General features: G+C 39.1%; 18 protein-coding genes, 2 long non-coding RNA genes, 2 other non-coding genes and 2 pseudogenes across 34 annotated transcripts in view; 10 read left to right on the forward strand and 14 right to left on the reverse strand.

Moving 5' to 3' along the window:
- The first annotated feature begins 30,841 nt into the window (after positions 1 to 30,841).
- LOC144629072 (uncharacterized) lies at positions 30,842 to 37,342 on the forward strand. Its single transcript, XM_078487251.1, has 2 exons — positions 30,842 to 30,906; positions 36,016 to 37,342. The coding sequence occupies exon 2, from the start codon at positions 36,101 to 36,103 to the stop codon at positions 37,340 to 37,342; it is 1,242 nt and encodes a 413-aa protein (XP_078343377.1). The 5' UTR covers positions 30,842 to 30,906; positions 36,016 to 36,100.
- Positions 37,343 to 43,729: 6,387 nt separating this feature from the next.
- Positions 43,730 to 91,539, reverse strand: LOC144628979 (WASH complex subunit 4-like). Its single transcript, XM_078487116.1, has 36 exons — positions 91,485 to 91,539; positions 91,273 to 91,412; positions 90,358 to 90,411; positions 89,816 to 89,881; positions 82,501 to 82,546; positions 81,474 to 81,624; positions 79,951 to 79,993; positions 78,686 to 78,789; positions 77,627 to 77,747; positions 76,276 to 76,393; positions 75,300 to 75,427; positions 72,028 to 72,188; positions 71,164 to 71,281; positions 69,822 to 69,947; positions 68,130 to 68,237; positions 67,584 to 67,625; positions 67,420 to 67,468; positions 66,952 to 67,007; positions 66,010 to 66,132; positions 64,459 to 64,521; positions 63,539 to 63,655; positions 62,788 to 62,880; positions 61,961 to 62,036; positions 61,382 to 61,536; positions 60,075 to 60,149; positions 58,918 to 59,112; positions 57,970 to 58,123; positions 56,727 to 56,793; positions 55,887 to 55,973; positions 55,413 to 55,476; positions 50,784 to 50,867; positions 49,852 to 49,948; positions 46,713 to 46,807; positions 45,360 to 45,458; positions 44,764 to 44,875; positions 43,730 to 44,411 (listed from the first exon to the last, which is right to left on the reverse strand). Exons 1-36 carry the CDS (start codon positions 91,528 to 91,530, stop codon positions 44,350 to 44,352), a joined length of 3,495 nt encoding a protein of 1,164 aa, XP_078343242.1. The 5' UTR covers positions 91,531 to 91,539; the 3' UTR covers positions 43,730 to 44,349.
- LOC144629172 (uncharacterized) lies at positions 53,520 to 54,982 on the forward strand. Its single transcript, XM_078487382.1, has one exon. The coding sequence runs from the start codon at positions 53,636 to 53,638 to the stop codon at positions 54,407 to 54,409; it is 774 nt and encodes a 257-aa protein (XP_078343508.1). The 5' UTR covers positions 53,520 to 53,635; the 3' UTR covers positions 54,410 to 54,982.
- On the reverse strand, positions 59,925 to 59,997 carry Trnas-gcu (transfer RNA serine (anticodon GCU)). Its single transcript has one exon. It is a non-coding gene; the product is annotated as a tRNA-Ser (tRNA).
- Trnad-guc (transfer RNA aspartic acid (anticodon GUC)) lies at positions 81,719 to 81,791 on the forward strand. The gene has a single exon. It is a non-coding gene; the product is annotated as a tRNA-Asp (tRNA).
- Positions 83,790 to 88,327, reverse strand: LOC144629263 (uncharacterized). Its single transcript, XR_013566331.1, has 3 exons — positions 88,088 to 88,327; positions 85,340 to 85,390; positions 83,790 to 84,376 (listed from the first exon to the last, which is right to left on the reverse strand). It is a non-coding gene; the product is annotated as an uncharacterized LOC144629263 (long non-coding RNA).
- A 325-nt stretch (positions 91,540 to 91,864) lies between the features above and the next one.
- Positions 91,865 to 102,196, forward strand: LOC144629081 (archaemetzincin-2-like). Its single transcript, XM_078487267.1, has 7 exons — positions 91,865 to 92,360; positions 93,181 to 93,285; positions 94,800 to 94,957; positions 98,869 to 98,982; positions 99,829 to 99,937; positions 100,537 to 100,619; positions 101,548 to 102,196. Exons 1-7 carry the CDS (start codon positions 91,871 to 91,873, stop codon positions 101,638 to 101,640), a joined length of 1,152 nt encoding a protein of 383 aa, XP_078343393.1. The 5' UTR covers positions 91,865 to 91,870; the 3' UTR covers positions 101,641 to 102,196.
- On the forward strand, positions 98,408 to 225,134 carry LOC144629064 (splicing factor 45-like). 2 transcript variants are annotated; one of them, XM_078487234.1, is made up of 14 exons: positions 98,408 to 98,412; positions 214,590 to 214,696; positions 216,035 to 216,117; positions 216,763 to 216,822; positions 216,938 to 216,973; positions 217,541 to 217,764; positions 218,459 to 218,694; positions 219,619 to 219,709; positions 220,076 to 220,125; positions 220,579 to 220,668; positions 221,428 to 221,507; positions 222,023 to 222,121; positions 223,523 to 223,601; positions 224,560 to 225,134. In XM_078487234.1, exons 2-14 carry the CDS (start codon positions 214,615 to 214,617, stop codon positions 224,661 to 224,663), a joined length of 1,314 nt encoding a protein of 437 aa, XP_078343360.1. In that variant the 5' UTR covers positions 98,408 to 98,412; positions 214,590 to 214,614; the 3' UTR covers positions 224,664 to 225,134. The 2 variants fall into 2 exon arrangements, with proteins under 2 accessions (XP_078343360.1, XP_078343359.1); XM_078487233.1 differs by lacking the exon at positions 98,408 to 98,412 and adding an exon at positions 212,496 to 212,630.
- On the reverse strand, positions 103,723 to 110,630 carry LOC144628121 (uncharacterized). Of its 3 annotated transcripts, none has more exons than XM_078486180.1 (8): positions 110,602 to 110,630; positions 110,445 to 110,490; positions 108,134 to 108,207; positions 106,658 to 106,788; positions 105,574 to 105,673; positions 105,040 to 105,115; positions 104,717 to 104,834; positions 103,723 to 104,018 (listed from the first exon to the last, which is right to left on the reverse strand). In XM_078486180.1, exons 3-8 carry the CDS (start codon positions 108,195 to 108,197, stop codon positions 103,902 to 103,904), a joined length of 606 nt encoding a protein of 201 aa, XP_078342306.1. In that variant the 5' UTR covers positions 108,198 to 108,207; positions 110,445 to 110,490; positions 110,602 to 110,630; the 3' UTR covers positions 103,723 to 103,901. The 3 variants fall into 3 exon arrangements, with proteins under 3 accessions (XP_078342306.1, XP_078342307.1, XP_078342305.1); XM_078486181.1 differs by having other exon boundaries at positions 108,134 to 108,205; positions 110,441 to 110,490; positions 110,602 to 110,622; XM_078486179.1 differs by lacking the exon at positions 110,602 to 110,630 and having other exon boundaries at positions 110,445 to 110,542.
- On the reverse strand, positions 113,082 to 118,383 carry LOC144628089 (uncharacterized). Of its 2 annotated transcripts, none has more exons than XM_078486146.1 (7): positions 118,303 to 118,383; positions 117,208 to 117,295; positions 116,663 to 116,763; positions 115,542 to 115,644; positions 115,164 to 115,233; positions 114,604 to 114,721; positions 113,082 to 113,623 (listed from the first exon to the last, which is right to left on the reverse strand). In XM_078486146.1, the coding sequence occupies exons 1-7, from the start codon at positions 118,345 to 118,347 to the stop codon at positions 113,483 to 113,485; spliced, it is 666 nt and encodes a 221-aa protein (XP_078342272.1). In that variant the 5' UTR covers positions 118,348 to 118,383; the 3' UTR covers positions 113,082 to 113,482. The 2 variants fall into 2 exon arrangements, with proteins under 2 accessions (XP_078342272.1, XP_078342274.1); XM_078486148.1 differs by having other exon boundaries at positions 117,208 to 117,292; positions 118,303 to 118,364.
- Positions 119,998 to 129,487, reverse strand: LOC144628060 (uncharacterized). 2 transcript variants are annotated; one of them, XM_078486113.1, is made up of 7 exons: positions 129,391 to 129,487; positions 127,759 to 127,840; positions 126,705 to 126,805; positions 123,491 to 123,609; positions 122,233 to 122,301; positions 121,665 to 121,782; positions 119,998 to 120,398 (listed from the first exon to the last, which is right to left on the reverse strand). In XM_078486113.1, exons 2-7 carry the CDS (start codon positions 127,829 to 127,831, stop codon positions 120,276 to 120,278), a joined length of 603 nt encoding a protein of 200 aa, XP_078342239.1. In that variant the 5' UTR covers positions 127,832 to 127,840; positions 129,391 to 129,487; the 3' UTR covers positions 119,998 to 120,275. The 2 variants fall into 2 exon arrangements, with proteins under 2 accessions (XP_078342239.1, XP_078342240.1); XM_078486114.1 differs by having other exon boundaries at positions 127,759 to 127,847; positions 129,392 to 129,481.
- Positions 130,940 to 152,722, reverse strand: LOC144629170 (superoxide dismutase [Cu-Zn]-like). Of its 4 annotated transcripts, XM_078487379.1 has the most exons (8): positions 152,628 to 152,645; positions 140,302 to 140,396; positions 138,048 to 138,132; positions 137,001 to 137,101; positions 134,959 to 135,061; positions 134,358 to 134,427; positions 132,681 to 132,798; positions 130,940 to 131,237 (listed from the first exon to the last, which is right to left on the reverse strand). In XM_078487379.1, the coding sequence occupies exons 2-8, from the start codon at positions 140,356 to 140,358 to the stop codon at positions 131,115 to 131,117; spliced, it is 657 nt and encodes a 218-aa protein (XP_078343505.1). In that variant the 5' UTR covers positions 140,359 to 140,396; positions 152,628 to 152,645; the 3' UTR covers positions 130,940 to 131,114. The 4 variants fall into 4 exon arrangements, with proteins under 4 accessions (XP_078343505.1, XP_078343507.1, XP_078343504.1 ...); XM_078487381.1 differs by lacking the exon at positions 140,302 to 140,396 and having other exon boundaries at positions 152,628 to 152,722; XM_078487378.1 differs by lacking the exons at positions 140,302 to 140,396; positions 152,628 to 152,645 and adding an exon at positions 138,954 to 139,651.
- On the forward strand, positions 150,840 to 151,934 carry LOC144667323 (galactosylceramide sulfotransferase-like). Its single transcript, XM_078528713.1, has one exon. It carries the CDS (start codon positions 150,840 to 150,842, stop codon positions 151,932 to 151,934), a length of 1,095 nt encoding a protein of 364 aa, XP_078384839.1.
- LOC144667324 (galactosylceramide sulfotransferase-like) lies at positions 154,305 to 157,133 on the forward strand. Its single transcript, XM_078528714.1, has 2 exons — positions 154,305 to 154,447; positions 155,987 to 157,133. Exons 1-2 carry the CDS (start codon positions 154,305 to 154,307, stop codon positions 157,131 to 157,133), a joined length of 1,290 nt encoding a protein of 429 aa, XP_078384840.1.
- LOC144667325 (uncharacterized) lies at positions 158,455 to 160,153 on the reverse strand (annotated as a pseudogene).
- On the reverse strand, positions 162,103 to 178,805 carry LOC144667162 (protein DD3-3-like). Its single transcript, XM_078528555.1, has 14 exons — positions 178,674 to 178,805; positions 175,428 to 175,481; positions 175,208 to 175,294; positions 174,440 to 174,535; positions 174,294 to 174,350; positions 174,125 to 174,206; positions 172,646 to 172,921; positions 171,526 to 171,698; positions 168,103 to 168,339; positions 167,407 to 167,577; positions 165,870 to 166,054; positions 165,093 to 165,306; positions 163,495 to 163,820; positions 162,103 to 163,033 (listed from the first exon to the last, which is right to left on the reverse strand). Exons 1-14 carry the CDS (start codon positions 178,742 to 178,744, stop codon positions 162,849 to 162,851), a joined length of 2,214 nt encoding a protein of 737 aa, XP_078384681.1. The 5' UTR covers positions 178,745 to 178,805; the 3' UTR covers positions 162,103 to 162,848.
- LOC144629162 (mitochondrial S-adenosylmethionine carrier protein-like) lies at positions 180,593 to 189,767 on the forward strand. Its single transcript, XM_078487368.1, has 11 exons — positions 180,593 to 180,679; positions 181,646 to 181,763; positions 182,915 to 183,071; positions 184,452 to 184,561; positions 184,964 to 185,068; positions 185,767 to 185,814; positions 185,947 to 185,991; positions 186,287 to 186,356; positions 187,527 to 187,591; positions 188,219 to 188,292; positions 189,417 to 189,767. Exons 2-11 carry the CDS (start codon positions 181,722 to 181,724, stop codon positions 189,526 to 189,528), a joined length of 828 nt encoding a protein of 275 aa, XP_078343494.1. The 5' UTR covers positions 180,593 to 180,679; positions 181,646 to 181,721; the 3' UTR covers positions 189,529 to 189,767.
- Positions 190,250 to 214,573, reverse strand: LOC144629027 (fibrous sheath-interacting protein 1-like). The gene is made up of 15 exons (XM_078487185.1): positions 214,285 to 214,573; positions 211,508 to 211,574; positions 210,218 to 210,263; positions 202,530 to 202,576; positions 200,539 to 200,659; positions 198,113 to 198,261; positions 197,107 to 197,269; positions 196,392 to 196,484; positions 195,357 to 195,502; positions 194,389 to 194,487; positions 193,795 to 193,883; positions 193,012 to 193,105; positions 192,421 to 192,454; positions 191,785 to 191,900; positions 190,250 to 191,112 (listed from the first exon to the last, which is right to left on the reverse strand). The coding sequence occupies exons 1-15, from the start codon at positions 214,305 to 214,307 to the stop codon at positions 190,714 to 190,716; spliced, it is 1,686 nt and encodes a 561-aa protein (XP_078343311.1). The 5' UTR covers positions 214,308 to 214,573; the 3' UTR covers positions 190,250 to 190,713.
- On the forward strand, positions 204,844 to 207,960 carry LOC144629058 (uncharacterized; annotated as a pseudogene).
- Positions 225,135 to 229,281: 4,147 nt separating the features above from the next.
- Positions 229,282 to 234,947, reverse strand: LOC144629197 (ras-related protein rab7). 2 transcript variants are annotated; one of them, XM_078487415.1, is made up of 5 exons: positions 234,816 to 234,947; positions 233,363 to 233,434; positions 232,795 to 232,921; positions 230,505 to 230,723; positions 229,282 to 229,976 (listed from the first exon to the last, which is right to left on the reverse strand). In XM_078487415.1, exons 2-5 carry the CDS (start codon positions 233,413 to 233,415, stop codon positions 229,758 to 229,760), a joined length of 618 nt encoding a protein of 205 aa, XP_078343541.1. In that variant the 5' UTR covers positions 233,416 to 233,434; positions 234,816 to 234,947; the 3' UTR covers positions 229,282 to 229,757. The 2 variants fall into 2 exon arrangements, with proteins under 2 accessions (XP_078343541.1, XP_078343542.1); XM_078487416.1 differs by having other exon boundaries at positions 233,363 to 233,431; positions 234,814 to 234,888.
- On the forward strand, positions 234,923 to 239,490 carry LOC144629254 (uncharacterized). The gene is made up of 3 exons (XR_013566325.1): positions 234,923 to 235,055; positions 238,020 to 238,124; positions 239,306 to 239,490. It is a non-coding gene; the product is annotated as an uncharacterized LOC144629254 (long non-coding RNA).
- A 1,910-nt stretch (positions 239,491 to 241,400) lies between these two features.
- On the reverse strand, positions 241,401 to 252,779 carry LOC144629078 (CUB and zona pellucida-like domain-containing protein 1). Of its 2 annotated transcripts, none has more exons than XM_078487262.1 (6): positions 252,525 to 252,779; positions 247,059 to 247,184; positions 245,551 to 245,913; positions 244,976 to 245,183; positions 243,628 to 243,953; positions 241,401 to 242,070 (listed from the first exon to the last, which is right to left on the reverse strand). In XM_078487262.1, the coding sequence occupies exons 2-6, from the start codon at positions 247,126 to 247,128 to the stop codon at positions 241,847 to 241,849; spliced, it is 1,191 nt and encodes a 396-aa protein (XP_078343388.1). In that variant the 5' UTR covers positions 247,129 to 247,184; positions 252,525 to 252,779; the 3' UTR covers positions 241,401 to 241,846. The 2 variants fall into 2 exon arrangements, with proteins under 2 accessions (XP_078343388.1, XP_078343389.1); XM_078487263.1 differs by lacking the exon at positions 252,525 to 252,779 and adding an exon at positions 248,224 to 249,332.
- A 10,465-nt stretch (positions 252,780 to 263,244) lies between these two features.
- On the reverse strand, positions 263,245 to 269,596 carry LOC144629227 (zona pellucida sperm-binding protein 2-like). 2 transcript variants are annotated; one of them, XM_078487461.1, is made up of 3 exons: positions 269,233 to 269,596; positions 265,296 to 265,407; positions 263,245 to 264,180 (listed from the first exon to the last, which is right to left on the reverse strand). In XM_078487461.1, exons 2-3 carry the CDS (start codon positions 265,360 to 265,362, stop codon positions 263,795 to 263,797), a joined length of 453 nt encoding a protein of 150 aa, XP_078343587.1. In that variant the 5' UTR covers positions 265,363 to 265,407; positions 269,233 to 269,596; the 3' UTR covers positions 263,245 to 263,794. The 2 variants fall into 2 exon arrangements, with proteins under 2 accessions (XP_078343587.1, XP_078343586.1); XM_078487460.1 differs by lacking the exon at positions 269,233 to 269,596 and adding an exon at positions 266,895 to 267,405.
- A 1,867-nt stretch (positions 269,597 to 271,463) lies between these two features.
- Positions 271,464 to 275,000, reverse strand: part of LOC144629130 (uncharacterized) — a 9,038-nt gene continuing 5,501 nt past the window's right edge. Inside the window, exons 4-5 of one of the 2 annotated variants that reach the window (XM_078487330.1) lie at positions 271,954 to 272,267; positions 271,464 to 271,601 (exon numbers count right to left, since the gene is read on the reverse strand). In XM_078487330.1, the coding sequence (XP_078343456.1) occupies positions 271,482 to 271,601; positions 271,954 to 272,267 (434 nt within the window). In that variant the 3' untranslated portion in view covers positions 271,464 to 271,481. Of the gene's footprint in view, positions 271,602 to 271,778; positions 272,268 to 275,000 lie in introns of both variants that reach the window. The other variant, XM_078487329.1, reaches the window with a different exon arrangement.

Here is a 275,000-nt window from a genome sequence, read left to right on the forward strand (position 1 = left end):
GGGCCGTTTTAATTACGAACAACAGACCTTCCGAAATCGAGCTTGAATTTACGACACTCCTTTTTTTTCATTCCGCGCAGGAGAGGGATTTGTCTTGTTTTATTTTGAGTACATGTAGTGTTTCTTAAAGCGACTAATATTTCCTCAAATATAAGGAAATCTCCAAAAAAAGGTAGCGATGGTGGAAAACTCCAAATGTTAAAATTAACTGAATACCACAAGAATGGCCAAGAATGAGGAAGACTGAGATAATTTAAAAAATTAAGGCATAATGTTTTCCCCATTTCTTGATCTGATATCTTCGTCTTAGTATTTCACTTAAATTCATATACCGAAGCAAACCAGGGAAACTTGAGATAAACTGAAAGGTTTCTGTTTTCTTTGTTGAATCCTTGAATGTACGTTTCAATCAATTTGCCAAAATTATTTTTGCGTTGGTTTCGCTTTCGTGTATTAAATGTTACCAACCATATTTCGTGAAGTTCCTTTTTGCTATAAACGAAATAAAACAATGGAAACTTGTTTAAAAATGGAACTTTTGGCAAGTATGTTTTTCATTTATTTTATTTTCTGAGATTTTGAAAAGCTTGAAGGTACATACAATTTGTTTGGTCCGTCTGCAAAACAAACTGTTTTGCAAAAGTCTTTTAGATCTTCACAAATGAAGACTTAAAAGACATGATGGACTTTTTTTTAAGTCGGTTGTTGCGTTGTTAAAGCTTGATAATCAAACGAACTTTCAGATTAATAAAACGGAAGATAACGAATCCGCGGCTCACTCCGCCATTTCATTTTTTGCGTGATTAGTTTGCTTCGAAAAACCAAAAAAATCCGCAAACGCCCTTTATATCGCATTACCGTCTCGGCGGAGTTTCAGTTTGCCTGAGACTCATAACACAAACTGAAATGTTCCGTCTTCTACTTTTCCTGCGCAAACGAGTTCGCTTGTTTTCTTTGACAGTTTTAACGTAGACAGAGCACAAATAATTAGCAGCTACAGTGAACATTATAATCCAGTAATTTTTAAAAAAGGACTGTGAAAAGATAGAGGAAAGGCAGAGTAAAGATCAAGCAAAACCTCGATCAAAAATATGTATTTTATTTGTTGGAACGTACATAATATATTTGAGTTTTTTTTTTTTGTACCCAAATGACAGTTTTGAAATCACAGTCTAACTATTAGTTTCGCTCATTTAAAGCTACAGCTGGTCTATTTTGCGCTCAAACAAAGGAAACTTTTAAAAAAACGTATTAAATATTAAACCTTGTAGCAACACTAAAACTCGTATGACGTAACAAGACGCCATAAGTACCGCCATCTTGGATCCTTATTTTGGATTTCTTATTCTAAGAAAGTCAGAAAATAACGGAAATTGATGAAAAATTAAGCCAGACTGAATCGTACGATTTTTTTCAAAAAATATGATGATTTTTTGGCCAGACCGGCTTGTAATTATGACGTTGCCAGGGGAACGTCAAATATCATGGACACATGGTTGACATATCGAGATTTCCGCAAGCGATGATCATGAAAGAAAAGCTACTTACAGTTTCAGCATTGTACGTCCGAGAATTAATTTACCTATTCATAAGCTTTCAGGAATCCGAACGTCAAAACTATGAAAAAAAAATTCAAATAAAGTATGTATATGTTACTACCCAAACATAAACGTACCGGAAGTAAACGTTTCCTAACTGATATTGTTTTTCCCAATTCAGCCTGTCAGTTTAACTGGGATGGGTTTACTGTCACTGGTTTTCGTTGTCGTGCTCGTTGTATTCGGCCCCTTCTTTGGAGGAGAAAACTTGGTAGAAACATGGACACCGATTATAGGTAAGTAATCAATGAGTGTGCATGTTAAGTCGCGTGTGCGTGCGTGTATGTCCTTGTGCACACATTCGTGTGTGATTGCGTGAGGGAATTTGAATGAATAAAGGATAATTAAAGAGCTAGCTCTTGATTTATTTCAACGGTGTTTCCACTTGATGGACACAAGTTAAGGATCTAGTCACTAAAACTCACTTTTCAAAAAGACTTAGAAGAGACTGAGTTGGGATATTCCCTATTTTAAAAATCCGTGTACTACTTTAATAGATTGATGTAGGCTCTTACCGATATTTCTAGCACATTTTTTGGCATTATTTGGCTTTATTTATCCCAAAAAGCACTGATTATTTCGACTGATTATTTGTATAATCTTGTGTTAAAAAGCACAATCTGACTTTGTTTATGGCGTCCAAAGATGCATTTTGCCCTCATTTTAGTCAAAGGAGCCGAGGAGGCCTGAGGAATAGGTTTGATAGGTCAGCGGTTGCCTTCTAGAAACTCAGTCCATCACACTCGTTCCAAGATGTCGTCATCCACGTTGTCATCGAGGAACAATGGAAGTCAGCCAGCCAAGGCAGAGATAGCTCGAGAGCGTACGCTGACGTCAAACATTGATCGTTACATTTTATTGTTGAAAAATGTAACTGAAAATCTGAAAAATGTAATATTCTAAGATAAAAAAATCGGAAAAAAGTGAGCATTATTTTAGCACTTTTTTGGCAAAAAACAAGCACTTCTTTAAGTATTTAATGCTTTTTTTACGAGCACTATCGATAAGAGCCTAAATTGATGTCTTTTTTAATGTGTTCCTGTGTTGAGTTACATGCAAATAAATTCGTCTTTATGTTTCGCAGATTCTAATACCTTAACAGTGCACCAATGTCCTTGTCAGCCATTTCATTCGAACCAAACGGCACTTTGCTCCGAGTTTCAAACAGTGATACAGGAAAACGGTCCCGGAGCAGTTTGCAATTCGTCTGAGGCATCGTGTAATGTGAATGTTACTCGTGCTCCTCCGAACAGGAAGGAGGGAGGCTGGGGAAACTGCTACTGTGATCCACTGTGTAAAGAGATTGGCGATTGTTGTGTGGATTATGACACCTGGTGAGTTTTTTGCGATAATATATAGTAACATACCGTAAAATTCCGGTTATAAGCCCTGGGCTTATACAACTTCATAAGGGGTTTTGGATGGGCTTATAAGCGGAGGGGCTTATATCCGGGAGGGCTTATAAGCGGAATAAAAAAAAACGCTTCGGAACGGGACACGGGAGTGTTGATCGAAATACGTTTCTACATTAAAAACGCATAATAATTAACAATTATCCTGCGAAATCGCGCGGAATATCGCCTGATACTTCGCCGACGAGGCCGTAGGCCGAGTTGGCTAAAATGAGACGATATTCCGCAAGATTGAGCAGGATAATTGTTTTATTATTCAACAAAGTGTCAACGAAACACATTTTGCACTTAGAAAAATGTAATTATGCAGCGCTTTACAAGACTTCGGACGAATCTTCGCAACATACGTATATCGCAGGATATCTGTTATGTACGGATGACAGATAACGTTAACATTTTGATCATATATGGGCAGCGCGTGCATTTGTCGAGAGAGAGATATGTTCAGGAATGCACGCAAATGTGATTAAGTTTTCTCGTAATAGACATCACAAGGTGTCTTCAGTAATGATATTCCACTAAAAAAAATCACGCAAAATTATATCAGATATAAAGTATATGAAAATTTCTAAAGCCCAGTAGGAACTGAAAAACTCTGTAAACAAAACTTGTTTGCATTTCTGGACATAAGTGACACAGCGAACGAGTGAAATATTGAGGCTCTTTTAGGGGTTATCGGGATACGGGATATTCAGTAAAAAAATTATAGGGATACGGGATATTTGGGGGATAATTAACGGGATACGGGACATTTTAAAACAGATTCCTAGACATCAAACAGAAATTTCATATCTCCAAGCAACTGTGTTAAGCGGCCACCCTAAGGACTTTAAAAAGTGGCAGCTTAATAGAGGTACATTTGAATTGTATAAGAATTGAAGTAGAAACGATTTTGTTGACTCTATATCGCAAAATGCTTTTAAAAAGTGAACATACATGAAGATAAATCCAAAATTCATTGTGACTGAACATCAAGTGCATTTCCAGCCAATGCATAGTTCTATCCCTAAAACGGAAGGCACGTAGTTGAAATGTACAGTGTATTTCTTCGGTTGATAATGAACAGAAAAAGATGCAAAACATCGTTGACAAGTTTCTTAGGCCTTTTTGCACAAACAGTTATTTTGTGGAAAAAATTGTGCTTAAGATATTTTACCATTTCGCTTGGAAATATAATTTGCTGGTCGCTTAATAGAGGTGACATAAAATAGGTGGCCGCGGTCGCTTAATAGAGGTGGCCGTTGAATAGAGGTGTCAAATACAGCAGTTTAGTGACAAATAAATCGGGACGCTTAATGTAGGGTGACCGCTTAATAGGTGGCCGCTTAATAGAGGTCGGACTGTAATAACAAAGTTTTTAACGTTTGTTGGAAGATTTCCGAAGATGTTCCAAAAGTTGTCCGAAGGTCATACAAACGTTTTCAAACATTTTTCGAGAATTTCCGAGGACTACTCAAGGGGCGCTTTCCATTCGACCAAAAATTCTGGTTTGAGTTTCCGGAAAATTCCAGTGGCAAATGGAACAGTATTTTCCAACTTTTCCGGTTGACAGCACGGAAGGCAAAACAAAATTTGCATATGGTCAGGTAGTGCGTCGAATATGGAAATTTCTACGGTGCATTAAAATAATGCACTGTGGCCGGTTTCCTGCAAATATAACTCGATATTTTTGTAAATAAAAAGCATTCCGAGCACTGAATATAAACGCCATGAATACCATCGTGGCGACAAATGCAGGGGCCTTTCAAAAGGCACACTACAAGCAACGAAAACGTCCCCAACCCAAAAAGTTTAATGAGCAAAACAATGGCGTAGCCTGCACGCGCGTTATAAATATTTGTACATTTCAGTTTGCTGCCGCCTGCAAAACAACAACGAAAAACAACCGAGTTCACCTACATTTTGCTTCCTTAACACATGTAGCTGCTTTCAGATGCACAAATCGCTAAATTTTCTGCCGAAGGAACTTAGGCTGAGTGTAAAATGGTAGCTTTTCCCAAAATTTCCGGAAAAGAGGACAACCTCGCAAGGTAGACCCAAATTTTCGAAAACAATTTCCGGGAATTTTTAGTTCTATTTGATTTTGCTTCTGGAATTTCCGGGGTTTTCGGTTGAATGGTTCGCATTTCGGAAAGTCACCACTTTCCGGATATAATGGAAACTTTCCCAGGAAATTTCTGTACCATTTGTCCTTGTTCCGAATTCGAAATTTCCGGAAGTTTTGGTCGAATGGAAAGCGCCCAAGATCACCGAAAACTTCCAAAGTTTTCCGAAGATTTCCGAGGGAGATCCGAAGATGTTTCGATTATACCCCAACAAATTTAAGTAAAAGGATCAAACATGGCATCAAACATAATAGGCCTTATCGCGGTTTTCGACGCCATGTTGACGAGTAGGCAAAGCGGGTACAAACAACAGTGTTTGTATGGGAATCCGAAGACCGAAGGCAAATATCTTTTAAACTAGTGGTAACCACAGGTTAGAAAGTGCGGGCCTCGATGCAGTTAAGAGAAGGTACTGGGAGGGAAGTGTTTTTTGTTAGTTTGGAAAATTACTTCACCGTGAAGTCGAAGTTTTTGGGAAGTTTTCCAGAAGTTGGCATAACTGTGGTAATTGAGATTTCTTTTATAAACTGCCGTTGTTTATTGGGAGTCTGTCTACCGAGAATAACAGTGCATCGTTCTTTGCGGAAAAAAAGATTCCTCGACTTCCTGTTTGAACAACACATTTTCGGATCCTTTCGCTTTGTAACCGTTCATGATGGAAGAAGAAATAACTTAAGTCACCTCATTTCACGGCAACTTTTTCAACAGGTCACGAAAATTTATCAGACAGTGTCGATAAATCACTGGACAAAAGAAAATTATTCCGAGTAAGGTCGAGTAACGCGTCACGCTTAAGTCACGAATGTTTTTTATCGTTTCCTATTGCCGCGAACCAATCAGAGTTGTTTTTTTGATTGACAGTTTTGCGAAGTGTAGTCGAGCACGCGGTGTGAATTGAGATGTGATTTTCCTCCGTCGGCAAACTCGCTTTGTTGTCAGTGTTATAAGGAATTTCTCGATAATAACCGTTGTTGGAATCATTCACTTTGCCGTAGTTTATCTGTGATACAATCACAGCAAATCTTCTCAAAAGCAACACCTATAAAACAACGTCTGCAAAACGTAATGTCTGCAAGAGAGAAGCCTCGATCTAATGTGACAAAGTGTTGATTTTTCGCATTCTTATCGCTCTTGGAGACAAGAATTTTCTCTTCCGGTGTTACGACAAACTGTCATGATTGACACATTTTTGCATTCCGATCGTTCTTAGTGGAAGAACAAAATTTTCAACTTCCGGTTTGCAGATAGCCTTTATAATCGTGGCGCGCACGCGTAATACGCAATCCGCTGGTCACTGTCAAGATTAGGGTTGCGGGCCTCTCTTGGGCCCGCAAAAATCAAATTCTGGACAATTTATGAATTGTAAAGTTAAGATACAGGCAAGAGTTTTTATTTACCGAGTTTGAAGGATGTAGCTAAGCTATATGGCGTTCAGTTGCGTTTTTAATTTCCCATACATTTGTCTATATTTTTCCCGTAAATTGACGCGGATGGCGGGAAAAATTATAGACAAATGTACGGAAAACTATAAACGTAGCTGAACGCTTTCTAGCCCACCTACATCCTTCAAACTCGGCAAATAAAAACTTTTGCCTTGTATCTTAACTTTACAATTTATAATTCGAATTTTATAAAAGATATTTTCCGTCGGATTCCCAAACAAACACTACAATTTCCATGTTCACACGATGGTTGGAAACAGCTAACATTGACGCACAACATTGATTTTCTTGCTGTGTGTTTTTCAAAGGCATCCTCCTAATGTGCCAACAAAGCCGAAAATCAAAGCAGTGAAGCTATCCTGTAGACAAGTACCTACAAACCAAAAGAATCGAATGAGAGGCTACGTCATGATTGACAGCTGCCCATCATCTTGGAGGGATGCTGAAACTGCTCGTGCGTGTATGTCTACCAATTACTCCGCTGATCCTGTTGTGGCCTTACCACTACTTGACATGACAACAAACGTCACTTATGCCAACATATACTGTGCCATGTGTCATGGGAAGTCACGTGACCTTCACCATTGGAGTCTCCGAGTCGAAAGATTTTTAGGAGTGAAAGCTCCGAATGGTTCGCTTCACGATATCATATCCTCAGACCGTACGGAGCGGTGGGAAGCAATTCCAGTTGGCGAAATAATTCCAGACACATGCGTTCTGACACCAACAGAAGCCAACACGGGACCTGACACTGCTATCAAACGACTGTGTCGTTCATATGCAAATAGAATTGTTGTGAGAAACGACAATACACAGACACAAGGCGGTGAAATGTTCCGTCATTTCAAGAACCCCCATTGTGCCCTCTTGTCAAGTCCCTCTATGTTAGCCAACCAAACCGTTCGATGCTTCGAGATTATTAGATTTCCTCCCAGTTTGTCTACTATGCTTTTTGTGTTTTCAAATCTTACCAAGATTCCACCAGATGACCTACGTATACAATCAGTACGTGTGAAATTTAATTGTCAGATGAACGAAGTTTACGATCCATTCCAAGAGAGATGCTTACCACTACACCTCAGCCGCTCTGACAGTAACAACACGAACAGCACCAACGTAACGCGCAACTGTCACGGTCTTCGCTTTCCTTCCCACGAGTTTCGTGTCCTAAGTAACAACTCCGTTTTCATCATTCCTCACCAGAAGCTCTACAATAACGACAGCTATATCCTGGTAAATCAGACGTTGATTCTGTGCGCGAAGTTTTCTCGCAACTACACGAGAAAATCGACCCCCGCGCGCCCCGAGAACGAGAATTCTTCTAACCACTCGCTGGCCCTACGCATCGTCACTTATGTTGGGTTCTCCCTGTCAATCATCTCCCTCCTTATCCTACTGATGACGTATTTCCTGTTTGATGAGCTGCGGACCTACCCTGGCAAAAAGGTGATGCACTTGTCATGCGCAATGATAGCCATGCAGACAGTGTATTTTGTTTCCGACCCGGATGTTGTTTCCGCTGCAGTCTGTGCTGTGATGGGCGCCCTGTTGCATTACTTCATCCTGGTTATGTTCCTGTGGATGAGCGTGATTGCCCACAACACACAGAAAACGTTTTCAACCCTGAGTAAGTAAACCTTCTTTCCTCTCTCCCCAGGCAGTTGCTGAATTTCAAGTGATTTCATCAAAATTCTAAAACCTTAAGAGATATGAAGCTTAGTGCATGACCACCATAAACAAGCTAAGTGCATGACCACTATACACAACATTTACATTTTTTACATTAATTGTTAGTTCTATGAACGGAGCTATTATTTTCACATATACTAGAGATAAAAAACATAGACTTCCATGAGAATTGGTATCAATTTAGTGCTACGTTAAGGAGATGTAAAATACTTTTGAAAATTGTGATGTCCCGGATCAACGTGTCACCCTAGATGCATTGCGCGCCAAGGAACAGTTTCCATATATGAAAATTGTACCCCGCCATTTTATGTTGAGCGAGTTAAGTTGCTTCAATCTTCTTCCATCATTGATTTTAAGCTTAGCGGTTAACACGCTTTTCAGTTAAAGTGATGAGACTGTTTAATCATCGATTTCTATCAGAAGTTTTCCAGTTTGGAGTGTTTTGGGACAAGAGCAGGCTTTCAAAATAAAAACAAACGGTCGCAAAGCATATCGGTTGAAGGTGGACCTTTAACTGTCACAAAATTTTATCGCATTTTTATTTGTCGGTTGTGAATGATGCTACAAAACTACAATTTAAACAACTGCCTGTTTTATTTTTCTAATGTTTTTCACGCAAACAAACAGTTTTTTTAACACTTATGCAAACCACCAATACGGACCTTAGATCCCAGTTACGAGCCCCTTTATAACGAAGTCGCCGGTCGTAGTTAAGGGTTTTCACAAGTTGCTCGGCAACGTTTTGGCAACTTTTCATGTTTCGAGCAACTGTTTCCCCTTGGAGCAACTCCTTTTCCTCTCGAGCAACTTGCTGCATTTGAGAAATTTCCGGACTGAAGATCTCCGAAGGTTATCCGAGTGTTGTTCAAAGGCAATACGAACTTTTCCGGAGATTTATGAAGTTTGTCAATGATTTTCGAGAAACATCTGAAGACGTTTCAACTTTTGGCTCATTCTGCTTTAAAATATTACAAAACTCGTCAGCTAACATGACGTAATAGATATCTTCACGATTTTCGTGAAGATATCTATTACGTCATGTTAGCTGACGAGTGTTGTTCAAAGGCAATACGAACTTTTCCGAAGATTTATGAAGTTTGCCAAGGATTTTCGAGAAACATCTGAAGACGTTTCAACTTTTGGCTCATTTAGCTTTAAAATATTACAAAACTCGTCAGCTAACATGACGTAATAGATATCTTCACGATTTTTCTCAGTTAAAGAAATCCGTTTTATTTGACAACTGTTCCCCTTAACATAATATTTAGATACTTCTTTTGCTGTAAAATTGCATAAAACTGCTTAGAAATCTTACCCTCAACGGGAAATTAGCATATATTTAGAAAAATTCTCTTGATTAGAAGCAGCGTTTTGGATTTTTTGGAGCAACTTTCGAGCAACTTTTATTATCAGAACCAACTTTTTTTGGATTTTTTGGAGCAACTTTTGAGCAATATTTTGAGACATTACGGGCAACTTTTTGGAAAATCTCGAGCAACTTGTGGAAAGCCCTAGTCTTAGTTGATTTAAAGGAGTAGTATCACGAGAAGTCTCCTAAGTTTTTGTGTAAACAATGATATATTTACGAAGGCGCACCCAGCGACAACATAACCTTTGAACAACAAAAGAAAGGAATAACTTCATTCTCCAAGCTGGAATAAATGTAAGCTGGAGTAAGTAACACTCTTAAACTTGAAAACGTCAGCCCGACGTTATCTTTAGGCCAATACTGTTCTATCTGTCCGTAGCCAAACCACCTTTAAAACAACTTTCGTGACTCGTACAGTACGTTTAAGCAAGGCCAGGCCACTATAAGTGGATTTCCAATTAATACCAACACATTCACTGGATTTTCAAGTAGCACTAAATCATGGTGACACTGTCCGTTTAACAAATAAATTTCACCACACAGAAGGCTTTTGTACATTATGCTAGCATTTTCTCGAGCATCTTAGTGAGGCAAAAGCATTGAGCATTATTTGAGCATTTTAGTGACGTTTTCCCAGAAAATTATTTTTTTCTGAGAAAATAAAAACGAAATTATGTTTTTAAAGAAAATGAGGACTAAAACTAATAATTATTATATACACTCAAAATTCACAAAAATTTCAAATGCCACCCTAATACAGCTGAGTGGAGACTGTTTTACGTTTCAAGAGTCAATTAAGGAGGCCATGCTTGTTTTCTTCGTAAGCCGTGGCTGTGAGTCTTTAACATTATGTAAAAAAAACTTTGAAATTAAAAAAAAAATGTTTGTTTTATGAGCATTATCCGAGCATTTTAGTGACATTTTTGGGGAAGACCGAGCATTTTAGCGGGAAAATGGAGCATTGAGGTGGAGCTTTAATTTAATACGGAAACAAAAGCATAATGTACAAACGCCTAACACACGGTTGACATTGATTGAAAACCAGATCATCAAACAATTTCTAGCATTTCAGGTTACAAAAATAAGGTGGTACACGTGAAACTGTTTTAGCAACTAGCAATGCAACGCAACGTAAACATAAAATAATGTGGTGTAAAAGATAGTTTGATTGCCCTTTTCCTTTCGCACAGACGTGGATCTGAACAACCCTCTTGTGATCGCCAAACGAAAGAAATCTTACATTCGTTCCTGTGTGTTTGCCTGGGGACTGCCACTTGTTGCTGTTGGAATCTGCGTGACTTTGCAGTTGACAAATACAGGGAATATTGGTTACGGTGAGTCTCTGAGAACTTTTTGGGTTTAGGGTCATTGGCCCGAAACAGAGCTTAACATGGAATGAATTTCAACCAAACTTTGCCTACTGGTTGATAACTTTAAAAGGACGTAATTTTTAAAATAAAAAGGTGGGGTCACCATATTCGTTTACGACCTTGTATATGCCACATAATTCCTTAATAATTCTCTTGCGACTTCTGGCAGTGTACACGTTTCCAGTGATAATTTATTTTTCAAACAAATAAATTGATCTGTTTTCATTTACAGAAAGAATTTGATCGCTACATCCATAACACGAGAAAAATAATGATAGGTCACCATACTCCTTTACGAGAAAGCGACGATCAATTTCTCTCGTGGACCAAACCGCCTAGAAAAAAAAAGCCGCCATTTTGATAATGTGCGCATGCTATTTCGAGTAAAGTTCTGCGCAGTTATTCTGCGCAATGCAATACAGGGAAATGACCTTGAACCAAGACAACAGCTTCGCCTTCGTCTCACCTCGCCTGCATGCGTACTTCAATTTCTCCCCAACTCTTTGGCAGTTTATTTAATAAGTGACAATTCATCTCGTAGGTAATGAAGATGGCTGTCAGCTGTCGCTTCCCGCTCGCTCTTTCGCTGTCGCTGGTCCTGTTACGGCGTTGCTTATTTTCAACATCTTTGCTTTGATTCGCACAGCAATTGCTATCAATCAACAGGTAAGGTTTTGAAACTGCAGTAGGTTTTAGCTTCTATAAATTTACGTGTACTTTCTAAAATTGCCTCCAAGTAAATATCTTGTCTGATTTTCGACCACTCTACCCACAAGGGGGGAGGGCGAGGGGTCTCCCAAATGAAAGGGGTGGGGATGTTCATCTCGCTTATAGGGGTGTAATTACGGGTTTTGGCCGGCCTCGCTTAGCGTATTTAGAACAAAAAGCTAATATTCAAATTCTGTACTTGTGTCTTTGAAAAACGCTAAAAAAACATTTCACATAATATGCAGGTGCAAGGTTCGTGTTTAAGACTGGTTCATCCGTTAATACTATTCAGACCGGACATTTTTGGATCTTTTCCAATCAGGATCTTTTTCGTAACTTCCAGTCCAATCCAAACAACAATTCATTGGAGTGTACTGTTGCTACGGGTTTAACACCAGATTCATCTCAATATTACAATCAAATCAATTTCTGTTGCCTTCTTACCAGACACTTTATTTGGCTTTGCTATACAAAAGAAACTATCCCCCACATGGATGGTTTTCGGCGATATCTTAAACTTGCATATGACACAGAACAGATAACAAAAACCACTACTCCGAAGAAATGGGAACTTTTGAACAATTTCATTTGCCTTGGAAATGTCACCCACAGCCCTGCATTTTTCTGCCACCATATAGATTTCGTCCTTTTTTTCCTGCCCCTTTATTGTTTTTGTGCTTATTATTTTCTTATGGCTAAGTAGTGTAGAGATTTGTAATACATCGTTTCTTTTTGTTTCATTTATATATTTACCTTGTAATTTTTTTCCTTTTCTTGTGTGTATTGTATTGTTGTAAGCATTGCTGTAAGCATTAATAAAAAAAAAAAGAATATCTAAGCAATCACAATGAAACTTTGAGGATATATTGTATGTCCGAAAATCTATCTTTTGACATACGTCACGTGGAATGATGACGTCACACCACGTGACAAATACATCATGATGTCAAAACAGCCGCTCTCTTGGGTCCGCCATCTTGGATTTCAAAAGTTTTTCAAAACATCAGAAAACCGCCCAATATTACTGAAAAGTACTCAAAATCAATAAAACGGTGCAAAAAAACTAAAAAAGATGAAAATAATTGCATTAAAGTTTATTTTCGTTAATAGGAATAGAAAAATTACAAATTTGGGGAAACATGTCTGTCAAAATGCCGTTGCCATGGTAACGTCAAGTTCGCGACACAACAACCTATCCTACCAAATGTTCTCCAGATTAGATAAACTCGCAAAGTTTGGTAGCGTTTGGTTGAATCTTGAAAAAGTTCTAAGCGTTCAAAGTCAGCGCGGGCACTTTCCGCCTCCCCCCGGTCTGGATAGGGTTAAAGTAACAATTTTTCTCTTTTTGAAAGGGAAACATGGCGACAGCGAGTCAGAGAAATCTTCCTGTGATTGTACTGAAAATGACGGTTGTCATGGGGATCGCCTGGATCCTTGGATTTGTGTTGGCTTTCTATCCCACTCCTTATTTGGAATATCCGTTCGTCATCATCAACAGCTGTCAGGGTAAGTCAGTTTGTGGCCCAGTCCCCTCTCTTCAGTCATTTGTTTTAGCTTTATCCAGGCCTCGTCGTCCCCGTACCCCTTTTCGTTTCTCTTAGCTGGAAGGGCCTTGGCATGAGAGACAAAGAACTCTGGGGACATAGGATTTTTAAATTTCTCAATTTTTTTAGCTTTTTTGATTGGCTGTTTAAAACTCTTGGCTTGGCTGTCTCTCACAGTATTTAGAAACAAAACAACTGCATAAACGAAGACCTGAAGTCCTAGAATCTTGAACTGCACTTGAAATCCTTTGTCTCCAGAGCCCTTTCTATCTCGCGCAGAGGCGCCGCCCGCGCCGGCAAAGAGAAACGACAAGAGCTATTGGGGAAGAGAATGAGTCAGTTCATAGCCCAATTCCCTCTCCTCAGCAATTTCTAAGCATTATCTTTCTTTATTCGTCAGGTGTTCTGATCTGCGTCTCATTTGTGTTCAACAAGCATGTCTTCACTCTGTACAAACAGAGATTCATGACCGCAACAAATCCTGAGCCCGCGGCAGGCGCAGCTGACCAACAAGCAGGCTCTGCACAGCAGCCCTAAACTTTGTCAGAGAAGTGTTGGGAGAATCGGTCCCACAACGTCGACCCAAGGCTTTCACTCCTTTACTATTATACTTTACTATATATTCACTACTAGTAGATGTATGTTTAGAGATTTAGTCCTTGATGAAAAAGTGTAGAATTAGCTAAGCGATACATGTATTTCTGCAAGTCATTAAAACGCGTTGCTTGTCGCATTACAAAGTTTTTTTCTTAAATTATTTTTCAAGCATTTTTCCCTGGTATCAGACTCCAAGCCTGGTTTGCATAAGTGCAAACACAAAGACCGGCTACCGTATGTTATTGAGCTTGTGATTGCGTTTCACGGCGTTTGTGTGGACAGTTTCGCTTTTCTAGTGAAAAACACAAGGTTCTGATATCCTCAAAGGAACATAGTTATAACAGGGTTCGTACTCTTTTGAGCATTTTAAATTCCATGACTTTCCTGCAGGTTTTCCATGACCCCTATGAACCCTAGCGGATATGGACCAGGGGGTCCAAATCCGCCCCTCCCCCCCCCCCGATTATAGGCCAATCTACTGTAGACAAAAAAGATACATCCGATTGTAAGCCGCTCCCCTCCCCGATATATAGGCCCCCTCTCCCAAAATTGTTCCAAACAAATATCGAAAAACGATCACCACAGCTGTATTAGATTAAGATGAATTTTTTTAAGACCAGTGTTATATTGACATCGGAGTGTTATTAATTCATTACCAGTCAACGAAAAACTTATTTAGATCAACACTGCCGTATTTCATTTCAAAACGTTTCTTTTTTATTCCGCTTTGGTTTAATGGTAAGCACCCCATCCAAACATCCCACGTGCTTTTTTGTTGTTTTAGTTCATTCAAGCTGGAATAAAAAAACAACATAACCCCATAGCAGTATTTAAGAGACAAATATTAAATTGAACTTAAAAAGTTGTGCCGATATCAGAACTCGTGTCTCAAACCCAACCCCAGGCAAGGCGCACACCTTCGCTACAGAAAAACTGATATTCTTTGTGAACTGAAAGCATTCTGAAACAATGACAAAAAGAGAGCGAATAAGGGTTTCGCTGACAAATTTTGAGGCGGTGGAATCGTTAGAGAAATCTAATGAAAATAAGACAATCGTCCAGGAAATTTGAAACCTTTTACGTCCTGGCAAATGAAGGCAGTTTTCCTGGCGCGGAAAACAGCGAGACGGTATACATGTAGCTATTTATTTTTATTTTGGAAAAAGAAAAACACTTTTACATAGAATAAACTAAAACATACTGCTGATATTTGCCATTTAGTTGTTATCGTCGCCAACCTATGTACAGCAAACGAAGCAAAGCAGTTATCCGAGTTCGAGTTAACCGAGTAAAAATGACTTAAAAGTGGGGTCAAATCAGATAGTTCTTTATAACTGTACCAAGTATGATCGAGAAACTGTGACGGCAGGTTCAGTGTCGAAGTAACAAGAACACCTTCGATGCACCATGTTGGCGGGCCGTCACGGACGCTTCAAATCGGCCTTCTCGATATTTTCCAAAATAAAAAGATTTGAAACTTTTTAATATCCATTTGGTAGTTAGGACCCTAAAACAAGACTGCATGCCAAATTTCAGCGAAATCGGTGAGGTACGGTGGCCGCGAACTTTTATAATAGCTCGAAAGTTATGGAGTATTACACTTAAGGGTTTCACCTAACGTTCAGGTGGCTAAGGTAAATTGCTTGAATTTAGTATGTAACAATTAACCTAATTTCGGAGACACGAGATATTAACACAATATTTTCAGTTCAATTTTTTGGTTAAATTGACTATAGAAGTTGGCAGTTAATTGTGAAAAACACGGCTTGTCTGACTGATTTTTAAGATCTTTCTCGGTGCTACGTTTATGCTTCTTTGTTATTTCAGATGCTTTTCTTTTGTTTTCGATAAATTTACCCGTGAATACGGTTCATTTTAGCAAAGTTATTTTGTTTGGCAATAAGCTTATATAGCAAACAGAACATTCTTCACTCTTGCCATAGCTTACCGATAGACTCGACATTAAATGCGCGCGTATACAAGAAAGATTTTGCAACACAATCTTTCTATGTTTCTTGTCCAAAAAGTTAAAGTCCAAAAAGGTAAAGTTAAAAAAAACTAAAAACTAAAATAAAAACGTTATTTCCCGGCCTAGGTCCGTCCGTATAGGGAAAACTGTGCCCTCAAGAGCACACCTCCGGTCTGGCAAATAACATTTATTATCCCAACGCCTAAAATTATGGGCCGTTTCAGTTACGAACAAGAAGCTTGAGAAGCTTAAAATCGGGCGCTTAATAATTAGCTATCTGTTTTGACTTGAAAGGCAGGGTCACCGCAGTACATAGAAAATCACTGCAAAAACAGTCACTTAAACCTATTCAGGCCGGGGGGGGGGGCTTTTGAGGCCCTCGCTGACTTTTGACGCTTATAACTTTTTCAAGATTCAACCAAACGCTGCCAAACTTTGCGCGTTTATCGAAAATTTATCTCGCAATAATTTGGTAGGATTAGTTATTGTGCCAGTAACTTGAAATCACCATGGCAACGTCATTTTGACAGGCTTGTTTTCCCAAATTTGAATTTTTCGTGTTTCTATTTAATAATGAAAATCTGGAATGTTTTCAAGATTGCATTATTACTTAATGACATAAATGGTCTCAATTTATAAAAAAATATATTTCGCACAATACAAATAAACGATTGAACTAGACGTCTAGAAAATATAAATTTGTAACACTTAGCAAAGTGCAGCCTTTTAATAAAGGCGGGGTTTTACCTGAAGACCAAGTTTTCCAACGCTTTAGGTAGCTGACGCATTTCAGTATTTTCCAGTCCTTACACTTTAATGGAACAGTATACAACTCCTAATCAGATACTATTGTCAAGAAAATGATCACAACTTATTGACCAATGATTAGGTATTTGTTTCATACCATTACTGTAATAGAAACTGGTGAAGAATAGTAGTACTGACCCAAAGTATAAGGGCTGGAAAACACTGAAAACCATTTCAGCCGCGTTTCAAGGAATCCAAAAAAGCTTTACTTATCCCATATAAATTTGTTTTGCAGTATTTTGTTAATTTTTGAACGATTTTGGGGGATGTCTGGGAGGCGATAGTTTTTCTCAAAGGATTAGTAAAATGTAGACAAATAAGAAATATTGAAGATTTAATGTGATTTTAAAATTTGAATTTGAAATTAAAAATTGGTGGACGGACACCAAACAGTCTCCTGACAACCCGGAGTGCTCTTGCGAGGGGGTCAACTGTTTGAAGGTGTTTCCATTCTTTTCTTCAATCCCTTCTTTAAATCTCTTAAAGTTCCATTCAAATTCAGGTAGAACCCCATCTTAATTTTTGTTCTTGCAAGAAAACAACAGAAGTCAAAGGTTGCGTGATATAACCAAGCGTGGATTTTAATTCTCCCTCCCTTTCCATCTCCTTAGCCTTTCACCCCCACCTGTCCCTCCCTTTCTACCCTCATTCAATTTAATGTTTGTTTAAATTTCCTAACCAATTAAGTATCGTACTAATCTGTGCCAAGCAATCAGATAATATCAGAAATTTGCCTTAATTTTGATCTCCCATTCCAAGACCTTGGAGTATAAACCGCTAATAAAACAAAACACACTGATAATAATTCTCTGAGGTTATACACCTTGCAGTATTAACGTACTAACAAACTTGATAACAAGCCCCATGTCGTACTAAGGATTTTTACTGATCAACATAGAAAATGAGTTCACAATGGTTTGTTCCCAAAACGTTCTTTACTGTACAGAGGGTCTGTTAATTGACCTGTAACTTGTATACCGTATTGAAAAACTTCAGAACGAACCGACTTCTGCCCGCTACCATACAGCCGTTTACTGGCAGTCTTTGAAAATCCTGAATTTCGTCAAAATGAACCAAAATAAAGTTTTAAAATTTCCTTTATCAATATGGTTCTTATCTTTTTATTCAATTCTATAAACTGCTTTTATGCAGTACTGTCCACAAAGATTTCAATTTCCTCAAAGTTTCGGGACAAATGGATACAAAATATTTCGTGCAGAATGTAATTTGATTAAGCGAATGTTTTCACGTCTATAAATACTTCAAGCAGTGAATGAAAAACCGTTTTGTTTTCATCGATGAGAACCACTTTCAAATAGTTATGCATAAAAAATAACAATCAGATCAGAATACAATAATTATTAATGTAAGGTCTGACGCTATTATGTCTCGGCAGAGATACTTCTTTTTTGCAAGTTCAAATGTATGCAAATTTCGTGTGAAATGTAATTCGATTTCATTGTCTTGTTTACAAACTCATTCTCAAGAAAGTTGTATTTTCGTGATTAAAACCAATTGGCCTGTTTTGTTTTCCTGATCATGTTTGTCTGTGATTTTTACCAAACATGTGGTCTTTTTTTCGGAACTTTAAGTTGTACAAAAATTCCTATTTTAAACACAGATGTCACTTCCGGAATTTCTCATCTAAAATTCAATTGGTATTTAATTATAATTATTCGAGGTTTTCATTTTCAAGTCATCTTTTTATTCGATAGCTTTACTGATCTCGTAAAAAATTCATTCAAGTTCACACCAATACTGTACACTGCCAATGTTTTGCTGATGTCTTGAGAAGTGTCTTACTAACGTCACTAGTCAAATCTAAAATATATCCAAACCAAGTTGTGCAAACATTCTAATCTTTGTGACAGGCGACTTTGACGCCCAACTGTGCGGAAATGAAAATCGACATACTTCTTGCTAAATATATAAAAAATAGTTTTAAAGTGGAGTCCGCCTCAAAAAAATGTACCGCGAGATCACACTGCTATTTGTAGAAACCTGCAAAGCGTCTAGTTTCAAAAGTTTCCCACAAAAACATTGCGTGACATCAATGACGTTACCCCTTTTATTTACAAAAATAGCTTCAACTTGTCAAAGCAACTACAGTTTCACAATGGTGATTATTAGTACTTTACCCCTTAAGCTTTTTCCTCTGTCCTCCCGCCGAAGCAAAGAAGAGAACCAGATTGCAGATTAGCCCAAAAGTCGACCCAGTATTCCTACAACGATTTACTGTCAAAACTGAAATGAAACCGATTGGTCCAGGCTATCCCCGTAATTTTTAGCCGACAGGAGACTATCGTCTAGGACGACCAAAGGGTAAACTATAAATCGGCCACGCGCGATTAACAAAACATGCCGTTATGACGCCGGAAATCCAGCTCACGCATACTATACCCCGTGACTCACGCAAACCTCCGACTTACGTGCTGCTACAGTCATTCCTTTCTAAACATTTTTTTTGACCACCACCGTACCTTTCTACCCAAAAAACTCATGAAACCACCCGGTTTTAACCTGTTTTAACCTTTCAAAAATTAGAGCGTTCGAAACTAAATAAGATCCGTAATCACAAACAACATACAGCCGTTTACCAGCACTCTTTAAAACTCCTGAAACCCTTCAAAATCAGGCAAAATAAATCTTTGAAATAACCTTTATCAATGTTTCTTATGTTTTATTCAGTTCTATAAAATGCCTTTCATACACTACTGTCAAACAAAAATTTCAATTTCCTCAAAGTTTCAAGACAAAAGAATAACAAATATTTCGTGCACAATGTAATTTGATTAATTATCACGTCTAAAAATACTTCAAGCAATTCAGTGAAAACCCGTTTTTTTTTCCTATCAACGAAAACCACTTTCGAATAATCAATACATGAAAATAACAATAAGATCAAAAGGAAGAAAGGAACCTTTCTAATTATTTGAAGACTTTCAAAGCCGTGATATTATGCATCCAATCCGCGATAAAATTTAATTACAACAAAATCCAAGTTCTCATTTTGAAGTCCATTTTTTTCAGTTGATACCTTTATCCAACTTGTGAAAAATTCCATTCAAGTTCCTATTAATACTGTACATTCCCAATGCTTTGCTCAGGTCTTCAGAAGCGTCTTACTAACCAAATCTAAAATAATTCCAAAACATGCTGTACAAACATTCTACTCTTTGTGACAAACGACTTGACGACCAATTGTTCAGAAATGAAAATCGACACAGTTCTTGCTAAATAAAAAAAAAGTTTTACGGCGGAGTCAGGCTCAAAAAATATACCGCAAGATCACACCCCCATTCATAGTCAGAAACCAGCAAACCATCTAGTTTGCTAAAAAAAAACACTGCGTGACATCAATGACGTTACCTTTTTCATTTACAAAAATAACTTTAACTTGTCAAAGTAAGTGCAATTTCACAATGGTGAATATCAGTACAGTATGGGGCCCAGTTCTCGGCCGGGTCCAGTTCTCGGCCACTTTGTGTTTAACGCGTTTTTTCACACTCCAGTTGAATTAAAAGAAATAGGTATGGTATTTCCTTCAAACGATAGACTGATTCATGTGCTTTAAGTATCTTGAGTTTGATCGTTCAATTCGATATAGAAAGCTCACACGTCGAGTTTACGCGGAGGTAGGTGAATTTGCATTCCCGAAAAATTTGTTTGTTTACGGCTCCTTAAAATTCATGGATGTAGTTAAATTCGTATTTTATCCAAAAGCCCCCACCATACGAGCTAATTTTTGGCATGTGAAACGTAGAATAATTCAGCTTTCTGCTTTAGTTAACTTTTCGTTGAACCGTTGTATTTTTCGGTCTTAATTTACTTCGAAAGTTTTTCTTGCGACGTTTGCGTATTTGCCAGTTCTCGGCCACCCTGCTCGCTATCACAGCTTAGCGCTTGGTTTTTAATATAATTTCATCTGCTGCTGCCAGAATGAAAGAAATAAATGTTTTAAAAATAAAGTTCAATCTTATCTCTAAGTTTTGAGCTGACTCTTGTCTTGTCTATTATTTCTACAACACCTAAATCTTTCAAGACCTTTTCACTGCAAAATAAACCATCTAAATGCACGGGTCACACAATGCGTTGCTAGAACCTGCACATAGGCAACTAGGCGCGTTAAAATCCTTCTTTTCTAAAGTAAAACAAAGCCTCGTAAAAATAATTTGGGATCGATATAACATAAATAGGTTTACAGAGTGATTTTATGACTGTGAAAATTAATTGAGCATTTTTTTTACAGATAATTACGCACAAGCTTTTTAGTGGCCGAGAACTGGGCCAAGGTGGCCGAGAACTGGGCCCACAAATGGAGCTTTTATTTTTATTATTGCTCGGGCAAATTAATTTTTGACCGGTCGATAGCTTTACACCAAAAAGGGCTGAATAATGTAGCTAGCTCTGGGAGAAATTTCAAGTTCCTGCGGTTCTTCTGAGGTAAGAAATACAAGTTTACGTCAAAAGTGGCCGAGAACTGGGCCCCATACTGTACTTTGCTCCGTAAGCTTTTTCTCTGTCCTTCCGCCGAAGCAAAAAAACACAACCTGATTACACATTAACCCAAAAGTCGACCAAGTGTGCCTGCAACGATTTCCTGTCAAAACTAAAATGAAAACCATTGCGGTATGCGTCACCCGTAGCGGTTTTGTAGCAACCCCAAGCTATCCCCGTCTTTTTGGCCGCGCCAGGAGACTATGCTCTAGGACGACCAAAGGGTAAACTATAAATCGGCCACGCCCGATTAACAAGAGACCTTCCGAAATCGAGCTTGAAATTACGACAGTGCGTTCTTTTAATTCCACGCGGAGGAGAGATTTGTCTTGTTTTACTTCGAGTACCTGTAGTGTTTCTTAAAGCGGCTATGGGTGGGAGGTGGGGAAGGGACCTCTCCCCAAGGTTTTCGCTCTATAAAGGTACAGGGGAATTACTTTGCACTGTACAGAAAGCCGGTAGCTTACCCTACAAGGTGACGTGATGTTCATTTGGCTGTTGCTTCGTATGACGTCACACGACGCCATAAGAGCCGCCATCTTGGATCCCCATTTTGGATTTCACCATTCTTAGAAAGTCCGGAAATAACGGAAATTGATGCAGAATAAAGCCAGATTGTCTATAGAATGTAAATATAAACAAATCGTACGATTTTGTTTCAAAAAAATTGGAAAAATAAAGAAAGATGTTAAATATTATGATTTTTGGCCAGATCTGCTTGTAATTATGACGTTACCAGGCGAACGTCAAATATCATGGACACATGGTTGGCATATCGAAATTTCCGCAAGCGATGAAAGAACAGCTCCTTACAGTTTCAGCATTGTACGTTCGAGAATTAATTTACCTATTCATAAGCTTTCAGGAATCCGAAGGTCAAAACTATGAAAAAAAAAATCAAATAAAGTATGTATCTTTATGTCAACACAAACATAAACATGAACATACATAAACATGAACAAACATGAACTCCAGTAACTCGAACTCTAAACGGAAACGAAAAACAGTTCGAGTTAGCGGGTTTCGAGTTATCGGGGTTGATTAAATATTTAATTTGGCAAGTTAACTATTGATAGTTTACTGAATTTTTCAGCACTTCAGTAGACAGTACACTGCAAATTGAGCTTACCTTGTCAGAAACTCCAACACGATCATAAATTCTTATGATAAGAGTGGAAATGGCTGTCAAATACGTGATCTGTTCGTTGCTCTTATCAATGGGCAACCGTGGCGAGTTGCAAGAACCGGAATTCAATTTATTGGGGTAAAATTTGACCCTAATTTTGACCATGCAAGGGACCAAAGGGGTTTTCGAGTTTTTCGAGTTCGAGTTAACCGAGTAAAAATGACTGAAAAGTGTGTTCAAATTCAAGGGAAATGTAAGTTAGTTCGAGTTAGCGGGGTGTTCGAGTTATCCGTGTTTGAGTTAATACCGGGGTTGTGTATGAGCACAATAGCTGATATTGAGCATAATCTGGAGCATAAAAAAGGCAGAAAAAAAAGGCCAAAATTTAATAACATCGGTATGAACGTGCCCAAGGCTGAAATCTGGTTAAGAACGAATTTTTTTTTTTTTTTTTTTTTAATTTATTGCGAGTTTCGACATATCTATGTGCTGCAAGAATAAATCTTTATTCATATCCTGACCTGTAACCAACATTGTCATCACTCATTGCATTTGGTGACGCAAACATGTACATATCGGTAAGAATGAATCTACTGCAATACCACTTTGTTTTTTAAGATTTAGAAAAAGTAGGAACATTTTATGAAAGTTTTAGGCTCAAATCTTCGAGATAATTACAGAAAAGTTCATTGTTGGCCAAAAATTAGACGTTCTTATACAAAAGAGTGTGTCTTATTATCTTCAGGTTTCCTTTAATTATTCCCAAAACCTCAGCGCTTGTTAAAAGCTGTTAGCCATTGTCCTTCTTATTTCCTATACTATTATTTGCTTTCTACTTAATATCGGTTCAAAGTATTTTTAGTTCAGTTCAGCTCTGGGCTGGAGGAGAAGCTTCTAAGGGTTTCACCCAACGTTCAGGTGGCTAAGGTACAGTGCTTGCATTTAGTATGTAATAATTAACCTAGTTTCGGAGACACGAGATATTAACACAATACTTTCAGCTCGATTTTATGGTTAAATTGACTATAGAAGTTGGCAGTTACTTGTGAAAAGCACGGCTTGTCTGACTGGTTTTTAAGATCTTTCTCGGTGCTACATTTATGCTCTTTTGTTATTTCAGATGCTTTTCTTTTTTTTTGATGAACTTTTCGAATCCCGTGAGCACGGTTCATTTTAGTGAAGTTATTTTGTTTGGCAATAACAGGGCTCGAAATAACGGCCGGTCAAGGGACAAAGTCCGGACTGTTGGGGGACTTGACTGGTCAAACGTTCGCCTTGCCGGTCATGTTGTCCGGCCACAAGTCGATAATATAATAATATTGAAATAAACTGTCTACTTTCTGTTAGTGCATACACCTCGCTGTATTCCGGAACTCCCAACCAAAAAAATGAACTAGAACTGATCGAATTAAACGGTTGTTTACAATTTGCGTATTACGGTCTCAAATATAAGATATTTTTCCTAAGAAACAAACACTTATGTCCGTAACTGTCGTAAATTTCGTAGTTGCGTTCAATCCTGGACATATCTCGAAACAAACGATTAATTTAGTTCCAAAACCCAGATATAAAAAAGGACAATTTAAATGAACTATGATTAAAACAATCTTTGACCTCTTTGCATTATTTATTCAGGGCTCAAAATTGCGACTGATACGGTGGCATTTGAAACTAATTTTTTTTCCTTTGGCGACTAGAAAACTTCTTTTGCAAAAAATAGTCCGGACGGCATATCTTACTTCGACAGTCAACAGTATAGTTACTACCTAAGTCAGTTAACCAGTAAATTAGATAGTTTAGTCAGACACACATTCATTTATTTCACATATACTTGGGCCGAGTATCATGTCCACCATAAAGGGATTACCCATATACGACCGCTCTCATGTGGCTTTGATAGCTCAGTGGTAGAGCATTGCACTGGCAACGCAAAGGTCGTGGGTTCGACTCCCGCTCAGAGCCTGAAATTTTTTTCAGGTCTTCAGTAGTGTAAGGCCGCATTTGCATTATCATATATATATTTCATTGCTACTGCTGGACACACATTCATTTATTTCACATATACTTGGGCCGAGTATCATGTCCACCATAAAGGGATTACCCATATACGACCGCTCTCATGTGGCTTTGATAGCTCAGTGGTAGAGCATTGCACTGGCAACGCAAAGGTCGTGGGTTCGACTCCCGCTCAGAGCCTGAAAATTTTTTTCAGGTCTTCAGTAGTGTAAGGCCGCATTTGCATTATCATATATATATTTCATTGCTACTGCTGGACACACATTCATTTATTTCACATATACTTGGGCCGAGTATCATGTCCACCATAAAGGGATTACCCATATACGACCGCTCTCATGTGGCTTTGATAGCTCAGTGGTAGAGCATTGCACTGGCAACGCAAAGGTCGTGGGTTCGACTCCCGCTCAGAGCCTGAAAATTTTTTTCAGGTCTTCAGTAGTGTAAGGCCGCATTTGCATTATCATATATATATTTCATTGCTACTGCTGGACACACATTCATTTATTATTATTATTATTATTATTATTATTATTATTATTATTATTATTATTATTATTATTATTATTATTATTATTATTATATTATTATTATATAATTATTGGAAAATTACATGTTGCAATTTTTTTCCGAGCAGAAACAAGGTATGATCGAGCTAAAATGAATTTGGCCCGTCACCGTGTCTGGAGACTCTTCGGAAATTATTTCGATCCCTGAATAAACTTATATAACAAACAGATCATTCTTCACTCTTTCTGTAGCTTTCCGATCGACTCAATTTATAGATGCACGCTTATACAAATAAAGATTTTGTAACACAATCTTTCTAGGTTTCTTGTCCAAAAAAGTTAAAGATGTACAAAAAAGCAAAATAAATAAAAACGTTATTTGTCGGCCTAGGTCCGTCCGTAGAGGGGTAAACTGCCCTCGAGGGAACACCTTTCGGCCGGCAAGTAAAATATATTTACGGCGGCTAAGTTTTTGCCCAACGACTAAATTTATGGGCCGTTTTACGAACAACACACTCTCCGAAATCGAACTTGAAATTACGACAGTACGTTCTTTTTATTACGCGCAGGAGAGAAATTTGGAGTTCTTTATTCTCAGTGCCTGTAATGTTTTTTAAAGCGGCTATGTCACCATTAAAAAGCCATTTTAATCCATATAATTGTTTACAAATACAAGGTAATCTCAAGAAAATGTTAACGAAGGTGGCAAACTCAAAAATGTAAAATTAAACTAAATACAACAAGAATGGCTAAGAATGACGACGACTGAGGCTAAGTTTTCAAGATATCCCATTCCTTGATATCTTCGTCTTAGTATTTCACTAAACTTATCAGGGAAACTTAAAACAATCTTATAGGTTTCTGTTTTGCTTGTTAAATCCATTAATGTACGTTTTTAAGATATGTTACAATCAATGTGCCAAAATTATTTTTGCGGTTGTTTTCGCTTTCTTGTGTTAAAATGTTACCAACCATATTTCGTGAAGTTCCTTTTTGCCATAAACGAAATAAAACAATGGCAACTTGTTTTAAAAATGGAACTTTTGGCAAATATGTTTTTCATTTATTTTATTTTATGCGATTTTGAAAAGCTTGAAGGTACATACAATTTGTTCAATTTTGTCCTTTGCCAAAGAGCGAAATTTACTACCTTCACAAATGAAGACCTAAAAGACATGATGGACTTTTTTGGGTCGGTTGTTTTAAAGATGCATTGTCACGTTATTTTAAGTCAATTTTTCTCAAACTGAAGGAAACCTCAAAAATAATAGTTTTCTAATGTAGAAACACACCAACGGTGTAAAAAACCTAAAGATAAACAAGGATGGTTTCAACTCACAAACATTAAGACAGATTACAGATGACAAACTAGAAAAAAATATGCCAATTATTTTTTAAGATGCGTTCTCCGTCACGTAGCTCCTTTAAGCTTGATAATTAATCAAACTTTCAGGTTAACGAAACGGAAGATAACGCTCTTTATTTAACATTACCCTTGTTTCAACGGAGACTCAGAACACAAACTAAAATGCTCCGTCTTCAACTTTTCCTGCCCAAATGAGTTCGCTTGTTTTCTTTGACACATTTAACTTTAACAAAATACAAAGAGTCTACAGATAAGTGGGATCTTCAGTGAACATTATATAATCCAGTATTTTTTTTTTATAAAAATGACTGTGGTTAAGAAAAACATAAAAAAGCAAGATAGAGGAAAAACAGAGAAAAGGTCAAACAAAACTTCGATCAAAATATTGCCCCATGTATTTGTTGGAACGTACATAATATATTTGTACTTCGTCCAGTACAAATCACGTTCCAACCAGGGTATAAACAGCAAAAAAAACACCTACAGATTTGCGTACAGGTTATGACTAAAATCCTGCAAATATGCAATTTTAAGTTTTGGGGCTTACGGATTAAGTCATTGTTTTATTTAAACCAGGTTTCCTTTAATTAGTCCCAAAACCTCAGCGCTTGTTAAAAGCTGTTAGCCTCAGTTCTCCTTATTTCCTATACTATTATTTGCTTTCTACTTAATATCGCTTCAAAGTCGTTTTAGTTCAGTTCAGCTCTGGGCTGGATGAGAGGCTTTAAGGGTTTCACCCAACGTTCATGTGGCTAAGGTACAGTGCTTGGATTTGGTATGTAATGTAATAAATTGGATTATAACTGAGACACGAGATATTAACAAGATATTTACAGTTCGAGTTTATGGTTAAATTGACTATAGAAGTTGGCAGTTAATTGTGAAAAATACGATTCATGGCTAGCCCGACTGATTTTTGTGATCTTTCTCGGTGCTTCATTTATGCTTTTTTTGTTATTTCAGATGCTTTTCTTTTTTTGATGCACTTTTCGAATTCCGTGAGTACGGTTCATTTAAGCGAAGTTATTTTGTTAGGCAATAAGCTCTGATAGCAAACAGATCATTCTTTACTCTTTCCGTAGCTTACCGATAGACTCAACATTAGATGCGCGCTCATAGAAACAAAGAGCTCGAGTTTGCTGCAACACAAACTTTCTACTTTTCTTGTCCAAAAAAGTTAAGAAGTACAAAAAAAAAACAAAATAAATAAATAACTACGTTATTTGTCGGCCTAGGTCCGTCCGTCGAGGGGAAAACTATGGCCCGAGGAAACACCTTTGGTCCGGCAAGTAAAATATATGTACCGCGGGTAAGATTTTGCACAACGACTAAATTTATGGGCCGTTTTAATTACGAACAACAGACCTTCCGAAATCGAGCTTGAATTTACGACAGTGCGTTCTTTTCATTCCGCGCAGGAGAGGGATTTGTCTTGTTTTATTTTGAGTACATGTAGTGTTTTTGAAAGCGGCAATGTCACCATTAAAAAAGCCATTTTTTAATGCATATAATTCCCTTCAAATATAAGGAAATCTCCAAAAAAGGTAGCGATGGTGGAAAACTCCAAATGTTAAAATTAACTGAGGCCAAGAATGAGGAAGACTGAGGTAATTTAAAAAATTAAGGCATAATTTTTTCCCCATTTCTTGATCTGATATCTTCGTCTTAGTATTTCACTTAAATTCATATACCGAAGCAAACCAGGAAAACTTGAAATAATCTGAAAGGTTTCTGTTTTCTTTGTTAAATCCTTGAATGTACGCTTTTCAAAATACGTTTCAATCAATTTGCCAAAATTATCTTTGCGGTTGTTTTCGCTTTCGTGTATTAAATGTTACCAACCATATTTCGTGAAGTTCCTTTTTGCTATAAACGAAATAAAACAATGGAAACTTGTTTAAAAATGGAACTTTTGGCAATTATGTTTTTCATTTATTTTATTTTCTGAGATTTTGAAAAGCTTGAAGGTACATACAATTTGTTTGGCCGTCTGCAAAACAAACTGTTTTGCAAAAGTTTTTTAGATCTTCACAAATGAAGACTTAAGAGACATGATGGACTTTTTTTTGAGTCGGTTGTTGCTTTGTTAAAGCTTGATAATTAAACGAACTTTCAGATTAATAAAACGGAAGATAACGAATCCGCGGCTCACTCCGCCATTTCATTTCTTGCGTGATTGGTTTGCTTCGAAAAACCAAAAAAATCCGCAAACGCCTTTTATTTCGCATTACCGTCACGGCGGAGTTTCAGTTTGCCTGAGACTCATAACACAAACTAAAATGTTCCGTCTTCTACTTTTCCTGCGCAAACGAGTTCGCTTGTTTTCTTTGACACGTTTAACGTAGACAGAGCACAAATAATCAGCAGCTACAGTGAACATTATAATCCAGTAATTTAAAAAAAAAGGACTGTGAAAAGATAGAGGAAAAGCAGAGTAAAGATCAAGCAAAACCTCGATCAAAAATATGTATTTTATTTGTTGGAACGTACATAATATATTTGAGTTTTTTTTTTTGTACCCAAATGACAGTTTTGAAATCACAGTCTAACTATTAGTTTCGCTCATTTAAAGCTACAGCTGGTCTATTTTGCGCTCAAACAAAGGAAACTTTTAAAAAAACGTATTAAACATTAAACCTTGTAGCAACATTTTTCGTAAATTTTAATTATGACTTGCAATTTTTACTATTTTTCGATATATAAAAATTCGTGCTAAAAATCTATCTTAATCACTGCGATTGCAGCTATTTGCTATTCATGAAAGGAAACTTAGATTGCGCCTTTAATTTTGGTGGTAATTGTTTGAGTTGGAAAACACCCACACTAAAACATTTGGTATCCTTCGTTTCCTGCCCAAATTAACTTGCCTTGTTTTATTTTGCAAAAACTGAAATTGAAAACGTGAAAGATAAATCAAGCATTTCATCAGTTTTCCATAAAAGTACCACTCGTTAATGGTGCCATTGAAAAGCTGCATCGTTTTCTTCGCCATGAAGGAAGGAGGTGGAGGGGGGGGGAGGGTGATGAAAAAACCTCTCCCCAAGGTTTTCGCTCTATAAAGGTACAGGGGAATTACTTTGCACTGTACAGAAAGCCCGTAGTTACTCTACAAGGTGACGCGATGTTCAGTTGGCTGTTGCTTCGTATGACGTAACAAGACGCCATAAGTACCGCCATCTTGGATCCTTATTTTGGATTTCTTATTCTAAGAAAGTCAGAAAATAACGGAAATTGATGAAAATTAAGCCAGACTGACTATAGAAAAAAAAATCGTACGATTTTGTTTCAAAGAATATGATGATTTTTGGCCAGACCGGCTTGTAATTATGACGTTGCCAGGGGAACGTCAAATATCATGGACACATGGTTGACATATCGAAATTTCCGCAAGCGATGATCATGAAAGAAAAGCTACTTACAGTTTCAGCATTGTACGTCCGAGAATTAATTTACCTATTCATAAGCTTTCAGGAATCCGAACGTCAAAACTATGAAAAAAAAATTCAAATAAAGTATGTATATGTTACTACCCAAACATAAACGTACCGGTACTAAACGTTTCCTAACTGATATTGTTTTCCCCAATTCAGCCTGTCAGTTTAACTGGGATGGGTTTACTGTCACTGGTTTTCGTTGTCGTGCTCGTTGCATTTCGTCCCTTCTTTGGAGGAGAAAACTTGGTAGAAACATGGACACCGATTATAGGTAAGAAATGAGTGTGCATGTTAAGTCGCGTGTGCGTGCGTGTATGTCCTTGTGCACACATTCGTGTGTGATTGCGTGAGGGAATTTGAATGAATAAAGGATAATTAAAGAGCTAGCTCTTGATTTATTTCAATGGCGTTTCCACTTGATGGACACAAGTTAAGGATCTAGTCACTAAAACTCACTTTTCAAAAAGACTTAGAAGAGACTGAGTTGGGATATTCCCTATTTTAAAAATCCGTGTACTACTTTAATAGATTGATGTAGGCTCTTACCGATAGTGCTAGCACTTTTTTTGGCATTATTTGGCATTATTTATCCCAAAAAGCACTGATTATTTCGACTGATTATTTGTATAATCTTGTGTTAAAAAGCACAATCTGACTTTGTTTATGGCGTCCAAAGATGCATTTTGCCCTCATTTTAGTCAAAGGAGCCGAGGAGGCCTGGGGAATAGGTTTGATAGGTCAGCGGTTGCCTTCTAGAAACTCAGTCCATCACACTCGTTCCAAGATGTCGTTATCCATAATGGAAGTCAGCCAGCCAAGGCAGAGATAGCTCGAGAGCGTACTCTGACGTCAAACATTGATCGTTACATTTTATTGTTGAAAAATGTAACTGAAAATCTGAAAAATGTAATATTCTAAGATAAAAAAATCGGAAAAAAGTGAGCATTATTTTAGCACTTTTTTGGCAAAATACAAGCACTTCTTTAAGCATTTAATGCTTTTTTTACGAGCACTATCGATAAGAGCCTAAATTGATGTCTTTTTTATGTGTTCCTGTGTTGAGTTACATGCAAATAAATTCGTCTTTATGTTTCGCAGATTCTAATACCTTAACAGTGCACCAATGTCCTTGTCAGCCATTTCATTCGAACCAAACGGCACTTTGCTCCGAGTTTCAAACAGTGATACAGGAAAACGGTCCCGGAGCAGTTTGCAATTCGTCTGAGGCATCGTGTAATGTGAATGTTACTCGTGCTCCTCCGAACAGGAAGGAGAGATTCTGGGGAAACTGCTACTGTGATCCACTGTGTAAAGAGATTGGTGATTGTTGTGTGGATTATGACACCTGGTGAGTTTTTTTGCGATAATAGATAGTAACATACCGTAAAATTCCGGTTATAAGCCCTGGGCTTATACAACTTCATAAGGGGTTTTGGATGGGCTTATAAGCGGAGGGGCTTATATCCGGGAGGGCTTATAAGCGGAATAAAAAAAAACGCTTCGGAACGAGCCACGGGAGTGTTGATCGAAATACGTTTCTACATTAAAAACGCATAATAAAGAAACATTTAGCCCTGTTCAATACTGTCATCCGGCAGAGGGGGCTTATATCAGGTAGGGCTTATAACCGGATGTATTTTTTTGTTTCCAGATAGATGGGCCTATAACCGGGGGCCTTATAAGCGTTAGGGCCTATAACCGGAATTTTACGGTAATTACATGACAAATATTTAACAATGAATGATTTGCCACTAATCCGATCCTGTGTTTTGCGTGGAGGATTCTGGGATCGCTAGGGGCGCAAACATTGCAAGTCACTAGAAGAAAATGTGTGGCGAAAAGTTGTTTTGACGCTCAAAAATACGATTTTGGAGGGAGATCAAGTCTTTTTCACCAGTATTTTATCAGAAATGGATTTGGGCAATGTTGGTACGTTGAAAGTGTTTGGTTTTGTTTGAATAACCGTAAGATATAAGATACAATCTACCGCTTTTATGAAGGTTTACATGTATATGTGAAATAGACATCGCGTATTAAACTGGGGTCTCGAAATATTATAAAATTGGAAATAGGCCAATAAAGCCCTTTCAGTAGTTGAATAATATTTAACGTTTGCACAAGCTGTAAATTTATTAGTCGCTTTTGGATTTGGTCGTTTATTAAATCTATTTTGTTTATTACTAGTTTATAACGGGAACTATATCCTGTCAGCTGTATTATTAAGAAGTGTTTTAAGTTGAGTAGAGCCCTATCAATGCCGCCAGCAAATGTGTAGAGGTCGAAGTCTGCGTAGTTCCCCGGTAGTACATTTTTACACCTCTGCACTGTATTTATCAATCAATTGTCACTGTATTTATCAATCAATTGTTATATGAACTTTATGTATTGGCTATTGGAACTGTTGTGATTTATCTTGGCTCATTTATATTTGCAAGATGTGCTTTAAATTCGTTCTGAAAGGACAAGATCTTAAATTTTCCGTGAAGATGTTGATTAGTACAGTGTTGCGTGAATGTGTTGCTTCGTATCGCGGATGATATGTTTATTTTTGTTTAGCCAGAGGCTGCTTAGCTTTACTTCGAGAAAGATATAACCTTGTTTTAGAGCCGGCCATGCTCATGACAAATCATCTTTCTTTTTCTTGGGCGGGTAGAGTCTTAATATTCCATCGCGAGGAAGAATCTTTTGCCTCTCTGGGTACCTTCGATAGTTATCACATACCGCACAATGATCGATGACAGTGATCGCTACCGGGCATATTACTAAAATTATTTGTATAACTTAGCATAGAAATAATCCTGTACACACGTTAATACAACCCAAAAGACTTTATTAAGTAATTTCCTCCCGATATATACATAACTTGTAATATTTCGAGACCATTTTGAAATGTCAATTTCAAAATAAACCTTACGAAAGCAAGGAGGTTTATCGGTAAACTTGATCACATATTTAGCGGTTATTCGAACAAAAACTTACACTTTCGAGTATTAACAATGCCCAAATCCATTCCTGATAAAATACTCGCGAAAAGCGTTGATCTCTCTCCAAAATCGTATTTTTGAACGTCAAAACAACTTTTCGCCATACATTTTCTTCTAGCGACTTGCAATGTTTGCCCCCTAGCGATCCCAGAATCCTCCACGCAAAACACAGGATCCGATTAGTGGCAAATCATTCATTATCCTGCGAAATCGCGCGGAATATCGCCTGATACTAAAATGAGACGATATTCCGCAAGATTGAGCAGGATAATTGTTTTATTATTCAACAAAGTGTCAACGAAACACATTTTGCACTTAAAAAATGTAATTATGAAGCGCTTTACAAGACTTCGGACGAATCTTCGCAACATACGTATATCGCAGGATATCTGTTATGTACGGATAACAGATAACGTTAACATTTTGATCATATATGGGCAGCGCGTGCATTTGTTGAGAGAGAGATATGTTCAGGAATGCACGCAAATGAGATTAAGTTTTCTCGTAATAGACATCACAAGGTGTCTTCAGTAATGATATTCCACTAAAAAACACGCAAAATTATATCAGATATAAAGTATATGAAAATTTCTAAAGCCCAGTAAGAACTGAAAAACTCTGTAAAAAAAACTTGTTTGCATTTCTGGACATAAGTGACACAGCGAACGAGTGAAATATTGAGGCCCTTTTAGGGGTTATCGGGATACGGGATATTCAGGTAAAAAAATTATAGGGATACGGGATATTTGGGGGGATAATTAATGGGATACGGGACATTTTAAAACAGATTCCTAGACATCGAACAGAAATTTCATATCTCCAAGCAACTGTGTTAAGCGGCCACCCTAAGGACTTTAAAAAGTGGAAGCTTAATAGAGGTATATATGAATTGTATCAGAATTGAAGTAAAAACGATTTTGTTGACTCTATATCGCAAAATGCTTTTAAAAAGTGAACATATATGAAGATAAATCCAAAATTCATTGTAACTGAACATCAAGTGCATTTCCAGCCAATGCATAGTTCTATCCCTAAAACGGAAGGCACGTAGTTGAAATGTACAGTGTATTTCTTCGGTTGATAATGAACAGAAAAAGATGCAAAACATCGTTGACAAGTTTCTTAGGCCTTTTTGCATAAACAGTTATTTTGTGGAAAAAATTGTGCTTAAGATATTTTACCATTTCGCTTGGAAATATAATTTGCTGGTCGCTTAATAGAGGTAAAAAAACTTATAAATAATACACTTGTGACATAAAAAAGGTGGCCGCGGTCGCTTAATAGAGGTGGCCGTTGAATAGAGGTATCAAATACAGCAGTTTAGTGACAAATAAATCGGGACTTTGGAAAGTGGCCGCTTAATGGAGGGTGGCCGCTTAATAGGTGGCCGCTGAATAGAGGTCGGACTGTAATAACAAAGTTTTAAATGTTTGTTGGAAGATTTCCGAAGATGTTCCAAAAGTTGTCCGAAGGTCATACAAACGTTTTCGAACATTTTTCGAGAATTTCCGAGGACTACTCAAGATCACCGAAAACTTCCAAAGTTTTCCGAAGATGTCCGAGGGAGATCCGAAGATGTTTCGATTATACCCCAAAAAATTAAAGTAAAAGGATCAAACATGGTATCAAACATAATAGGCCTTATCGCGGTTTTCGACGCCATGTTGACGAGTAGGCAAAGCGGGTAGAAATTGCAGTGTTTGTATGGGAATCCGACGGCAAATATCTTTTAAAAAATAGGTCACCAAGGGTGACATGAGTCTAATGCCGTATGGCATAGTGATACAGATTGCACGGTTTTCGTAAGCCGGTTAAAATTGGTTAGAGGTTTGTGTTCGGGAGTTTAATTTAAAATGCTTATAGCAAGCTAGGGGCATCGTGGATGATTATGGATGAAAACGAAACAGTCATAAATGTTATATGCTTCACAAAATTTAAAGTATGAACAGGAGTTGATGTTACTTCTTCCGTATTGTCCGTAAAAGCAGAAACGATTAAACATTTGGACAAGATTGCGTGACGATTTACAAAAAGCATGTTCATTACAACAAGGGTTGAAGAACTTCACATCGTTTTCTTTCAGATTTTTCACCATTTTGATGATGACTCTTGAAACAGATTTTGCAATAAAAGCACTTGAAATAGTGACTGTTACTCCATTGTACTGTAAGCACTTAGTGACAGATTTTCCTAAAAACGGGTGTAAATGCTCACGTCAATATAATGATGACCTTTTGAACGCTGGAAACTAGGCAATTATTATCGAGCTACCATACACAGGAGCGAAGACTGTTTATCATGATGTACAAATTTCGCGAATCATCACTTCCATATCAATGTAACCATTTTATGATTTTTCTAGCTGTAAGAAGAACTTAAGATCTCTGAGAGTCGTAAAAGCATGAAATTCGATTTCAGTGTATGGCAAAGGCCGGGACAGTGTAATACTGCAAAGCGGCCAAACAAACGCATTTTGATTTAGTCGCGTAACTTGATTTACATTTATCCATGTACATCTTTTATTTTTGAAGGTTTTTGTTTGCACTGTAAAGAAAAAATTGGTCAAAATTCGAATGACTTAAATACAAAAACCGAGGTAAAGTTTTCTATTTTTTAAAACAAAATAAATATTTGGTCGCATTGTGTAAATAAACGCGAGTCGCCGTCGAAATATTTTTTCTCAAAGACGTCTTGCTTTTTAAGCAAGACGAAAACACAAGTGCTTAACTGAACTGAAAACGAAGATTTATTTTCACAAAAAGCTTACAAATGTCTTAACTGGAAAATTATTTCGTCCTGTTCAAGTGTTAAATAATCGTGACTTGAGAAAGAACTTTTAATTATGCGTGGGAACACGTGTCGCTGATTGGCTGTTTTTAATTGAAACTAATCGTGCGTGTCCGTACGGAGTCCGTTCTTGCAGCTGATCATTGTTTTCTACATTACAGCGAACGATTATCGATCCCGAACCATTCCCTTGGGATTGCTAACAGCTTTTTTCATATAACAAAGAGTCTAATGCGCATGCGCAAAGCGCACGCAAGCATTAGACTCAAAAATCGAATTCTGGACAATTTATGAATTGTATAGTTAAGATACAAGGCAAGAGTTTTTATTCACCGAGATTGAGGGATGTAGCTGGGCTAGATAGCGTTCAGTTGCGTTTTTAATTTCCCATCCATTTGTCTATTATTTTCCCGTAAATTGACGCGGATGGCGGGAAAAATTATAGACAAATGTACGGAAAACTATAAACGTAACTGAACGCTTTCTAGCCCACCTACATCCTTCAAACTCGGCAAATAAAAACTTTTGCCTTGTATCTTAACTTTACAATTTATAATTCGAATTTTATAAAAGATATTTTCCGTCGGATTCCCAAACAAACACTACAATTTCCATGTTCACACGATGGTTGGAAACAGCTAACATTGACGCACAACATTGATTTTCTTGCTGTGTGTTTTTCAAAGGCATCCTCCTAATGTGCCAACAAAGCCGAAAATCAAAGCAGTGAAGCTATCCTGTAGACAAGTACCTACAAACCAAAAGAATCGAATGACTGGCTACATCATGATTGACAGCTGCCCATCATCTTGGAGGGATGCTGAAACTGCTCGTGCGTGTATGTCTACCAATTACTCCGCTGATCCTGTTGTGGCCTTACCACTACTTGACATGACAACAAACGTCACTTATGCCAACATATACTGTGCCATGTGTCATGGGAAGTCACGTGACCTTCACCATTGGAGTCTCCGAGTCCAAAGATTTTTAGGAGTGAAAGCTCCGAATGGTTCTCTGCACGATATCATATCCTCAGACCGTACGGAGCGGTGGGAAGCAATTCCAGTTGGCAAAATAATTCCAGACAAATGCGTTCTGACACCAACAGAAGCCAACACGGGACCTGACACTGCTATCAAACGACTCTGTCGTTCATATGCAAATAGAATTGTTGTGAGGAGTGACAATACACCAACACGAGGCGTTAAAAAGTACCGTCATTTCAAGAACCCTCACTGTGCCCTCCTGTCAAGTCTCTCTATGTTAGCCAACCAAAAAGTTCTATGCCATGAGATTATTATTTTTCTTCCCAGGTTCTCTACTATGCTTTTTGTGTTTTCAAATCTTACCAAGATTCCACCAAATAACCCACGACGACAAACGGTACGTGTGAAATTTAAATGTCAGATTAACGAAGTTTACGATCCATTCCAAGAGAGATGCTTACCACTACACCTCAGCCGCTCTGACAGTAACAACACGAACAGCACCAACGTAACGCGCAACTGTCACGGTCTTCGCTTTCCATCCCAAGAGTTTCGTATCCTAAGTAACAACTCCGTTTTCATCATTCCTCACCAGAAGCTCTACAATAACGACAGCTATATCCTGGTAAATCAGACGTTGATTCTGTGCGCGAACGTTTCTCGCAACTACACGAGAAAATCGACCCCCGCGTGCCCCGAGAACGAGAATTCTTCTAACCACTCGCTGGCCCTACGCATCGTCACTTATGTTGGGTTCTCCCTGTCAATCATCTCCCTCCTTATCCTACTGATGACGTATTTCCTGTTTGATGAGCTGCGGACCTACCCTGGCAAAAAGGTGATGCACTTGTCATGCGCAATGATAGCCATGCAGACAGTGTATTTTGTTTCTGACCCGGATGTTGTTTCCGCTGCAGTCTGTGCTGTGATGGGCGCCCTGTTGCATTACTTCATCCTGGTTATGTTCCTGTGGATGAGCGTGATTGCCTACAACACACAGAAAACGTTTTCAACCCTGAGTAAGTAAACCTTCTTTCCTCTCTCCCCAGGCAGTTGCTGAATTTCAAGTGATTTCATCAAAATTCTAAAACCTTAAGAGATATGAAGCTTAGTGCATGACCACCATAAACAAGCGCATGACCACTATACACAACATTTACATTTTTTAACATTAATTGTTAGTTCTATGAACGGAGCTATTATTTTCACATATACTAGAGATAAAAAACATAGACTTCCATGAGAATTAGTATTGATTCAGTGCTACGTTTAGGAAATGTAAAAGAATTTTGAAAATTGTGATGTTTCGGATGAAAGTGTCACCCTAGATGCATTGCGCGCCAAGGAACAGTTTCCATATATGAAAATTGTACCCCGCCATTTTATGTTGAACGAGTTAAGTTGCCTCAATCTTCTTCCATCATTGACTTTTAGCTTAGCAGTTAACACGCTTTTCAGTTTAAGTGATAAGACTGTTTAATCGTCGATTTCTATCAGCAGTTTTCCAGTTTGGAGTGTTTTGAGACAAAAGCAGGCTTTCAAAAAACGGTCGCAGAGCATATCGGTTGAAGGTGGGCCTTTAACTGGCACAAAAACGGATATTTTATCGCATTTTTATTTGTCGGTTGTGAAGGATGCTACAAAGCTACATTTTTAACAAAACATCTATTTCTGCCTGTTTTATTTTTCTGATGTTTTTCACGCAAACAAACAGCTTTTTTTAACAATGGTGAAAACCACCAATACGTTAGATCCCAGTTTAGGTTCTTACCGAAAGTGCTCGTAAAAAAAGCATTTAATGCTTAAAGCAGTGCTCGTTTTTTGCCAAAAAAGTGCTAAAATAATGCTAGTTTTTTTAAAAAGTGCTCGTGGTTTACATAAAAATGCTCACTTTTTTCCGATTTTTTTAAACAGAATATTACATTTTTCAGATTTTCAGTAGCATTTTTCATTTTTTTGCCTTGGCTGGCTGTCTTCCATTGTTCCTCGATGACAACGTGGATGACGCCATCTTGGAACGAGTGTGATGGACTGGGTTTCTAGAAGGCAATCGCTGACCTATTAAACCAATTCCCCAGGCTTCCTCAGCTCCTTTGACTTAAATGAGGGCAAAAAGCATCTGGGAGGCTTTGGACGCCATAGAAAAAGTCAGATTGTGCTTTTTAACAAAAAATTATACAAATAATCAGTCGAAAATCCGAAATAATGCTAGCAGTGCTTTTTGGGATAAAATGTAGAAAAAATGCTCGCGAAGCAAAATAATGCCAAAAAAAGTGCTGGCACTTTCGGTAAGAGCCTATCCCAGTTACGAGCCCTATATAACGAAGTCGCCGGTCTACGTGGATTTTAAGGCGTAGTATCACGAGATTAAACATGAAAGTTGGAATAATAAATTTCTTACTTCCAATTTCCAACATAAATAGAACATGTTCTTTGCTCCTGAAACTCAGGATCAGATTTTGGATGCATTTTAACTCCATCCGAGGGTTCACCTAGAACTGTCCCATAAAAATGTGAGATTCTCTTTGCCTGTGAAACTTAAGCTCATTACATTTATTCACACCTTGGAGAATGAATTTATGCTTTTCTTTTGTTGTTCAAGGTTATGTTGTCACTGGGTGCACCTTCATAATTATATCATTGTTTACACAAAAACTTAGGCGACTTGAGTCGGTATTTTGGTTCATGATTAAAATCATGAACCAAAATACCGACTCAAGTCGCCTTAGTTTTTGTGTAAACAATGATATAATTATGAAGGTGCACCCAGTGACAACATAACCTTGAACAACAAAAGAAAAGCATAAATTCATTCTCCAAGGTGTGAATAAATGTAATGAGCTTTTTTTCCAAGCAACACTCTTAAACTTGAAAACATCAGCCCGACTTTTAACCACCTTTTAACAACTTTCATGACTAGTACAGTACGTTTAAGCAAGGCCAGGCCACTATTAGGGGATTTCCAATTAATACCAAAACCTTCATTGCATTTTCAAGTAGCACTAAATCATGGTGACACTGTCCCTTTAACAAATATATTTCATCAGACGGTTGAGGTTGATTGCAAATCGGATCATCAAATAATTTGTAGTATAGGCCATTTTCAAAAATACCATAATACTCTTTCCTGTCCCTCCAAAGTTTTCCATAAGCATGGTTTTCAATTTCTCTTGGGACAGCAAAACAATGCTTATGCAAAATTTTGGAGAGACAACAAAGAGTATTATGGTATTTTTGCAAATGACCTATTGCAGGTAACAAAAATGAGGTGGTACACGTGAAGTGGTTTTAGCAACTGGCAATGTAATGCAATGCAAACACAAAACAATGTGGTGTAAAGAATAGTTTGATTTCCCTCTTCTTTTCGCTTAGACGTGGATCTGCACAACCCTCTTGTGATCGCCGAACGAAAGAAATCTTACATTCGTTCCTGTGTGTTTGCCTGGGGACTGCCAGTTGTTGCTGTTGGAATCTGCGTGACTTTGCAGTTGACAAATACAGGGAATGTTGGTTACGGTGAGTTTTCGGGTCATTGCCACGAAACAGAACTAAACATAGAATGAATTTCAATCGAACTTTGCCTACTGGTTGATTACCTTAAGGGGAGGTAATTTTTAAAATAAAAAGATGGGGTCACCATATTCATTTAGGAGCAGGTATATGCCACATAATTTATTATTCTCTTGCGACTTCTGGCAAAGTACACGTTTCCAGCGATAATTTATTTTTCAAACAAATAAATTGATCTGTTTTCATTTTACAGAAAGAATTTGATCGCTACATCCATAACACGAGAAAAATAATTATAGGTCACCATACTCCTTTAAGAGAAAGCGACGATCAATTTCTCTCGTGGACCAAACCGCCTAGAAAAAAAAAGCCGCCATTTTGATAATGTGCGCATGTTATTTCGAGTAAAGTTCTGCGCAGTTATTCTGCGCAATGCAATACAGGGCAATGACCTTGAACCAAGACAACAGCTTCGCCTTCGTCTCTCCTCGCCTGCAAGCGTACTTCAATTTCTCCCCAACTCTCTGGCAGTTTATTTAATAAGTGATAATTCATCTCGTAGGTAATGAAGATGACTGTCAGCTGTCGCTTCCCGCTCGCCCTTTTGCTGTCGCTGGTCCGGTTACGGCGTTGCTTATTTTCAACATCTTTGCTTTGATTCGCACAGCAATTGCTATCAATCAACAGGTAAGGTTTTGAAACTGCAGTAGATTTTAGCTTCTAGAAATTTACGTTGTTGCGAAAATTGCAATACTATGGGATTTGTTGGACCAGTCATCAATGGTTTGCTTCTTATTTAGATAATCGAACACAGATTTGTCATATTAATTCTTGTAAGTCAACTCCGAAATGTCTTAAATGTGGTGTTCCCCAGGGAACAATTTTGGGAGCTCTTCTGTTTTTGATATATATTAATGACTTACCACACTGACTGACATATTCGGAACCCAGAATGTACGCAGATGATACTAGCCTAACACTTGCTAGCACTGACATTGAGCATATAAATTATCTTACGTGTACTTTCTGAAATTGCCTCCAAGTAAATATCTTGTCTGATTTTCGACCACTGTATCCGCGAGAGCGAGGGGGGGGGGGGGGGGGGGGGGGGGGGAGGCAGGAGGACGAAGGGTCTCCCAAATGAAAAGATAAGATAGGATAAGATAGTTACTGGACTATCTACCTATCTAACTAACTACAAAAATTTTATAACAACAAATTGAAAAAGGGGCGGGGTTGTTCATCTCGCTAATAGGGGTTTTGGTCTCACTTAGCGAATTTAGAACAAAACTCTAATATTCAAATTTTGCACTTGTGTCTAGGAAAAAACGCTAAAAAAACATTTCACAAAAAACTTTTATGCAGCTGCAAGGTTGGCGTTTGAGACTAGTTTATTCAGACCGGGCATTTTTGGATCTTTTCCGTAACTTCCAGAATATCTAAGCAATCACAATGAAACTTTAAGGATATATAGTATGTCCGAAAATCTATCTTTTGACATACGTCACGTGGAATGATGACGTAACACCACGTGACAAATACATTATGATGTCAAAACAGCCGCTATCTTGGATCCGCCATCTTGGATTTCAAAATTTTTTTTCAACAAAACGGCAGAAAACCGCCCCGAATTACTGAAAAGTACTCAAAATAAATAAAACGGTGCAAAAAACCTAAAAAGATGAAAATAATTGCATTAAATGTAATTTTCGTTTATAGGAACAGAAAAATTGCAAATTTGGGGAAACATGTCTGTCAAAATGCCGTTGCCATGATAACGTCGAGTTCGCGACAAAACAACCTATCCTACCAAATTATTTCCAGATTAAGTTTAGATAAACTCGCAAAGTTTGGCAGCGTTTGGTTCAATCTTAAAAAAGTTCTAAGCGTTCAAAGTCAGCGCGGGCACTTTCCGCTTCCCCCAGTAACCATTTTTCTCCTTTTGAAAGGGAAACATGGCGGCAACGAGTCAGAGAAAGCTTCCAGTGATTGTACTGAAAATGACGGTTGTCATGGGGATCGCCTGGATCCTTGGATTTGTGTTGGCTTTCTATCCAACTCCTTATTTGGAATATCCATTCGTCATCATCAACAGCTGTCAGGGTAAGTCAGTATGTGGCCCAGTCCCCTATCCCAATTTTTTTTTTAGCATTATCCACTCTCGTCCCCATACCCAGTTTTATTAGTCTTTTAGCCGGAAGGGCCTTGGCACGAGAAACGAAGAACGCTGGGAGGGGTCATGAATGCTCTATCAAAATTTTACAGTGCACGCAAAATTAGGCTTCTGCTCGGAATGCTCGCAAAATTTTAGTGGGTGCTCGTTTGCTCGTGGTTGCATATTTTTACAAGTGCTCGTATGCTCGGTTTTTAGTGGAAGTAGCTTTTTGAAAAGTGCTCGTTGCTCGCAAGGCTAACTTTTGTCAATGCTCGTGCTCACAAAGAAAAACCCTTTTCTCGCATGCTCGCAAATGCTTTCAAAGACCATTCTATACCCCCTCTGGGGACATGAGATTTTTGAATAACTCAAATTTTTTTTAGCTTTTTACAAAAAAAAACTTGAATGGAAGTAAAAAACCGCCATGACTCTCTCACACAGTAACTGTATTTAGAAACATCACAGCTGCATAAAACGAAGACCTAAAGTCCAAGAATCTTGGACTACACCATTCTCGTCCCCATAGCCCTTTCGTTTCTCTTAGCCGGCTGTGGCTTGACACGAGAAAACGAAAGGCTTTGGTGACACAGGATTTTTGAATTAATTCAATTTTTTTTTGATTGGCTGTTTGGAACAAAGAATTCCAAAACCGAAGTTAAAAACGTAACGACTCTCTCATACATTCTTTTGAAACGTCATGACTGCATACATGAAGACCGGAAGTCCTAGCATCTCGGACTGGAAATCCTGTGTCCGCAGAGCCCTTCGTTTTCTCGTGCCAAGGCCCAGCCGGCTAAGAGAAACGAAAGGGCTATGGGGACGAGAATGGGACTGGAATCCTTTGTCTCCAGACCCCTTCTTCCTCGTGCCGAGGCCCCGCCGGCGCCGGCAAATAGAAACGAAAAGAGCTATGGGGACGAGTATGAGTCTGTTCATGGCTCAATTCCCTTTCCTCAGTAATTTTTAAGCATCATCTTTCTTTATTCATCAGGTGTTCTGATCTGCGTCTCATTTGTGTTCAACAAGCATGTCTTCACTCTGTACAAACAGAGATTCATGACCGCAACAAATCCTGAGCCCGCAACAGGCACAGCTGACCAACAAGCAGGCTCTGCACAGCAGCCCTAAACTTTGTCGGAGATGTGTTGGGGGAATGGGAACCACAACGTCGACCCAAGGCTTTCACTCCTTTACTATTATACTTTACAATATATTAACTACTAGTAGATGTATGTTTAGAGAATTAGTCCTCGATCGAAAAGTGTAGAATTAGCTTAGCGATACATGTATTTCTGCAAGTCATTAAAACATGTTGTCTGTCGCATTACAAAGTTTTTTTTTTAAATTATTTTTCAAGCATTCTTCCCCGGTATCAGTTTCCAAGCCTGGTTTGTATGTGCAACCATAAGCAATGACTACCGTATATTATTGACTTGTGATTGCGTTTCACGGCGTTTGTGTGGACAGTTTCGTTTTTGCTTGGGTTTCTAGTGAAAAAAATACCGGGTTCTGATATTTATTAAAAGGAACATACAGTAGAACTCCCTGTCTGAACTCGAACTCCTCCGCCAACTCGAACTAAGTCCAATTTCCCTTGGATTTGACCCCACCTACTAAACACTTCAGACTTCAGCAATTTGATTTTAATTCGTGCAACGAACAGACCACGTATTTGACTGTTGTTTCCCAATGTTTGGGGAAACCAAATCGTTCCCGTACTTTTAGTTATGCAGAATGGATTTTCGCCGGTATCTGTTTTATTTTTATTTTTCAAAATTTATTTCAAACTACATTCGTTGATGGCTCAAACAGAATTCAAACAGATAATTATACAAATCAATAGGATTCTATTTGTTATATTTCTTTTGTCTTTCTTTGCATGTTATACAAAATATTTCTACTAGGACTAAAAGTCGTGATCGCGTAAACATGACATTAATTTGACATAACACTTTTTTCACTCTACGCGGGAAAGATTCTGTAGTTCTTATTAAAATCAGTTACAAGTCATTGTTAATACAGCACAGTTGATGTGTAGAGTTTAAATGAATAGGCAAAGATCTAACCTAAAAAAATGCAAAAGTGTACAAAGCTCGAGATAAGGATAGCCCGGACCTTAACTTCAAATTGTACAAAGGATTTCATTTGAATAATATCTAAATTTGCTCTCAAATTTGATTTGTTTGTTTGATTGTTTCTTATTTTTTACCTAAACTTTCAATCTGGTTATGGCTAAAACTATACATTTAAATTGCACACTAAACAGCTTCAATCTGTTTCCATTGTGCACAGATAGATAATTCTACATTCTTCTTCCATGCTTGTAAGAAGCACGTTCCGTGATTTATAAACTCGTTCCAGTCCCCAGTTCAGCTTGCAGTTGCCTCAACTGAAGGGGCAGACGTGCTAGCATCTTCATTAGAGGGGGCACCTGAAGACAGAATACATGACGTTTGAGCCAGATATGTACAATTATTGATGGGATGCCAGTCTATCGCAGGTTACTCCCCAGCGTTATGCCAGGCTGCCCAAACAATTCGCTGGCACTTTTCTTATATTTCTGGGTGGAGAGAGGCATTTTAAAAGTAACTTTTGTCGTCCAAGAGCAAAATTTTTTCCAAAAGTAACAAGGATGTTTATGATTGGGTAAGATTTAGTAAGACTCAATTTTTCAAGATGGCTTATCAAAACCCTCAGAACTGAGAAACAGCACTTCACTTTACTCTGTTAAAGGCGCCTTTCCCAGACAGTGTCACTGTTTATCATCGTGGTTATCATCTCACCTTCCGAGGCGGTTTCCTTGTTTTCTTTCTCCTCCTTTTCTTCATCAGCGGTTTTGTCCGCTCGGAAGAAGATTCTTGCGCTGTTTAGCGAGAAGTAGACCAGCTCAAACTCCTACAAAAGTGCAAGATTAAAATGAGATCGTTAAAATGTTACCGTTCCGTAAGAAGACCACATTAAAGGGAACCTCCACTCTTACGACAGTCTGACGTTGAACTGTTTGAAATAATGCCTAAATTCCAATTTTTACAAAGGGAGAAATAACATTTTATAGCAGGAAATAGTGGAAAAGATATTGCCTTTATGGCTATTTCTCGCACGCCGCCATTTTGGATGATCCAAAATAGCGGCGCGCGGGAAATTTCGAAGCCATAATCTTTTCCATTTTTTGTTACTATTTAATGCATGCTTCATCTCGCTTGCCCAGTAGAATTTGGAATTCAGGCATTATTTCAAACAATTCGACATCAACTTGTCACAAGATTGGAGGTTCCCTTTAAGGCAATTTGTCGTAAAACCAAAATCAAAATAATCACTCTGGCCGATCAGAAAGGACGCAGACAATCCAATCAGTGGTGTAGACATTGCTGTTACTGACCTGTTGATAAGTGTTCAGTCGTTTCAGAGTTAAATTCATCGTTTGCTGCAGTTTTTCGTCTCGTACAGTCCCACGATTCAGTGAAGCCTTCACTTCAGCCTGGAAATAATTATCAGTGGCATGCATAATTAAGAAAAAAACCATCGGCAGCAAAAATGACAGTTTTATAATTTACACTACTGAAAGTTGTAGAAGAAAATATTTAACAATTATTCCATGAGCGCCCATTGGATATGAGATGCTACATAGCCAACGAGGGGCGTAGCGCCGAGTTGTATATATCTATCTATCTATCTATCTATCTATCCAGCAAGCGCGAGTGGAATAATTGTTCTATTTAAAACACCCAAAGAAGTGCAATATTTGAGCTCCCCGGATGTTCTTGCTGACGCGAACACTTACCATATTTGTGATCCATGGATATGAGCTCATATACCATGGTCTGTAAACCAATCAAAACTCAGAAATTGTAATATTTAAAATATAATATGTAGCTACGATTACAAAAAGACACATGCAAACTGCCGACCTGTTAACTCAGTTAGTAGAGCGCCGGACTACCGTTCGGGAGGTCTCGGGTTCGAGTCCCATACCGGACCAACACTCAGCGTCTTAAAAAAAAACTGAGGAGAATATGCTGCCCTTGCAATGACATCTGCAAATGGTTCGATATTCTAGTCTTCTCGGATAAGGACATAAACCGTACGCCCCGTCGAACAGTTGAAATGCTCGCAAATATTAGCTATATAAGCTTCTCTTTAAATCCGAGGGTAAATAAAAGTGATGAACCTTATTACATGAAATTTTCGCGACACGTTAATTTCGCGAATTTCGCGATTCCAAAAAAATCGCGAAATTAAAGTGACGCGAAAAATAAGTGTCGCGAACATAACATGACGCGAAAATTAAGTGACTCAGTACGTCAATAATCAAGAAAGAATATGTCTAGTACCACTGAGGGAAGGAATCTTTAATGTAAATGGATGTTGTCGTCCAATGACTGAAGAAAGATAACTCGCGGACTTGCGTTTTGTAAGTTTTGACGTTATTGCTCCTTTAATGAAGTCGTTTTATTTATTCAAGGGCATGTTTAATAATATTGCCAATAAAATCAAAATCGTGCTTTACCCAGAAACGCGAAAATAAAGTGATTCAAAATACGAAATTTACGCAATATCGCGAAATTAAAGTGTCGCGAAATATGCGCATCTCAAAATCGCGAAATTAACGTGTCGCGAAAATTTCATGTAATAAGGTATGTATGATGTAAAGTGATGTATGCATTTGCTCCAGGCTAAACGACTATCGGAAGAATATTATTCCAGATCGCTGCGTCAAGCTGCATCTTCTCACCTTCTCTTTTGCATACTTGTCCTGCACTGATTGAAACCAGTGAAGAGAGTCGAATTCGTGGTACTGATCAAGCAACTTTAAAATATACGCCACACCTGAAAGAAATGTGAATTAAATAAATTATTCAGTCAAAATATATGCCCGTCTCTGATAAGTCCACGTTACCCGAATGATCCATCTCCACAGTTCTCACTGGTTAGAGCAAGCTAAACCAATTTTAGCGCTTGGCAAACGTGAATATTTAAAAACAAATCACTCAAAAATCATTAGAAATCACGGTTATACAATTATTTGGAAAAACTGTAAAACAATTAACGTACAATCGACTCCAGTGGTTTGTCAAGAACTCGACAGTAATTGTTAAAACTTTCACTCCAAGAGACATACAAACCTTGATCAGGACTTTCGTGTGTGACCATTCAAATGAAAGCTGTTAAGGAATACTTTCATGTGGTACTGTTTATTATGCTGTACAAGGTCAGTGTTCTCCCTAGGTATTTAAGGCCAGGCGGGCCGCCTAGCTTGATTCACAGGAAAATCGTTGCTGCCTGGCTTAAACATAGGCACGCTAAGCGTGCAGGAGTTATTTTTTCAATTTATGGGGTGGCTTGGGGTGAAACTGGGTGATTGTCCTGTTGGGATGGTTTATGCCATGGGTTGAGCTATTTGTGTATGGCGGCCCACGAAGTCACTTTTTGCACAAAATTTGCTTGCAAACAAAATAACTTTTACGTGCATTTTGATACATCAGAACTGTTTTATTCAATATGTAAATTTCATCATTTAATTGAAAAACAAAAACTAATTCAATTATCAAAATGTCACAAAATGGCACGTTCTTATTCTGTTTAAGCGGTTATTTTGTTGCTAGCTTTGTTGCAACCGTTACGTGTTACTTTTGTTTGTTACGGAATACTTTTGGCTTTTTGCCAAACACTGAAACATGATATTGTTGTTTTTCTCACTTTTGTAACATGAGACCTCTGTTTTTTAAAAACGACCGTAACACGATACCCTTGTTTTTCTCGAAAAAGCCACGATTCCATATAGACATTGAACGAAAAGTACTATAATAAACGAAGTAATAAACGCATCAAATCAAAAACCACTTTCTTCGGGAAAGTTCTTTAAAGCGCAGTACACCTGGAGTATTTGTTTTCTGTCAGAACTGTTCGACAAAGATTTTCGCTCATTCACAACCTAAATTCTATTCAACAAACAAGAACTAATTGAGTTATCGAATTGTCACGGAATGGCACGCTCGTATTCTGTTTTTGCTCTCGATCGTAGTTGCTTTTAACAGCAAAGTTAATACTTGTACCGGTTCATGTTCAGTTTACTTTGGCCGCTCACTTTGCGAAGTTTGTTGGGAAATTGGAAACTTTGTAATGAAGTTGCCAATTACGTTGCGAGTTTGCGAATCAAATTGCGAACTTCGATAAGTTCCCAACTTCGGCCCGACTGAACTTTCGAAGTTTTGGTTGTTGAGGAGAAACAAGACATGTTGCTCGAAAGTCATGGCGATTTCTGAACTCGAAGATTTTAGAACTTGTCAAGGAAAGTTGAAGTAGCTTGAAGTGCAAGACAACGTTTCGCATCAGCGATCACGCAAGTGATTTGGCGATAAATAAATCTTATGCAGGTAGAAATTTGGTCAAATTTTAACTTTTTGGTATGAAAACACATATTTAACGATTTCTGTGAGGCATACTCTTCACTGTCTTCAATTTCAAGTCTTCTGCGTTTGTAAACCGGATGAAACTGGATGGTTTATTGATTTTAATCGAAGCCAACGCGACGCGACAGACTAATTTGTTCGAGACAACGTGTTTACGGCTCGGTGAACATAAAAGTTTTTTTATTTTTATGACATTTGTTTCCAACAGTTAAGCGTAGAAAGCCCTTTTTGATAACATAATTATAGCCGGGTTTTATTAATTTCGGGCCGAAGTTGGGAACTTTGTATCGAAGCTGACAATTTGATTCAAAAACTCGCAACCTATTTGGCAACTTCATAACACTTTCCAATTTCCCAACGAACTTCACAAAGCGGACGGCAAAAGTAATGACCACATTATTCTTCAAATCTGCTTTGTGCAAATGGAAAGCTATCCTCTCCAAACGTACGCTCGAATAAGACGAATAACAAGTTAGAGTTGGGCCTTTTGCTCACGGCGTGTGCGTTGTAAGCAGGCGGGCGTTACGAAAAACGTTTTTAATCCAGGGTTAAATCACAACTCACCGATTCCGCCTCCTTCTAATCTTAAAATTTAGAACGAAATTGCTGACTACGTCAGATTGCTTCCCCTTTATAAACTGCAATTTTATTGGTTCTGATAGTACCTGAAATCTGATTGGTGTGACAAACACACATACTTCACTGACCCACCGACTGATTACAAAGACACGACGACTAAAGAGCTATTTTTGAAAAAATAACTCAAAAATTGAAGATGTAACACAACATAACCCTACTGTTTGAGATCTGGAACATGAATTCCTTTCCATAAGCAAAGACGAAATCACTTTTTTTACTGTGTTTTCGCTCCTTTAATATCATTATAAAAGTCATTTACCCTTGTATTAATGTGTTTAAATCTGTGAGTGTGATGCATTCGTTTTGTTGAGCAGAAGCTACGTTAGCTTTATCAAATTGCTACAGAAACACAACAGCACTTCAAGGTGTCGTACATGGAATCTAAACGAAGTTCTCCTGTTCGTATAAAGAATGGTGAACTCAGCCGACTTGGGTTGCTCAGAAAAGAAACTAAAATTAGTAAATTTTACTCTGGAAAAAGACAGAAAAGTGATAGTAACATGGGGGAACAAGTTCCGCAAATCAGGTTTTTTGACGGCATTTAAAAATCACCGTCAGTCAGAATACCACCTGGTCTTCCCAAAATCCTAGGGAGAACACTGAAGGTGGTTCTAACTTTTAAGTCTGTGGATGAATACCTAGTGTGCAACCCTTTAAATGAACGCTATTAAACAGTTCTTTCATGTGGTATTGTTTAATGCCCAACATTATGAAAAATTTAAATTGCAATACTTTTCTATCATGAGCTTGTTTTTTTTTTGAGTGAACAGTTCTTCTCCAATACTTCACTATATTTCGCTGTAGTGACAGCACAAAACTTACCCATCACAAAGCCATCATCAGTGAAAGCCGCTCCAACTTTGTTCTTCTTGTTAAGCTTTTCCTTGCAGCTCAACATGTACTCGACAAAGTTCAGCGTCTGCAAAACACAAAACATTTTTTTTTTAAATAATAAAACAAGCTCTACGGTCGTAAAATAAACATCATAACTCAATAGGCACACTCCGGCTCAAACGATATACAACGTAAAAGAAATCTACAATTTGGGGTCTACAGACTCATTTATTGTGGGAGGAGGTTTTTGCGTCTAAGGGCGCTTTCCATAAGTCAGAACTGGCCTGCCAGTCCGGTTGTTTTAAATGTGAAATGGCCACTTTTCAACGAGATTTTTCCATATATCCGCCACATCAGTGTATAATAATTAACAATTATTGGATGAGGTTGAGCATGATAGCGATAATTATCAAGGCCAAAGTTTCTGTTATCTGCCGAAGCCGAAGGCTGAGGCGGATAACAGAAATTGAGGCCTTGATAATTATCGCTATCATGCGAAAACCGAATCCAATAATTGTTTTATTATGCACATTCCTGAGCTGCACTTGTAAAGACAAGAGCGCGCACAAAATCTGCACAAAATCTGCAAAATCTGAATGCATAAAACTATTGTCTGTAGGTATGACGTCAATTCTACATATGTAAAATCTAATGTCTGTAGGTATGACGTAAGAGAAACAGCAAGCAAGAATTAGCTGCGTGCTTATATAGCCAATCGAAATCAAGCTGGTGACACCAGTGTATAATAATTATGCATTGACGGATTTGACGGGACAAATCTAACTAACAACGCAATCTGTGCTCGAATATACCGGACTGGCTGGCCAGTTCTGACTAATTGAAAGCGCACAAAGATTTCAGGGGGAAGGTGAGCTTTTTTCAGACGTTAAATTCCTAATGATTATCAATAACAAACTTACCAAGGGTGGGACAATAACATAGAAGTTTCTCAGATGCATGTTTTTGCTGTCTCTGAACTCAGGTGCAAACACATCGACGAGAAGCTAAAGAAGAAACAGAACAAGTTTCAATGAAATGAAACAGAAATAAGACATAACACACAACATTAAGGGACGGACCATTATTTTTTTGCAGGGGCGAAGATCACAATTTTTTTCAAGACAAACAATTTTTTTCAGTTTCGTTGTTTGTGCAAACAATTAACAATTATTGGATGAGGTTGAGCATGATAGCGATAATTATCAAGGCCAAAGTTTCTATTATCTGCCGAAGCCGAAGGCTGAGGCGGATAACAGAAACTGAGGCCTTGATAATTATCGTTATCATGCGAAAACCGAATCCAATAATTGTTTTATTATGCACATTCCTGAGCTGTACTTGTAAAGACAAGAGCGCGCACAAAATATACTTTTATAAGCTTACAACCTTTCGTCACTTCTGCATGCATAAAACTATTGTCTGTAGGTATGACGTCACTTCTACATAAGTAAAATCTAATGTCTGTAGGTATGACGTAAGAGAAACAGCAAGCAAGAATTAGCTGCGTGCTTATAGCCAATCAAAATCAAGCTGGTGACACCAATGTATAATAATTCTATTTGGCTGCATCTGCATGCAGACAATGTTTTCTGATGTCTGTAAACAATTTATTTGGGCTTTTCTTGCTTTTGCCACAGGCAGACAATCCTCTGTGTTTGACGCCGCGTGACGTAAGTGTCACGATACGCGCTATTTGGTCTCCTACGTTCACTGTAATTTGTAACGATTGACCTCTGCTTGATTCAACTGATCGCGATAAATGTTCCATAAAATACTGAATTTTGCATCTTTCGATTGTAAACTTTGATCTACTGTAAGCCAGATAACTAAAGTTCACTTACGTTTTATCGTTTGTGTGATCTTTTGTGATTTTATGGGGTTTTGAGGCCATTAATTCCTTGCTAGTCGTCACCGCCCCCAACAAAAGTAAGAAAAAAAAGACAACTTGTCTTTTTTTTTCTTACTTTTGCATAAATGGTTCCATTTTCGTCAATTTCTGCCGTCAAAAGTTGGTACTTGTCAAAAGCTCCGGAGTACATTTGAAGCAGATTCCTCGGTCAGTAAAAACACATTACAAAGCAGAGCTCATTGTAGATCGAAAAGCCCTTTCATGCAGTTTTCAGTACTGAAATTGTCTTACAAATAATTTGCAGTCGTATCCTAAAAATATACATACATGATATCAATAATTAAAAGCAACAATACTCTTGACAAAGTCATATATCAACAGATTGCAGCGGTTTTACTAAGTTTTACGCGCTCTCAAAAAATATTATCTTCAGCACATCACACCGTCTGCTTTGATAATCCATCCTAAACCCAGCAAGGTCATGATTTACCTGTGCACGTTGAAAGCTTTAGATTACTAAGATTATCGTGACCCGGTCAGTACACACGCATGCAAACACAAAACCTTGAGCATTTCGGCGAGTTTTGAAGCAAAAATGTCGGAATAGTACTCCTCAAAAAGTAGGCCACTTAGTATGCGGAAAATGCACCCTTTGCCTGTCACATGCGAGCAAGGCGATGAGGAGATCAGATAATTAAAGCATCTGAGCGCAATCCGACGTTAATTACAAGCACCTATTTCACAATAAGGAATAAGGTCTTTTAACCAGATCTGTGCAAAACGTCGTTGCTGGATAATAAGATATACCGAGATATTTCGATACCGAGTTAACATGTTTTTTTATCTACGTGACCATGGAGGATAAGCAAAAAATAGACTACACTTTCATGCCATAACTCGTTCTTTATTCTATTGTTAGTTTGGCTCAATCCATGTTTATGTTAGCCTGAATTGCAGACGAACTAAACCCGGGGGCCATGTTTATGTAAGACATAATGCTCTCTTATCGTAACAAAGGTTGTTTATGATAAGAACATTTTACAGAGGTGACCCCGAGAAAGTTTTGATAAGCAAATCCTCTTGAAACTCCATCTCAAAAACATAGGACAACACACAGTCAGATTGAGATAATTGAACTGTATTGTTTTACAACTTAGTTTAGACTGAGATATGGCCTTTAGCTTCGTCATTTGTGATTTGTAAGGGAAAACAGAAAAAAAAACCGTATAAATTAAAGTGCGCAGTCAGAATTACAAGCTTGCCAACTTCGCAAGTCTGTTATGTTTTGTGCTCAGATTAAAACGTGTTTGCACAAGAATTTATTCTCATCCTTGATGCACGTACGAAGCGCACATATCACCCGTCGCTGTCTTTGAAGTGATTTCACCTTACATGCAAATCCACTTGAACAGAAACGTTAAAATTTAACAGACGTTACAAACGTTTAGCTTATGTGGCCTGCTTACCATAAATTTAACTCTCTCGCTATGGCTCTAACTATTTTTGTTTTATTTTTCACTCAAGTTTTGGGGTACGAATATAAAAAAATCCATAAAATTTAATGTGGAGTATGCGTGTCATTTTCTCAAGTGATGTCGGCATTCATTGTGCGCGCAATTTTCTGTTGATTGACACAAATGAAGAAGAAACTTATTTGATAGGTCATAAAAAGAAGGACAATCCGCCCCTTTTCATTTGTCCGAATGACGTAATTTCCAACTTTTAACCCCTTGCTCTCGAATAAGGCCACGCCATTGGTTCTCCAAACGGAAAAAACAACTCTAAAAAACGACAATTGCCCCCCAAAAACAAAGGAAGTGTTTAAAATGGACGAGTGGAGCTAAGGGATTCCAGAGAGGCGGTACCTTGGTGCGTTAAAAACAAGTTGTCGGGGAGAGACAGAGCTTTGTTACTGCTACAAGAATGCGCATCTCTACAGTGTTTGCTGTTCTTTCGATCGCTCTTCTGATGGTGGAATTACTGGAAGCTGCTACTAGCAGAAGACGATCCACATCAAGAAGACGAATAACATCCCGAAGACGTTCAACATCAAGAAGACGGTCAAGTTCACAAAACACTAAACAAATCAAACCGACTGACCCCATTATCCCCACAAAATTCAGTTCGCCCGTTATTCGCCTCCAAACCCAACCAGGTTTACGCTCAAGCACGTACAAGAAAACTGTCGCTGCAAACTTAGTGGTACCATATCTTCTCAGCGTGGCGCCGGTGTACCGACAAGGTTATCCCATGTACCGGAGTTACGTCTCCATTCCAGACAACAGGGCTGTGAGGTTGTCCAAAGAGGAAGAAAAACTGCTTAACGACGAAGGAAAATTGTGTCTGGGGCTGTTAGGAGAAGATCAAACGCTGGCAGAAGGAATTGACGATGATCTGCTTGAATTCGCCACCACAGTTACATACAGTAATGGAACAACGCTGACAAAGCAAGGAATTAACAACACGGTTTCTCTGGGGGATATTAACGAACAGGACTTTGAGGTGATCTGTGTTGCACGATATAACATCTCAATAGTGAATGGAACGGCTTGTAGACAAGTTAAGAATAGCATCGAGGGCACAATGGTCACAATGTACGAGACAAACCCAGACGGAGCAGGGCAACTTCAAATCAACAACATACTGCTTCCAGCTACAGTTGCGCTCCTTGCTTTTATGAACTTGTATCGTTATTAGCACACGCTAGGATGAGGCAATTGCAATTGTTGTAATTTTGATTCGTTGTATCTGACTTTATAAACTTGTATCGTTTTTAAGCGATGACGTCAGGAAATCGCTTATTGTCATCGCACGACCGACTCGATCTTTTTGTCTGCTCGCTTTTTGTCTGTTTCGGTCGAACAGAAATCAAGTTTAACTTGATAACAAGAAATCGCCGCGTAGAACACAAAAGCAAAATTCTCCCGTGCAGTTAGAATGGAACACTACAATGTATAAACGAAAGAGACTAATTACATATGATATAATCTATTAGAATTAGTGGATAGAAATTTCTAACTCTTATAATAATATCTACATCTACATCTACATTTAATAAGTTGGTAAAAAGTCCATACGGATATCACACCAACGTCTAAAAATAAGTAAAAAGGGCCGCGGTGGGCAAGAGACCATTTGACCTTTCTCGCAGCTTAAAAGCTAGCTCCAGCGTATCGTATGTCGTTTATCGGAAGTCACACACTACAATATAACGCAATCTACTGTTGTTCAATTGAGCAAATCTACGAAGAAAATATATTATTAACTTTGCATCCTTGGCCTGTGAATTTCTAACTACTGTTAATTCTGTTTTTATTTGAATTCCATCATATCCTAACTATGCTATTTAGACAATCACCAACATTGCTTCTTAGGTTTAAAAAATGTACACTGCAATTGGATAACAGTCTTTATCACACCCTCAATTATGTTAGACCCTTTGTGAAACGTCATCGCTTCTGCATGCACTGCAAGCCGTTTATTAGTGTTTGCTAGCATATTACGTGGAAATTGCTGTAAGTGCGATACATTATATCTGATATCGAATGTAAGTTTATGTTATCTCCGAAAATATTGTCACGTGTCAGCGTGCACAATGAGGACACGAGCATTTTTGGTCACAAAAATTTGGTCACACGAGATTCTGCCTTTAACTGGTATCTCGATGACCTCACTAAGTTAGCCTATACAAGTATTTTACCTTGAAATATTCCGTTGCACCAGCGAAATTCTTTGCTAAGTCGTTTATTGCAGCATCCAAGTTTCTAAAACAAATAGCATAAGTTGATTAATGAATCAAATTTACTCGAAACCTAAAGAGCTTCCAATGTCGCCAAAAATTGCGAGATTGGATGTAAAGAGCGTTTTTCAATTGCGTTTCGTAAAACCAAAACCAAAGTAATCACTCTGGCCAATCACAAAGGACACAGCCAATCCAGAGAACAAATCAAAACTCGAAGCAAATACATGCAGCTGGCGCGAAGCGCGGGAGAACGTGTGTGAGCGAGTCACGATTGGTTTTGGTTTCTGAAAGTGGAACGAGTCTTTTAAACCAATCACTGAGCATAGTAATGCAAAACCAAAGCAAACGCGAAAAACTTTCGACACTCAAGTGAAAATCGCTCTTTGATTACAGTGCAAAGTTGTTGCTGTTGTTTTTGTTGATAAAACTCACTTGGAGGCCTGTTGCGACTCTTCAGACAAGTTCTCTTCTGTTACAAGCTCCTCAAAGGAAACAATGTCTTCAAGATCAGGAACGAATCTACACAGAGTAAACAAGAACCTAATGAGTGATCAATAAATAGCTTCTCCTTACAATCTCAATACACAGTCAAACAGACAGGTGTTGAGAAAAAAGGAATTCATCACCTAGACTAATATAAATTCCTGATGTCTTTAACTGAGCAAAACGCCTGCCTCTTACAAATTTCTTGCCTAAATTGATTGAACCGAAGCTTGTCTGTTACCAATGATTGCCCAGGAAAACTACTGAAAAGACCAAATTTTAGTGGAAAAGGGAAAACTCGCTCCTCTCCAAAAATTTACATTTTTGTAAATGTAATTTATTTACCCACGTGACACGGAAGAGCTCAGGAGCTCGAAGGTCAAATTGGAATTTGTAAGTGTTGGTTTTTGTGGAGGGAGGAAAACCCTCGGAGCAAGGACGAGAACCAACAACAAACTCAACCCATGTATGGCACCGGACCGGAATTGAACCCGGGCCACATTGGTGGGAGGCGAGCGCTCTCACCACTGCGCCTCCCCTGCTCGCCTAATTGGCATACTTGGTCACATTGAATTTCTATAATTTAAACTCTTGGCTCTGAGGCTTAGAGTAATTATACAACAGAAAAATTACTTTATCTCTCAATCACGATGTGACTTCTTTTCAGTGATTTATTCCCCTAAAGCCTTGGAGCCAAGTTACAATTTTAATAGGTCGAGATTAGCCTCTTGTTGCCCTTGTTGAAACAAAATAACAAGAAAGGTTTATAAGTAGAGAAAACAAATGTACCTGATAGCGTTACTACAGCAATGAAGTCCTCCAGAGCGAATCATACGAATGTAGCCCATGGCGTTTCCTAAAGAACAGGAGAAAGGATATAAACAAAGCGATAACAAAAACTTGCAAACAAAAAGGTGACCCTGGAGACACATGATTTGGTTGGCCAGATTTAAAAAAAAAGGAGTTTGAAATCTAGCCAACAAAATCAAATGTTTTAAAATCTCTTTGTTAAAAGAGAGATTAAAACGGTTGATTTTATCAGCTAGGTTTTAAATTTGTTAAAATCTAGCCAATCAAATCATGTGTCACTCCAGAGCCACTTGTTTCTCGTGCTTAGGCCCGGCCGGTTAAGAGGGACAAGCGGCCCTGGGGACGAGAATGCTTGTGTCACTGATGTCTTACTCGTAGTATTTCTACAACGCTTAAAGATGAATTCCAGTCCGTACTGCGCAATCTCGGCTGCAATGTTTATTTGAGCCCACCACGAAGGAATGTTTACAAGCACAACTAAAAATTCCACGACAAACTTACCTTTTTCTTCATTATCAACGCCAGATATCCTTGCAGAACAAATAATAACGAGTAGAAGAACCTTGACGCTATTTCAAACCGACGTTTCAGCTCATCGGAAATCCTTGAACGAAACGAACTGTAATGGCGGACTAAAAAACTTCATGTATGCTGTCACCGATCGAAGTGTAACGTTTCAACGAATTCAAAACAAAAACGTAAACAAACCCCGAGTCTGCGCAGTACGGACTGGAAATCAGCTTTAAGGGGACTATGTCACGGATTTTAACAGATTTTAAAACATCTCAAATTTATATTTGTGTCGTAGGAAACCTAAAAACAATTGTCCATTTTTATTAACAATTCCTGTTTTAGAGCACTAAAACTGTTTAAAAGCGCGTTTGGCTGCGGATGGCTCGGATGGAAATGGATTGCAATTTGAAAACGTTAGTCAACGTTTTCAAGTTGTTCCCGCGCGCCTTCAAAAAATCGATATTTATAGCCGAAGTTTGATTTCTATCCTCAAATAAAGGTTATATCTTCCGTTAAATGTTCAAAGACAATGGGTAAAGTTGCCTACCACTTATTTTAGAACAGTTTAGACCAAAAAACTGTGAAATCCCCGTGACATAGTCCCTTTAAATATACCAATACTTTTTCTATATTTCTTGTTTTCGTTGTTTTCTGTTAAATCAACAAGGTTGCAGGAATTTATCTCTGGAGAACTGAGTTGTTACGTTACCTATCTGGCTGATCAGCACTCTGAACTGATCCAGATAGGTGTGGCCATCAGGAGTCAAACCAAGCTTGCGGATTCCTTTGTTAAACTTCTCTGCTCGCTCAAACGGGTATTTCTGATCAGATGACTCCTTGGTTTCTTTGAAGAAACGAATATCCTGCAAGTTAATGACGAAATGATTTAATTGAGCCGGAATAAGCCTCTGAAAGAAAGCCAAGATTGTTACAAAAATTTAAAAGATCCGGTGAGAGCCTACTTGGAAACCCAACCGATACGTTTTCAAGTATACTCATATTGTAATCCATTTTCATCCTCGTCATCGTTTGTCATCCTCACATCCTAATGGGTTAGTTCATTTGTTGAGTACAGTTCTACAAAATCTAGTCATTATTGTAAAATTTTTCACATTTGAGAATGCAAGGCAAATTTTTCAAGTACGCATTTAATCAAATCCGTTTCCATTCTCGCCATCGTTAAAAAACCTCACTAATGGTTTCCTGTCATTTGTTAAGTACTGTTCTATAACAAAATCCTATCATTTTATTGGTGGGTTCCATGGGTTCCAGATGTGTTTTAAGGTATCAGTAACGAATTCCACTGTATCAATAATGAATGCATCACTAAACACGCAAAGCTTTTTTATGTTGGATCAGGTAGCCAAAATTGTCAGGTTTTTGACCATTTCTCTCCCTTTTTCAGTAGTTAAGCAGCTCTCGTCAGCTTGTAATTCTAACGGTCGTCTAGTGTAGCAGTTGCTACTCTTTTGGGGCTAGCGGAATTGGTTTTTCCATTTTTCTCAAAAGGAAACAAGTCTTTCATGTAAGCCCTTGCGACAGCTGCTAGACAAGCCCCTCTCCCCCCCCCCCCCTCCTACCCCTTTTCTGAACACTGTATTCCAATATGCTAGAGGTAAGCTAATTTCCTAAACGTCGTATAGCCATTCACACGTACCTTAATGAGTCTTGCCTTGATGTGTTCATCGTATAAAAACTGCGAAAAGATGAAGAATTTCTTGCGCAGAAACTGATAGGTGAAGTTCACTGTTGTGTTCATAATTCCAGAGCCGTGCGTTCTGATGGAGTTGGCAATGTGACGAATGTTGATGGTGTTTAAGTGTTTGTTGTTGGACGCCAATTCAACGAAAATCTGAAATAATCAACGGCAAGGCTAAATATTAAACTTTCATTCCTAACAATCCAATCAGAAATCTGTGGTTTAGTTTACTTTCCCACTTTTCCTTCCCCTATATTTTCACCGTTTCTACGGGAAATTTCGGGAAAATTTCTGCAATGGTCCCAGAGTAGCAGATGTTAGAATCGAGAAAGAGGAACTCAGGAAGAAACTTAAAAAATATCAAGGAGAAATCGGAATTTTGGGGACGGGGAATCAAGGAAAGACATGGGAGTATCTGGGGGAAAAAGGACCTAACGGATAGCTAACGGATAGCTAACGGATAGCTAACGGATAGGAAAACGTAAGGAGAAAGGGGACTATGAGGGAGACTGGGGGAATCATGCTATAAGAAACTCAGGGAGAAAGGTAGGAACCAAATCATTCAGGGGCAAATAGGAATATCACGGGGAAAGGGGAATAAAGGGCGGCAGAGGCACTCAGGGAAAGAAAAGGAATATCAGGGGGAAGGAACAATTTAGGTAGATGATAATGATAATGCATTTATATAGCGCATTTTCCATATATATATGTTCAAATGCGCTTTACACATACTGTAATTTAAGATACAATTGTAAAGGCCAGACCACAACACCGGGAGCTTCGTGCCCTACTCTTTGCGAATAGTGTGTGGGTTCTTTAACGTCCCCTGTTAGAAGACTGAAGATACAGGAGACGGGACCTACGGTTTATCGTCCTTTTCCGAGAAGACTAGAATGTCTAACTATTTGCAGATGTAATTACAAAGGCAGCACATTCTCCTCAGTTATTTTAAGACCCTGAGTGTTGGTCCGGTCTGGGGTTCGAACCCACGACCTCCCGCACAGCAGTCCGGCGCTCTACCAACTGAGCTAACCGGGCGGCGGTTAAGAATGCTCAAGGCAGAAAAGAATGCTCAAGGAGAAAGCGCCTGGGGAGGGACAATGAGAATTACTGACCTGATTGTTGAGGTTGTACAGATACCGGGAAACAAACACGTGAATGTTCCGCATGATCTCCAGCACGTCTAGACCCTGAAAAAATACGGTAAAAGAAAAAAAGGTAAAGTAAATGTCATGTCTGTACTCAGCCAAAGTGACCCACGCCGCCGGCGATTATTCCAGTTTCCCTAGCAGTAAGCGACTAAGAGTAATTCTACTCCAACCTGGATGGAATGCTAGTCCAGTACAGGTTATACCCCCAGTGCGGGCGTCAAGCGCGGGAAAAGTCGTGCTGCTACTTTGTGATTGGTTTTAGTTTTGCACTGCCTCGTCCCCAGGCACCGATCGGCAGGTCGGTAAAGGATGGAAAACGGGGAGCGCAGGGGTAGATGGTTTGAGAGCGAGCCGCGAGTTCCCGTTGGCACAATGCCAAGCGAACCGCGCACAATCATCAATCCCATAACGAAAAGCTCACCGCGCATGACTAAGGGAGATGGCGCCTAAGGACGAGTCAGGGTTTTCCGTCAATTGGTTAAGTAGGTGGCGCGAGCTTTTTAACCCTATCCAGACCGGGGGGGGGGGGGCGGAAAGTGCCCGCGCTGACTTTGAACGCTTATAACTCTTTCAATATTTAACCAAACGCTGCCAAACTTTGCGACTTTACCAAAAATTTATCTGGGAAAAATTTGGTAGGGTAGGTTGTTGTGTCAGGAACTTGACGTCACCATGGCAACGGCATTTTGACAGGCATTTTTCCCAAATTTGTAATTTTCGTGTTTCTATTAATGAAAAATAACTTTAAAGCAATTATTTTCACCTTTTTACTGATTTTAAGCACATATTTATTGGTTTTGAGTATTTTCCAGTAATTTTGCGCGTTTTTCTGACGTTTTGGAAAAATTTCGAAATCCAAGATGGCGGATCCAAGATGGCGGCCGTTTTGACATTATGATGTAATTGTCACGTGATGTGACGTCATAATCCCACGTGACATATACCAAAAGATAGATTTTTGGACATACTATATATACTGTAAGTTTCATTGTGATTGCTTAAATATTCTGGAAGTTACGGAGGGGGGCGGAATCCCCCCCCCGGTCTGAAAAGACCAAAAAAAAGCCCGGTCTGAATAGGGTTAAACCAATAAAAGAGCGTAGGAAAGCCGGCAAGAACAAACCAATTACAGATTACTTTTGACACTCAATCGAATTTTTTTTTTATAAAGAAAACAAAAATTCATTTTGTGGAACGCTGTTCGTATTCCAAAGAAACATCGGCAGACAATTTACTGGAGAAATTTAATTTTGATCATTCAATGCTGTCACCTGTTCAAGTGTCTGACTAGGCAGATGTGCTTCAGTCATTTCCAGGCCGTATTTCTGGCTTGCTTGGTTTCTCATCTCACCGTACGTCCTCCAGTCATGAAGAGCAACTGTAGTCAAGTTATAGAACGTCGTGTCCAGGTAATGAGTCACATGTTCTACAAAGAGGAACAATTAACAGAAAATTGTGAAACTAATGGCGCCACATAAAAGTACTGCTGAATAGCTTTCATTTGAATAGACACACATCAGGGTTTCATCCACAGACTTGAAAGTTAGAACCGCCTTGTCCACACGAAAGTTCTGCAAAGTATCTTTCTTTTGAATGGTCACATTCAAGGGTATCATCCACATCCCTAAATGCTAGAACCACCTTGTACAGCATAATAAACAGTACCACATGAAAGTACTGCTTTTTAGCTTTTGAGTGGTGACACACTAGGGTTTGATCCACAGACTTAATTAGAACCACCTTGTACAACATAATAAACAGTACCACATGAAAGAACTGCTCAATTCAACATGTAGCTTTTACTTTATAAACTTATTAAATCAGATTTATCAAAGATTGATGAAACTTACGTTTGATGTTGACGAACTGATGGAAAAATCTGATTGGTCTTATTTTCAAAAATTGAGAAAGATCTCTTAGCCCAACCTGCATGTATGACAAGAAAGAGAATTGATCAATTTATGACAAAACGACAAGCTGATCACATAAACTCAATATCTTATGTTAGACAGTTAAAATTGGTAACTAACACAGTGGAAATTACGTTTTAACAATACTTTTCAAATGTTCAGAAACATTTCTCAAACCGTGACGGTTGTTTGGATATGTGATCTTAATTGGCATAGATTTTAGCGTTTTTTTTCTCCGTTTCTCCGTAGTTTTAGTTTCGATTGAGAAGATATACCGTAAAATCCCAGTTATAAGCCCCCCCCCCCACCGATTATAAGCCCCTCCAATCTACCTGGAACCAAAAAAGTACTTCCAATTATAAGCCCCCCCCCCCCCGGATATCAGCCCCCCTCTGCTGGATGACAGTACTGAAAATGGCTAAATGTTGCTTTATTACGACTTGTTAACTTAAAAACGTATTTCGATCAACACTGCCGTAGCTCGTTTTCAAAACGTTTTTTTTTTATCCCGTTTATAAGCCCCCCCCCCCCCGGAAATAAACCTCTCCATTTAAAAACCCACTCAAAACCCCTCACGAAGTTGTATAAGCCCAGGGCTTATAACCGGAATTTTACGGTATGAAACACTACTCCGCTGCGCGTCGTGTTTTCAACTCTCTTCTCGGTGACTGGAAATGCGATGAAACTCTTTCTCTTGTTTCTGATATCTTACATCAAGAAAAAAGTAACAAAAAGTAAAAAATAATTAAACAATTAAACAAACAAACCTTGAAAGGATTTCTGTCATCTAACTGTAGATGCTGATGGATGTGCAGTCGTAGATCTGTTTCAATGTCACGGCACAATGGTTGAAGCAAGTGCTGTCCAAAGAAAAAACAAAGAGAAAACTAAATAAACTTTGAAGGAACTATTTAAAAGTCACGTTTTATTGCCCATCAATGCCAAGTTATGTCACGCTTTTAAGTTGGCACGTTATGTCACGTTCTTTTACGGGCAGTCCTGACACACTGGGTCACGCTGTTTTAAAATACTGTCACGTTTGGTCACGAAATTTTGACAGTACCTGCCACGCTATGTCGCACTATAATAAATAATCCTACCAAGTAACCAACTATGTCACAGTATTTTAGAAAATGCTGTCACGCTGTCACGGAATTTGAGAAAGCCCGTAACACTCGATCATGTTATTTTAAGACAAACTTGTCGCAGTAGGCTACTATATCTCGCAGCTGGTAATGCTAGTTCGCTATTTTAAACTTTCGGTAACACTTGATCACGCCATTTAAGAAATTCTGTTACGCTAGGTCACGCTATGTCGCCCTATTTTAGACCTTTCCTATCTTACACTGGGATACACACAATTTTAAGGGATTCTGTTACATACGCACAGAAACTTAATACTTATAAAATTAAAACACAAAACAAATCTTTGCAACGAAAGTTCTCTGGAAAAGTATCACGGGCTCAACCAATTGTTAACGACAGTACGAGTGAAAGACGTTATTTGTGTATACTTACTTCATGTAGCGTGTCACCAATTTCTTTCTCGAACAGGTCCAGCATGACCTGGGCCGACGGCTCGTGCTTCACTTGCTGGAGGACTGGAACACAGTCTCCTAGTGCGGCAATCATGTACTGCAGGTAGAAAAGAAAGGGTTGAAAAACTTGGTAAGCAAAGCAGGTTTCACTGACTCACAGACACTAATGGTTTTCAAAAACAATTCCTTAAAATAAAGTAGACTTCCCAAACTTAATACAGTCCGCATATAATGAAACCGTAGGACGCAGGCGCTATATAGTCATATTATTAGCAATTTTTCTTGGACAATTCTGTCTAAGGGGGAAAGGCGCAATGAGGTTAAACCGGCCTTTGTGAAGTACCAGCCCGTGAAACAAGGCCAGACCAGGACAGTTCACTCAGTGCCCTACTCTTTGCAATAAGTGTGTGGGTTCTTTAACGTCCCCTGCTGACCATATAACACTGAAGATATTGGAGACGGGACCTACGGTTTATCGTCCTTATTCGAGAAGATTAGAACATCAAACCATTTGCAGATGTCACTGCAGAGGCAGCACGTTCTCTCCGTTATTTTTAGACCCTTAAAAAACAACTTAAGGAAAAAGAAAACCTTTTTTAATTTGTACACCTGTATTTGCACAACATTCAAGTGAGCAAATAATTGTGCAATTCTGAGATGTAGGCAAGGATGAACACTCTAAGCTTACAAACTGGGTCTTCCGATGCAGAACTACGATTCAAAGAAACTTTGTTCATATTAAAAGTATCCTTTTTGGTTCATATGAAGTCAGAGTGAAACGCTTTCCTTTACAGTGAGAGCTAACGGAAGATAAAACTTGGGTAACAAAGTGTTACTATGAGTGCGATTCTTAACAAAATCTCTCACAAACAAACTCGATGTAAGTATACAACAGCTTACATGAATTCGATGAACGTCCGTAACGTTCTCATAAAGATCATCCAAATAAATTGGAAACACAACCTGCAAGAGAATAAGGAAACTACTGTAAGATATAATTACGACACGTGCATTTCTGTATTTAGCGCGGGTTAGTACGGCATCGTCGCCTTGATTAGAGCAGTTTTCAATTGAGTGTCGTAAAACAAAAACCAAAGTAATTACTCTGGCCAATCACAAAGGACACAGACAATCCAGTGAACCAATCAACTCGAAGCAAATACATGTAGCCGGCACGAAGCGCGGGAAAACGTGCGCGAGCGAGTCACGATTGGTTTTGGTTTTAGTTCTGATTGGCTGAGAAAAGTGGCGCGAGATTTTTAAGCCAATCACTAAGCGTAGTAATGCAAAACCAAAGCAAACGCTCTAATAGGATGATTTATTGAATACAGATCTATTTTTTTTTTTTCACTGACTTTAGAACTGAGGAACTGATGCACTGATAAAATCAAAGAAATAACTAAATAACCAAATGAGGAAACAAAGAACTAAATGAACAAGCGACCGACCGGGGGGCGGACGGACAGGCGGACAAATGAATACTAACCGATTGACACTATGTTCCTCATCCCCCCCCCCCCTGGTAAAATCAAAGAAATAACTAAAAAACCAAAGGAGGAAACAAAGAACTAAATGAACGAGCGACCGACCGGGGGGCGGACGTTACAGGCGGACAAATGAATAATAACCGATTGACACTATGTTCCTCATTACCCCCCCCCCCCCCCCTCCTTCACACTGTAAAATAATGTTGTTCACTATAAGGGGGTGAGGGGCAGTGATGAGCGTTACTTCTTATGTTTAGGAGTGGTACTGTTATGTCTGGTGTCGTAATTGCCTCCTAGCATTTCGTGTGTGTGTGTACATTTATTATATTGTACGTTTACTTTTTAGAGCGGTTTTCACTTGAGTGTCGAAAGTAAATTGCGTTTGCTATTGTTTTGCATTACTACGCTTAGTGATTGGCTTAAAAATCTCGCGCCACTTTCTCAGCCAATCAGAACTAAAACCAAATCCAATCGTGACTCGCTCGCGCACGTTTTCCCGCGCTTCGTGCCAGCTACATGTATTTGCTTCGAGTTTTGATTGGTTCACTGGATTGTCTGTGTCCTTTGTGATTGGCCAGAGTAATTACTTTGGTTTTGGTTTTACGACACTCAATTGAAAACTGCTCTATAAGTTAATTAATCATTTGTTTATATCTCTTTTTTTCTTCTTTTTTCCAATACTGTATTATAGCGTGCACGGAAAGTTGGTGTGATGTCTCACGACTTTACCGACATAATTAAATGTACATTGTAGAATGTAGAATGTAGATGTGTAAAACTCGTTTTTATTTTAACCCTTGTCCCCGCCTTGATTAGTTGGTACTAGTAGCGGGGCAGCAATCTAGTAAATCGTATTTATAAGAAAATAAATAAATAAAAAGTTTAAGTTCAAGTAAGTTTAGGGCATTTTGACAGGAATATCGCTACACGAATTCAACAGAGTTCTGGAAATACATGAATTTACCCTGTGCCAGTGAAGAAAGCCACAATCACAAGCTTTCTTGACCCTTGCTCTCAAATCACTGATGAGGTTTATTCGCTTCATCACGCTGCTTAAACTCGCCATCTCGTCATCTCTGAAGCATTTCTGTAAAGCAAACAAAAACAATTAATTTTGTCCAATTCATTTGTCATTTATGCCTCTTGTGGATAACCAGAAAGGAATAACTCAGAGTGAGCAAGAGCTAGCATTGTGATTGGTTTGTTCTTTTGTTGTCATGGCGACTCCGTCAATCTAGTTTTCACTTGATCATAAGCGACGGAGTCATACGCACAATCGAAGAAAATGAAACGTTCTGATTGGCTGTTTTTATGCTAGAGACGATAATGTCGTCAGACGACTTTAACGTCTAAGACGTTAAAAGCGTCTGGTATAAAAACGGGACGCGTTTAGTAGACAGCTGTTCAGAAAAAAAATAAAAAAAAGACTGGGTTCGACACTCGGAGGACACTGGACACGAAGACGTAAAGCCATCAGACGTTAAAGGTGTCTGTCTTATTTTCTGTTTCTATACTAGTTAACGACGTCCCGTTTTTATACTAGACAGCTTCAACGTCTGAGACGTTAAAGCTGTCCGATAAGAGCGTCGTTTAGACGCTCTTACCAAAAGACGTTAAAGCCATCAGACGTTAAAGGCGTCTGTCTTAATTACCGTTTTTATACTAGACGTTAATGTCGTCTCGAGACAGCTTTAACGTCTAACGTCTCTAGCATAAAAACGGCCATTCTTCCGAGTCCAATTCCGTCGAGCTTATGTCACTTACGACTCCAATATTTGATTTTCACTAGGGCGTAAGCACTCTTTCGCTTACTATTACGACTCCGATTCCGTCGCTAGTGAAAACCAGCCTTAGTCGGTCAAAAGTACAGTTATTATCAACGAAGATTTTTACTCAATGGACTTACTATCTGTGTTCCTACATGGAGGCCCAACATGGTGACGAGCCTGCGTTCCTTTGTTGCTAAAAAAAATCACAACAAAAGAAATTTAAGCTGGGTCACAATGAGAGAACTGATCAACTAAATAGTTTAAAATATAAAAATGGTTTAAACAGATCTAAAAATATAAAAGGATACTCTAAATTTTCGATCGCCTTTTGCGGTCTTCTTCAGAGAATGATGGATTTTGCAAGGTTCGCAGAATTCTAATAAGTTGCATTGACGTTATTGTTCGTTATTGTTCAATGCAAATTATTAGAATTCTGCGAACCTTGCAAAATCCATCATTCTCTGAAGAAGACCGCAGAAGGCGATCGAAAATTTAGAGTACCTTTTTATATTTTTAGATCTGTTTAAACCATTTTTATATTTTAAGCTATGACCGCAGATCGCTCCAGCAGTTTTATAAATAGTTTAACAGTCTTCACATCATACCTGGACCATTGAGAGCATTCTGCACCAAAACAAGTGCTGCCAAAACATCCTAAAACGGAAAAACAAATTGTTAACAGTGTACAGGAATCTTTGGTTTTGTCCGTTAACAATCTCTGCCATAAAAATGAATTCAGAATACATTATACATGTTAAACAGAACTCACAAGTCGTTTGTCTGTATACTTCTTGTCTGCTGCAATGCGCTTCTGTAGAAATGAAACATAAAAAACAATGCTTCAAAAACTGTTAACTCCAGGCAGATAAAGCTGTGTAGCTGACGAAATTTCGCGCGAGTGACGTGCTTCGGCCGCGAATCCCGCCAGTTATACAGGCTAAAGGCAGGTTATTCCAAAAGATGGATTAGACTCTGTATTGCGTTAAAAAATAGGAAAAAATACTTTTTCATCAATGCTTAAACAAAGAAATGTAATTTTCAGTCATTATGTTGCTTGCTGTAGTTTAGTCGGGAAAACAAGTGCCAGTTGACGGCGACATCACTTCTCCGAGAAGTGACTGAGCCCGCGGTTTTTGTCCGGGCTCAATTGCTTAGCAACATGACGTCTTTGCTCGCGCGATTGCTTTCGGAGTACTCATGAGCACTCGCGCTAGTTTTTGATTGGATGAAACAATTCGGAAACTCTACGAGTGCTTCGACGAAGATTTGCCAAAACTGGCACTTATTTCCCCGACTGTAGTCAGATGCACAGTACCTTAGCAGTGTCAATACAAGCTAACGCCATAAACGTCAAATGCTGGATCATGTGATTAACACTTTCTGCTATAAGCATACTACGTCGGTGAAACGTGTGCTCGATAGCCTGCAGAGAAAAAAATGTGACAGAGGCGTCAGAGGATACTTACATCATCTGGCATCATAGGCACACAATAGGTAAAGTCTGCTTCGAGCCTAAGTGACCCATACAGGCCGGAGCTTATCCCGGTTTCCGTAGCATTAAGCGACTAGGAGTATTGCTACTCCCCCCTGGATGGGATGCTAGTCCATCGCAGGGTTACCCCCCAGCAGTAAGTTCGCCGGTACCCATTTATACACCTGGGTGGAGAGAGGCACTGTGAGAGTAAAGTGTCTTACCCGGGCCGTTCGACTCGGAGGCGAGCGCGCTAACCATTAGGCCACCGCGTAGGCACACAATAAACTATTATAATTCTTAACGTCCAAAAAAATAAAAAGAATGGCCTCCATCTACACAATTAAAGACCATAGTAACGAGGTCATAAAATGTTCGGCAAAACTCAAGTGGACCTATGACCTATTAAGGTCGGGACACACTAGGCGATACGTCGCTGCAACACGTCGCAGCGACATGTTGCTGCGACATGTCGCCTCGTGTGACATGGTGCATTCTTGCGACAAACTAGTCGCTGCGACAAAATTTTGTCGCTGCGATGTGTCGCACGAATTCAAATCGCTGCGACAAGTTGCTGCGACAAATTATAAATTAACCAATGAGAGAGCGTCATGTATGTTCGCCGTATTATTAAGGAAAACTAGTTCACATTCCCACCCTTCCAAATTCGCTGTTTGAACACCGAACAAACACCTTGTCGCAGCGACTTGTTTTTAAGCAGTACACACGGAGCGACTCGTCGCAGCGATTGTCGCTGCGACTTGTCGCATAGTGTGTCCCGACCTTTAGGCGAGTAGTTTCACGGCAAAGGTTTGGATTTTTGAGGGCGTATTTTCTGTGGACCACAGGAAAATTCGGAAGATTTTTTCTCTTTTTACAAACACACCAACTTACTTGCGGGTAAGGGGGAAAATTAGTGTAAAATCGTGCACACATGACAGCTCATAGGCTGCTTAATACTGCTTGATGCCAACAAGTTCGTCGGAAATTTCGGCTCAAATGTCCCAAATGCATTTCACAACTCTCCGATGTCTGGTTTTTTTTAAGATTTCGACAATTTCCCACGTTTCTGAAAGTTGCCTCACGTTGCGTTACAAGTTATGTCATTTTTACCGTCTATACTATTATCGACCATAACTCAGTAGCGTAGCAGCTCTCGTAACGGCTTGTAATTCTACTGGACCTCTAGTGTAGCAGTTGCTACTGTTTTTGGAGCTAGGGGCATTGTTCTTGTTGTTTGTTCTATTGTTCTCTCGAAGAGTTGCGAGGTATTCGTGTGAGACCTTTAAGAGCTGCTACCCTACCCCCATAACCCTCGACAATGAGCGCGAGAATTTTCTCAGTAATTTTACAAGGTTATACTCAAGAAATCATTCATTATTGTTAGCCTTTGAAGAACACAATTTAATTTTAAAAATTAACTTTAAACTTTGTGAAAAGGATGTAATCTAAGACAAATACCAGCCAATTGGAACTGAAATGCTATAAACGCGTGAAAACACGCATTGACAAAGACAGTTCATACTGAACTCTCACCTTCAGAAGTTCTGTGAGCCTGCACAGAGCCAAAACGGCAGTCTTGGTCAGTGGTTTGGACAGCACCAGATGCATGTTCATGACAGTACGCACCAAATGACTCACGGTGTGTGCAATAAGAACACCCTAAACAGAAAAAGAAACAGCATAAACAGTGCACACTATGAGCCAGACGTTACGTCAAGATTTCTCTAGGCCCTGAGAGGGGGCGAATATGGGTACGCAAATTCACCGATTCATGATAAATTGTGACCTAAAGCGTCAATCAGCCACTATTTTCGTTCAAATCCGGATCCGCGTTACTTAAAAACTTTATTTAGTATGATTGTAGGTGTTTGTTTTCTTGCATGATGGTGATTTTTCAAGTTTCCTATCATTATACTTGTATATACGCAACATGCCGTAGAAAAAATGGACAAAACGCCGACATACCGACCAAAGCAGACAAAAGATCTGCGATCCGAACTTCGTTTAGAACTCAACATCCGAAATTCAAGACAGGCAGAGTCCGGGTCAAAATTCTCAGCTGATCTGCAATCTGTCATCTTTTTCGAAATCCGCGAATCTGTTTAAGTTAACACAAAAGTCCGCAATCCTTGTGTTTTTAGCGCAGTTTTCAATTGAGTGTCGTAAAACCAAAACCAAAGTAATTACTCTGGCCAATCACAAAGGACACAGACAATCCAGAGAACCAATCAAAACTCGAAGCAAATACATGTAGCTGGCACGAAGCGCGGGAAAACATGCGCGAGCGAGTCACGATTGGTTTTGGTTTTACTCCTGATTGGCTGAGTAAGTGGCGCGAGATTTTTAAGCCAATCACTAAGCGTAGTAATGCAAAACCAAAGCAAACGCAATTACTTTCGACACTCAAGTGAAAACCGCTCTAAGGCCAAATCCGATGATTGCGAACCTATTCTTCCCCTCTTTTAAGGGACTTTGTCACGGACTTTAGCACATTGATTTTTATTTTTTGAACAGCCAAAATATGTATTTGTGTCGTAGGAAACCTAAAAATAATGGTCTATTTTTTATTAACAATTGTTACATTAGAGCACTGAAACTGTTAATAAAGAAGCGTCGTTAGCTGGGGATGGCTCGGATGGAAATGGATTACAACTTGAAAACCCAAGGCAAATTTTTTCGTGTTGTTTCCGCGCGTCTTCAAAATAACAATAATGGCCGAAGTTTGATTTCTCTTCGCAAATTAAGGTTATATCTTCCTTCATATGTTCAAAGATAACGTTTTTCATGGGTAAATGCGAAATACTAATTTCACAATAGTTTAGAGTAAGAATTCGCGAAATTCCCGTCACCGAGCTCCTTTAAAAACAGAACTTACCTTAATGAACAGAACACAGCGTGCATTGAGATCATCCACCAAAGATCCTCCCTTACTCAGAGCTGACTCCATGTGGACCATCCACGAACTGACTTGCATCTGGTAAAGCTGAGAATCCCTGGATATATAACAACCAAAAATATTAAATAGTAAAGCCTTTTGCTTTTCCGGAGCCTAGTGGCTCAAAAGGTCAGGTTTTAATTCCAGTTTCTGCAGCATATTATTATAGGACAAAAACAACAACAATAGAACAACCTTTATTTACCTTTTTGCTAGCTACTTACATAGTACAGTAGAAGTTGGAAATGGAAAAAACAAGGCTATCAATTGGCAACCCAAATTTTTTCTCGATTAAACACCGAGTCTCGAATTAATGCCGGGGGGGGGGGGGGGGGGGGGGGAGGAGGAGTACGAAAATCTGTATGTGATCCGTACTATTTTTGGCCAAATCCGTCAATCTACTAATATTCTCATTAAATCCGAATCCGCATTACTTGATAAACTTTGTGTGGTATAGTTTCACTGTAACAGTTAATAGATGCTGTTTTTTGTGCCAATTTTTCATTAAGTATATACCGACGAAGACCAACCAAAGTCATCCGAACTTCGTTAATTATCCACGATCCAAACGTCCTGAACATGAAGAGTCCGAAATCTGGGCCAAATTTCTCAGCTAATCTGGGATCCGCTGCATTTTTGAAATCCGGGTGGGGAATCAGATCAATGTATCTCAAAAATCTACGATCCGTGCCCTCTTCACACCCCCCCCCCCTCCCCCCTTATGTCAAGCAGCTAAGGATGACCAATATAATATCATTCATAAACGTACACAATGTAATAAAACGCAGTGGTTTCTTGCCTCACCTGACCAAGTTTTGATTGCAGTTCGTCAAGTACTGTTCCTTGGAGGTTTCCACAGCAACCTTCTGTTTCTTGTCAACAATCTTGTCAAGGTGAGGAATTCTTCGGAGAAGAAACTCATTTGGAAAAAACATGATGTCTCCAGCAAGATGGACAGAAGGTACCTTAAAATAAACAAGAATAAACAATCACAGTGACCAGCTTCTAGTTTCTCTTTCAGATGTCAATATAAAGTCAGTGTGCCAGATGGGAGAATAAATAATGTGATCACCAAGAAAAAAATTACCTCAATTAACCCATTGGCACCAGGAGATTTTTGAAGAAAGGGCATTTTTTGGACAGTTTTAAAAAATTCTGGTCAGTTATGAGCTAAACCGGCTCCGAAATACTCAAATGGCATTTGCAACATGAAAGAACGTCTTTCTCTCCGCCAGCTTTGCATTTTACGAGATTTTTGTTCGGGCATGAAATTTTGAGTTTTTGGACAAGAAAGTGCTCTACCACTATATAAGCCTATTCTTTGTTCTACTTTTTTGTGCTTTTGCTTTTTCTCCTTCTTTTATCTTTTTGCTGAAACTGTTGGCCTTCCACTGGGTTTGCGCTCAGTTGAAGAATTCCTCCAGGGGAAAGCTCATCCAATTTATATTTACTGGGCACCTTGGTTTCCCTTGTTCCAACCATTCTAAATTTTAACTACCTTATAGTCCGGCGGCTTAGCTCCTGAATTGTGCGATTTTTGATACAAGCACCAAACTTTGCAGGATTACAAGCATTCGCATACTAATCAATTCTTGATATAGTGCCAACGCCAATTTTCTATTTTCAGCTAGTAAACAGCAATGAAATTTTCAGCCGAGAGGCCCCCCTGCCCCTTCCCCACGAAGTATTTCTTCTTGTACTTTTATAAACCTTTTATTGCAGATTTATTGTTGTTATTATTGTTGATTTTTATTCATAAATACAGATATCAATGCTTTTAATTAGGCTTACAATTGTTATTTTTTACCACCTGTTTGATACCAATAATTAAATAGAAAATTGGTGCATGGGAAAAGATTTTTCTTTCCCCGCCCTCTGCTCCCTCGCATCTCTCGTTTTGCGCTAGCGTCCAGGTCTCTCGATCGGTGAACCGTTCGCTAACAGAAGAAAAATAGGAAAATATAGGGCTGTGAACAGTCTAAATTACAGCATTTCATTCTAAATTTTGTACGTGCGACTTGGTATCACTACCTGGCATAATAGTATTTGTCTATAAACCAGGACAAACAAATATTTCACGAAATTTCATTGATTTTAACCCTATCCGGACCGGGAGGGGCGGAAAGTGCCCGCGCTGACTTTGAACGCTTATAACTTTTTCAAGATTCAACCAAACGCTACCAAACTTTGCGAATTTATCTAAAATTTATCTGGAAATACTTTGGTAGGATAAGTTGTTGTGTCAGGAACTTGACGTCACCATGGCAACGGTATTTTGACAGGCATGTTTTCCCAAGTTTGTAATTTTCGTGTTTCTATTAATGAAAAATAATTTTAATGCAATTATTTTCATCCTTTTACGGTTTTTAAGCACAGTTTTAATGATTTTGAGTACTTTGCAATAATTTTGGGTGGTTTTATGACGTTTTGTAAAAAAATCCGAAATCCAAGATGGCGGATCCAAGATGGCGGCTGTTTTGACATTATGATGTAATTGTCACGTGATGTGACGTCATCTTCCCACGCGACGTATATCAAAAGATAGGTGTTTGGACATACTATATATTCCCTAAGTTTCATTGCGATTGCTTAAATATTCTGGACGTTACGAGGTCTGAAAATATCAAAAAAAGCCCGGTCTGAATAGGGTTAATAAATTAAGGTTTCCATGGGAACTGGTGTTTTTCGGGCTTGGCACTATATCTGAAAAAATTTGCAATAATTTTGGGTGGTTTTATGACGTTTTGTAAAAAAATCCGAAATCCAAGATGGCGGATCCAAGATGGCGGCTGTTTTGACATTATGATGTAATTGTCACGTGATGTGACGTCATCTTCCCACGCGACGTATATCAAAAGATAGGTGTTTGGACATACTATATATTCCCTAAGTTTCATTGCGATTGCTTAAATATTCTGGACGTTACGAGGTCTGAAAATATCAAAAAAAGCCCGGTCTGAATAGGGTTAATAAATTAAGGTTTCCATGGGAACCGGTGTTTTTCGGGCTTGGCACTATATCTGAAATAATCAAAACTATAACAAAATTCTCGATCGGTGATTGGTTATCAGCAGCCCGATTTGAGCACTAATAGGACAGTGTACGCGTTATGCTTGTAATTGGACAGTGTAATAGGACAGTTTACGCGTCATGCCTGTGTAATTGGACAGTACGCGTCATTTTGCGCGCGCTGTTGTTGTGCATTTTGTTGAGTAAACTGTTATGTTTTGCAGTTTTTATAAAAACGTTAAACCATTTGACTAAAGATTAGTTTGTTTCTCAAATTTTGTCATAGTTTTGATTAATTGGTAACAGGACTTCGTGTCGTCCAATTCTGTCTGTAATCATACTCGTGATTAAACAAATCGGACTCCCGCTTCGCGTTCGCCCGATTTTGTTAATCACTCGTATGATTACAGACCGAATTGGACTCCACTCAGTCCTATTACCATTATAAATTTCTGTTGGTGACCACTTTCATTGTGCCAAGTTTCATGCTTGTATCAAAAAGTGCACAATTCAACTAAAATTTCGAACTAAGCCGCCGGACTATTATGCTTACTAATTTTCGCGTGTACTTAATTTCGCGAGTATTAATTTTCGCGATGGCAAGCAAAATTAGAGCAAAAATGTATTAAATTTCGCGATTTTGTCAGTGTTTTCTGGATCAGTACACAAAGACTAAGGAACTACTGGAAATACACAAAGGTCTAACTCATTATTATTACAAGGAGTCTGCAAACGGAAACTTATGTGACTGTGCTTTAAGATGCTTCAAGCTGAAGAAAACAGTAATCAGAGGAAGGGTGGTAGTCGAAAACAAAACGGAAAGATATTTTCAAGGATAGTTAGTTGCAGTTCCTAAAATTATTGTTTTGATATCAAATATGGTATTAATTTTCGCGTGTTTAAATTTCGCCCAATGTTTATTTCGCGCGTATTTAATTTCGCGATTATTTTGAAAACGCGAAAATTAGAACTCGCGAAAATTAGTAAGAATAAGGTATTGAAATTAATCTTGGCATAATGTACAAAATCCTTGAATTACAGTGTGTACAATATTTTTTGTGCCTTACTTTTTTGTGGATATCCCACAACTTGCTGAAGAACTTTTTATCAATTCCTCTGTAAAGTTGAAAGTGTAGGATAAACAATCCAAGAAGGCCAACAAGTTTCTGTCTCTGATCAACTTCATGGGGTTCACCTGGGTTTAAAAGTAACAAAAATGAGCATAGTGCAGTTGCATTTTGTTATTTTGATTTTCCTAAGAGAAGGAATAGTTCCAACGCTGTGTCATGCCATTTATGATATTAAAACCAAAAAGTTTCGGAACTCTATAGGTTTTAATATTTCGGCTTTTACTGTTCATGTAAGTAACGGATATGAAAACTGCAGAACAACGATTCGAATGAACTGCCGAGTGAACAGCCAAACATGTGCATAAGCACCTGAAAGGTCTGAACAAACAGACTGAGCAGACGAAGGTCGAAAGTGCAGAAAACCATCCATAAGACTGACTGACTAGAGAGTTTACAGACTAGTAATTTATCTAAGCGATAAATTTAAATAAAGACAACAGATCACAACTAAGTAAACCACCATAGCCAGTCATTGAGTCTGTTACTTACACAAACATAACTATTAGGACTTTTCTTTACCATCTAGTCTTTAAACTCTCTAGTCAGTCAGTCTCATGGATGGTTTTCTGCACTTTCGAATTTGTCCGTAATGGAGAGGTGGCTGTATAAGAGACAGGGACTTCAAAAAGTTTTGAAGTAGGCGTAAGCAACTGGAAAAGTAGGCGGCTGTGAGAAGCCAAGCTTGTTTCTCACAAGCTGATTGCTATGGCCAAAGTAACCGGTGACGTAAAATCAAGTAGCCGATGGAACTTTGGCAGGTGCTGGCTTGTTTTGAAAACCATGAAGAGAGGTGACCGTATGGAGAGGTTCGACTGTATTTATATGTCAAGAATTAGAACTGAGTAATTTAGTAAACTACATGTATATCACACAAACAACGGGAACAATAAAATTGTAAAGTGCATGTACATACTCATTCTTGTGTCAAGACTTTGAAAGATGATCCTGATGTTATAGAGGAATTCCTCAGCAAATTCATTATTTCTGGCCACTCTCACATACTGACTTTCAAATGGCTGCTCTATACAGTTCTGCGTAAACAAATAGAAAATAAGCAAACAAAATATAATCTTTAAACTAAAAAAACTCTATGATTTGTTCATTGGTACTATTAACCTTCTCAAACAGACTGATTTTCTTTGCTAATTTATTAATTAAAAGTGAATTTGTGTAACCCGTTTTTCATATGCTGAGTGCCGTTAAATGTTAATGTGGGAGAACAGTAGATGTTCTTGTTTGTTTACATACCAGCGTTAATACCCATTTCCCCGATATGCCAAACAAAGAAATGTTGTTCAACTTTTTTTTATTTATTGAACATGATGGGAGTGAATTTGTCCATTCTACAGTCCAATCAAGCAGGAAAACCACGATATGGTAACACATTCAAACAGATACATTGTAGTTAAACAAATGATACAAAGAATAAATATATGCTAAAAACAAAGAAAAAAAGTCTGAAAGTTGTTTTTCGAAATGAAGAAATGATGCATGGTGTGTGCAGGACATATGTATTACACGCCAGTATGTACAGTCAACTCTCTCTTAACGGACACCTCTATAAGACGGACACCTCCATAAGACGGACACCTGGTGATGGTCCCTGCCATTTTTCAGTCATTTTACTGTAACCAAACTCCCTATAAGACGGACACCTCTCTAAGACGGACAACGGACACTTTGAAATCATTAACGGACACTTGAGAAGTGTTTTTTATCATGCTTTATTATTGAAAATACTTCCAAGCGTCGTTTCGACCTAAAGCAAAGTTAGTCAGCACCCTAAGGAGTGATACGTGTATACCAAGCTTACTAACCAGAAACAATGACGTTTTAACAGATTACTTCTCTGCTTACGTGTATGGACACTAAAGAGGTCGTTTTCTACTTACAGTATTACAGTTTGTAGCTCTCAATTTTTGCTTTAACAAGCAAATACGGCCTTTTATTATTTTAGTCTTGTTGCAGTTAGTAAAGGTTTGTTGCATTGTGCAAAGGTTAAGCTTTATTATCTCAGAATTACTGGTGTCACGTTACCTAGACTCTCTACAAGACGGACACCTCTCTAAGACGGACAGTTGCGGCCGGTCCCGAAGGTGTCCATCTTAGAGAAAGTTGACTGTACACAAATAAGAATTTTAAGAGCATTTTTTTCATCTCACCTAATCTATTGTTTCTCCTCTAGTATTTAACGACACTCATAAGCATATAAAAATGGGCTACACGAATTCACTCTATTATTATATAGCAAATTAACACTGTACCTGCAAAATAACACCATCAAGAAGCTGTCCTTCCAAGCTCATCAAGAGTTTTTCAAGTGGGCGAAGTTTTGCTTCTTCAACACCAAACATAGCAGTGTTGTGGTAAACTGATTTGATCATTCTATATAGTTATAGAGAAACAAAATTGAAGATAAAAGATACGGTAGATAAAAGTCTGTTACATTAAACTTGCACATGATACATTGCAAATCCTGATAAATGTATTTGTTGTTCAATGACTAAGTGACTGGCTGCCTGACTGACTGACTGACTTGATTGTCTGACTGACTGACTGACTGAGGATGGACGGACGGACAGACGGATGGACGGACAGACGGACAGACCAACTAACCATCTGATAACTGACTGACTGACTCGATTGTCTGACTGACTGATGGACTGACTGACTGACTGACTGACTCGATTGTCTGACTGACGGACTGACTGACTGTCGCACTGACTAACTGACTGATGGACTGACCAACCAACTAACCATCTGATCAACTGACTGACTGACTCGATTGTCTGTCTCACTGACTAACTGTTTGACTGCCTGACTGACCGACCGACCAACCAACCCACCCACCGACCGACTGACAGAAAGACACATACACAGTAAACTGACTGACTTCACGACTAACAAACCACCTTACAGGCAGACAAGCTAAATGTCTGACTGACCGACTGACTGGCTGAATGGATGGCCAACTGTCGGACCAGCCAACCAACAGACCGACCATCAGACTGACGGACCGACGGACCAACCAATCAAACGAACAGGAAGCAGACAGGTGTTGAAGACATAGAGAAAGACATCAAAAGGACATTGTTGTAGACAATGTTGCCTTCTACAGTCAACTCTCTGTTAACGGACACCTCTATAAGACGGACACCTCCGTAAGATGGGCACCTGATGTTGGTCCCGTCCCTGCCGTTTCTCAGCCATTTTACTGTAACTTAACTCCCCATAAGACGGACACCTCTCTAAGACTGACGGTTGGAACCAGTCCCGACAGTGTCTGTTTTAGAGAGAGTTGACTGTATACAGGGTAATGGTACCTTCTGTACTGTTTCCAGTGTTCTTTTAGAGTGTGACTGGCATCAATGATCTCATCCAAAGTGATCAGAACCCCCATGAGGCCAGCAAGATGTTCAAAAACAGTCTGTCAAAACAAGTTACAGTCGAAGCTCTCGTAAGCGGACAGCTCTACTTACGGCCACCTTGTTACATTCTCATAAGCGGACATTCCCGTAAGCGGCCGCGGACACTTTTCTATGTTTTTTAACTCCTGTAAGCGGACACCCCAAAGGAAATCATATAAAAAACCTCTGTATCTTGTATTAATCAATCAACTTCACATCACTGTTCGTCACAATGATTTTACTGTAATTACAGTATCATATTTCAGTGTTTGTTTTTTCGTCATCCACGTCCGGTTACATTTCGAAACACCACTAACATGCATATTACCATTATGTTAGCAAGGCAAGCTCTCGTAAGCGGCCATCTATCTCCTACACCTCTAGTGGCCGCTTACAAGAACGATTCTCGTAAGCGGCCAGCTCCAGTTGCGGACACTTTTTTCGCGTCCCGAGGGTGTCTGCTTATGAGAGCTTCGACTGTTATTACAAGGGTTGCATAAAGAACAAGCACTAAACTACAGCTGTGGTTCAATTTGGTATTTTCCGTTTGTTCTGGTGTATGGTAATAATTATATAATAATGAATATAAAAGAAAGGAAAACTCCAGATTGTGACAAGGGATAAAATTGTACCACAACATACATAATTTATTTGCATTGATGTAAGTTGTACAATATCCTGCTTCTCTAACCTTTTATAAAGCAAATTTAATACTATTATGTACTAGGTTGTAAAAATAAGCAATTGACTATCTGAGGAAAGAATTTTGGACCAAGATTCAAATTCTCTCAAAGTAAATTATAGAAGACAGTGAAGAAAATTAAGATCCTTGCATACAAGTACACCAACAAACAAATTATCAGGGGCAATAGGCCTTATGTATGGCTATCTCCTCAGATGCTCTAAATTCACCTCCAAGCTTTGTTTACATGTATTGGGTATTTTTCACATCTTTGCTGCTTTGCGAACTTGTTCATGATAAAATTTACAAGTCTGCACTTTCAAAGTGATTGAGGCTTGGAGGGGGGGGGGGGGGGGGGGGGAGGGGATCAGCAAGTATGATGTCCGGCAACATGCATAAGGGAAATTGTGAAAATACCGGTAGTTGTTCTCTTTCACTTTTCACTTCACAAACTTCTTTAGTTGGAAACTACAAGAATGAATGTGTAAAAACCACTTACCGTAAAATGAACTCCTGTCACATCCATGACCTTAGGGCCGTCTCTAAATAAGAAAAGCAAATACCATTTGACTTCCATTAAGCACGCATGACACTCACTAAATTTGCATTACTCAATTGAGAGGGTGCATTTTGGAGATCGGGTGCTTAGAGAAGACGGGAAGCTTATGCACCTATCAATGTTAAGCCACAAGAGGGGGAGGCTGGCATAGGAGGGGAATTTTGAACTTAGCTGAGATTTTCTGTTCAAATGCCCCACTACACGGCATTTTGTGAATTGTCAAAACAGTCACTCAGCTTCTATAAAATTATTTTAGAATGTCCACAAGTACCCACTGATGGCAAACAATAATATTGCTGTAAATAACAAAGATGGTAAATTTTAAGGCTGCTCGGTAATAAATAATGAAGATGAAGGATTCAACATGACACGAGCATTCGACAAAGAAAAAATTCTGAGTCCCCGACGGGAATCGAACCCATGATCTCCCAGATACTGGTTGGGCGCTCTAACCAACTGAGCTACGAGAGACTCGTTGTGAAATGCCCTGGCTATGCCAGGCCCCCCTTCCCCTGGCTTACAATTTGATAGGTACATTATTTAACCTTTTTTTAATGTTAACATCTCTGAACTGCTAAACACACATTTCCAAGCACCTCAAAACAACCTGCTGTGCAGCAAGTCATTTATCAACTCTCTTCTTGACATTTAAAAAATGTGATGCTTATGTTTTTTTTGTTTTTGTTTTTTTTGTTTATTTTTTAATTGATCACTTGCAAACACAAAAAAAGAAACAAATAACGCATACAGTACAAACACTGAAAGAAGAAGCCACGAGCCAAGCGGCCCACACTGCCGGAGCTTATTCCGGTTTCCGTAGCATTAAGCGGCTAGGAATATTTCTACTCCCCCCTGAATGGGATGCTAGTCCATTGCAGGGTTCCCTCTCAGGATTATGTCGCCGGTACCCATTTATACACCTGGGAGGAGAAAGGCACTATGAGAGTTAAGTGTTTTGCCGAAGAACACAACACAAGTGACCCCGGCCAGGGCTCGAACTCGGACCACTCGATCCGGAATCCGGCGCACTAACCATTAGGCCACCGCGCCTCCCATGAACAAACATTAAAGCACGTAAAATACAGCAAGAATAAAAAGTAGGTAATCCTAATTACAATGGTTTAAATACATTAGAAAAATTATAATGAGTTAGTCAGTCAGGGGGAGAAGAAATAGTTTCTATATACGAATACAAGAGCATTTACAGCTTTGCTAAAAAGATAACAGTCCTTTAGTCAGGGGGACAGGAGATAAACTCTTTATAAACGTTCTGCAAAAGGAATCCATTTTTTTGTGTCACCCGCTTTTGTCTCTAATACATATCTTGATTTTACAAGACGTAGAAAAGGTGCGAAATTTGGTGTGGTTTCCTCTACTTTGGCTTTCCATATGTGATACCGCGCTAGCAGCAAATGTCTCTCATGTTTAATATACACGTATTACTTCTGCAATAACTTTCTTACCTTGAATATACTGAAGCTAACTGTTGCACCACATTCTTGACAACTTCATAAGAGCGCGTCACAAAACTAGAAACATCTTGTAGTAAAGGTAACATCCTCCCGAGATGTACTTGATTGTCTCCCTCTTGGGCTTGGTCTTTATCATCTCCTCCTATAAACAAATCACATTCATGGAACAAAAAAATTCAGTGAAGTTAAAAAAAACCAAATGGCATAAATGTACTGGTCATGGCAAATTAACCGCTGACCGGTTAGCTCAGTGGTAGAGCGCCGGACTGTCGTGCGGGAGGTCTTGGGTTCGACTCCCAGACCGGACCAACACTCAGGGTCTTAAAATAACTGAGGAGAATGTGCTGCCTTTGTAATTACATCTGCAAATGGTTAGACATTCTAGTCTTCTCGGATAAGGACCATAAACCGTAGGCCCCGTCTCCTATATCTTCAGTGGTATAATCAGCAGGGAACGGTAAAGAATGCACACACTCATCGCAAAGAGTAGGACATGAAGCTCCCGGTGTTGTGGTCTGTTCTATTCCATGGGTTGGGTGGTAAGGTGAGATCATACACATGGACAGATAGCGGCTGCCATAGGCGCCTTATATGCTGATGTCCGATCTCATCCCAAAAATTCTAATTGTGAAGCGCATTGAGCTTTGTAAATGCGCTATTTAAGCACCTATATCATTCATTCATTCATTTGCTAAAACCTGTCAAAAATACAGGAAATGAATCATCAACTAATTTGCAGGGTTTTTCAAAATCATGCAAACTCTGAAATTCAAATCTAAACTCACAGTTGCATTTTCTGCTTATTTTTTATATTATTTACTTATTAATAACTAACACATTCAATGCCAATTACCATTAAATTCAGGTTTTCCCTCCACCCACCCCCTCCCCCTAATCCCCTGAGCCCCTTGTCCAAGCTCGGTCCCAAATCTCATTATGTAACAATTAATTAACATAATTAATGTAAGTAATAAATAATAAAAATAATTTAAAATTCATTAATTTTTTTTTTACATACCAGCTTCTTCATAAAGTAACAGAGGAGTGTAGAACTTTGTAGTGGCCTAAAAGAGTATATTTAATATATAGATTTAGGCAAGCCTAAAAGCCGAGCTCCCAGTTATTTCCCCTTAATAATTTTTTAGACTGTTTTTTATTCATGTTATTTTCTTTATATACGATACGTATCCCTTTTCACCATGAACAACAGCACCAAATAAGAGTTAAAAAATCGATCAATCAAAAATATCATTAGTAGTCTATGCATAACCTTGGTTCTAAAGATACACTCGCAACTCTCAAAGTTAAACAAGAACAAAGAAAGGGTTGCTCTAGAACATATCCATACCCCCATCATAACTGGTATGTTACAGCTGTACATAACACAACTGGAACGTTTTGCATGTAGCTTCCCCCCTCCCCCAAATGGGGGCCCTATACGATGGAATGGTGACAATGACAGTCTTATTATTGCCTAAGGGACCGGTCATTATTTATGTAGAGGGGGGAGGGGGAGGGAAAAAATATGTTGGAAAGATCAAAATTTCGGTAAGGCCCCCCCCCCCTCCAGGCCATGTAAGTAGCAAGTGACCCCTGCTTCTTTATTATATTTACGTGATGACCCCCCCCCCCTTCACCTCATATCTCCCTTTATATGCCTTAAGTAATTATTAAATGCATGTTACATACAATCTTAATTGCACACTTGTTCTGGATACTCTTTCAGCAATAGGGCAAATTTTGGATGAGTTATGTGTATAGCAAAAATACCTCAATTATTAACTCCTTAACTTTGGAAGTGATAGTTTTTACAAATTATGCTCTCATGGTGAACACAAATGTAATACCGGTAACCATGCAAAATATAATTCTTTTCCAATGATTTTCCTTAAGTGTAAAAGAACTACTTTCTTGTTGTTATATCATGTGTTATTACTTCTTGGGCTATTGCAGTGATAATCATTTTGTAAAAAGAAATAATTGCAGTCAAACCAGATATTAAAGCAGATAGGTCTGGATTCTTTATTTAACTAAAACTTGAGATAACAATGGAGTTTAGAGTGCAAACAGTATTTCTGTAAAATACAAATCACTAAAGTTGTACATAATAGTGGAGTTTAAACAAAAGAAAACAATAGAAATTATAGCATAAAATTGTACAATTTAGCGTCACTGTTTCACTTATAGTGTTTGCACTCTTCTATTTAACTGTTTTACCCAACTCAAACTGCTGATCCCCCTAAATCTTTATAAAATATTTTAGCCCCCCCCCTCTTGCCACTCTGAAATAGCCTTGACCCCCCCCCCCTCTACATAAATAATGACTGGTCCCTAACACCAAAAATAACAGCTTCCTGCTAGCAAACTCAGTAAAAGGTAGTGGCAAGCAAAATATTGACATTCCAGATGTCATTCTGCCAAATAGGGTCCCCAAAACGATAACACCTTTTTCCTTTACTAGTCCCTTTGCCCTTAGCTTTATTACATGTAAACTTAGCAAAAATTCTGGAGAGGCATAAATACTGTTTGTTACATGTAGTTCTAAACTCAGGTATAGATTGCTTGGCAAAAATTTTACCATGCCATTTTACCATTTTACCAGGCATTAAGAGATTGATGAAATGTGTATCTCATTATCATAATTATTGTTCTTTGCAGTGTGGGCACTGGGAATTAAATGTTTAGGTAGCATGATGATTTTTTTATGTACATGATTGTACCTTATCTGGCTTTATTTCATCAACTTTAAAATTACACCTGTCCTTATAAATAAATTGTATTCTACAGACAGTACATTTGTACATGCAATGAAGAATAAAATATAATAATCTGATTGTTCATTTATCTCTTTCTGTGTCTGCAACTCTGTGGAAATTCTGCTACCCGTGTTAACCCTGAAAAAGGCAAAAAGACATAAGATTTGTTGATGATCATTGGCATCAAATGAATGTTTATAATTTTAAATTAGCTTAAATTGTTCAGAACACTCTGCAGATGCATAAAAAAGAGATATATTTTTCCAATTTTTGCCTGGGCCAGGGACTGTGTTGGGGGATATGTTCAGAAACAAAAAAATCCTTTGACCTACTGAAGGCATAAATAGTGCTATCAAAAAGACCTGGCATATAACTAAGCTTTGGTGGGTGTTTTGGGGTCAATCACTGGCTGAAATTCATGATTTCCCTATTAAATGAGGTGTCTTAAGACTCTTACATGTATATTGCTCTCTGACAGGTGCTGTTGAAAGCACTGTGATTAATTCCACGAAAGCTTACATATTCTCCCCTTTCTTAGTGATGTAGCTAAGAAAACACTACGCTGGCTCATCAACAAGCCCAACTGTGAAATTTCAGCTGAGTTAAAATTCTATTTCTTTATTCGCCTAGTACCACAACAAGACAATTTATGTTAGGTTAGGGCTTAAGCTTACATGTAGATATTAAGATTAGCTGTTAACAAGCGGAATTTGAACAGGTCAATTTGCACTTCTCCCACAAAATAATTACAAGTATTTCAGTAATTTGTCGGGTCAGGTAGCAGATCTTGTTGGGTTTTTTTGCCCTCCTACCCCTCCCCCCATCCCCTCTTTTCTTGAACAATGAAAACATTACATTTTGTATGTATATTTACATGTGCGGTTACATGTAAATTGTGTATATTAAATTCCAAAATAGGAACCATGATTTTAAGGAAACATAAACTTACCAAGCAGTTAAAACACTTATCATTTTTCAAACCCCAAAATTTTACACTTAAAAAACAAGTTTCATGCTCTAATGTAGATTCACATAAACTAAACTCTGTCATAGAGCATTTAGAGAAACAAAGGTATAAACTGACACTAATGTAATACTTACCTTCATCATCACAGACATTAACTGCACCCCTTGAATTCCTGTTTTCCCTCACTAAAAACAAAATGTACACAATATCAAAAACCCATAAAAGGTATGGAAATCCTAATATAGCAAGTTTTAGAAATGAAACAGATTTGCTTATATGAAATTAATGATAAACTCAAACTGCCTCTTACAACCTCCATAAATACCGGTCACTCAATTAACCTCGCAAACCTTGATGTACATTTGAATGTAAATGTATTTTAAATTTGCTTTAAATGATATTTTCCTCATTGCAGACAGGCACATTTTAAACTTTTTTTATTTCAGGATCGAAAACTAACCTGCTACTCTTGTAGAAAAAATAATTCAGGCAAAAATATCTGATTAGTCACTGCTTTAGGCTGGAAAACTTTGAAAGGATTAAAAAATTGTACCAGTCACAACCATCAAGATAGCAATGCTAATAGCCACAATTCCCCTCTGGTTGTCCGGGGCAAGTAGATTTTCCTGTCAAGCAATTAATTTTTCATGCCTGCTTGCATAATGGGTAAAGGCCCAGGCATATCATGATCATCTGACTACAAGTTAATTATACAGTCACAAGTTTGCTAATACATAGTGTCACATGCACTGTCCTAGGCCAACAAAATTTGAGAGCTGCTTGTTGACCACAGGGCAAGTCCTTATCCTATATTATAACTGATCAATTTGGTTGTTATAACATAAAAAAGTTCATGATCTTACACATAACATATTAGTGCTTTTTTCTCTATTGTAATTTACAAGAATCCAGGCGTAGTCAATCGATAGAAATTGATATCTCAAATCTGTCGATACAATCGATATCTATTGATATGAATCACAAATTGATAATCGGTAATCGATAACAATAGAACTCACAGAAAAAAAAATTATCGATTGTTATTGATTGAGAAAATCGATGAAAATCGATACTACCGAAACAGGTAGAGCGCAAATTCAAAAACATGGGTAACGGTTGTTTTCGGCGACAAACGGCAACGATCTGCGTCACGTGGCTTTGCTTGTCAAATGAAAAAGGTAAACGCACATGGTTACATTCCTTTGCGTTCTGACTTCGTTGTTTGTGCCAAAAACAACCATTACGAATGTTTTGGAATTTGCGCTATACCTGTTTCGGTAGTATGTGGTCCTCGGGCCGCCATCAGCAATAATCATGTCGATTATACTGCCTCTTAGGCTGTCATCGATTGGTTTTCCTGATATAAATGTCCTGCCTTTGCTGTTTACAGAGAACACCATCATCGAAAGCTTCATTAAATGTTGAATGAAACGTTCAGGAATGTGACTGTGTATGTTGTGGTTTAATTTTGTTTTTGGTTTAAAATTTTTCAAACCCGTTTGGTTTTTATTTTTCATTGTCTCCTATTCATTATCATAATCTGAAACAAAGGGAAATAAAAATCAAACTGGTTTGAAAAATTTTAAACCAAAGATAAAATTAAACCACAACATGTACGTTCACCTTTTTTCATTTGACAAGCACAGCCACGTGACACAGATCGTTGCCGTTTGGCGCCAAAAACAACCGTTACTAATGTTTTTGAATTCGCGTTCTACCTGTTTTGGTAGTAGCAATCGACAGTAATCAATAACAATCACTTATACCAAGGAGCCCCTGGAGGTGTAAATGTATATTCATTTTAAGGTGATTCCCTAGTATTACATTGCGCATCCTTGCTTACTGTGCAGAATTTTACGCGTAATAAGCACGCGCAGATAAACAAAATGGTGGCTTTTTTCTATGCGGCTTGGCTCGCGCGAGAGAGAAATCATCATTTTCTCGTAAACGAGTTCGGTGACCTAGATCATTTTTTCTGTTAGTTCGAAATTAGCGATCAAATTCTTTCTATAAAAAAAAAAAAACAGATCAATTTCTATGGCAGAATAATACATTATCACCGAAAAGATGCACTTTCAGCAGTATTCGCAAAAAAAATATAAAGGAAATATAAGGAATTATATGGTAAATACAAGGTTATCCTGCTCCTAAACGAATACGGTGACCCCCTTTTTTAATTCAAAATTTAACTTCCCTTAAGGTAAACAAACAACTGGCAAAGTTTAGTTGGAAATCTATGAGCAGTTCTATTTCTAGGGAATTACCTTAAAGATATTAGATGGCGTTAGTATTAAGTAAAACAATACAAAGATTGATATTGATTGCTATGGATTGTTATCGATTATTGGTTTATCGATTGTCTATGCCTGGAAAAATATGAATAAAATTATCAATTTATTCCCAGAACGGCTGTTATCAGATTACATGTATAAATACAAAACTTTCACAAAACATTTTCACTCACTAAAATAAGGAAAACTAAGCAAAGTTCTAAGTAAAAAATAGTATAGGTCATTGAGAAAACTATATTTCGCTAAGGCTAAGCAATGTCCCCTATTGTGTCTGACTCGAACACATTCTTACAAATTTGCAAATACACTTGTCAATTTTGATCTTGTAGTGTAACCGGAAATTTGCTGCGTGCTGTCTTCCTCCTACTTCGGTGATTCAATTACAGGATAAACAAATTTATCGCAGTAGAAGCTGTCTGCTTTGAATACAACTCGTGTTTAAGACAAAACGAATTTCAATAAGGTTGTATGCCCTTGTTCTGACATACAGGTTACACGAACGAGTGCTATTAGATGGAAAGCTTGTTATCTAAATAACAAAAACTTTTCTAATCTGTTAAAAAAGGAACATCAATAATAAGCTTAGCTTACCTTGTTTTCGTAACGGGATTTTGTCTTTGATCGTCTTTGCTTTAAACTCAACAAGTAGCTTGGAAGATTTACGTCCATTTCGATCGCTCACAATCTGTTTTCTTTGGCTGCTATCCCGGGATAAACGAGGAATACATCCAGAAATAATTTATCGGTAATAAACTGTCGTGTGCTTTTAATATAATCGCGGATCCCTCTCGGTGAACTCATTCGTACGCTTGGTAAATCGGCATGTTGTGAGTTTGTTTCCTGACTTTTAACTCTGAACCATACTCAAAATTCTGCTGTTATTAAACCTTGCCGTTTCACGAAAGTTTAGGTAGAAACCAGAATGGCCATAAGTTCAAATGATGATAGTTCAAATAAGCGTATCATGAAATTTTATTTAGCCGTGCGAACAGCAACCAGCGGACCTCCCCAATTTCACTTCCCGCTTCATGTAATTCCACACAGAAAAGTATTTGTGCCCGCGATTCAATGGTAAAATGTCACTTGATCAGCGGTCAACTTTAAAAAAACATTCAACCTCGATGTGTTCTACATCTGAGCCCGCGATATGATCATGTGATACTGGTCAGCGGAAACCTTGTTTTGACAGCTGTCAATTTGACATAACAAAGACGTCCAATCATGTCTATTAGTAATGATTTTTCCCGCCAAAAGACGCGGGTTGCCACCGGAGCCTAGCTCGTTCCCAGGCCTAATCCGTGCGTACGTACTATCGTACGGACGTACGCGACAACCAAAATTTCTCGGTTCGATAGGATACCATTTGCCTGCCTATGGGGCTACGCACAAGGCGCCTTCGGTGCCTTTTGAGCTCCGCTATTATAATTCTTAATGACAATAATTACATAGCAGTGATCATTGCATGACAACTACCCATTTAACTCTCTCTCAGGTTGGATGTTAGTCCTTGACAGGTTATCACACATTATTTTAGTCAGGTTGCCCCAATAACTAGTACTTAGTATCTACATGTATTTAGAGCAGTTTTCAATTGAGTTTCGTAAAACCAAAACCAAGTTATTACTCTGGCCAACCACAAAGAACACAGACAATCCAGTGAGCCAATCAAAACTCGAAGCAAATACATATAGCTGGCACGAAGCGCGGGAAAACGTGGACGAGCGAGTCATGATTGATTTTGGTTTTAGTTCTGATTGGCTGAGAAAGTGGCGCGAGATTTTTGAGCCAATCACTAAGCGTAGCAATGCAAAACCAAAGCAAACCGATTAACTTTCGACACTAAAGTGAAAACCGCTCTATACCCCTGGATAAAATGAGACACGCCACATGTGAATAAATTGAATGAACAATGCCAAGGATTGAACATCGGACTTTTAGATCAAGAATCTGAAGCACAAACCACTAACCCATCTTAATTAATTATATTGAATTAAATTTTTTGACTACTGCCTTTAAATGGACACAAGAAACAAAAGCACAGGCAAAGGCCTCTAACAGGATGAACATGCAAAATGATCAATCAGCCCTCCAAGCTAAGAACATTTTAGTCGCCATGGCAACTAAAATTTTGGAGCTGGCAACTAAATTAGAACCGAAGTGAGTAGAGGGATTGAAAGCATGAGCTTAATTTAGCAACTAAAATTTTTCACCACCGACCAAACTTGAGCAGTCGGTGGCCAAGTGGCCACTAACGAAGGGTTGTCAATTAATGCTGGGTTTACAATGTACAAGGAATTTTATTTCAAAATTTTCTGTCACCTCATGTTTCAGCTGGTCCATTTCTCGGCATAAGGAAGCAAACACCATGACTACTTTGTTAAAAACCTAAAATGGAACAAATGTGATCAAGTTGCTGTAGTCAAAACAACTTGTAGTACGTACAGATACTGAATGATCTGTTATCTGAATTCATATGCATACATGTACACGTATCACCTGGCCATAACCCAAATAAACTTGTACTGTGACCCAGGCTTTTAGCCAGGTGGGAGTCCAGGAGTCCTATGGACGGCCACTTTTCGGAGAAACGTAATATGAATACCTTCATACAGAGGTTTTTTTTAGCAAATTTGGAAATCTTTAGATACTTTTGCACTCATAACTGCAGAAAAACACCTTGCATGCTCCTCGGGCCCTCCTATGGGGACAAAGTCAGGCCTTATAAAAATTGTGGACTCCCACTTTTTAAATCCTGGCTTAAAGCCTGCTGTGACCTGAAAAACTCATTTGACCATCCATGACTATGTGTCGTATTATTTTTTTGTAGAATGTCAAAATAAACAAAATTCAACATTCCAAACCTTGTTGTCTGTCTTGATGAGTTCCAGCAGCCTGGACTGCTCATATGGCAATGTCTAGTCAAAAAGGAAAAAAAATATATTTAATTGAATTAACTGTTCAGTAGTAAATTTTTTATTGAAAGAATAATACAAGCCTTTAGATGTTCAGTACACCAGTCTTGGCATCTCTGAGTGTTGAAAATGAAGTTGGGGTGGGGGGAGGGGGTAGAGCTGTGGGACCCAGGAGTAAATGGGGGCAGGGTTGTCTACAGAAAGTTGAAAAAGAGCTAGAGCAAGAAGAACAATTCCCAAGATGACAGGAACCAAGAAAAATAGGTCAACATTTTGCAACATTGGGATATTCCAAAAGAATTTTCAAGCCCCCACCCCTTCCTACCCTCCGGCCCGGGGGGGGCACTCCCATACATGAGCTATATAGGTATGTGCCGCTGTGAAGGGTATGGTTTTCGAGCAGTTTAGTCTGGGATAGGGTATAGAAATCAGAGAATTTTGGTCTAGAAAAGGGTAGCATTTGCCGGGAAACCGATCGACGGTATGACCAATATAGTCCAGAAACTCGGAAGAGAAAGAGACATCCGCGGCATCCTTGTTCACAGATGGTTGTCCATTAAAACACTGATAATGATACAGTTCTAACAAAATGCAAGTCTGGGATAGGGTAGGGATTTTCAGTGTCTAGTCTAGTATAGGGTTGCAAAAATCGACTGAACATGGTCTGGTATAGGGTAAGGGCTTCAAATTCCCAGCGGCACACCCACACCCAAAAAAATACCGGGTGCCCCCCCCGGGCCCTCCGGTCCCCCTGTTCTCCCTCACTCAAGCGATACAGACCGGAAACAAAAGATGTTAGATTTAGATCGCTGTTAATCCGATTTTTTTATCAAACAAGTACGTTTACTTTAAACCATAACCTACCTGCAGAGCAATGGGATCCAGAGTAAAATCCCAGGAATCTCCGACAGAATCGTCCAGCGCATCCTCGATAGCTTTTAACTGGGACGCATATTCCTCCAGAAACTGTCCATATTTCCTCAATTGTGCTTCCCCGACGATTTCTACGGACAATAAAGATTGAGATTAACGCTTGACGACTCAAATCGAAAGTCGTCTAAAGCGTTCAAACTTACTTAGAGAACCGTCATCGAATGCGTCCAAGTGCCATCCTTCCTCCATCTTGGAATCATCACGTGATAAACAAATCCTCAATGCTGTCATTCAACGCCCAACAGGGAGGGGGTTAGGGCCAAGCATTACCAATAATAATACTTTATTCAAACGCACAAATGGAAGTCTTTGGGAAGAAAAATCGGCAAATTTCAATCAAAATTACTTATAAATTATTATTCCCTTATGAAAAACCGTACAGCTCAGGTAAAGAACATTACGGTTAACTTAAAAATGGGAGATTACGGTTTTTCACAACAGAACAAAATCAGACTACTAAGCTCTCCCTCCACAGATGTTAATTGACACTCATTTTCTCGTCTTTGGCCTGGTTACATAGGATATCAACATGGCGGATACTGTACGTCGAACAAGAAAGCGAAAACTTCAGGATTCTGGAGTGTCGTTTGCGGCGGGATTTCGTCTTCCAACACCAAAACAAAGCAGAAATGCAATAGGATTATCTACGATTTCAAATATTTTCGAACCGGGGCCAGAGAATGCTCATTTTCAACAGATTCCACAGCCCGGGAGCCTTGACGACTGGCTTGCTCAGTACAACGAGGAAGGACAGTCTTTTAAAAGCTATCTGAGAACATGTCCTTGGATTTCAGGTCGTAAAGTAAAGTACACAAAACAAACATTTAATCCAGAGGGAAAGAACCTAAAAGATAGATACCCAGATGGAAAAATTTACATTTTGCCGCTTGGAGATTTTGAACAGGGTGGCTCGGACTGTAATCCCAGTGTTGAAGACTTAGCGGACTACACGAAACGTTTTTATTCGTTGCCAGTTGTTGTTCTACCAGCAGTGAAACTTAAACTTCCCACAGAGAAAGGTACGACTAGGACACCTTTTGGAAACCTGGCAATTCTCCCAGATTTATAAAATATACTAGACAGACAGACAGAAGGACATTATATTTAAATATTTTTTTAAAAAAAAAATTCAGGCATGTCTTTTTTTGTAATTTCGGGCCCAAGAGAGGCCCGCAACCCTAATCTTGACAGTGACCAGCCGATTGCGTTTTACGCGTGCGCGCCACGTTAATAATAGGCAAACAGAAACCGGAAGTTGAAAATTTTGTTCTTTCACTAAGAACGATTGGAACGCGAAAAATGTGTCAATCACGATAGTTTGTCTTAACACCGGGAGAGAAAAATCTCTTCTCCAAGAACGATAAGAATGCGAAAAATGAGTCAATCTCTCAACAGTTTGTCACATAAAATCTATGCTTCTGTCACATGGAAGATTGCAGACATTACAATTTGTAGACATTGTTTCATAGGTGCTCCAGTGATTTTTCATTAATCGCGCCACGTTAACAAAAGGCAAGCACAACATAGCGAGTTTACCGACTGAGAAAAAACATATTTCAGTTCACAACGAGTGCTCAATTACACTTCACAAAACTGTGTAATCAACAACATAGATTGGTTCGCTGCAATAGGAAATGATAAAAACATGCATTCCTTGCGTGACGCGTTACTCGGAATACCATTTTCTTTTGTCCATTTTATCATTTATTTATCGACACTGCCATCTAACATTACGCACTCTCGTACCAGTCAGTGCCTTTCAGTTCTAAGTGCGTCAAGGCCCGCACTTTTTAACCTGTGGTTACCACTAGTACTAAACAATAAAGTTATCTCTTCTAGGTGGTGCGGTATGCTGGAGTCATGAATTAAACGATCAAGTGAAAGCCTCATCAGTAAAGAGAACAAGAGCATGTAGACAAAGTCTGAATCATCGTTGGTCTCATGGTGATTAATTATTTTTGTTATTAAAAATAAATCTGGACAGGAAAACAAACAAAATATTTCTTGTCGCAAAGTCTGAAAAATGTTTAGTAATGAAGCTTTTCAATGTCTTGTGCCGCTGACGAAGACTGTGTGAGACAGTCGAAAGCTTTGTTACTAAACATTTTTCAGACTTTGTGACAAGAAATATTTCTTTTTTTTCAACCTAGCTTCAGTAAAAAAAACTAAAAACAAAATTGGTGCTTGGTTTGGGTAGAGTCAGCGTTTTAATTTTAATTTCATTTAATTAAATTTAATTTTAAGTTTATTTAAACTCAATTTTGATTGAATTTTAATTTTATTTTAATTTAATTTAATTTAATTTAATTTAATTTATAATTTAAGTTTAATTTTAATTTAATTTTAATTTGATTTTAATTTAATTTTAATTTAATTTTAATTTTAATTTAATTTTAATTTAATTTTAATTTAATTTTAGTTTTAATTTAATTTAAATTTAAATTTTAATTCAATTTTAATTTAATTTAATTTTGAATTTTAATTAATATTTTATTTTCCTTTAAATTTAAATTTAATTAAACTTAAATTTAATTTTTAATTTTAATTTAATTTAATTTAAATTTAATTTAATTTAAATTTAATTTAATTTTAATTTCATTTAATTTTAATTTAGTTTAAATGTTATTTTAATTTTAAGTTATTTTTAATTTAAGTTTAATTTAATTTAAATTTTTACTTATTTTAATTTTAATTTAATTTTGATTTCATTTTAATTTTATTTATTTAATTTAATTTTGAATTTTAATTAAAATGTTATTTTCGTTTAAATTTTAATTTAATTTAAATTTAATTTATTTTTTTAATTTTTAAATTTAATTTTGAATTTAAATGAATTTCATTTTTTATTTTATTTTTTTCAATTTTATATTAATTATAATTTAATTTAAATTTGATTTTGAATTGAAATCAAATTAAAGCTAGTTTTATGTAATTAAATTTTAATTTAAAATTTTATTTTAGTTTTTAAATTAATAGTTATTAAATTAATTTAATATAAATAAATCAAATTATATATTAATTTTAGGAAAATTTCATTTGGTAATGCAAGTTGTCGCAAGTTGAACCTGCCTACAGACTTGTGTTGGGTGGCCAAATGGACTCCCAAGTTTACTGGCAAGTGCTCACAAGTTGTCAAAAAAGCCATTTCAATGCTACTAGGCGCACTGCAATTCAATACTTGAAGTAAACAGCAAGACCTGCGTGTGGCCAAACAATGAAAAACTTGTATTGACTTGGCAATGCATGCAAATTTGGCCAGGGCTTAAGTTTTTAATCAATATTGTAATTTAGGCATTTGTTGATGATGAGCTTTCGAGTGGAAATGCTATAAATAAATAAAGCCAATTGAGAATTTGAGAGAAATGTACCATTTAATAAACCTTGTAACCTTGGCATTATGCACATAATTGCAATCTATTATGTTCTTGTAAATGCTTGTTTTTAAAATGCTCCATCAGGGCACATTCAACTCAAAGTTGACAGCATCCATAATCTTCTTCGGGAGCAGATTGCTGATGACGCTCTGTGCCTAATTGGTTTGACCATGGTAGATCTGTACGAGGATGACACTGATTTGTTTGTGGCTGGTCTGGCAGCTGGAAACCAGAGAGTTGCTGTAAGTGTTAACACATTAAGCAAAGCATAGGCCAGTAAAACTTATTACATGCAGAAGCAGAGATGCATTGTAAAACAAAATGGCAAAAAGTAGCTTTATGGCCAAATGTAATACACATAGAGTGACATGACATTAGGCTTTGGTAGATTGTGCTAGCATAATTTTTGGCATAATTGGAGCTAAAAAGCATAATTTGTGAAACGAGCACTGCCACAGCATAATTAGCAATTTTTAGCACTTTTTGGAGCATAAATTCATAAAATTTAGTAAATATGGTGTACTTTCTACAGAAATAAATGAAATTTAGGTAGTTTGTTCTTGCAATGCGTGTTTTAGCTATACAGTTGTGATTGTTAAGTCGTTGGAGGCATTTTACAAACGGTTCAGAGATGCGAGCAGCTAATTTGGACAGCTGACGGCCGTGACAAACTGCAATAAAACACAAATAAATTTACAACAACAGCTTATTTGAAAAACATCATAATTTGGTGTCGTTATTGCGCACCTCTATGTACAGAATCTACGTCATTTTGTGAGCATAATTTTGGAAATCAGAAGCATAATTTGGGAATTCAGGCATAATTTTTGCATAATTTGGCAACATTTTGAGCACTGCTAGTAGCATAATATGCCACTTTTAGTAGCACAATCTACCAAAGCCTACATGACATCAACCCCAGCTTTTATTAAAATTCAACGCCTTTAGTCTCGTTTTATACAACAAAGCAATCCAGGGTTGACATGTTGAGTAGCTCTAAATGAAATCTATATTGTAGATCTGCAATGTGTGGTTCAGTAAAATGTCCATACTCCCCCAACAGAAGAAGGGATTAGAAATTCCCAGGGGTGGGAGAAGTCTCAAAGGCCACAAACTTTAACCCTTTTCGGAGGAGTGGGGTCGAATTCGACCCCTTCAGAGTCGAAACATTTTTCCGTCCCCTACACAGGTAAATTGTGCTTGTATGAAGCTGCAGTGCTGGGGAAAACTATACAGCGGTTATTCAATTACATAAACACTGGCGTTGGCCCAGGAGCGTCGGCCATTTTGCTTTTAAGAAAATTTCCAATTTCTCTTCGCTTTCGTCACTCTACGTTTGTTTACATCTGTGAAAAGACATGGCGCCAGATTATTTTAATACTGATCAAGCTTTAGAAATTGTTTTGTGGGCTAGAAGGTTATCTGGAGGACGAAGAAAGCTTGGAAGACGATTTTGACGATCGTGGAAACTGCATCTGGCTCGTTGTTCATTTATTTTGTGAGACGGAACTTTTTCTGAAGGATCGATTCAACCTTTGCCTTCATGTCACAGGCCTTCGCTGCTAGAAGAGTAGATAGAGCTAAGAATTCATTGTATATTTTGTTTAATGTCTTAGACGAAGTTTCAAAATGGTTGTTTGAACATTTTGGCCAAGTTAAATTGTCAGATTCGATTCGAAGCTCACTGGAAGCTGTCCTCGGAGCCGGTCGGTATAAAACGCAGACCATGCAGACTGCAGACTGCAGACTGCAGACCGTGCAGACGGTGCAGACCGTGCAGACGGTGCAGACCGTGCAGACTGAGTAATTTTTTTTCCCTCTTTTTACATTGTGTTTCACAAAACTTTTCACGAACGGTTTCCGAAGTTCGTTTGAAATTCGCAAAGTTCGCTACGAACTTTAGGGGAAATTTCATTATGTAGTTGTCAATCAAATTACGAACTTCGAAACGAAATTGTGAATTTCACGTGCAGCGAAGTTGAAAGGTTGAGGAGTTCGCAAGTTGAGAAGAAGTTCGTCCAGTTTGTTTAATTTGGTGAAATGAATCCGTTCCCAGTACAGCAAAAAGCAATCCCAAGTCCAGTAAGGCAGGACATCAACGGACTAAAAAGCAAGGCTGCCCTGAAAATGGTTTGTGAATGTTACAACTGAGTTTTCCCAATGTCACCCGACACCCGACTAAAAATAGATTACAAGTTCTGCCGTGTGCAGTTTCGAAGGAAAAAATTTCAACAGATGAACCGGTTTACATATAAAAATACTGTTTGTGTGTGCCGTAAAAATCTTCTAAAGAGAAAAAAACGTTTTCCTTCTTGAATACACATCAGTTTGGAAAATCTGCGGAAAACCAGAACTTTTCAATTCCGTGTTGTTATACTTCTGTGTTTACACAACACGCAAGTCACGCCATCTGTCTGTTCGTGATAAACTCTGTTCCTCTGAAAGAATTTATATTTGCAAAAAAATAAGCTTTGGTTAAAAAATTTTTTTACTAATAAACAACACTTGCTTTGGAACAATTGAAATGTGTATTTATTTACGAATTACTTATATTTTATTATTAAGGACAGTGTAAAAATTTTTGGGGGATTTCTCAAGAAAACCGGTACCCTGTATTCCCAAAGCATAACTACCAACCGAAGCATTTGTTTACGTTATAAAATTGAACTAGAAACCTGAACTTAACAAATAAACTGCTATATCCGACCAGTTCGTTTTACCTATAACTTAAAATGTTCCAATGTTTACAGTGTAACGCGCTCTCTGACAGTAGAAGAAAACTCAACAAGCTGGAAGCTAAATAAAATAATCCTTGACCTTGAAGCCAACTTTAGATGATTTCCTGCCTTCCTGGACTTGAAATTGCCTTTCCTTGTACCGTGAACAGATTCATTTCACCAAATTAAACAAACTGGACGAACTTCTTCTCAACTTGCGAACTCCTCAACTTTTCAACTTCGTTGCACGTGAAATTCACAATTTCGTTTCGAAGTTCGTAATTTGATTGACAACTACATAATGAAATTCCCCCTAAAGTTCGTAGCGAACTTTGCGAATTTCAAACGAACTTCGGAAACCGTTCGTGAAAAGTTTTGTGAAACACAATGTAAAAAAAGAAGAAAAAAAATTACTCAGTCTGCACGGTCTGCACCGTCTGCACGGTCTGCACCGTCTGCATGGTCTGCGTTTTATACCGACCGCCTCGGAGCTGCTACCACGTGTTTCTCCCTATGTTATACTAGAGTGAAAGTCACATTATTTTGTATAAATTATAGGAAATCGCTGTTGGCTAAATAATTGTGCGAAACGAATAGCCTTTTTGATGATGTATACATTACCTAGAAAAAATTGCAAAACATCTTGAGAAAATTCGTTCAAACCTAAAAGTTTTGATTTTAATTTGCATACTTGCATAAATTATGTATGTTTATCGGTCACCATGGAAACGAATATAAATTATTTGTTTATGTTTTGGATCAAAAATGTTCAGAATTTTATAAGCTTTCTAACCGTATATAACATCTGTATATTACTGTAGACTGTACTCCTTGATAAAAGCATTTTGTTTCGTAGCCCTGAGAACCATTTTCTGCCTAAAAAATATTCAGTCTGAAAAGGGTTCAGGAAATGTATGAAGCTTAATTGGAATTTCCAGAGGGAGTGGGGGGTCTTAGGAGAAATTCCTTCCATGGGGGAGGTATGGATAATTTATGGAACTGCACAATACAGTAAAAAACCCGCAAGTAAGAACCTAATTTTAAGAGCATGTTTGGCTAAACTTTGCCAGTTGTACACCCTGGAAATAGGTTCGTATCCTCTAAAATTGATAAAGGATGTTCACTTTTAGGAAAATAAGGTAAGTTGACATTCTGGATCCTCTTTAAAGACACCTAGTAGGAGTCTTATCAGTCCAGTTGAAATGTTAATACCAATGTTGAAAACTGTAAAATATTATAATTGTTAAACCAAATAAACGTTAATAAAATTTTTCTTCGGAAAATAAGAACCTACATATATAGCCTAAATTTGTGCTAATAACCATTATTGTAAGAACCTGTTTAGGTTCACTTGGAAAAATAAAGGTTTTTACTCGTGGTTTTTACTGTATTAACTAGAAGCATGTATTAAAATCTCATTTTTAACATTATTTTAGGTTTTTAGCTTTGCTCGATATGATCCATCATTGTCTTTTTCCACTGAACACTGGTATGACATCTGGCCTGCCAAACAGATTGATCCAGTAAAGAAGAAGCAAATAGTTCTTCAGGTAAACAACGAATTCTAGCTAAGCAATGACTTGCAAGTGATGGAAATGAATTGATCTGACATAGGTCTTGCACCAGGATCGATCCATTTTGATTCGGAATTGATTCTGGATCAAACCAGTTTGATTCTGGATCGATCCGAATCGATTCTGAATTGATCCGGTTCGATCTGGATCAATATGGATCGCTTCTGGATCAATCTGGATGATTCTGGATAGATTCTGGATCGATCCAGATTGATTCTAGCGATCCGGATCGATTCTTGATTGATCCGGATCGATTCTAGGTCGATCCGGATCGACTGTCGATTGATCCGGATCGATTCTTGATTGATCCGGATCAATTCTAGGTCGATCCGGATCGACTGTCAATTGATCCGGATCGATTCTGTTGAAAATCCGCGAATTTGATTGCTCATTCCAGTGTCTTCTTTTACCGATAGAACACGATTGCATGGGCGTTACTCTTCAAAGGGTTATTTTTTTTGTTTTTGGCTTAAAAGTATAAGGTTTTGGACTACAATCATTTAGAGTTTCTACTAAAACAATTAGACTACTAGCTCTCGTTTTCTATGAGCGCCTTGTTGAAAAAAAAAAAAAACTCGGGCTCGTAGTCTAAGTGTCAAGTATCGGTAAGCAAAGCCACGGTCCAATCAAAGCCCTCTAGCCAATGTCTGATAACTGGCATTTCAGTTACGCAATGGCCTTTAAAAAAATTAAATTGAGACCAGAAAAAATTGTGATCTAAAATGTAGCACTTCGAATATGCATGGGCATAAAAAAAACCTGTCTACGGTAACACCATTGGATATATTTGACAATTTTGACTGCGTTTTTCTTTATCTTTAGAGAAGCTGCAAATTACTGGTGCATGAGATTGCTCATCTGTTAGGTGTGGATCACTGCATCTGGTATTCATGTTGTATGAATGGCTCAGGACATCTCAGTGAAGATTTTTGTAAGTGTAGTCACTTATATTTTCCAAAGTTACCATGTACCAAGTAAGAAATACTTTAACTGAGTAAAACTCGGGAATATGAAATTCTCACGCATATTTACTTTGCTTTTCTCGTTTTCGCCTGATATGATCTTTGCGTTAAACACCTCATCCTGTTTGTTCAAAGGGTGAATAACACTATTCGTGGTATAAATCACTATCCAGTGATAGCGTAATATGTTCTGTTAGCACTTCAAGTGCTAACCGAACATACTACGCTATAGTGATTTATCCTGAGGATAGCACCGTATCCACAACAACACTATAACGCACTCTATGTAGCCAAAATGGTATCACACTCAATGCAACATTTGTAGTCAAAAAATAGACCGTTAACATTGGCAAAGAAGATGCAATTAGTTATTCCTTGCGGACGCGCGCTTAACAAGAGCCCGAGCGCCCGGTAAAGTAGTTGGTGAACATCCTACAGATTGATCGCGGGATGGCGTGGCTATTACGTGCAAAAAAGAACAAAGTCAAACTACAAGATAGAAACATTTTATATGTAAACGATGATATATGTGCAAGTTGAACATTTTCTTTTGTTTTCTTTTCTGCAGCTCAGCCAATCTATCTTTGCCCAGTTGATCTTCACAAACTGCAGCATCTCTGTGGCTTTGACGTCATTGATAGATACAAAAAGGTAAGTTGTAGTTTGGTTTCCCTTGTGGTAGCATGGCTCATCCATTTATGTTAGCGGAGCACCCAGCGGCCCAAAGGGCCGCAATGAAGAGCCCCATACCTTTAGAAATTAACAAAACCATGCTTTTGGTTTTTCATGGTCATCCTGGCTAGCGGAATCATTCGCGGGCGCGTGCGCCCTAGCGACGACGGCGCCCCAACATGGCGGCCATACTCCAGAAATAGGTTTAAAGATGAATTACAGTCCGTACTGCGCAATCTCGGCTGCAATGTTTATGTGAGCCTCACAAACAAAACAAAACTAAAAATTACGTGACAAACTTACCTGTTTCTTCATTATTAACGCCAGATATCCTTGCAGAACAAATAATAACAAGTAGAAGAACCTTGACGCTATTTCAAACCGACGTTTCAGCTCATCGGAAATTCTTGAACGATGCGAACTGTAATGGCGGACTAAAAAACTTCATGTATGCTGTCAACGAAGTGTAACGTTTCAACGAATTCAAATCAAAAACGAAAACAAACCCCGAGTCTGCGCAGTACGGACTGGAAATCAGCTTTAAGGTTATGGTTAACGTCAGCTTACGTCTTTGATATTGGACATCCATGTCATAGTCAATTGACAGCTGTCAAAACAGGGTATCCGCTGACCAGTATCACATGACCATATTACGGGCTCACAAATAGAACTCATTGAGGTCAACTGCTGTTTTGAAGTTTGCCGCTGACCAAGTAATGGTTTGATTTGGATCGCAGGCTCAAGTGGTGCATTTTTTTTCTGTTAACGGTCAGTAAATTCAGATTTACAAAAAGGGCGATGAAAAAACCGGGGAGCTCCGCTTTTAGGCTTGGCTAAATCTATTTAATAGTCTTATGTATGTAAGTCCATTCAGTCATTGGGTATAATAATGTTTTTTCTCTTCAAGCTGCTTGAGTTTTTCAAAAGACATGGGATGATAAAAGAGTCAGGGTGGTTTGAGGCAAGACTAAAGTTCATCTCTGAATCTGATGGCAAGTAAACCAGAATCAATCTAGCCTGCAAAATCAAACGTATTTTCGGCTGACGTGGAGAAACGGCCGGAAAGGTTCAAGGTGTCTTGTAAGAGAAAAAGTATAGAAGAAAAGTTGCGTTGCATCAGTGGAAAGCAAGCTGCATGATTTCAATTTCACCCCTAATCCCCTTATTAGCTATTACTTTATTAGCTATTACTTAGTTATGAAAATAGACGGAAGTTTACCGAGAAAAATCTATTTATATTTCTTTCATAGACCGTTTATTTACAAATAGAGTATTGGAGTTTTTGTTAGTGATGTTAAAATTAAAAGTATCTATTTAAAAAATGTTTTGTTCGTTTAACCGTTTTAGCATTAGTATTACCCACTTTTGTTCCCAGAAGCCGCGATTCTTTTGGTGAGCAGGATAGCGATGTCAGAGGCTGACAGTGAGCACGAATTTAGCGATATCAATTTCAGAGGCTGCGGTGCGTTTTGCATACCACCCATCCCCCCCCCCCCCGCCCCCACCCGCGGGGCTGCATCCCTACTCAAATTTCCCAAAATGCCGTTAACAGTGTCCGGTGCGTTCGTAATCGATTTTTGACAATGGTTGACGAGGCAGCTTAGACGATCCTGTTTCATGGTGCTTTTTGAGTTGTTCTTTAGACAACGAAGGGCAGGAAACATACACTCTGACTGCTCCACAGGTAATTTTTAATACAATCTTAACAGGTAAGTAGCGTTTTGGGGGGAAATGGGTTTCGTTGAAAGTTCTACACCATATTCCGCCAAGCACGATCTTGATAAAAGACTTTTTGTCTTGTCAAACCAATTTTATGCTGCGCTAGCGTTACTTTCGACACTGAATTGAGGGGGGGGGGGGGGGGGGCTGAACCCCCTAATTTTTTTGGGAGGGGCTACAGCCCCCTATGCACCCCCACCCCTCCCTGCTCCGCTGCCTATGAATGTCCCTCTTGATAATATTGTGAAATTCGGCTAGGGCGCAAAATGATCGCACGTCCTCTTTTTTTCTGATTAGACAAAAGGCTCATCAACCCTGGTTTTTTCGACGTTTTTGCTTGTTTACAAGCAAAAATGGTAGAATAGGGGTTAGTAGACAAAATTTGGATCCACATATTTGTAAACTCTCAAGGGACTTTTTTAATTTCTCAAGGGACAGTTTTAATTTCTCAAGGGATTACTTTCCGCTGTGGGTGATCACTTGCGATTTCGTGGAAAAAACGTGACTTGTCACATTTACAAACGTTATATAACAATTTTAAAAGTGACATGTCAGCTTTCTTATCTCAACGCACGTGTGTCTGAAAGGCGATCTATAAAAAGCGTCGCACAAACAATGGATTGCGTAACTAAAACACGAATAAATAATCACTAGCACTTACATCGCGTTGAGAGCAATGTTGCATGAATCGGCTTTACAACATGCGATAGTATCTACGCAGTTCGAGTGGAATTTCAGTCAAAGACAGCAAAATTCTTTCGTATTTCATCTTCAAATATAATTCGAAAGCATTCACTGTATATGTGGCTTTTGTTTAATCCTGGGTCTTGATATCCGACCCTCGCCGAGCCTAGACAAAACGCAGCTTGAGTGTAACGATTTGTTTACGCAATGTTTTCTCCGACAGTAGTCGGAAATATCCGTATTTTTTTTTCGTGCTTTTTCATGGAGCAATCGTAACGATACGGCCTTGAACACATTGAACGGCGGTCTACCTATAACAATTCAAATATAGCGTCGCAAAAACAAAGCGTCGAACGCATATTTTGCTGTTTCATTTGCTAATTTCGCTGCCGTAATCGACTGCCTCGAAAGGTCCTTGCAGTTTTAAAGTATAGAATTGTCAGATCTCGCTGAAATTTGCACTGTTTATTTGTGTAATGTTAAGGAATATGTGTATAAATACCCGGCGCGAACGAGCCATTTTTGACAAAATTATATGGCTGCATTTCCTCCGCGAAGATAGGAAATTGTTAAATTAAACTACAAAGAAACTGTAATGATAAGTTCGAAGAACAATGCACAGGATAAACCTTCGACTCATACTTCATGCAAAAACGTCGATATCTCGAAGAGACTTTGATTATTAATTTTTATTTCTTGTTTGAGAACCAGTAAAATACAGTTACCGTCTTGTTTTATTTAGTCTAATCCTAGATACCCATTATAACCGCTTGAGAATGACAGAAAACTTCTTCATTTTGTGGCCAATCACGCGCCGATGTTTTAAGGCTCTAACCACTTGATCTTGATTGGCTGCTCCTAAGGTGCGTGGACGATAACACCGCATCCCAAGCGAGCGCCCGCGTTACCAGTTTTCAAACTACCAGCTTCGGCTTCTCCAGTGCCTTTACCCAGGTCGTCGTCTTTCTGGTGAATCTGGAAACAAAATGAAATTCCAAATAAATTTTACTCTTTTTGCACGCAGTAGAAAATATATTTCTACTTTGATCTAGCTTCTGTCCATTCAAGGATCGCACGCACCTTGAAAGTCCTTGAAAATCCTTGATTTAAAAAATCAAAATTCAAGGCCTTAAAAAACGTTGAAAGTGCGCTTGATGCTTGAAAGTCCTTAAAATGTATTGTGCTCAGTATTGACTCCAAACTTGAAGGAGAAAAGTTTTACACAAATAAAATTCTGACAGAAATTCTCCTTAAGGAAACAGAATTTCCCGAGGGTGGTTCTACTGTATCTACAAAATGTCGAGCACATCTTTAAAGTGCATTGTGTCCTTGAAAAAGCAGATATGTCCAGGATTGAACGCTTATGAGATGCACGTTCCTCATGGCAGGAATCGCAAAGTTTCCTCATTAACAAAAGTTCACCGAAACACACCAAGATCTGTCAAATATGAAATCATATGAAAATGTCAAATAACATGAAGTCAAGCATGAAGTACTCATTAAACAATACTTGCGTTCAATCCTGGACATAAGTGCATTACACTTCGCTATTTCAATACGCAAAACCTTGACATTTTCACGGATTTAAACTTAAGATATACTTTTCGTGAAGTCGTTCGATAGCCCCGACGAATTTATGCAGCTAGTGGTGAGATAAGAATATGGCAACTTACCACAAATGCCCTTCCGATTACCGAATTGGGTCCAGACAGGGACAGAAGATGATCTTCTATCACAATGTCGACAGCTCCGTTTTGGTCTGCTACGATGTTTCCCAAGTCCCCAACATGACTGCAAACGAAAAAATATATATGCTCTTTCCTGATTATATAAATATCATTTAAATAGAGGAAAGAGGATGGTCACGCAAAGCATGCGTGATATAGCGTGACAAATTAGGATGGTCACGCAAAACTTACATGATATAGCGTGATATAGCTAACGAGAGAAAACAGGATGGTCACGCAGAGAGTTAGCGTGACAAAGCTGCATTTACCGTCTTTTAAATTTGTTCTGTGGTCCACCATGGTTCCTGTTGAACGGATTGAAATGCCCACCGGTACTCTGGCAGCCTTGAAGATAATTTAAAGTATTTTACGTCAGCTTCGAAAACACAATTTAAAATTTCCTATTGAATTAATATTGGGGACGAAGTACGAGAAGGAGTACGAATTAAAGATACCGTAAAATTCCGTTTATAAGCTCCCCCGCTTATAAGCCCCCCCGGTTATAGGCCCATCAACTTGGAAACAAAAAATACATCCGGTTATAAGCCCCCCCCCCCCCCGGATATAAGCCCCCCTCTACCGGATGACAGTACTGAACAGGGCTAAATGTTGCTTTTTTGTGCGTTTTTAACTTAAAAACGTATTTTGATCAACAATCCCGAGGCTCGTTTCGAAACGTTTTTTTCCTTCCGCTTATAAGCCCTCCCGAATATAAGCCCCTCCGCTTATAAGCCCACCCAAAAACCCTTACGAAGTTGTATAAGCCCAGGGCTTATAACCGAAATTCTACGGTATATGCTCACCATCAGTAACAATGTCTCCAAATTGATGAATGTGGAAGCCGTGCATCGTGTTAGGCGGAAGACCCGAAATCTTCACAGAGATGCGAGTAGGACAGCGAGGCTGCAAAGATAAAACACATGTACAGCACATAGTCAAATATCAACTGGGGACCACTCATTATTTATCCACTGTAGGTGTCGGAGGATTTTAAGGGACACTGTCAAGGGAATTTTTCTGCGTTTCAGTAAAAAGTACTAAAATTGATAAAGTACTCTTGCTCGTACACGAAATGCGCTACGGACATCAGACGAATGAAGATATAACGTAAATTGTTGTTGAAGGAAGTGGGGAGCCGTTATTAGTTTCTAGCTGTTTTTTCAGGTCACAAGGACAGAACTTGAAAAAGTCAGCCTAACTTTTTCAAGTTGAGATCTAAAGTTCCTGATGGCATCACAATAATATCACTTGTTTATAACTTCAGTACACTGACATCGTAATTTTTAACAAAACTGGACCACTATTTAAGGGTTTCCATACGTCGTTGGGCTCTTGAATTTTTAAGGTGAAGTTCGTTAATTTGCCTTGTTTCCTTGTTCATAAAATTATCACCGGGGGGGGGGCCCTCCCATATATGAGCTATATAGGTATGTGCCGTTGTGAAGGGTATGGTTTTCAAGCAGTTTAGTCTGGGATAGGGTACAGGAATCAGCGAGTTTTGGTCTAGAATAGGGTATCATTTGCCGGAAAACTGATCGGTAGTATGAGGAATTAACTCCAGAATAGGAATAGAAACTCAGAAGAGGAAGAGACAACGTTGCTGACAGATGGTTTTCCATTAAAAACACAAATAGTGATACAGTTTTCAAAAAAAAAGTCTGGGATTGGGTACGGATTTTTGGTGTTTAGTCGAGTAAAGGGTTGCGAAATCAGCTGAACAGGGTCTAATATAGGGTAAGAGTTTCAGAGTCCCAGCGGCACACCCCCACCCAGAAAAATATAGAGTACCCCCCCCCCCTCGGGAATTATCATGAGATACCATCTAGGGAATTATCAGACGAGGGCTTTTACGTTATCCCACAGGACCCACCAATAATGTTGCCTTACCGTTTTCTTCACAAGCATCCTTTTGTATTTGGGTTGCATCAGCGTAACTTTTCCTTCCACTGGAGTCTCTGTGCCTGCTGGTGGCTTGGAGTTACGAGTGATAAAACTAACGGCTGTTACTGCATCTACATCTTAAAGAGAATCGGTATTTTTTTAGTTGTTTCACTGATGCATTGTTGGGTTACGAAGCTCAGTCACTTTTTTAAAAATATTTTTAATAATAATAATAATAATAATAATGATAATAATAATAATAATAATAATAACATTTATAGTGCGCAAATTTCATATATAAAATGTTCAAATGCGCATTTCAAGATTAAAACGGAATAAAAAAGCTTAAAACCAAAATTACAATTAAGAGTAAACTTACAATGAATTTGAAAAGCTAAAGGTACAATTAAAGGTAAACTTACAATGATTTTAAAAAGCTAAAATTACAATTATTAAAAGTAAAATATAATTTAAAAACAATTATGATAAAAATACACGACGAAAAAGGTGTGTTTTTAGCTTAGCTTTAAAAATAGTAACAGTGCTGGCACTTCTTATATCAAATGGAAGCGCGTTCCAAAGTTTCGGCGCAGCACAGGTAAAAGAACGGTCACCTAGTGTGGCTTTTGATTTAAAACGTGGAATAAAGAATAGTAAGCAGCCTGGCCAGCAACTGCTCTTGTTTTAACTTAGGTTATTTCTCCGGCGGACCGTTTTTGTCTAAAGAGTACAGACTCCTTCAGGAAATTTGACAAAATTGATAAAAGGAACTTATTTTATATGTAAACAGTAAAAATCACGTACCCTTTGGGGTGTAAACAACAAAACACCCACAAACAAGCGCGCAGGATATGACTAAAATTCTGCGCTAGAAAATTTGCAGTGTTTATTTTGGGGGCTCATGGTTTTAATGCATCTACTTGTAATTAGCTAGTTAAAACTTGCTCGTATACTTTAATGCTTGGCGTGTTTTCGTGGTAGATAACAGAGCGATTAAACATGACGTTTGTTTTTCCTGCGAACGGCAAAAATTCTGCATCTGCCGTCTTCCGTTTGGCGTTTGTACGCGGAAATGAGTAGCTTTGTGATTGTCGCGACTCTGTGATTTGTTCCTATTTTATTTGAAAATGTAACAAAATGAAAGGCAAGCTCGCGTTTGCCGAAGAGAAAGATATGGCTTTCCTGTAGTATATCGGTTAAACCACTAGCTCTAGCTGCATAAATATGGAAAGAGAGCGTTCACTTCCAAATGAAAATATGAAAAATTAGGGTCGTAGTTCTCATTTTTCAAAACATGCAGAATTTGTCGATTTCACGTCGTTGCTTAACAGAAGACGACAGAAAAATCATATCAATATTTATAACGTATGTGCAGAGCTATTGTGCTGCTCATTTAAACCTTTTGCCTGGTGACGCTCTGGTTGTCCCGTTTCCGCATTGGTTTGCTAAAAATCCCTATTTATACTCTCTGAGAGGCTTTACCTGAACAAATGTCCTCAGCAGCAGACGTCGCCAGAATCATCAATCCACAGACAAACAGCAGCATTGTGGTGTCTCTGGAAATTAATTAACCATTTAAGAATTTTAAATGGTAGTTTAAAGGGGAATAAATTGATAATTTTTGTCTTTTTTTGAAGTCGATTCGCGATTATTTGTCTACTTTGTATTGGTCGTATTTCGAAGAACTATATTTAGACTATGTATTTTAAGCAGTACATAGATGTTAATGGGAATGCTGCATGGTCGAATTTTATTTTTGAGTTTATAGAAGTGTAACCTTTGAGGCTTTTCTCTTAGAAGTTCTTCTTTTCCTTGGATTTTTTAGGTCCCCGAAATATTCGGAGAGAGGACTCTGTGTCTCCTCCTTAGAAGAAAGAGAAACTGTGAGAGACAAAACCAATTGTTTTTCATTCTTGCATATTAATTTTCTGATGTTTTTCTAATTCTCGTATACTAATTTACGACTTCACAAATTAATGTTAATATTATAGTATGTACTCTATATTAAATAATTGCTTTTTCGGGAATTTTTTTGATGCTGTTCAATAAATTTAAAACCATATTTTAACTTATCAGCTGCGCGGGAATTACAGGGAGAATTTTAGCCCGAGGTCATATCAACGGCGGCTGTATTCGCAGCCGAAGACCGTACAGAAAACAGCGAGGGCCATAAGGGATTTATCACACGATTTATAAGCTTTGAAAAAGAAATATAGAATCTTCGCAAATGTTCAACCGGTCCAATACGGAATATATTGGACCTGCAATAACGTATTCTGATTGGCTGAAATTTTAGTTACTTATTCTCTCAGCTGTCTTAGCTTTGAAAGCAATAATGCAGAAAGAGATATCTCCTCAAAATAATACGTTAAGTATAAATCGCTAAATTTGTCTGTTTATATTATAAAGTGGACCAATATTTTGATACCATTGGATTTTATATTTTTTTCAGGTACAACATTTTGTTGCGTGCTCCGTTATATGTTCAGTTCGTAAGTTTAATTTTCAAAATTTAACATAATTGTCAATCCAAAACTCTTGTTTAAATAAGGAACGTTTGCGATATGAATAATTCTCTCATTTTTTTTTTTTTTTTTATTTGAGTATTTTTGCCATGCGGGGCCGCGAGTCGTGAATGTGAGAAGTCCGTAACCTCCCCCATGAACTTGAAATAAAAAAATTCTTTATTAAAACTTGTAGCCGGGTAAGAGAAATATTGACCAAAAATTAATTTTGTTTACTGACCAAACTTTTCCTCGGTGTTCTAGTCTGTCTTAATGATCACTTTGACTTTGAGAATGCACGTATTCATTCATCTTTTAAGGACGAATTGTGATTCTCAATTTTCCTTATTAGCGGTATTTCTCAGGACTTTTAAAAAAGAACTTGAAGCCACGCGTTACTGGGCAAATTTTAATTTGTCAATAAATGGCAAGTAGCTTTGATTAGCCTTGACAACGGCAATTGATTTCACAAGAATTCCGAAAAACGGCCAAAGGGGTGAATTTTCCATTTGCACAAGTTAAAAAAATTGAATTTGCTTTCTCTTTGTCGAAGAAAAGCCGCTTATATACGGTATATGTGGTAAAATTATTGATCCCCTTTCGTTTGATGGATTTGTTTGCGCGAAAAAGTAACGTTCCGTGATCATAATTGAATTCAACTTAACATCGTCATTTATGTTTGTTTGCCAATATTACTTGACACACGCGCTCGGCGAAAAATAACCCTCGATTGTATTTTACCTTTGAGCAAAAAATGCGATCACTTCGCCAAAACCATATTTTGTGCATTTTTATCGCGTTTTCGCGTTGATTTTTGCCGCACTGTGATTGCAACTCCGAATCGCGCGTGAAAACCAGCCGCGATTTTAGTGAGATTCAGTCGTGATTTCAGCGTGATCGATAGATCGCCGGAGGTTTCGATCTTACGGCTAAAACAACACCACGCTTGTTTACAAGACTTGTGCCCATACTTTGATACAAAGTCTCTGTTCGTTTTATGTACTTTTCCGTAAATTTTAGCGATATAACGCTGAAATTGCAGCTGATTGCACAAAAACCACCTGAGTAAATGCTGCTTTAACACTGGAGCACCCTTCCATCAAATAATTAGTGATGCATTTTTAAATTAGCGCTTTCTAGTGAAAAACACCTTTTACTCAAAGCAACAAATATCTCGCAAAATTGCTAGACGTGCTTAATTTGCTATGAATCAAAATACAAAAATGTCCCAGTAATAACCACAAACGATGATATTTGTAGAAAAATTAAAGTGACTTCGGTGAACTGACCTTGAATGTTCGCGAAGTATATCAGTGTTTTTCAAGTGATAGAAACCTGCGCAAAAACAATGAACAATTTTTATCAGTGACATTTGTATTTTAGTTCAAAGAAACATATTTGAAAAAAAAAAGAAACATTTCTACGTCTAAAGTTAATTGACCCTACCTGACGGTTCTTGACAAGAACAAGCTAACTGAAATTAAAGCAGTGATATGATTAAAGCAAGTAATTGGCAAGTAATATGTTAAAACTACGCCGGGTTTTCCTATTGGTTGTTGATGACATTTGGAGTTTGGTGATGTGGCGAATGACCAACCAATAACTTAATAGTTTCATTATTGATCATCTTTGACTGTCCATCCGTCATTTTTCACCAAATTTTGCATATGTGCGTGCCGATTTTACAGGATTTGAAAGCATTTTTTGTAACTAAAAAAGAGAGCATAAGCCACGCGTCCATAAGCGGTTCAAGTTACTGCAAAAATAGCTGACATTTTCTCGAAAATAGATGTGAAGTATCATTTTTTTACAACTCATAAGATAAACTAGTATTATGACTAGTGGTAACCACGGGTTAGAAAGTGCGGGCCTTGACGCACTTAGAAAAGGTACTGGTACGAGAGTGCGTAATTTTAGATGGCAGTGTCGACAAATAAATGATAAAATGGACAAAAGACAATTATTCCGAGTAACGCATCAAGCAAGGAATGCATGTTTTTATCGTTTTGGAAGTGTAATCGAACACGCGGTGTGAATTGAGATGTGATTTTTCTCAGTCGGTAAACTCGCTATGTTGTGCTCGCCTTTTATTAACGTGGCGCGATTAATGATAAATCACTGGACAAAAGACAATTATTCCGAGTAACGCGTCACGCTTATTTGCCTCGAACCGGCCGCGAACCAGTCAGAGTTGTTTTTTGATTGACAGTTTTTTTGAAGTGTAGACGAGCACGCGGTGTGAATTGAGATGTGATTTTCCTCGGTCGATAAACTCGCTATGTTGTCAGTGTTATAACGAATTTCTCGAGAATAACCGTTGTTGGAATCATTCGCTTTGCCGTGGTTTATGTGTGATACAATCAGAGCAAATTTTCTCAAAAGCAACACCTGTAAATTGTAATGTTTGCAATCTTCCATGTGACAGGAGCCTAGATCTTATGTGACAATCGTTCTTGGAGAACAGATTGACACATTCCAGTCGTGATTGACACATTTTTCGCATTCTGATCGTTCTTAGTGGAAGAACAAAATTTTCAACTTCCGTTTTCTGTTTGCCTTTTATTAACGTGGCGCGCACGCGTAAAACGCAATCCGCTGGTCACTGTCAAGATTAGGGTTGCGGGCCTCTCTTGGGCCCGCAATTACATAATTTATACGGTCAAACCTCTCCTGACGGACACCCCCAGTGTACGATACCTATTTACTGTAAAATCCCAATATCTCGAACCCCGATTTTTCGAAACTCCTGATTTCTTGAACCAATTATCGTTATTCTTGGACAGTACTTCTCTGTTATTTTACACCCGATTTCTTGAAGCAATTTGCATTTTCCCTGTAGGTTCGAGGTATGGGGATTCTACCGTATATTACCAGAAACTCATAAGGTTTCAGATATTACGGACAGTTTACCGTTGGTCTAGGAGAAACAAGGTTTCATATAATCTAGCCCTCAGTCTATAATACGACCCTGAAAAATGAAGCCACTTTTCATAGAAGAGAAGAGAGGCGGCTTTATTCACATGCAGGTATAGCGTTCGAGCCTACTGGCCCATCAGGTCGGGGCTTATTCTGGTTTCAGTAGCATGGAACGACTAGGAGCAGAATTATGATTTTAAAATCTATTTTAAAAGCTTGGAAATGCCATTTTCAGCATTGTAGCATTGATTTCAGAGTAAAATGTGACCTTCCACGCAAAAGGGGGCTTCTGAAAATTTCACGATGTAGCTGGTTTCGAACCTCCATGGGAAACGAAATTTACCCCTGATTACTCGAACCAATTTCGGTTTCCTAGGCCTTGCAGGTTCGATTCAAGTATACAGTCAATTCCCTCTTAACGGACATCTCTATAAGACGGTCACTTGGTGATGGTCCCTGTCGTTTTTCAGACATTTTACTGTAGCCAAACTCCCTATAAGACTGACACCTCTCTAAGACGGACAACGGACACTTTGAAATCATTAACGGACACTTGAGAAGTGTTTTTATCATGTTTTTAGTGAAACAAACATTCAAACTTCGTATCGACCTAAAGCAAAGTTAGTCAGCGCCCTAACGATACGTGTTTACCAAGCTTACTAACCACTAACAATGACGCTTTAACGGATTACTTCTCTGGTTACGTGTATGAATAGGTCGTTTTCTACTTACAGTATTACAGTTTGTAGAAGCTCTCAGTTTTTGCTTTATTAAACAAGCAAATACGGTCCTTTTGTTATTTTAGTCTTGTTGCAGTTAGCAAAGGTTTGGTGCATTGTGTAAAGTTTTAGCTTTATTATCTCAGAATGACTGGTGTCAAGGCGGACACCTCTCTAAGACGAACAGCTGCGGCCGGTCCCGAAGGTGTCCGTCTTAATGTTTGTGTATTACCCATAAATCAATTTCAAAGCACGCGACTTCCATTCGATAAAGATCTTTTTATTCGTAAATTTATAATTTCTGATACAACTTTTTTTTTTGTGGAAAACCTAGGAAGGAAATTGTTGTACTCTTTTTCAAAGTTATCAACCCCCAGCGTTTCCATATTAATTTAAAAATTCGATATCCCACAGTACAATAAGTATTTGTTTTTGAATAGTGCTAGATAGATACAAATCAAACTGTTCACAGTCCCCTATTTTTCCGTGGAGTCGTAGAAATCGATCGTTGAGTCCGACGGGCCGCCATCTTGGTTCATTAACGTAAGTGAAAACTGGGGAGAGTGCAAAAACCCCGTGGGTAGGGTTGTAGGGTGTGAATTTTTCACTAGGGGACTGTGAACAGTGAACTGTGACCAGTCTAAGATACAAATCAGAACGTCTTTTTTTGTAACCAATCAGCCGCCATGGTTTCAAGGTTTTAAATCTGGCATCTTTATTTGCGCGAGTTGGATAGCACCGCATCCCAAACGAGCGCCCGCGTTTCCAGTTAACAGGCTCTCGACTTGTGCTGGACCAGTTCCTCGACCCAGGTCGTCAATTTTCTCGTGAATCTGGGAGGAAATAAAACAAATATATGTAATTTCTTATGTAAAGGTTAGGAGCCTTTTCTATCTTTCGGTCTAGTTTATATAAAATTGTGTGAGGAGGGTTGTTGGTAGTGTCATACCAGTGCGAAAAACTCTGACCCAAGATCTTGGGTTGGCCGAGCCAGGAGGGTCTTGTAAAGTCCACAAACCGCCATATTTTGTTCTTCCTATACCGCAATTTGCTTTTGATTTTTCCTTAAGACCGAAACCGTCATAATTTCTTGACCGTAAACTTTCAGAATAAAACGTCAGCTATGATGTACCCGCAAGCAGAAAACTCAAAATTGGGTTAACATCACAACAACAAACAGTGATAACGGTGATAACGGTGTCCAGTCTGGCAAAAGTAGGGCTTGCGAATTATACCAATTAAAACTAACTCCAATGATTCTGAAATGATTTACCATTTTTTGGTTGTTAAATGTCAAACGTGACCAATTTTTCGCTTGGTATTCCACGCCGCCAAAACATTCTCAGTGACGTGTGAGAAATCAGTGGCGTGAAACATCAAACGCAAACACCGCCACTATTCGCATTTCACACGCATGCAGTCATTGATATTTAAATCTTTCTGAGAAAACAAAACTTTGGGTGACGTCATTCTTAGCAACGGCTTGATTGATATAGACTCGCACCGTTTCCAGGCACCGCTATGTCTCCAAAGAAAAGTCCCGACTTTCCCCCCCCCCCCCCCCCCTGGGTTAAACCGCCAATCCGCCAGAGTATAATAGACCCTCAGCGAGGTCCGTACATAAAAACCGAAGGCTCCTCTTAGTGCAGTCCTGAGCAAGTTTGGTTAATAAGAAATTTATTACACGACTTTCAGTGATTAAAAAAGGATGCCATACCCGGACGAACATTGTGAAACATTTTTAACTAGTTAGCGTAGATGATTTTAGTTATTGGTCATCGCAGTTGTCGTGAGAGTGCTTTTCTCATCTTACCACAAACGCTCTTCCGACGACTGATAAGGGTCCGACAAGAGAAACAAGAGGATCTACAAGCGTCGCGATGATAACTCCGTTATTGTTTGATATGAGGTTTCCCAAGTCTCCAACATGACTGCAAACAAGATATGACATACTGTCTTTACTTATTGTCAAACATTTGGGGGGGGGGATGAACTTCTCGCTTCCCATACATTTTAACTCCTGTTTCGATCCCTTTCCTTTGTGTCCTTCGCTTCTTAATTACCACCGTCTCTCTTGAAAAATATTAGCCAATGTTGTGAACTTTTTTTTTTATTTTTCTCAGTTCCCGCCACCTCGGGTATTCTGCTTCCCGTCCTTTTCTATCCCGATTTCCGTACCTATTTCGCATGTATTCCCGTATTTCCCCGGGTTCTCTCCCCGTTTCCCCCCGGGCAGTAAATTAAGGTGGAAAACATCAAAGAAAGAAATATAAGCTGTAAGCAAGAGATTTAGGTCATACAGGAACAAGGATGTTCACGCAAAGTTCGCGTGATATAGGTCGACATTGCGTGACATATATATAGCTGCCTTACCGTACTTTATCCTGAGGTGCACCATGGGCCATGTTAAGAGGATTATAATGACTTCCGGTTGATTGGCAGCCTGAAAAATAATTTTGACTCAGTTGGTAACTAACATTTTAATTAAAAGTGCCACAACTTTAATCTCACAAGAACCCTCCATTGTTTTAAGATAAAGTATGCGTCACTTGAGATTTATGATCATGAGCCACACTTCAATAAGCTGATTGGCCAAATAAGGGTAGCGACCAATATGCTACTCAATAGCTTTCTGTAAACGCTACGTGACGTCATCTATCTCAGACCTCTTTCGTCAGTGGAATGGAGATGAGCGCGGTACCCGCTTCCCGCGGGTTTTATCAGACGTTGCTAAGCAGCAAACCTGCTCACCTTTAGTAACAGTGTCTCCGTACTCATGGACATGGAAGCCGTGCATCGTGTTAGGAGGAAGACCAGAAATGTTCAGAAACATGGTTGTAGGGCCACCAATTGGCTGGAAACAAAACCAACAAACAAAACATTTTTTTAATCAGAGGACTTAATTCTTTTTTTTGTGTGACTGTTGTTGTCGCAGGATTTGAGCATGAAACGAGCCCCACCCTCTCAACTCCAAACATGGAGAAAATAATCTACTGCATGTAAACAACATGATGTGTCCTGATGCGGTTGCCGATAAGAATCGGACGGTTTTCTATCTTATTATTCGTCAACTGTACACAATAATCAAGTATTTCTCTGTTTCCTTAGAATGTAAAACATAATTTAACGTAATCTTCTCTCTTAATCTTCTAGTTGAAAAAGTTCTATACGGAGAGCCTCCGCCCGAGTTCCAACCCCCTACCCTTTTATATACCATTTTGACAGAAAAGGTAACCCTTTCGTGTACCTACACGACACGACATATACTTAAAACAGGAAGTCGTGCTGCCATTTCTATTATGTAGCGTTTAATAAATTAACAGCATACAGCTATAAGGTGCGTTTGTTTTAAATATCAAGGCCCTTTTAAATACCTTAATGACAGATTTCCCTACAGTTTTCATATACCTAAACTCGTGAAATTCCTTCCATTTCATATATCTGAAGTTTTAAAAAAGGTTCCCCCCTTCAGGTGGAGCCTCCCGTATAGGGCATAGACTGTTCACAGTCGCCCAATTTTCCGTGAAGTCGTAGAGATCGATCGTTCAGTCCGACGAGCCGCCATCTTGGTTTACGAACGCGAGCGAAAACTGGGGAGAGTGCAAAAACCCCGTGGGTGGCTGGGCTGGATGCTCATAGTGCTCGCGTTCGTAAACCAAGATGGCGGCCCGTCGGACTGAACGATCCATTTCTACGACTTCACGGAAAAATAGGGGACTGTGAACAGTCTATATAGGGCATTATTGGGGGAACCTCATACCTCTCCCCGGAATCTTCTACTCAGAGCCTTTAGTCCCACTGACCAAAAACAAAGGTTCTGGGTAGCCCTGATCGCTAAGGGTTAATAAAAATGCTTGAAGTGTCTATCTCACCAGTTGCATCATTTTAACTATTCCATCAACTGATGTCTCCTTGCCAGGTAGGGGTTCTGAGTTACGTTTGATTAAACTAAAAGCTGTTACTAGAACTTTCACTGAAAGGAAAACAAAAAAACTTGATTTTAGATAAGCTGTTTTATTGTGGCACTTTACTATCAAAATCACTAGGTGGTAAAACCGCCGTTAGCAATTTGAACCGGCGGCGGCAGAATTCTTATCACGTGATTGAAAAACATTGTCACGTGAATAGCACTTATTCATGGGGAAAGCTAACCACAGGGAGCCCACACAAATGGAGCGACTGTTGATATTTCAAATTTATAAAGGAATGTATGGGAAACGTTCGTTCGTTCCTATAAGCATGAACTATAGCGAGTAATATTCATATTTATGCTCAAAATAAACGTAATCTTATCAATCAATCGTTGTGCCTTGTCGTCCTTGTAGCTTTATACGGCGAATTTTAGCCTTTTTGAGGGTTTTTGCGATGCAGTCTACTGTACGCTAACTAATATCTTTCTAATACAAACGACTTGTACCTTTAACAGACTTGATAGGAATCTTTGCAGCAGACGTTGCTAGTATCGTCAATCCACAAGCAAAGAACAGCAGCATTGTTGCGTCCTTCTATAAACATTTCAGAACTTAAAATGATTACAAAAAAAAAAACATAATTTCTCCGTGCTTTTTTTACTTTGCTTGACACTTTTAATTCCAAGATCGAAATATTTACTCTCATTACCTGATTGAAGCGCTGGGCATGTTGTAGCAACGCCCCCTCCCCCATCCCCTTCTCATGTGCTGATACTTTTCAGGAGAAGTGTCGCTGCAACATGCCACCCCCCCCCCCCCCTCCCCTGCATCATTTTCTCGTTTGTGCACATGTTGTAATTTAGTCCCTGCCACATAACACTGCCACATGTCTCTTCACGGCGCGTGTGAGCGCGAAGTTGATCATTTCCAGTTTGAGTCTTAATAATTTTGTTCCAGCCACCATTGCAAATTATCGACTCGGATATTTTCGACAAATGGGATGTAGGACATTTCAGCGACATGTGGACACTAAGGATCCTTTTAATTTTTTTTACAAGGTATATTCAAATCAACTGATTACGAAAAGAGGTTTCGATCGCTTAAATCTGTAGTTTCACAAGTCCGTATATGTTTGAGAAGAAATGAATTCATTTCTTGTTCAATTGCAGTTATTTAAAACTGATTGCCTCAGGCAAAGTAGCTTCAAATAGCATCTAAACTTTGAAGTGTCCAAAATATTTAAACCGAACAAAGTTTAACGCGCCAAGATTTAATTAAATGCAAGCGATCGTAACTTGGAACGTTTAGGAACTATGGCATCAAAACTGGCTGTGCCTGGCATATATATAGCACTTGAAGTCAAAGAAGATTCATGTGACGAATTAAAGTGCCTGCTACAGTATTCGCGACAAACTTAGATTTGTCAGGTGATTTGTTTCACATCCAATATTTAAACGTGTGAAAAGAGAATAACTCGGTCATGTTAAACAGCCGATATATAACAGCTTTGCATATTTATATTTTATCCTGGATATATGTGTTCCCAAAATCTCTTTTATTTTGTATAACAAGTTAGGGCCAGTAAACGAAACAAGTCTTACCTTTGAAGTGAAATAAAGACCACTCTCTTCACACAACGATCGCATATAAAGTGTAGCGCACAAAAGATTGTTGACATTAATTGTTATTGTTGTATTGCATGTTAACATGTGATTGTGACTTTGTACAAAGGATTGAATAAAATGACCTGCAAGGCGCATATATTATTTTTAGCATAGGCACGCAAAGCGTGCATGGCTTGCTCTGTTAATAGACCATATTCGTATTCTAGGTATTGGACTGGAGCTAGCTTGCAACGGAGGCTAATGCGGGAAAATCTTTTCAAATGCAAATTACATGAAGCTATCATTAATGATATTCCCCCGCATTAGCCTCCATTGCAAGCTTGTTCCAGTCCAATACCGAGAATACGAATATGGTCTATTGACAACAATATTGGCCGAAATAACAGCTACAAATAAGAGTAAAACAACTGTTATGTATGCGGTAAATGTCTTGACGTGTTTTCTGTTTTCTATTGAGAGGAAGTGAGGCTGTATTTCGTGGTATCAAACTTTAGTTGGTAAAAACGAATTTCCGGTTTGCGCTCATCCTGTTTCCAATGTCCAAGCCAACTTGCCGACGTAAAAGTTCAGCATCAATTTAAAAAAAAAAAACAATTAAGAAACGAATGAGTTCTCGATCATAACGAAAGATGTTTACCAGAGTTGTTCGTTGAAATTTCGCATAAAATATTTTTCTTCAAGAAACTACAGACAATGTCCTCTTATAAAATCGAGTTGTCTCTTAGGGAAGATTCCACAGTAATTCTTCAACCAAATTTGTAATTTTCTTGGTTATTTAAGGCATTTATTAATTAATTTAATTGTTGTCGCACTATCACTAGGCTTTTGTACATTATGCTAGCATTTTTTCGAGCATTTTAGTGAGGCAAAAGCATTGAGCATTATTCGAGCATTTTAGTGGCATTTTCCCGGAAAATTGTTTTTTTTTCCGAGAAAAAAAAGAAATAATTTTTTTTAGAGAAAATGAGGACTAAAACTCAAAATTCAACTACAAATAACTTTCTAGAGATAGTGAACTACTTTCTAAGCTTTGTAGATGATTTCGAGGATTATGTTTTTTTTGGCTGTATTTATGAACTTGTATACGTTGTTGTTGTTACTTGCAACACTTGTACGTTTTTGTAAGTGCTAACAGTTAACACCATGTTAAAAACTTTGAAATTAATTTTTAAAAAAACCGTTTGTATAATGAGCATTAACCGAGCATTTTAGTGGGAAAAATGGAGCATTAAGGTGAAGCATTTTAGTGGGGAAACAAAAGCATGATGTACAAAAGCCTAACTATCATACTGAAGTTTGAATTTAAAGCCCGGGCCAAACGAGGATGAGAGTTGATGAGAGTTGACTCTCGTGAGAGTTTTCGTCAACTCTCATCGACTATCATCAACTCGGGCCAAACGAGAACGATAGTCCGTCAAACTCTCATGGACTCTCGTGAAAATTTGAGCACGTTCAAAGTCGATGAGAGCGCACGAGAGTGGGTGAGAGTGCATGAGAGTGCCATGCCAAACGAGAGCGAGAGTTTGAACTCTCATCAACTCTCATTCTCGTTTGGCCCGGGCTTAAGGGAAAGGCCCGAGAGGCTACTATCTCATTTACCTTCATTCGACTTCATCACGGGCACCGTTCTTACTACAAGCCATTATATTTACTGAAGGCACAACTTCGAACCAATTTTAAAAAGCTGTTTTATTTAATTTCCTTAAGAGATTTGTAATTTCCTTTAACAACAATAACCTCGTTTCAAGGGTCTTTCTATGAAAAAAGGAGGTTTATTGTCAAACTGTAATTTATTTTGTCGATAACCTAGAATACGACTAATATTTTGTTTCTGATTTTTTTAATCTTTAATACGAATCATAAGTCGTGACGAGTTACATCAAAACACTTCTTTTTGTGACCAATCATGTGCTGATGTTGTAACGCCATAAATCCTTAGTCTTGATTGGCTAATTCGAGGCTGCGTCGAAGATAACACCGCATCCCAAGCGAGGGCCCGCGTTGCCAGTTTTCAAACTCTCGTTTCTGGCAGGCCCAGTGCCTCGACCCAGGTCGTCTCGTTTTTGATGAATCTGGAAACAAAATGAAATTCCTTATGAATTAAAATATTAATTCATAACAGAACTTAGTTAATGGAAAAAACATAGACACATTTCTTCGTCTGCAAACGAACTAACCTCAACTAGTGTTTCCTAGTTATTTTTTTGAATATGGAAATAATAAGTAATTATTGGATGAGGTTGAGCATGATATCGTGAATTATCAAAACCGATAGACACAGACACGAGGTTTTGATAATTCACGATATCATGCGAAAACCGAATTCAATAATTGTTTTATTATACGTTTTCAAACAATTTGCAAACGAAAGCTGCCATCACTTTTTCTAGCGCCGGCGTAAAGCTTCGTCAGAACATTGGCCAAAGCGGCTTTATCTTGTGGTTCCTCCAGGTTCTTCTTCCTCAAATAATCATTCAGAATTTTTACACTTGTTTTTTTGTTCTCTTGATGTTTACAATCTTTGTTCTCGATCAAAACTTTCAATTCCTCTTTGGAAACGGAGGCGAACCACTCAGACATATCTTCAAAAGTTTGACAGCACTACACGGACGAGGGGCTTGGAAACTAGGCGGACTTTGAACTCGACATGATAACCCAATATCTGCTGCAGATATTGGGTTATCATGTCAAGTTCACATGCTACTGTTTATTGACTGAATGCTCTCGACCAATTTAATCACATGTTTCAAAGTAATTCTAATGTATAGTAAATGGAGTTCTATGCTCCCATTTCTCTGCTATACCATCCTACGCAGATGTATTTTCGGTTCGTCACGTAATCTTCTACACCGACGTTACTACGTTGTGGATGGATAGTTGCGTGACGAGCTATGCCCAAGGTTCGCAGTCGCGTTTATGGTCTTTTATTTTTCTCTCAGCCAAAAAGTATGCGTTTGTACCAGCTTTTTAAACATAGAGAGTGGAAAATTGACAATTCCTTGGTGAGTGTTGCATTGCACACGCTAAATGTACAGCTAACTTGTGCGGGGATCGGACGCCTTCGTTTTTTGGGCCTGTGGCCAACCTCGCTTCAATCCGTCCAGCAAGGAAGTTCCATAACATTGAGACAGTGGGGTTGTCGGCCAGTATGTTGATAATATGCTTATCCCATCCCCGGGAAGGGTATTACGCTAACTGAAACAGTTCAATGGGAGGTTCTGTCTGAAAAAGGGTCTGAATTAAGGTTAGGTTTTTAAAGAAGCGCACCACACATCCCACTCAGACGTTTGGGGAGTAGCCCACCCCCCCCCCCCCCCCGCTCCAATAACAAGGCTTACCACAAACGCTCTTCCAATCACTGTGTAGTCTCCGATCAGTGAAACCACATGGTCTTCAAGTACCGCATCGATAACCCCCTCTTGGTCTGTTACCAGGTTTCCCAAGTCCCCAACATGACTGCAAGTAAAAAGATTTAATACTACAAATTATATTTAATTAAAAGCATATATTTATTTTTGGTCCTGACCACACTTAACCGGATAACTTTGAAAACGCATCTGTTTTCCTTCCGGTTGGATTTTCCGTCCACACTAAAACGGCAATTTGGTTAAACGCACCATCTTGGTGATGTAGTGTGAACGCAAAAATGGAGCATTGCTTATACACCGTTTATGAATTTCTCCGGATAAGGGTGGACGAAAAACAGAACATTTAAGTATTTTCGGGGCAAAAAACATTTTGCCTTTTTCGGCGCGAAGAACATCCAAGTAAACCTAAAAATGGTAGTTCTTTAATTAGAAAACATGAAAAAAATGAAACTGAGCCATAAACAAAAGCATCTTGCCGTAGAGCAAGAAGGTCAAGTTTGCGTGATACTTGTGTCGTTGCGTGACATAACTGCATTACCGTATTTGGTCTTGAGGTCCTCCATGGGTGTGGTTAAATGGATTGTAATGGCCTCCCGTACTCTGGCACCGTGAAACATAAATCTTTAAGTAAGTCAAATCTGAAAAGACAGAAATCACTTTTTATAAAAGGAAATGGCAAAATACCACACAAGGCTGAGGATTTAGGCGCAAAAAGCGGAGAGATGGGAACAAAAAGCACTATTCCTCTTCCCATTTCCCTCTTTCTTTTGTTCTTCTTCTCCCCCCCCCCCCTCCCACTAGACGCCTGCCACGCAGGCTTAATATAGTGGTACATCAAGGAAAAATTTTATCTACTTGAAATGTAGCTATATTGTGGAAGGAGACTCGGTAGAGATCAGAATCAGAGTGGATCAGATTGCAATTAATTTGCAATCAGAGTGGAGGGGGAGGCAACAGGGGGCTCTGAACCTCCCTCTTCCCGTACCTCCTACTCCCACCTCCCATACCTTTTTCTTCCGCTCCCCCCCCCCCCACCCCTTTTTCTGTGGTGGCTCTCTGCTCTCTGTCCAATGTCTTTTGAAGAAGCTTTCACTAGTCGAATACTCAGAAAAATAGATTTTCTGCGCCCCTCAACGAAAGTCGAACCCTTGGGCTATGACCCTCCAGATACCGGTTGGACGCTTTAACCGCCGAGCTTGTTAGCGATTCACAATTCCACTTATCATACAACGAAATGTTGTGAAATTTTTCCAATTTCTCCCCGGTTCCCGCCACCTCGGGACATCCCGCTTCACGCCCTCTCTTCTCCTGCCTCAAGCCCCTTTTCTCCCGGGCGACCGCCTTCCTGTCGCCTCCACAGAGGGACTAAGCCCCCGGATAAGGGTGTGCCGCGAAGGTTCTCAAACCCTCACCTTATTTAAGGATAAAGAAAGCGAAAATTGATACCGAAAAATAACACCCTATTCAAGGGGAGGAGAAGCGTTCTGTGACAACCCAAATAACAGCTAACCGCGCACGGCAAAACAAAAATCTTTATAAAAATCGCTTTACTAATACTTGAACGGATAGTTCAGTTTAATGATATCTTCTTTTTCTCGTTTAGATGGGCATTTATTTTAGCTGATAGAATTTAGGAACCGTATCAAAGGGTCACACCGGTGACACAATGCCAAAAGGAGCAAAAATGATACACCACCTTAAAACCCCGGGAAAACCATACCCTATCCCGCGGCACATACCTATATAGCCCATATATGGGAGTACCACCTCCCCCCCCCCGGGGGGGACTAAACTTACCGTCAGTGACAATGTCTCCAAACTCATGGATATGAAAGCCGTGCGGCGTGTACGGTGGAAGACCAGAAATGTGCACAATCATGATAGTATGATCGTACGGAGGACGTTGTCGATTTCCCTGTAAAATATGCAGAAATATGAGCATCAGGGACCACTAATCAACTAAAATTATTAGGATTGAATCCGTTTTTCGAGTTATTTCCAAGCATGAGTGGCTACTCATCTTCAAGACGCTCCTGTCATCTTTGCTTGGTCAGCATTATGTCTCCCAGCAATAGAGGGGTTTTCACTTGAGTGCCGAAAGTAATTCGCGTTTGCTTTGGTTTTGCATTACTACGCTTTGTGATTGGTTTAAAATTCCCGCGCCACTTTCTCAGCCAATCAGAAGTACAACCAAAACCAATCGTGACTCGCTCGCGCACGTTTTCCCGCGCTTCGTGCCGGCTACATGTATTTGCTTCGAGTTTTGATTGGTTTACTGGATTGTCTGTGTTCTTTGTGATTGGCTGGAGTGATTACTTTAGTTTTGGTTTTACGACACTCAATTGAAAACTGCTCTATCAAGGTTACGTATGGTAGGCAGGAAACAAGCAGCTTATCACAGGAAAAATGAAGAAGCCCAAAACATAACAGTTTTCCAAGGTAGAATAGCATTCAAAAAAGTAATAATAACTTGAAAACAAATTAATATGGGTATGACTAAGGGTCTCAATGAGTGTTCAATGAGGTGGTGGCTTTAACGGTTAACGGTAAATATTTTGGCTTTTTTACGGCTAACGGTTAAATTCTTTCTGTTAGCAATAACAAGTGTTAGAATTAATTTCCATTGTTTTAACAAGTAGAAAAAATATATAATTTCCATTGGTATGAAATGTATTAAAGGTTTTAGGACCATCGAATTGAAGATATAGAAATCCCTGGATAAAAGTACAGAACAACTGTAAAAACTTTTGTCAACCCGTGCCACGACACGGTCGCCAGACACTTCCAACACTTCCCGTTTACATAATAAGGAGTATTGGCCTTTTTACGTATGAAAAACACATAAAAGGCAAAACAAAATAACTGGCACGCGATGCATGCAGAAGCGATGGCGTTTCACAAGGGGTCTTACATAATTTTGAGGAAAACGTAAAGTAAATAATAGTAGCTGACACCTTGTGTGTCGAAAAGACTGTTATCCAACTGCATCTTACATTTTTTTTAACATAAGAAGCAATGTTAGTGATTGTATAAATAGTATGGTCCGAGGATCTGATGGAATTCAAATAAATGCAGTTGTTATGAATTCACAGACCAAGGATGCAAATAATACATTTTCTTCGTAGATTTGCTCAATTGAACAACAGTAATACTTTCTTTTATATTCTTCTTATTTATTTAGATATCCCTATGTTGTCTCAACAAAGATTGCGTTATACTGCAGTGTGATATCACGGATAAACGACATACGATACGCGCGAGCAAGCTTTTAAGGTCAAACGGTCTCTTGCTCACAGCGGCCCTTTGTATTTTAAGAATTATAAATTTCTGTCTACTCAATCTAATAGATTCCATCATATATAATAAGTCTCTTTCGTTCATACATTGTAGTTTTCCATTCAAAATGCACAGAAGTATTTTTCTTTTGTGTTTTACGCAGCGATTTCTTGTTAAGTTAACCCTTTAACCGGCAATCGTACATATGTGTACGAAAAACACCAGCAGTGATTGAAAAAACTCTAGCTTTTACATATCTGGGCACATGATAGTAATGACTGCTTTTTATGGCAAAGTGATAATTTTCATAGCTTTAAAAGCCAACTAACTGGCTACAACTCTTGATTTCTGTTGCATATGGTTGTTTGTTCAGCAGCAAATCTGAAAATGCCTGTTTTCTACGTAACAGGACAACAACAAAAAACACACATCTTTGCCTCCATTTTTTTAATGAAAAAATAATTCTGACTTCAAAAATATACATTTGCAGCAAACTTCAACCCTATTCCCTTCCGTTCACCAAGGAAATTTCCCATCAATCATTCAGCAGACTCAGCAATTACTATTCGATTAGAGCTATGCTTGCAAACCTGTAATTTCCTCGTTGGTGACCGAAAGGGATGCTTGGGAAAAACAGTCATGGCGGCGGCATGAAAGGCTTCCTACCTTTATTCCAATGAAAGGCTTCCTACCTTTATTCCATATATTTTTTATAAGTGTCGAGCCACCCAATCCTGCCGGCAAAATGTTGCACCGATTGCATTCTTTGGAAGTCAGAACTCGTCCAAAATGCCTTGGCAGGTCTTGGAATCCACCCACAGAACGGCCAGAGAGACAACTTTACCTTATGAACCGCCATCTTTCGATTCGAATATTTCTGGCGTTCCAATCAAGACAAAATCATCTCTCACCTCTGGTTTCTTTCAGATGCTGGCCTCTACCCACCATTCTAGCTTAATGATGCCAGCCTGGGGGCTTCTGCAGTGAAAAATGACTCGAAAAATCACTTATAAACACAAAACGAGCCAAATCCAAGCCCAACAGCTCGCCTACGAAAGATGCAACTGCCGACTACTGACGTCACAATAAAAATTTGAGCCCTCGGTGTTTCGAAACAGCACACATTTTTACTTGAACTTCTTATATGCAATCACGAAGTTCTACAGAATGTCCAAGCCCAGAAAAAACCTTTAGAAAGTCACAGAAATCTGACGGTTAAAGGGTTAAACTTGATTTCGGTTCAATCGGGCCAAACAGACAAACCGAACAGTTCCGCCATGCCATGGCATAAAGCGATGTCACGCCATCGCTTAAAAAATATTGAAAATAGATCCTGAGACATTCATTTTAGTGGCTAAAATTTTTTTAAGGTTAACATTTTTACGGCTTTCGGTAATTAGATTCTTTCATTTTTAACGCTTAACGGCTGAATTTTTGGCTGTTTTACGGCTAATCTCGTTGAGACCTTCATGACTAAGAAGAAGTTGTGCTACGAACAAAACACGTGAAGAATATTGGCCAATTGTTTTCCAAGATGCACCGTCCGGGTGGACTCGGTTTTGTCTCGGGCGGGCTAGGATTTAACTCGGGGCGTTCGGATTTGAGTCGGGAGGGCCCTGTTTTGACACGGGCGACCTCGGATTTGATTCGGGCAGGCTCGGTTCTAACCCAAGCAGGCTCGGATTTGACTCGGCCATCCAATTAACTCAAATACTTGGCACCAGTCCATCTTACTTGCATCAGCTTAACAGTCCCTTTCACTGGAGTCTCTGTGCCAGGCGGTGGCTTGGAGTTAGGAGTGATAAAACTGAAAGCTGTTATTTCGGTAGGTTCATCTGCAAATAAAAGTTAAGAAACTTGGTTTTAAAATCTTAATGAGGGATTGCAAATTTATTTTTGGGGGTTGGGTTGCAAAATTTGTTCACTGTACCAACTTTTAGGTTGGACCTCCTTTACAAAGGTGAAAAAATATAAATTCTTCACCATGACGAGTGCATGGTAGGATAACCGGTTACTAGTTACCAGTCGATGACCGTAACTGGCGGCCATCTTGAAGTGGGCGCAAAAGAAATGGCCCGTGGCGACGCGTTGCTTTACCAAAACCGTGTCTCTACAGAAAAGGGGAAGGTCTTCGACAAATAATAGCGAACGGACTTTTGTTTAGAGCGACGTCCAGGCGTAATAAGGTGCTGGAGTAGGAATAAGAACGAACAACCTGGGTTAACTTTGCTTTTCAACAGACCAATTTAATTAGCCTAGAGGTATCTCGGTATGGTAACGATAACTAATTTAAGAAGCTAGAGTGGAAGAAGTGTTGTTTAACAAAAAGGCTGCTTTACAGAAAAGGGGTAGCGTGAGATAAATACATGGGCACAATTCAGACCAGGGTCCGAGAAGCGTAATATTCTCTGACAAAATACTGGAGGAGGAATGTGAACTAACACTACTGGCAACGGTCCCACAAGCAACTGCGAGATGAGACTCGCCCAGTTTTCTTCTCTTTACATTTCAACAGACCAATTCGATTTATTACGCCGTATAGGTACGGTGAAAATAATAACGAATTTAAAAAGGACGATATAAATTATCCTGCAACAGTGTCTTAAGGGTTGGTCGGTACAATTTGAAAGCGTTTTAGATTATTAGATTGATTTTTTTTTTAGTAGTTTGATTACTTTTAGATACGTGTACTCGTTCAAATGAGAACTTATGTGCTCCTAGGTGTTACGTGTCTAAATAAAATTTGATTCATTTAAAACACTTTTCGGAAATACCAAATGGCAAGTACCTTGTTCAGAAACAGAGATCTTCGCGGCAGCAACTGTTGTTAGCATCATTATTCCCAAGGAAAAGAACAGCATTGTGGCTTCGGAATCCCTGTTAATACAAAAAAAAAAACAGAATTTAAAATAATAAGAAAAATAAGTCATCGGGTCCTTACGTTAGCCTGGGGATCTTTGCCTACACCTTTCAAGTTTCAGCTTGCAGTATCAACACTTCGATTATATAAGATCATTTAGTCACGATGGCTGCGATGGAGGCAAGCACGAAACACCAACGGAATCATTTTGATGAATACGTGTTCGAAAGGCGTGTTATCCCCTCAGATTTTCTTTAGTGAAATGTCACCTCAAATCTTTGTAATATGAGAAATACAGCACCTGTTTTTTTTTTTTCAGAGAGGTAAAAATGTTGATTGGGGTACGAGAAAACGCCAGCTACGATTTCGGAAAGGTAACAACTCGCACATTCGGGTAAAGAGATTTTGTTCCCTCGTATTAGTTTACACACTGTATTTGTTTAAAAGGCCCTGAACAATACTGAAAAACGGGCAATCCAAGACTTTTGACTAAATTTCCTCGCTGGGGGCTGGCCTGAACACGCAAGTCGCACACGAAGGGTTGCATATGACGAACGAGGCGGGCTCGTCACACTTCGTGTCCATTCGTCACGCATCGTGTCCGTTCGTCACCCATCGTTTCGCACTATCTTCGCTCTCTGACCAAGAATCGAAAAAACGCATATTCCTGTATATGCTACAGCTGAAATAGTATCCTTTCTTGTTTATTCAACAGGGAAAACTGAAGAAACAAACATCAACACGTTCACAAAAGAACGGAACGTATTCAAATTTACTCAGTTGTTGCGTGTCAAATGTGGCGACAAAATGTAAATTGTTTATGCACGGTTTTGACCAGTTTTGCATAAATAGAAGTTGACTGAACTTTTTTCTATTGAATCATAATTCCTTTAAATCAATAAATTTTATCTTTTCCACAAACGGGGTGGAAATTAGACTTATAGAGAGAAGAATTTTTTAATATTTTTCAACTGATAAGCAAGTTGCCACATCACGAGGTCAGATAAGGGGTCCTCTTGTCGAAATCTCGTTTTGCACCATCAATTTTGAGACGCGAGGTTTGTGCGTGTTCAGGTTTTTTGTACGCAGTTTAAGTATGAACGAAGAGCCTCTAAACTCTGAAGTGTTCGCCAGTACATTCAAAAGTTTGATGCGTCATAATTACATTTGAATTCAATTTGGTAAATAATACAGCCGTGACTCGTATCAAACTTGAGTTCAAGGCATCTCTGAAAATATATCTTACATTCGTTGTAGTCATAAAAGAAGCGACGATTTAAGTACAACTATTTACCTGTAGCTTAAGTAGCTTTAAAAAGTCCGTTAATGTTTCTTATTTCCTACAATGAACGCGAGCTAATAAGACTTGTTTTACAACCGAGATTAAACGTCTACACCAAGAGAATACTGTTATGCAACAGTTGGTAAACAACACACAACAGCTATATGCATCACACTTTTATACGAAGGTGTACGAATTCGTAAAAACGCACTTGCCTTCTAAAGAGGTTCTGTCTTGTATAGATAACAATTTATAGTATAGAAACGAATTAGGTCTTACCTTTCAGTGAAGGACGTGAAAGCAGAGCTTATACCGTACACAACAGTCGGAGGTGGAGTGGCGCACAAAAGAATGTTTGCGTTACTTATATACAGCTTTCACAAAGGATTTGAATTAATTGACATCCCCTGTGCATAACTTATCTCTTATATAGGCACGCAAAGCGTGCTTGGACAATTTGCTCTGCTGGTAAATCAAAAGTGTTTTAAAATCACTGATTGTCTTGGCATATTCAATTATTTCTCAGAGGGATTTAAGGAATGTCATCATTCAATGCATTTTTCTTTCTTTTTCCTGGCCTTAAGCGCACCAAGTGATCTGCAAATAACTGGCTACAGGATTCAAACAAGTAGATAAGTAAGGCTGCAAGACCTTACGGCTGGGCTAAAAGCCTTTTTAAATTTCCAGTATTTTGACAGACAGGGAATTGAATTGTCCATAATGATCTCCTTATGCACATTACCGTCTGGCAACCATTTTGCTACAAATAATATCCTGCTGCTTACGCGTTTTTATGTCCACTTCCGAAAAAATGGCGGCTCGTTTCCCGGAGTTCTCGGAGAACGATTTCAAATTTCGATTCTAGATACTGAACCAAAAATAAGCTCCGTGATCGAAAGGTAAAGTAATTATCGACCTCTGTTATCGCAAAATATCGTGATTTGTCAGTGTCCGAGAGAGACCTCTACTCTTTTCGGTGCCTATAGCTAGTTCGGAGATCAATCCTCGCGAATTAATTACCCGGGGGGGGGGGTACTCCCATAAATTTCGGATAGGGGTGTGCCGCCCAGGTTCTTAAACCCTGACCCTATTTAAGGATAAAAAGCTTTTTAAGGCCCAAAACTGAAAAATAACACCCTATTCAAGGGAAGAAGAAACGTTTCGTGACGACGCAAATAACGGCTAACCGTGCACAGCAAAACACAAATCTTTATAAAATCAAAATCGCTTTACTAACACTTAAACGGATACCTTTTTACGTTTAGCTGAGCGTTTTTTTAGCTGATAGAATTTAGGTACCCTATGTAAGGATCACACTGGGAACACATTGCCAAAAGGAGCAAAAAAGGTACCCTATTTTAAGGACTGAGAACCCCAAAAACCATACCCTATTGGGCGGCACATACCTATATAGCCCATATATGGGAGTACCCCCCCCCCCCCGAATGAATTATTGGCCTGAAATGATTGATCTGCTCGCCGCTGACAAATTACGATATTTTACTCAACATCGTGCAATAATTGTTTCAGTGCGATGTGCTTTACCGTTGCTCAACAAACTTTTTCACAAGTTTTCTGTCGTAATATTATTATTTGTTTGACGAACACGCTTCCTTGCAAAGTTCAATATGATCAAATAGACACTTGTTACATCGTATTTATCAACAAAACGTAGTGAAAATGTAAAATATTACAAGGTGACACTTGTAGAAAAGTTTGTTGGAAGGCCATGGTAAGGTGCGTCGCACTGTAATTGCGTGGTGTTCAAATGAAGTTTTAAACAAGGGTTAAATTAGCACTTCTCACTCGTAAAAACTTGTGTTGTTTAATCGTGCACATTTATTTCCTTTTTATAGCGTAACACAATTACAAATATGACCTTGTTTCTATGTTGTCTAATCTTAGATATCTACCATTAGTGGCAAAGATAGCCTAAAGGGTGGCGTAACACTTCTATTTTGAACCAATCAGGTGCCAAAGTTACAGACTTCATCTTGATTGGCTAATTGATGGGATCATGGAAGATAACACCGCATCCCAAACGAGCGCCCGCGTTGCCAGTTATCAGGCTCTCATTTTTCGCTGCTCCAGTGCCTCGACCCAGGTCGTCAGGTTTCTGATGGATCTGGAAACAAAAAGAATAGAACAGACCTTATTCGAGATAGCTGCCATGTCCGTATTCACATACCGTAAACCGGTTACTACGGATTAAAAAAACTGTGTGGCGGATTTTAGCTAAATTTAGGCATGGAAAATGGCCACCAAATTCGGTGAAATGAAGAACAACCGCATAAAACAATGAAAGGACATTTCAGTAACACAGAAAATACAAAAAGGTATAGATGGCCAAAAACGAAAAATATTAAAACGGATTGCTGTTGGGCTGCAGAACAGTTTTCAAAACTAATTTCGTTTGCTTGTAACTTTAAATTGTAACGCCCGGGGAACACATTTGGTTGTAATAAAGCTGTGGTTTTGTCATTTAGATCCGTAGAAGTAAGTTTCTTATCCAGTATTTAACAAAACTTAGCCATATAAACTTAATTAGCTCAGCCGTGACACAGTCCATTTAAGAAGCCTACTTTTGGAGCGTTACACAGATCTTTCGAACAGTCGTTACTTTAGGGTAAATTAGCAAAACGTGTGCCATTATGTGGTTCGATCCATTTAATAAAATAAAAATCATAGAGCTTCAGAATGGGTTTCACGTAAATTCATAAGATAGACTGCTCGAGACTGCGTAGCTGGCGGTCTTCCCGATAAAGGACCAAACTCGAATCTTGATCACTCCGAGCAAGAAAGGAAGCTACGAAGATCTGCTGACAAAGACTTCACACACGCGAAAAAAATGTTTTATTAAGATTCAACTATTGTAGACCGGACTATAAATAGTTATTATAGTTCTTCTTAGGCCCCATCCACACTAATCCGGATAAATTTGAAAACGAAACGCGGCATCGGCCCTAGATGAATGGCAAAGCATGCGTGCATTTACTGGAGTCCGTGCTTAATTTTTGTTTTTGTCCTTTTTGATTGGCTAGAGTGATTGCCTGGCTTTGGTTATCCGATACTGAATAGAAAACCGCTCTAAAACATAATTAAAAAACTTGGTATAGACAGGAGCACATTGTTATAGATTCCAATCGAACTGGTAATATATATAATAAGAATATACTTAATGTAAGGGAGTCGGACACTGTCACCAGTTTCACTTCAAAAGCTCTACAGCCTAAAGGAATATGGAACCTACGTATAGAAGTCCAAATTTGTTAAAAATCACCATGAAAGTGTACTGAAGCGATAAACAAGTGATATTATTGTGATGTAATCAGGAACTTTAGATCTCAACTTGAAAAAGTCAGGCTGATTTTTCCAAGTTTTGTCCTTGTGGACAGGTAAAACACCTGAAAATTATTATGGCACCCTTCTTCCTTCAACAACAATTAGCTATATATCTCCATCTTGATGTACTAAGTGCATTTCATGTACGAGAAGACATACTCGACAATTTTGTACATTTTACTGAAAAGCAAATCCCCGTGACAGTATCCCTTAATGTACATCTTACCACAAACGATCTTCCGATAACCGAGTTGGGTCCGACCAGAGAAATGAGATGATCTATTAACTGTGTGTTAATTACACCCATGTAGTCTGCCTTCAGGTTCCCTAAGTCCCCAACATGACTGTAAACAAGAATAACATTTCAATTTTCCTTTCTGACTGTGTTAAAGGTCCCTTGGAAACACAAGAATGGGAGGCACTAGGAGAGGCCCTGCCAGGGTAAATTCCGACAAGCGACATGGCCCAAAAAGTAGCGACAGCACATAAAATAAAATCGCGACAAACAGCAACCCTTATAAAAAAACTTAAATTCCGACAAGGACAAGCAATTTTCCTTCAATTTTACTACCGTCAGCGATTAAACAGCGACACGGGACATTTTTAAATTTAGACAAGCGACACGGGAACCCCCTGGCAAGGCCTCCTAGGAGATCCTAGGTGGCTTCTTATTGCAGTTCCCGAGGAGAAGACACCCATATGAAATGGACGGGGATGCTCGTCGAAAAATTTGAATTAAACTCCAAAGCAGACCAATCTAGGCGTGGCTCGGGCTCTTTTGACCCCTGAAGCTCCAACACTGTATGACAGTGTTTCTATTTTTTTACGTGCAACCCGAGACCTTGAGGGCTTACAAATTTGGCGTTCTCTCCTGAACATTATAAGAGAGACGACGAGCACCGTTTTCCCTTTCATATGGAAGCTTCGCTTCCCTACGGGGTATGACTGCTTATACTAAGGCTGGTTTCTAAAGGATGTAGCAAATAAGAATATTGCTACCTTCTTTTGGATTGGATAAACTCCATCACAAATACCTCCCCACCCAAATCCCCTTAGCCGTAGGCAGACGTCTCCCATTTTCTCAAGCGCCACTACGCTACGCCACTCTTTAACACTTTCTTCAGGTTGCCCCCGAAGTTTATAAGTACACATTAAATTTTACTCCTTTCCTGGAGAGACCGGAGAGACCCACTGTGAGAGATAAGTGCCCCCAAGAAGGCAAAACCTTTACCCACCTAAGCATAGCACTCCAACATGGATTGCTCTATCCGAAGTCCATCACAATAAACAATTAAGTCATCACGATATTCCATTTGACTTTTTTAAACACATATAGCAAAAACAGTTTTTGCGATGCGTACAATAACTTTCAAAATCTAAGGAAATCCAAGAAATCATAAAAAAATTACCTTGGTAGACGCACACCAAAGAAGTTATGGTAGACCACAAAAACGAACAGGGATAATTTTGTAAGATGGTAAAAAATCAAAGACATGATATGGCACTGATGCCAGTTTAAAAAAAGCAATGGGTCATATTAGGAACAAGGTAAAGGTAAAGTCTGTGTCCGAGCCATGAGGCTCATACAGCCGGAGCCTATCCCGGTATCCGTAGCATTAAGCGACTAGGAGTATTGCTACTCCCCCCTGGATGGGATGCTAGTCCATCGCAGGGTTACCCCCCAGCAGTAAATTCGCCGGTACCCATTTATACACCTGGGTGGAGAGAGGCACTGTGAGAGTTAAGTGTCTTGCCCAAGAACACAACGCAGCGCCCCGGCCAGGCCTCGAACCCGGGCCGTTCGATTCGGAGTCGAGCGCGCTAACCATTAGGCCACCGCGCCTCACAAAACTTGCGTGACGTAGCGCGATATTGCGTGGCATAATAACTGCGGATGCATTACCGTATTTGGTCTTGAGGTCCACCATGGGTCTTGTTAAATGGATTGTAATGACCTCCGGTACTTTGGCACCCTGAAAGATAATTACACGTATTCTTTATACCATTTTCGACAGAAAGGGCAACCCTTTAGTATACGTCCAATAGAAAATGGTATCCTTTCACGAACTTACAGAAGGGATACTGCATTTTTTTTAACTTAATTTTTTACTTCAATAACCCCTTAAAATACTTAAATTTGTAACATAGGGGGCAAAATTACTGAATGCTGATTGGCTGAGACAGAGCATTTTTCCTTAATTTTAGTAATTGCCCCGGGCAAAATTACTTTATCCTGATTGGACAAACAGGTGCTCGTTTCTGATTGGCTAAGCGCGCTGCACTTCGTTGGCTTCAAGACGGCGGGATTTTGAGCAGAATTTTCAAACACAGCGCTCGCTTGTACATCAATCTTTTCGAAATTTGACTTCAGTTTCCGCAGATATGTGATGAAAATGTCTAGACGTCAGACAAATTAAAGGAGGAACATCGTTTCCAGGGTTCCCCTTGACGGGAAGGAGAGGTCCCTGGTAATGAGGTTAAGCGAAGAAGCACCCGAGCCTTACCATCAGTAGTAGTATCGTTGCCTTCGTGAATATGGAAGCCATGTGTTGTGCATGGAGATAGACCCCAAATATACACACACATAGAAGTAGGGCCGCCACATGCCTGAGAAAAAATAACATATGGCATAAGTCCACTTACTTTATTTTAGTCGGAGAATTCGAACAAGTGCCAGTTTTGACAAATCTTCGCTGAAGTACTCGAAGTTTTTCCGAATTATTTCATCCAATCAGAAACTAGCGCGAGCGCTCACGAGTACTCCGAAAGCAATCGCCCGTGCAAATACGTCATGTTGCTTAGCAACTACTGGGGCGAAAACCGCGGGCTCGGTCACTTCTCGGAGAGGTGATTTCGTCATTAACTGACACTTGTTCCCCCGACTGATTTAGAGAGGAAGCCACATCAGCTCTAACTGGTGAATTTTGAAATGTTGGCTTCTGTGGAGGCCGGAGGAGAACCGGAGAAACACCCTCGGAGAGAGAATCGCGCCCAGAGGGGGGGGGGGGGGGGGTACTTCGGCTTGTAAATTAAGGGGATGATCGAAGGATTTTTTTGGGTTTGAAATTTTCGATTCCGGGATTTATTTGGGATGAAAAATTTGGCAAGTATTTTTTTGGGTGACTTGATTCAAATAGGGGATTTTTTGGGTATTAAAAACGAACTAAAGTGCTTTGGCGCGGCCTTGGCGTATTTATAGTATGATGAATAATCAAACTCGAGCGTTATTGCCCCTCCTGGCAATTTAGGGGTAATTTGACGAGGGATTTTTTAGGGGTTATTTTTGGTCCAGGGATTTTTTTGGGTAATGTCGGAAGACTTAGGGATTTTTTGGGGTCCTGAGTTTTGCCTTCATTCGATCATCCCCGTCATTTACAAGCCGGAGTACCCCCCCCCCCCCCCCCTGGGGAATCGCGAACCAACAACAAACTCAACCCACGTTTGGCAGCTAGCCAGAATCAAACCCGGGCCACATTGGTGGGAGGCGAGCGCTCTCAACACTTCGCCATCCCTGCCCCCCCCTCATTTATTTTCCCTTATACATTTTTTAGAGTGCACATTATGCGCTCAACGGTGAGTACAAATATCATAAGATATTTGTTCTTCAGAAGAGTGATGTTCAACAATTATGGAGGGTGGCATTGGGGCCTGTAAGAAACCGAAAAACCGCAAAAAAAATCTTAAAAAATCTTAAAAAACCGAAACACCGAAGTGAATTTCGATTAAAACCGAAAACCGAACATAACATTCCAAATTCCGAAGCTGTAACCTTAATTGGTACCTCGAGATTTTGAAAGAAGGAAGAAAGGGATTTTTTTTTTCACTGCTCTAACTTGCAATTTAAACATAAAAGCAGGTTTTCTTTCTAGCAGAATGATCTCAGAGAAACTGTTAACCAAATTGGAAAAACAGGAAACCAGATCAAATACCAAATCCGAAAAACCGCTAGTATTTTTACCGGAAACCGAAAACCATATGCTAATAGAAGGAAAACCCGAAAACCGAAGAAGACACCAAAACCGAAAAACCGATCTAAAAAATGGCCAAAACCGAGAAACCGAAAACACCAAAGTCCCTCTCATTATGCTGGGAAATTCCAATTTTCGACGAGCATCCCTTCGCCTATAATATAAGGGAATCAAACGCGCAAAACGGTTCATAGCCATGATTTCGTTTTTTGGGCTGTCACGCAAAGCGTTGCGTGAATGGCTCTCGGTGGGTTTAATAGAAGACAGACCATTAGAAAAGTGATGGGAGGGGTAGGGAAAAGAATAAAACAAAAAATAATGTAAGGTAAAATGTAAAGAAAAAAAATTCATGCAAAGTGGAAGGCAAATGAAGCAAAAATTTGTGCAAAAGAAAACGTCCTATAAAGCGCTAGAAATACCCGTCATTTTACACTTGATTAGATCATTTTTTTCGAAAAAAATGTATCGTGGAGAATACCGAAAATAGTATTTCCGAGCCTAGAGATTTCAACATTCCCCACCCCTCCTATCATTTTTCTAATGGTCCGTGTCCAGTACTCGGCAACAGTCCCTCTTACCGATTGTGTCATCTTAACTTTTCCCACGACTGCTTTTTCAGCTCCAGGTGGAGGCGCCGCATTACGAGTGATAAAGCTAACAGCTGTTACAATCCCATGAGCTAAAAAGAAAATAATGATACAGTAAAAACCCACGAGTATGAACCTGCTTTTCCAAAGTTAGCCTAAACAGATTCTTACATAAATGGTAATACCGTATTTACACGAATAAGTGCCGCCCCCTCATTAAGCGCCGCCCTCGCATAAGCGCCGCATTTGGGACAAAAAAGTTAATAAGCGCCGCAGTCTCGATGCGGCTCTTATTCGAGGAATGCCGTTTAACTTGGATATTTCTTTTCATCAAAAGAGATGTTTTTCAATTGAAAGGGATTGTTTTACCGCTCGCCCATTAGTTTTTACAATACGTAGTTTTGTAAACGTTGTGAAGGCTGCGAGCTTTGCTAGGACAGCTAGCGCCACTTCTCTCTTCAGCAAGAGACGAATACTGGCAATCAAAAGACGCTATTTTAAATTACTGTAAAAGATAAAATTCTTTGTGGCGTCCAATGTTTTAATAAGCGCCGCCCTCGAATACGCGCAGCACTTGAGGGGCGAAAAATTTAATACGCGCCGCGGCGCTTATTTGAGTTAATACGGTAAGCACAAATTTAGGCTATGTAGGTTCTTAATAGGTTCTTTTTTCTGAAGAAAAAATTTACATTGTTGCTAAGAATTTTTTTTAGTTATTGTATCAATAATAATTTTTATGATTTCAACATATTGGTATTTACACTGCAACTGGAGTGATAAGGCTCCTAAGCTATAAGCTTTAGGTGTCCTCAAAGAGGATCCAGAATAAACGTTAGTGCTTTTGCCTCAATAAATTTTGCAGTTTTTGAAAGCTAATATCTCTTTCAATACTACACTTAAAGAGCTGAAAATTTCAATGATTATTAAGTTTCATAAGCTCTTTAAACTTCTGGAGTTATTTTGAATATAGGAGGATGCCTTCTCCACGCAAAGTTGTATGCTAATGAAGCAAAATATACGCCCTTAACACGTCAATACCGTTCTGGCAAATCGTTGCAGACGGCGCAGCAGATGTTCCTAGTACCATCAATCCACAAGCAAAGAGCAGCATTGTCGTATCCATCTGAAAACAAGAGAACAAGAATTTTAAACGATGAGAAAAAACCATTTATATCCACTCAGTCTTGATAACTGTTCAGAACTTTGTATGAACTTTCAATTTCGAAGTCTCAATTCCAAACTAGACATATGAATTCAAGTTAAAACAAAGAAAATCATAGCCGCGAAGGAGCTTTGGATATCCGATCTTAAGCATAGATTTTAACAATTTTTATTTCTCCGTTTACTCCGTTATTTTTGCTTCGATTGAGAAAATATATCAAACACTCGAGTCAGTGTTTCATCGGCTATCCAAACACCTTGAATTTAGTGACAAATACTCCGCTGCGCGTCGTATTTTCAACTCTCTTCTCGATGTTTGAATATCCCGATGGAACACTGTCTCTCCAGTCTCGTGTTTGATATATTACTACAGTATTAATTCTTAATATTGCCTGATTACATGCATGAAGGAACTCCTTTCGTGTTCTTATCAGCTCTAACTGGTACCATAATATTTATATGTAGCAACCTGCACCATAGTTAATAGAGGGAAATGGTTAGGAATCTCGACAAAGTTCTTTGTTGTATGTTTTTGTTCGCTATTTTGGGGGTTGACCCTGCACAAAACCTGAGAAAATACAATAGGTGGTTACGTGTGTTCATGTAACTAACCAATAAAAACATTGGGATTACGTAATTCATGCATAGTGTATGAGCGCAAAACAAAAGATGTGCAGGGTCGTGGACCTTTCAACATAAATCTTGGCCTCTTTGTTTGCTCCTTTGATGTTTTCCGGGCTTCCTAACCGTTTCCCTATATTAACTATGTTCAAACACACTTACCATAAGTCCTCGCGTGCTACGCTCGCACCCAGTTCTCTGGTCCGTGTCGACAAAATAATCACAAATTACATTTTTTTTATGTCTGAACAGCCTTAACCGCCACCGTACGTTATCTTCGATGACGGCGTTTGTTATTTCTTCACGGCAACACAAAACGCTACTTTGGCGGCTAAAAATATTCATGTTTTGTTCTGAACTTCCTAAGTGAAATAAAAGCGAGACGACGAGCAGCCCCGTCCCTGCAGATGGGGGCCTGGCATAGAGGCACCAAGTCCAGAAATATCTTCTGTTCTAATAGATGCTGGAACCGTTTCTATGCTACGTTTTCAACAGCGACAGTTGAAGAAACAAACATCTAGACACAAATAAAAGTCAAACTTATTCATATATACATTGCAGTGGTATAGCGAGTGGTAGAAAATCGGTAAAAATGGTATCACACAGGTGTGGATAAAAATGATATCCACACAAGTGTGATATAATTTTAGACCAATCAGCTCGCAGTTTTTTTCATGTTCCAATACTCGATGATCCAAAGTTTATCGATATTTAGTCGAAACATCTTCGGATCTTCCTCGGCAATCTTTGGTAATCTTCGGAAATTTAAGGAAAAGTTCGGAAAATGTTCGGAAACATTCGTACGACCTTCGGACAACATTTTGAAAATCTTCAGAAATCTTCGGAAAATGATCGGAAATTTTCGGGAAAATCGTCAAATACATCATAATTAGAAGGTTTGTAAACAGAATAATACATGGTTGCTTGGAGATATAAAGTTTATCTTCTCGTGTTCAAAACAGAAATTTCACTCGTGAAATATCGGTTTGAACACGAGAAGATAAATTATATATCTCCGTGCAGCCATGCATTATTCTCTATGTATCCGGCGAATCTACCAGTTGAGGGGTGTCAAATGTGAACTTATATGGCTACGAATTGTAAATGTTTATACACGCAAGAATGACATCTTTTTCAAGTATTGGAATCCCCTTTCCTTCTAATCGCTATAAGCGTCAAGAATTTTATATTTTGGCACGTAAAATCGCCTAATGTTTTCATTAAAAGCTCATCTCTCACGCTCAACAAACGTGCCATGTCATGACGCCTCGTGTTTATAAATTGGTCAGAAATGGGCCCACTCGCTAATATCCCATTTTGCATGTATACGATCGTACCTTAACCGAGCAAGAGATGTACTTATTGGTGTATAAACAGATCAATATATATTCACACCTAACCGTAGATATGTGTTGCTAAAACCTGCCTCGTCTAAGAGATATGTTTTGTAGACATAACAAGTTAAAGCATGCAGGACATAGAAAACAAATTAAGAAAAAATATATCTGACCTTAGCGGTGAAATGCCGGGTGAACAACGTTTTCTTTACACAGCGACTGGCGATCATGAAAGCACGGCACACAAAGGGCTGTCTGCGCTTTTTGACTTGATTTTAACAAAGGATTTGAATTAGGAATTAATTTGAAAGTGAAAATACATTGAAACCTGTCGGCGTGGAGAGCATATTCGCTGGTGAATCTAGTGTCCGCTTAATTCAGGGTGTCCGTTGAAAACAGGTTCCCGTAGAATACGGCTCCTACTGAAAATGGCATTTACTACTGTATTGGCCCGGGGGGGGGTACTACCATACGTGGCCTATATAGGTATGTGCCGCCCAATAGGGTATGGTTTTTGAGGTTCTCGGTCCTTAAATAGGGTATCATTTTTTCTCCTTTTGGTAATGTGTTCCCGGTGTGATCCTTAGATTATAGACGAAAAAAAGTATCTTAAAACTGAATTTTCTGTTCAGGTATTAGAAAAGCGATTTTATAAAGACTTGTGTCTTGCCGTGCGCGGTTAGCCGTTATTTGGGTCGTCACGGAACGCTTCTCCTCCCCTTGAATAGGGTGTCATTTTTCGGTTTTGGGCCTTGAAAAGGGTATCAATTTTCGCTTTCTTTATCCTTAATAGGGTCAGGGTTTAAGAACCTTGGCGGCACACCCCTATCCGACATTTATGGGAGTACCCCCCCCCCCCTTTTTTTAATTTAGCATTTTATATATAAAGACTACATCACAAGGTTAACGTGATCAAAAAAGAATAACTTTAGATACGAACAAACGGCTGAATGAGACACAAGAGAGTGGCCTACTTTTTGGAAATCAAGAACGCGAACAAAGAGATGCGTTTAATGTTTAATGGTGAGAGTTCTCAGACGTGAAAATACATTGAAACCTGTCGGCGTGGAGAGCATATTCGCTGGTGAATCTAGTGTCCGCTTAATTCAGGGTGTCCGTTGAAAACAGGTTCCCGTAGAATACGGCTCCTACTGAAAATGGCATTTACTACTGTATTGGCCCGGGGGGGGGGGGGTACTACCATACGTGGCCTATATAGGTATGTGCCGCCCAATAGGGTATGGTTTTTGAGGTTCTCGGTCCTTAAATAGGGTATCATTTTTTCTCCTTTTGGTAATGTGTTCCCGGTGTGATCCTTAGATTATAGACGAAAAAAAGTATCTTAAAACTGAATTTTCTGTTCAGGTATTAGAAAAGCGATTTTATAAAGACTTGTGTCTTGCCGTGCGCGGTTAGCCGTTATTTGGGTCGTCACGGAACGCTTCTCCTCCCCTTGAATAGGGTGTCATTTTTCGGTTTTGGGCCTTGAAAAGGGTATCAATTTTCGCTTTCTTTATCCTTAATAGGGTCAGGGTTTAAGAACCTTGGCGGCACACCCCTATCCGACATTTATGGGAGTACCCCCCCCCCCCTTTTTTTAATTTAGCATTTTATATATAAAGACTACATCACAAGGTTAACGTGATCAAAAAAGAATAACTTTAGATACGAACAAACGGCTGAATGAGACACAAGAGAGTGGCCTACTTTTTGGAAATCAAGAACGCGAACAAAGAGATGCGTTTAATGTTTAATGGTGAGAGTTCTCAGACGTCTGTGAAAGCGCGAAAAGAAACACCTCATATCAAACAACAACCCGCATTCCCCGTTCCCGAGCTTCCTTGCGCTTACTCCGACTGGGCCCAGTGGATATGTACACGTTCTATGTGACCAATATAATGACATAGCAAAAGCATAAACATAAGGAAACCTGGAAGACATTGGTCTTTATGGTGTTTACGTTGTTAGTGTAAGCTAGGCTTTCGCTGAATTTCAGCTAATTTCCGTCGGCGTTCTGCAATTTCATTGGAAATGGGCCCACATCTTGAACCACTGAAAGAGTTGCAACGTTTCTTCAATAACTCGCAGCCGAGTATTTTACAAGGTTTGGTCTTTGATAATGCACATTTGTCTTTAATACGCAGCGAGTATTTCGGCGTGAGTGGCAGCTTTTTATCTTCCATGGACTCGCACAATGTTTGATATTCTTGATTTATTGGAGAATGGTATCCGCTGGCTAAATCGCTATCCAGTGGATATGTCTACAAAACGTACTAGTTAACCAGGCTTTGGCTGAATCCTAGCTGATTTCCGACGGCGTTCTGCAATTTCATTGGAAATGGGCCCACATCTTGAACCACTGAAAGAGCTGCCACGTTTCTTCCATAACTTGTCGAGTATAACACAAGGAGCGGTCTTTGATAATTCACATTTCTTTTTCATAAGTAGCGAGTATTCCGGTTTCAGTGGCATCTTTGTATCTTCCATGGACTCGCACAATGTTTGATATTCTTGATTTATCTTTCTGAATGTTTTCAAATCTTCATAAAATGTGAAACCCGCTTGACGAACTTTTTTGTGTGCACTTGTGACTAAACTTGCATTTCTGTTTGGCCAGCCAAGGCAAGTCTATACGCAAGATGATTTTGCCACTACTTGGGTCCACATGCATTACAGTAAAAACCCGCGTATAAGAACCTAGGTTTTTTCAAGTTACCCTAAACAGGTTCTTATATAAATGGTGTTTAGTGTAAAATTAGGCTAACTAGGTTCTTAATTAGGTTCTTAACTTTTGTTCAAGAAATAAAGTAGAATTTTTAAATGATCTGGTCTTTAATGTCCAATAACAGTATTCTTGGAGGCTTCAGTAAGCAAAATACTATACTATTCCACATCTCCCATAATACACTTTGTTTGCCCCCGACCCCCAACCACTCCGCCCCCCCCCCCCCTCCCTTGGGACGACTGTTTGTCTCAAGAGAAATTAAAAACAATGGCTGCGGTCACATCTACGACGTAACTAAAGTTTAACTATAGTTAGTCTCAAGTTACGTGACGTCATACCTAACTAAAGTTAGTGCTTTCTGTCGTCTTTGCGGTCACACCAATGCAGTTAGCTATAGTTAGTTCTGATTAGGTTGTGAATAATTTGGTATTTAAATTAGTTCATGACAGCCCTTGTTGTTGATCTGTGTCCAGTTGTTCTTCTATTTTTTCTATTTTTGCACGGCATTTCGGCGTTGAAGAACATAAAATGAAGTAAGGATGCTAGAAACCGAATAATTCAAGCTTTACTTCTGGTAACATTGATGATATGTAATTTCTTGGCATGTTGTTTTTCTTGTTTTCCTTCCCTTGACGCTTTGTTTTGCATATTTATGTTCATCTCGCACGTGCGAAAAGACTTGTCGCATTCTGATTGGCTTTTCGTTTGTAAACTTAAGACTAAGGGCCTGTTTATATGGAGGAGAGTTGTCCCTGGTAGGAGGGCTACCCTCTCCCCCGAGCTATCTTTTGCCGAGCGTTTATATGAAAAAGTTGTCCCTGTTGACCGAGCCAAAACTTGGCCCTCTCGGTTCAAAAGACTGGCGAGAGTTGTTTTGAAACATCTATTATGTCTGCCTTTTTTAAATAAGGTACGCTGAAACATCGACCACGACCATTTTTTGGACAAATTTACCGCCGAATTCGATTTCAATGTATCTGCAATTTTGTTTTGGTCGACGGCAGCGTTTGCGCATGCTCTGTATGTGTCAACTTGTCCCTGGTAGGCGAGGCGAAAATAACCAAACTGTTTATATGGAAAAAAGTTGACTCGCTCCCCAGGGTCACCCTACCTTCAAAGCGAGTGACCCTCCACCCAGGGTCACCCTGCCCCCCGAGCCAACTTTGCAATTTCTCATATAAACAGTTCGCAGCTATTTATAAAGAAACGTAAGAAAAGCTATCTCGCCCGCCCGGGGTGGCTCGGTATGGAGGGTAACCCTCCTACCAGGGACAACTCTCCTCCATATAAACAGGCCCTAACCCATGAACCTTGCTTGGGTATAACTATAGTTAGTGTTTATTGTTTTGGATCAGCGAGGCGTAAATTTTCTAACTATAGTTAGGGCGAACAGAGTGGCGGTCACATTACCGAAATAGCTAACTATAGTTAACGCCGTCTTAACTATAGTTAGCAGTCTAGATGTGACCGCAGCCAATGCTTATGCAAAATTTGGGGGTGGGCAAACAAAGTGTATTATGGGAGATGCGAACGTGGCATATTAATGTAGCTTGAGCACGGCGATAAACTTGCTTAAAAGTCGGTCGGTTGGTTTCACTGCACAAATAAGTGCCTCAGAATTCACAATTAAGCGAGAATCATGGCAAAATTTCGCTTTCTGAGACACATTAATCACAAGTCACGGAATATGCAAGCTGCAGCTGTTCTGTTGATGATTTCAGTTTGTGTGTGCATTCTTGTGTTTATCTACGCGTATGACTTAAGAACAAGATTTGATATCGCTTTAAGGTGAGTATGGTTTTAGTTTTCGATCACAATATATACCTGTTTCTTTTCGGAAAGTCGACAGAAGCGTTAACTAGTACACACACCCGCTAGTTTAGTACGGCGCCGGCGGGCACCGGCTGACATACAAAATGACTCAAGAAAAAAGTTTGAACCCGCGAACTTTGAAATATGGTACTGTGATTACTGTAATTACTTAAAAATAATTGTAAAGAACCGCGATGTGAAGTTGATTGATAAACACTAGATGCAAAGATCGGTTAATAGGATTTTCTTTGGGCTGCAGCTGTCCGCTTACGGGAGCTTAGTCTCTGAAAGTGTCCGCAGCTGCTTACGGGAATGTCCGCTTACGAGAATGTAAAAATACAGAGTTTGTTTGGGAGTTAAAACGTGGTTTTAAACAAGGCGGTCGTAAGTAGAGTTGTCCGCTTGCGAGAGTGTCCGTTGAGAGAGCTTCGACTGTAATTCGTTGTTAGTCAGATTTGTTCATGCATAATATCATACACTGTTGGTGGATTTGTGGAAAAATCTCGTGGAAAAGGCTCATTTTACTTTTGAAACCACTGGACCGACAGGCCAGTTCAGACTAATGGAAAGCGCCCTAAGATTTTTTTAAGGGTGGCTTTGTAAGGAAATTAAGAAATTAAGTGTTATCATTTGAACCGAATCCAGACAATTTGGGCTTCCACGATTCTTGCATTAGTAATAATTGTATTCTGTCTTGAGCATTATTATATTGTCTCTTCAAAATAAGAGAGAATACAATATAGATGTTTCGCATAAACCCACTTCATATGCTAATGATCCGCTATTAGTGGATTTAGCAGAAATACCCAGGAGACTAGCCTTTCCTTTGTTAAAGGATCGACGTGAACAGAACTTTGTTGGGCAGATTGTTAAAATGGCGTTATAAAAAAAACAACTTAGCAGTTGGAAACCTATGGCGTCAGACTCTATTTAATAGAAATGTTAAAATGTAAATGTTAAATGCGCCGATGATTGAAAGTTTTTCTCAGACGTTTCGGGGCTACTGCCCCTTCTTCAGTTGAAAATGTAACGCCAGTTAACGGAAAAAAGCACGTGCGCGTGATCAATGTTTGAAATTAAAAATAACAAATTAAACGTACGCCACGGGCGCGCGCGCTTGTTAGAGTGAACATAACAGATTAAATAAAGCCAAAGTCCACATTCAAGCCACGAGGTCGCAGAGTCTTGTAGCGGAAAATAAGCTTTGCCTCAAGCCGTTTTCTTTCCATGGTATCAGTTAGTCCGGCACGGAGCACTGACACAAGCATGTCGTTCGTGCCATGTCCTGGCAGATTAAAATGTTCAGCCACTGGAGTATCGCTTTGTGTGGTGATGGATCTTAAGTGTTCTCTAAACCTATCAGCCAGTCGTCGGCCAGTTTCCCCGATGTAGCATTTGGCGCACGCGCGGCATTGGATTATATATACAGCATGCGTTGTGGTGCAGGTGTATCTTTGATGGACATGGATTGATCCGCCACGTGCGTTAACCACCGGAGTAGCGTTGGTGTAGTCGCAGGTCTTGCAACGGGGTCTCGCACAGGGGAATGTTCCAAAATCCGCGCGGGCATCATTCGTTTCGTTTCCTAACGTGCTCCGAACCAAGGTTTCGCGTAAGTTCGAGTCACGGCGATATGCACATAGAATTCGCACAGGCTGTAATATTTCACCTGTTTGAGGGTCGTCTTTCAGGGAAAAGGGAAAAGTGAGAAGCTTAACGCTTTATTAGATCCACCCTCGCAGAGTTCCGAGAACGACTTTGACTCCGTACCTGAAGCAACGACATCCAAATTGGTCGTTACTATTCCAGAAGATCTGCAACTTACAGACCCAGAACGATCCGTCCTCAGCAAAGGGCTTTCATACGTACCAGTGAAACCACGGACGGATGAATACGACACTAAGGCAGACTGTGAGCGCTTCTATCGCCGTCTCCGTCTCACGGCACATTTCAATAACAATCCCTCGGAGCCTGGTAGCGGGAATTCTCAGCCGGTTTCAGTTGATGAGTCTGAAGATAAATCCTTTGAGTCCCTCAAGCCCAAAACCTCAAGCTGGACTCCACCACCTGGCAGGTTTGCTGCTTTGGATTACTACATAAGCAAATGACGTCGTGAGGTAAACAGCATCAACTTTAAAGAGAGACTCAACCGGAAAAATCTAACAACAGAAGAAATTGCCGCCCTCGCATCCCTGCGGCGTCGTGATGACATTGTTATCAAACCGGCCGACAAAGATGGTGCAGTTGTTGTATGGGCACGCCAGCTATATGTACAAGAGGCAGAAAGACATCTCTCCGATGCGAATTTCTACAGACAACTTAGCCATGACCATACCAACGAAAACAACGAAAGAGTTCAGGTGGTGGTTAAGGACGCGATTCAATCTGGTGAACTCCCAGCATCAGCGTCTTACCTTATTATAGACCAGCCACTTACATCCAAGTTTTACCTGCTGCCCAAGATCCATAAGCCTGGTAATCCTGGTAGGCCGATCGTATCCGCCTGTAATTGCCCAACGGAACTGATTGCAACTTATTTGGACCGAATTACTACACCTTTGGTTCACAATCTCCCCAGCTTTGTAAAGGACACAAATCACATGCTTCAAATTGCCGAGTCATTTCGTTTCCCGGAACTCACCAACTACGTGTTCACAATGGATGTAAAATCACTCTATACCGTGATACCCAACCAGGATGGTCTCCTTGCTCTTGAACACTTCCTGGACAAGCGTTCTGTCCTTCAACCGCCCACGCATACTCTACTGCGCCTAGCTGAACTTGTATTGACCCTGAACACTTTTACATTCAATGGCAACTATTACGAACAGGTTGGAGGCGTGGCTATGGGCAGTAGATTTGGTCCAAACTACGCCTGTTTGTTTATGGGTCATATATAGGAACAAATCTTTGAACAGTATCCGGGCAGGACACCAGACCTATTCAAAAGGTACATCGACGACATCATGGGAGCAGCCTCATGCAGCAAGAGAGAGATTGAAGATTTTGCATCGTTTGTGAACAATTTTCATCCGAATTTGACATTCACGTGGTCCATTTCCGAAGAAGCAGTGTCGTTCTTAGACCTTTGCATCAAACCTTCCGGGCATCGACTGACAACAACCATCCATTACAAAGAAACTGACACCCACTCATACTTGAATTATTTCTCCTCTCACCCGGTCCGCTGCAAAAAATCAATCCCTTTTAGTCAGCTGCTCAGGTTGAAGCGCATTTGCAGTGAAGCCGACGACTTCAATGAGAGGAGCAAGGAGATGTTCAGTTATTTCTTGGATCGCAAGTATCCACCACATGTTGTCAACCATGCCTTGAATCAAATTGCATCATCTCTCGAGAGGATTTCCTACAAGAGACACCAACACAAAGAGCACCTCAGCAACCAACAATCCCGCTTGTACTCACGTACCACCCCTCGAATGCACGAGTCAAGAAAATCATGACAAAGAATCTGAACTTGCTGAAAGACGACCCTCAAACAGGTGAAATATTCCAGCCTGTGCGAATTCTATGTGCATATCGCCGTGACTCGAACTTACGCGATGCCTTGGTTCGGAGCACGTTAGGAAACGAAACGAATGATGCCCACGCGGATTTTGGAACATCCCCCTGTGCGAGACCCCGTTGCAAGACCTGCGACTACACCAACGCTACTCCGGTGGTTAACGCACGTGGCGGATCAATCCATGTCCATCAAAGATACACCTGCACCACAACGCATGCTGTATAAATGCTGTATATATAATCCAATGCCGCGCGTGCGCCAAATGCTACATCGGGGAAACTGGCCGACGACTGGCTGATAGGTTTAGAGAACACTTAAGATCCATCACCACACAAAGCGATACTCCAGTGGCTGAACATTTTAATCTGCCAGGACATGGCACGAACGACATGCTTGTGTCAGTGCTCCGTGCCGGACTAACTGATACCATGGAAAGAAAACGGCTTGAGACAAAGCTTATTTTCCGCTACAAGACTCTGCGACCTCGTGGCTTGAATGTGGACTTTGGTTTTATTTAATCTGTTATGTTCACTCTAACAAGCGCGCGCGCCCGTGGCGTACGTTTAATTCGTTATTTTTAATTTCAAACATTGATCACGCGTAGGTGCTTTTTTCCGTTAACTGGCGTTACATTTTCCGCTGAAGAAGGGGCAGTAACCCCGAAACGTCTGGGAAAAACTTTCAATCATGAGGAGGCATTTGAGGAGGCAAGCGTGGCCGAGTGGTTTAGGGCGCTTGTGTTGTAATCTGGAGGTCCCCGGTTTACCTTATTATAGGAAATTAACGCGTCATGAAATTAACGCGAATTTCACATTTTCGCGTTAATTTAAGTCGCGTTAATTTTTGTTAACGTTAATTTCCGCGCCGTTAATTAAGTGGAGCGTTAATTTCCATGACGTTAATTTCCATTATTTTGGCCCCAATTTTTCGTTACAGTCCAGATGTTCTTGACTCCAAGGAAAAAGCATAATTTTATCTTGCCACTATCATTGATACTGCGAAGAACGCTCAAAGTGGGAAAAGTACCACGAACATTGTTTTCGTTTAAGATTATACGCCTACAAGTGTTGAACTAAACTTGTCCCTGTTGTGTACGTCGCGTTAATTTCCATTATTTTGAAATTTTACCCCCTCTTTCGCGTTAATTTCCTTTATTGGGAAGTAATTTTTCTTAAATTCGCGTTAATTTAAGTCGCGTTAATTTCCTATAATAAGGTAAGTCCTGCCCCTGCCACTAGCTGGATTTGTTTCTCGGTTGTCCCGAATTCAAATCCTCGATCACGCTTTGTACATAGCCAACTAGTCTGCCTCCTGCCAGCTGGGATTTTTAACCTTGTTATGTTCATTTAACTATTTGTTTCCTCTGTTTCAGTGGCATGCCTGTAAACTAGCTATCTCGAAGAGATAAGAAGCTAAGTGCATGACCACTATAAACAACATTTATTTTATTTTTATTATTTTTTATTTAATCATCGGCGCATTTAACATTTACATTTTAACATTTCCATAAACTAACTATATGCGCTACACAGCCACCCGAAATTTCACCTTGGAGATTTCTAGTTTAATAAGACTCTATTTAAACCGAGTTCCTGCAAAAGTAAAGTTGAGTGAACATAAAAAAGCGTTGAATGTTTTGTGGGAATATGACAAAAAATTCGGAAAGAAATATGATTTTGGTAACACGAAACATGCATGAGCGCATACATATACCGGTCGCAAGAATTTTTTTTATTTTTTTACTGCGAGTCATGGCCTAGCCGTTAGTTGTTGTTGTTGTTGTTGCTTTTCTTTTTTGCCCGTCGCATTTCTGAGCAAAATAGAACGCTTTCATTTTAATTGACAAGAAAATGATTGTCTTGAACAAAAACAACGGCTTGTGCATGTTACTTTGCAATCAAAACTGGGGAATTCTACTAAATCCACTAATAGTAGATGATTAGCATATGGAGTGGTCTTATGCGAAACATCTCTAATAAGAGAATTAAAGAAGGATTATTACCTATTCTTGTTCGTTGAAGTAAAACGAATGAGGGCAATAAAATTATCGAATAAAACCACAGGAAATTTAGGCCCCGTCCACGTACACTGACCCGGGTAAATTTGAAAACGGAGAAATTTGAAAACGCCGTGTAAAATGTTTTCCGTCCACATTAACCCGGGTAAATTTAAAAACGACGCATGGAGACTTACAACGCATGCACAGAGCTATTGCTTAGCTAATTAAACCTTTTGTTTTGACAGAAAACACATGACAATTTGACGAGCGTCTATTTGGAGAGCGTTTTTGAAAAGTACCGTTTTCGGTGACCAAAAACGCCGGTTCAGTGTGCACGGTTGGCCTATTAAACCGGGGAAAAAAGATGCGTTTTCAAATTCACCCGGCTGTGGACGGGGCCTTAGTTCCATCTGCGAGTTACACCGAGTGAAAAAATTTATCAGTTTCCAATTCTACAGCTGATCAGAGTCCCCCAAAAAGGGGGGAGGGGAGACGGAGCACGGCAGGTCCGTTGGCCCTGACATTTTTGCCCTGCAGCCTAGAACTGCAACGTTTTTCTGTGTAGAACCCTAAGTAAATATTTTTTGCTGTAGACCATGGTTGATATTGCTGCTTTTCCATCCGTAGATCAAATCCAAAGCCAGTTGCTATGATGCAGCAAAAAATCACCGCAACAGACGAATTACCTGCACGGATCTCAAGCTGTCAACCAATAAACCATATTTATTTCCTCAGAACACATAAAACTGCTTCCAGCACAACGTCGACAATTCTTCTTAGTTATGGAATCAACAAAAACCATACTATTATTTTAGATCCTGATCTAGCAGATAGACAATGGCCGGCGCTTCTTGAGTTAAACAAAGTCTCAAGTCTGGTGCAAAGCGACGCAGCAAAGATTTTTTGCACCCACATAAGATTTAATAAAGAACCGATAAACTCAGTTTTCCCTAAAACAAAAGCAAAATACATAACTATCATTCGCAACCCTGTCGATCGTTTTAAATCTGCGTGGATGTTTCACAGGATAGTGGAACAAGCTGGCATTTCAAACAACAGTTTCACAATAAACACATTTCTGAAGTCACCAAACGCTTTAAAAGAAATGGGGAAAACACTTAATAAGACCAAGCAGATATTGAATTGTTTTTCGAACCCAAATTTATTTGATATGGGTTTCGAGCGAGAACATTTTCAGAACATGACATTAGTTAGGAGTTACATCGACAAGATGGACCGAGAGTTCGACTTGGTTATGATAACAGACTACTTTAATGAATCACTTATATTACTTAAACGATTGCTGTGCTGGGAATTTGAAGACATTGTGTACATCAAGTTAAGAGTAAACAAAAGAACATTAGAGTTTGAAGAAGATGTGAAGAAAAACACCTTAACTTGGAATCATGCAGACGCCATTCTATTTGATCATTTTAATAAAACTTTCTGGGGGAAAGTACGTCAAGCGGGTTCCACATTTTATGAAGATTTGGAAACATTCAGAAGGATAAATCAAGAATATCAAACATTGTGCGAGTCAACGGAAGATAAAATAATACCGAAGACCTTGCTGCGCATTAGAAGGAAATGTACATTATCAAAGACCGCTCCTTGTATTATTCTTGACAAGTTATGGAAGAAACGAGGCAACTCTTTCAGTGGTTCAAGATGTGGGCCCATTTCCAATGAAATTGCAAAACGCCGACGGAAATCAGCTAAGATTCTGCCAAAGCCTGCTTTACACTAGCAACATAAGAGATTAAAGAAAAGACCTGAGTTCCTCCTTGATGTGATGTCGTTTTGTTTATGTTTCTGCTACGTCTGTTGATACATGGTTGCTTGGAGATATAAAATTTATCTTCTCGTGTTCAAAACCGATATTTCACTCGTGAAATATCGGTTTGAACACGAGAAGATAAATTATATATCTCCGTGCAGCCATGTATTATTCTCTATGTATCCGGCGAATCTACCAGTTGAGGCGTGTCAAATGTGAACTTATATGGCTACGAATTGTAAATGTTTATACACGCAAAAAATGACATCTTTTACAAGTATGGGAATCCCCTTTCCTTCTAATCGCTATAAGCGTCAAGAATCTAATATTAAACACCTAGAACCGCCTTCAATAAAGTTTTCATTTAAAGGTCATCTCTCACGCTCAACAAACGTGCCATGTCGTTACGCCTCGTGTTTATAAATTGGTCAAAAATGGGCCCACTCGCTGATTTCCCGTTTTGCATATGCATGTATACGATCGTACCATAACGAGCAAGAGATGTACTTATGTAACAATAGGTATATAACAGATCAATATATTCACACCTTACCCTAGATATGTGTTGCAAAAACCTTCCTCGTCTAAGAGATTTGTTTTGTAGACATAACAGATTAAAGCATGCACGACATAGAAAACGAATTAAGAAAAAATATATCTGACCTTAGAGGTGCCAATGCAGGGTGAAAAACGTTCTCTTTACACAGCGACAGGCGATCGTGAAAGCATAGCTCACAAAAGGCAGTCTGCGCTTTTTGACTTATTTTAAAGGATTTGAATTAGAAATTAATTTGAAAGTGTATATACAGGCGAACCAGTATTTGGAGAGCATATTAGCCGGTGAATCTAGTGTCCTCTTAATTCAGGGTGTCCGTTTAAAACAGGTTCCCGTAGAAAACGGCTCCAAAAATGGAATATGCTATTGGATACTTCTGGGATGCTCACGAAACTTGTTTTTTTTTAAACTTAACGTTTTATATTGAAAGACTACACCACAAGGTTAACGTGATCAAAAAAGAACAACTTTAGAAACGAACAAACGGCTGAATGAGACACAAGAGAATGGCCTATTTTTTTGTAAATCAAGTACGCGAAGAAAGAGATGTGTTTAATGTTTAATGGTGAGATTTCTCAGACGTCTGTGTAAGCGCAAAAAATAACACCGCATATCAAACAAGAGCCCGCATTCCCCGTTTCCAAGCTTCCTTGCGCTGGCTTCGTCTGGGCCCAGTTATTCGAAAAGCGGATAACGGTATCTGCTAGCCAAATCGCTATTCCACTGGATAGTGATTTATCCAGTGGATAGCGTTATCCATCCTTCGAACAACAAAATATCATATTTTCCTACTTTGCGAAAACTCTGTTTTACAAATTTTTATTTTGTTTTGCGTGAATGTGTATTTAGAGCAAGTTTCTAATTTCTGAAAATTTGAGGTGGGGGTTTTAAATGCAGATTTTGAGAAAAGCGTCATTGAAACTACTGAGCCCCCTCTTAAGCACTCGGTCGCTCATTTTGGCTATGTCGCATATGATGGTTGTACGCGGTAACAAACAGTAATAAGAGAAAGATATAAAATTTCTGAACATTTTACAAGAGAGTTAAAGTAGTAAGCCACCTTAAAATGCCAAGGACGTCGAGTTGGTATACACTAATCAACGCCGCAGTTAGAGAACGGAAACGAATAAAATCGACATTGCATTAAAGGGACTATGTCACGGATTTTACCAGATTTTTGAACAGCCAAAATTTATATTTCTGTCGCATGAAACCTAGAAATAATAGTCCATTTTTATTAAAAATTGCTATGTCAGAGCACTGAAACTGTAAACTAGCATTATTGGCTGCGGATGGAAACGGATTGCAATTTGAAAACGTTAGGCAAACGTTTTCAAATTGTTTCCGTGCGTCTTCAAAAAGCGATATTTATAGCCGTAGCTTGATTTCTATCCACAAATTAAGGTTATATATTCCTTAAGATGTTAAAAGATATTGTTTTTTATGCGTTAGGTTGCCTTCCATAAATTTCAGAACAGTTTAGACTAAAAATCTGCGAAATCTCCGTGACATAGTCCCTTTAAGCGTCCCAATTCAATGCGTTTCGGATTATTCCTTTATTTTACATGTCATTTATTGTTTCGTGATGCCCGCAGGCAGGCTCAGTGGGGGAAGGGCGCCCTTGTGGATCACGCAATGTCAATGATAATTGGTTTGGGTTATACGGTGCGGAACTATATTAATGTAGTTTGAGCACGACAACAAGACGTGCTTAAAAGTTGGTCGGTTGGTTTTACTGCAGAATAAATGCAGAGGAATTTACAATTACACTATAAGCGAGAATAATGGCAAAGTTTCGCATTTTGAGACGCATCACTCACAAGTTAAGGAATATTCAAGCTGTTCTGTTGGTGATTTCAGTTTGTGCTTGCATTCTTGTGTTTATCTACGAGTATAACTTAACAACAAGATTTGACATCGCTTTAAGGTGAGTTTGGTTTTAGATTTAAGTTCACAATATCTTGTTACTAGTTTCGTGCGGCGCCGGCGGTCACCGGCTCACCTACAAACAAACGCAAGGTTAAAGTTTGAAACCGCGAACTTTTATTTACAAGTGAAACTACCTGCCCTTTAGGCTGTATGGCCACTGACCTAAGATAACAATGTCCAACGATAAATGATGATGTTATATAAAATAAATGTGATTGACAATCAATAAATAATAATGGATTGATGTGTGGAGAGAAAGAACTCAGATGGGACTCGAAACCACGACCTTCCGTACACTAGTCGACTGACACTAGTTGATTGACATGCAATCGTTGCTGGAATTCAGTAGTACGATAAGCAACCCGGGATAAGCAATTTGTGTTTCTATGGCCTCAAGTGTCCTCCGGGGCATGAAGAGGTTAATTAAGTAAGTAGTAATAACTTGACAACAAGATTTGATATCGCTTTGAGGTGAGTTTCGTTTTAGTTTTTAAAAGATCACAGAACCTTGTTACTTTTTACAAAGTCGACATAATTGTTAACTAGTACACACAGCCGCTAGTTTCGAACAGAGCCGTCACCGGCTAACCTACAAAGCATGACAAAGGAACGCAAGGGAATTTGCTGTCAGGTTCCTCGTAGCTTTGTGTTGAAGTATCATTTGAACCGACTCCACACAACGCGGGCTTCCAAGATTCTTTGGGTTGGTAGTTATTGTATTCTGTCTCTTCAGAGTTACGAGAGTTAGCGAAGGCTCATAATATTCTTGTTCGTTGAAGTAAAACGAATTAAAGCGATGAAACCAATGAATAAAACCGCAGGAATCTAGATTCATCTGCGAGATACACCGCGACTAGATATGAAAGATATATTTCAAATCGTGGTGTATCTCGCAGATTAAGCTAACGGGGGACTTAGAACAGGGTGGTAAAGGGGGGTTCCCAATCACCAATCACGAGGCTATTTTCCTTCAAATCACGAATTACGTATTTTTTTAGGCCATTTCACGAATCACGTATTTCATAGACATAATTGTTGAAAACTAGGTTTACTTGATTAGTTAATCATGATATATTAGGCGAGCGCACAGTGCAAAACGAGTCCTAAAATGCATAAATCGAGCCGAGATAATGTGTCCTGCATACAAGATCAAGCCTAGGCTTTATGATTGATGTCGTTTGTCAATTTTGGGTTACTACTGTAAACTGATCTATGAGTACGTAGTTTACTGTCGTTTTTCACGTACGTTTTTTTAGCTGTAATCACGAATCACGGTCCTTAGAATAAGCAGGTCACGCGTCATAATGGACTGGCAATTCACAGATCACGATCAGATTTGAGCTGTTATGGCGTGTCACGCGCTTTATTTTGCTCAAATCACGGATAACCCCTTTACCACCGTATTAGAACTAGAGGCGGAATCCAGGAGGTCTACGATCCTTCCGTGCAGCCTAGGACCCCATCGTTTCACTGCGTGGAACCCTAATATTATTTTTGTTGCAGACTATGGTTGATAATGACGCTTTTCCATCCGTAGATCAACTCCAAACCCAGTTGCTATGATGCAGCAGAAAATCACCGCAACAGACAAATGGCCGGGCAAATTACCTGCACGGATCTCAAGCTGTCAACCAATAAACCATATTTATTTCCTCAGAACACATAAAACTGCTTCAAGCACAACGTCGACAATCCTTCTTAGTTATGGAATCAACAAAAACCAAACTATTATTTTAGATCCTGATCTAGCAGATAGACAATGGCCGGCGCTTCTTGAGTTAAACGAAGTCTCAAGTCTAGTGCAAAGCGACGCAGCAAAGATTTTTTGCACCCACATAAGATTTAATAAAAAACCGATAAACTCAGTTTTCCCCAAAACAATAGCAAAATACATAACTATCATTCGCAATCCTGTCGATCATTTTAAATCTGCGTGGATGTTTTACAGAATAGTTGAGCAAGCCGGCATTGCACACGATAATGACGCAATAAATACATTCCTAAAATCACCAGCTGCTTTGCAAGAAATCAGAAAAAAACTCAATAAAAGCAATCACGAGCTACATAAACAATTCAACCATTTATCTAACTCACATTTATTTGATATGGGTTTCGAGCGAGAACATTTTCAGAACATGACATTTGTTAAGAGTTCCATCGACAAGATGGACCGAGAGTTCGACTTGGTTATGATAACAGACTACTTTGATGAATCACTTATATTACTTAAACGATTGCTGTGCTGGGAATTTGAAGACATTGTGTACATCAAGTTAAGAGTAAACAAAAGAACATTAGAGTTTGAAGAAGATGTGAAGAAAAACATCTTAACTTGGAATCATGCAGACGCCATTTTATTTGATCATTTCAATAAAACTTTCTGGAGGAAAGTTCGTCAAGCGGGTTCCACATTTTATGAAGATTTGAAAACATTCAGAAAGATAAATCAAGAATATCAAACATTGTGCGAGTCCATGGAAGATACAAAGATGCCACTGAAACCGGAATACTCGCTACTTATGAAAAAGAAATGTGAATTATCAAAGACCAAACCTTGTGTTATACTCGACAAGTTATGGAAGAAACGTGGCAACACTTTCAGTGGTTCAAGATGTGGGCCCATTTCCAATGAAATTGCAGAACGCCGTCGGAAATCAGCTAAGATTCTGCCAAAGCCTGGTTAACTAGTACGTTTTGTAGAAATATCCACTGGATAGCGATTTAGCCAGCGGATACCATTCTCCGATAAATCAAGAATATCAAACATTGTGCGAGTCCATGGAAGATAAAAAGATGCCGGCACTGATCCTGGAAAACTCACTGCTGATTATAAAAACAAATGTGCATTAGCAGAGACCGCTCCTTGTGTTATGCTTCGCAAGTTATGGGAGAAACGTGGCAACTCTTTCAGTGGTTCAAGATGTGGGCCCATTTCCAATGAAATTGCAGAACGCCGACGGAAATTAGCTAAAATTCAGCGAAATCCTAGCTTACACTAACAACTTAAAGACCATAAAGACCATTATTATACATTGGTGTCACCAGCTTGATTTTGATTGGCTATAAGCACGCAGCTAATTCTTGCTTGCTGTTTCTCTTACGTCATACCTACAGACATTAGATTTTACATATGTAGAAGTGACGTCATACCTACAGACAATAGTTTTATGCATTCAGTTTTATGCGCTCTTGTCTTTACAAGTGCAGCTCAGGAATGTGCATAATAAAACAATTATTGGATTTGGTTTTCGCATGATAGCGATAATTATCAAGGCCTTAGTTTCTGTTATCCGCCTCAGCCTTCGGCTTCGGCAGATAACAGAAACTTTCGCTATCATGCTCAACCTCATCCAATAATTGTTAAATGTCTTCCAGGTTTCCTTATGTTTATGCTTTTGCTATGTCATTATATTGGTCACATAGAACGTGTACCATTAACCCTATTCAGACCAGGGAGGGGGGGGGGAGGGCTTTTAAGGCCCGCGCTGACTTTGAACTTTGATAACTTTTTTTAAGATTTAACCAAATGCTGCCAAACTGTCTGAGTTTTTCTAAAATTTATCTAGCAATAATTGGGTAGGGTTGAATGAAGTGTCATGTACTTGACATCACCACGGCAACGGCATTTTGACAGGCATGTAAATTTGCGTGTTTCTGTTAATAAAAATCCACTTAAATGGAATTATTTTTACATTTTTACGGATTAAAAGCACATTTTTATTGATCTTGAGTACGTTGCAGTAATTTTGGATGGTTTTCTGGCATTTTGGAAAAATTTTGAAATCCAAGACGGCGGCTGTTTTGACATCATGATGTAATTGTCACGTGATGTGACGTCACCATCCCACGTGACGTATACCAAAAGAAAGATGTTCGGACATTCAATACATCCTATAAGTTTCATTGTGATTGCTTAAATATTCTGGAAGTTACATAGGGAGGGCTTCCGAAGTTCCCCCTGGTCAGAGAAGGTCCAAAAAAAGCCCGGTCTGAATAGGGTTAATAAACTATTATGTTAAGCTCTCCTTCGATTTTTGGGCTAATTATTGTATAACTGAATTTACGGTATCAGTTTTCAATGAATAATCACTTGTTTAGCAATCCTAATGGAGTTAGAAATAACAGAAATTGTTACACATTTTACTGACACATTTAGCAAAGGACCTTTGGTTGAGACTGTTCTTGTGAACAAATTGGTCAACAATCACTTTCTGAAACATACCGCCTCCAACTACAGTGCCTCGATCAGTAAGATTGTAAGCTGAGGACCCAAAGATAATCGGTTTTAGAGGAGATAAAATATTCATGAGTGACTTGGCGTTGTCTCGTGCAGTTTTAACTCGTCGGGTCGAACTTCCATAGTCTGCGAAATCGGCGGCCAGAAAAACAGGGATGTGAGCTTTACTAACATTCTTGTGCCTTTGAACTAGCGTCGACAAATTTGATAAACACTTCCTGACCGTAGAAATATTTTTTAAGTAGTTCCAGCTTTAAAATCTTTTCTGTGCGTATGTGTACAGAAAAAAAGAGTGGACCAAGAATTTTTGTAATGAAGTCTTGCGCAACATGAAGGAGTTTTGGACTGAAGAAACTGGCAGCGTCGTGTGTGCGCATAAGGTGTGTTACAACAGATGACAAATTAAACTGTGCCCGTGATCTCGTCTTATTGCTTCCCCTCCATTCAGCCAAGCCAACACATGGAAGCCTCTTTACAACTTCAGTCTCAAATTTTTCAATTGAGTCAACCGCAAAGACATTCATGCAAATTGTCTTTCCAGTGAACCACGAACCCTTTGTGTGTGTTCCAATGGCGACCTTTGCAAGGAAAACCTGCCTGCGTGGCTTGGCTGAGATTTGTGTAATCAAAATACACTAGCACATCTAGTTGCCTTGGCAGACGTTTTGGAACTCTTTCCAGCTTATAAGCGTACCGTGACCACGCGAACGAAGTGTGCGATTGAGCGCAGTAACATTATAATACAGTGCGAGTGTTTCGAAACGTTCCTTCGTCGGTGAGCCGTTAAATTGCGAATCTTTTACAAATGGAACAACAACTTGTCTCCCACCATACGCAGCAAGGGCTGTCAGATCCAAAAAATTTTGGGTTGCCATTGTTAGTTGTTCCCAGTAATAAAAAGCGATAAAAACCTTTTTACCATGGCGTCGTTTTTTGTCGATGACCTAACAAAGTGGACAAAATGGCCAGTGTAATTACAGCGAAAACAGTCAATGCTTTTCGAAGACATTTGTTCAATGGCAGCTTGTGCGGCATCTTCGTGCAAACTAACAAACCAAACGTCGTGCCCCAGTTCCCTTGCTATCAGTATAAATATGCATGCATAGTAATAGTTGGAACGGTGTTTCGAGTATGAAAATACAGATAAATTTCGATGTTCACAATGAGCCTGATGAGTCGTCAAAGTGGTATTGGAAAGTATCGGTATCGTAAGAGTTAAGCAGTGTTCTTTAAGTTGCATAAAGACGTGTGACATTTGCGTTTAAGTTAAGTTATAAAAGAACTGAACATTTTGTAAAATGTGATGGCCCGTGAAGACCACTAGGCCAAGTGTCAAGTATAGAAAAGAAAGGGTCACCTACGTGACTATTAACGAAAACAAAAACAAATGCATCATGAACGCAGAGGTGCCTTAAGGGAAAAGATTAATTGAACACTTACAGAGGACAAGGAAACCTTTGATAACATATTTGATCGTAAGTTTGGAAATTAACCGTGTCTGACGAGGGTTGAAGGCCCGTAAATACTGAAAAACGCTCCTTTTGCACGGCACCTGTATAAATAAATGCAAATTTTAACATACTTTGCAAATTGCCTTACTGAGGGGCACAGCTGTCTATTTTTGAAGCGACACGACTTCTCGCACGTCAAGCAAGACTAAAGCTATGCTTAACATGAAGTTTAGGTTGCTTAACACTTCCCTTACGGGGCTTTTCAAAATTTCTGGGTCTGCTACAAACAACAGATAGTTTTGCAAGACTTTCGTTAGACGTATTCTTAACCTTTGGCACAAGCGGGACCGATATTTTACTGTGGCGCTTGCAGCGACTGGGCCAAAACGAAATCAAAACAAAACAAACTGCTAGGCGTGTCGCTTTAACAACGTTTATTTGAACTGCAAAGCGTGTTTGGATCACGAGACTTAACTGCAAACATGTGATAGTTAATGCAGTCCGACCTCTATTAAGCGGCCACTTTCCAAAGTCCCGATTTATTTGTCACTGAACTGCTGCATTCTATTTAACGGCCACCTCTATTAAGCGGCCGCGGCCACCTTTTTGCTGTCGCAAGTATATTATTTATATGGGTTTTTACCTCCATTAAGCGGCCAGCAAATAATCGTTTCCAAGCGAAATGGTGACAGATGATACATATCGTCCGTGAAATTTCCTGAGATAAATTTTTTTACATACTGACTGTTGATGCAAAAAGGCTTTAGAAACTTGTCAACGATGTTTTGCATATTTTTCTGTACATTTTCAACCAGAAGAAATACAGTACATTTCAACTACGTGCCCTCTGTGTTAGAGCTAGAACTATGCATAGGCTGGAAATACACTTGATGTTTTGTTACAATGAATTTTGGATCTATTTCAGAGTTTGGCAAAAACAGGTTCTTGTATTATGGGATACTTGTTGACAGTTTAGGCTTAGTAGGTTCTTAATTTCTACAGAGTAGACATTGTTGTTGATTATCAGAAAAAAGTATAAAATCTGATCTGCTCTTCATTATACAGTGGAACCCCGATATAACGATATGCCAAGGGAGCAGTAAAATTATATCGTTATATCGAGGGATCGTTGTATCGAAACTCCCGATATAACGATATGGCCGTAAAATAACCGAAAATATCGTTATATCGGGTAAACCTAACATATGCTTTTTTACAGAACAAGGATCATGAGAATACAGAATCATTTTCGTATATCATCGTTCAAAGGTGTTGTCAGAAACGTTCGAGATTACTCGATTACTGTTATGTTACTGGATTAAATTCAATATCTTGCTTAAGTTGTGACTGTTTACTGATAACATCGTTATATCGGGGAAGATTTTACGTTCGGTCCGCTAAATTCTCATCGTTATATCGGGGTTTTGTCGCATACATTTTACTGTAATTTTTGCTGGGACATAGAATATTCATCGTAATATCGGGAATATCGTTATATCGAGGCTCCGTCCCATACATTTTACTGTAACTTTTGCCGGGACAGAATATTCATCGTTATATCGGGAATATCGTTATATCGGGGCTCCGTCCCATACATTTTACTGTAACTTTTGCCGGGACATAGAATATTCATCGTTATATCGGGAATATCGTTATATCGAGGATCGTTATATCGAGGTTCCACTGTAAATATTTATTAATGTACCCATGTTGCCAAAAGTCCAACAACATTAACTGGTCAATGATACAGTATTGTATCATTGGTTTTTGGTAAAAAAAAAATATATATATACATATAAATTAAATAGTTAAATCCCACATATAAAAACCTGTTGGACTTTGTTTGGCTAAACAGGTTCTTATATTTTGGGGTATTAAAAAAGTAAATCAGTTTCTGCCAGGAGGTTCTTAAATCCCTAGGTTCTTACACGCGGGTTTTTACGGTATATGTACTGGACACAAATCTTATATTTGAACACAGTTTATTACAAACGTCATTGTAAAAGAGTCGTACAAAAGACTGAGACAGTTAAAAACTTGATACAAAATTCGGTTAATTAATTAATGAAAATTTCGTGGAGTTGGAAAGTTGAACCAGCAACAATTACATGGTGAAATTAAAAATCTAGATTGCAAGTCACAGTCAAGATGCTGCTTCTAGATTAATGTGTGATTTAATATTTCGCAATCTAATGTGTGATTTTTGAATGTTAGAAGTTAGACACAAATCCTGGTATTCAAATACTAATCTATCTTTGGTCATTTTAATTTGTTTTATATTAAACTCTATCTACCTCATTACAGGAAATTAACGCTTCAAGCAACTAACGCGAATTATCAAAGTTCGCGTTAATTTAAGAAAGTAGGAAACAATATCCTCTTCTCTGTGCACTTTCTTTAGTGTTTTACAATGTAAAAGCCGATATATCAAATGAAAAAATATTTCCAATTTATTCATACATTCAGAAGAGCGGTACAGCAGCCAAAATATCTTTAGAGACATCACAAATCGCGTTTATTTTCTTCATTTTAAAAAAATCGCCCTGTCCCTCGCGTTAATTCCCTTCATTTAAAACAACTTTTCACTCCAATTCGCGTTAATTTAAGTCACGTTCATTTCAAAGACCTTAATTTAGGGGAGCGTTAATTTCTTTTAATAGGTAACATTAATTACTCCGTATTATATTTACATCATTCGTTCCATTTCAATATCAAACTTTCCCTTTGCACGATCGACAACCATTCACACATGACGTTTTCAAATTCTGCCATTTATCAGGATGACGTCTGAAGTAGAACGCTGATCCACCAATCACAATCACGATAATGATACACGTGATCACTATCCCAGCTATAGCGGCCTTGTCAGGCATGGTGCGAGCCACGTAGATTCCACCTGAAAATATTAAAAAATGTATTTTTAGTCAAAAAATATTTACGATTTCTCCTAACATTAGGAACAAAATGGCCTTCGGTTTCCCCAAACTGAACCCTGGCTATTTTTTTCGCCGCCATCTTGAATAGCCCGAAAGCCCTCTGGCGTTACGCGAGAGCCCAAATCGAGAGCACTTTTCAAAAACGTTTGGTCCCAGACTCCCAATTCCCTGACTACGTCACTGATTAGGCCAGTTTCGGTCAAGTGTCAAAATGAAGTCGTTTAAATTTAAAAGCAAATGCCGATAATAATTTTGGTATCAAAAATTGAGCCCAAATAATGAAAAGAGGTAAAAAGCTATTTCTGTTGAGTTGTACAGATTGAGTTTAAATTTGGAATCACTATTTGTCCTTTCTAATTTTGTAAAGCAGTGTATTAGGTTAACGAAAGAACTAATCAGAAAGATTTAATAATATAATCACCTTTATCAGTTTCCACAGTAGCAAAGCCATCTGAAACAGAAGAGTCCACTTTGTACCAAGTTTTTAAGTCCATATCTTCCGAAGAGCGAAAAAATTGTATTTTGGACGTCGCACTAGAATCTACCTTCATACCGATCTTAAACTTCTTGTCTGTTTCTAGCGTTTGTGGATTCACCACCAAAAAGTCGCTTGCGTATCCGTGACCGACTCCCATCCTACCGCCTTTGTCGTCAATCATTTTCTGGCCGTCTTCCGCGGACAGCAGCTCCACGCTAATTGATTGTAACTGTGGTAGAGCGTCGGATGTAAAAGCGACGTACTGGCCACTTGAGGGATAAAAAGAAAACCATGTTAGAGTGGTTTAGTTATAGCATTTGTCTAAGGTGTTGCGTGACAAGTTAAGTTACAGCCTGTGAAACGCGGATGTTTAAGTCTAAAGTGTTGCGTGACAAGTAGCAGCCTGTGAAACGCGGATGTTGCGTGACAAGTAAGTTAAAGCCTGTGGAACGCGGATGGTTTTTTGGCCAGTTGTGTCACGCTGCATAAAGTTTTCGGTGGCGTTAAACTACAGCGGCGAAAAGCAGTTTGCGTTCGCAGCCTACACCCGCCTTATGCCCCCCTCCCCCACCCCCCGTACCCCGTTAATACAGCTACCTCTTTATTACGGGCACTTTATTTTGGCCAGAACAAAAGCTCACTCAGTCATTTAACTACTTTCTTATTCTTTTAAAATATTCTTTAACACGGCCACCCTGGTAATACGGCTAGATGTTTGTGGCTGGTTGGTGACCGAATTAACAATAGAATAAAAAACAATGTACGTACTGTGCTGTGTTAGACGTCCAAAGTGGGTGAAAGAGGGAACACGCGCTTTTAGACAAAACTTCGTTATATACAACACTCGAAGAGGGTGCGATTTGTGCTAATCAATCAAATAATAGCGCGAACATTCACGAGCATTCCTACGTCACCTTCGGTCAACGAAAATCGCGGGCTCAGCAAATTCACGAAGATACGATTTGGCACTTATTCCCCCTGTGAACGACTTAGACAGGGTCATTATAATAAGGAGTGCTTTCTATTTGTACGGCGGGAGAAAACAATCAAATGCAACGATGTAACGTCCTTCCCACTGCAAAATTTTCAGCAAAAAATGTAATACCTTCAGAGGTATTCCTCTTTTCTTTACCATTTTAGTTTTCACACTTTAACCATGCTCCTCGCTGAAATACACGGCTGTTCTGGTAAGAAATGGAATGGAACGGTCCTTTCCACCAAAAAGTTTTCAACAGAGCAGCATTCTTCCAGAGAGAGCACGCATCGCGTGCTCTACAGTCGAGGGAATAAGTGCCAGTTTTTGCAAATCTTCGTTGAAGCACTTGAAGAATTTCCGAATTATTTCATCCAATCAAAAACAAGCGCGAGCGCTCACGAATACTCCAAAAGCCGTCGCGCATATAAATACGTCATGTTGCTTAGCAACTTCTGGGATGAAAACCGCGGGCTCAGTCACTTCTCGGAGAAGTGATGTCACTATCAACTGGCACTTGTTTTCTCGACTTTCTGGAGTAAACCGGAAGCCAATGTTTTGTACTCACTCATTAAAAGTAAGAGTCCCGCCATTTCTGCCTATCATCCTGGCAATCCGCTCACTGTTTGAGATGATAATTCGACCTTTCTGGCTTCGGTTGGAGAAGTTATTGTTTCTGGTGCTCATGTAATGATATGTACCACTTCCGGTGATTTTCTTTGGTCCCAGATCGAAGTATGTGCCTGCGTCATCCAATTCAGACATTTCGCCTCCAAATTGCCCTGTTGATTGAAAAATATTGTTGATGTTTTTACACTTATCGCCATGATTGATTAAAAGGAATCAAGAGAGGATAACGAAGGGAATACAGTAAAAACCCACGAGTAAGAACTTGTTAGGCTAAAATTTGCAAATTAGATGCCATTTTGATAAGAACCTATTTAGCCTTAAATTTGGAAACGGGTTCTTATTTTTACTGTATCACAGAGCGAGCTACTGTTTGTGGCGGGAAATGTGGAAAAACTAACGCACAGAATTCATAGCAATTGTTACAGATGGCAAGCGTGAGAAAAAAGCGTGGGGAAAAGCGCGCGGGAAGGTTGCTTACGTCTGTTACGATGGGTTTTCGCCTTTATACGCCGGATTGGCTAAGAATTCAAAACCTTCACCCTAACTGATTTAAGCAGATTGACTAATTTTTGTAAATGAATTCAACTTAGGATGTAAAAATACAAATTGAACGCAACTCGTGTATTGGAAAATCATTAGTATGGAATTGTTTGGGGGTAAAATTGAGTACGCGAAGGCAAACCTTTTTTCCTTAGGCTAAACGATAATGACTTACTGTTGTCCAACAACGCCAAGTTATGCAGACTGTTTCTTTCCAGACCTAACAAGTTGGTGCTGTCCAGAAGTGATGGATAATTCCTGCCCCATTCATTACTCTTTAACAGCACTACGTTTGATCGGTCAGTTCCAGCTTTCCCCTGGCCATCGTTGTTGTTAGGGTTTGTGTTTGAACCGGTCCATCTAAAAATGAGAAAAATTTTAGGTCAATATTGGTACTAATATTGTTCAACACAGACTGAAAAGCAGCGATATTGAGTTTACATTGGCGTTAACAAGCTTTCATATAGACGGCGCGCGGTAACAACTCTGGTGCCAACATTTTCTAATATAAACTGCAAAACGGCGATCGATATAAATTCAATAGTGGTGCTAACATTAAGTCAATATGAGCGCTTGTATTGATCGATATTGGGAAGTATGGTGGCATTATGGTGTGTACTGGATTCCAGATCGAGATGTCCGAGGTCGAGCCCGCCTGGCTAGGGCCTAGGGTCATGTTATTGCAAGACACTTTACTTTCATAGTCGCCTCTCCTCACCCAAGTGTATAAATGGGTACTGACTCCTGAGGGTAACCCTGCGATGGACTAGCATCCCCATTAATTATTTTAATTAATTTAGATTTTAAGTTTTTAATTTCGTGAAATAACTGTAAACTACAGTCGAAGCTCTCGTAAGCGGACACCCTCGGGACGCGAAAAAAGTGTCCGCAACTGGAGCTGGCCGCTTACGAGAATGGTTCTCGTAAGCGGCCACTAGAGGTGTAAGGGATAGATGGCCGCTTACGGGAGCTTGCCCAGCTAACAATAACCGGACGGGCGTGGATAACAACAAAACAAACACTGAAATATGGTATTGTAATCGGTACTGTAAAATCATTGTGACGATTGGCGATGTGAAGTTGATTGATAAAAACAAACAGCGGTTGTAAAATAGGATTTTCTTTGGGGTGTCCGCTTACGGGAGCTTAAAAACAAAGAAAAAGTCTAAGTCGTAATCTCTGAAGGTGTCCGCGGCCGCTTACGGGAATGTCCGCTTACGAGAATGTAAAGATACAGAGTTTGTATGGGAGTTAAAACGGGGTCTCAAACAAGGCGGCCGTAAGTAGAGCTGTCCGCTTACGAGAGTGTCCGTTAAGAGAGCTTCGACTGTAGCCGTAAAGCTAAGCTTATTTCACGTTAATAAAGTATCTTATCGTATGATACAGAAACCACATGTAGGGCCCAGTCGGATAAGCCGCTTAGACTTGAAGGCAGACGTTTCTTTTTTCGTTCCATATATATAGACTACAATACATTCAATGCTCTTGTGCACTCGAAGTGCGAACTCAGAAGCAAGGATGGCGCAGTGGTGAGAGCGCTCGCTTTCCACCATGTAGCCCGGGTTCGAATCCTAGACCCGGCGTCATATGCGTTCCGAGCGTTTTCCCTGGATTCCCTACTTTTACATTTTTTTACGCAGATTCGCAAGTTCTGGAAGGTGTACATATTGATATTTAGAGAATAAAAATATATATAAATATATATGACTTACTGGAAGTGGATGTAGTCGCCATCCTTAACGAACATGGAGTTGGGCACAAAGTCGTACTCCACACCGGGATAAACTTGAACGATGTTGCCGCGCTTTCCACGAACGTTCAAATTATGGATGTTCACGCCCTGGAGATCGGAGGGTCGGGGACGAACTGCGAATGTATGGGACCTAAAGAGATGAAATTGATTTTGATTTCTTTTATAAGGGCGGTATCACGAGGATCACATCGAAAAGTCGAGGTCAAAAGAAATATTTATATTAATGGAAACTTTAAATAATGGTCTAGCTTTGTTAAAAATAACTATAACAGCCCACTAAAGTATCAAAAGATGCATTAACATGAGTTATACAGGTAGGAGATTTCAAACAAAAATTGAAAACGTATGGCAGAAGTTTTCAAACTCTGCCCATATGTCATGGACAAATCATTAAAACTTAATACAATTTGCTCTCTTGAAATATTCACGTAATATCTTCACCTTGGTGTTCTCTGTACATCTTGTGAATGAGTGAAGCTTTGAGGCTCCCTTATTTAGGGCAAAAAAAATCAAAAGGTTGAGTCCTCTCCTTTGCTCCCTAAATCTTTTGCGCTTGGTCAAAAATCCTAATATATAAGATAGGAACGACACTGAGGGAAACCAATTAAACTGAACACAAAATTGACGTTTTGTAATTTGTAACTGTCGATCTTACCTATCTTGGAAGACACGGCCATACTGGTTGGTATTGATGGCTAGCCTAAGCTTAAGATCAAAAGATGGAAACAGTTGGACTTCAGGGTTCTGTTTGAACACATAGCCTCTCTGGGCAGCCAAAGTACTGTTCATGCCGTATTTCTCTCCAATGTCAAGCTTGCTTTGTTTGATGCCATTCATGGAGCTGTTTACTGACGAATTCCAGCCGTCATAATCACCGGTAGAAATGTTGTACCTATGAAATCCGTTAAAAAAGTAATTTTATAAAGCAGAAAAAAATGACTTATAAAATACTGGGGCATAGCTCCCACGAGTTAGGAAGCGACAATCTTCTCGACCTAGAATAATTCGCGTTAAAAAAACTAAAATAGTCAACCTTCAGGCTTTTCAGAACGGACACCTTCGAGACCAGCTCCAACTGTCCGTCTTAGAGAGGCGTCCGTCTTATAGAAAGTTGAATTAGTTACTGTAAAATGACTGAATCAAAAGCCCTCTGGGCTTAGTGTCTCGTGTCACTTTTTAGAGTTTATTTAAAAAAGAGATCGCTTTTCACGTCTATTTATTGCTTGTAAAGTTGATCAGTTATATAACTCCAATAACAGCAGAAAAAGATGACAGACATTGCACTGTATTGCACTTTGGTTCACTAAGCATACATTCTACTGTATACTTATACTATGACTTCCATGTGCTTTCTACACGCTATATGAGATATCGCTTTGGGTGTTTATTCGTGAACGCTTAGCCTGTTAAGTGATAATGACATGCGAGTGGTGATGATTTTGTTAATTCTTATAACCTCTTCTCCTGATTTAGTATTGATATTGTGAGGAGAAATTTGGTTTTGGTCACTCTTGAGCCGGTCTTAATGTTTTTGTAACGCCAAAGCTACAACGCAGCGGCGGAAGAACGTGTAAATTACAGTCATTTTCTTCGCTATTTAAATCTACTGAATGAAATATTCTGCTAGGTTCTGCTTAATGGAAAACATTCGATCTTGCTTGACATGTGATTCCGCGCGAACGTACGCAATAAACTATGTAGTAGTGTTTAACTCGCACAAATCTCACTTTTAAAGAGAGACTTTAACTTCTACACAGAGCTTACTATGCTGTACCATAACTGGTCATAACTTTAAAATGGTTGGGTATTCAATCGACTAACGATTCAAACGATTCAAACCTTTTGTTCAAACGACATGTGTTATATTGTGTGCAAGATTAACTTTGACATTCAATCCCGACCAACTAATTGCTTAGATTACCATCCCTCTTAAACCCCGATACAATCTGTTGCCGCGGCTAAATTTAAAAAAAGTTGTCTACACAAAGATAAGAACAATGCTTACCGATCGAACAACTGATATTTACATCGTCCTCTCTTTCAGCAACATTTTTACCATATCTGCTATATTCCACGACTGTAATCTCTATAAATACAGTTGTTACAGTAAATATCCTGTTGAAACATCCACCATTTTCCTACGCTTGGTAAACAGAAATGATTTTCAACTACTTTCCAAAACTCTCAAGATAAAATAATAGATATCAAATGAAAGCACGTATTCTTTAAATTGGCAACGTGAAGCTGTTATTCTGATACATCTCACAATTGCACAAATTAAAACTTTACAAGCGACCACAAGACAAGACACTCCAAAGAGATTTTAGAGCTTCATGTTAAAAACTGCTTTTCTCGCTCAATTTAAGTTGCGGTATACTAGCGTTATATGCACAACAACGACAACATTATTAGACACTTCTGCTTTTCAGATCCGTTCTAAAACTCATCAATATAATTTCTCTCTTTCGGTTAGTACATTGTATTATGCGTTTGTAATAACCTGGTGTATTTCATTCTTCTTCTACGCGTTTTCTGTTACAATTAATTTCATTGATTTTCAGTACAATCTTGTCGACAAAGGTTAGAATGTTATTTTAAGAACGTAAAACTTGTCTGTATTTTTCTTGATAACTGCTGGCTGCAGCTCAAATATATCCAAAATTGAAAAGCGTACAGCTAATTTAAAGAAAAAAATGCGTCACATCTACGTGTATTCCTCTTAAGAGCTTCATTCATGCACTGAAAAGGCTGTTGTTGTCGTCTATAAATTAAAGTTGTGTCCATTGTAGCGTGGAATTCACAGCAGGATATATGAAGCTACATGTAGTGCCTCTTGACTCAGGTCAATCTTCGGGTCAAAAAAATAAAAAAGCAATGTATGTTTTGCGCTTTAGATTGACATTTCTGCTCTTCAATCCTAAGAAAACTCATCAAATATAATTTCCCTCTTTCGGTCATACATTGAGTTCTACCTTTACCTCAGAGCCGAGTGTAAACGAGGCTTTGCAAATCGAAAGTGTAAATGTTTCTCTCGATGAATCAGAACCGCCTGAAAAAAGAAAGGCAAAAAAGTACGACTCCAGACTGGCAGAGTTCTTTTATTGAAATGTGGGAAAAAGTATGGAACAGCACAACGCTAGATTTGAACAAACAAACGCCACAGTTGACATTTTTAAAGATTTGGCATCAAAATAATTGTCTTTATCTAATCGTTTATCTTCTGTTATTAAATTGTTGTTATTCATGCCACAAAGGTCACCCCTTTCAATACAAAGTTGTGCAAAAGTCACGTAGCAATCATAGTCTTTTTTAGGATGTCGTTCTTTGTTCAACCTTTTTCAACGCAATTCTCCAACGAACTTTCAACATGCCAAATGCTCGTTCCACTACAGATCGTAGCACACCGAACTTTAGGTTTTAAACTTTCGCTGCTCCTGAGTCAGGCGTCCTCTGTCCGGGTAGGGTTTCACTAGCCAGTTCGTTAGCGGATAGGCACTGTTGCCAGCTAAAAGGGGCCTTATTTCTGTTCCATTTTTATTGCCTGTTAGACCACTTAAAATTTGCTCGTTTGTTGCAAGTTCAGAAAAAAACGTCATCTCTTTTTTATAGCGTGCCTGTATTTTTACATAATAAGCCCTTTACAATAAATACTCCTAACTTACTGTTTGATAAACCAGCGCTTTAGTTGCGACCTTTGTAAAGAAACAATTATTCTTTGATAACATTTGTTTTGTGATCAGATGCCGCCGGAATTTCATAACATGGCGGGAAAATTCCGCGGCCTCACAAAGCAAATGTTGACATGGCGGGAAAAATATTGACATGGCGGGAAAAATATTGACATGGCGGGAAAATATCCCCCTGTACAATTATCTCGTGTCGTCATGACAACGTCGTCATGACGACACGAGACAAAAACGGCAGGGACGGGACCAACACCAGTCCGTCTTTTCTAAATAATAGGAACGATTATTTGAATCCCAGCGAGGGTACTCTAGCGGCCGAGCTCCTACCTTTCATATTGTGGGACTTTTTTGCCCAAGGGAGGGGATCATGCCCTAATTTTGTTGCACATTACCTGATTCGTAAAACGCAATTTTCATGATCCAAGTCGGGTAAAGTCCAATTGTAATTGTTGGCGTAACCACCCTTCCCGTTGCCAAGGTGATTATCACGTGACCAGTCGGATTCCCGGCACTCTGGAGCAGGGAGGTCATGTGACGGGAATTTCTTCCAGGTAGCGTTCTTTGCCTGCGGGAAAAAGACAAAAAAAATAGAAATTTTCAAAAATAATACGACTTTTTTAATTTTCACAAACATGTTTCGACGGTACATCCGTCATCGTCAGTGTGACGGTTATGAAAGTTTACAGTGATTTAAAACGTGCCTGTTACAAATCATACGTTACATTGCGTTGAAAACTAACAGGCACGTTTTAAATCACTGTAAACTTTCATAACCGTCACACTGACGATGACGGATGTACCGTCGAAACATGTTTGTGAAAATTAAAAAAGTCGTATTATTTTTGAAAATTTCTACATTTTTGCTGCTAGTTGTCTCGACCATTTGGAACAAAAAAAATACATTGGAGAATTAGAATGTAACAATAGCCATAATTAATCCACTGAAATGAGCGCACGAGGGAGAATTAAAAAGTCCCAATAAAAAAGTTCCAGACAGACATTCTGACGGTATGCTAAGTGATTTTTCGATGATGTGCAGAAAGTAGTGAACGTTTCACGTAATTGCGGTGAAAACTAAAAAATCTAAACTCAAAAATCTAAACTTATCACGCAAATCTCGTTTGACGTTCACTTATTTCACGTTTCACGCCAAAAAAGAATTTTTTCAAGACATTCTGGGGGGGGGGGGAGCTTATTTCAAAACATATCAGTTAGGGTACATATAAACGAAATCGAGTGGACTTCTTAATGTTTAAGTGCTGTTTGGTAGCACATGTTTGTAACATAGAAACAACAACAAATAAATGTGTTTACGAGTAACTTTAAAAAGCACAAGTTTTCCTTGTTTTCTTGTTCATAAAATGTCATAATCTTGTGATCTAGGGAGGGGTGGTTGGGGGTATAGAGGGAGGGGGCTTATAACACAAATTGCTTAATACAGCTTTTACAGTACATTAAATTAATCACGCCTTGTTATAAGCAATGTTATAGCATGTACTCATCATGAAATACCTTGCATTCTGCTTCATTGTTGGGTATTTTATAATTCCTCCATTTCATCTTTGCCATGTATTCTTGGGACAGTTCACAAGCCCATCGATCTTTCACATTCTGGCTTTCTGACTGGTACATTTCACACTTTGAAATGTCATTAGTTAACACTGCAATGTCCTTCCATGGGGAGGGGTGCCAGTAGGGGTAATGATCTCTTTCTTCTGGACATTCATAACCACGCCTAGTTCCTCCTGGATTTTGTCTTGTGGAAATGGCAGATTCTCTCTTCAATTTCTAAATATGTAATAATTTCTGCAACTTAACTGGGAAACAATCAAGATGTACTGGTATTTGTTACTAATGTACTAGTACATTAGTAACAAATACCAGTACATCTTGATTGTTTCTCAGTTAAGTTGCAGAAATTATTTTGATATGACAAACCGTCAAATATTTCACTGAAAATGATGTTTTTGACAAATTATTAGATTATAAGAATCGTTCTCCAAACTCTGACCGTCTGTATGCCTTAGAGAGCTGTCCATCTTTAAGATGGACAGCTCTTTAATAGAGCTGTCTAAGCCGTCCAATTGTGAAGGATTATGCACAAGAAAAGTGTCCACCTTAGAGAGGTGGATGCCTCTGTGCGGTGTCCACCATTGAGAGGTGCCCAACTTTGAGAGGTGTTCATCTCAGAGGGGTGTCTACCTTAGAGAGGTGTTCATTTTAGAGAAGTGTCCATCTTAGACAAGTGCCCACCTTAGAAGGTGTCCACCTTAGAGAGGAGCCTAGCTAAGACAGGTGTCAAATTAAGAGAGGTGTCCAATTAAAATAGGGGTTGTATCCTTAGAGGTGTCCAATGTCCATCTTAGAAAGGTGTCCACCTTAGAGAGGCTGCCCATTTCAGAGGTTTGTCCACCTTAGAGATGTGTCAACCTTAGAGAGGTGTCCACCATAGAGAGGTATCTATACCTTAGCAAGTTCCCATCTTAGACAGGTGCCCACCATCATTGCATAGAGAGGTGTCTATTTTTAGAGAGGTGCCCATCTTAGAGAAGTGTCCATTTTAAAGAGGTGTCCCCTTAGAGATGTGTCCACCTTACAGGTGTGTCCACCATAGAGAGGTATCCATTTAAGAGAGGTGTCCATCTAAGAGAAATAGAAAGGTGTCCACTATGGAGAGGTGTCCATCTGTGAGAGGCATCCACCATAGAGATGTATCTTTTAGAGAGGTGTCCACGATAGAGAGGTGCCCACCTTACAGGTGTCCAACATAGAGAGGTGTCCATTTAAGAGAGATGTCCACCATGGTGAGGTGTCCATCTGTGAGAGTTGTTCACCAAAGAGAGCTGAGAACTTCCCACTTTAAAAAAACATACCCAGCTTACAAAAGTGTCTGCCTTGATAGGGTGCCCTTGAGTTGGTGCCCATGATTCTTAGGGAGATAGTCAATGCACAAGTAATATTGTAAATGCTCATTTTTAATAATTTCTATACCTGATCAGCAGAAAAGAGCCCTTTATTTCTGTTTCTGTATTTACAATCCATGTAATAGTCATAATCCTCATGCATTCCAAATCTGTCAAAAGAAAAAATTCCAAAATACAATATAACTGATAACTTTTAAAGCATTAATTGTAATTGTAAGAGTTTGTATAAGTGTTACCTGGTGTCCTTGTTGCAGTCGTAATTCTGGCACAAAGCACGATTCTCTGGGATGGTTCTGGAAAAAGGAACATACGTGAACTTGTTATACAGCTAGTTTACGCAGACTATACATTCAGCCCTTCACAGAAAAGAAGTGAACCTTACTGTGTTGTGATTCCATCTCGCACATTATCCCCACACATGTACTGTAAAATCATGTCACAGTGGTTGTTTGGGTCTCCACAAGAATGTTGATTTGTCCTGTTATGAAGATGAAAAAAGCAAAGGTTATAATTACTACAACATCTGAGACAATTAATGTGTTGAATGGTTATGGTGCTTTTATATCAGGCCTTGCTTATCAGGCCAGTGCTTAACTACAGTTAATCTCAGTACAAGAAATCAACTAGGAATAATTTTCTAACCTACCCAACACCCCGCCCCATCCTTAATAGGATACTAATCTTTCACACATGGGCTTAAGCTTGCCTCTCCACCCTACTTCCTGGTTTTTGTCCTAACAATTTGCAGTGTTTTACCCAAAAACACAACACAAAGATCCTGGCCAGGGCTAGGGGATGGTGGAGGGGTGGAAATAGTCTGGGAGCAGAAGGTGACAAAAGAGGCAAGAAGTGGGATTCCCAAGGTAGCAGGACCTGCAGAAACAGGAATTTTTTTTAACAACATTGCATAAAATTTTGCAAAAGAGAATTATTACCAAGAGGTAGGACCCACTTTTAAAGGAAGGGGTGCACATGGGAATTGATCTTCGAGTTAATGGTAAGGGAAGTGGGATGTTCAGATCACCATGCCACCCCTCCCTCCCCCTGCAATCCTGCCTAAATGGATATCTAAGGCAATGTTAAATAATAAAACTACTAGTACTTGAATTGAAGATAAACAACTTATATATATCCATCTGACTTGACTTACCACTCAATAGACAAGACTGAACCTTCATAATAATACAATTTGCCAACATTGTAACCGCCGCGGTTGTTGTTCTGTGAGTCAAACAGCCTATGGATATATTAAATATTAATTTATTCAAAACATCAAGAGGCATATCTTACAGATATATTGCTCACATAAAAATCACAGAGTAAAAAAACAAGAATGATTTTTAATTATAATAAATTATAAATAATGTCACCTGTTTGCATTGTTTCGTTCTCTACGAGCTTCATCAAGACGGTTGTTGCATCCTCTGAAAGCGGAAACAAACATTAGTCAAAACAAGCCCAATAAAAATTGAACAAAAATTTAACCTCCATTCAGGAAGGCTGTTCAGGTAGGCATGGCGGCCAAATGGTTAGTGTTCTAAAATCCAGTTCAGGTTTGAGCCCTGGCCCAGGGCACTACGATTTTTTTTTTGGTGGGGGGTGGGGGAGGGGGGGGGGGAGACACTTCTAACTCTCACTCTCCTGACTCCACCCAGGTGTATAATTAAAATATAGGGACTGGCGAATTTAATGCTGGGGGATAATCCTGTGATGAACTAGCATCCAATCCAGGGGGAGTGGAAATTCTCCTAGTGCAGAGATTCCAACCCCTTGTGAAGGAAAAAAGGGAGGTTTTTTGATTGCCGAAGGCGGTGTCACGAGCGCCAAAGGCGCGAGCTTCTAGGGGGGTCTGGGGGCATCCCCCCAGGAAATTATGCAAATTTATATTCTGTCGAGTGCCTTTTCCTGTATTTTGACATCATTTCTGAGGTATTCCGAATATTTATTCTTTTTCTACTTTTAGTCTACATGGCTGGAGCTTCTGCCATGCTTGTCCACCATTTTTGGAGCTGCTAGATGGAGTTAGACTGCTGGCCATATGAGTCTGCACAACACTCGGTGTTCAATATTGCGCCGTGTTCAGTGAGAGACTGGGTCGTTGAGACATTATACGGGAGGAAATGTTTTACACTCAGATCGCAAAAATACTAAAGATTAGCAATTTTTCCCTTTGTTTTTAGAAGTTTTTGATAAATCGGGAGAATCTGATAAAAATCGGGAGAGCGGGAGGCAACGCATCAAATCGGGAGGGTTGGAATCTCTGCTAGTGGCTTCAAGCCATGGAAACCAGGATAAGCTAGCTCCAGCCTGATGGGCCACAAGTCCCGAAATGCACAGCTTTCCATTCTACTGAGATGAGATCAGATCTCAACAGAGGCACTTTGTTCCAGCTTCCAAACAATGAAATGACTACTCCCTGTGGACTGGATTCAAGTCCTCCGGACGTCCTTTGCAGGCCTATCTCTCAGTATTTTTGTCAAGTACGGTTAAATCCTGATGACTCGAACCCTCTGCTAACTCACACCTTTTTCGATTCCCCTTCAGGTCATTTTCTTACTAATTTTACCCTTGATAACTCGAACTCCCAATATCTCGAAGCCTTTTTGATTTTCCTTGAAGGGTCGAGTCATCAGGAATCAACTGTATTGTCAATCATGCTATTTAATTGCCAACCATTCGCCAAAAAATATCTTAGCCATTAGCTCTTTGGTTGAAACTTAAATAAAACGAAAGACGGTCTCAAATATATCTTTAAAAAATGTGAATCAAACGTGCGAAACTGGGGAAAATAAAAATAGCATTTTGCTGGGATATGTTAATATTAATAAATTAACTTAGAGGAGGTTGGACACCGATCACGTGCTAATTTTGACCAATGAGAATGGCCGTTTTACGTGACCTTGGCGAACCGTAAAAAATACTCTACAGCGACAGAAGGTGGCAGTTATTTGCGTTTTTCTGATCTCTTTTGGATGCTAGTCATCTGAAAATCGTTTTGTGGCTTCATTTAATATTAATCCTTCCGACTGTGTAGTAATTTCAGAGGTTAGTTGATTTATCATTGCGTATTTTTGTCAAGATCTGAAGAGATATCGAACGGTGTTGTTAGTTTCATACGTGTCATATGACACATTTTGAAGGAAAAGTTTCACCCGTTTTCCTCAGGTTTTAGGCCGTAATCTTTACATTACGCAAAAGTAGGTTTGTTACCCTTTGTTTTTACACCGTCGCCCCCGCTCGCCCCCGCAACCGTTTTTGAGATATTTTGAGTTAAACTTTGCGATGTGTAATAGTTGATGTGACAAAAATATGGCGCGAGGTGTCAATAATTTCGCTGACTCCAGGTTCGAAGTTTGACGTCGAAAACGTCTGCTTCGATGAGTTTTAAGTGTTTTTTGTTATTCTGACTAACGTCCGATTTATTTGGCGCAGATCTAGTAATGAGTAATCGCTCAAAACGGGGCAAAAAGACCTGTTTATTGGAAGCGGCAGGAACATTGCGTGACAAGCAAAACGTTGCGACTTTCCGGTGTTATGCAATCAATTCATGTAATCTAATATGTTGACTGTGTATTTTGAATAAACGAGTGCTACAATGAGAAAATGTGTCGGTGGTTGATTTATATCATTCGTTTTATTTTCGCAGATTACTTTGACAGTTAGAAATCGGAAACATTAAGATCCATCCTGACACTCAAACACAACAACGGCGACTTGAATCCGTCCAGTTTGTGGAGAAGCGGCAAAATAAACAATCGTCTTTCCGCTGCTTTCCGACGGAAAATCAACAACTGAAATACGCACAAAAGCCCATTGAGCCCAAGAAACGGCAAACTCGGTAGTAGTTAAGATAAATAAATTCGAAACGTTGCTGTAGTGTAAAAATATGCTTCAAAGAGATCAGCTTGTGACTCTTGTTGGTCGAAAGCAACGATTTTGTACGACAGTGTGATGTTCACTCTTTCGCGTCTAGGTTCAAATGAAGCCGAAGTGACGGTCTACCCATAACTCTTCGCGGGCTAGTGTCCAACCTCCTCTGAAATTAACTTAACTACTGACCCGATCAAAAGCTCCATTAGAACTATATGATGTATTAAACTCAGGCTGATTTATTTTCTAAACAATTTTGAGACTGTTGTGTGTAGTTAAAGTTTGCAAGAAAGAACTGCTGCAAACATACATCAAAAGGAAATCAGCCCGTGCCCAGGCGGCCACACTGGAAAGTTCGTATTTGATACGCCGAAGTTTTACGCCAAATCCCTATGAAATACGCCAGAAGTGGCGTAAATTATCGAGCTCCACGCCGAAGATCTTCGGCGTAACATACATGTTTTCCAGACTGGCCCAGGCCCGTGCCTGAGTTAATAAAACTTAATATTTTTATCTTCACATGTGGAACTGTGATCGATTATATTTTCGAGAAAAGAAGTTCAAAATTTGAAAGATGTGTACACAAAATATCACACAAACTGACAAGATCACAAACAATCACCGAACTATATATATTGGCACGTCTTCTTTATTGCCAGGCTTTGATTCCATAACTGACCGTGCCAAATTAAATTGAGACTGTACGATAAATTCCAGTAAATAATAGAACTGTAAAACTTTCTTACCTCGGATTGTGCATGTAAATATCTGCTGCAGCTATACTCCACAGAAACGACAACAAAAGTACAGAATTCATCCTTTTCGTTTCTTTACCACCTTGCGATATCGCGGCAAGCTCTGCTCCGGTGCAAGGCGATTTTGAAATCATTTGTTTATCGCCCCTGATAATAATACCAAATATGGGTATCGGTTCCCCCCTTTGGGATATGACATCATTGCTAAATTTCGGGCTATCGCGTGACAAAGGATCGAAATGGAAATTCGAATCAAAGTCTCTTCGAGATATCGACGTTTTTGCATGAAGTACGAGTCGAAGGTTTATCCTGTGCATTGTTCTTCGAACTTATCATTACAGTTTCTTTGTAGTTTAGTTTAACAATTTCCTATCTTCGCGGAGGAAATGCAGCCATATAATTTTGTCAAAAATGGCTCGTCCGCGCCGGGTATTTATACACATATTCCTTAACATTACACAAATAAACAGTGCAAATTTCACCGAGATCTGACAATTCTATACTTTAAAATTGCAAGGACCTTTCAAGGCAGTCGATTACGGCAGCGAAATTAGTAAATGAAACAGCAAAATATAATTGCAGCGTAAACAAATCGTTACACTCAAGCTACGTTTTGTCTAGGCTCTGCGAGGGTCGGATATCAAGACCCAGGATTAAACAAAAGCCATATATACAGTGAATGCTTTCGAATTATATTTGAAGATGAAATAAGAAAGAATTTTGCTGTCTTTGACTGAAATTCCACTCGAACTGCGTAGATACGATCGCATGTTGTAAAGCCGATTCATGCAACATTGCTGTCATTCCCTGCCGTCAACGCGAGGTCACGTCCCTAACGACCTAGGCTGATGACGAAATGGAGTTGCGCTTGTATGTAGCGACCAAATTTGGCCTAATTTTTAACCGCTCCTAAGCTAAAAGAAGCCCCCATCTCTTGCATTTGTTTTAACTTCAATAATATCTTTGAAAAGAGCGAGTTTTTTGGTATGGTTTATTTTTGACGATTGTAATTTTTAAACGATGTAAGTGCTAGTGATTATTTATTCGTGTTTTAGTTACGCAATCCATTGTTTGTGCGACGCTTTTTATAGATCGCCTTTCAGACACACGTGCGTTGAGATAAGAAAGCTGACATGTCACTTTTAAAATTGTTATATAACGTTTGTAAATGTGACAAGTCACGTTTTTTTCACGAGATCGCAAGTGATCACCCACAGCGGAAAGTAATCCCTTGAGAAATTAAAACAGTCCCTTGAGAAATTAAAAAAGTCCCTTGAGAGTTTACAAATATGTGGTTCCAAATTTTGTCTACTAACCCCTATTCTACGTTTTTAGCTTGTAAACAAGCAAAAACGTCGAAAAATGGACGGAACCCTCAGGGGGGCACTTGTGATTTTAAGGGACGGGGATGATCGAATGGGGGCAAAAATCAAGACCCAAAAAAATCCCTTGATCTTCCAAAATGACCCATAAAAATCCCTAGATCAAAGATTGACCCCTCAAAAATCAACAGCAAAACACGTTTGTTTGTACTACTTTATTCGCAGAACTACGCAGCCAAGGCACTACCACAAATCTTGAGGTTGTTTTAAATATCCAAAAACATCCCTACTCAAATCAAAAAAATTCTTGCCAAATTTTCCTACCCAAAAAAATCCCGGAATCTAGAATTTCAAACCCAAAAAAATCCTTCGATCATCCCCGTCACTTGAAACCCCGATATCCCCTACTGGGACGGAACCCGGGGGACGAAACATTTCTAGCTCCAATATCTAAGCTTAATCTATAAGATTTAGCTTTAGTGCTGCTCTTATAAAGTGGAAGGCTACAACAAGTCATCACAAATGGCGCGTGACTGCAAAAACATCGAAGTGTCACGCAATACATAAACGGTGAGACACTTCGTTGACATTACTTGAAGTGTAGGTCAGTTTCAAAATGGCGGGGAGAATGCTTGCACATTGTTGTCAATGTCCGATGTGAGTTGAGCTCCTGGGGTAGGTTAACATGCGTTCTATTTGCCTGTACTTTCCAAGTTTAGTTAAATAATTGGACTAAATTTAATTCTTGTTCGTCCAAGTGTCGGAAACGTGTCTATGCATCATAAATGCTAGGAAAGTAAAGTTCCAAAGGCGTCGCATGGGTGTGCGCAGTGCGCCGTTCAGATCAGAATATTAGTTTTTTATTGAGCATGTTCCCAATTGATCTTGTGTTAATATCAATACTCTGCTCAGCTCCAATCCGTTTAGTGGAGCATGTAAAAAGTCGACAGTTTGATCTGAAAGGATTGTTAACTTAAATATTAATTTAATATTATAAATAGTACTGATAAGCTCAGTTATTTCTTATTAAACTTTATAATTGCACCTAACAATTAGGCTCCAACTCGAGTTTTCTATGGGCGCATATACAACAAGGTGCCAGCAAGTTGACAATTGCCTATAGAAAAAGAAAGTGAAATTTGTGGATATCCAAAGGGTACTTCCATAAATTATCCATACCTCCACCACGGAAGGAATTTTTACTAAGACCCCCTCCCCCCCCCCCCCCCCCCGCCCTCACCTCTGGAAATTCAAACTAAGCTTCATACATTTCCTTTAAAGTTTTTGGTCACTAAGACCCTCTACCCCCAGGAAATTCCAATCCCTCCTTTGGGAGGAGTACGGACATTTTCTGGAACCACACAAAAGAGTATTTCTACTCCTCCCTGGATGGGATGTTAGTCCATCATAGGTGCCCCCAGCATTTAATTTGGCAGCACCCATTTAAACATTTGAGTGGAGAGAGACACTGTGTGAGTAAATTGCCAAGAACTCAACACAATGAACCCAGCCAGGTCCCACAATATTACCCCATAGCAGGACCGTAGCTAGCATGAGGTAAGACAAGGCACTTGCCTCATCTAAAGCCCCCCCCCAGCCCCCCCGGCTCTGCCGTGCCTGTAATGTTTTTTTCTTTAATAGGTCAGTTATGGTTACTCTATGAGGACCAGTTAGCAATGACCAGACTCTGCAGCAGTTTGAACAGTAAACATATAAGATGACACAGGAAAAGCCAGTTCCATTTCATGTGTCCCTTCTGGTGAGTTCACACTACTTAGTAAATGAAACTTTTCAGTGAACAAATCTATCAATTGACATTTCTTTCAATGACACCTGTATCGGCTGTATCTGGCTGTGACGAGCATTGGTGGAATGCTCTGTTTGATCTCTGCAATGATACCCAGATCCCATGATTGCGTTAATGCAACCCTCCAAGTTTATTTTTTTCCTTAGTGGCCATTTGGCCACTAAGGAAATTAAGCTGATGCTTTCAATCTTTCCTCCCAATTTAAGTCGCCAGGCTGGCCACCTTGGTTCAAATTTAGTCGCCAGCTCCAAAATTTTAGTCGCCATGGCGACTAAAATGGTCTTAACTTGGAGGGTTGTAATGTAGCCCAAAATATGCATGAAAACGCATAGAAATTTCAGTGAAAACTCAAAGGAAAATTTCCACCAACCACCTATTGCTGCTCCATGGTAAAAATTTTGAGGGAGGATGATGATTTCATCAGAATTCTTAAACTGAGTGCAAGCCAACTAGAAGGCCAACAAGTGCAGAAAAAAGATGAGAAAAGGAGAAAAAGGAAAAGGGAAAAAAAAAGAAAAAAAAAGGGTAAAGTTGCTGCAAATGTTTACTTTTGCACATACTACTAATATAACTGCCCTGTATGCCAAAGTTTCTCCAAATAAGGTTTAAAATGTCCAAAGAGTTCAATTTTTTTTTTGAATCTCCAGGTGTCAATGGGTTAAACACAACTGGGCCAAAGAAAGTCTGTGTGAGATTAACAGCTTTTGATTCTTAAACTCAAATTATCAAATACAATCAAACAATCTAAGACTTGAGATCATTAAAAATGTACCAGATGTTTATAAAAAAGCTTCCTTAGCACAATTACATTGCCTACAAATCAGAAAGAGATGGATTTACACTAGAACACACAATTTGTGACTGTTGCACTTGTGTAGCCGTCAGGGCACACAAACGTCTAAACAACTCAGGATGGGTAAGGTTAAAGGAGACAAAGGTTTTGAAAACGCTTTAATTTATCTTTAATACTACGGGAAACAAAACAATAATACTTATTTAAAATGGTTTAAACCAAAAATATTCCTGCCCACTGATGGAATTGCACTGTTTGTTTAGTGTTGGTTTAACTTGCCGATCTTCAACCTACTGAATTGTTTTCGCAGGCAGGAGGGGTCGCTGGAACTGCAGTTGATGTGATCCTATTTCCATTTGACACTATCAAGACAAGGCTGCAGTCGGCAGAAGGCTTTGCTAAAGCAGGTGGATTCAGAGGAATATACAAAGGAATTGCTTCTGCCGCCAGTGGGTCGGCTCCTGCAGGTACAAAGGGTTGACACAAAGTTGTGAGGCAGCGAGGCCAGCAAGCCATTCTGGTTAGCCTAAATAGCAGTTTGGTTGGCCTAAATGGCACTCCGGTTAGCCTACAGTTAGCTTAGGTAGCTTGCTATTTTAATATATATATTTTTTCTATTTGGAGTAGGGATTTCTGCCTTGCGTGCCTCGCTGCGTTGCCTTGCATGCCTTGCACACCTCGCTGCCTTGTATATTTGTAAGAGTCAGGTACTAAGCTCTGTTTCAAGTCATATGCATGTGGAGGGTGGGACAAGGGGGATTAGAACAGGGGGCAGGAACCCATTCTCATCCCTGTAGCCCTTATCGCTTCTCTTAGCCGGTGAAGCCTTGCCATGAAAAATGAAGGGCTCTGGGGACAAAGGTTTTTTGAATCAACTGGAATTTTTTTGATTGGCTTTTTGAAACAAACAATTCTTGAGTGGAAGTAAAAAAATGCAGTGACTCCCTCATACATTCCTTGGAAACATCGTGACTGCATACATGAAGACTGGAAGTCCTAGATTCCAGGACTGGAAATCCTGTGTCTTAGAGCCCTTCGATTCCCATCAGTCATGAATGCCAAGGCCCCGCCTGTTATGTCGACGGGAAAGGCAGGGACCCAGAAGTGGAGGGCATGGGAACAATTAACAGTCAGAGGTGGGAGCATTCTCGTCCCCATAGCCCTTTCGTTTCTCTTAGCCGGCTTGGCACGAGAAAACAGAGGGCTCTGGGGACATAGGATTTTTGAATTAATTCGAATTTTTTTGATTGGCTGTTTGGAACAAAGAATTCGTAAACGGAAGTCGAAAACATAACGACTCTCTCATACATTCTTTTGAAACGTCATGACTGCATACATGAAGACCGGAAGTCCTAGAATCTAGGACTGGAAATCCTGTGTCCCCAGAGCCCTTTGTTTCCTCGTGCCAAGGCCCAGCGGGCTAAGAGAAACGAAAGGGCTATGGGGACGAGAATGAGGTGGGAGAACTGAAAGAGGGTGGCAAGTGGGATTCCCAAGGAAGGAAAACAAGCAGAAATATGAAAAAAAACGTAATATTTTGAAATAGAGAAAGCACTGACTGAGAGGGAGGGAGGGGAACTGAGAGAGAAATGTAATGGAAGTGGGAAGTTCAACCCTGCCCCCCCTGTCCCCCATCATTGCATAAAACGGTTTTACTTTGTTTTTGTTCTTTTGAACACGATTTTCCTGCAAATCTGCAAATTTGAGTCTAGCAAAGTTGGCCTCTTCCACTTAGCGAAAGTAAGCTCCTGCAAAAATATATAAGGTTACATTTTAGGGAGTTAGAAGGTTGAATAGCAAGCTTATGATAACATTGTAGTTAATTGACAGTATTACTTCCCTTTTAGCTGCTACATTCTTTTGCTCTTATGAACTGACTAAAAATTTACTCAAACCACGGACATCATCCACAATGTTCCCGTTTGTCCACATGTTTGCTGCAACTGTTGGAGAAGTAGTAAGTTTTTAATCATTATTTTTTTATGTTACACTTCAAATGACATTTCTTCAGCCAGAGAAAGATATGCATTCTTAATAAATTCTTAACAAAATTCTTAATAAATTTATTCTTTTTATTTTCAATAAATTTATTATTTATTACCTGCATTGCTCTTAGCCTATTTTGCTCTTGTTCTCACTCAGCAACGTTTAAACAATAAAAGCTCTCTATAAATTTTACACATCATGGTCTTAAACTGTTCATACATAAAACTATCTTGCTCCCTAAGTTTTATTGACTTTAAAAGTTAAATTCATAACTTTACACAACCATGCAATTTCTGCTCTTTATAATTACTACATGCTATTATCACACACAGTGTAAGCTTTAAAGTGTGTGTGTGCTATTTGTGTTTGTCAGGTGTCACTTGCTGTGAGGAATCCATTTGAAGTAGTGAAACAACGAGCCCAAGCATACACCCACATGAACAGTTTGCAAGCCTTGAGGTTCACCCTAGTGCAAGAGGTACAGTGACACACTACAACTAGCGAACTCTTTGATTAGCAATATTTATTGATGTCTGATAGCATACAAGGCCAAGGTGGAGATGGATAGGACATGTATTGTGCCTGGGCCATCAGCAAAATCCTCGCATTGCGCTAACATGGGCACCCGAAGGAAGGAGAAGCAGGGGGCGTCCGAAGGAAACATGGAGGAGAACGGTAGAGGGAGAGAGGCGGAAGATGGGGTTTGCCACCTGGGCAGAGGCGGTAAATGTTGCGGAAGACAGGGTAGAGTGGAGGGAACGGATCAAAGGCCCTATTCTCCCAGAGGAGAAATAAGGAAGCAGATGATAGCATGCAAATTGTAATTTGAAATTAGCAGTGAATCATCAACTTGCATTACCGACCTTTAATCAACTGGGAACTTGAGTTTTGACAGAATAAATTTTTGTGCATCTATGAAGCAAATATTTTATGGTGTACCTTTTTATTTTCACGGGACTTGATTTAAAAAATCACGAAACTAAAGACCCGCAAAAATTTATTTTTAACGTTTTTTATTGTATTTTTTTATGTTTTAAACATATTTTTTGGCAATTAGCGAAAATTAAGTCCCACGAGATATGTCCGTTCCATTTTCACGAAATTAAGTTCCTGCGAAAATAAGTAACAATGAGGTATATTCTTTGTTGTTGAATAATATTTGTACGTATATCGCAGGGTGTCCTTGGTTTATACAGAGGCTACTGGAACACACTTTTTAGAGAGGTACTTTGTTCTTAACCATTAGAACATGACTTTGACTATTTATTCAACACCTTTAAAGATCTTTTTGATATATCAGTGTAAATTGTGGGAACTTAAATTTTATTTCATTTGTGCTATTTTCTTTTGTATCAGATACCATTTGCATTGTTGCAGTATCCTTTGTGGGAATTATTCAAGGTAACCTTTAGGAAAGCTTTTAGTTTGAAAGTTTTAGGTGCTTTCATAATTTAAGTTTTGCAATTACCCGTAATTATTATAGTAGGCTAATAAGCTAGTCTTTTTATTCTTTTATAGATCTTTTTCCTGTTATTACGTACAAACTGTAACGTTTTTATACAGATAGATAATTTTAATATTGTAAATAATTGTAAATAATTTGTAAGGAAATAGCACAGTTATGTTAAAGTCCTTGTGAAACGTCATCGCTTCTGCATGCATTGCATGCCATTTATTTTTTCTGTTGTTATGTTAGAGTGTATGGTCGTGGGAACAAGGTCACCAAGTGTATGCCTGGCAATCGAGTATTTGCGGAGCAGTATCAGGTATTTTCACAAATTAAAGGGGCTATGTCAGAATTTTTTGGTAATTCTATTTATTTTCGTTAATTAAGAGCTCTAATCTTCAAATTGGCAGAGCAAAAGTCTTTCTTTTTGGCAAAATCACGGCCACATAACAAACAAGGATGATTTTCGAGCATTGTAATTGTCTTTTTTTATACAAATTGAGATAAATTTGAAGAAAGTCAGGCCGACGTTTTTCAAGTTTACCCAAATGCTATCCATTTTAATCTTCTCAAATTTTGCCCATCCATTCCCCTTTTAGGCCTTTCAGTGTTTCTTTTGAGTTGTTCTACAGTTTTAAGCCGTTATTGTGATATTTCAGTTAATTCTGTGACCAGTTGGTCAGTGCCAAATTACCTAAAATTGCGTGACATAGCTCCTTTAAATACTAATTGTTTGAAAAAGGATCACATGATGCACAAAATGTATGCTTGGAAAAGAACTTAGGAATGATAGCTTGAATTGTAATCAATATTCTAAATGATCCTTATCATTATTATCATCTTTAACTATCCTCCCTTCCAAAGTTCTCCTAAAACGCAACGTAATTTGATCTACAGTCAACTGTATCAATGGACACCTCCCTAAGAGGGACACCTGGTGTTGTTCCCCTCCCTGCCGTTTTCCAGTCATTGTACTATAACTAGATGGACACCTCTCTAAGATGAACAGTTGGAGCCTGTCTCGATGGTGTCTGTCTTAAAGACAGTTACCGTAATGATTCGATTTAACGCTCGGGGCCCTTATTTACTTTTGGCACCTCAAGGGAGGGCGCTTATTCGAGATAGGGCGCTTATTTAATTTTTTGAGAAACAACCAAATGTTTCTAACAATAACAGGAACTGTAACAGTAAGAAATTGTTAAAAGTTCAGTTACTTTTAAAATAATTGTTTATTATAACAGTAAATATATACATAAACTGTACGGTGAACGGTCAGGAGTTTATCTAGTTGACGTCAGTGACTTCAGTAGGGGCAGTTATCCACAATAGGGGCACTTATTAGAATAGGGGTGCTTATAAGAATGGGGGCGCTAATAAGAATGGGGGCGCTTATTGGAATAGGAACAGTCCTTAAGAGGACATCAACAAATGACAACAACTCCACACACGAACATGCACAAGCAATCAAACATATTATTGTGTTTTTCAGGTGGTTTTGCAGCTGCTGTTACAACACCATTAGACGTTGCTAAAACCAGAGTCATGCTTGCACCGGTAATGAAGAGCTTAATAAGCACTGACTGTTGAGCCACGAACGGCAACGGGAAGTCAAATGCTCTTTCTCCCTGGCGAGAATTATCGACTTTTGGCCTGTAGCGTCAAGTTTTAACTACATGTACGAAAAAGGGGGCTACTTAAACAATTTGATTGGGTTTAAAGAGCAGCAAAAGCAATTGCATTGGCCTATTATACATATTATATTATTATATTAGTATACATATTTATTATATTATACATATTTACATAGATAATTATATAATTTTTTTCCCCTTTTATACAGTTTTGCGTTCACGCACACGTTTTAACGAGCGCTTGCGCTTCTAGGTGTCGCGTGAGTAAATAAAGTATTGTTGTTGTTGTTGTTGTTCTGGTCGCCGGCTGGGGCTCAGAAACGTCGTTTTATTGACAATTCTCACCTAGTTTCATAAGTTTGCAGTCCATTCGCATCCCTTGCTTATTGCTAAATCGCCTTCGACTCCACTCAGAAAAAAATCGATGAGGAAAATGGGCAATATTTTAGGGGAGGGGCAAATATACAAAGGCTATGCTAAACGTGCATTTTGAGATTTTATCTTCTAAACTTATAAGAAAATCATGGGTTGCTATTCCATTCTTCAACAGAAAGGATCTCCGTACACTCAGGCTAGTGTGACACAAGTGATTTTGATAATTAAATCTCAGGAGGGCATGTCGGGGTAAGTGGCATAAATTAAAATAACGAACAGTAATTATACATTGTACAATCCCTCACAGAGTCTTTGGATAATTGTGGATGTAATATATCAAACGCAAGAGACAGTGTTTCATCGGGGTATCCAAGCACCGAGAAGAGAGTTGAAAATATGATGCGCAGTGGAGTATTTTTGACGAAATTCAGCCGTTGAAACACTATCTCGAGTGTTTGATATATCTTCTCAATCGAAACAAAACTGCGGAGTAAACGGGGAAATAAAATCGTAAAAATCTATGCTAATTAAGACGGGGTATCCAACCCTCCTTCACGGTTATGATTTTCTTTCTATTCACTTGATGAATTATTAATGAGTTTGAGAAGTAATGAAAGGAAAGGCTAAGTCAAAGTCTATACTTAATGCGTTTTTGTTGATACGTGTTTGCCTGTCGACCGTCCGCATGTCTCCACTACGCGTTTTTATGAAAATGATGAACGTTTTCAGTGAGGCTCTCTCAGGGGTTTCAGGAAACAAGGTAACATGGCCATTCACTTTTTGGGAACATGGGAACAAAAGGAAAAAAAGCTGAACAAAACCTTTTTCTGATATTTAAGGGAACAGGGATTTGGCGAACATCTCCCCCTCCCCCCCGCCTTCGCAACAACGCATTGGTTCACATCATTTGGTTTGCAGAAGCAAAGGGCGGTCTTTTGAGTAAAGAAATGAATTTGGTGGTGACATACCCGTGAGCTAGCAAACGGTATGCAAGTGGACGCAAGTAGTCGCAAGTTGAACAGTTGCGTACAGACTTGCGTTGGTTGGCCAAACGGACTCGCAAGTGCACGCAAGTCGTCAAAAAAGCCATTTCAATGCTACTCTGCGCGCTGCAATTTAGTACTTGTAATAAACAGCAAAACTTGCGTTGGGTGGCCAAACGGTGAAAAAATTGCGTTGACTTGCGTGAAATTTGATCTCGACCAAAGTGAAAGCAAGTCAATGCAAGTCCTGGCTAAACGCAAGTTTTCAATTTGCGTCTCTGTTTGACCAGGCCTTTACATTCATACACGATAGCTAAACGTGACCACCACTTCAAATTGATTGATTGATTGATTGATTGATTGATTGATTGACGTTTTTCGTCTTTTCAGTTTGTTTTCAGGAGTGACAATGAGAACAGTCTGGATCTCTCTTGGAGGAGCCGTGTTTTTTGGTTTTTATGAAAAAGCTAAAAATGTCCTACAAGATAAACTAGAACGCTAATTTACTTGTTACATTACCAACTGACGTTGTGTTTTACTTGAAGCTTTTTATTTAAGATGTGTGGGCCATTTCGCGACTCTGGTATGAAAAAATTCCACGTTTAATTTGCGATCGTGTCATATTCCACGGTCCGCAAGCTGGGAACTTATCACGAAACGGGGATAGGAACAATTAAATGGATGTAACTGAAATTAACAATGGGGATAATAAAGACTTGTTTGTACTAAATACAAACACAACTTTTTTTTTGTTCTTTTATTTTACAACCAGCAAGTTGCGGTGTACAGTATATACAAAACCATAACTTAAGTAAATATACAATAATGAATGACTTTTTTCACTCTATAATGATTTAATCGCACGCCTGTTGTGACTGGGGAAGAAGCAGGGCTATTTACCATTACCACACTGAAAACTTTGCTGGTGGACTTACGATGACCGTGTCATGTCGGTTGATTGTGTTTACAGTTTTCACAATGGTTTGTATAAAAACACGCTCACATTCAAACTGGCTTTGGTAAGCCATGTTTATGTTCACGTTCCGATTGGTTCGCGGTTAACCACGTTTGCGTTCAGACTGGCTTGCATTGGATAAACCACGTCCAGTTCAAACTGGAATGTGAAACATGTTTACATTCAAACTGGTTTTTACAGCCTGTTTTCTCTTTGAAAGACTCTCACTTGTTTCGATGAGGTTTGAAAGAACACTTTGTTACAGCTAAGAGACAAAGACGTGGTTTAGATCATACACCTTTTACCAAAATGCCGAAAAAAACATCATTCTTTTCCCACATGGCCTCGTTTTAAGCCAAAGATTCTTTTGAATTCTGTAGATACGATCGAGGCCATGAGGGTCAATTAACATGAAGACAAAAGAATAATGTATTTACGCCATTAATTTTGGAATATGAAGGTGTATGCGGTTAACATTCCTTTTAAAGTTGGTCACCTGTCTAAAGCAAGCAATCAGACCTGGACCCTATGCTGAATCAGAGGGGTTATTAAGATTCTCTTATTTACACCGAAAACCATCTGATGGGTGTACAGCTTTTGCAGAAATACACTAGTGGGGATCCAGAGGTGCTGGAAAGGTAGGGGAGGGGGCAAAGTGGAGATGGGCGGGGTCCACGGGTGGGCCGTTTTTGCTTCTGCAAGGGGGGACGTAGTGTCCTCTACCACCATATACTAAGTTCTACTCTTAGGCTGATTGCCATGTTCTCTTTTTGAATCCTTCGAACTGCTACGCGAACTCAATTCTCCCCTAGAGCGGCTGCCGTTCTGTCGACTTCCACCGGAATCAGCACCATTTGAACTTTGTCGACTCTTAGCTCGGCTATCACTTTCTTCATCTGGAGTAATGACAGTGCTTCGGTGTGAACTTTGCCTGCTGTTTGATCTCGTGTCATCATTGCCATCAAGTATCGCTAGCGTGTGGAGTTCTTCTTCCTCTTCGTGAATCATTTCATCGCCAGGTCTGGCGGATGTGAGGGCCGACAGCACACTCTCTGATACAGTTGTACTTCTTGATGTTGTTCTGGAACTTACATCGATCAGCCTTGTTAGTATACCCTCTGACAAGCCAGCCTGAAAAAAATAAACGAATGAATAAAGGAACGAACGCACGCACGCACGAGCGATTCAACGAACGAACGAAAAAAGGAACAAACAAATGAACTAACAAAAAAAAACAAATGAACGAACAGAAGAACGAACGAACTAAAGAACGAGGGAACGAACGAACGCATGCACGCAGTTACGAACGAAAGAAGTAACGAACGAATGAACACTGCTACATAGTTTGAATAAGGGACTTTGTGTTGAGTGAGAGACATTTGCGAGTCACAAGAACGACCAAGAATACAGAAGAAAATGATGATGCAATATTAGTTTGATAACAGTCTGTTTAAAGACCCACTGTTTTGTCGAACCAATAGAGGACCTTTCTTGATCGAACTTAGTCGAGAGCGCGCATGCTAAATATAAACCACGGGGGATTTGAACGAGCGCTAACGGAACGGGGTAACGTCCCTAGACAGACTTCTTTGCTGGTATATTTATAAAATTCTCCACTTGAATGATAACCTTAATCTTAATGAAAATGTTTGATCGTTGATGCAGTGGCAGAATATAATGCGAAAGCAGAGGGATTCTATCTTTTTCAGCAGCGTGAAGCTAATAGCAACGAAGCAACGAGAAACATACAGGCTGGAGTTTTAACTGTAGTTTAGGATACTGCTTTCAGAAGCTACTGCTCACCTCAGATTCGTCACCAGTCTCTCTGTAAAGAGTTTGCAGCTCGGCCTCGATAGCTAACAATCTATTCTTCATTTCTCTCATTTCTTTTTCCTCCCGGAGAATTCTCTCTCCAAGTCCTACAAAAAATAAATCTGGTCACAATTTGCAACAAAATTCAAAGTCTGCCCCCTCGATTTATGCATTAATACCAATTATCTCTGCCTAAACACAGAAAGAAACTTCTTGAATATTTTTTTTTTAATTTTTATTTTTTTAATATATATTTTTTTAAAAATAATGTCTCGATGTACAGGCAGCTTTACTTTTTGAAACGTTAGCCTCGCGTTTTCAAGTTTGTCCACATTGTAATCCATTTCCATCCTCGCCATCGTGAGTCACCCCTACTTCCTACTGGGTTCCTGTCATTTGTCGAGTACTGTTCTACAAAATCAAACCATTATTGCTGGGTTTCCTACATGCAAGCCTCGCGTTTTAAAGTTTGTCCATATTGTAATCCATTCCTATCCTCGCCAACGCTAGTCACCCTTACCTCCTAATGGGTTCCGGTCATTTGCAGAGTACTGCTCAATCATTTTAAAATCAATCATTGTTCTGTTGCTTATGCTACAGGTAACTTGTCGAAAACGTAACACTTACCTATGGTGTCAACATTTTTCACACTTGACCCATCCTAAACAAGCAAATAGGAGTCTTTAGAGCTTTTTAAACCAATCAAGAAATCATACACTGTAAAGTGTTAAAATTGATTAATTAAAAAATCACAAAAGGAGAGAAGGTTGTGGAGAAACGCGCGGAGGGCTTAAATCGCTGGTGTTCAAAGCTGCATTAACAAACAAATTTGGTATCCGGACAACTCGCCGCCTAGAAAACTCGCTCCCAATCGTAAGACCATTAGTAGCCACCAAGTTGTGTTTTCACAAAAGGGAGTAAACTGAAACCCTGAGTATTTCTCGTTCTTTAGGACTGAGCAAAGAGAGACAACGTTAGCAAACTGGCCGTTAGCAAAAAGGTTCGTAGGCGAGTTGGGGGGGGGGGGGGGGGAGTTGCCTCGGGGCGAGTTGTCTCAAATTCAAATTCAATACGGTAGCTCGTCACAGGGAAAGACAGGGCCATCAATTGGTAAAAGACATCTTAAAGCTTTCAAACCCTGTCAATATAATAATCTGGTCCGTGATCACTTGTACTTCAGTACAAATATATATAAGAAGAAAACAGACAATTGATTACTTGTGAGGAGCTGTCAAGCTCTTTGTGAGGTTTCCAAGATTCTTGACTCGCCAGTAAGTCGATTTCTTCCTGTGGAACAAGTTCCTGGAGTTTGCTGAAGAAACAAAAGCAATGCAAGGTTAACATCTTGTTTGTTTGTTTATGTATTTGTTTACTTGTTTTATTGTGTGTATGTTTTGGTTAAAACAATTTTTAAATTCACAATCCACAAACCAGCGATGAAATACATGGCCTTTCTCTTCGCAGTTCTCTTGGCCTAAGTAAACCATGAAAGTTCAAGGGGACCTTGCAAGTTGAAGTGCTTTTGGTAAAGTCTAGAATTGAGATAGCCTCGCAAACATTAAATACAGAAATTGGAGTAAGCAAGAGGAGATGATCTTAAAGCTGATTTCCAGTCCGTACTGCGCAGACTCGGGGTTTGTTTACGTGACGTTTTTTAGTCCGCCATTACAGTTCGTTTCGTTCAAGAATTTCCGATGAGCTGAAACGTCGGTTTGAAATAGCGTCAATGTTCTTCTACTCGTTATTATTTGTTCTGCAAGGATATCTGGCGTTAATAATGAAGAAAAAGGTAAGTTTGTCGCGGAATTTTTAGTTTTGCTTGTAAACATTCCCTTCGTGTGGGCTCACATAAACATTGCAGCCGAGATTGCGCAGTACGGACTGGAATTCATCTTTAACGTTGGCAAAAAGCGCGTTGGTAGCATGTGTTATGAAACATATGTAGAAAGAAAAGCTAAGAGGGTCATAACAGTACTGAAAACTGTGCACAATTAATCCAACCTGTCTATATCGGCGATTGAAGCCAGTGACTCACTGTCGAGAGTGAAGCCTTCGCCAGCTGTTAATGACAGTCCTTCGGAGTAAGCATTCTGTTAGGAAAAAAACGTTACTTGACCAAACATTTTCACTACATTCTGTAGATGAATGCTCGTTGTACAAATAGAGAGTTTTACTTCGCCCAACGGAAAAGGTCAGATTGCTGTTGATTCACTTTACTTTTACTTGCATCAGTAAATAAATACATCATACTAAAAATTGAAGAAAAAAAAATCAACACGTTCACAACATTTTGCATGTATTTCTAGAAACTCAATACTACCCATTTCCCTGTAGAAACGACAAACGGAAACACAGTGTTTTTGCCGTTCGCAGAAAGAAAAAAACGCGATGCCTAGTATGCTGAAGACTGTTATGATTGTAATTTCGTGACTTTAATTTTGGGAAGCCAAAACTAAACGCATGTTTCCCGCGCTTCAAGCGGTTACACATTTTCCCGCGCTTTCCACCGGTCACCTGTTTTGATGCAAATTCTCCTGAAACCAGCTAAATGCTGCTAAACAGCGGCTCGATGTGTCTCATAGTAGTGATACAAACCTCAACCATCAGTAGATCTGTTTCATCCGAGAGAAGTTCTTCTAGCCGTTTTTTCTCTGCTTCTGTCATGGGAATCACATTCCCTGCATCAGCAGCCAGCTAAAACAAAATCAGTAACAAACAACGCTTTTAGAAAAACAATTTAAGAGATAATACTACGCTGCAGCAGCTTGAGAAGATGGCGGTTTTCACTTGAGTGTCGAAAGTAATTCGCATTTGCTTGGTTTTCCATTACAACGCTTTGTGATTGGTTTAAAAAACTCGCGCCACTTTCTCATCCAATCAGAAGCAAAACCAAAACCAATCGTGACTCGCTCGCGCCGTTTTCCCGCGCTTCGCGCCCGCTACATGCATTTGCTTCAAGTTTGATTGGTTCACTGGACTGTCTGTGTTCTTTGCAATTGTCCAAAGCGATTACTTTGGTTTTCGTTTTACAACACTCAAACGGAAATCGCTCTAAGGCAGTGATAGACCCCGGGGTGCACCCGGTATATTTTTGGGTGGGGGTGTGCGCTGGGAATTTGAAGCCCTTACCCTATACCAGACCATGTCCAGCTGATTTTTGCAACCCTATACTAGACTAGACACTGAAAATCCCTACCCTATCCCAGACTTGCATTTTGTTAGAACTGTATCATTATCAGTGTTTTAATGGAAAACCATCTATGAAAAACGATGCCGCGATGATTTTATTTACGTTTAGGAAAGCCTCTTTCTCTTCCGAGTTTCTGGACTATATTCTTCATACCGTCGATCGGTTTCCCGGCAAATGCTACCCTTTTCTAGACCAAAACTCTCTGATTTCTATACCCTATCCAGACTAAACTGCTTGAAAACCATACCCTTCACAGCGGCACATACCTATATAGCTCATGTATGAGAGTGCCCCCCCCCCCACCCCCCGGGGTGATAGACAACATGAAGGGCAAAGTATTTAGGAAATGGTACAGAAAGCGTAAAAGTTTTACCTCAATGTTTCGCTTCACAAAGTTCTGATCTTTTCCTTTAGTTTTAGACTGTTTGCTTCCTTTTCTCTTACGAGTTCTCTTGGAGGTTTTGCTTTCCAAGTCATCAATATCTTGTTCTGCCCATGAATCACAGCTAGAGCTAATGCCTGCAACGCAAGCATATCCACACAGGTATATTACTTTTCTAATAATAGTGCTAAGTTAAAAGGACTTTGTCACGAATTTTAACAGATTTTTGAACGGCCCAAATTTATATATGTGTCGTAGGAAACCTAAAAATAATGGTCCATTTTTATTAACAATTACAATTTTTAGCACTGAAACTGTTTAAAAGCGTTTTTGGCTGCGGGTGGCTCGGATGGAAATGGATTACAATTTGAAAACGTTAGTCAACGCTTTCAAGTTGTTTCCGCGCGCCTTACAAAAAAATCGTTAGTTATAGCCGAAGTTTGATTTTTATCCCCAAATGAAGGTTATACCTTCCGTTAAATGTTCAAAGATGTTTTTCCTGCGTTAAGTTGCCTTCCACTTATTTCATAACAGTTTAGACCAAAAATCTACGAAATCCCCTTTAACGGTACGATTTGCTGAGCTTAGCAATTTCCAACACATCCTTCCTGTTTCTGACTGTATTGTTACAATATCAAAACATTAAAATGCACAAGGTCTACAGTGGGCTAATGATCAGAAGAAGCTATCGTGTTTGGAGTCTAAATAGAGGCCTATGAGATTATTTAGGAGGGAAGTTGTTATCAGAGGACGTTCTTCATCTGGGACCTGACAGACCTACATTTTTGGAGGGGGGGGGGGGGGCGAAGGGCGTTTTTCATCTGAATGTTAGGGTAGTATCCAGAAATGCACACAGACCGAAATTGAAAACTGGTCATTGCTGCAGAAAGCCTACACAACTGCACTGGTCAGAAAAAAGAGAATCGAGAGGGCATTTTTGTAGAACGTAGACAAATTTCCCCTTCTTGTTTCAAGGTAGCATGAACCCTCTGCATTCACAGGATATCAACCTGTTCACTAACATACCTCTGTCAGAGGGAGAGCCAATGTTTTCTTGACGTTCGTTAGGGATGGGTTGCGTGGCAAACAATGGCGTCACTGGTACAGACTCAACTTCATCTTCAAAGTAATAAAATAGGAAAAAAGCTTCTGTTAGTTCGTGTTAATCAAATTACAACTAGCATTTCACACGTTGATCACTGTATCATCTAAAAATGAAAGCAATCATCTAGTGGCAGCTTCAAGTGAGAAGCAGCACCATGATAGGCGATCTCATGAAGGTTTCTCTAAAAACAAGAACATTTTTGTTGCAGATTAAACAACTGAGTGTCAACATGTACATGACAAAAGAAATTAAGAACCTAGGGAGCAGACTAAAAGAAAACAACAGAACAAACAACATAAACACTGCCCTTAGCCCCAAACACAACAGCAACTGCTACACTAGAGGACCAGTAGAATTACAAGCTTACGAGAGCTGTTACACTTCTGAGACTTTTCAATACAATCTAGCATAACATACGCACTATGCATACAGGAGGGCGGGCCTATATGGCGACAACTCGGTGTTGTAGGCGCGCAATTCGTCCAGAGGACACAATGTGTGCAGGGGGCTACATGTACATGAAAGAGTCCTGTAAGCTTCACTTGCTCTTGAGACATGCTCATATTTGTGATGTGGTAATAAAACCTCATGAATGGAATATCTTGCTTTTGGCATAACAGTATATAGTACAATTACCAGGTAAGTTGTCATCCGTAGGCGGTCCGAGGGCCAGAGCATGTCCAACACCCAGATCTATTTTACCATGACCTTCCTGTTCTCGTTGCTGATCCAGTTTACTTATTTCTTCTCTCCACTTCTTCTCCAATTGCCTTCTATGAGTTTTGATTTCTTTTTCTTTCTGTTGTGATCATAAAATCCACCATTTTAACAATGGATACAACGAATGAGTCTACAGTAGGTTCCCGTTATCTCGAACTCGGCCATCTTGTAATCAGAGCTATCTCGAGCAGTTTACAGTTTCCCTTATTTAAGCTCATTTTAACCTAATTTTACCTCGCTATCTCAAACTGTGGTAAATACAAATGAATTAATAAGCGCCGTCGAATAATTCACTCTTAGGAGGGTGGTCAAGGGTATGTTCGTGACCCGTGTTCGGCTTTTTTTCCCTCGTGAATCGTGATTTCCATAGTAGCAATGAACCGTGCTTTTTCAAGACGTTGTCTTTTTCCGTGAAGCGTGAAATACCAATGTATTGATTTTCGTGAATTGTGAAAGGGCCGTGTTGTTTAACGTGAAACGTTATCTATACCCCCTCCCTCTTTACCACCCTCTATAAGATTAACTTGAGTTACATTTTAAATAAAGTCAATTACAAAACTACAATTAACACCAACATACTGTACTACAGACCACGCGAACTTCGTCATTCGTTTAAGCTTTCCCGCTCTTTGCGTCCGCTACATGTATGTTTCATACATGTTTCTCTGTGATTGGCCAGAGTGATGACTTTGGGTCTGGTTTTGTTACACTTAAAAGAAAACCGCTCTATTATTGTGATGTTCTCCAAAAGTAATAATACTTTCGGGATTTTCTAAAAAAAAAAAACTTTGGAGTTGTTTCTTTCAGAAGTTTACGTATGTTCAAGTTTTTAAGGTCGGAAATGCAAATGCAACTGAAACGGAATTCAACAAACGCTCTAACAAAAAAAAAACAACGATTCTAGTCAAATACAGTGGTTTACCTTGAGTTTATCAGCAAGAATTGCATCCAGCTTTCTTATTCTCTCGAGTCCTTTGCGTATCTTTGGATCCAGGTTAGCTTCAGCACTGCTTTCATCTTGCGACACTTCGTGTTTGACTACATGACCACTTCTATCACTTGCAATGGTGTCTAAAGTTTGTAACACAAGAAATAAACGAATTCACTTTTAGTTATTAGTAACAGCAATGTTTTTTCTTTGTATACTAATTAAGGTGGCTGGTAACGGTTTCCAGCACTTTCCAGCTCTTATACTTTGACGGGTCAGTACTACAAATCCTTATCAGTTGATGCTACAATAATGGTATGAAATTAATGCCCAGTGATTGGTGAATATGTTGTGATTATTTTCATGACGTCATTGGTTACTATAGCAGCAGTATAATCTGTTAAAAACACCCTTAATTTTGGCTTTAAGTGCTTATAACTCAAAAACGAGCTCGGTGACCCCCATTTTTTATTATTGAACATTAATCAGCATGTTATGATACAACTTTTTGCAAAGTTAAAAAAAATTCTACGAAGCGGTTTCAGAGCCACCTTAAAAATTTGAAAATTTAAGGTGGCTCTGAAACCGCTTCGTAGAATTTTTTTTAACTTTGCAAAAAGTTGTATCATAACATGCTGATTAATGTTCAATAATAAAAAATGGGGGTCACCGAGCTCGTTTTTGAGTTATAAGCACTTAAAGCCAAAATTAAGGGTGTTTTTAACAGATTATACTGTTGCTATAGTAACCAATGACGTCATGAAAATAATCACAACATATTCACCAATCACTGGGCATTAATTTCATACTATTATTGTAGCATCAACTGATAAAGATTTGTAGTACTGACCCGTCAAAGTATAAGAGCTGGAAAGTGCTGGAAACCGTTACCAGCCACCTTAAACAACAGAGTGTTTCTGTCGAGAAACTATTGGCTGATGGTTGCCCCGCGGAAATTTCATGTTCTTAAAATAATATCGAGGGCTATACATCAAATTTACAAGGGGCTACCATCAGACAGATAGTTTCAAGACAAAAACAATTTATCATTTTTATTGTTCACCAGTAAATTTTCTTCCGCGCCCACTCAAAAACGAGCATAGTACTCATTCGTGAAAATTTTCTGTAAAAAAGCGGGCCTACAGCCAAAAAAAGCCCACTAAATTCACTGCATTTAGTGGGTATCTTGTCTGGTTTTGCTTTGTTTGTTACATTTCGACCTTAAAGTCCTCCATCCTTTTTGAATGGGGGCTCAGAAGAAAGTTTAGTGGACAATAAAGACTACAGAGTGTTTTTGTCTCGGAACTATCGGTCTGATAGTTTCTCCATGGAAAATTGGTGTCTTTTAAACTAGCATTTTAGCCCTCGATAATTTTTTAAGAACATCAAATTTCCGCGGGGCAACTATCAGCCGATAGTTCCTCGACAGAAACACTCTTTCGTTTAACCAAAAATATTTTTTGTCAGTCAATCCATCTTTCGAATTCGCAAACGACTCAAAAATGCAAAGCCCATCAACACCAGTCCTCATGCAAATCTTTGTGTCAACTTGACCGCAGGACAAGAAGTTGGAGGGGAGGGTAGATGGCAATACCCCTCAAAACCTTTATAATTATACCACAGCACAAAATTGAAGCAAGAGGAGTAAATAATTTGACATTGTAGCTTGGCCAGAGACTTTATTAGGGCTCAATGCAATCATAAGGCTACAGTTACTTTAACTAAGGTGATCCAGTATGGCAGGAGTGCTGGTCACGTGACTAGCCCAGGCCCAAACTGCAACCCTAACCCAAAATCTAACCCTAACCCCAACAACTTAACCCTAACCCTAACCCACAAGCCCTGACCCTGCAACCCTAATCCATACACCATTATAGGCTTGGTTTAACCCTAGCTTTCACGCTGTCATGTTAAAAGTTGTGGTCACGTGACCTCTATTGTTCTCCTTAAGACGGAATCCATCAGGAAATCGAGTAATGTTAATTCTAGTTGGACAAAAATCGAGTATTAGAATTATTTAAATCCTATATTGCGTTATTTTCTACCTTTCCTAAACGCTAAAGATGAAAGTAATTATCCGTGATAACACCAAAAACAATTTCTTATCAGAGCCTGAAAAAAAAATGAATTTCAAAGTTCAAAAGAACAAGATAAGCTATAGGTAAAATCTCACGTGTAACTATTGGAATTCAGCAAAGCTTCGAAATTCGTTTTCGATGTTTGGTGTTGTAAGAAATTATTTCTTTTGATAAGATATTTCAAACAGTAGCACAGAAGTTTGCAATAAGATGTAAATAATTTTGGTACATAATTTTGCTCAATTAATACTCAAAAGTCCTGGCGGGATTCTGTCTAAAACCAATCAGATTGTCGCATTTGCATTAGTATACGAGTAAAACTCTTTTAATTAAAATTGTTACCAGAGCCGTCATCCACCCCTTGCTCATCTAGGTCTTCCTCTACACTAGCGCTGCTGTTTGCTGTTGCAGTTCTTTCAGCCATGTCTTCCAAAACAACATCATTCTCGACTGGCGAGATAATCTGCAACAGAATGAAAAGAATTGGACTGAACTATGGTTCTATAACAATTATCATGATAAACAACAAAATATTATGTAAACAAACAGGGCGCTTTCCATTCGTCAGAACTGGCCGGCCGGTCCGGTGGTTTTGAATGTGAAATGGGCCTTTTCAACAAGTTTGTCCTACAAATCCACTATAACAGTGTACAGCGGAACCCCGATATAACGATATGCCAAGGGAGCAGTAAAATTATATCGTTATATGAGAATCGTTGTATCGAAACTCCCGATATAACGATATAGCCGTAAAATAACCGAAAATATCGTTATATCGGGGTAAACCTAATAAATTATATACTTTTTCCTGGACAAAGAGGATTAGAATACAGTAACATTTTCGTATGTCATCGTACAAAAGTGTTGTCAGAAACGTTAGAGATTACTCGATTACTGTTATGTTATTGGATTAAATTCAATAATTTGCTTCAATTGTGACTGTTTTCTGATAATATCGTTATATCGGGGAAGATCTTACGTTCGGTCCGTTAAACTCTCATCATTATATCGGGAATATCGTTATATCGAAGATCGTTATATCGGGGTTTTGTCCCATACATTTTACTGTAACTTTTGCCGGGACATATTCATCGTTATACCGGGAATATATCGATATATCGAGGATCGTTATATCGGGGTTGCACTGTATAACATTTATGTATTGACTGATTTGACAGGAAAAATCTGACTAACAACGGAATTCTGTTCTCGAATATACCGCTCTGGCCGGCCAGTTCTGACTTATGGAAAGCACACTAAAAGTCAGAGAAAATACTTTGGGATTTCTGCTACAGGGAAGCGTTTAGTATACCTTACTGTTTTTATAAAGGTCATTCCTCTGAAATAGAACCTGCACTAAGATTTTTTTCAAACTTTGCCTTTTTTTTCCTTATTGTTTCATCAGATTAGGCCAAGTAAAAAAAGAAACAAACACATGTTTCTCGTCCGGATTTCTATAAAAAAGGGAGCGGGCGGGCGCTTTTTTTGTTATTTGTTATTTCCTCCATCGTCAAACTCTCCAGAAGCGAACTTGCAAAATAAATCTTGACCTCTCCAGTACGGACCTAGCGTGTCAAGGCTTTAAAATTTTGTTCTGAGTTCGTATTAAAACGCAGACAAAAGCCACATCTTACAGAATTTTCTTTGTACTTAATTGAGGAGTAACGCCTGTTGGTTTTTGTTCGTTCCAACTTTCCTAATAACAAATATTAAAAAAAAGAGAAGCGGCCCAAAAAAATGATGCGGGCGGGGACGAGAAACATTTGTTTTTGTTTTGTTTTTTACTTGGCCTTATATTCACGATTGCTTGTTAAAGTAACGTTTCCGACAGAAAGACAGTTATTGCTCAATTCACCAAGACAAAAATTAATAGGTCACCCACCATTCTCGTTTACTAGAAAATGATGACTCTCTGGCATATAAATAAAAAAGGTTTAAGACGGATTCCGCTGAAAGTTCGAGCAATAGTACAGTACGGTAACATTTTATATACTATTTGAAGACATCTCACTGAAATTCATTTTTCTTAGTGACCCCGTGATTAAACTCTAAAGCATTCTCGAGAAAATTGAAGTAAAACTTCATAAAAATGTTTAAAACGCGCGCCATTTTGTTTTGAACTGGCGTAAAACGTCCGTTTTAACTGAAATGTAGATAGTTTTGAATCCATTTTTCTCTCGCGGGGTCAGCTTGAGAGCTAGAGGTTTGGTAGGTTTCTGTTTGCTGTGCTCAAACTGTTGCCATGCTATGAGATCTCAGTGGTAACTTTATTTTTGCCTGTATTGCTCGAATGATCGGCGGAAACCATCTTAAAGGTTTAAATTTCTGCTCACCAAGTCTCCATCGGAGTCAACATCTTCGTCCAGGCTGACGGTGACAGCTGAAAGCAATGGAAAATAAAAGAGCAAAAATGTTATAATTTTCATGTCTACACATGAACCAAAGTAGCCTAAACTGTCCACCTTAATAGCTTGTATGGAAATCACGCACTTTGTGGAATCTGATGTGGCCGTGGTCTGGTGGTGGGAAATCCCGTTTTGAGGTTTCAGTACAAAAAGTCTACCAATGTCCCATAAACATGGCAAAGATCTGTATATTCGAAAAAGTTTTGTTATAAGGGTTTTGTTTTTAAAGGGATTTTGTACGGAGATTTGAGATTTTTGTTAAATTGTTTAAAATTAGTGGAAGGCAACCTAACCCATAAAAAAAAATTTTTTTTAAAATTAAAGGAAAATATAATTATTTTTTAAATTAAATATGAATTTTTTTTTTGGGCGGGAAAATTTTTTTTTTCCCCTTTTTTTTTTTTATTTTTTTTACTAAAACTGTTTCGTGGAAGGGTGTCGCCCCCCTCCACACCCGCGGGGATAGGGGAACAACTCCTAGTAGTTGACTACACAGGAATGCTCCGCCCGAAAGGGGTGCCCTTTTTAGGCTGGATTTATATAAAAGGGTAGAAAATGCACGAGTTGGAGTATAGAAAAGAGTTGGGAAAACTTTCATTTAGGTTTTTAAATGGGCCTTACAAAATAACTCGAACAGACCCACTGTATGGTTAGATTCACTTGGGGATTTAAGGGCGTTTTTCTTATCAAAGGCATATAAAGGGTAACCTTCCCTGCCAAAAATGCTATACGAAAGGGTAAGGGAATAAACCTCGGGGTAGAGCTTCCCCATATAAAACGTTTTTGAGTAGCCACCCCCACCCCCTACCCCGCAAAGGGGGGTTGGGGGCTGCCGTAAAAGTGTTGAAGCGTAACCCACAAGAAGGTGGTAGCAAAAAAAAAAAACACTTGAATACATGAAAGGATTTCAAGGTTGGAAGATCAATTTGCAAGTTTTTGCGGTTCAATCAATTGGAAAGAGAGAAAAGAACGATAGTATAAATCGAGTATAAATGAGCCGCTTCGTGCGTTGAACATTAGAGAGATTAAGCATGACGTTTATTTTACGTGAATGTGGGATTGTTTTCCTATTTTTATGAGGGATTAATTTTAAAATTCGATAAAAAAAGGTAACAAAATGAAAGGCAAGCTTGCGTTTGCCGTCTGCTCAGTATGAAATCGCTAATTTGAAGGGATTTACTGTAAGTAATACTTAAGCAAGCTATACTTCATGCCAAGTATATCTTTAGTTTTGCGTGTCGTGCAAGAAGTCGTGAAGCATTAAAAACAAAATAGATAACTGTACCCCTAAGGCAATTTGCAAAATATGTTAAAATTTGCATTAATTTGCATAGGCGCCGTGCAAAAGTAAGGTTTTTTGGTATTCACGGGCCTTCAATTCTCCTCAGACACAGCTAAATTCCCAAACTTACGAAAAAGATTAGGTTATCAAAGGCTTTGTAAGTGTTCATTTTTAAATTGTTTTATCTTTAGGCACCGCTGCGTGAATGATGCATTTGTTTTCGTTCAGTGTTTTACATGACATGTTTTTATTCTTTACCCTCGGTAAAGCCTGGTTTTACTAGCAACGCAAGCACAAGCGCGAGAATAACAGCTCTTATTTCACAGTGAAAACGGCCGACTCAAGCAAAAGCACAAGTGCATTGTAGTTTTTTGCTTGTGCTTGCGGATCAAAATTTGTCTTTTTGCGTGATTGCGCTTGTGCTTGCGTCGCTAGTGAAAAACCAGGCTTAACTGATTTAGCACAAGTGCTGATGGGGCCGAGCATTCAACCATAAGAAACAAATATTACAAATTGAACATAACAAGGTTAAAAATCCCAACTGGTAGAAGGTAGACCAGTAGGCTTTTTACAAGCGTGGCGGAGGAGTTGAACTCGGGTCTACCCTGAAACAACTCCAGACAGTGATTAAAACGGGACTAGAAACCCGGCGGGTTGTCTATTCTTCTGAGAATCGACCCAGTTTGGGTGTATTGGACATGGATGGAAACCGGCACCTCCTGATTTTAAGTCCAGCGCCATATTTACACCATTTTATTTTGTTTTGTTTTAGCTAATATCTGGGTGACCCTTTCTTTTCTTTTTATGCGAGGCACGGTGGCCTAATGGTTAGCACGCTCGACTCCGAGTCAAACTGCCCGGGTTTGAGGCCTGGCCGGGGCGCTGCGTTGTGTTCTTGGGCAAGACACTTGACTCTCACAGTGCCTTTCTCCACCCAGGTGTATAAATGTGTACCGACGAATTTACTGCTGGGGGGTAACCCTGCGATGGACTAGCATCCCATCCAGGGGGGAGTAGAAATACTCCTAATCGCTTAATGCTACAGAAACTGGGATAAGCCCCGGCTGTATGGGCCACTTGGCTCGGACACAGACTTTTTTTTACCTTTCCTTTCTATACATGGCTTGGTGGCCTTCACGGGCCGTCACATTTTACAAAATGTTCAGCTCTTTTAGAACTTAACTAAATATGCACAGTGCAAAAGCGCGTGCATGTGACTGCCTTATCAAATCAGCAAATGTTACAGGCCTTTATGCAGCTTAAAAAACGCTTCCCAGCTAAACTCTTACGATACCGATACGAAATTTTCTCTGCATTTTCGGAGCATAAGAACTTGACGGGGGGCACCAAAGATGCAAAATACATAACTTACACATACCAATTATTCATATGTATTTTAAAAGACTTACAACCATGACATCAAAAGCTCTCAGTGCGTGACCTTCAATTTGTTAGTGAGCGCGAAGATGCTAAACAAGCTGCGGTCAAACAAATTTCTTCGAAAGGCATTGATTATTTTCACTGGAATTACAATGGCCGTTTGGTTCTTCCTTGCACAAAGAGGCACAATCGTAAACACAAGAAACACAGGCATCCATCGATCACATTCCCGGACGCTCAACTCAACTAAACTTGACAAACTTCTCAACAGTTTTCCAAGCAAGGAGACAGTCGACACAAAACGTCGCAATGGTAAAAAGGTTTTTATCGCTTTTTATTACTGGGAACAACTAGCAAAAGCAACCCAAAATTTGTTGGATCTGACAGCCCTTGCTGCGTATGGTGGGAGGCAAGTAGTTGTTCCATTTGTAAAAGATTCGCATTTTTACGGTTCACCGACAAAGGAACGTTTCGAAACACTCGCACTGTATTATAATGTTACTGCGCTTAATCGCACACTTTATTCGCATGGCCACGGTACGCTTATGAGCTGGAAAGAGTTCCAAAACGTCTGTCAAGGCAAACTAGACGTGCTGGTGTATTTTGATTACACAAACCTTAGCCAAGACACGGGGGGAGTTTTTCCTTGCAAAGGTCGCCATTGGAGCACATACAAAGGGTTCGTGGTTGGAGAAACAATTTGCATGAATGTCTTTGTGGTTGACTCAATTGAAAAATTTGAGCAAGAAGTTGTGAAAGGGCTTCCATGCGTTGGCTTGTTTGAATGGAGGGGAAGCGACAATAAAATTAACAATGAGAAGCATGGACATAGACCGAAATTTAATTTGTCATCAGCAGTTAAAGACCGTATGTGGTATCGTGATGCTTCTGATTTCTATAGCTCAAAACTTTTTCATATCGCGCGGTCTTTTATCAACAAAAATCTTGCTCCACGCTTTATCTCCGTTCACATTCGCGCAGAAAGGATCTTCGCAAAGCTTGATTCTTCTTTAAATATTAGTATTGCTACGGTCGAGAAGTGTGTAACAAATCTGGTGACGCTAGTTCAAAGGCACAGGAACTATTAATACGGCTCACTTCCCTGTTTTTCTAGCCACCGATTTCGCAGACTACGGAAGTAGGTCGCCGAGTGTTAAACTTGTACGACAGAACGCCCAGTTACTCATGAAGATTTTAGCCCCTCTAAACCCGCTTATGTTTCAGCCTTCAGCTTACAATCTTACGGATCTAGGCGCCGTGGCTATTGTGGAAATGAATATTCTGGCGTCTGGAGAACATTTATTTGTAGTTGGAGGCGGACATTTTCAAGACTTGGTAATTAATCAATTTTTTATCAACAAGAAAAGCACTGAGCAAAGATTAGCTCGTCCACTACCACCCGGTCTGCGAAGTTCTAGTGTTAAAGAAATTACATCACAGAATGCGCTCCTTGAAAACATTTGCCAATTGGCTGTAATCTCTTTGTAATGGAGATTTCGCAGATTTCTGTCTAAACTGTACTGAAGTTAGTGGTAGGCATTCTTAACCCATGAAAACATTATCTTTGAACATCTAAAGGAAGATTTAACTTTAATTTGCGGATAGAAATCAAACTACGGCTATAAAAAATATCGAATTATAAATATCGGAAACAACTTGAAACGTTAAGCCTTAATTGAAAACTAATGCTGAAAACTAATTTTTTATCATCATCATCATCATTTATTTGCCACTTCAGCATTAAACATACAAAATAACTTAAAAAGATAGGGCGAGGAGACCTCCAAGAAACCACAAGGCTTATGGGGGAGGCCACCTCGGGTTAATAATGAGTTAGTATTTTCGCTGTGAATGTGCAGCTAGGCCAATTTCAGACTCATTTTATTAGAAATTAATTATTTTTTTCTTAAAAGAAGAGAAGCTACTCTAACCAGTGATCGATTCTGGTAGAGAATTCGAAATTTAATTAGATTATGAGCTCAAAATTTCAATTTAACAATCGGACGGCAAGCTCGAGGTTTCTACCGGCTGATAGTTGGCAAGGGGCGAAGATTTGAGGGGCGGAGCCAACTATCAAAAGTCAATAGACACCGAGAGCGAGCAGTGTAACTGTTTTAGCAGAATGTTTTGTTATTTCTAATTCTATCCGTAGGGGCAAACAATCGACTTTTCAAAAGCTCAGTCGTAAGAGTACATAGGGCACCAGATCTCGCTGTTGTTGCAGAAACTGTAATGCAAAACATCAAGGAATGCACCCTGACAACCTGCTGGTAGACAGTACCATTCTGATTTTGCTCACTGGGGGGTCACTTAATAATAATAATAATAATAATAATAATAATAATAATAATAAACTACAGAAGATAACCTTGCTGGGTACAGCGCATATTTTGAGGAGGGTGTTGTCAAGCTAAAAACTGACCACCCTTTAGTGCCCCAGGACCATGGTTTGGTCCCGGCGCTAAGGACTTTAAGCAAACATTACGTAAGGAAAATAACAATAATAATAATAATAATATTAATAATAATAATAATAATAATAATAATAATAATAATAATAATAATAACAATAATAATAATAATAATAAAACTTTATTTAAACTCGAATTTAGAGTAGCTTGACAAGCTAATATTTCCGAGAAAGAAACACCTGACAACAAAAAACCAAAATAAAAATCACTATTTACATATTTAAAATTGTCTTATATTAACTAATTTTAAAAATTGTCATTCACATGCTTCATGAATTGGCTTTGCCAATGTGCCTTCTGAAGTCAGATAAGTTACATAGCCTTATAAAATTGGGTAGAGAATTCCATTCTTTTGTTGCCAGATAAGTAAAGGAGTGGAGACCAAAAGTTGTAGTTCTAGGTTTGGGCATTTCCAGTATATAGTTTCCACGCAGGTTATATGAAGTAGAATGGAACGAGAACATGTTTCTCAAATAGGCTGGATAGTCATTGAAGAATAGACTTTTGTATAGATTTTTGGGTGGGGGTGTGCCGCTGGTACTCTAAAACCCTTACCCTATACCAGACCACGTTCAGCTGATTTTTCAACCCTTTACTAGACTAGCCGGACACTGAAAATCCCTACCCTATCCCAGACTTGCTTTGTTTAGAACTCTATCACTATTGGTGTTTTCACTGGAAAACAGTCTGTCAACAACATTGCCGTGATGATTTGATTTACGTGTAGGAAAGCCTTTTTCTTTTCCAAGTTACTATTCCTATTCTGGACTTGATTCTTTTTCATACCACATCAGTTTCTTGGCAAACGATACCCTTTTCTAGACCAATACTTTCTGATTACTATACCCTATCCCAGACTATAAACTACCTGAAAACCATTCCCTTCACAGCGGCACATACCTATATGGGAGTGCCCCCAGGGGTTTCTACATTGACCACACTTTCACCACCGTACAAAAAGACGAAATGGACACATTCTGACTTCGCTTTCACAAACACAAAGGTGCACTATGGGAATTTTCATATGGCAAAACTTTGTCTCTGGTTGGAGGGTTACCCTCCATACCAAGCAACTCCAGGCAAAAGAGCTTTTCATGCATTCCTTAATAAACAGCCCTGAGCTGTTTACATGGCATTGCCATGGCGACATATTATGGGAAATGAAACCCTTGACAGAAAACCGATCTGTTCTTTGGGGGGCCAATATTTTCAAGTTTGACAGTTTTACTTGGAAGAAAATTACTTGAAAACCATTGATGTCGGTTTATTCACATCTTGGAGAATTAATTTGTGCCTTGCTTTTGTTGTTCAAAGGTTTTCTTTATCAGTGAGTGTACCCTTATAATTCTACGGTAGTTTACACAAAAACTCAGAAGACTTCACATGACATAATCTGTCCCTTCAAGTGAATTATAACTTGACAGCCTTGTAATAATAATATTAATAAAAATAATAACCTTTGTTTACCCTCGGCAGTGTTTATAGCACAAAGGCTAGTGGGGCCGAGCAAATGACAGTAAGAAATAAATCAAATAAACACAACAAGGTTAAGAATCCCAGGTGGCCGGAGGCAAACCAGCTGGCTATTTACAAGCGAGGTCGAGAATTTAAACTTGGGACTACCTTATTGTTTCTTATTTTCACGGGACTTAATTTTTGCGTTTTTCGCGATTTTTTGAAAATATCCTGAAAATCAAAGACCCGCGAAATTAAAGACCCGCGAAAATTTATTTCAAACGTTTTCTATTGTATTTTTTATGTTAATTACGTATTTTTGGCCAAATCGCGAAAATTAAGTCCCGCGAAATATGCTCGTTCAGTTTTCGCGAAATTAAGTTTCCACGAAAATAAGTAACAATAAGGTACCAAGCACAAATTCAGCTAGCGGTTAGGGTGGGACTTGAACCCGGGGACTTCGCATAATTTGCAAGTCCAGCCCTCTAACCGCTCGGCCACGCTGCCTCCTTATCAATCAGCCTTGTCAATCAGTATTATTCTGGAGATGCGTTTATGCTATTTTCTGAGCCTGGGGACAGTGACAACCCTCTCAAGGTGCCCTGCCCTGACCAGAGACATTCAAGACCAGGTTGTCCGACTCTTGGCCTGCTTGATCTGGAAAATGGGTGTGGTAGCCTTTAGGCCTGTTAGCCTCTCACAATATTGATTGAAGGAGCAAGGAAGGTACAGTGGTGAGAGCACTCGCCTCCCAACAATGTGGCCCCGGTTCAAATCCTGGACCCAGCGTGAGTTGAGTTTGTTGTTGGTTCTCATCCCTCTTTGAGGGTTTTTCTCCGGGTTCTCCAATTTTCCTCCCTCGGCAAAAATCAACACTGCTAAATTCCAATTCGATTGGGAACAGTGGAAGAAAAGGTACCCTGTGGAAGTGCCACTGTAAAGTCCCATTTATTGTTTTATTTTTATTTTATTTTATCTAATAAACTTTAAATTGATAAATGTTCAGGAATATATCCTTAAAACTTTACCTTCTGGAGGAAGCTCCTCTAAGAATCCTCTCATTTGACCAAGTTTCTGTTACAACAAAAATAGAACACGACTGCCTTAAGTGCTGTTATTATGACCTTCTGCATACTGGTCTGATGCTCTACACCTGAGCTATAGGAGACTTGTGGGACATCATATTATGCTTCGACAATGCTAGTCCTAGCAATACCAGATGTTTGTCACATTTGAACCTAGTTACAGTGGAACCTCGATTTAACGAACCTCTATATAGTGAAGTGTGGGAGGCGCGGTGGCCTAATGATTAGCGCGCTCGACTCCGACTCGAACGGCCCAGGTTCGAAGCCTGGCCGGGGCGCTGCGTTGTGTTCTTGGGCAAGACACTTTACTCTCACAGTGCCTCTCTCCACCCAGGTGTATAAATGGGTACCGGCGAATTTACTGCTGGGGGGTAACCCTGCGATGGACTAGCATCCCATGCTACGGAAACCGGGATAAGCTCCGGCTGTGTGGGCCTCATGGCTCGGTGACAGACTTTTATATAGTGAAGTCCTCGATATAACGAACGATATTCTTCGCCCCAGTAATAGAACAATATATGGAAAAGAACCTCGATATAACGAAACCTCGTTATAGCGAACACATTTTGCCAGTCCCTTGGGCGTTCGTTATATCGAGGTTCCACTGTATATGGGGTAGCTCCCACAAGTCTCCAGTAGCTTAGTGGTAGAGCCTCTGACTGTTGTGTGGAAGGTCATAGGTTCGACTCCTGTTGGGAGAACTCAGAAATTTTACTTAAAGTAGCTTGTGCCACAGGCTAAATAATATCTTTCTCGGCAGCTGATTTTTTTTTTAAACTTTTCAGTTGCTATGTATCGCTCCCTTGGACCAAATGAGACTTGAATAAATAAATATGCTTGGAACAAGCACAAATTGTGGTCTGGTTTGGCAAAAATGTCCACAATTTCCCCAAGAAACCTTGTTATTGGAATTTCCAGGGGGTATCAGTATCAAAAGGCACAGTTTTTAGAGGGCCCCAGGCATTTTTGGGGGGAACAAGGTAACAAAGCAAATCATTTCATGGAAACAAGGGATATACATGTATTTTTAATTAGTTATTTTAAGGGAACAAGGGCTATCTTTTCTATTAACAGGAACTTTAAATGAACATGAATTTATTAACCTAGCGTATAAAAAACTAGTTAAAAAAATATATAACAAGTTAAAATAAAAAATTAACTGAGATCAAAAATTAACTGCAACATATATTAAATATAAATATGCTAGTCTTGAAAGTTTTTTCAGAAGCTTACTTGAGGCAACTGGAGATCCCTACTCCTAGAATTATCACAGCTTGCTGGTCTGCTAATGGACTCCAAACTGGAAGAAATATTTTAATAAGCTAAGTATCATTCCATGATTTCTTTATTATTTTACGACATAAAACCTCTGTTTCTTTGTCTTTATTCTTGGTTTTCATGTTACGTCATAAAATTCTAAAATCAAAATTCACTAGGCCTACTAAATTTTTGTTGTCATTAGACGTAAGATAAACTAAAAATATATCTTTTTGCAAATTTCCAGATCTATAGTGTCATTAGTTTTTTAAACAGAGCATTTTGAATATTTGAGTTCTCCGTCATATGTGTCATCAAGCTGAGTGCCGTGACAAAGCTGTTTTGTTTGAAAAAAGGCCTTTCCTTTCCATTTTCAGCAGATTGAACATTTCAGATATAATAAGAGGTGTTTATGTGAAACTGTACTAGCTCATGAGCCAAAGATTGTCACTGTTGTAAACAGAATTGAGTTCCAGATGGTTTCTCTGACACCATGGTGGCCATATTTGTGTCCCTCGGAAGGACACAGTTATGGCATCTCCATGCTAAGCTTTATAAATTTGCGTGGAAAGGTTTCTTGGCAAATAACTCGCGAACGGTACACCGCACAGACCTGAAACTTGGAGAAATTGGTTACCTATTTATCCTCTATCATATTTAAAATTCATAGCTTCTGTAGTTGAATGGTTTCGAATTTATTTTTTGATTGCGTGACAGTGAAAACCAGCAATACTTGAATTATAACCACTTCATGATCATTTTGCTTTCCAGGTGACATGGGCTGAATGTGGGGTTCTATCAGCCAAGGGTGCTTACCATTTGTAAGAAAAATCCGGTTGGTGTGACTGTGCATAATGGTAAGCGATTTTCCGAATATACCGACCAACCGGATGAGATTTCGCTTACCATTATTCTACCAGGCGTTCTTTCCCGCTCACTCAATCTAGCACCAAATTCAGTGTAGTTGTTTTCTGTCGATATAGCTGAATACTTCGAGGTAGAAAACAAACTTTTTGACGGAGAAGATGGGCTGATGCTGTTTACTACCGTCAGCTGTTCCATGAGACGCAATTTAAACAGAATACAACGTTATTTTGAGGTGAGTGAATTTCACAGTCAAGTGAAAATTGACATGTTCGAGCTAGATCCTGTCCCAAGAAAAAATATGAGCACATGAACAATTCCAACGTGGAATACCAGAGGCAGGCAGCTTATTTCTCCTGTTAAAAAAGTGCTGGCATTTCTATGTTCGAGGTGAACATACACATTCTAAATTTGTATAAAGATGCCATATTGTAAACATGACTTGTACCACGCGGAGGTGCAAAAAAGGGCCTGGAAACGGAAGATTCGTTCAAATGGAAAGAAAATTTCCGACGGTTCGAACCAACCGGAATAAAAGGAATACCTCAAAACGTATTCCACCATTTTCAAATGGAATTTCTGGAAAATTGCTGTTCCATTTGACTTCCAACTGAAAATTCCGGGTTTATTGGCTAAATGGTAAGCACCCCAGTTGTTTATTAGATTATAAAGACAGTAACTGAGGCAAAAAATTCCTTTCATGAAATTGCAAATATGTGACAAAAATCCAAGAGTAAGGTTAAGACAACTTGATTTTTATTGATTTGTACATGTACACAAAAAAATTAATTGGTTCATGCTGCTAATGTCACATCTATTCTTTATGCTTTGTTAAAGAAATCTCCAAAATGGCATAACTACAGAATACAGGGCCACTATTGAAGACGGAAAAATCTGGTGGCTCGTTTGGCTTGGTAGTCACTGCCGAGCCAAACGAGCCACTAAATCTTTACACCGAATACTTCCACTGCTGAGCCGAACGAGCCAAACGAGCCACTAAATCTACACACAGGAAACTTTGACTGCCGAGCCAAAGGAGCCACTAAAATCTACACACGGAAGACTTAGTGCACAATGCAATAACGCACAATACAATAATTTCTCGTTCTTTCATCCACTGCCGAGCCAAAGGAGCCACAAAATATACACGATCTTTTCACCCACTGCCGAGCCAAACGAACCACAAAATACACTGTCTTCAAAAGTGGCCCTACATTCTGTAGTTGCTCCAAAGAAATTGCTTTCACTATAGAAAAGATACCTGCAATGGTCTCAGCTATTTTTAGTTTTTATTTTAAATTGGCATCATATTCATTTTGCATACATGTTGTGGTTCAATTTTACCTTTGGTGAAATTTGGTATTTTCCTTTGCTCTGGTGTATGGTAATATTATTGGGCTAAACTGTATAATACACGGATCCAGAGTTTCAGACTTCCTGTCCAAATTCAAAGGAAAAGTGAGCACTCATTAAGTCAGACCATTGTTAAACATCGCAAAACACAATAGCCTGACTTAATGAGTCTCACTTTTCTTTTGAATTTGGACCGGAAGTCTGAAACTCTGGATCCATGTATACCGGGCCACTAATTTGCATCTCATTGAATTTGAATGGTTCCTTTTGTTTCTACTATGCTTCGTTCTTAAAGCGTTCAGAGATATGTAAATAAGTGGCCCGGTATTGTAAAATCGCCCTATTATTGTTATGAATATAAGCATAAAACAAGGAGAAACACCAGATTGCACCAAAGGCTGGAACAGCCTGGAAGGGAAGGGTAAAATTGGACCACAACATGCACATGTAAAGATCTATTTCTTAGAGTCATATTTAGTTGTTGAATACGTTGTACTGCAAGACATGCTTAAATGCAACATTTATGAGATACCAACCTTCCTTCCGACACAATTTCCATGACAACTTCGTTGCAGATTTAACCAACAGTGCAATCCCAAACAAGAGCAAAATCTCTCTTCGCCTCACAACTGCCTCTCATGTCTTCTCTATACCAAGAATTCGTTTAGCTCATACACGAATACGATTATAAATCTTACAATTTAAAGCTATAATGTATTATCTGTACGAGAAATTGAGTAAAACGCCTGCAAAAAGCTTGGTTTTCGTAGTAAACAAAATTTACGGCTGGTAGGTCGCCATGTTGGATTGTAAGCGCGGTTACCAAGCTATTTTTTTCCAGTTCTCCTCAGAGAGGTGAAACCAACATGTCGCTTTATGATGGAGTCGACATCGATGGAGTGCCTATGCAGTCAAACTCCACTGAAGGAACTGATATTACCAAGCTTTGTGAGTTGATTTATACTTCTATTAACATTGTTCTGTATTTCTGTGATGTTCAGAGAGGCAAATGTGTGAAGTGCTGAACATTTTATTTTATATGAGCACAAAGTAGATTCAGAACTTGTGGTCACTAAGCTCAGAATTGCATCAGAGTTTTACTCTATGACTTGTAGATTTACTTATGTGGAAAAAGCAGACAAGTTCTAGATACTTAAAATATGAAATGATACAGTAATATATCAGTATGCTTGCTAAATCTGTGGAAGCTTTGATCTGATAGTCATTCAAACGGAGATTGACCAAAGTCATATATGTATTAAGTTCTATGACATTTATATTGTGTAGACACATGAAGCTGTTTTTTTATATAATATAACATGTATGGCACATCCACTAAAACTAGAAACTTTCAACTACATTGGGTCTTGACAAAGTGTGAGCCAACGAGTCACGCAACCCACATTCTAGTTGACCTAAAATAACACATTGGTTAGCCTAAATGAAGGCCCTGACAGGGTTAATTCCGACAAGTAACATGGCCCAACAAGTAGCGACAACACATAAAATGGAATCCCCACAAACAACAACCCTTTTGAAAAAAACTTAGGCATCGTTTACACGGACGCGGTTATTAATCAACACAGTTTCATGACCTCGAAACCGCATCGAGAACGACACAGTTTCGAAGCGTTTACACGAAACATATCCTACCGTTTTCCAAGTGTTTTCGAACGTAATTGTATAAGCAAGCGCTGCACTTTGTGTGAGGTTCGTCATGTTTACTCTTTGCGATCCAGTCAATTTGTGGCAAAACACTTGACCTTTTTCAAATCGATGCAGTTTTGCCATTTACACGACCAATGAAACCGTATCATTTTGAAAACGATCCACTTTTGAGAGCGTTTTCAAAACGATCCGGTTTCAGTTGTGTCTCGATCGGCGCCGTGTAAAAAAAAGGCATAAATGCATCGAAAGCGATGCGGTTACAAATGAAACCGCGTCGGTGTAAACAGTGCCTTAAATTCCAACCAAAACAAGCAATTTTCACTTAATTACCCACAGCAACGAGAAGTGCAATAAAATAGGCCACCTGCCAACCCCCAGAGTACAAAAATCTGGAGACGTCCAGAAATCTTTGCATTGTAAGGATATCATTTTAGACAATGTATGAATACTCTCTGAAAATCAGACCGGGAGACTTGATGAAAAACTTGGAGACTCCCGGGAAAATCTGGAGAGTTGGCAGGTATGAAAAAGGGACACCAAACCCCCCTGGCAGGGCCTCTAAATTTACTAATTTTATCAGGGCCTCTAAATTTACTAATTCAATCCACTACCTTGCAGCTGGGTGGTCATCGAGTTACAAACTTCTTCAGACTCAGTTACAGAGAAAGAAAGTTGCTCAGACAAGACCAGTATCAACATCTGTGAGTTATACCAATAACAATTAATTAATAATAATTGAAGATGTGGGAGAAAGAACGCATCTTCAATTTATAATTTAAAAAAATGGTATTTTTTTTTCTTTGAAATGTCAGCATCTCTCAGCTTGCACCTTGTGTACTTATTCACAAAGTGAAGTATAGTTAGCATTTTTTATAGGGCTAAATGATGTGTCATTTTGCAATTGTTTCAAGAAATAAAAAAAAAATGAAAACGTTTCTCAGGGTTTGCCATTTTGAAACGGATAGCCGTTCCTAGCCGTGCAAACAGGGTGGGTGCCATTTGAGCATTCTCAACTATCCATTCAAAAAATATTGTGGGCTGTTCGAGCAGTGTAAGCTATCTGTGAAAAAAAATCGTCAGCCATCGATTTTTCGAGCAGTGTAAGCCATCTTGAGCCGCACAAGCTGTATTATCAGCCCTTCGATGAGGTAAAAAAAGCAGCAATGCTATGGTTTATAACTACAGCAAAAAATTGGAAATTAGATATTGGTAATAACTCATGTAGAACAGGTAAATATTAAAAAATTAAGAAGCCTTTGATTCTTAACTAGGGGGTCCAAATACATGTACATTGTATTGTTACTGTCAAAAAATGATAATATTGTTTTTTGTTATTTATCTAACAGAGGACAAAGTCCATCAATCAAGTAGTTTTAGGCAATAAGAGACCGCCTGAAGATTTGGAGGTAAAAACATATTGATGATATGAATTTTATTAGCCTTTCATTTACTCTTTCAAACCTCTTTTCTTTGGATTTGTTAGACGATGTTAAATGCATTTTTTTGGTTATATATTTGAAGGATTCAAGTTCTGACCTTGATGGTAGAGAAATGTTGGTAAGCTATACTCATATGTTTACGGTACATGTTTTGAATTTAATAAAAACTGAAATTTCCTCTGTGAATCAAAGATTAAGCAACTCATAAAGGTCAGGTTCATGCTCTTAAGTTTGTTATCAAGTTCCTGTAATTCATGTCGCAACGTCACACCATGTCGTGCATCTAGAAAGGATGGCTATGCTAAACATTATTTTTGCAACAGATGGAGTGGTATTGATAGTCTTTGCAAGCATTTGCAAGTATGCGAGCAGAGCGTTTTTCTTTGTGAGCATGAGCATTGACAAAAGCCAGCCTTGCGAGCAATGAGCACTTGTAAAAATATGCGACCATGTCACAAGTAAACGAGTACTCACTAAAATTTTGCGAGCATTCCAAGGATAAGCCTAATTTTGCGAGCACTGCAAAATTTTGATACACAATTCATGACCCCTAGATGGACTTCTACAAAATATAACTAAGATTGTTTGCTTCCGTTTTCTTATTTTTTTTGGAAAGATGGTTGATTAATTAATTTGCACGTAACACTTAAAGCAGTAAATTAAGTTGTTTTATCGCTTTATTTAGGACACTGACTTGCAGAAGGTTCCAGAACCCTTCATAGAGACAGAGGCATCACTTGCTATTGTTGTTGATGAGTACGATCCAATGAGACCAAATGAGTATGAAGCGGTCAAACAAAAGTTTAGAGAAGACAAAGAAAATGAGAAAGGCGACAGAGGTGAAAGGTCAGAGAGATCCGACAGTCGAGACAGGTCACGAGGAGATCGGGATTATGACAGGGGTGATAGGTATGGAGTGGGGTTGTAAAATCCTATTTCTATTACCCTTTAGTATAAATCTACTAGCGTTTCATCATGAATTCTGCTCTCTGATTGACTACACTACTCACTATCTGTTCTGTTGTAGAAAGTGAGTAGCGAAACAGCGTGTGATTGTCAACAGAATAGCCGCCGCTTTTTCGGTTTTTAAATTGACTGTGAAGAAGGACTTGGATAATTTACTATTCAAGGCGATTCTGAACGCGATAGCAATCTCGAGCTCATAATGTAATAATTTTATTGTGAAGTAGACCCAACAGGAATAACAATACTTAGGTTAGAATTTATTATCTTGAAAGCTTTTCTGAATCGTTCACATACTCAACCTCTCATCCACGTTGTTTATGCAACCTTACCCGATTTCCCAGACTGGCTGATAATCAGCAGAAACAGTTTTCTTTCACTTGTTGCTTTCGTCACTGGAAAGTCCGGTTTAAAAATTTATTGTTTGTTCCCTTTCAGAACCTTAACCTTCAGTAATTATGTAGAATTTGAAGATGTATGCCCCCTAACTGTGTTTCAAGTTTAGTTTTAGACAAAAGCTTTAAATTCTTCTAAGTTCCCTCTTGTGTTTTCATCAGCCAACCATAATTTAGACACAAATGGCAGTTTCTATTTCGTAGATGTTAAAATTTACTGGTAATTTATGCTTTGACTTTTAAAGACATAGAGACCGTGATCGTGACAGAGACCGTGACAGAGACCGTGACCGAGATCGTGATAGGGACCGAGACAGAGATCGCGACAGGGACCGCGATCGTGATCACCACAGAGACAGAGGTAGAGATAGAGGAAGACGTCGAGGTGATGATGATGATGACAGCTATGGAAGAGAGTCTTCTCGGCAGCGGTTTTCTGGAGGGGCAGCAATTGCACCTCCTCCCTCTCTTATGCAGGAAGGTTGGTTTCTGGTCTTTTTAATCCTCATAGAAAAAAATGTTACAGACTATGGATGCAAAGGACTGTGACTGTGACATCTTTATGTGTTAAGTTTAATGCGCTGCTTGCACCAGCTAAGCCTCCTACACAGACTTTTTATTTTGGCTCGTCGTGCATGTCTGTGTAGGAGGCTAGCACCAGATTCACAGAGGTCAAATGCAAAAGTTGACGTCACATCCGATCTTCGCTGCCTCGAACTTTCGACTTGAAAGTGGGCAAACTTTTGTAAGAAATTGTTAAAGAAATAGTACGGTGAAAGAACAGTTCAAGCTGAGACACTCAGTGAAGATGAATTATCAAATTTCCAATCCATAAGCGGCGTATAAACCTTAACTTTCCAGGGATGGCGTTAACTTTTGGCTTTAAAGCGAAAGTTTTCGAAAAATTTTGGCGGGAATTACCCAGGAACTGCGCATGCGCGCTGCGTTTCACCGCTGTGTGAGCACCAGATATCATTTTACAAAATGTTATGCACAAGAATTAGTACTAAAGAGCTACTATAGAACCTCCCATAAGGGTACTTGGGAAAGAGAATGTTCCTTTAGAAAGATATCCACTTATGATAGGTTTAAAATCAATAATAGTGTTTGTTTATGGTGGAACCATGACTGAGTTTCTGCTTGAGGGAGGTCTCCGCCCATGGGAGATGTATGTTAGCAGAGGTTTGACCACATACATGTAACAAATACACACATAACAGTGTAAGTTGTAGAAAACTTGTTGTTCTAGAAAATATCCATACCCCTACCATTTTTGGCTTTTAAGACTCCCCACCCCCTCAGTATTTCCATTGACCTTGTATGGGGAGGGTTTGGATTTTCTGGAACCAAACAATTCACACCACTTTACTGCTTATACCTCAAATGCCTGTTGTTTTCCCTTCAGTGGAGCCACCTGTTGAACAACGCTGGCCTGTGTCTAGTGGAGCAGACTTTAATCCCTCATCAGAAAAACCAAAAGTTGGCTTTGCAGCCAGGTAAGATTACAAAGATGAGCAATCGCCAATGTTATGGCATAATTATAAGTCATTTTTGAGATGACTTTGTAGTAAACCTAATTGTCTTGAAACCTTAAAAATGTTGTAAAAATAATTTTGAAAAACACCAAAGAGATGATTATAAACCAAACAGAAACAAGGATGGTTAGGATTAAGTAAGATTGAGATGGAATAAGAAAAAAGACTTTTTTCAAAAAAACAAAATATATTGCATCCATGGCAAGGAGAGGAGACCCAACAAGACAGCTTGATCTAGATTTTTGAAAATCTGGCTAAATTCAGCACAAAACTGTATCTGCTTGAGAATTACCAGTAAATTTTAACATTGTTTACTCTTCTTTGCAGTCCCGTTGCCTCTCTGATTATGGCCAAATATGGATGGAAAGACGGGCAAGGTAACAGAATTTTTTCTTCTTCTGTGTATTAATGTCTACCTAGCAACCCGCTACTGTGCGATTAAACATTCCTCTCAAAAGAGAAGTCTAATATTAAAACCAAGAAGTTTCTAATTGATGATTGACATAGAACTAAGGCTCCAATTGGTTACCTACGTAATCTGGCAACAACCAATCACAGGCGCTAAACGGTTCTCTTTAGAACTACGTCATCATTATTCTCGGATTGCATCTCAGACGTCACAGTCTCCTGCGCGGAGGATTGAACTGTTTTCACCGCCAAAGTCTTAGAACCAACTTTGATAAGTCAAGATAAGTCAAGAGAATTCACGTTTTGAGATAGGCTTTAAAGGGGTGAGATTAAAGCTTCTTAATGGGCATTTCGCTGAAGAAGGATTTAAAAATCTGGGTAAAAAGCTGTTTAAACTGTGTACACTTTAAACGTTTATGTAGGTTTAGGAAAACAGGAACAAGGAATCAACACGTGCTTACAAGTGGAGAAAACCAGCAAACGAGGCGGCAAGATAATCAACCAAGACAAAGGTTACATTTTGATTTTACACTCAATATTCTACCTGTCCTACCAATGTTTCCCCCTGCAAATTATGACATTAATGATTTTTTTTACAATGACATCGAAGTCTTGAGAAAAATAAACCATTATACTGTTAAAGAGCTCATTCCTTTCGACATACTTGGCATATTATTGAAGACCTGCTGGGCAAGTGAGAAAAAAGAGCAGAAATCAAGTGTAATTATCAAGTCGGATAGGTAGAAAGGGTCTGAGTTCTACCAGCCTCGTTCTGCTAATGACGTATCAGTTTTGGAAAAATATAGTTTAGATAGACAATTGCGTGATGTTTATATTGCGTGACGATATGTTGTCACGCGCGTGATTCACGTAAACGCATACAAGCCTAAAATACCAGTAAGAGTGTTGAACATTTATTTTCTCCTTGCAATATCAACACATTTTGTTGTTATTACCGCAAATATCATTTTAAGCTTCAATATCGACATACAAATTCTCCTCACTGGTCTTCATACATTTTCTTATGTATTAGAACGACGCGATTTCCCTTTGGTGATCATTTTAGTTATTCTCATAACCTTTTCTCCTTATTAAGTACTGATACTGTGAGGAGAAATTTGATGTTGGTCAAAAGGCAACCTAAATGTAGATCCTTGGGGTTTCATTTCTATGTACAACGAAACTCTCACTGCTAACATTGTAAGGAAAGTATAGTTATCAGCGAGAAAAAATCATGTGATAATCATAACAGTGTATTTTATGATCAACAGAATCAAAGGCTGCTGCTCTTCAAGAAGTAGAGCCGGTAACCAACGTTATGAAAAATCCGAGTAAAGTCGTTGTTCTTAGAGTAAGTAGAATTTTTATCCTTCAAGTGTTTCCAATCACAAAGGACACATACAATCCGGTGAACCAATCAAAACTCGAAGGAAAGACATGTAGCCGGCACGAAGCGTGGGAAAACGTGCGTGAGCGAGACACGATTGGTTTTGGTTTTACTTCTTTCTGATTGGCTAAGTGGTGCGAGAGTTTATCATTAAGCGAACTAATGCAAAACCAAAGCAAACGAGAATTACTTTCGACACCCAAGTGCCGAGTTCTTCACAACTTGTTCCAGTCGTTCGGTTAACTGGAGAGCATCGCTGGAGAACGGCGAGTGGCGTTACCATAAATAAAAAAACAACAACAACCGGTTTCCATGTGCAAATGGTAAACAACAGCGGTCTTTCGCCTCCTTTCCCAAACCCCTCACTTTTTTTACAGTCAACGTTGTTCGCGCTAATCCTTTGACAAACCAAACAGGTTATCACAGCTTGTTTCCTCTTTTTGCTCGCAAATACACTGGCACTCACGTTATTATTTCAGAACATGGTAGGTCCTGGGGAGGTTGACGAAGAGTTACAACCGGAAGTCGTGGAGGAATGTGCGAAGTACGGCGAGGTTGTTAAAGTCGTAATTTACGAGGTGAGTCTTACTGATCGTCATCTAAATTCACCTTTTAAAATCGATACATTGACAAGCAGGCAGGTAACGAGAATAAAGAAATTCATCAAATATAGGATATCGTCTTGATACAACACCAAATTCCTAGAACTAACATTTTGAGAAATGTATGACAACCGTCAAAGAGAGTTAACATTTTGATCCTGTTTTACTAGCTTAGCCCGCTTTTGTCGTCAATTAGGTTGCTAGGTAACACACGTTGCTTGCAAATAATTTCAGACGATTTTAATTTCGGACAAAAAAACCGTCCATAATTTTTTGATAGTCCAAAATTTAAAACCCCTGAATGTGACAAGGAACGGTTTTAAAATGGCACGTTTCACGTTTATGGAACAACCTACCTGACAATATAAGAGGAGCGTCCTCTCTTAGAATTTTTAAAAATTTACTTAGCAATGTTAACCTGACCACCGAGGCCAACTGTTGCTGTAATCTTTGTATCGATTAGTTTACATTTTTAAATTTTATTGTCTACATAGTTTTTAAATTTTATAGTCTAGTTTCTCAAATTTAAATTTTATAGTCTAATACCGTAAAATTCCGGTTATAAGCCCTCCCACTTATAAGCCCCCCCTCCCCCCCCGGTTATAGGCCCATCTATCTGGCAACAAAAAATTACATCCGGTTATAAGCCCTCCCGGATATAAGTCCCCCTCTGCTGGTTGACAGTACTGAACAGGGCTAAATGTTGCTTTATTGTGCGTTTTTAACTTAAAAACGTATTTTAGTCCAGTCCCTAAACTCTCTCTTCCAAGCGCCCTTTAACAAAAAAGGCGCGCGGAAGAGAGAGTTCAGGGACTGGACTAAACGTATTTCGATCAACACTCCCGTGGCTCTTTTTGAAACGTATTTTTTTATTCCGCTTATAAGCCCTCCCGGATATAAGCCCCTCCGTTTATAAGCCCACCCAAAACCCCTGACGAAGTTGTATAACCCCAGGGCTTATAAGCGGAATTTTACGGTATTTGTATTTTTTTTAATAGATGATCATATTAAATTTTTTACATTGTAATTTTTAGAATACACGTTCACTTTTAAACGAGCCCCAGGCTCCTTGGTGATATATGTAAAGTACTTACTTACTTACTTAATTACTTACTTACTTACTGGAGGCTGTTACTGAAACTGAACTGAAACTTTATTTACCCTGGGTATTATGAAGCGTTTCAGGCCTCTAGCAAGTAATGCTAATGAAACCGAGCATTATACAGCACAGTATACAGCACAATGCGCAAAGACGAGACCACAACACCGGGAACTCCATGCCATACACTTTACGATAAGTGTGTGGGATCGTGACACATGTTCTTTTTTTTGTACCTTTCGCATAAAGTTCTTATTTTTTTTTTTTCTCGTTTGCAGTTTCCCCAAGGAGTTCAAGTTGAAGAGGAGACGGTTCGCATCTTTGTGGAATTCCAACGAGTCGAGTCAGCGATAAAAGGTAAATAAGGGACGGATCATTATTTTTTTGGAGGGGGGGGGATCAAAATTATTGAAAAAAATTGTTTGCAGGGCCTGGAAAGACAAAATAAATTGTTTGCAAACACGATATGTATAACAAAAAATAGAAAGAATTTCGAAAAAAATGTTTGCAGAGGTGCATAAACTAAAAACAAAAGTTTGCAGAGGAAAATTTTTTATCCCCCCCTCCAAGAAAATAATGGTCCGTCCCTAAGTGTTAATTGTTTTCTTGGAAATTGGTAAAAACAGGCTTGTTGCACATAAAGGTTAGGAAACCTTTGGGGAAGGCGGACCTCGGCTTGCTTATTATAGCCAGGATGAAAATTTAAAATTATTTTTTTTAATTAAATTGTAATTAAATTATTTCATATGATGTGACGTGGAATTCCTTAAAGTTTATTTAATTACCTTATTACATGCATTTAAACATACAGAAGTTATACATAGTTATATTAAGTTTAAATTAACATAACATTAATTTTTTTTTAATTAAATTGTAATTAAATTATTTCATGTGTGATGATGTGACGTGAATTCCTTAAAGTTTAATTAATTACCTTATTACATGAAATTTTCGCGTCACTTTAATTTCGCGTTTTTGAGAAAGACACAATTTACATCTCCTTGCCAATATCATTCAACATGCCATGTAGTTGAACAACTTTATCAAAGGAACAATAACGTCAAAATTAACAAAAACGCAACGGCGGGAATAAATGTCAACAGTAACAACAGAGCAGTTCTCAGTTCATGATTGTACGTGAATTATTATCGTGTCGCGAAAATTTCATGTAATAAGGTAGTTAGAGTTTAGGCCCTGATTGCTTTGGGGGGAGAGTTGTCTATAAACTAAGAGAGCTTTTCTACGTAAGATAATTCTGGACGGAATCTCGTGTTGTCTCACAATCATTTTCTCTTTATATTTCATTTATTTTCAGCTATTGTGGATCTCAATGGACGGTTCTTTGGTGGTCGTACAGTCAGAGGTGCATTCTTCAACCTGGACAAGTTTAGAAGACTCGATCTAATGGCTGATATATAACAGTGATATACGGGACATTCGTGTGCTTGGCACGAGACCAGACGACGGAATAAGTTCACAGCGGTCAAACGCACTGCGTTCGCGCAGATTCCGCCAAAACTGCCGCCTCCACCTCGTACCAAGAGTCTTCGTTCCCCTTGACCAGCGGTTGGAAAACGAGCGAGCCTGAAAAGTTCTGATTAGAAAGCCGAAAATATCGGACTTCCGGTTAAGTTGCGCATGCCTAGCTTTCAAACTCAACGAGCCTTTTGGTGTTTTAACTTCCGGCCATTTTAATTGTCGTCAAAACCAATCAAAATCCATCTTGTGACGGAACTTTCAGAGTCGCTCGTTTTGTCAAGCTTGCGCAGTAAGGAAGAGCTGGCGAGTCTTTGTTCTTGTTTCCTGACCGCTGGTCAAAGGGAACGAATACCCTGGATACGAAGATGAATTTCGAAAGCCTTCACTTTCAAGCCAAAAGTCAAGACGTTCACTGAATCAAAGGTCTCTATGAGACTACGACTATTTTGCTATGGTCTATCTGTTGGCTGTCAATTGTGGTATGGAGTAGTGTCTTGCTAAAGGGTGAAAGACGCTTTTCATGTTGTTTAGGAGTGGAAGTCTTGAAAATAACTTAGCTTACCTGAATACTTTACACTTCCACATCACATTCTAAATTAAAACTGAAACCTAGAAGTCAACAACGCGCTGTTTACAAAACTCAACCGCAAATTAAGGAGCCAAAGAAAACCCAATCGAAAACACATTGAATATACTGTAGTACTCGTGTCGCGTATACGCTTATTCCGGCCTACTAAAGCAAACAAACAGTTCAGCGGTTCAATACCAACACCCCCGGCCCACAATAAATGATTATTTACTCGTGTTTAGCGAGACTAACGCAATCGATTGTCGCGAATGTGAAAGACTTGTAAAAGTACAAATTTGCGTTCTTAATCGTTTTAGGTTAAATATTAGCGCTCCTTTAGTGTTAGACGCTTGTACCAGTCCAAACTTGCGTTCTTACGTTCTTGGTTACATATTAGCGTCGCTTTAGTCTGTGAAAGACTTATACATTGCCTTCAAGTGTTGGCTGACGCTTTGTTCACCCACACCGAAAAGAACTCCCTTGAATTGAGAACGCGAATGATTATTTACTCGTGTTTAGCGTGACTAACGCAATCGATTGTCGCGAAAACAAATCCTTTAGGTTAAATATTAGCGCGACTTATACGTTGCCTTCAAGTGTTGACTGACGCATTGTTCACCCACACCGAAAAGAAATCCCTTGAATTGAGAACGCGAATAAATGATTATTCACTCGTGTTAAGCGTGACTAACGCAATCGATTGTCGCGAAAATATCTGATTTGAGATACTCACGCATAAAAATAATTGTTATATAACGTTTATACATGTGACAAGTCACGTTTTTAACACGAGATAGCAAGTGTTGACGCAATACTAATGAGATACCCTTTCATCACCCACAGCGGCTAATGGAGTTCAAGTCTAATTTCCGGTCCAAAAATATCGCACGTAGACAAAAACAATTGTTATCATGGCGGGTGTTGAGCGCAGGTTGAGCGGAATGAAGTAGAAAGCGAGTTCTTCTAGGTTTTAGAAAATCTCTCAAGAGTTTTGTTCGCAAAACATTTAAAGACGAACAAAGGGAGTGTATTCGACGAATAGTTTGTGAAAGAAAATATAATTTCCGTTCTTAATCATTTTAGGTTAAATATTAGCGCCCGGCTTCAGTGAGTGAGACGCTTGTACTAGTACAACGCTTTAGACTGTGAAACACTGAACCACTCACACTCTCGATTAGTTGTGTCATATCTCATTTGAGATACTCACGCATAAAAATAACTGTTATATAACGTTTATACATGTGACAAGTCACGTTTTTAACACGAGATCGCAATTGTTGACGCAATACTGATGAGAGACCCTTTCATCACCTACAGCGGAATATGTGACAAGTCACGTCTTTAACACGAGATCGGAAGTGTTGACGCAATAATAATAAGATACCCTTTCATCGCCCACTAAGCGGAAAGAACTCCCTTGAGAAATTAAAACAGTCCCTTGAGAAATTAAAAAAGTCCCTTGAGAGTAGACAAGAATGTTCCAAATTTTGCCCACATCACTCCTAATCTCCTACTTCTGCTTGTAAACAAGCAAAATAGTCGAAAAAATCAAACTTTATATGCCGCACATGCCTAGAAAATTTAATATTTACGTATTATCCACCTAGTTAACCGGCTCAATCGTAATTTAGTTTATCACTGCTATTTTTACGTTTTCTTACAAAAGTCTTGCACATTTTTGCTTCCAACTCTTAAAACGTTGAGGCGGCAAAAACCGAAAGTGGCTTTTTGCGTTTGACCGCTGTGAAGGGAACAAGTACAATTAGCAGCCTCCTCCTCAGGCGCCTCGATTTTCGCTGTAACAAAGCGAGAACAATTCCTACCTTGCGCGCCCATGTCCCCCAACACAAGAGAGAGGCGTCTGGGTACGAGGCAGTACCAGTAGAGAGAAACCAGTCCAAGCCGAGTGAGGGAAACTCCTTCAAAATGTTCGGCTTTATTTTTCTGATAAGAGGCAGGAACGTTGCATTATCAGCCAGCAAGGATGTGGTTCGAAACAGAAACAGACGCAGTACCAGTACAAAAATATTTCCCCCTTCCTTTGTTCTTTAGTTGTAAATTTTGGCGCGCTATACGTTTTGTGGTGTCAGTTTTTCGTCAGTTCATAGAGCAGTTTTCAATTGAGTGTCGTAAAACCAAAACCAAAGTAATTACTCTGGCCAATCACAAAGACACAGACAATCCAGTGAACCAATAAAAACTCGAAGCAAATACATGTAGCTGGCACGAAGCGCGGGAAAACGTGCGCGAGCGAGTCACGATTGGTTTTGGTTTTACTCCTGATTGGCTGAGAAAGTGGCGCGAGATTTCAAAGCCAATCACTAAGCGTAGTAATGCAAAACCAAAGCAAACGCAATTTACTTTCGACACTCAAGTGAAAACCGCTAACGCGCTCAAAACCTTGAAAAGAAAATTCACTTCCGCCTAGAAAAGACTCCAATAAAAACAGACACATGTATATTCTTTACGCCAGCTATTTGCCAGTTATATACCCGTATTCTGACTACCTTATTGTAACTTATTTACGCGGGAACCTAATTTGGCGAAAATGGAACGGGCATATTTCACGGGACTAAATTTTCGCGATTTAGCCAAAAAATACGTTAAAAGCATTAAAAATCCATTAAAAAACGATAAAAAAAAGTTTTCGCGGGTCTTTGTCCCACGAAAATAAGTAACGATAAGGTAATTAGTCTCAACCAAAATGATCTCTTCTTATAGGACATAGTCAAAAGGTCTATTCCCGGAGTGGAGGGCCTTGTTTGCGGATAAGGAAACCACTCCGAGAAGCTTTAAGAAATAAACGTATTAAACCATGGTCATGGACACGAAAATTCTTGTGTTACTGCAGTTTGCTCTTTTTTCACCCTTTGCGAATGAGACACCACTATTCTCCAATCAGAACATAAATATATATAAAGCTATTTGTCGAGGCACTTCGCCGGTTGTAAAGGCTTTTCTCGCGCGGCTTTCGGTTTTGTCCGGCAACGCTCAGTTATGGCTCTGGCGATCCTAAAAGGGGAGGAGAAAGCCTCTGCTACAGGCTACCTAGTAGGCATTGTTTCCATGAAAGAATCTCAAAAAGTTCAAGCCACAGACAATTCTCGGCCCGTGCAGCAACAGGCAAAAAACTTTTCGCGTCCGCTGTGTGGTGAAGACGCAAGGGAACTTGACTACCCCGATTCCCCTCACTGCTTCGCACTCTTGTAAGATGCAGCGTTGTCGAAACGTCTAGCGTGGCAAAGAAGGCCAACACCCTTCGACCAATCGTATGCCAATTGCTCAGAAAACGAGAAGTCGTATCCCGTTTGAGACGTTATCGTGTTTTTCCCGCCCACTGGGGTAGGACGAAATGGCTGGCAAAAAAAAAGCTGGCCACACCCTGGGGACAAGCCAAAACCAGAATCCCCGATTCCCAGACTCTCAAACGATGGACTGGGGAAAAAGCAAAAGATAACTTTCGCCATTTAGTGCCAGACATTTCAACATAATTAAACAATAAAACTTCCCAGGGCTTGTGTTAACCCGATGACTAAAACTATTGTAGCCTCTGGGAACAAGCTGGTATTACTTTTAACATGATAATGTAGGGAGAAAATAAGGGAGCTCTGTGCAAACAATGTCTTCATTTTTCGTTTCACATTTCTTGACATACTTCATTCTCGTCCCCATAGCCCTTTCGTTTCTCTTAGGCGGCTTGGCACGAGAAAACAAAGGGCTCTGGGGACGTAGGATTTTTGAATTAATTCGAATTTTTTTGATTGGCTGTTTGGAACAAACAATTCCTAAACGGAAGTCGAAAACGTAACGACTCTCTTATACATTCTTTTGAAACGTCATGACTGCATACATGAAAACCGGAAGAACTAGAATCTAGGACTGGAAATCCTGTGTCCCCAGAGCCCTTAGTTTTCCCGTACCAAGGCCCAGCCGGCTAAGAGAAATGAAAGGGCTATGGGGACGAGAATGGACATATTTGCAACCACTTGGTACCAAACTTTTACATTTTATTGAATTACTTACATTGTACATTCATTTTCAATCTATGTCGATCTACTGATACAGTGCACTGTAATTTTCACAATCCATGATCATGCAATAATAGCTTAATATTAATCAAGTACGGCAAATAACTCTATTTGTGTGGAAAAATGTCTGACAAAACACATTACGTTCCCCACCCAGATAGATAGATGACCGAAATACTACAAAATATCAGACTGCAAACATTTTTCCATGCCACAAACTTGCATAAAAATGTGCACATCCTTAACGGTAAGTAAACCTTGTGCACTGGCTAGATTCAAGGCAGGCTATATATTTTTTATTTTGCCAATGCCTCGATAAATTTATTTCATTGGCCAGTGAGTATGTCATTTCATTACAGCAAGGAGTTGCACCTTTCTCATAAGATAGTCATCTTAATACAAGATCTGAAAGAACTACGGTTAACTATTTAATTTTGTTCAACATGCGCAGTCATTTGATTTTGGTTTGTTGTCTCCCGAGAGCTTAATTTGATCCGGGAAGTCGTTGTATAGTTCCACCTCTGTTTCCTGAGCGAGAGCATTTTTGGCAATGGTCTGGAAAGCTTGTTCGACATTGATGGCCTCCTTAGCACTGGTCTCAAAGTATGGAATGTCGTTCTTGGAGTGACACCATGACTGTGCTCGTTTGGCATTCACCTAGAAGGAAGTATTGACAGAATTAAGTACATGTACCGGTACATTGCATGAAGCATGAAAGAAGGGGAAGATGTGAAGGTCTAATGGTAAGCAGGCTCAACTCCAGATAAGGGGCCATTGTGTTCTTTAACAAGACACTTCTACTCTCACAGTGCCTCTACTTACCAAGGCATATAAATGGGTCGTGGCGAATTTAAATGCTGGGGGGGGGGGGGAAATACTCTTAGTTCCTTCATGTTCAGGATGGTAGTTAGGTTAAAAGAAAGAATTATATCTAAGAGGGCTTAAGAGCAGAATAAGTGCTTCATTAGTAAGCAAGCAATATCCTTTATTGCAGGGTGGGGCTTATAATTGGCATTAAATAATTATATAGCATTGAAAGTGTATACATGTATGTGAACATGTAACTAATTTCAAGATAACTAAGAAATCAAATGGTAGACACATGATTTTGCCCTCCAGACCAGACAGTAACTCCTTTATCCAAAAGTTAAAAGTACTCATTTTAAAAGAATCTCCAAATCTTACCGCTCTATTTTCCAAGTCAATTTTGTTTCCTAAGACAACAAAAGGAAAGTTCTCTGGGTCTCGTGGGCTTGCTTGGATGAGGAATTCATCTCTCCAGCTATCTAGCGTCTTGAAGGTACTGGGTTGCGTCACATCAAAAACCAGTACACAGCAGTCGGCACCACGATAAAATGCCACACCCAAACTTTGAAATCTTTCTTGTCCTGCTGTATCCCATATCTGACAACAAGAAAATGCATTCACACCAATCAGTAAAGTTATTATGGTTGATGCAAGCCCAGCTAAGTCCCCTGCTGTGTGCACCAATCATATTTTGGTACCCTTTCTGCTCAAGTAGTTTAGTAGCTCTTGCAAGCTTGTTATTCTGCATGTCCTCAAATGCTACTGTTTTGGGGGCAAGGGGCAATGTTCCTGATGTTTGCTCTATTATTCTCTTAAAAGGTAATCAGCCATTCATGTATGAAGCCCTTGCAAGAGGTGCTTCCAATACTTCTTCTAATCAAGTGTCCCACTATTTTAGTAGCTTGTTCACAATAGCTCATAATTCTTTAGCTGTTTAAGGTGGCCGAATACAGTTTTTTCGTGGCTCAAAGGCGCGCGCTACGATTTTCTGCTTGACGTCATTATTGCTCGCGCGGGCTAACATGGCGTTAGCAAATCTAAACAAAAACGAAAAAGAGTTCCATCTGTTTTACCGTGCTTTACCAAATTTGTATACAAAAGAAAACTTCAAAATACTTTAGATAGGTCTTGAAACCTGGGACGGAAAACAATATGACAAAAAAAGGTAGATAAACAACCGACAGAGAAGTTCTAATTCTGTCTTTCATTATCGCTCGCGACGCATGGCGTCATATTAGCGCGCGCTCGCACGCGCAATTCGATTCGCCTCGGAGGTTGTAAAAGCCAGATTTTGATCCAGATTTTCTCGAAAACCTACCGTACAACCTATTATGAAACTTTCACAATTAAATTTAACGGTTGAACTACGTCCACAGCCAAAATTTTGAAAAACTCTGTAAGACAGATTTTGAGCTATTTTAAAAATCGGCAAAATATCACATTTTCCTATTTTGCGAAAAATCTGTCTTACAGATTTTTATATTATTTTGCATGAATGATAAATCAAAGCCAATTTCGTATTTCTAAAATTTTGAGGTAGGGTCGTACGGGTAGATTTTAAGAAAAACGCCGTTTTAACTACTAGTGCCAGTCCCCTCTCAAGCACTCGGCCGTTGATTTAAGCCGTTTATTGGCATTTGTATTTTCCAAATATCGCATTAGATGGTTTTAGGATGTAACAAACAGTGATAAGAGAAAGACAAAACTTTTCTGGAGATTGTACAAGAGAATTAAAGGTTGGACTGATTTGCCCTCTCAAAACTGTATTAAGCCACCTTAATCTTCATGTTACAAGTTCCAAATAGCTGGACAAAGTCAGCAGCACAAATTTGTACCCTTTTTTCTTGTACAGTCAAGCCTCTCCTTACAGACACTTCCACATTACAGACAGTTCAATTCAATGTAAATAATAAAGATGGTAAATTTTAAGCGCGGTAATAAATAATGAAGATGAAGTGTTTAACATGACTCGAGCATGGGACAAAGAAAAATTCTGAGTCCCCAACGGGAATCGAACCCATGGCCTCCCAGATACCGGTTGGGCGCTCTAACCAACTGAGCTACGAGAGACTCGTTGTGAGCTGGGCCATTTTACTAGGTTGATAAGTGACACGCATCCTGCATATTGCTAGGATCAGCAACGCATGTCACTTATCAACCTAGTAAAAATGGCCCAGCTCACAACGAGTCTCTCGTAGCTCAGTTGGTTAGAGTGCCCAACCGGTATCTGGGAGGCCATGGGTTCGATTCCCGTCGGGGACTCAGAATTTTTCTTTGTCTCATGCTCGAGTCATGTTGAACAATTCATCTTCAATTCAATGTTTCGAGAGACTTCAAAACTCACATGAACTCTACCTCTAAAATAAAGACACCTCCATAATATGGACACTCTACCCTGTCCCTTTGGTGTCAGAATTAAAGAGGTTCGACTGTATGTCAAATTTATTAACATGATAGCTTAGTTTCACGACCAAAATTCTTTTATTAGACCTGTTAAGGGGGTCCTTCTGAACTATAGATCAAGAGCAGTTGCTAAGGAATTTCTGAAGACAGTTCTTGAAGTTGTGCAAAAATCTTATTGGTAGAAGGTTTCGTTTTCAGAAAGCGACAGTCAGAAACCTTTCTTGGCAACAAAGAAAACAAACATCAGTTCATGGGCTCATCTTACCTGCATGGTAACTAGCCTATCATCGACCATCACCTCCTTTGTGAGAAAGTCTGCGCCGATTGTTGCCTTGTATTGATTACTAAATTTTTTGTTGACATACTGGTTCATGAGTGATGTTTTACCAACCCTTTAATGCAACAACAACAAAAATATCCATTAGATATGTACATTTAGCTACCGGTATAAACCGTATTATTCACTTAATGACTGTTTCCAAGGGAAACAGTTAATTTTGTGTCCCAAGAACGTCAATGTTTCCCGAGGCAAAGACAAGAGAAAACATTAAGATTCTCAGGAAACAAAATTAATGGGAAAGAAAATTATGCAAACCCTGTAATTTCAAGCTCTTGTCATCTCAATCAATTTACCTTTTTCCCTGGGAATTCGAGATAGTAGAGTCCTATTAACTGTAATGTGGGGCTGCTTTTTTTCTTCAATTTTAAAATGCACTCTTACTGTCTTATACTGATGACAAGAAAGTGTCATTCGTTGAAATGCTCTGCATGTGGATAACTGTAACCCAACCCAACACAATATGCAGCACGCACTACTATTGCCTTCAACTCACCCGCTGTCTCCAAGGATAATGACTTTAAGAAGGACCTTCTTTCTTGACGCCATAGTTATTTACGTGCAAAATCTTAAAGATAAAAATAATAGTAAGTCGTCAAAAATATTGAGCATCTCAGAGATCATCACTATAGTTATGCTCAAGCTTACAAGTTGGATGAAAACTTGAGCAAAACTATGAACTTCTCTTGACTTAATTCGCTCTCCAGCAATTGGTTAAACCTTCACATAAGAGAAGAAGGAATTTTGTGCCTGAGATTAACTGGGATGTTCATTCAGCAAGATATTACATGTATTTTAATTTTGAGTGCTTTATTGCACAGTATTCTTATACACTGCTTAAATTTTTTAGACAAAACATCCTCTCCAATCATAAATGCAAACATTTGTGAAGTGCTGCAATAAGCAACCAAATAAAAATCAGTCCACTAAAAAGCCTTTTTAACAAATATAAACCAGGGCTTATTTTTAAATTTTCTAAGGTATTTGATGTACAAGTTAAAAACAAGATAGTGCTATTTAAATTTATATGGTACGTCTGTATTAATACATAAACATCTATTGGAACTGCATTCGCAAGATTAGTTAAAAATCTTCCATTCCAATTGCCACATGGCTTGAAAAGGACTGATAGAATTAAATAAGAGTGGAAGTTTCCTTTAAATGATAATTTATTGGAATGTTGAATATAATTTACACGTTAAATTAAAATCCATAATCATATTTAACACAGATTCACAGCTGGGAAGATTACAATCGGTCAAGAAGTAATTGTTTGGTTTATAAGATCTGTTTTTTAACAGCCCTTGATTTCGTGTCAAGAAACAAGCTAAAACGTAACACTGGTCACAGTCAATGCAAGCTACTTCCCAAATTCTGCGAAATGAAACACGTTTCTGTTCGTTAGAATGCACTTTGCCCCAAAAACCCGTTTCAAAATGCCATAAAATAAAACGTTCGACAAGGCTAACTAAGCAATTTGATTCTACATTAAGGCATTCTTCCATAACAATAATTCAACAGTGCAGGATTTGAAACGGCTGGCCATAACTCGAGGTAGTGATCTTTATGTATGCAGTCTGTGTTCAATTCGATCAAATTACGAAATCGAAGGGTTCGTAACTTCAAACTTGCACGAATATGTAAATTGCAGCTTTCGTGGAACCTTAAGCTCAACGCCAGAATGCACAAAAACGGAGAGAATATCACTATATAATAATGATCACAAGCATCGCACTTAAAAGCAATCGTGCATGCATTTTGTGTCGAGATTCCGTGTGACTATCCCCGGTCTCCGCCATCTTCCTTTTCCATTCGACCTCCGGACGTGAAAACTTACATCGTGCATGAGATCTTTGGCGCAATAAGGGAGAAATAATCCGCGTAAAGTTGTAAATACCTTAAAAAATAAGTGTATGACCTACTTTAGCTTTAACAGCATCTGTACTCACCGATTTCCAAGGTAGAATCTCACCAAAAGTTTGTTGCGACACAATCTAACGTAATATGGCGGAACCCTGAAACTTGGGTCTCGTGACTTGCCGATATTCAGCTTACGTCATCTACCTCGCTTTCGTGCGAAGCAGATCCAACATGGCGCCCAAAGCTATTCGAAAATCAACTCCAGCAAAAAGCAAAATAGGAGCGGCTGGGGCTTTTATGATGGATTTTTACAGAAATCCTACAAAATGGTAAGCACATCTGAGCGTCTACAATTATTTGTTCTATTTCAAGGGTTTATATATCCGTGATAATCGACATGTATATCAGAAATAATCACTTCTGCACGTGGCATGGCACGTTTCTGTTCGTTAGAATGCACTTTGCCCCATGCCACATAATTTTCTATATTGGCATGCCACTATGGTGGCATGTTGCACATATGCACATGTACGACCATGCACAAAGTTGTAAGGTCTTGTAAGATGTGCATACTAAAACGATTCAGTGGAATGAGCCTTGTTTATTTCCAGATAACCTTTATCAGTAACGCTCAATGTAGCTTTACTTTTGCAACGAAAATGAAGTAGAAAACAAGGCTTGTTTTGCTTCAAAAACTTTGAACATAATCAGTGAAACAAAACTTGTAAAAAGACCGCATTTTGTAACCGGCGATCCCACAAGTCAGATCGGCCCTCTTTTCCTCGTTTCCAGACTCAATGAAGTCTGACTTTTTTCTTGAGACTGTGGAGAGTAAAGTTTTTATGAGTCAAATAAGTCAATGAGTCAAATCTTAAATTAGAGGTATAAATTTGAAAATAGTGCTACCCTTACTAACAAATTAAAGCTAACCGCAAGCAAACCAGAGTGGAACTAACCACTAGCAAACCAGAGTGGAACTAACCGCAAGCAAACGCGAGTACAACTAACCGCAAGCAAACCAGAGTAGAACTAACCGTAAGCAATGTGAAGTGCTTGTAAGCTTACTTGTATAAAGGTAAACCATGAATATTCTTCTTTGTGTAAAAATCAGCTTGACTCATTGACTTATGACTCATTTGACTCATAAAACAGGGGACCTCGAGACTGTGACATATAAGAGGCCTTCTAAGAGGTAAAAGCGACAAGCGACATGACCCTGAATTTTGGCGACACAGGAACGTTTTAACAGCGACAAGCAACATCATTATGGCACTGAAATGCAACAGCGACACAGTGCGACAGCAACACAATAGCGGGCAAAACGACAGTGACATTTACTGCTGTTGGCTAGGAGACATCGGTTCCCAGAAACGTGCCACATTGCGACACGGCTACCCCCCTTGGAAGGCCTCATATAACAGCATACACCCAGGGGTTCCAAAATGTTTTGAAGTAGGTGTCAGCAACTGGAAGAGTAGGTGGCTGTGACAATGCCAAGCTTGTACAAGCTGATTGCTATGACCAGAGGAATTGTGGTTGTTTCGCCCATTCGTCCGAACTATGAGTCGATTTGCCCAAATGAAAAGTCAATTTGCCCAGACTAAGAATTGATTCGCCCAGACTTGAGATATCCTGGATATCTTGGAGCTTCTTGGTTAATCATAATGTTCTGGTGGCTTAGCTTGAACAAACTCACAGAATTTGATGTTTCCTTATCTTTGGCAATAAGAGTTGATCGTCGAGTTACAATTTACCAAGATAACATTAGTCTGAACGAATCTACTCTTAGTCCGGGTGAATTGACTTTTTCCTTGGGCGAATCGACTCATAGTTCGGGTGAAATGTCTCCGGGCATATGGGCTATTGGGCGAAACGACCTGATAATGACCAGTGTAACCCGGCCACATATAATCAAGTATTAGTAGCCTGCGGAACTCTGTTGGTCACCAGCTTGTTTTGAAAACCCCCTACACCATGCCACCCAGGGTGCATTCCACATACACACCATGCTAAAGATATACCGTACCAAGATTTTTACAAGTCCATCCCCAAGGTCCTTGATCCACGCCGAAGATGTTCAGCATGACCTATGTAGAATGTAGCCTGGCATGCAACATGAATTATATAGGGTCATTTACATGCAAATTATCTCATTCCCAGAGCCCACATTCCCCTTACCCATTTGCAGGGGGTATGTTAGCTCTGTGTGCAACATTACTTAACATGCAAACAATTTTTGTGTCTATCATGCCAATTTACATGGTTTAGTTTTGTTGCATGTGACTTTTATAGCACACACAAGCAGCATGAGCTACACATGTCTCTTGTGACGAAGTTGGGGCATCTAAGCCAAGCAAGGAATTACAGAGCGTTTCACAAAACTTTTGACAAACGGTTTGCGAAGTTCGTTTGAAACTTCCGAAGTTCGCCGCGAACTTGGGAATTTCATTACGTAGTTGTCAATCAAATTGCTTACTTCGTAACGAAGTTGTGAATTTCACGTGCAGCTAAGTTCGCAAGATGAGAAGTTCGAGTTGCTTTCAAGTACGTCTTCTGTCTATTTTCGATTGAAATGCCACAATAGAAAGAAAATTAATTGTCATAGACTGAAGTCAAAAACGAACGAAACTTCTTGGTGGTAAAAATACGTAAACAACTTACCTTGTGCATTTCCACCTTCGACTGCAGTTCTCCGCTGGTTTTAGTTTCACAAATATTTCCTCGCTCTGCACTCTTTAATACCTCGAATTAATTGGGAGCGGTGATTCTTCCTGCAGCAAATCAACTTGATACATCAGCGAGTGTTTTGCATCGAAAGGTAAGCTTAGTTTCTTTGAAAACATCATATCGACTTGATCCGAAGTGAGACGTTTCAGCTGAAGTCTACTTGTAAATAACTCCGTTCGCTGAGAGTAATTCAAACATATGCTGCTATGTTTTTCGTTCTTTTTGCCCCTAAACACAGCAATACAATTCGGCAAGTCTGCCATTACAATCGAAAATAGACGGAAGACTTGGAACTGTCTCGTTAAAAGCAATTCGAACTTCGCAACTTGCGAACCTGGCTGCACGTGAAATTCGCAACTTCGTTTCGAAGTTCGCAATTTGATTGACAACTACGTAATGAAATTCCCAAGTTCGTGGGGAACTTCGGAAGTTTCAAACGAACTTCGCAAACCGCTTGTCAAAAGTTTTGTGAAACGCTCTGTAATAAACAGTGCAATCTCCAGGAAAAAAAAAAACATAGCTACAAGCTCAAATTTGTGATAAGTATTTATGCTTTCTTTCATCAGGCAACTGGTAAAACACACTGCGATATTCATCCTTGCTGTTGCTGCTGCTAGAGAATTTTCAGATATTGACCTCATGGCTCCTCCCCCTGCACCATAGAGTCTCTGGTAAGTTAGTCATCTTGAAACTTCAATCAGTGTATCACAATCCTATATCATGAGCAGATTTACAGTGCATTTTTCCTTGGATATTTTCCACCAACCATCTTGATGCAAACAATATGATTTCCCCCCTGAGCATTCTGTGATGTATTTCAAAACTGTGGAAAACAAAATGGCCAATGTATTGATAAAACGGTGGGAGGCGCGGTGGTCAATGGTTAGCGCGCTCGCCTCCGAGTCGAACGGCCCGGGTTCGAGGCCTGGCCGGGGCGCTGCGTTGTGTTCTTGGGCAAGACACTTTACTCTCACAGTGCCTCTCTCCACCCAGGTGTATAAATGGGTACCGGTGAATTTACTGCTGGGGGTAACCCTGCGATGGACTAGCATCCCATCCAGGGGGGAGTAGCAATACTCCTAGTCGCTTAATGCTACGGAAACCGGGATAAGCTCCGGCCTGTATGGGCCACTAGGCTCAAAGCAGACTTTACCTTTATTGATAAAACGGTCTGTTGCACAGGGTTGGTAAACCAAATCAGTATTCACCTCCTTGTAACTTTGTAAATTGGCTACCTGCTACTACGATCAAATTTTCGATTTCCATATTTTTACATTTTCGTGTACAATAAGACTTTCTTACTCACCTTGCAAATTTTCAATCCATTACGAACATCAGAAGTCGTTTTGTTTTAACGTTTATTTCCGATATTTTATGGCCGCCATTAAACAACCTTGTTCCAAGGCTTGGTTGCGAATAGGGAGAAAATGACGTCAAAGGCTAAAATACCTCACGGGTTGAAATTATAATAACAATATGTATTGAAAATCACGCGAAAAGTAACAAAAACTTTGGGCTTGTTTTTCGTGCAATTTTCTATGCTGATTGTTATTCTAATTTCAACCCGTGAGGTATTTTAGCCTTTGACGTCATTTTCTCCCTATTCGCAACCAAGCCTTGGAACAAGGTTAATTAATGGCGGCCGTAAATTCTCTGGAATAAATGTTTTAATACTTCTGATGTTCGTAATGGATTGAAATTTGGCAAGGTGAGTAAGAAAGTCTAATTGTTCACGACAATGTAAAAATATGAAGATCAAAAGTTTGATCATAGAAGCACTTTAAGAAGGATCAATAAACTCTGCTGGAAGGAGAGGGAGCTTACACAACTTTTAACTGTATTTAATTTTCAGGTTTACGTTAACTGCGACTTGTGCAGGCGAGTTATTTGATGGATGATGGTTAACACTGGTGCATCAAAGAAGCTGCTCAAATTCGTGCATTGTAAATTCGACATTTTGTTAACAATGGCCTGTGTTCTACATCCAATAAAATCACTTGTGTGTAATTTATAATAAATAACAAAGTTAAAGCAAAAGTGTTTTTGGTATCCTACACGAGAAGGAAAGAGATAGGCCCTGGGACGACGAAAATATCTTGTCACAATTTGCAGTGCTTTATATCTACAAAAGGCGTGAGATTTTTATTCTGTAAATTGGCAGGATATTTTTCGAACAGACCGTATCCGAAGACGTCCGATGATCCTCTGAAGACGCTCCGAACATTTCCGAACATTTGCACAACAGGCTACGACTCCAAGTCCCCTCTTCCGTTTATTTCCTCCCTATCCCTCCCCTTTCGACGCCTGCCACACAGGCTAGCGGGAAGCGCGATCTTGGCAAGCGAAAAAAAAAATCGCGTCTCTGTTCGTGTCGCTCTTTCGCCATGTTGCGCAGGTTCATCGCTTACGGCGAAAATTGATAGAACCTCTGGCACCCAGGGTAGGTTGTCGCTTGTGGGAGGTTCGACTTTATTTGATAACAAGTTAAAATCGGTAAAATCGTGGGAAGCTAAACAATTTTTGTTAACTGCAAACTTAAACAGGTGTCTCCGCATCCTTCCACGCGAAACCCAAACTTGCAGATGATTAAAATTTCAGGCTATGAATGTCTTTTTTTTTGTTTTTTAGCTCATGGGAAACAGAGAAGCTTGATGGTTAGTTGCCATAGGCTGGACTCCGGATCGAGCGTTCCGGGTTCGAGCCCTGGCCGGGGTCATTGCGTTATGTTCTTGGGTAGGACACTATTCGTACAGTGGGTACTGGCAAATTAAGTGCTGGGGGTAACCATGCGATGGACTAGCTTCCCCTCCCGGGGGGAGTAGAAATACTCCTACTAAACTTATGCAAGTCTCAAACGAGGGCTTTAACTCTATACCCTTTTAAAAATTAAGGTTAAAACAACGTCAATTTTGGTGTTTGAATCCCGTTTCCTGATATTTTACTTTGACTGAAAGCTTGAGGCCGACCTCTCCCTGTTGAAATTCGCTGCGTTACATTTGTCAACTTATACGTAGACTTAACCATAGTTAGTACGTATACTAGAAGTATTCTGCGCAAACGGACTCCGTAACACTATATCAATCATGATTGGCAGTTTATCATCATCGTTTGCGTTTTGGCGAAGAATAGTCTAGATTTCAGTCGACGGCACAAAGCAACATGGTTGAAAACGCTCGCGCAATCTGGACTAACCAATAAGAAACTATCAGCCAATCAGGTGCAAGAACAAAAGCAATCGTAGATTGGGTTTCAGGTTTTCCCGCGCTTGACGCCGGCTGCAAAGTTTTACTGTCAGCTCTGATTGGTTTTCTGCGGTATTTGGGTACGTCGTGATAAACGGTGATTGCCTAAATGCGAGTACTTTGGTTTTCTGATAGTCATCTATCTAGCTCAAATTCAATTGCACGCCACTTACACACGTTTCTCGCGGTTAAGCTACCTAAAGAGACTGTACTCAAATTCTTTCTATACAACACCAATGCACTATTTGAGACTCTGATAGCTTAGGCTTAAAAAAGAAAAAAAACCATTGTTAATATAGGAAAAATGGTTAGGAAGCCCGGCAAACATCAAAGGAGCAAACAAAGAGGCCAAGATTTATGTTGGAAGGTCCACAACCCTGCACATCTTTTGTTTTGCGCTCATACACTATGCATGAATTACGTAATCGCAATGTTTTTATTGGTTAGTTACATGAACACACGTAACCACCTATTGTATTTTGTCAGGTTTTGTGCAGGGTCAACCCCCAAAATAGCGAACAAAAACATACAACAAAGAACTTTGTCGGGATTCCTAACCATTTCCCTCCATTAACTATGAAAAAACATTATAGCTTCGGTGTTTTGGCATTTGATGAAACCAGGCCTCAAAAAAGTGTAATATTCGAATGCAATGGAAGTTCATATTAGGAAGAATGATTATAAGACACACATGTAGCAAGACACTTTGGTGAATATTGATACTTTATTGAAGACAACCATTAAGAAAAATTAACATACTACATTCCTATTTGACTAAAATATTAAAATATGTCTAAATATATGTGGGCCAAATACAAGTAACAATGCATTCTAGAACAAGTTTAACTCTACGCTAAGCAAGAGCGAATACAGACCCAACAAGATTGAAAAATATAGGATAAAACAAGTTTAAATATTGGCCAAAAAAATTTAAACTACACTGGCCAGTTTTTATACCGTTTTGAAATGGTTAAAATACAAGCTTTAACAAGTTCAAATCTATGCTATTACAAATAAAAAAAAGTTCAAATAAGTCAAAATCGAGCTAAAATACTGGTTAAAAGGGTAAATATGCGAGCGTATTACCGTTCTTCACTGAACCGGTTGACAACTGCATGGTTTATACGTAGATAAAAAAAATTTCCTCGTATTTATAATTTGAGGACTTGAGGTTTCCTGGGTTTAGCCGGAGGTGACGCCATGTTCCTGTCTTCGATCCCTTGATGCTTTGCTGCCCATCGCTTGTACATTATCACGACGACGATAGTCCCGCAGACCATACCAACAGCTACCAGTGACGTCACGCACAGCACCACTATCATTTGAAGGGACAGCTGATTCTCTTTGACGTCCGTCTCATCCTGATTTTTTAGATCTGAAAAACACAAGGAGAGTGTCACAGGATTTTTACCTTCAATCCCCCGCACTATGTGGTAGCAATTAACCGATGGCCTGGAGGCATATTTGTCGTGTTTGGCAAATCCTGCCCAGAGAGACGTGCAAAGGTTTCTGTTCATAAAATAAGTTTAAGCATTCCAGAGTGCTCCAGAGATTGTTTCACTTCATGGTGCCATAAAATCTCTTTACCAGATACCTCTCCCTTTGCGATGGAGGAAGGGAGGAAGAGAGGAAGAAGAGAGGAACCTGGGAAGGAGGTTGAGGGACAAAGATTGATCCTGTTGCTTGGCGACGCATCTGCCGGAACTGCGGGCTCATTTCGATTCAAATGAGCTACGCACTATCCCCTTGTGTTGTCTTTCTGTGACATAAAGGCAATCGATATCGACTTGCTCTTTGTAAACGGTCTTAACACAAACGTAAAAACCGATGGAAACAAAGTTACTTGAGCTAGTTTAAACTCTATCCCTCTCTTTCTCATGTGTTTGTCTTCCTTTTGGTTTTCAAAAACAGGAAGAAGTAACATAAACAGCAAATCCTTACACTTTGATGTGGGAATAAGGCAACCTCGTTCCTAGGGTCTCCACGGGCCGCTATTTTACAAAATAACGCCGAAGAACACGCTAAGGCCGAGGTTGACCACTAGTCCAGCCACTGAGATAATATTAGATGTTTTCGTGTTCGAAACTTCTTAAATTTAGAACGTAAAGTATGGGTCAAACAGTAACCAGAGTTTGCTAAAAGTGGCAGCAAGTCAGACAGTCAGGAGGGTCTCAATGGGGTTAAGAGTTAGCCGTAAAACGGCCAAAAATTTAGCCGTTAGGCGTAAAAATTGGAAAACTTTAACCGTTAGCCGTAAAATATGTTAACCGTAAAAAATCGGTCAGTAATTATAAATTGACCAAACTAGTTCACTTCATCGTTCCAGAATGGCCCTGAGACCTAAAATGTGTTTTTTAATAATGGAAATTAATTTTTAACTTTTTAAAACAATGAAAATTAACTTTTAACTTCTGTTAACCGTAATGGAAATAAATTAACCGTTAGCCGTAAAAAAGCCAAAATTTTAACGGTTAACCGTAAAAGCCACCACCCCATTGAGAGCCCAAGTCAGCTATGCAGTAGCCTCTTTCAGGTGTTCAGTAATAAGTTGGGCGAGGGGTGTAGCGCGAATAACGGCGAGCGAAAAATTAGGGGAGGGATAGGTACTCTATTTCTACACGGTCAAATCATCAGCTAAAAATTATTACAACATTTAATCCTATTTTACATAAATACTTAATTCTAATGGTAACTATTATAAAGACAAAGATGCTTTCCACGAATGCCGTGCCTTAAAGTACTTGTTTTAGTAAACCAAGGGACTCTGTCTTGTCTTGGAGGAGGCGCTTTCTCGTCCCAAACCCATTGCCATTTTTTTTTCACTCGTCGTTCTTCGCGCTAATCCTTTTTTTAGCACTGCTCGCCAACTAACCAAACGCTTGGGAAAGCGTAACTATTCAGACGAGAAAACAAACAAATAAAATCTACAAACCTTTTCCATCGCCTTTTTCGTTGACCGAGAAGGGACCAATAGCAAGAGAGTATGTTTTGGAACCTGTGTCATAGCCATTCTCCTCTATTGCTCTTCTTCTTCTAGTCCCAGCCCCACCCCCTCCCTGGCCAGGCGCGATACAGTTGTTACAGCGGTCTTTGCAAATGGAGGCGTTGGCGGTCTTGAGGCAAACTATGACATCACACAAGAAAAAGACGAAGTCGTCGGGCGAGTTGAGTATACGGAAGGCATCGAGGCTGAAATCTTGAATCGTTGATGACGGGTTACATTGATAGTCAAGGGTTGCGTCACTTCCGGTATCACAGCTGTACAAAACAAAACAAAATACGAAGAATTGACCAATGTAGAAATTCTCCTTAATTTTTGCTATGCATCTCTTTTGAAGAGTTATGAGAATTTAGTGGTACACCGCGACAACTGTCCACATTAACCCGCGAAAATTTGAAACCTGTTGTTTTGACAGAGAATACATGACCATTTGACGTCAGCGTTCTCAAAAAGTCCCGGTTTTGTCCGTTTTCGCCATCCACACTAAAATTTGAACTCAACTTCAAATAAAACTTCAACTTCACACTAAAATTTGAACTCAACTTCAAATAAAACTTCAACTTCACAATAAAATTTGAACTCAACTTCAAATTTACACTTATCGAAAAGAGTAGGGCACGGAGTTCCCGGTGTTGTGGTCTATCTTTGCGCATTGTGTTGTATACTGTGAAATGCTCGGTTTCATTAGCATATACTTGCTAGAGCCCTAACACGGCTCATAATACCGAGGGTAAATAAAGTTTCAGTTTCAGTTTTTGAAAAGAACCGTTTTCGATGACCGAAAACGCAGTTTCATGAAGTGTTGACGGTTGGCCTATCCGGGTAAATATAGATGCGTTTTTCAATTAACCGGGGTCAATGTGAAGGCCTCAATGGGGTGGTGGTTTTTGCGGTTAACGGTTTAAATTTTGGCTTTTTTAGGGCTAACGGTTAAATTATTTCCATTACGGTTATCAGAAGTTAAAAATTAATTTCCATTATTGAAAAACATATTTTAGGTCTCAGCACCATTCTGGGACGAAGAAGTCATCTAGTCTGTGTTATTTAAAATTACTGACCCATTTTTTATGGTTAACATATTTTACGGTAAACGGTTAAAATTTTCCAATTTTTACGCCTAACGGCTAAATTATTGTCCGTTTTACGGCTACACTTAGCCCCATTGAGACCCTCCAATGTGGTCAGTGCCTCAAATATCCAAACAACCATCACAATTATAAGCCGTTTAAACTTGACGAGTTAATGATGAGTTTGAGAAGTTTTTATTATAATTTCCTACCCTTTGTCAATAAACGCAGCTGGACCAACAAAATCCCTGTTTCTTGCCCAGCATCTGCTCAGATGAAGAACCAGGTCTGAATCAGGCGATATAACTTGCACTCTGAAGTGCAGCGGAGTGGTGGGAGTCACGGGTATGTCGAGGTCTCGTTTGAATTGCCTTGCAGCTCCGCGGAATAGTTCCATGGAAAACGAAAATTGTCCATAAACTACAAGAAAAACAGTTAAACTCAGATTTTGAGGCTTTGTTAGCTGAGAATATATTAAATACAGGACAAAAACTAGACACTAATGAGTAAAAAAAAATGTGGAGTGATTGAGATGTCTAAGTGAACCAGCATTACATTTTGTTACCATGGTTACATGGGAAAACAATGACTTAATTTTGTCTCCGAAGATGACTTCTGCTAAGGTTGTCGAAAAGTCAGTCACCAACAACAATTCTTTTCAGAACTACTCTCACCCGGAAAATCACACTAATCGAACTATTAATCTATCTTGTTTTTCAACTATGGCCCTTGAACACGAATAAAAAAAGACATAATTGTCCTAATTGATTATTTTTCTCACATTTACCTGTTTGACTGACTGTCAGCTCCTGTACAGGCCTGATTGACACGCTTGCAGTGCCGTTACGTTGGTACTTGCAGGTTATACCGGATTCAAACCGGTACTGACGAGTTTGCAGTTGACCAGGTGCCTGTGTTGGGTACCAGCGCACGGTATTGGAGAAGATTAAATATTCCGGGTCTGACCCATCCCGGACCGTCCCACAACCGCTCAGCGGTATTTGAAACGATGCGAAGGTGCCATTGCTGTCTGTTTCTTTGCAATTGACATCGTTGAGGTGTATTTCACCAACTACAAGGTCAGGGTTTTGGGTAAGGTCCACTACTACCAACATGTGGTCCGGGTGACACGAGGAGTAGGTTCCCAAATCTGGTGAGAAATAGAAAAAAAATAGAGAATTCACTTACTAGCTAGGAAGAAGCGTGACGATAACATAAACGAGATCGCGTGACGAAAAATATTACGTGATCGCGTGACTAAACAACTGAATGAGACGACATTTTGAGACGACAAAAAGATAAATAGTTCACTTACTAGTCAGGAAGAAGCGTGACAAAACTACAAGCAAGATCGCGTGACGAAAATATGACGTGATCGCGTGACAAAACAACTGAATGAGAAGACAAAATGTCGTGACTAAATTAGCGTGACAAAACTAACTTAACGCAACACTCGTATTTCCAGCAAAACGCACAGCTTGGAAATCACAGCATGAACTGAGTTGTCGGTTGTTAGATATTATTTATATTTATTTGAAATCCATGTTACGCCGAGCAATTTTCATTGCAACTTGCAACGCAACAAATATGACTACTGAAAAACATTGCAGTTGTCGAGGGGAGGGCCGTCACACGTTTGCAACTTGCATAAAAATTGCGTTGCAAGTTGCAATTGAGATGTCACACGCAGCAATTGTACTTGTCACGCAAAGTTGTGAAAGGTAGACGAGAGTTCAGAGTGCTTTCCTTGCAACGCAACAATTTGTTGCATTGTAGGTTGCAAAAATTGGGTGTTTCACGTGAAATTGTTTTTGCAACTGCTAATGCAACGTTTTTTGCTTTGCAAGTCTAAAGGTGGATTTCCACTGACGCGTTTATACGTGCGTAAACATGCGTGAAAAAAAAATAGAGATAATGTATGAACGACTTGCGTACACGTTTGCGCAAGTCGTTCATACATTGTCTCTAAAAAATTTCACGCACGTAAACGCACGTAAAAAATTACGCGTCAGTGGAAATCCACCTTTAAGGTGGATTTCCACTGACGCGTAATTGTTTTACGTGCGTTTACTTCCGTAAACAAATAAGAGACGATGTATGAACGACTTGCGTAAACGTGCACGCAAGTCGTTCATACATTGTCTCTAAATTTTTTCATGGAATTAAACGCACGTAAAAAATTACGCGTCAGTGGAAATCCACCTTTAGGAAAATTCCTTCGTGTAACGTAAAATTGAGACAATTAGCTAGTGGAAAATTCCGAAGAAATTTGTAAGTTGGTTATAAATAACATACCTTCAGCAAAAGTCCCAAATTGCTGGAATCCAAAGACCAGGACGAGAAACAGGCTTGTGATGAGTAACATGTCTTCAGTTCTTCTTGTTCGATTGCAATTGACTTTAGTGGTTTAGAGTTCTTTAGCTGGGGAAAAACAAAAGTGATATTAGAACCAGCAATTAAAAGAAGTACCAAAGTCATGCGAAAAACAAACAATTTCTGTAACATTTCAACGTCAGAGGCAGAATTGCGTTTCTACGATACTGTCAGGCTCCATAGCTGACAGCAACTTGGCTAAACTGACGAATAACAGGCAGTAAAATGACTGAACAACGACCAGAACATCATAATACTACCAGCCGACAAAGGAAGTCACGGAGTTACTGTTGTTATGAACAAGACTGACTGCTTTGACAAAATGAAGGCAAACAAACAAACGAATAACTCAAACGCGACTCGACGCCAGCACTATAACGTAATTTAACTCAATAGCAAACTAATTGCGCTCAAAAAGGTTTTACGCTATCGGCACTCAATGCTCCTACTAAATCAAAAATGCACAAACGTGGTATGTACCTATGCGACCCATAGTCTCGTTCTGTGGGTCCCCGAGGTACCAGCTATCTTAATACCTATACTGCAAGCCCTTAATGATACGTAAACTACAACCTACTGAAAACTTTAGACCTTGTAGATAGCTGAAGACTACAAACTTGTGTCTTTTGAGGTGAAATCACTGTTCAGTTTGCTCTACACTGCACTGTGTTACGTCCTAAATTACATGTTAAATTTCTTTTGTTACACTAAATGATTGATAGCAGAGAGAAGCTCCCCTTGAATAGAACGAACGTAGAACATCCGCAACGCGAATTTCCAACCAAAAAATTATGGAAGAGCAGATGTACAAACGTACACAGTTCAGTACAAACGAATATCTTGCAAAGAAATTAAGTAAGGACAGCTGTACAAAAACACAAGTTGCCCCTGAATAAAATAAGATTGAATTTCACAAGCGTTTGGTTTTACTTTAAAATGACCGTTGGCTTTTTGGAAGGTTTTAAAATGCTAAATAAGGATAAACACAGAAATGACTGAAATATGGAAAATTCTCTCGTAACAACTGAAACCGCTATCCAATCTACTGTTACATTACCGTTACCGATAGAAGACATCATAAACTTACTGCTTGTTTCTCTGTCTTCTCGTCCCCTCTCGACTTACAACAGGAAACACTTCATGCAGTTGCACGGAACAGCTGTATAATGGGGTCGCCAGTTTCTCAGGGTTTTTATTGCAGAAATTGTGATGCAAAACATCGAGGAACGCGCCCTTGACATTTGCCGACAAACGACACCGCATTGATCACACACTTTTATACCGCCGTATACAACAAAAACGAAATGATTGCTTTTCACAAACACCTCAACAAACAGAACGCCGACATTTTTGGGCCTGAAAACGTACTGTAGATCGGGTATTTTTTAGTTTATAAGCCTGGTTTTTACTAGCGACGCAAGCACAAGCGCAACGATAAGAGCTCTTTTTTCTCCGTGAAAACGGCTTCGACTCAAGCAAAAGCACAAGCGCATTGCAGTTGGATGCTTGTGCTTGTGCTTGCGGCAAGCACAAAGATCAAAATTTGTCCTTTTTGCGTGATCGCGCTTGTGCTTGCGCTTGTGCTTGCGTCGCTAGTGAAAACCAGGCTATACTTTCCTCACTATCTCTCATTTTGTTTTTATTTTCATTTTGTTTTATTAAGTTTTTACGGAACTGTTTTGCGGTAACAATCTCGTTCAGTAATGAAATAAATAAGAAATAAGAAAAAATAAATGGGAATTTTCAGCGACACATCCACGGTGTGGTTTTTCGTCCACTGTTTTTAAGATCGAATTAGAATTTAGAAGTGTTGGTTTTTGTGGAGGGAGGAAAACCGGAGAACCCGGAGAAAAACCCTTGTAGCAAGGACGAGAACGAACAACAAACCCTAAACGAATATTTGAACGTAAATTTTGGCTTCCCTTGCCGGTAAGATGCGATATGGGACGTGGTAAGATTTCATTTCAAATCAGACCAAGTTTTCTTTCTTTGCCTATTATTACAACACGAATTTAATATGTAACTTAGACCGCTTTTATTCACCGAAAGACGATGATACATCACACCTCTAGATGAGCAGGTTTTCTACCAGATATTTGTGTTGTCATCTTATGGCTTAGTACTGAACGAAGTTAAAATACTAATCCTATAGCTAAATTCACCAATGTTCACCGCAATTTGCGGTACCTCATGTAATATGTTGGCAATGTTTGACTGTGTGTACACACATATTTACAGGCATTTGACTGAGGCTTGCCTAAAGGGTCCTGTAATTTTTATTTATTGTCACCAAAATTCGATCTTAAAACATTTAACTGCTAATCCTGCAAAGCTATTCTTTTCACATATTCTAGTTATAAAAACATTAATATCTTTTTATATTTTGGTATCGTTTCAGAGCTTTGTTTCGAAAAAAAAAGCATTTATAAATATATGATTTCCCAGATTGCCGGATAAACGCGTTTCTAAATTGTAACCAAAATGGATAGTTATTTTCATTTTTAAATTTTCAAACCTGGTAATAATTTAGAAGTGATAGCTTAAGAGCCATGAAGGTAAAGCGAATGGTATTGATAGCAGAATTTGTTTTATTTCGTGTTAATTTTTTTCCGGGGGGGGGGGCCTTTCATATGAGAGGGCTAGGGGCGGGGATGCTTGTCGGAAATTTTTAAAAGAAGAGACCATTCAGAGACCAATCTGGGCGTGGTTCAAGCTTTTTTTACCCCTAAAAGATACAAAAACACTAGAAATAGAATTTATATTTGTATATTTCTTCATGTGCAACCCTTAACGATGCCTTGAAGACTAAAATATATTCGCTGGCGTTTTGCCCCGAACACCCTTAGTGAGACCAAACATCCGAAATGTACACCCCCTAAGTGAGACGACGAGCATCCCCGCCCCTTTCATATGGGAGTCCTTCCCCTGGGTAAGTCTTAAGGTGTCCATATTGGTGCCCCAAAGAAGGACAACAATATTGAAGCTGCATACTAAATACTGTAGTTTTTCCGAAACTGTTTTGAAAATAGCTCGGTTATGCAAAGCTCTACAAAGCTATAATTTGAGCAAAACCATTCTTTCTGCGCCCTCTATAACGTAGTAGTTTTCTGATACTTTTTAGCAACTAAACAGTTTTTTGTAGCTTTCACAAAACCACCAAATACGGCACGCGTTAGTCTGTTGTTAAAGGAGTTGTAGAAGAAGTTGTGGTACTTGTGTTTTCAGTTTTTGTTTATTCGTTGCTATAGAATCTGCTGATTTGGTTAGCCACCAGGCAAACTAGTTTTAGTAAATTTTTGAGTTATATTTGTGTAAAAAAAAGAATTCAATAGCGTTTTACACTGTTACAACTATAAAAGTAGAAGATTAATAGAGTTTGGGTGGTATTGGAAGGGTTAAGACCTAACGGTGCACTGAATAACTAGACTGTTATTATCAGTTTATTTCCGCATGGTTCACGTGGATATTAATTTTCGTGCCAGAATAATTGATGTAAGAATGTGAACTGATCTCCAAACAATATTGTCACACAATTCTTTCAATATTGCTTCAGAGAATTTTGGTAATAAGTTAGTACATAGCTTTGAGGTTGAAGTTGATTAATTTCTTTTTTCTCAACACCTATCTGCTCGAACAAGTACTGATATTGTAATGAGAAATTCGCTTTCGGTCACTTTTGCCAACTATAAAAAGCTCGTGTAGAGAATCAGGTCATTTTTTGTCTATTCTATTCATTTCGTCGCAAAATCTCTGTATTTTCTTGTATATGTGGATTTATTTTTATATCTTAGCAGTTCCCAGGCAGCAAAAATTAAACATAAACAACTGTATGATTCTAGAAATACTTTAAAATATAAAACAATAAAGAAAGTCGTAGCGAAAGGTGAAGGTTCATTGCTTAAAGCAAAATAACTCTACCTCGCCAAGTTCACTGAGGCGCGTGATGTGGAGTACCAATTAAACAAAAGTTTGTGAACTTGTGCACAATATAACACTGATTCGGTAGAAAACTGAATGTTTATACTCGTGATTGCAAAACTTAAGCCTTAAAAGGCAGATAAACGAAATGGGAAAACGTGGTTTACTAAGCCAGGTGGTTTTAAGTTGAGACCGAGACCTCGAGGAAATTAACGTTAAGTTTTAGTTATGCAAAATTTAAAGCGTAAAGCATGCATGAAATATTTGCGGACGAAAAATATACTGTTTGGGAATAAAGTTTGAACTCCTTTATAGCTGTTCTTTGCAAGAATCCTGATATATTTTCTTCTTTTGGTGTAATTTATTATCAATTTCAGAGCTAATGTTACATGTAATGTTCTAATGTTAGTTACGTTACTTGGTCTATACAATCAAGTTGATTCTGTGCATTTTAAGACTTGTGTATTCAGTGTGCCCAAGTTAAGATTGCAGTGATTTTAACTGGCCTTGAAATACATGATCGGTATTACGATTTCCAATTTTTGATTCACTTGGATTTGCCGGAATATGTGTGAAATTCAATAACAAAGCAAAATTCCTGTTGCCCACTCAATTCACTCCCTTTTGTTTGCCTGCCGAGACCAGCATTTTGATGTTTTACTGTTCAATTAAAGTCAAATTAAACCGTGTCAAAACCACGGAGTAACAGAAGACGTTTCGCCCAATTTGTAATATATAGAGTTGTGGAATGTCTGCTTCTCGGCTAGTTTGTAGACCTCTTTTAAAATAGCTGCATATGTTAATTGCCCGTTTTAGTTCATGTGATGCTCTCTCAGCTAGAGAATTGTTTCTTTATCTATCTGAAAATTATCCTATTTATTTCCACGTGGATATGTTTGAATTTGAAAGAAACATTCTCAAAGGTAAAATCTCCTGGTCTGAAATGAACAACAAACAAACAGAGCTAACTGAAATTTATTAAGTAATTTCTGCAATTCTTTACGGTCACACGAAGGAATCCACTTAAACATTCAGTCAAGTACTCATAGTAACATAAGTGATCAACAATTCCAATATAACAACTGAACTTGCATGAAATATATTCTAAGTTCAGTATCTTGTTTGTTTGATTTTCGCATAATCTAATCCCAGACAAAGTTAGATCTTATTATGAATCACAAATTTGACCTGAAAAAAAGCCAGCGGGGCTGTTTTCTTTGGCCGCGGATGATTTCAAAGAAGAATCCGTGTTATGCATAACAAGTCATGCCTGACTTTCGAACCAAAACCCAACTCAACTAGATTCGAACGCCTGTTAACGAGTCCGAGCATTTAATAACAAACTGAAAAGGCTTCTGGCAGGCTTAGTTGTTTATATCGAAACATTCAGTCAAGTTTACTTGCGAAACTTTACTTGTGCTTGCATTGCAACATTGACTCCGCAACTTAATTACAAGAAATTTGACTCACCGATTTTCAGTCTTCCACCGTCTTCTTCAAGTTTGACGTACTAAAGGAGGAACTAATATTAGCTCATCTGAAGTTCACATCTTGTTCTAAGATGCCTCTTTGATTAGTTTGGCCGGAAAACAGCGAAATCGCACGTAGTTTGTTTTTCACACCGCTGTTTTTCCACAAACTGCCGAGAATGTTAAACGCTTAAGGCTACACTTGAATACCGAGCTATGATTGGTGCTTTTGCCGTGGGACAAAAGCTCGGTTTGCCTGCAGACGTCATTAGTTAAGAGACTCGAATGTTCCTTTTGCAAACTTGTTCAGCGGCGCGTAAGTTTATGTGATTCTTGCCTAGTTGTCTTGAGACTTAAAAAATTGCCAATAAAGTACTCGCTTACTTTAAGATCAAATCTCTAATTCGCAATGAGCAAAGATAAGTTTTGCCAGCGCATCATAAACCATGTTTCATACAATTTGAGCTTACATATTAAAATTTACACCCAAAAGAAATCAGTCAATTTCAGCAGAATTCAGTACCACAATCCTTTAGAATCTTCCCCCAAATTTGACAACCGCATTCGGTTGCCTTACTAGAATGAAAGTATGTTTTCCTACAACCCACTTAAACAGTATTTCGGTCTAATTCGAATTCCAGACCTGACTTCTGTGTGTCCCACGGCATTTCTTAAAATAGCGATGACCTATCTCCTTAGAAATGAGACATCCAACAGGGGCGCACATAAAAGTGTAAGTAGAGTCAGTCGAAGTAATCTTTTACTAGTCTTAGCCCAGCTGGGATTATGACAATTTTACTTTCTACTGTGCTTAGTTATCTGCAAAGAATAAGGTTCAAGGGACACTGCCAGGGACATTTTTCTGCTTTTCAGGAAAAAGTACATGAAATGCGCCTGGAACATCAAAATGAAGATATAAAGTTTTTTTTTAAGGAAGAGAGGAGCCGTTGTAAGTTTTTAGCTGTTTTTTTTTTTCAGGTCACAAGGGCAAAGAGTCAGCCTGACTTTTTCAAGTTAAGGTCTAAAGTTCCTGATGGCATCACAATATTATCACTTGTTTATAGCTTCAGTACACTGACATAGTAACTTTTAATAATACTAGGCCACTATTTGAATAGAAGGTTTCAATATGTCTTTGGGCTCTTGAATTTTTGAAGTTAAGCTTGTGACGTCCCTTTAACCATGCAGATATCGATTTTAAGGGTTATTATCAAAATTACTTGGCATAATTTCTTGGCAGTATATAAGCGAAAGCCAGAAGCATGCTTTTGGGCCTTATTCTATTGTGCTTGTAAAAGGTACTATAATATTCTACGTACCTTATTACATGAAATTTTCGCGACACGTTAATTTCGCGATTTTGAGGTGCACATATTTCGCGACACTTAAATTTCGCGATTTTGCGAAAATTTTGTATTTTGAATCACTTTAATTTCGCGTTTTTGAGTGAGACACAATTTATATTTTCTTGGCAATATATTTTGACATGCCTTTGAATTATATAAAACGACTTCATCGAAGGAACAATAGCGTCAAAATTAACAAAAACGCAGGGGGGACTTGATCTCGGCAATAGCAACAACAGAGCAGTTCTCACAATGTCTACAAGTGAGTCGAGTCAATTGACGACAACATCCATTTACATTGATTACTGACATATGCGAGTCACTTAATATTCGCGTCATGTTATATTCGCGACACTTATTGTTCGCGTCACTTTAATCTCGCGATTTTTTTAGAATCGCGAAATTTGCGAAATTAAAGTGTCGCGAAAATTTCATGTAATAAGGTACTAGCATTGTCCCAACTTTTCCAGAAACTACGCCAAAATAATAGAACCATGTCGGAAGTAATTCGAGTTTGCTTTGGTTTTGCATAACTATGCTTAGTGATTACTTTTAAAAATTCGGACTATTTTTTCGTCTAATCTGAGGTAAAATCAAAACCTTCAAAACCTTTTTCCCACGCTTCGTGTCGGCTACACATATTTCTTCGAGTTTTGATTGGTTCACTGGATTGTCTGTGTCCTTTGTTGGGGGGCAGGGATGGCGCAGTAGTGAGAGCGCTCGCCTCCCACCAATGTGGCCCGGGTTCGATTCCGGCCTGGTACCATATGTGGGTTGAGTTTGTTGTTGGTTCTCGTCCTTGCTCCGAGGGTTTTTCTCCGGGTTCTCCGGTTTTCCTCCCTCCACAAAAACCAACACTTCTAAATTCCAATTCGATCGGGAATCCGAGGGCCACAGGTTTGTCAGTCGAAGACTGTTACGTGCAACCCTCGTAAAACAAAGTTGATTGATTTGATTGATTTGATTGTAACTGGCCAGAGTGAATTCTCTGGTTTTAGTTTTACGACACGCATTCGATGCTATACTAACCTGACCCAAATCTGCACAAAAAGAAAAATATGCTACTATTAGAATTGATAAAACCGTTTTATAACAAGTTTATTCTAATAAAACAACAAAATACAACGTCCACATAGTTTTAACTCGACACCAAACCTGTGTCCCAGCAGCTTAGCGCTTGACGTCATCCTGGTCTGAATTTCGTCTGGTGGCTGGCCGGTAAACGAGTTGACCTGGGTACAGTCTGGGTACTGCCTCGTCCCCAGGCGTCCTCGTCCTTGGTCGTGCACGGTTCGCTTGGTGTTGTGGGACTGACGTGCACGGTTCGCTTGGCGTTCTGGGCCTGATGCGGACGGCTCGCTCCCTAACCATCAATCCCCGCGCTCCCTGTTTTCCCGCCTTACCGCCTCAACGTCCGGCCAATCGGCGCCTGGGGACGAGGCAGGTCTGGGTACACTTCAGGCCTCGATTGTTTAAAGGACGGCTACGGGTAAAGCTGTCCAACGAATTATTCTGAAAACTTCTTTTTAACAACAGTACTGGACAATGGCCCTGATCGTTTTAGAAGTCAAGCAGGGCATGCACGCATTGAGGCTCAATACCCGCATTATCCTTTATTTTCAAACAGTTGAATCCCGATAACTTGAACCTTCGAGTGAATTCGAAAAAGGTTCAATTTACCGGGCGTTCGAGTTATCGAGGGTAAAATTATTGAAAAATGGCCTGGAGGGGAATCTAAAAAGGTTCGAGTTAGCGGGAGGTTCGATCAGTATCGGGTGTTCGGGCTACCGGGATTCAACTGCCTGATATAATACACAAGTCCTGTAATTTTTTCACACTACTAACAACCGAGGGGCTTATATCAAACTCCAGTTCCACAATATGAAGCTTTCTCCTGGATAGGATGTGCTTGTCCATCGTATATCACCTCCCATCGTTGTGTCAACTTGTCAAAACAGCTTGTCCTATTGTGGTCCTTTGTCAGAACTTTCCTGCAAAATAGAAGTAAATTTCTCGAAAAAAGTGAGGCCTGTATACCATTAAACGGATCGAAAGAAGGCTTAAAAATTTTAAGCTATTATCTTGATGTTCCTAAATGGAAAGTATAAATGCTAGTTGTTAGTTAATAGTTTATGCAACTTGTCACTTGTTTGTTTCTTTGCAATCTTGGATATAAGTAGAATTTGAACCCATATCCTCTAGCTTACCATATATTTCAATTCCATCTGAATGTTTTTACCTACTACCTGTCTCATTTGTAGGCTGCTGTCATAGCTGTTGCTCTAGTCTTATAATTTAAACTAAAAAACAACAATAAAAATTGTTAGTGTACTACACTCAATATCACTGACTTTGAGGGTCGGGTAGCAGCACTAATTGACTTGCTACCCTTCGAGAGAACATTGGAACAAACAACAGGAACAATGCCCCAAGCCCCTAAAAACAATAGCAACTGCTACACTAGAGGACCAGTAGAATTACACACTTATGAGAGCTGCTACGCTACTGAAACGATGGGTAGGGTACCAGCTCTCGAAAGGTCTCACATGAATAACTCAAACCCTTCTAAAGGACAATAGAACAAACAACAATAAAGAACAACGCCCCTAGCTCCTAACAATAATAGCAACTGCTACGCTAGAGGAACAGTAGGATCACAAGCTTACGAGAGCTGCTACACTAGAGGAATGTTGGGTTGGGTACCTGGTCTGAATAACTCAAACCCTTCGAAAGGACAATAGAACAAACAACAATAAAGAACAACGCCCCTAGCTCCTAACAAGAATAGCAACTGCTACGCTAGAGGAACAGTAGGATCACAAGCTTACGAGAGCTGCTACACTAGAGGAATATTGGGTTGGGTACCTGGTCTGAATAACTCAAACCCTTCGAAAGGACAATAGAACAAACAACAATAAAGAACAACGCCCCTAGCTCCTAACAATAATAGCAACTGCTACGCTAGAGGAACAGTAGGATCACAAGCTTACGAGAGCTGCTACACTAGAGGAATGTTGGGTTGGGTACCTGGTCTGAATAACTCAAACCCTTCGAAAGGACAATAGAACAAACAACAATAAAGAACAACGCCCCTAGCTCCTAACAATAATAGCAACTGCTACGGTAGAGGAACAGTAGGATCACAAGCTTACGAGAGCTGCTACACTAGAGGAATGTTGGGTTGGGTACCTGGTCTGAATAACTCAAACCCTTCGAAAGGACAATAGAACAAACAACAATAAAGAACAACGCCCCTAGCTCCTAACAATAATAGCAACTGCTACGCTAGAGGAACAGTAGGATCACAAGCTTACGAGAGCTGCTACACTAGAGGAATATTGGGTTGGGTACCTGGTCTGAATAACTCAAACCCTTCGAAAGGACAATAGAACAAACAACAATAAAGAACAACGCCCCTAGCTCCTAACAATAATAGCAACTGCTACGGTAGAGGAACAGTAGGATCACAAGCTTACGAGAGCTGCTACACTAGAGGAATGTTGGGTTGGGTACCTGGTCTGAATAACTCAAACCCCTCGAAAGGACAATAGAACAAACAACAGGACAATGCCCCAAGCCCCTAAAATCAATAACAACTGCTACACTAGAGGACCAGAAGAATTATAAGCTTACAAGAGCTGCTACACTACTTGACTTAGGTTGCGCGTGTCACCACGTATTTTTTTCTTTCCTTTCTTTCATTTGAAAACAGTACTTACGTTAGTACAAAACCGGATTGTAAAATGAGAGTTGATGACAAACGAGCCATAAGAGTTGTACAAGAATATTTTACATGCTTGTCCTTAAAACATGTAAAACGATCAAGTTTGTTTTCGTTTTCAGAACTGTCAAAGGAAATGAAAATCAAACTGGTTTGAAAAAAATTCAAACCAAAGATAAATTAAAACCACAACTTATCCATGTTTTTCATGTTTCTACATAAAACATTTAAAACAGATACATGTACATAATTCTCAAACGAGGCATTCAATCCGATTTTGCATGTTTCTACTAAAAACATGTAAAAAGGGGAACGCATTTTTCTATCGTGTTAACTATTAAGAGGGCGTCTTTCTTAGAAACACCCAACAATTTCGCGTAAAAAATAATTTTGCCTGGAACTCTGTCAACTGAACGACTTTACCGAGGTAAGAACTAAAACAGATTTGGTTTGATTTGAAATGATATTCTGGCCGCGTTAGAAGCCATAAAATATTTTCCCTTGTCAGCCCTCGTCACAACGTCTCGAAAGTTGAAAAATAGGCACTTTTCGTAACACTGTAAAATATTTCTTTCGCATCATCTAGCCGCAAATTTTATATCAACTTGCTCATAAACCTTTCTAGTTTTCCAAGAAAGTCACAATTTGCCTCTCAATTCTCCTGGAAAGGCAAAATGGAGCGTAATATGACCACTACTAATCGCCTTCGAGCGAAGACTGTAAATTGGCTTCGATTTAGAGGCTATTTTTTAAATTTTGGGACCAACATAATACTTCTAGCCTATACAGCCGACTAGAGTAGTCGTTAATCTACAAATATGTGCAAAATCCCATGTACGTTTTCAATATTTCAAAAGTTGTGACCGTTTTTATCAGCACATGTACCAGCATTTTCGATTTTTTCGCCTATATTGAAATCGAACTCTCTCGAGCAGATTTTGACACACATGCAGCCTACCTGCTTCTCATCTCGGTTTATGTCCAACGTTAGACGGTTAACAATCCCCAGATTGCTAAATCCCATAATAACTCTAGCAAATTGGTAGGTATTGCCTTCAAAACTTTAGCACCACGGCATCTATCGAGTCCCTTGTTGGCGATCGAAAGCCTGAATCCATCTACATTTCGCACTAAATAGCCCATTGAACACCATTTCAGTGCCGTTTTTCTTCAAGAATCAGTCAAAAGACACTCCAAGACTGGTATTCAGAGAACATAGCCGCGATTTGAGGTCTGAATTCCGAAGAAACATCACCATTTACAGCGTACATCTCGACAATATCGATACTGTGTGATGCTGCTTCCGCAGAGGTCCGCATAAATGGGGAGACCGCTGATCGCTTGTGCCAACAAGGCAATTAAATCAAAATTTGGAAAGCATGCGCAATTTCGAGTTTTAAATAAATCAATCCTTTACAAACAGGATGGGCCCTAAGCAAACCGAGGAGCAACAGAAGGTTAAAGAATACCTTACGGCACGGTTTACACTAGGAGAAAGAACTTGGCGAAAGGAGGACCCTTCCCCATAGGCGTACAGACCGGGTAGGGGGGGAAGGGGGGCTGCACCCCCCTCAAATTTTGGGTAACTCAGATTTTTTGGGCAGCAAGAGAAATTTGGGCAAAGCCAGTTTTTAAAGAAGTTTTTTTTTCGAAGAGATAGATATTTTCTATTTTAAGGGGATCATTTGTTGATATACATGTTTGTAATTTTTTTACTGTTGGGCACTGTACTGTAAATATCTGTCACAGTTAAACACCTGATATAGAAAGCTTCTCTGCGTTACTAAATTTTATAAAATCGACGGAGACATTCTGGAAGCCGAGCAGAAAATGTGCGCGAGTTTTCGTCGTGTGCGCGGATTAGGCTACATGTCTGTTTCAGAAATGCAAGAGAATGATCTATTTGATAAGTTTTCAGAGTTTCCTTACGTTCTTCATATCCGTGAGTGATACCTGCTACATCGTGTTCTGCAGAACGATCATTCAGAGCATTGCGCAGATGGAAAACTTACCTCCGCAGCATGTGATGGGGAGACAACGTGTCGATGTGTCAGTATGGCCAATTAAAAAACAAAAACAAAACAAGTGTTTCTCGTTTCCGCCCGCTTCATTTTTGGGGGCCGCCTCTCTTTTTTATTTTTGGAAAAGTTAGAACGAACAAAACCCAACAATGTTTACTTTCACTTTGTACGGAGAAAGACTATCTTTTGTCTGCGTTTAATACAAACTAAGGCCCAAAACTTTAAATCCTCGTTACACTAGGTTTGTACTGGATAAGTCAATTACCTTGCAGGATTTATTTTGGAAGTTCGCTTCTAGCCTGGAGAATTTGACGATGGAGGAAAAAACATTAGTGCCACCAATAGGTGTTTAAAGCACTAGAGCGATTGACACTTAAATCAAGTTTACTACTACTACATCAATATGCACATATTCGATCAACACAGGTATGGAATGCAACAAAATAATAAATAATTAAAAAATAAAAAAAATTCACCCGGCCGCTCTATTTTTTTATAGAAATCGGGACGAGAAACATTTGTTTTTTTTTACTTGGCCTAAATTATTACTTGCCATCGCACTTATTAGCATTTAATGGGCATGTTCCAACTCTGTAGTCAACAATGACATGGATTGTATGGTTAATATCTTCGGCCGTTGAAATGGTAGAGACAGCTATTTCTTTTAACGTGCTGTATGAGCTCATATGATAGATTCTTATATAAGAATTTTTCACTTCATTTGAAAGCCTATGTTAGTGCATCGTATGAACCTCGATTCTTCTCGACTGTTTCGTAAAAATTTGGGCATGCAACTTGTGAGAACTTTTCAGTTTGGGCAAATGTCTCACCGTCCCCCCTGGCAAAAATTGCCGGTACGCCTATGCCCTTCCCAAGTTGCAGTAGACATGCGAAATACCAAAAATGAAGACAATGAACGTATGTTTACAAGAACAGAGTGGCTGACGAAGAGCCAAATCCAGCGCTTTTTCTCCCGACTAGCAGCAAAACGTCGCAAGGATCAGGGTGTGGTCGGAATGTCACCCGATGACGAGAAAGATGTCCGATGCCTCCAGGAAAATTCCGACAGACAAGTTCTGGTAGACGAGGTTAATAGAGAAATCAACGTCTCGCATCCCATCTGCTACGACACGTATGACCTCTGTGAACGTTACCACAGCAACAAGCTTCAAAAATTTTAATGTGGTCATGCTGAAAGCCATCTGTAGCCACTTTGAGATTCATGTAAAATCAAAAGAAAAAAAGCCACTTCTGATAGATAAGGGGACGGATATGATTCGTGAATGTGAATGTGTTTTTGACTAAACCATGTTAAACTTCCCGTACGAGTAACAGACAGTTGTTGAGTAGTCTTGACATAGCTGTGCTTTATTACGTTAAGTCCTCTCATCCCTCTCATCAAAAGGCAGGCAGGCTAAGAATACTACATCCTATAAGTGATTTCACTGTCACGCCGCCAAAAATAAAACCAAAACTATTAAGTAAAAAAAAATATTACAGGTTGTAGAAAACTGCTATATAAACTACCGTTACTTGTCCAAGTCTCAGATCTGTATATTATTCTGTACTCTAGTTATCCGTCAAATTGTTTCACGCAAATTTGAAGAGCACAGACATGTGATCTGGCATTAAATTCTGCTACAAATCCGATCACCCTCACGAAAAAGTAAACATTCAAATAAACTCTTTCCGCAAAACCTCAACGCTCAAGTGTCCAGAGTATTAAAAATGGCAAGATGAGGATTTTTTTTTAAGAAAACGTGACAGCCTTCTGGCGGCCATCTTAGGTCTTGTGTGGCGTGAACTCCGAAATTCAAAATGCTATATCTTACAGTCGGCCGGACTCCAGATCGAACTGTCCGCGGTTCGATCCCTGGCCAGGGTTGCTATATTGTGTTCTTTAGCAAGGCAATTTTCTCTCATAGCACCTCTACCCACCCGGGTGTATAAATGGTTACCGGCGAAATAATTCTGGGGGGGGGGGGGGGGGGGGGGACTGCGATGGACTAGCATTCCATCTAGGAGGGAGTAGAAAAATTCTTAGCGGCTTAATGCTATCGAAACCGGGATAAGCTGAAACAGTATGGGCCATTTGGCTCGAGGCTTCGCTTTTAAAATATATTTATTTATAGGATTGATTTCTTTAAAACTCGAAATTGCGCATGCTTTCCAAATTTTGATTTTAAAAATATATTGTGATATTGCCTTGTTGGCACAAGCGATCAGCGGTCTCCCCATTTATGCGGACCTCTGCGGAAGCAGCATCACACAGTATCGATATTGTCGAGATGTACGCTGTAAATGGTGATGTTTCTTCGGAATTCAGACCTCAAATCGCGGCTATGTTCTCTGAATACCAGTGTCGGAGTGTCTTTTGACTGATTCTTGAAGAAAAACGGCTCTGAAACGGTGTTTAATGGGCTATTTAGTGCGAAATGCAGCCTTGGATTCAGGCTTTCGATCGCCAACAAGGGACTCGATAGATGCCGTGGTGCTAAAGTTTTGAAGGCAATACCTACCAATTTGCTGGAGTTATTATGGGATTTAGCAATCTGGGGATTTTTAACCGTCTAACGTTGGACATAAACCGAGATGAGAAGCAGGTAGGCTGCATGTGTGTCAAAATCTGCTCGAGAGAGTTCGATTTCAATATAGGCGAAAAAATCGAAAATGCTGGTACATGTGCTGATAAAAACGGTCACAACTTTTGAAATATTGAAAACGTACATGGGATTTTGCACATATTTGTAGATTAACGACTACTCTAGTCGGCTGTATAGGCTAGAAGTATTAGGTTGGTCCCAAAATTTAAAAAATAGCCTCTAAATCGAAGCCAATTTACAGTCTTCGCTCGAAGGCGATTAGTAGTGGTCATATTACGCTCCATTTTGCCTTTCCAGGAGAATTGAGAGGCAAATTGTGACTTTCTTGGAAAACTAGAAAGGTTTATGAGCAAGTTGATATAAAATTTGCGGCTAGATGATGCGAAAGAAATATTTTACAGTGTTACGAAAAGTGCCTATTTTTCAATTTTCGAGACGTTGTGACGGGGGCTGACAAGGGAAAATATTTTATGGCTTCTAACGCGGCCAGAATATCATTTCAAATCAAACCAAATCTGTTTTAGTTCTTACCTTGGTAACGTCTTTCAGTTGACAGAGTTTCAGGCAAAATTATATTTTACGCGAAATTGTGTGGGTGTTTCTAAGAAAGACGCCCTCTTAAAACCATGAGAATGGGTTTTATAGTTGGTTTCGATTCCAGTTGCACGTGTTAATGCTTGTAGCATGTGAAAACGGGAACATGTGTTTATTCCGTGTCCTATGAAGGCCTGGCTTAACTGGAAACATTGTTGACAAGAAACAATGTTTCTGCAACAATGTTTTCTAGCCTATGTTTAGCCAGGCCTTTAGAGTCATGAAACTGATTTGATAGCAGTAACAAGAAAAATTATGTTTCTTGTTTGCATGTTTCCGCTTGAAGCATGCGACAAAGGAACAAGACCTTGGAACCAGATTACTTTTCTCGGCCAGAGAGAACTGAGGCTCTGGTAACGAACGATAACGAGTGTTTTGCATACAAGAAGAGATGACGTCATCTCTCCTTCTTCATTTTCTCTTGTTACACACAATGATGAAACAAGCACGTTTAAGGATCGGGTTAAAACGAGGGACCTTTTTACTGATAAAACCTTTTAAGGTGTTTATTTTCTTGTGTGTAGAGAAGGGCAAGGCTCGAAATTTGGGACATCTTTGGTAAATGGGTTGGTTATTGAGAGGGAAGTGTTTTTGAAGGGGTTGCTAATGTATTAGGGCGCTAACCCAGGTGGAGGTGTTATATAGTTTGCTTTTTAAAAGATTGAAACGAATTGGGTTTGGGTAAACATGAAAAAAGTTGGCCCGACTTTTGCCAAGTTTATCTCAACATATGTTGTGTGAGAAGTGTGAAGTATGAAGTGTGAAGTGTGACGTGTGAAAAGTTTGAAGTGTAAAAGTGAAAAGTGTGAAGTGTGAAAAGTGTGAGGTGCGAAAGTGTGCTTTGAACTTTATCGAGATGTTTGGGTTCTGGCCTGGCTGAAGTCCGTGAGCTTTGATTTTCGACTAGACAGTTTACTTTTATAGTGCTTCTTTTTATATTTATGGGTATGATTGGCGAATAGTAAGGCAAAAAGATAAGGAAGCCTTTAAAATCCACACCGGAACTTACCGGGTGCCGGGGTTGGGGTCCCTTGAGGCACAAACCAGACACTCGCAGTTCCATCGCTGGAATATCTGCACGTGATCTCAGCTCTAAACCCTTTGGTGCGAGTTATCAGACCACTTGGTGGGTCCCAGTGAGCAGTATTGGAGTATAGTATAAACCCCGCGTTTGATCCATCTTGAATAGTTCCACAGCCTTGTAACGGTACTTCAAACAGGACGAAAGTGTCATTAAAAGCTGTGGCGTTACAGCTGGGATCATTGAGATGCATTTTCTCAGGTTCAAGGTCAGGATTTTTGGTTCGGTCCACTTCCATCCGCATGTGGCTTGAAATATGACTTGAAAAACAAGTAAAGATTGTTCCCAGATCTAATGTGAAAAAGATTAAAGGAAAAATGATCAGCTATATCAGTAGCTATTGGCTGGACTGAAAGGAAGGCAAAAGCATTGTTTAGAAATCACAACGTATGATTGAGTAGCCAGTGCATGTCTGAAGTAGAACACCGAAAAGTTTTGGGACATTTTTGATTTTAAGAATTACAACTATTTGAAAAGAAAGTTGAGGCACTCTTGGTTACGAATGTAATTTCAGACATTTTAACAATGATACCTTGTGTCCGGAGAGGACCTCGTGATCAGAATGAAACTTGTTTGTTTTTTTTTCAACGAGGGCATTTTTTGAAGCAAAATACATTTTTTGGGACAGTGTCTCAACTATTTTGAAATTGATTGAAGATCCGACATATTTTAACTTTGCTCTCTTCAACTTTGTTAGTGCTTAAGACTGGCCCGCCTTGATAAGCCACTGCTACCAGCAGGCTTTTCCACTATATATTGTGAGATGAAAATGAAATTAAGTCTTAAGTGTGAAAAGTGTGAAGTATGAAAAGTGTTAAGTGTGAAAAGTAGAAAGTGTGAAAAGTGTAAATTATGAAAAGTGTTAAGTATGAAAATTGTGAAGTGTGAAGCATAAAGTATGAAAAGTATGAGGTGTTAAGTTTGAAACGTGTAAAGAAAAAAGTGTGTTAAGTGTAAAGTATGAAGAGTGTGAAAAGTGTGAGGTGTGAAAGATGTGAACTGTGAGAAGTGTGAAGCGTAAAACGTGTGAAGTGTGAAAGATGTGAAGCGAGAATTGTCAGGTGTGACAAGTAGGAAGGGTCAAAAGTGTAAAGGGTTAATGCGTGCTTTGGAATCCGGATCGAAATGTTTGTGTTCTGGCCTTAGCGGAAGTCTTTAGGATTTGTTTTTCGCAATGCCTTTCTCCGAGCGTATGATCGACAAATAGTAGGGCAAGCTGACAACCGCATGATACAGAGTGGGGAGCAGGGACCAACGATGGCATAGCATCCCATCACAGGAAAGCAGCAATAATCCTAGTCGCGTTATGCTCTGTTTATGCTGCAGAAACCGAGTTGAGCACCGAAACCGATAAGCCTGGTTACGCTCCTTATATCTCTTGGATTAAAATAATGGGCTTTACCTACCTTCAGCAGAAATCCCATATTGCTGGAAGCCAATAAACAGGACGACAAGCAGACTTCCGATGTACATAATGGCTGAAGTGCTTCTTGCTGATCCTTACTCAGAAATATACACCTGGAGAAAACATAATGAAAGCGATATTTAATTAGCGTTGGCAATGGGTAGTGAAGTGATAAATGTAAAGTAAAGCAACGCCGAGAGGTCTGGATTCGAGCCCTGGCCGGGGCCATTGCGTTGTTTTCTTGAGCAAGACAATTAAGTCTCCAAGTGCCTCTCTCCACCCAGGTGTATAAATAGGTACTGACCAACCAAATGTGTTGGTAACCCTGCGATAGACTAGCTTCCCATCCAGGGGGGAATAGAAATACTTCTAGTCGCTTCATGCTTCAGGAACCAGAGATAAACAAAACGAACGCAGACTTTACCTTAAACAAAAACTGAGATTAGTAGAGTGTCAGTTGCATGATTACTATAACTGAAACGTGATTAAAATAACTGAAACTGTCAACCTACTCATTTCGTTGATGATTTCTGAAACTTGGAGTTAAACAAAGCTGCTATTAAAATCCGTTAGTGAGTCGTTTAAAGCAAAACCCGGTTAACAACTAGTACAGTAATAAAATAATTTAATTTCCTTCTTAATTTTTCTTCCATAGCTATGTGTTAACCTGATTTACGTACTCGTTTTCGCAACATTAATAATGGGCGCAGTGCCAGTCAGCCTTAGGCGATCTAAGCCGATCCAAGCTTTCGATGAATTAATATTTTTCCTTTAACTCATATAACCTTAACACGCCTCTTAAGTATGTGCAAAAAACAAAAAACAAAAACTAAAATGAATTCCATGATATAATATAACCCAGGTTCGAAACTCGGTTGTTGACGAAATGACATAGTTCCATTTGTGGTTTTTAATTAAATGCGTTTTATAATTAAGTTGGTGACTTTTTATAAGTAATCTCTCTTCAATAATGACTTTTAAAATTGAACGGATTCTGTCATAGCGGCAACTGAATCTTTCGTTGATTTTTCTTAAACTGTTATCTTCTCTTTGTCGAAAACCCTCAAGTTAAATAACTCTTGTCCAAATCGTGAGTTTTAGTTTTACGATGGCGTCAAAAGCCAAATTTATTATTAATCTCTTTTGCATTAATAACTGTTACGGAAGTGTATTCAGTGCACACAATTGGGTGTTGTTACTGAACTCACGCTATTTTTGGAAAAGAAGTAAGCCAAACCTTATTAAACTTCGGTGAAAAAATCGTGAAACAATGTAACAAAGTCTCTACGAACAACGAGCAAAAGCTGAATTAGCGCCAGTGTTAATTTACAAATGCTTCGTGCTAGCGTCACGGATGATGCGTCTTAAGTTTCTTGTGTATATCTGTCTAATTCTTCCGCAGTTTTGACCATTTTTGTCCTTTTTGGTTTGATAGACCTTTCTGGCGATTTTACACTTAAGTAACTTTCTATTTTGAGGTTTCTTTCCCTGTAAAATGACTAATAGTCCCTTAGGCACAAGTGTAAATTTGGTTCCTCACTCTACACACGACCATCAAGCAGAAATAAGCGCACAGTCATTGTTAAGATTATTCAGTTACCTGCTAAAAGTTTAACGAATTCTCTGTAGCTGGATTTTTTGACTCGTTCGTGGACTTTGTGACTAGTAGTCCGTTGTTTTACATGTAACTTCCGCACTACTTTAGCACTAGCACAACAGAGCGCCGGTTGTTGGACATCAATTATTCACGCTATTGTATGTTTTCTTACAAAAGTTGAATGGTTCTTTTTGTCACCGGTTGATAAGGGCTTGATGACGTCACTCTGATTTTTTGTAAACTTCCTTTTCGTGTCGGCAGTGTGAAACAGTTAAGACGGAATCCACCAGGAAGTCGAGTAATATAATTTATTTAAGTTTAATCGAGTACCGTAGAATTCCGGTTATAAGCCCTGGGCTTATACAACTTCGTAAGGGGTTTTGGGTGGGCTTATAAGCTGAGGGGCTTATTTCCGGGAGAGCTTATAAGCGGAATGAAAAAAACGTTTCGAGACGAGCCACTGGAGTGTTGATCGAAATACGTTTTTAAGTTAAAAACGCATAATAAAGCAACATTTAGCCTTGTTTAGTACTGTCATCCGGTAGAGGGGGCTTATATCCGGGGGGGGGGGCTTATAATCGGATGTATTTTTTTTTGTTTCCAGGTAGATGGGCCTATAACCGGGAGGGCTTATAATAAGCGGGGGGGGGGGGGAGGGGGGGCTTATAACCGGATTTTTACGGTATCAGAATAATTTAAATCCTATTGCCCCAATGGATCCATGTGTTCTGCTGGTAAAAGGTACAAAACATTGCCAGGGTAACTAAGCCTGTCCCGATTGTGCTCGTAAAATGCCGGGAAAGTTGCTCACTGGAATGCCAAAAAGTTGCTAAAAAGTTCGCTCGAAAGTTACTTCAAAAAACCCAAAACGTTGCTTTCAAATAAGAAAATTCCCCAAATATGCTAATTTTCCTTTGACAGGTAAGATTTCTAAGCATTGCCATGCTATTTAACTGAATACCAAAATTTATTGAATTACACAAATTTCTTTCACAAAGACTAATCTTGAAGATACCGATGACGTCATGTTTAATTTCCTGACGAGTTTTTAATGCTGAATGATCCGAAAGTTAAAACATCTTCTAAACTTCTTCGGAAATCTTTGGCAACTTCGTTAATCTTCGGAAAAGTTCGAAAAATGCTCGGAAATGTTCGTATGGCTTTCGAACAACACACCGACAACCTTCGGAAATCTTCGGTCTAGAAATTGCTCAAAGTTGCTCGAAAGGAAAAAAGATGCTCGTAAGGTGAAAAGTTGCTCAAAAGTTGCCGAGCACAATCGGGATAGGCATAATATCTATCTACAACCTTTTTTCGGTCACACAGGTTGATCTGTCACACACGTTACTGCGTCATTTGAAACCTTCGTGCCTGCAACTCCGCCAACTAGGGTCACCTCATAATACCGTAATACCGAGTGACCTTCTTAATTTTTAATATAAAAATAAGCGAAAGTAATTTACAATGTTTCGACATCGCCTGTCATTGTCGAGTAAATGTTTGGGGTTAGTTCTTGCATATAAATAAGTATAAAAATTTAGCAAGTTAAACAAACAATTTTGCTCTGATTGACTCGAATTGTGTATTGAATGTTGGCTGAAGTTCTCTGATATTGTATACTTATTAATATGCAAGAACTAACCCCAAACATTTCACTTGACAATGACATCCGACGATGTCGAAACGTCGTCTATTACTTTCGCTTATTTTTTAGTGAAAATTTTCCTTCAAGCCTTAGCGAAGCGCGCGAGGTCTAATTAAGCATGAATGCAAATGAATTTTTAAAACCCCCAAGAGGCTAAGAAAGCATCAGTGTGTTCTGACAGAAATAGAAGGAATCTAGACGAAGTTTCCGTTTTATGAAAGTATTTTAGGAACACCGGCTGTTTCAGAAAGTGTTTCAGGAAAATCGTCCGTCATTTCGGTTTGTTTCTCTGAGTCTTGTCTGAGTCGTGACGTCACTAGCGCGCTTTGCTACTGCAGCTGTGTCAAAGAATATCGTGAAACTAAAAATCGATCATTTTTTTGATAACTTGGCCGTAACTAGCAAGAGGCAAGACGAGGCACTTGCCTCGTCTAGATTTCAACCCAAATTGGAAAAAAAAAGTTTTGTTGGGAAAATAATCCCAAGTTGAACAAGATTGATTTTTTTCTCAAGAAATACTTTATGAAAAATGTCGAAGAAAGAGTTCCAGAGCTTCTAGATTTCAAAGTTTACTGAATGGCATGCCCCCAGAACCCCCTAGCAAGATCTTGCCTCGTCTATAGTAAAGGTCTGGTTACGGTCCTGCATAATGAAAACGAATGTGATGAAACAAAAAATTGAGGTAGATAAACTTACGTTATTGCTGGATTTGGCGTGAGCTGCTATTGAGAGCGATTTTATCCCTCTTTTTCACGAATAGGTAAATGGCTTTTTGAAACTTGTGCGTCAGTGAATTTTGCCGATGGACAAACGCCGCTATTGTTAAACTGTGCACAGTTAGAAGCAGTTAGTTAGCTGTGCATAGTTAGAAGTTCGATTTGAACTAAATACTTTCGAAAGTTTTGATCCAGTTGATCCTATGATTGATGTGCGGAAATACTCTGAAAGCCGCGGTGAACGAAACGTGCAAACAGTCTACATATAGCGGGATTTAGCTTATAAATTCATTAATATTGCCGTTCTTAATACAAAAACAAACAGCATAACTATGACTCGCGAAACACACTCTGAAACTGTTGGTTAACAAAACTTGCAAATCTAGCGAGGAATCTCTGACTAGCACGATTTAGCGTTCAATAATTTGCAAACGTGCGAGTGACGTCACGACTCAGAAAAACAAACCGAAATGGCGAACCATTTTTCTAAAACCTTTGTAAAGCAGCCGGTGTTCCTAAAACACTTTCATAAAACGAAAACTTCGCGTAGACTCCTTTTATTTCTCTCAAAACTTGCTGATGTTTCCTGAGCCTTATGGGGTTATATTCATTTGCATTCTCTTTTTCGACCTCGTGTGCTTCGCTATTGAGTGGATCAACTCTAAGATCACGCGATGATTTGTTCCGCTTCGCACGTCACGAGCCACTAAAGGTCTGTTTAAGCGCGTTTTAATAGCAAACGTGCAAAAAACTTTGTACGTATACAGATTGGGGTCTTCGGATAATTTTATTTGACGATCAGCGCACGGTCATGTGATAGGTTGTTGCACGTAAGAAATGCAGAAGCCCTGGACCGAGTTGAATGAATTACAAAATCGTTGAATCAGTTGATCTTGTGATTAATGTAACCACATTCTGAAAGCAGCTGAATTCCGCGGTACACAAAACGTGCAAATCTAGCAGGATATAGACAGAGCTCCTCGTTGTTACACACTTTCTCTTGTTGCCGATTGTTGCACACTCTTTTGTCGCACACTTTCTATTTACACACATTTTTTATATTTGAAACGGAGAAATTTTACGATTTCTTATTATTAACGTTCTTCTTTTTCAACAACCACAAAAGAAAATATGTAAAACGCTACTGGGTCCGTCTCACCAAGGAAAATCTTTCGTTTCATCAAGGAAAATCTCAAGCTGTTAGTTAATGCACTGGTAATATCGCGCCTGGACTACTGTAATAGTATCCTTTATGGTCTGCCAAAACCGGAACTGGATAAACTTCAAAGAATTCAAAACACTTGCGCACGTCTTATCACTGGAACTAAACACTACGATCACATTAAACCTGCCCTTCGAGAACTACACTGGCTACCTGTTGAATCACGTGTTATATTTAAACTTCTACTCATCCGGCTTTTAAAATTATTCATGGACTCTGCTCGGCCTTCTTGTCGCCCCTCCTACAACAATATCGCCCGCAACGGAACTTACTACTCAGTTTACTGTCCCTACTGTGAACTCTGTGACATACGGTGAACGTGCCTTCTCTTTCTCTGCACCTATACTATGGAACAGCCAACCGGACTCTCTCAAAAATGCACCATCTCTTTCGACTTTTAAATCTGCACTAAAAACATTTTTTTCGGAAATTTTATTGTTGATCTATTTTTATTGGGCTAACCTTGTTTTATGTAACCTTAATTTTTTCCTTTGTTTAGTTGTTTCACTTATTTTATTTTTAGTGTCTTAGAAAAATTATAACATTATATTAGTTTTAGCTAATTTTTTAATAGAGAAATGTAAGCGCATTGAGTTTTTTAAATGCGCCCTAAAAACCTTATTATTATTATTATTATTATTATTATTATTATTATTATTATTATTATTATTATTGTTATTATTATTATTATTATTGGACACCTTAGGCTTTCTTGTTAGCCAAAGAAGTGGTTTAACATCAACCACCCGGTTAAAAGCTTATAGAAATGCCTTTTTACTTAGTCTATAAAAAGAAAGTATCTGTTATCTATTCAGTCTATTGTTACAATTAAAACATTAAATAGTCCCAAACTGATATGCGATTTGAAATAAGCCGTCTCAAAAGGACATAAAAAGAAATACCCCCGAGAGGGGGGGGGGGGAGGGGGTAATACAGCCTTTTACGGCGAATGAGTGGATTTCTGTAACCACAGTCTTTTCTTTACCTTCTTTATTTTGTTTTTCACGTCACGCACTGTTTGACAGACTTCTGTGACTCGTGTCACACAATGCACAGCGTAAATAACGCATTCCAACCTTACGTACTTGATCAGTACTGTAAATTTTAACTAGTTTGCTTTCCTGGTCCTGCAAAAATAAAAGTAAATTAAGCTAAACCAGGTGAGTGCTGTATATAATTAAGAAATGCTTAAAACTATTTATCATACTCGATACTGTCCTGTTCTTAAAGCACTTATACTTTGAATGTGTCTCAATACAATATAATGGTACGAAAGGTCAGTTGTCAGTTTAAATTTTGAAGACCTTGGCTGTATTTAGGCTTTCGAAAGCTTGAATCAAGGTCTTCATTGGTTTCAACTAACGGCTGTTCCAAAAACTCTGGAAATCCATCGAACAAACCCAAGGATTTGCAAGGAAATTTATGACCGCCGCTCAAAACACGTGAAAACAAGCTCGCCAAACCTGACGTCACAAATACCTCTATTAGATTCCATTCCACGCGCGGCCATTTCTGGTTCGTTTTCGTGAAGTCTTCGGAAATCGTCGGATTTTCATCTCCTAAACGCCAGAATTCGCACAAAAACCATTTGTGAGAGTAGATTATCATTAGTACCTTCATAAGCGACAGGTTTGCGGACAAAAGAAAAAATTCCCAATTTCGTTGCATTTGACCTTTAAAGGAATACAAACCTGTTACCTCTTTCCTACCATTATGTACCATAAATTTAAGTTCCATATCTCTCTTTGCAGCCTGTGACTTCTGTATTCTTCTGTCAAACCTGTTGTTCTGGCCTTAAAGTTATTATACAAAGACAACAACAGTAAGTATTGCTAGAACTCCTGGGGGATGGGGTACTCCCATTTATACCATGCCAAAGAAAATACAGCTAATCAGAATACAGGAAAGCCGTTGTATATTCGACGGTATTCAACCCAACCTTCCCATCGTGCGCTGCGATGGTATTCTCGACGAAATTTAGTAAGCGTATTTTCTATGGCATGCATGGTATAAAATAGTTACACAACACTTTCTCGTGGTATACTATGGAATATGCCACTTGTCACTTGTATTTTCTTCGTATACACACTCGCCTAAAGGCTCGTGTGTATACCGAGAAAATACAAGTGACTCGTGGGATATTCCATAGTATACCACTCGAAAGCGTTGCATAACTAGTATATATGAGTTATATTGGTATGTGCCGCTGTGAAGGGTATGGTTCTAAAGCAGTTTAGTCTGGGATAGGGTATAGAAACCAGAGAGTTTTGATCTAGAATAGGGTATCATTTGCCGTGAAACGGATCAGTGGCATAAAGAATTAATTCCAGAATAGGAATAGAACTTGGAAGTGAAAGAGGCTTTCCTAAACATAATGTTGTTGACAGATGGTTTCCCATTGAAAACACTGATACAGTAAACACCCGCGTGTAAGAACCTACAATTTTCTAAGTTTGGCAAAATACAGTCGAAACTCTCTTAACGGACACTCCCGTAAGCGGACAGCTCTACTTACGGTCGCCTTGTTTGAAACCCCGTTTTAACTCCCATACAAACTCTGTATTTTTACATTCTCGTAAGCGGACATTCCCGTAAGCGGCCGCGGACACTTTCAGAGATTACAACTTTGACTTTTTCTTTGTTTTTAAGCTCCCGTAAGCGGACACCCAAAAGAAAATCCTATAAACAACCTCTGTATCTTGTTTTTTCTTATTAACTTTACATCGCCGTTCGTCACAATGATTTTACAGTAATTACAGAACCATATTTCAGTGTTTGTTTTGTCGTCATCAACGTCCGGTTACATTTTGAAACACCACTTGTTAGCTAGGCAAGCTCCCGTAAGCGGCCATCTATCCCTCACACCTCCAGTGGCCGCTTACGAGAACCATTCTCGTAAGCGGCCAGCTCCAGTTACGGACACTTTTTTCGCGTCCCGAGGGTGTCCGCTTACGAAAGCTTCGACTGTAGGTTCTTGTATTTGGGGGTAGTTATTGGTAATTTAGGCTAAGTAGGTTCTTAATAAGGTTCTTAATTTCTAAGGAGGAGCCATAGTTTTTGATTGTACGAGAAGAAAAAAATGAGTTTGGTCCTTCATTATGCAGCATTTATTCATAACTGTATTGCTTCAAGCCTCATGCAAGGTCCAAAGAAGACAATTACAGTCTATGTGAATCTGTCTTTTCTTTATTTGTAAATACAGTTTGGGATGTTCTGTTAAAAATGTTCATAAAAATTTTCTATAACCCACATATAAGAACCTGCTGAAATTTGCTTGGCTAAACAGGTTCTTATATTTTGGGGTATTAAAATGGCAAATTTCTGCCAGCAAATTCTTAAACCACTAGGTTCTTACACGCGGGTGTTTACTGTAGTGATACAGCTCTAAAAAAATATTGAAATAGGGTAGGAATTTGCGGTGTCTTGCCTAGTATAGGGCTCCAAAATCAGCTAAACATGGTCTGGTATAGGGTAAAGATATATAAAGTACCGCCCCTCCCCCTTGGTAGAACTCAAACACAAGCATAATTGCACAAGAAAATCGAACACGCTCATTCTTCTTATCTTGACCTTACTAGGAATCATCGCGCCATAAACATACTTAGCGCCCGGGACTAAGCGTAAGCACAAGAAAAACGAACAGTTAAGTTTTTCTTGTGCTTATGTTTATGTAGGCGATCGCTAGCAAGAACAACATAAGAGCAACGATTGTGTTCGTTCTCATTATGCGTTTGTGCTTGTGCTTGAGCGTGTGCTTGTCCTTTAAATTGCATGCGCGCGTCACCACGGATTTTCTCTTTCTTTTTATTTGCAAAACGATGATTTTCTATAAATATCGGATAACACAAATCTTCCAGAGGTGAGTGGAAGAACGAGAGGTGCACGACAGTTTGATTCTTTTACTTTCATCGACGAACATTTCAAGTCAAACCGAGTAAGAGAAGGTAAAAGTATAGTTAAAATAATCTGCAGAAAATTTTGTAAACTCCCTCCTTTGATAAGGTGTTGATTATAGAATTTGTGTGTCCATTTTTTTGCATGTTTCTGTTTAGAACATGTGAAACATGAACATTTGTTATCGTGTTGTTATTTAACAACTGGTTCATGCTTTAGCGTGTTCCATCGAGTTATGATGCGCTAACGTATACTGAATTTGATTGTGCGGCTCTGCTAGCTATGTTATGTGAGTTTAATAGCTATAAGCAGAAATTTCAATCCCTGCTTGACATGATTATGCTTACAACATGTAAAGCAAGAATATGTGTTTATATTGTTATCTATTAAAGTGTTCAAAATGATTTTAATAGCCATAACAAGAAATTCTGTTCCTTGCTTGCATGTTTCCGTTTGGAGCATGCGAGAAAGGAACACGATCCTCGCACCAGATCCCTCTCCTTGAGCAAAGAGAGCTGGGTTCCAGCAACGAGTGATACCAGAAGTTCATAATCATTATAAACGTCTGGTGATCTTGATTATTCCGACAATTTCAATCTCTTTTTTTCATACTTAACAATCTATGCATCCAA

This window comes from Oculina patagonica, chromosome 10, assembly GCF_052425735.1.
Source record: "Oculina patagonica isolate OP01 chromosome 10, crgOcupat, whole genome shotgun sequence".
Classification (NCBI taxonomy): domain Eukaryota; kingdom Metazoa; phylum Cnidaria; class Anthozoa; order Scleractinia; family Oculinidae; genus Oculina; species Oculina patagonica.

Excerpts from the sequence above, each read along its gene's own strand:
- LOC144629170 (XM_078487378.1), bottom strand. The coding sequence starts at position 139,136 with ATGAATATTTTTAGCCGCCAAAGTAGCGTTTTGTGTTGCCGTGAAGAA. Across the intron at positions 137,102-138,047 it reads TGCAACGATTTGCCAGAACG|CTCATGGGATTGTAACAGCT; the intron begins GTATTGACGTGT and ends TTTTCTTTTTAG. Across the intron at positions 134,428-134,958 it reads CAACGATACTACTACTGATG|GGTGCCAAAGTACCGGAGGT; the intron begins GTAAGGCTCGGG and ends ATTATCTTTCAG.
- LOC144628979 (XM_078487116.1), bottom strand. The coding sequence starts at position 91,530 with ATGGAGGAAGGATGGCACTTGGACGCATTCGATGACGGTTCTCTAA. Across the intron at positions 81,625-82,500 it reads GTTACTTTATGAAGAAGCTG|GAGGAGATGATAAAGACCAA; the intron begins GTATGTAAAAAA and ends ATTTGTTTATAG. Across the intron at positions 63,656-64,458 it reads CGGACGTTCATCGAATTCAT|TACATGATTGCCGCACTAGG; the intron begins GTAAGCTGTTGT and ends TTCTACCTGCAG.
- LOC144667324 (XM_078528714.1), top strand. The coding sequence starts at position 154,305 with ATGGCAAAGTTTCGCATTTTGAGACGCATCACTCACAAGTTAAGGAAT. Across the intron at positions 154,448-155,986 it reads AGATTTGACATCGCTTTAAG|ATCAACTCCAAACCCAGTTG; the intron begins GTGAGTTTGGTT and ends TTCCATCCGTAG.
- LOC144667162 (XM_078528555.1), bottom strand. The coding sequence starts at position 178,744 with ATGAATTCTGTACTTTTGTTGTCGTTTCTGTGGAGTATAGCTGCAGCA. Across the intron at positions 174,351-174,439 it reads CGAGATGGAATCACAACACA|AACCATCCCAGAGAATCGTG; the intron begins GTAAGGTTCACT and ends TCCTTTTTCCAG. Across the intron at positions 167,578-168,102 it reads GGCCGTGTCTTCCAAGATAG|GTCCCATACATTCGCAGTTC; the intron begins GTAAGATCGACA and ends TCATCTCTTTAG.
- LOC144628060 (XM_078486113.1), bottom strand. The coding sequence starts at position 127,831 with ATGCTGTTCTTTTCCTTGGGAATAATGATGCTAACAACAGTTGCTGCC. Across the intron at positions 123,610-126,704 it reads GGACTGTTAAGCTGATGCAA|GGAAATCGACAACGTCCTCC; the intron begins GTAAGATGGACT and ends CATATTTTACAG. Across the intron at positions 122,302-123,490 it reads GGAGACATTGTCACTGACGG|GTGCCAGAGTACGGGAGGCC; the intron begins TAAGTTTAGTCC and ends TTATGTTTCACG.
- LOC144629081 (XM_078487267.1), top strand. The coding sequence starts at position 91,871 with ATGGCGGATACTGTACGTCGAACAAGAAAGCGAAAACTTCAGGATTCT. Across the intron at positions 93,286-94,799 it reads GAATCATCGTTGGTCTCATG|GGCACATTCAACTCAAAGTT; the intron begins GTGATTAATTAT and ends ATGCTCCATCAG. Across the intron at positions 94,958-98,868 it reads CTGGAAACCAGAGAGTTGCT|GTTTTTAGCTTTGCTCGATA; the intron begins GTAAGTGTTAAC and ends ACATTATTTTAG.
- LOC144667323 (XM_078528713.1), top strand. The coding sequence starts at position 150,840 with ATGCAGCAAAAAATCACCGCAACAGACGAATTACCTGCACGGATCTCA.
- LOC144629162 (XM_078487368.1), top strand. The coding sequence starts at position 181,722 with ATGACACAGGAAAAGCCAGTTCCATTTCATGTGTCCCTTCTG. Across the intron at positions 181,764-182,914 it reads CATTTCATGTGTCCCTTCTG|GCAGGAGGGGTCGCTGGAAC; the intron begins GTGAGTTCACAC and ends TTGTTTTCGCAG. Across the intron at positions 183,072-184,451 it reads CAGTGGGTCGGCTCCTGCAG|CTGCTACATTCTTTTGCTCT; the intron begins GTACAAAGGGTT and ends CTTCCCTTTTAG.
- LOC144629078 (XM_078487262.1), bottom strand. The coding sequence starts at position 247,128 with ATGTTACTCATCACAAGCCTGTTTCTCGTCCTGGTCTTTGGATTCCAG. Across the intron at positions 245,914-247,058 it reads ATTTGGGACTTTTGCTGAAG|ATTTGGGAACCTACTCCTCG; the intron begins GTATGTTATTTA and ends ATTTCTCACCAG. Across the intron at positions 242,071-243,627 it reads CGAAAAAGGCGATGGAAAAG|ATCTAAAAAATCAGGATGAG; the intron begins GTTTGTAGATTT and ends TGTGTTTTTCAG.
- LOC144629027 (XM_078487185.1), bottom strand. The coding sequence starts at position 214,307 with ATGGAAATTGTGTCGGAAGGAAG. Across the intron at positions 211,575-214,284 it reads GAAATTGTGTCGGAAGGAAG|TTTGGAGTCCATTAGCAGAC; the intron begins GTTGGTATCTCA and ends TATTTCTTCCAG. Across the intron at positions 191,901-192,420 it reads GAAAAATGTTGACACCATAG|GACTTGGAGAGAGAATTCTC; the intron begins GTAAGTGTTACG and ends TATTTTTTGTAG.
- LOC144629227 (XM_078487461.1), bottom strand. The coding sequence starts at position 265,362 with ATGTACATCGGAAGTCTGCTTGTCGTCCTGTTTATTGGCTTCCAGCAA. Across the intron at positions 264,181-265,295 it reads ATATGGGATTTCTGCTGAAG|ATCTGGGAACAATCTTTACT; the intron begins GTAGGTAAAGCC and ends TTTTCACATTAG.
- LOC144628089 (XM_078486146.1), bottom strand. The coding sequence starts at position 118,347 with ATGCGATCGTTGTGTGAAGAGAGTGGTCTTTATTTCACTTCAAAG. Across the intron at positions 115,645-116,662 it reads TAGTTAAAATGATGCAACTG|CCAATTGGTGGCCCTACAAC; the intron begins GTGAGATAGACA and ends TTTTGTTTCCAG. Across the intron at positions 113,624-114,603 it reads TCGTCGGAAGAGCGTTTGTG|ATTCACGAGAAAATTGACGA; the intron begins GTAAGATGAGAA and ends ATTTCCTCCCAG.
- LOC144628121 (XM_078486179.1), bottom strand. The coding sequence starts at position 110,527 with ATGTCACTGATAAAAATTGTTCATTGTTTTTGCGCAGGTTTCTATCAC. Across the intron at positions 106,789-108,133 it reads TGCTGAGGACATTTGTTCAG|ATGTAGATGCAGTAACAGCC; the intron begins GTAAAGCCTCTC and ends ATTCTCTTTAAG. Across the intron at positions 104,835-105,039 it reads CAGAACAAATTTAAAAGACG|TCATGTTGGGGACTTGGGAA; the intron begins GTAAATGCAGCT and ends TTTCGTTTGCAG.
- LOC144629072 (XM_078487251.1), top strand. The coding sequence starts at position 36,101 with ATGACTGGCTACATCATGATTGACAGCTGCCCATCATCTTGGAGGGAT.
- LOC144629064 (XM_078487234.1), top strand. The coding sequence starts at position 214,615 with ATGTCGCTTTATGATGGAGTCGACATCGATGGAGTGCCTATGCAGTCA. Across the intron at positions 216,823-216,937 it reads GACCGCCTGAAGATTTGGAG|GATTCAAGTTCTGACCTTGA; the intron begins GTAAAAACATAT and ends ATATATTTGAAG. Across the intron at positions 218,695-219,618 it reads TCCCTCTCTTATGCAGGAAG|TGGAGCCACCTGTTGAACAA; the intron begins GTTGGTTTCTGG and ends TTTTCCCTTCAG.
- LOC144629172 (XM_078487382.1), top strand. The coding sequence starts at position 53,636 with ATGCGCATCTCTACAGTGTTTGCTGTTCTTTCGATCGCTCTTCTGATG.
- LOC144629197 (XM_078487415.1), bottom strand. The coding sequence starts at position 233,415 with ATGGCGTCAAGAAAGAAGGTCCTTCTTAAAGTCATTATCCTTGGAGAC. Across the intron at positions 230,724-232,794 it reads ATAGGCTAGTTACCATGCAG|ATATGGGATACAGCAGGACA; the intron begins GTAAGATGAGCC and ends TCTTGTTGTCAG. Across the intron at positions 229,977-230,504 it reads TTGACTTGGAAAATAGAGCG|GTGAATGCCAAACGAGCACA; the intron begins GTAAGATTTGGA and ends ACTTCCTTCTAG.